A 288358-nucleotide genomic window follows, 5' to 3' on the forward strand; every position below is an offset into this window, starting at 1 on the left:
CCACACAGGAGGAGTACACAGCACAGCGAGTAATCATCCTGCTGACCCACAGGAAGAAAGTGTAATGATGTCACCATCCCTTCTAATTCTGAGGGGTGTGACAAGGGGTTGTGTCAAGGCCATCATCACCTTGCTGCCTCATCTGGATTTGCTTTGGACAGAAGATTCTGGACTGTGTCCAAGCATTGCTCATCTTCTTTTTTTTACCCAATAAATTTTTTTAAGTATGATAACTCTGTGTGTGTGTATGTGTTCAATAAGCATTTTTTTTTCTTGTTCTCATCGCTCCCACCCTTTGGCAACCACCAGCTTGTTCTCTACATCTATGGGCCTGTTTGTGTTTTGTTTTGTTTTGCTTATTCATTTATTTTGGGTTTGTTTTTTTTTAGATTTCACATATAAGTGAGATTATACTTCACATAAGAAGTTTTAACACAAATTATTATTCACAAGATTCATGGCTTTTTTTACTTATTGTTTTATTTTACTTAATATTTATTTATTTTCCTCTACCTAATGGAAGAAAAAAAGGGTTGTAGGGTTTCATGAGTGGCCTTGCAAGGGAATTCAAACAACCCAGGTTCCATGCAGTTCACGTGAAGCTTTATTTAGGTTCCTTGTCTGGCCCACAGGCCAGAGGGAGAGTTTCACAATTGTAACAAGCAAAACATTGGTGGGCTTGTTGGGTTTTTTAAAAGGGTAGAGTCCCCAGCTGCCACTATAGTTACTATCACTTTTCCCTGTGCCTATTAGAGTTTGGAAATCACGTACTATCAGAACATTTAAACTACCAGTTCTAACATAGTCTCTTGGCCTAGGAATTAAACAATTAGAACTCTGCTGCAGGATGCAGTACTGGCAGGAGAATTCTATTAAAATGTGTGTGAATAATGTTGGTTTTCCAAGACCTGAATGAGAGCTATGATCTTTAGCACTGGTATTTTAAAAATCTTCCATTGAAGTATAATATACATACAGAAAACATATACATACATATTTATCCTCGGTTTTCTCATCATTATTTTATTTGTTAATTTAAGTAATAAATCCATATACTTCTAAAATAAGCAAAAGGTATGCATATTTTATTATCCATCATTAAAATTATATATATATATGTGTGTATATATATGTGTGTGTGTGTGTGTGTGTGTATATATATATATATATATATATAGAGAGAGAGAGAGAGAGAGAGACTTTAGTCTTTGAATGGGGGCTCATTCACAATGGGTGAATAAATGTCCAGTTTTTTAAGCTGGGAAACCCATATTAAGTACACAAATGATAACTAGATTTTCTATTGTTTCCCACATTCCTCTTTCATTTCAACTCCTCTGTCAAAGCCACATACTTATTTATCCTCTCTGCATATGTTCTTGTGATGTTTCTATTTAGTAGGAAAGCAATACTGATGAGCATCTCTGTTTTATTTTGTCAAACAACAGAATATCTGATCTTTGGCCAGAATTTGTTAATTTGTTATTACGGGCCTGTCCCAATATATCTTGGAAAGGCTGTTTTCCAACACATTCTTGGGTTCATACTTTTTATCAATGGTAGCAACCCAGTTGTTAACAGAGGGCTAATTATTGATGTCAAATCTCAGCACCACTTTTCTGTACAGTGTTTATATTTCTGAGGAAACTTCTTCTACTCCATATGCTAACTTCTCTGTTAGGTTTAATTATGATAAGAGCTGATAATTTCTACCTCAGTTTCAAAAGCCTATTCCTCAAAAGTTGACAGAAGAAGCAACTGAGGAGTGAAACTTTTTATGAAGAAAAACTAGGGCAAAATATTTCTATCTTTGCATAACCAAGGACCCTTCTGAATCTGATTATTTAATTTTTATATTTTTCCCTTTTTAAAATTTCTGTTAAATTTATTGGGGTGACATTGGTTAATAAGATGATATGTTTCAAGTGTACAATTCTATGATACATCATCTATATATTGCATTGTGTGTTCCCCACCATCATAAGTCAAATCTCTTTTCATCACCATATATTTGACTCCCTTTACCCTCTTCTACTTCCTTCCTCCCCCTCTTGTGACCACCATACTGTTGTCTGTTTTTATGAATTTGTTGTTTTTTTTCCCTTTATTTGTACATTCGTTATTTTCTGTTTTATATCCCACATGAGTTAGATCATATGGGGTTTCTTCCATCTCACTTATTTCACTTAGCATGATATTCTTAAGATCCACCCATGTCGTTATGTTGTTGCAAGTGGCAATATTTCATCTTTTCTTATGGCTGAGTAGCAGTTCATTGTATATGTGCCACATCCTCTTTATTTAATTATCCACTGAAGGACATTTAAGTTGGTTTCACATCTTAGCCACTGTGAATAATGCTACAATGAACATAACAGTACATATGTCTTTATGAATAAATGTTTTCCAATTTTTCAGGTAGGTGCCTAGAAGAGGGATTTCTGGGTCATATGGCAACTCTAATTCTTAAAATATTTAGGAACCTCCATACTGTTTTCCATAGTGGCTTCACCAATTTACATTTCCACCAGCAACATATGAGTGTTTCTTCTCCAAAACCTGTCCAACACTTGTTATTTCTTCTTATTGATAACAGACTTTCTAACAAGTGTGAGGTGCTATCTCATTGTGGTTTTGATTTGTATTGCCCTTATAGCTAGTGAAGTTGAACATCTTTTCATATATCTGTGGGCCATTTATATGTCTTCTTGAGAGAAGTGTCTGTCATGGGCCTGATGATTGTAAAGTGTTGTCTATTAAATCACAATAATTAAGGAGCAGAGATTTCAGCTTGAGCCTGAGCTGTATCTACGGCAAGGATTCAGGTGTACTTGGATATGTTTGGTGATCGGAAGGAAGACAGGTTAAACCAGAATCCAGCTACATGTGTACCTGGCAGTAGTTGGAGGGGGAGATGGTTTTAGTGAAATTTCCCTGGAGAAGGGGATGGGAAAGGGTCTGTCCCCTGCCTTTTCCACCCAAGGATGAGTTCTGACCTCTGATGGGAGTTTTGCTATCAACACAAGCTATAAACAGGGAGAGATTCCCCGAGACTATGACAAAACAGTGCTATTTCAAGGTTCAGGTGACAGAGGATGACACAGAATTGGGGGGAAAGGACATCCTGGTAACCTCTCTGTGGTGCCCTGAGTGCCTCAAGAACAGGAGACACCCATATAACCTGTGCCCACAGGGGGCAGCAGACATTGCCGGTGACTGGTGGATGTAGCTGAGCTGCAAGGTAACACAAGAGGTAAATGGCTGTAGATGGACAATTTGCAGCAAGCTAAGATCTTGTACAAAGGCAGAGGCAAGAGTCATGAAAATCTGATTTATTTCTAGCAAATAAAGTCCTACCAGAATTCACAACCTAAGAAAACCTAGGGCAAGGTGAGTTAAATAATAATTCATTCATTTTCCAAAATTTAGTATTTATAGGTTTTGATAGAGTACCTTGCTTAGGTAGCAGACTGTGTGGCCCAGGTGATAGTTGCAGTTCAGGAAGGTCATAGTGATGCTCATCCTTGTGAACTAACCAGAGACAATTTAGTGGTTCACTACAATGTCAGGTCCTTTCGGTGAATCTGAGTAGTGGCCAATGATTAAAGTTAAATAAAAGCTATTTGTCTCCTACACCATAATACTTGGTTACACAGAAAGCAAGTTTAAGACAAAATTATGCCATTGAAACATTCATTAAAAAGTAGGATTAAAAAATCATAAAGGCCCATTCTGCTAAGCTTAGGGAAGTCCTGCTCCCTCTCCCCAGCTCTGAGTAAGAAATTCATTCTATGGCCCACACTTGGTATTCACAGCAGCCCTGCTATCTCAGAGTCAGCTCAGCAGAATCTTGCTTTAGGGAAAACCAGGGCCCAGACTTTACTGACATCAGTGGTAAGGATCCCCCAAATCCTCCAGGTCAGTCATAAATTTAAATGCTGCTCATTAGAAACAACCAATGAAAAGCTGTGTTTAACATCAATCATGCTGATTGGCCTACCCTCAAGACCAGATTTGAATGAGATTTAAAACATTTGTCTCTGGAGTGTGGGTTCCTGGTGAAAGACTTCTATGTTATAACAAACCGTCCCTATTATATAGATTTCTGATTAGGAACTTTCAAATGCTAAGTAGCCACTCATCAGTGCTTTATGTAAAGCAAATGTACTCATGTACCAGACATCCTGTGGCTGATAGTGAGGTATTTGAATTACTGCATAGGCAATATGATATGCCATATGAGAAAGTAAGCTCCTACAGCAAGGATGGCCCTTCACATCAAATAAAGTCATTAGGCACCTAGATCACTTTTAGAACATACAAAACCCACAAATAATTAAATAAATACAATATGTATGTCATTGCTTATAGGTATAAGACACTCATGCATAAGACTATTTAATCCTCATTTTAAGATGAATACCTTGTTTTAATAATGAAGAACACAAGATTTAGAGAACTTGAGTGCTTTACACAAGCTTCTGATTAGAGAATCCTTGAATTTATGCATCATTCATTTAAATAATATTTAGCAGGTGCTATGAATGTTGCTAGTGAGCAAGTGTATTATTGACTTATCACTGGGTAATAATTGAATTTAAGACTTAGAGCTTATTACAACAAACATAGGTTTCCTCCCAATTCTTGTGGTTCAGGAATCTAGGCAGAGCTTACCTGGGTGCCCCGAGTTCAAAATCTCTCATGAGGTGCACTCAAACTGTCAGTGGAGGCTGCAGTCACTCAAATCACAAATGAAACTAAAGGACCCACTTTTAAGTTCACTCCCATGGGCTTCTCTCCACAGAGTTGCCTTACAACTTGGTGGTTGGCTTCCCCAGAAGGAATGATCTAAGAAAGACTCAGCCTCCCTATTACATAATCTCAGAGATGATCTCTGATTCCTTGTATCATTTTCTGTTAAAGCGAGCCCATAAGTCAGCCCACACTCAAGGGGGAAGGTTTCCACAAGAACATGAGTTTCAGGTAGGGAGAAGATCATTAGAACCATGCCAGAAGCTGCCCAGCAGAGCAAATCATACATCACCCTTCCTTCTGGGGTTTAGAGTATGACCACAGAGATGATTACTATTCAAACCAATTATTACTCAAATTATTCAATTATAGTTACACTTACATTTAGTTAGAATTGATTTACTTGATATAAAAGGAGAGGCACAGGATGTTGTAAGAGTATATGCAACAGGAGCCTAAACAAGCCTGGAGAGTAAATAAGAAAGTTTCTTTGAAGAAGTGATACTTGAATGAAATTTGGGAGTGAGTGAGAGTTAGGGAAGAGGGTGTCAAAAAGGAAGAGGAAAGGGTATAGTTTGTGCAACGGATCCACAGTGGGAAGAAACCCAGCTCTTTAAGAAATTAAGGGAAGATCAGTGTTTTCATAAAACTGTGCACTTGACTCTGGGTAGCATAGAATGTTTTTTCTTTTGGAAAACTACATGAATAAACAGTCCAGGATTTAAGTAATAGTGGTGCCCATGTCCAAGAAGCTGGGCTTCTTCTGTCTTGTTCCTCACTTCTGGGGGTATGGCCCCAATTCTCAGAATCCATGATGGCCAGACCCACATTGGTGTCTTAAGCAGCAAGTGTGGGGAAGGGGGTGAGAGCAGAAAGAAGAACACACCTCTCTTTTTCAGGATATGACCTAGCAGTTACATGCTGTTCATAATTTAGTTACATAGCCACACCCAGCTGCAAGAGAGGCTGGAAGAAGAGAGGGTGTGTGTGTGTGTGTGTGTGTGTGTGTGTGTGTTTTATGGCAATTTTCTCTAAGAAGTCTTTATTACTTAGCAAGTGCAAGCCTCACAACCCTGCATTCCAGAAGAAACTACTTTTAGCAGCATTCTTTCTAACTTGCATTGCTTAGATCACACACACACATACACACACACAGAAAGAAAGAGAATGCAATGTTATTCATCAATAAAAAAAAAGAAGTCCTGCCATTTGTGATAACATGGATGAACCCTGAGGGAATTATGCTAAGTAAGATAAGTCAAAGAAAGACAATACGACATGATCTCACTAATATGGATAGAATCTAAAAAAATGTATTTCGAGAAACTGAGAGTCTATTGGCACTTACCAGGGACTAGGGGTAGGGGAAATAGGAGGTGTTGGTCAAAGGGTACAAACTTTTGTTTAAAAACAAATTATGGAGATCTAATGTATACCATGGTGACTATAATTACTAGCTTTGTATTAAATAACTAAAATTTGCTGAGAGAATAGGTCTTAAATATTTTCACCAATAAAAAAGGTAACCATGTGAAGTGATGAATGTATTAACTACCTGTATTGTGGTAATCATTCTGGGTAATCCTGTGTCTGGGTAAAATACGGAAAATTATTTTCAATTTATTTATTTATTTTATTGTTGTTCAAGTACAGTTTCTGCCTTTTCCCCTCATTCTTCCTCCCCACCACCCCAGCTCTCCCCTCCTCCGTCCCCTGTTCCCAATCACCCCACCTGTTATTGTCCATATGTCCTTTATAATTGTTCCTGTAAACCCTTCACCCTTTTCCCCCATTATTCCCTCCCCTGTCTCCTCTGGTCACTGTCAACCCGTTCTCAATTTCAATGTCTTTGGTTATATTTTGCTTGCTTGTTCATTTTGTTGATTAGGTTAATAGTGACATCATATTGTATTTGTCATTACAAATGACACACCACCTGGCTTATTTCACTTAGCATAATGCTCTCCAGTTCCATCCATGATGTTGCAAACGGTAGGAGCTCCTTCTTTCTTTCTGCTGCATAGAATTCCATTTGGTAAATATTCCATAGTTTTTGATCCATTCATTTACTAATGGGCACTTAAGTTACTTCCAGCACTTGGCTATTATAAATTGTGCTGCTATGAACATTGGGGTGCATAGGTTCTTTTGGATTGGTGTTTCAGTGTTTTTAAGATATAATGCTAGCAGTGGAATTGCCAGGTCAAAAGGCAGTTCCATTTTTAGTTTTCTGAGAAAATTCAATACTGTTTTCCATAGTAGTTGTACCAGTCTGCAATCCCACCAACAGTGCACTAGGATCCCCTTTTCTCCACAACCTCTCCAACACTTGTTTGTTGATTTGGTTATGATGGCCATTCTGACTGGTGTGAGGTAGTACCTCATTATGGCTTTAATTTGCATCTCTCTGATGACTGGCAATACTGAGCATCTTTTCATATGTCTCTGGACACTCTGTATGTCCTCCTTGGAGAATTGCCTGTTCATGTCCTTTGCCCATTTTTTAATTGGGTTGCTTGTCTTCTTAGAGTGGAGTTGTGTGGGTTATTTACATATTTGGGACATCAAACCCTTGTCTGAGGTGTCATTGGCGAATACATTTTCCCATACAGTTGGTTCCCTTTTCATTTTAATGCTGTTTCCTTTAGCTGTGCAGAAGCTTTTCATTTTGATAAGGTCCCATTTGTTTATTGTTTCCTTTATATCCCTTGCTCTAGGGAACATATTAATGAAAATATTGCTGAGTGGAATATCTGAGATTTTCCTGCCTATGTTCTCCTCTAGGACTTTAATGGTATCACAACTTATATTTAAATCTTTTATCCACCTTGAATTTATTTTTGTGTATGGTGTAAGTTGGTGCTTGAGTTTCATTTTTTTGCATGTATTTGTCCAGTTCTCCCAACATCATTTATTGAAAAGATTATCTTTACTCCATTGTATGCTCTTGCCTCCTTTGTCGAATATAAATTGACTGTAGAGACTTGGGTTTATTTCTGGGCTCTCTGTTCTGTTCCATTGGTCTGTGTGTCTATTCTTATGCCAATACCAGGCTGTCTGACTACAGTGACCTTGTAATACAGTTGAGTACCAGGTATTGTAATCCCTCCTACTTTAGTCTTCTTTCTCAAAATTGCTGCAGCTATTCAAGGTCATTTATGGATCCATATAAATTTTTGAAGAGTTTGTTCTGTATCTGTGAAATATGTCATTGGTACTTTAATAGGTATTGCATTGAATCTATAAATTGCTTTGGGTACTATGGCCATTATGATGATGTTAATTCTTCCAATCCATGAACATGGTATACGTTTCCATTTGTTTGTGTCTTCCTTAACTTCTTTCTTCAGTGTTGTGTAGTTTTGTGAGTACAGGTCCTTTACATCCTTGCTTAGGTTTGTTCCTAGGTGTTTTATTTTTCTTGTTGCTTTATCAAATGGAATTTTTTTCCTGATTTCTGTTGCTGATGTTTCATTAGTGGTATATGAAAATGCCTTTGATTTCCAAGTATTAACAATGTATCCCACTGTTTTGCCAAATTCATCTATTAGGTCAAGCAGATTTTTGGTGGAGTCTATAGAATTTTCTATGTACACAATCATGACATCTGCAAACAATGACAATTTTGTTTCCTCTTTTCCAATTTGGATGCCTTTTATTTCCTTTTCTTGTCTGATTGCTGTGACTTGGACTTCCAGTACTTGGACTTATGTTGAAAAGAAGTAGTGAAAGTGGACAACCTTGTCTTGTTCCTGATCTTAGTGGGAAAGTTTATAGTTTTTGCCCATTGAGTATGATTTTGGCTGTAGGTCTTTCATATATGGCCTTCATTATGTTAAGGAATGCTCCCTCCATTCGCACTTTGCTGAGTGTTTTTATCGTAAATGAATGCTTTTTCTGCATCTATTGATATGATCATGTGATTTTTGTCTTTCATTTTCTTTATGTGATGTATTACGTTTATTGATTTCCAAATATTGTACCACCCTTACATCCCTGGGATGAACCCCACTTGACCATGGAGTATGATTTTTTTTTGTATTTTTAAAAATTGTATTTTAATCATTGTTCAAGTACAGTTTTCTATCCTTTACTCCCATTCCAGCCCACCCACCCAGCCCTCCCACCTCCATCCCATTTCCACCTGCCCCTAGTTTTTGTCTATGTGTTCTTTATATTTGTTCCTGTAAACCCTTCCCAGTCTCCCCTGAAATTCCCTCCCATCTCCCTTCTGGTCACTGTCATCCTGTCCTCTATTTCAGTGTCTTTGACAATATTTCACTTGTTTCTTTGTTTTGTTGTTTAGGTTCCTGTTAAAGGTGAGATCATATGGTATTTGTCTTTCGCTGCCTGGCTTATTTCGCTTAGCATAATGCTTTCCAGTTGCATCCATGCTGTTGCAAAGGGTAGGAGCTCCTTCTTTCTTTCTGCTGCATAGCATTCCATTGTGTAAATGTACCATAGTTTTTTGATCCATTCATTTACTGATAAGCACGTAGGTTACTTCCAGCACATGGCTATTGTAAATTGTGCTGCTATGAACATTGGGGTGCATAGGTTATTTTGGATTGGTGTTTCAGGGTTCTTAAGATATAATCCTAGTAGTGGAAGTGCTGGGTCAAAAGGCAGATCCATTTTTACTTTTCTGAGAAAATTCCATACTGCTTTCCATAGTGGTTGTACCAGTCTACCTTCCCACCAAAAGTACACTAGGGTCCCCTTTTCTCCACAACCTCTGCAACACTTGTTGTTTGTTGCTTTGTTTATGATGGCCATTCTGACTGGTGTGAAGTGGTATCACACTGTGGTTTTAATTTGCATCTCTCTGATAGCTGGTGATATTAATCATCTTTTCATGTGTCTTTTGGATCCTCATATACCCTCCTTGGAGAAATGCCTATTCAAGTCCTTTGCCCATTTTTTAATTCAGTTGCTTGTCTTCTTAGAGTGCAGTCATGTAAGTTCTTTACATATTTTGGAGATTAAACCGTTGTCTGAGGTATCATTGGCAAATATGTTTTCCCATACAGTTGGTTCTCTTTTAATTTTGATACTGTTTTCTTTAGCTGTGCAGAAGCTTTTAATTTTGATGAGGTCCCATTTGTTTATTCTTTCTTTTATGTCCCTTGCTCTAGGGGACACGTCAGTAAAAAAATTTCTGTGTGAAATATCTGAGATTTTCCTACCTACGTTCTCCTCTAGGACTTTAATGGTGTCACAGTTTATATTTAAGTCTTTTATCCACCTTGAATTTATTTTTGTATAAGGTGTAAGTTGGTGCTCAAGTTTCATTTTTTTTGCACGTGGCTGTCCAGTTCTCCCAACACCATTTTTTGAAGAGGCTTTCTTACTCCATTTTATGGTGCTGCCTCCTTTGTCAAATATTAATTGACTGTAGAGACTTGGGTTTATTTCTGGGCTCTCTGTTCTGTTCCATTGGTCCATGTGCCTGTTTTTATGCCAGTACCTGGCTGTTTTGATTACAGTGGCCCTGTAGTATAGTTTAGTGTCAGGTACTGTGATCTCTCCTACTTTACTCTTCTTTCTCAAAATCGCAGCAGGTATTCGGGGTTGTTTATGATTCCATATAAATTTTTGAAATGTTTATTCTATGTCTGTGAAATAAGCCATTGATACTTTAATAGGTATTGCATTGAATGTGTAAATTGCTTTGGGTAGTATGGACATTTTGATGATATTAATTCTTCCAATCCATGAACATGGTATATGTTTCCATCTGTGTCTTCCTTGATTTCTTTACTCAGTGTTATGTAGTTTTCTGAATACAGGTCTTTTACCTCTTTCATTAAGTTTGTTCCTAGGTTTTATTTTTCTTTTTGCTATATCAAATGGGATGTTTTTCTTGGTTTCTGCTTCTGCTGTTTCACTGTTGGTGTACAGAAATGCCTTTGATTTCTGGATATTGACTTTTTATCCCAATGTTTTGCCAAATTCATTCATTTGGTCAAGCAGTTTTTTGGCCAAGTCTATAGGGTTTTCTATGTACACTATCATGTCATCTGCAAATAGTGACAGTTTTGTTTCCTCCTTTCCGATTTGGATGCCTTTTATTTCCTTTTCTTGTCTGATCACTGTGGCTAAACTTCCAGTACCTTATTGAATAGAAGTGGTGAAAGTAGACAGCCTTGTCTTGTTCCTGATCTTAGTGGAAAAGATTTTAATTTTTGCCCATTGAGTATGATGTTGGTTGTTGGTCTCTCATATATGGCCTCTATTATGTTGAGGAATGCTCCCTCTATTCCCACTTTGCTAAGTGTTTTTTATCATAAATAGGTGCTGTACCTTATCAAATGCTTTTTCTGAATCTATGGACATGATCATATGATTTTTGTCTTTGCTTTTGTTTATGTGGTGTATCACATTTACTGATTTGAGAATATTGTACCATCCTTGCATCCCTGGAATGAATCCCATTTGGTCATGGTGTATGATCTTTTTAATGTATTGTTCAATGCAGTTTGCTAGTACTTTGTTGATTTTAGCGGCAATGTTCATTAGCGATATTGGCCTTAAGTTTTTTTTCTTTGTTATGTCTTTTTCTGGTTTTGGAATTAGGATGATGTTAGCCTCATAAAAAGAGTTTGGGAGTCTTCCATCTTTTTGGATTTTTTGGAATAGTGTTTGAAGGGTAGGGGTTAGCTCTTCCTTAAATGCTTTGCAGAATTCTCCTGTGAAACCATCTGGTCCAGGGCTTTTGTGTGTCAAAAGCTTTTTGATTACTGCTTCAATTTCTTATGCTGTTCTTGGTTTTTTCAGGCTTTCTCCTTCTTTTTCATTGAGTCTGGAAGATTATATTTTTCTAGAAATTTGTCCATTTCATCTAGGTTTTTCAAATTTCTTGTCATACAGTTCTTCATAGTAATTTCTTACAATCCTTTGTATTTCTGTGGTATCTGTTGTAATCTTTCCTATTTCATTTCTGATTGTGTTTATTTGGGTCTTGTCTCTTTTTTTCTTGATGAATCTGCTTAAAGGCTTGTCGATTTTGTTTATCTTTTCAAAGAACCAGCTCTTGGATTCATCGATCCTTAGAATTGTGCTTTTATTCTCTATGTCATTTAATTCTGCTCTGATCTTGGTTATTTCCTTCCTTCTACATGCTCTGGACTGTCTTTGTTGTTGTTCCTCGAGTTCTTGTAGGCATAGGGTTAGGTTGTTTGTTTGAAACATTTCTAACTTTTTTAGGTGGGCCTGTATCACTGTAAACTTCCCTCTCAGGACTGCCTTCATTGCATCCCATAAGTTTTGGGTTGTTGTAAGTTCGTTTTCATTTGTTTCCACAAACCTTTTGATTTCTTCCCTAATATCTCCATGATTTTGAGTGTTTTTAGTTTTTTCCTTCGGGTTGGTTTCTAGCTTCAGTCCCTTGTGATCCGAGAAAATGCTTGGTATCATTTCAATTTTTTTGAAATTGTTGAGGCTTGTTTTGTGTCCTATCATGTGGTCTATCTTTGAAAATCTTCCATGTACATTTGAAAAGAATATGTATTTAACTTCTTTGGGATGGAGGGCTTTATATAAGTCCATTTCATCTAGGGTATTGTTCAATGCCACAATATCTTTGTTGATATTTTGTTTGGAAGATTTGTCTATTTTTGATAGTGGGGTGTTAAAATCCTCCACAATAATTGTGTTGCTGTCAATATCCTTCTTGAAGTCTCTAAGATTTTCTTTATGTATTTGGGCACTCCTATGTGTGGTCCATATACATTTACAATGTTTATATCTTCTTGGTGGATTCTTCCCTTGAGTATTATGAAGTGACCTTCTGGGTCTCTCTTTATGGCCCTTTTTTGGAAGTCTATTTTGTCAGATATGAGTATTGCTACCTGGGTTTATTCCCGTGTCCATTTGCTTAGAATATTTGTTTCCAGCCCTTCACTTTCAGCCTGTGCAGGTCTTTTATCCTGAGGTGGGTCTCTTGTAGGAAGCATATGTGTGAGTAATGTTTTCTTATCCCATCAGCTATTCTATATATTTTGATTGGAGCGTTTAATCCATTTACGTTTAAGGTTATTATTGATAGGTACTTATTCATTGCCTTTTATGTATGTGTGTTCCGCTCTCTATCTCTCTTTTCCTTTTTTTCCTTAAAGCAGTCCCTTTAGAATCTCTTGGAGAGCTGGTTTGGTGGAGGTGTATTCTTTTAGACTTGTTTTGTCTGGGAAGCTTCTTATTTGGCCTTCTATCTTGATTGAGAGCCTTGCTGGGTAAAGTAGCCTTGGTTGCAGACCTCTGGTTCTCATTACTTGGAATATTTCTTGCCATTCTCTTCTGGCTTGGAGTGTTTCCATTGAGAAGTCAGCTGTTAGCCTTATTGGGGCTCCCTTGTATGTTACTTCCTGTTTCTCCCTTGCTGCCTTTAAGATTCTCTGTTTGTCTTGAAATGTTGCCATTTTAATTATGATGTATCTTGAGGTGGGCCTCTTTGGGTTCCTCTTGTTTGGGACTCTCTGTGTTTCCTGGATTTGTGTGACTTTTTCTCTCATCAAATTAGGGAAGTTTTTTATCATTACTTTTTCAAATTTTCTATCTCTTCCTCTTCTTCTTCTCCTTCTGATTTTCCTACTATACGGATATTATTATGTTTCATATTGTGTTGCATTTCTCTTAATCCCTCTTCATTCTTTTTGAGCCTCTTTTCCTTTTCTTACTCTTTCTGGGTGTTATTTTCTACTTTGTCCTCCAATTCGCTAATCCGGTATTCTGTTTCATCAATCCTGCTTTTCATTCCTTCTACTGTGTTCTTTCGTTCAGAAATCATATTCTTCATTTCCTCTTGGCAGGAGGAAATGAAGTTGATAGTTTCTATTTCCTTTTTCATGTTGATATAGTTTGCAGTGGGTTTGTTGTAGCTTCCCTGTAGTTTCCAGTAGCTCATTGTGAGTTCATTGAGCTTCCTGATAATCATTGTTTTGAACTCAATATCTGATAGTTGAGTTGCCTCTATTTCATTGAGCATTCTTTCTGAGCCTTCTTCCTTTCCCTTCATTTGGGGATTGTTACTTTGTGTTCTCATTATTTTTGAGACTGTTCTTGTTAGCTTCTGTTTCTTAAATTGATGTGTTCTGGTTCCTTGTGATTATGGTGTGAACTTCTGTGGTAGAATACCTGTGAGATTCTGTGGTACAGTCTTCTTTGTGTACCCTGATGTTCACAGCTTCCCCCTACTCTCCTTTGTGATCAGTTGGAGGAATAAGGCAATATGATTTAAGACAGCAAGACAGTATTCTATGATATTTATATTAGCAGCCAGTAGAGAAGAGATGAGATATCCTTTGACTACTTAAAGTGTTAATTGTGATCTTCCACCCTACTAGCCATGTTTTAGAAAGGATGGAAAGAAGATAAGACTCTTATTGGGGACAAAAGGATTGTTAGTTGGATCTATAAAGCTGTGAGGCTGTGGGAGGTCAGATTCTGGGGTAGGGTGGGAATATTAGTAAATAGGAGTAGTGTGTAAAAGAATGGAGACAACCCCCACAATAATATAGTACAGGGAACTGTGAAGTGGGCTGAGATCAGGGAGGGGTGTTGAGTAGTATTTACAATTGTATTAACTAGTTCTTATTTACAGTAATATTAAAGCAACAATCATGTGGCAGAATCTATGAGCTCTAGATAACAAGAATAAGGAGTATAGAACCTTGAGAGGTGTACTAATGGAACACAAATGAAGGACAGTAAATTATCAACACACTGTGACTGAGGTAACAGGGGGAACCTATCAAATGACAGTATAACCAGCCAAGCAGAGAAGATTATACAGAAAGAAGAAGAATACCAAAATACTATTAAAATAAAAAATGTCGCAAAAGTGAGAAGATAATACAAATTTGCAGTAACTTGCAAGCTCCAAAAAAAAGGGAAAAAAATAACAGAAGATGGAATGCAGGAGAGATAAATTTGGAGTGGAAGGAATAATACTAGGATGAAAGGAAGAGAAACATAAGGAATTGAGAGATATAAAAATAAGAAGAATTTAAAAAATTAAAGGTTACTTAAAAAAAAAACAAGATAAAATCAAACAATCAAACAACAACACCAGCCAAAAAACAAACAAAAAAACAAAACAAAACAAAAAAACCTCTTGTTGGTTTTTAACTGGCCAGACCAGTTTTTCTGGTCTTGCTGGCTTTAGCAGGCTGAGGGGCATTTGAAGTGCCTATCACTCTTCCCCGTCAAAACTCTGTCAGTCTCTTGGGCACCGTCCCCAGGGCCAGCAGGGTGCTCTCCCCAGAGCTAATCCATCATCCCCCTGCAGGACCCTGTATGTGGGTACAGGCACTCCAGAGCACACTCTCTGGAGTTCACTGCAGCAGTCTCCCGGGCTCCAGGGCACCGCAGAGCTCCTGCGTCTTTTCCATGTTCACGGTGCAAGCTCTGGGGATCGCAAGGAGACGCACCCTTCTCCCAAATTTCACCGTGATGGGCTCTATGTTCTCGGGAAGCACCCATGTCTTTTCTGGATTCACAATGCAAGCTCCGGGGATCATGAAGTGGTGTGCACTTCCACCAATTTAACCCCCGAAGTCCCTTCCGGGTTCACAGAGCAGAGTCGGAGATGCCGAAGTGGTGTCCACTCCCTCGAGTTCACCACCACAGTCTCCAGAAACCCGTGAACCCCCTCATTCTTTCCTTGTTCAGGGCTGCGAGGTCTGGATTTTCCACAGATCCATACTCCCACCAGACTGGGGGCTCGGGCACGCATCCAGGCCGCCCCTGGTCAATCAGGCTGGGGGCACTCAACCCTCCCAGGGTGATGCGCAGGTGCCTGCAGCCCCTGTGTGATTGTCTCCCAGTCCAACTCCCCTCACTGTGCCTTCAAGCAACGAGGCCTCCCCTGGTGTTGCTCAACCCCTGTTGTCTGGAGAGGAAGCAGTGACTCCACTCTCCCAGGTGCCCTGAAGGCAGACCTGGGAGCACCGGGCCTGGGGGCTGCAACCCCCCTGGTCCCCGAGCTGATTCCTGAGTCCCTGTTGTCCTGAGGTAGTCTCCTTACTGTCTCATTTTCAATGACCCCTATAATTTTTGATGTCCTGTTTTCATAAAGATTTTGCTAACCTAGGCCCTTTGCTCTGTTCCTCTGCTGATCTGCGAGTTTCTTTCCCCGGCACAGAGGAAGGGGATCATGATACCTCCAACAAAGAGGCCAGCTTTTGACTCCTTTTTAAGATTTTATGTATTTATTTGTAGGGAGGGAAGCGGGGGAGAAAGAGAGAGAGAGAAACATCAATGTGTGGTTGCTGGGGGCTGGGGCCTGCAACCCAGGCATGTGCCCTGACTGGGAATTGAACCTGCGAAACTTTGGTTCACAGCCCACGCTCAATCCACTGAGCTACGCCAGCCAGGTCTCTCTTTATATTTAATCTTGGGTAAGTTACTGGTGATGTGCCTTGATGTGTTCCTCTTTGGGTCCAACTACTTTGGGACTCTCTGGGCTTCCTGCACTTCCTGGAAGTCTATTTCCTTTGCCAGATTGGGGAAGTTTTCCTTCATTATTTGTTCAAATAAGTTTTCAATTTCTTGCTGTTGTTCTTCTCCTTCTGGCACCCTTATAATTCAGATGTTGGAATGTTTCAGGCTGTCTCAGAGGTTCATAAGCCTATTCACTTTTTCAAATTCTTGTTTCTTCATTCTGTTCTGGTTGGATATTAATTTTTCTGTTTTGTTCCAAATCATTGCTTTGAGTCCTCATTTCCTTCCTGTCACTGTTCATTCCCTGAGTATTTTGCTTTATATCATTTTGAGTATCTTTCATTTGTTTTTTCATTTTTTGACTAAGCTCAATCATATCTGTGAGCATTTTGATTACCAGGGCTTTAAATTCTCCATCAGATAAACTATCTCCTCATTGCTTAGTTCTCTTTCTGAAGTTTTGCTCTGTTCTTTCATTTGAGCCATATTTCTTTGTATAGGCACAGCTGATATGTAGTAAGGGGGCAGGGCCTAGGTATTCACCAGGGCAGGGCAACCCTCTTTGCTGCACTGGCGCTGCCTGTGGGGGAGGAGCCAGAGGGGAACAATGCACCTGCTTCTCTCTAGCACACTTTCCAAGGCACTCTTGTGTGAGACTGGGAGTTTCTCCCACCACAGTGGTTGCTGTAGTCCACAATCAACTCTGAATCTCAGTTTTCCCTTAAGTCAGCCCCACATGGCTTCAGCCAACTTCCCCCTGCCCGCCCCCCCCCCGCCCCCGCACCCCACGGTTTGCCACCTGGCCTTGGTTTTTCTGAGCTGTGCTACATGGTCCGCCACCTCACTGGTCTGGTTGTTCTGGTTGATTTTTTCTTTAATTCCTTGGTTGTCAGAGTTCCACACAATTTGATTTTCTGGTGCTTGTTTATTGGTTTTAGATTGGTTGTTATCCTCCTTTTGGTTGTGGAAGGAAGTGAAGGGTTTCTACCTATGCTTCCATCTTGGCTGGAACCTCCATTCTATTCATTTTTACCTGTTTCCTATTGTGACTTTCTTTTCTGAACTCCAAATGTATACACAGAACCTCACAATTGATTTAATTACCTGACTTGTGAGTGTATTTACACAGAAGGTTTACAGTAGGAAGGAAATGCAGTTGCTGTTGGTTATACAACAAATCATGAGCTCATCTGAAAGAAGGACTATTCTAGACAATCCAGAATTTGCTCTGTAACTAAAGTAGAGGGGGAAACGGGTGATGGCATGTGGTCTTCCCATAAGGGTGGTCCTAGATGGGGTTCCAAAATAGTGAGTGTGGATGAGAAGGCAGTAGGTAGCCTTGGAAGTCTGCAAATCAGCTGAGTGCCAGTGATGGAACCCCTTCTGCACCATGACAGCTGGGCCCTGCATGTTACCAAAAAGCAAGGAAGAGGGCCTAGGTGACATGGATGCCAACAGCCATTATCTTTCATGTTAAATTGGCACACAACCACAGGACTGCTGTGAGGCTAAACAAAATACAGTCATACTTGGATCCCTATAAAGAAAGGAATAACTGCTACTCGTGAGTGTCACTATTTCTAATTTAACCACTATTAAGACAGGGGAAATAGCTAGAGAAATTGATTGACAAACTGCCTAGCGGGGTCTAGGTATTTGTTGTTATTAATTATGAAGAGAACAGTAATTTTAATAGCCTTGTTACATTAGAGTCTTACGGATGTTTTAGCTTTTAATGTGTTTAAGAACTGACTGAAAACTGTGAGTCACAAATCGCATTCTAAGAATGCTGCTAAGCACACATATTTCATTTCATTCCTGAATGTGGTCAGATATAAATAGCAGCACGGATATTTAAGAGCTATTCTTACGGAAAAAAGTAATTAATTGCAGTTATACACAAAGGACTTCTCTATTTTTATTTGGGGGGGGGGGTTGGTGGGGTAACCAGAACAGCTTTAATTACAAGTAATTGTTCTCATAGTCAAGCTGCTCGTAAGTTCTGCATCCTAGACTGTGATTACGCATCAATACACTAATCTATCACTTTCATTATTTTAGTCATTTGCGTGTGTAAATTTATATTTCATTCAGACAACAAACTAGGCAGTTTCCACTGTTACTTTCTATCAAAGTGTGCCTTTTTAAGACACAGTTTGAGTGATTCAGGTTTTTATTCGTTCCTTTTACTTAGGAAAATAATAGTACATTGTTTTCTTCTTTTGTTAATTACTAGGTAAATACAATGGCATTAGATGTACAAGGAGCTGGGTTTGTTACTAGTTAATTAAGAATTTTACTAGGTGTGCCCCCAGAACTGTATTTGCTATCTTGTTACAGTCAGCTGAAACTTACAGAAATTCCCCTCCAGGTATCTTTTGGTAGATTAATAGGAGCCCATTCCTGATTTCATTCAGAAATTGTACCTTCCTTTCCTTCCAAATTAGGCACTAGAACTGTTGCCTGGATCACTAAAAGCTGTTACACTTTTTTTTCTGGACCTTCGTATATATAAGTAAATTTCAAAAATCAAAATCAAAAGCCTTTCCAGGATATCTGGTGGGAGCACATTAGCTCCCCCTCATCCCTGTGTATGATTACATTTTCTTTTCTGATATCTTATCCAGACATGCAGAAATTCTTTATTTCCTGCCCTGGCTGGCATAGCTCAGTGGATTGAACGTGGGCTGCGAACCAAAGCATTGCAAGTTCGATTCCCAGTCAGGGCACATGCCTGGGTTGCAGGCCACTGCTCCCAGCAACCGCACATTGATGTTTCTCTCTCTCTCTTTCTCCCTCCCTTCCCCCTCCAAAAATAAATAAATAAAATCTTTTAAAAAAGAATTGGAGATGTTAGAAATCTCCAGTTTATTAAAAAAAGGAAAAATTCTTTATTTCCTGAAGAAAGTGAGTTTCCTTGAATGTAAGACAAATCGTGATGCCCTTTGTTTTTCCTAATTTTGTGTGTGTGTTAGTCCAATTCCTAGGGAGTTTAAATAAAAGAATTAAGTTAATTCTGTCTATGCTTGAAAAAAATAAAAAACTTGATTGATGTCTTTGATAAACATTGCTCAAATAACCCTTATATAACATGGCACAAAAAAATGCTTTAATTAAACTTGAGACTACATTATCTGATGACAAATTATACCATTATCCATTTCAAAACCTTTTTAAATTAGAAATATTGAACAAAATTATTTTAATTAGCTTTTATTGATTATGCTATTACAGTTTTCCCAATTTTCACTCTTTATCCCCACTCTACCCTGTACCCTCAAACCCTCCAGCATCCCCCCATTAGTTCATATCCATGGGTTGTACATATAAGTTTTTCAAGTCCTCTGTTTCCTATACCATTTTTATCTCTCCCTGTCTATTCTATGCCTACTAATTATGTTTCTTCTTCCCTGTACCTTCCTCCCCTCCATTCTTCCCTTCCTCCTCCCCACTAAAATCCCTCCATGTGATGTCCATTTTGATTCTGTTCTTGTTCCAGTTGTTTGCTTAGCTTTTTTTTTTTTTCATTTTTTCAGCCTCACTTGTTGATAGCTGTGAGTTTGTTGTCATTTTACTGTTCATAGTTTCTAATCTTCTTCAATTTCTTAGATAAGTCCCTTTAATGTTTCATATAATAATGGCTTGGTGATGAGGAACTCCTTTAACTTGACCTTATCTGGAAAGCACTTTATCTGCCCTTCCATTCTAAATGAAAGCTTTGCTGGATAAAGTATTCTTGGATGTGGATCCTTGCCTTTCATGATTTCAAATACTTCTTTTCAGCCCCTTCTTGCCTATAAGGTTTCTTTCAAGAAATCAGCTCATAGCCTAATGGACACTCCTTTGTAGGCAACTCTCTCCTTTCCTTTTGCTTCTTTTAGGATTCTCTCTTTATATGTAATCTTGGGTAAGTTACTGATGATGTGCCTTGATGTGTTCCTCTTTGGGTCCAACTACTTTGGGACTCTCTGGGCTTCCTGCACTTCCTGGAAGTCTATTTCCTTTGCCAGATTGGGGAAGGTTTCCTTCATTTTTTGTTCAAATAGGTTTTCAATTTCTTGCTGTTGTTCTTCTCCTTCTGGCACCCTTATAATTCAGATGTTGGAATGTTTCAGGCTGTCTCAGAGGTTCATAAGCCTATTCACTTTTTCAAATTCTTGTTTCTTCATTCTGTTCTGGTTGGATATTAATTTTTCTGTTTTGTTCCAAATCATTGCTTTGAGTCCTCATTTCCTTCCTGTCACTGTTCATTCCCTGAGTATTTTGCTTTATATCATTTTGAGTATCTTTCATTTGTTTTTTCATTTTTTGACTAAGCTCAATCATATCTGTGAGCATTTTGATTACCAGGGCTTTAAATTCTCCATCAGATAAACTGACTATCTCCTCATTGCTTAGTTCTCTTTCTGAAGTTTTGCTCTGAAGTCAGCTCATAGCCTAATGGACACTCCTTTGTAGGTAACTCTCTCCTTTCCTCTTGCTTCTTTTAGGATTCTCATAGGATTTTTCATTTGAGCCATATTTCTTTGTATAGGCACAGCTGATATTTAATAAGGGGGCAGGGCCTAGGTATTCACCAGGGCAGGGCAACCCTCTTTGCTGCACTGGTGCTGCCTGTGGGGGAGGAGCCAGAGGGGAACAATGCACCTGCTTCTCTCTAGCGCACTTTCCAAGGCACTCTTGTGTGAGACTGGGAGTTTCTCCCACCGCAGTGGTTGCTGTAGTCCACAATCAACTCTGACTCTTAGTTTTGCCTTCAGCCATCCCCACCTGCTCTGTCTCCTGCCTTGCCTACTGGTCTCATTGTTCTGGTTGACTTTTTCTTTAATTTCTTGGTGATGGGAGTTCCATGCAGTTTGATTTTCTGGCACTTCTGGTTGTTTATTGATTTTAGATTCATTGTTATCCTCTTTTTGGCTGTGCAAGAAAGTGAATGGTTTCTACCTATGCTTCCATCTTGGCCCAGAACTCAAAACATTGAACAAAATTAACATTTAAAACTACTCATTTCTTCATTAATTCTTTTTTTAAAAAAAAATAGGCTTTCTTATTAAATGTGCATACTATGCAGTTGAACTAGTCAGAACTGGAGTGCTTTTGTGGACATGTTCTATTTTTTCTTCCTTCCCCAGGTAAAGTTTTTATTGGTGTTATGAGAATTTCACTTAAATAAAAGAAGAAATTAGCTCTGACTGGAGTGGCTCAGTGGATTAAGTGCTGGCCTGCGAACTGAAAGGTTTCTGGTTCAATTCCCATTCAGGCCACAAACCTGGGTGCCAGACAGGTTCTCTGATTGGTGGCATGCAAGAGGCAACTGATTGGGGTATCTCTCTCACATTCATGTTTCACCCCCTCTCTTTCCCTTTCCTTCTCCCTCTCTCTAAAAGTAAATAAATAAAATCTTTCCAAAAAGGAATTTAAAAATTAACAGTAATTTGACAATATTGAATGAAGGACTTCTGTGATCTACATAGGTATTCAGTGAGACTAGGATCCATGATAAACAAAAAAATAACAAAGGTAATGATGATAAAGGACATATTCTTATCCTCCTACAAGAGTTCACAGTCCACAAATTAAATTGTGTACATGTGTGCCATGAACATACACACACTCACACACAGCTCTGGTTCCAGATAAGTAGATGAATATGGTAAAACTGAAGAACTGGACATTTGAGAACCAAGAAGACCTCTGAAAGTTGAGAAATCAGATTTATATTCAACTTTATTTGGAGAGCTTCTGGAAATACAGGGAAATGAATAATATAGCTTGTCATCAAATAAACTAGTCTTAAATTTGATTAAACAATTTTTGTTTCAGAAGGATTATTTAACTGATGCATACCAGTATTTTACTATAGTTTTTACTTAAATGAAACAAAAAATTTGGTTTTGGAAGAGGTAAAATGTTACAGGTTGGAGAGATTCCAGAGAGACACAAGAAAAAGTTTCTGGGCCAGAATGAGCAAGTGCAGCACAAAAAGAAGCTGGGGTTGTTGAAAACACTGTATCCCGGGGTTACAAGGTAGGTCAGATAATACATTGGACAAGAAACAAATGTGTCTTCCAGCATTTGTCATGAAGAACAAATAAATGTTGAGGAGCTGAAAGTAACTGTCATACCAAAAGTCAATGAAAATTATCCAGCCTGCATATAAAACTCAAATACTTACAGGGAAATGAGAGTTACTTCTTTTGCCAAATAGTGGAAGGTCTTAACCTACTAGAGGAAAGGGATGGCATGGCAGGGAGCTTTTCCTCGAAAGAGGAGTGTGAGTGCACCCTTACCATGGATTTCTGGAGGAAGTTGTGTAGGGAGCTGTGGTGCTGTAAAAGGGACATTGGTTTTTCTGAACAGGCTTTTTGCTTCTATTATTTCATAGGTAGAGGCTGCTTTGAGTGATACCTGCAAAAGTTATATCACAAAACAGGCTGAGTTCTTCTGTAAGCATTTAACTGTCCTATGCCTTTTTGGAGCTTGTTAATGGCATCTATTTTCAGCTTCCTTATTAACCATCTAACAATAGACTGATTTTTACAGAGCAATGAGGACATCATAGCCTCAAGCAGAAATATAAAGACTTTATAGTCTTTACCTTCAGGGAGCTTACCATCTTCTTAGAAGCATGACACACACACATCCACAAACAGATGATAAAGCAGCTTTTTCAGCAAGAAGTACATTTCCACAAGAGCAACAGAGGAGCTCTCAGAAAAAGGAAAGCTTTCTTCAGATGAGAATGTCCAGGGCACTTGCAATAGGGCAGGATGCCTGGCTTCAAAGTGAATGTTGTGGGGGAGGAGGAGTCCAGGATAGCTTCCCCATTCTCCACACACACTTGTGTGTGTGACGCAGGCTGCCAGAGTGGCACTGGCTAGGCAGCCAATCCCACTGCTCAGACTGGTGAAATTTGGGCTACCAGAGCCCCCCTTTACCTTCTTGCCCACTTCTTCTTCTGCTAAAATTATGATCCACCCCAGTCAAGTGATGTTGACAGATGCAGGGAGCCAGGCCAACATCAAATTTTTCTACCTAATCTCAACCTTTCTTTTTCATAAGCTGATTTGAAAATAATGCTAACTTCAAAAGATCGCCTAGGTCAGTCTTGGCTGTATATAGGCATGGGCAATCATTTGTGGTATTATTTCCTAAAATTAATCTTATTTTTCTATCTTACCAATAGCATCTGGACAGTCTTTCAATTTTTGTCTGGTGATAATGAAATCATTTAAAATGTACCAGAATCATTTTTGCTTAACCGTGTGCCATTTGGAACATATGTGAATAAATTGAACACCACTGTCTCATTGGTTTTCTTTCTTTTCTTTCTCCCCTTGTTTTTAAAACTCAAATTTGAATTGAGTCACTAAAGAGCTAGGCATCTGAGTTCAGTATGATGCTGGGAGGCATGCCTCCTCAGCCTGGGCATGGCCTTCATCTAGATAGCGAGCCACAGTCTACCCTGCACATTTCTGTCATTGAGCTTAAATGACCTAGTGTCTGGGGTCTTTGTTTATTGAGGATTTTCTTTAATTTCCAAGTTGATTTTACAGCAATAATATCCACCCCAGCTTGGGCATTTCACAAAGAGCTCACAGTTGACCACAGGAACTCAGCTATGCTATTGGGACTAGTAGCTGAAATATCTTAGAGCGCTTGACATACATCAAAGAACATCTTTCCCTTTCTTGGATATCACGTTGCCAGCCTTTTCCAGCCATGGAGCCCATGTTAAGCAAGAAGAGAGCAACTCTGACTCATCCCAAGAGAGACCCCCTGAATGAGGGGGGAAAGACTTTTCCAGAACAAGCTTGCTCCAAAGCATAAAAGGTTCAGCCTCCAGCCTATCATTCAAAAAAGTTTTTAAAGCCCTTTTAAGGAAACAATTTAAACCCAGCTGCACTTATCGATCTGTGATTTGATTTTGCTTTGTTAGGAAGGATTTGTAATCTGCTTTTAAATGTTTTTTTGTTCCTGGCCTTCATTGATAGCAAGTTCTGCCTGAGGCTACTCCTCAAAACTCTCACAGAAGCTTTCAAGTCTACAAGAATAACTAGAATAATTTTAATCTGTATCCCTCCCCACCAGTTTCCCTCAGTGCGCAGAGGAAATGTTACAAAGTCAGAGTCAAGTAGATTTTATTTTCTCAAGTATATTCAGTTCATTTTAAAAAGTATATAAGTCCCCAAGCTTTGTCTCTGCCTAGTGCCTGCTGCCAATAAAAAAATAAATTCCTAAAAATACCTGAATCAGAGCAGAACATACTATTTTCTATTTACAGCTTTTAAAGTTTGTCATTGTGCCTTTAATGGCACTGTGGACTATTAATTTTATGTTCTCTACCACAAAATAGTGGTTTTCCTATTACTATATAGTATGAACTAAAGAACAGAAAGTGTGGTCCTAATTTAACTAATCACTTCTGATATTCCCCAAGCTTATAAAAGCCCCAAACACTTATAAGATGTCTGGTCTTTGATTTTTTAATGAAATACAAACATGTGTTATTTTTTATAATATAGCATATGTTTACACATGTATTATCCTTATAAGTTTATTTAACAAGAAACCAAATATGTGAGGAAAACAGACTTTTTAAGTGGCACTTTAATTGTCTTTCATGCATGTTCTACAGATCATTACTGAGTGTTTCCAGGTTCTGCACGGAATGACTTTACATCAAAAAAGAGGGAAACATATCATATTGTTTATAAAAATGACAGCTTCTAATGGACCATATTAGCTTTAACACAAACTATTAAATCCCCTTCATTAAATTTCTTTGTGTTCTGTTTCAGCATCTCGTTAGCTCAGGAAAATAGGTGCAAACGGCGAAGGAAACATGAGCACACATTGAGACGATTACAGATCATGGTTATTAGATAAGCCTCGGGAGGATGTTTTTCTTGGGCTGCTCACAGCATTTTGAAAGAGCTGTGTTCCAGGTTTGAGGTCCCGTGTTTCTTCCTCTTAAACGATGAGCAGCTGTCGCACATGACCTACTTCTGTAGGCCCTGTAATGATTTCCTTCCTTCGGAGGCTTCAGGAGTCCTCCTTCTGCCCTGTGAAAAAAGGGACAAATATTTTAATCCAAGCAAAATGCTGAAGCAGGTTTTGTTGGTTTCAGGGAAGAAACTCAATACAACTCCAGCGCTGAGTGTAGGCCTCAAATTGGAACCATCTGTGCTGAGCCAGGGCTCTGAGACCTTTGTGGAAGGCAGGAACAGTCTTGCCTAGGGCTGCAGCCCATACACCTGCAGAGATGGTGGATGGCTTGGCAGGCCAGCTGGGCTCTCCCAAGAATCGGAGCCATTCCTGAGGTGGAGAAGCACTGCTGGGCCCTGGTGGTTTGGAATATCAAGTAACAAAAGGTGACAACTAACTGCTCAGGCGATGACATATTAAATAAATATTCCTCATATTTGACATAAATTATACCAAAATATATATCTCCTAACCTTCTTTCTGGTGGCCAAGGGGAGAAAATACTCAGGAAACTGTTACTTTATATACACAATCTTTTTAGAGTCATCCTTAAAGCTAGAGGGGGTAAAAGGTATTGCAAAAGCAATACATGTATATCTGACATGCTCCGTATTCTTTTTATTTTTCTGTTTACATGCTGTTATTTTTCTTGGCTACTTATACTTTCCAAGTCAGTGAAAGCACTTTTCCAGTGTGCTTTAATATCTAAACATAGAAGACATAAGCCAGCTTCTGAGAACTTATTTTAAATGAAGTATTTTTGTGAAGTTTGTATTACAAGCTTTCCATGGATAAGAGATAAGAGTATTCATCTATTTTCAAAAAAAAAGAACTAGAATCTTTGCTTTGTCAAAAACCAGAAACCATACCACTTAATTTTAAAATCAGCTCATAATATAGTTTCTGGAAAGAAAATGGGACATGAAGAATGAATCAAAATGTACACAAGTTATCCATTTAATAATAAACATGCTTTCCAAATATTGGTGATGATGAATGTTACTTTTAATCTAGGTTTTAAGTTATTTATTATAGTGAGAAGAATAATGATTACAGAGTGGCCATTATTGAATCTTAAATAATATGACCAGCATGACATCCTGAGAATGGGAGACCCACAACAGCCTCCATGCGGAGGTGAGGGGGTGATACAGTGAGAAAACACAAGCCACTGAAAAAGTTGGTGATATAGGGAAAATATGGGAGATGTTGAAGTTTTGAGTTTAGTTAAATTCTTAGAAGTGTACATTTATCAGGCTTCCTCTACCTAATCATTTAAAATAAACCAATGGGTCTCACATTTTTGTTTATTGTAATTAAATTAATTGGCTGAATGAAATCATACAGTTAAGATGTAGGTAATATACATGAAGTAAAAATTGTATATATTTTAAAAAGAATTTTGAGCTCAAAAACATTTTTTGAATCTCTAAAGGGAAAGAATTTGGATATAATATTTGTATAGCAAGGCTCACAGAACATCCCCTGTGTTTTTTAACAAAGTTCTGAGAATAGAAAGGATGTATACGGTAAGTTTCCAAACACATTGCAAAGGGTGAGACGGCTGTATGTGCTCAGTCCTGAAGTGTTCTTATATGCACAGTGCTTCATAAGCCAACTGGGAGGACTGCAAGACAGTTGCATGTGTTGGGCTCACTATTTTTTTCCCTGCTCTGAATTTATACGCATGAATCTAAATTTTTAACCAAATCTTTGTTCTCTTTCCTCTTGAAGAGGCTTCATGCTTCTGCCTACGCACCCAGCTGCACCCAGATAAACCTCCCTCCCTCCCACCCCAAAGGCCTGCACTGCCGTTCAGCCACAGGCTGAGACTTAATGGAGCTGAGCACACTTCCTATCAAGCTTCCTGTGGAAAGCCAGTCAGCTGAGACTGGGAAAGGCCCAGTGGAAATCAAATAGGGAGCCCTGCATGGGGGCAGCTGGCTCTTTCAGGCTATTACTTTGATACCTTTGATATAGGCTTGGGTTTCTCTAGAAAACACTGCCACTGTCTCATTCAAGCAGCTCTGAGAGTATGTCCAGGCCCAGTGGACCCATCAATTCCTGTGAGTTGTGAATGTCTGAAAAGAATCAATGCCTAGACTCAGGAAATTAAGAATTTTTGCAGTGTGTCTTCATTAGTAATTTTTAATACAAGGTTTGATATCTTCAACATAGCCCCTAAATTAAAGGAACAATTTTAACAATCATAAGGCAACAAAGACAATGTTCTTATGATTTTATTTGAAAAGCACCATCCTCCACAAATAGGAACTAATTGATAAAGTATATTACATATACATACATAAATATATTTGAGAGAAAAATCCCAACCTCTTCTCAGGAAAAGAGACACTTGGGAGTGGGCACTTTCACACTGATTTATGAGCTGGGAAAGAACTTCTGATTTTAATTTTTTTTTGGCCCAAATGGTCAGGAGGTGATGAAGACTGACTGCCCAGCCTCTTGCTGCCAAATCTAAACTGTCTGAAAACTTACAGAAATGTTTGATTAAAACTAGAATAAAAATCTCCAGTTGCCTTCAGCAAACCACAGCACAAGGGTGGGAAAAACAGTGCCAGGTCACAGTTTAAGTATAGTTACTTGGCGCCTGCTGAAAGTACTGCTCCCTTCCTGTTTAATAATTAATTCTCCTTTAGAGCCCTAAGGATCCGGACTCAGCACCAGCTTCACAAAGCAGTACAGAAAGAAAATGCTTCCAGAACTGGAGGAGTACACAGGAAGAAAGAATCTAACATTTCAAGAAACAACACCACATGGGGCTGGTGAGCAGGGGCTAGGGTTTGGAGGTAGAAAGAACCAGGGTAGAAAAATTCAAAATAAAATAAATATACACAAAAGCAAGGTTATTCCTGGCCACTGGCACCAGGATGGTGTGACACAGTGAGCCAGAAGTCATCCATTTGGGAAGCAGGCTGGGTGCCCACAAGCTAGTGGGAACCACGAGGGTAATGGGCTCAGTCTCTGAAAAGGAGACACCCAGCCCCTCTCTTCATTAGTCAGAGCATCTTACTGGAAAAGGCATCAAAGGAAGGCAGTCGCCCCTGCTTTCACCCCTCATCTTCCAACCCACCCTGGCTTCAGGCTTCTCCTACCAGGGATGACATCTATGGAGGGAACCGTGGGCAGATACACACACACACACACACACACACACAGCTGAAGGAAGAGAGGAAGGACTTACTGAGTAGAAGCTGCTCTGTGCAGTAAGAAGAACATGAAAAACCAAGCAAGTTACTAGACTTAAATATTCAGTTACAGAAGTTAATACCCAACACAAGAGTAGGCCACCGCAAAAAGGAGCCACACATCCAGTGGGCAACATTGCACTCTGCTTTGTGATTTTATAAATCGTGTGCTGGTGAATCCAGCCACAGAAAGTAATACACTGTGGGATGCTTACAACAGGCAGATGCCCCAAGAGCTCATCAAATCTCTTTCATACAATCCAGGATCATACCACACAGACCATTCTTTTGTACCCCAGGAAATCTAAGTATCCCAAAGCATTTCAGAGAGGTGACACTCACCAGCAATGAACAGATTAATTAAGCAAAATGAAGGCCCAGGTGGTTTAGGAAAAGAGGAAAACTTATTTAAACACCAAATTGTATTTACTTTTTCCTTATTATTATTATAAAGAAGACACGGCATAGAGCACTCACACACTTCCTCTGAGACCAAAAGAGTACCTTGAAAAAGACATTTATGTAATTAAATGGTTGAGTTGAATGAATAATGACCTGAATATTTTTCTAATCTCTAAAATGGGATGTTTTTAATACCCAACAATTATCGAAACCGTATGGACTTTTTAACATTTCACTTTATACATAAATTAGTTCCAAAATGTTTAAATTGCACCTATTTTATCTGCTTCTTCTCACAACAGAATGATGGCATTGCCTTGTAAACACAGCAGCTGACTTAAAAATAAGCCTGTTTCCCTATTGACTGACCCCTCAAAACCATGCCAAACTCAAATATGAAAGTAGATCCCAATTATTAAACAATTCCATAGGTCCATATGTTTTCTCTGTTGTAAGTCAATAAATATCTAGCTGCTATTTTTTTTATTTTTTAATTTCAAGTTCATATTCAAGCTAATGCCCCTGTTTTCTTGTGAAGCTTAGAGTGCCTGCATCAGTGAGGAACCTGACCTCGAGCACATTACATAACCCTGCTGGATCTTGGTTCTCACCTCGCCAGACTGCGATAAGGCACAATGCCCATGGGCACTGAGCACAGTGCTTACTGTAAATGAAGCGCCCTCAAATCTGAGAGAAATGAAGTCCAGCCCTTCCTCACAGACCCCTGATGCTGACCTGAGACAACTCTCTGGAGTGTGACTATTTAACCCACTTGGTATGTTCTGAATCACTTTACAAAATATGTGAGCTGTAAAGAGTTATAAACTGAATTTCTGTAAAGCCAATCATATTTCTAATACACAGGGGAGCCTCCTATTTAAAGGAGCTGTCACAGTGAATCCATTCTTAGAGTAGCAACATCTTTTGTATTTAGAATAATTGTCTATGAGCTTATCTTTTTTTATAAATAAATTCAGATATTTGTATAAGGCTGTGTGTTGTAGTAGGAAAAACATTTGGGCTGTGAAACAAGCCAGCCTGTAGGCTGGTCCAACCACTAACTATGCAAACCCAGGCAAGTTTCAAACTCGGGGGCAAAGCCCCAGTTTCCACCACAGCCTGAGGAGGAGGGCACCACACTTGGCTTCTCAGGGACTCTAGTATTTGCTGTGTAGAGTGAGACCCAAGGGCATAATGGGGAACCCTTTCTGGGGGGAGGCAAGCTCATACCCACACCCACAGCACACGCTAAATTGGTCCAGACTGAAATAAGTGCTATAATAGAGCCATAAATTAAGGGGACCAGAGGATTTATAAGGTCCATCCAGTACTACAATTCTCTGATTTCATGTGAATCATGGATTCACCAGCATCCAGGCGAGTGCTCCAGGCACTGACTCTACTCATCAAATACTGACTCTGCCCTGTTCACTCCTGTTCAGTCTGGCTTTTTCAATGCAATCCACAGGGAATTGGTGATGTTCAGTGATCCAGAAGGTTCCACCTGTGGGTATGAATGTGTCCAAAAAAAGAGAGAAAAAGGTGATTCTCTGATTAAAAGAGTGGACCTCCAGCTTGATTCTGGGTAACCAATGTATTCCTCATGGCAGGTAGATCCTGTTCAAAATTTACCAACACAAGCTTCAAATATTTTGTCTGAAATTCATGGATAAAACAGAGGACTGTGAAGAAAGTGCCACAACCTCTTTTCAACCAAGCCCCCTTTTTTGTGATCCTCTCTCCCCTTGGTTTGCAAGATGCCTCACTCTTTCTCGTGATTGAGTCTGGACCATGGAGTCTGACAGGGTGGGTTTGTCAGCTCAGTTTTCTCATCTGAAAAGAGGGAATAACAACCCTGACAGCTGCATGTGCTAATTGATATATGTAAGTCTCCCACAAACTGCACAGCACTGACCAAGTTCTCAGTTGGTGACAGCCACTATTATTAAGATAGGAACTGCATTTAATCAAAGAACATGTGCTTGGTACTACATAACTAGTTATTATCAAGCTGAGATACTTTAGCCTCTATATTAGTGTGTTAAAGTGTTACAGCAAATTACCACAGACTGGGGGTCTTTTTTTATTATTTAGTTATTTTGTGTTTTTAAAAAATATTTTATTATTTATGCTATTACAGTTGCCCAAGTTTTTCCCCCTTTGCCCCCCGACCCAGCCCACCCTCCCACTTCCGTAGTCAATCCCCCCATGTGTTCTTTGACTAAATCCTTCACCTTCTTTACAATAGGAATTTATTTCTTCACAAATGTAGAGGCTGGAAGTCTGAGAGCAAACTGTCAGCAGGATAGTTTCTTCCTAGGCCACTGTTCTTAGGTTGTAGGAGCAGTCTCCCCCTGTGTGTGTGCCTGTGCTCTAATCTTTTTATAAGCACACAAGTCACATTCGATGAGCGCCCACCCATTTGACCTCATTTTAATTTAATTAAAAGACTTTATCTCTAAATACAGTCACATTCTGAGGTACTTGGGGTTAGAAATTCAACACATAAATTTTGCAGAGAGTGGGGGAACATAATTTGGGACATAGCCTCCATACCAATAAAAGCATTGCTTACATTAAGTTTTTAAAAATAACAGAAGTTCAAATTTGTACACACAGATAGACAAAGGAAAGAACAAGAAAACAGTCTCCGTGAAAAGTCTTGATACACCATTCCTAAAACAAAGCTCTGTGGGCTATTTCCTCATAAAGAGTAAACTCTCCCAAACTGTGGCCATACTACCATCTAGCAAAGGTGAAGACTATGATAACACCAGTGGAACTGAAAAGGGTAGTAATCTACTTCTTCACTCAATTCACAAAGCTTTGATAACAGAAGCCTACAGGAATCCTCTGGAACCAGGTGCATCTAGGCCAGAAAAGAACAGATAGGCTGCATTGGTTTTTGGCTGGCTTGACTCAGTCACTATGTGTTTCATGGAGAATTTCGTGACCTATGAATTCATGAAGAGACAAGAAATGTATTGCAAACAGAGTCTCACACTCTGCCTCTGTAATAGTCAGTGACCGATGGGTACTGGGCTTCCCACCATGTTGTCTTCTGTGATCTGTCCCCCCACCACCTTACCTCTGACTACCTTTTTGCACCATTTCTGTGTTACCCCTGCCTTAGTGCAAGAGAGGATTGGGCTCATTATTTAATTGATCCCTGTTTTTTAAAATTCTTTGCTTAATAGAGTTAAATGTCTATTCATGTTCCTTTCAAATGTTTCTCTCCTGGGCTCTTTTAGACTCTTATTTTTGGAGATTTACTGAATATCTAGTCCTAAGAAGGTATTTGAGCAGCATATAATTCTGTTATATATTGGTCACCCCATTGCTTGAGCATGAAGCTTTCAAAGAAAATTAAAGTAAAAAATACTAGATCTGGTATTGGTTATTACCTTCACCTCAGGGTGACTTCCCTTCAGGGGCAATTAAATAGCAGCTCTGGGCTGTTAAGTTTAGTGGCTATACTGGTATGTGGCACTTCTTCAAGGACAACCTCTGTTCATATCTGTTGTGATTTTATGTGATGAAGCGGAGGCTGCCTCTGCAAAATCAGATTCCATTTGAAATTGTAGGTGTGGCTCTACATAAGTGCTTTGACCTTTCTTCTTTAAGAAACAAGTTTTGCATTACCAGGTAAATGCCCTTTGCATGGAATTTTCATGGAACACTAGTGACATCCTGTGGTCAGTTTGGTTTAGGCAGCTGGTCTTTTTCAACAACTATCTCAGGAAATAAATAAATGTCCCACATAAATTCTAGTGTGTTTTGCAAAACCAAAGGAAAAAAAAAAGAAAAATATTCTTAATCCTAATCATTCTTACAGTGTGAACATCTCCTTTCCCGAGTCACACAGTTTCTCAGTGAATATAGACAAAGGGAGTATTTTGGGTAAGAATAAGTATTTCATGAAGACAAAAGATGACTTTATCAAAACTGAGGATGAGTGTCATGATATCAGGCATTGCTCTGTGATCATACCTGCTTCTCACCATCTGCTACTGTTAAGTTCCCTGTACCTTGGCTCAGTGTCTAGTCATCACAGTAGACAGCCCTTTGCAAAAGAGTACACAGCATGACTTAACGGGAAAACAGTGGGTGTTTTGCATTTTTACACCAGTGACAATAAATTGAAGCCATTTAGTTGTAAATGTGATACTACACTTGATGGTTTTCCCTGGCAAAGCACCGAGTGGCCCATATTGAATAGAGGCAAAGAAATGGAACTGAGGGAAGCAAAGTCAGCCACCAGAGTAGCCAAGGAAAGGGGCTCGTAAAAGCATTTGTTAGCAGTTTAGAATCATAACTCAGCTCAACACTCGGTACCAGGAGCAACTGGCTGGGTTGAAACTGAGGAGAGCAGACAATGGAGTTTATGTTGTTCTTCTGTTTATTAAAAACGGATGGGAGCACTTGACAGAAAAATCAAACTTCTGGTCATGGCTCATTAATCCCTGTTGTATCTGTCAGGGGTACATGTGTGTGGAGTTCAACAAGCCTCTAGAAGTAACATTGCTGCTGAGCTCTGGTATTTTCTGTCATTTTGAATGAAAAAAAAAGGTGGCAATCACCTAGAAGTGGAGAGAGTAGGAAGTTATTTTTAGCCTACCTACTTGGAGGATATTAAATATAAGTGAGTTCGTTAAATATAAAAGTGATTTTGGTGAAGAATTTTATTGCCAATATTTGTCAAAAAGCTTTCTTCATAAGAAGGAGAAAGATAAAGATGAAAGTGAAACAAAGTCCACAATTATGACTATTTTATGAAAAGAATAGCTCTGGGAGTAAAACCTCAGGGGAACTCCTTATATCTGCACACTGAAGTACAGACCAATAGTGAATAATCTCAGGCATCAGTCTCCTCCCTGGAGATAGAATGAGACTCTGGTCAATCCAGATGGTTTAAGTGAACCCAGAGGAAAGAACCAGCGATACTCTAGTCCCTCTGTTGGGAACAACCATCATCTGTAACCAAATGCATGTCTCAAAGCTTCCACTCTATGCCTGACTCATCCTTACAACTGAGAAAGACCACAGGACCAGGAGAAATGCTGTTTTTCCTTCTGATTTCTGAATCTCCAAAAGCCTGAGATTTCTTGTGTGTAAAAGGTCAATAAGGACAATAATTTAGCATCTACCCCTGAGGATTTCATAAGGATTAAATGAGATAATGTGCATAATAGCACCTGGCCATAGGAAGCACTCAATGAAAGTCATTCTAGAAATTATTATTGGTGACATTGCCATCATAATTATTATGGATAGCACTGTTTGCTCTAAGCTGTGCTCTCCCCACATTGCATTCTCAAGCAGCATTCCAAGAGCATGTGAGCTGAAGTATGGGTGAGGTCAGAGAAAGTTCCTGTGAAGTCAACTTACTCTACTGGTCAGTGCGATTGTTCAGCTAATAATCTTAATTCTCTTCCAGGCTATGAATGTCATAGGTGCTGTGAATGTTACAGAGAAGTTTTAAATGTAGTTTCCAGATTCAGTAAACTCAAATCTAATCCATGTTTGTGAATGCAGAAAGTTTTCTGTGTAGGAATCCTAAGTCAGTAGCTTTAGAGCAAAGTAGGCTAAGCTCCTGAAAGGAGACCAGGGCTGAATAGAGGATTGAAGAGGGAGTGGGATCCAACCTGATGCCTGCTACACATTCAGGTTCACCCCCTAGGAGATAAGGATCAGCTGGAATCACACCCTCGAGGATTTCCAGTAGGGCCCAGCATTTTCTGTGTATTTCTGGTTCTTTATAATTTGGTTTTTGTTTAATACATACACAGTGGGTTCCTTTCTTTGCCTACTGTTCTTTACCCACGGATAATTGAAACCAAATTGTCTGAGCATGGAGCAAGTCTGAGATACAGTAGTTTCCCCTTATCCATGGAACATATGTTCCAAGACTTTCAGTAAATGAAGATAGTACCAAACCTTATACCTACAAACACATACACACCTTTTTACTTAAAAGAATCTCTTACAGCTTCTGTGTGACTTATCCAAATTGCCAGCATCACAACTCTTGCACATTGGGGCCATTGGTAAGTAAAATAAGAGTGACTTGAACATCAAGTACTGTAATACAGCAACAACTGATCTGATAACCTAGTTGTCTATAAATGACTAACAGGCAGGCAGCTTGATTCACACCCAAGCAGGACAGAGGGACAACTTAAGATTTCATCACACTACTGATAATGGCATGCAATGTAAAACTTATGAACTATTCATTTCTGAAATTTTCCACTTACTATTTCAGGACTACACTTAACCTGAGATAACTGAAACCTCTCAGCAAGTGAAACTGGGGATAAGGGGGGACTACCACAGAAGTTAGAAATTCTGATAACCTTTACCATTTTGGTCATTTTTTCATCTACTGCCTAAACTCCAAGTAAATTCTTCCAAAAATAGTCACTGAATACCCAAGATGGTGAATATAAACCATGATGCCATTCCAGATCTATAAGGAGAGACCCAGGTGGCATGGCTTCTCCATCAGGAAGCCTATGTTCCAGGCAGAAAGAAGCTTCATGTACACAAAAGAGTATGACATCAAACTGTAAATGTTAGTGACACCCATGAAGAGCCAGGAAAACATGACAGAATTCAGGGCAGAGAGTAAGCCTATCTTGGAAGTCATCAGGAAGCTTTCTGAGTTCAAAGATTTTGTTTTAACTGGGCCTTGCAAGGTAACAATGAGATGTGAGCAAGTGTGATAGAGGTGCCTACAAGATGGCCCTGCCAAGTACAAGGACTAACAGGGCAGAGGCATGGAGATAAGGAGTCATGGTGTTTACAGAGGAAGAAGATTAAGAAGCCTATAAAGTATCTGATGAAAATCTTTCCTTGGTAAGAACAAACAAAAATATTTCAAGGAATGTGTTGTGTAGGAAACTCTGTCCTGTTAATCTTGTTGGAACCAGTTCATTCCACCAAAAGAGGTGAATCAAAATTTGGGATTCTAATTAACCCTGTGGTTTTTATTTATGTTTATGACCCAAACTTGTTTACCCCTCCCTTCCTCACTCAGCAAGGGCATGTGAACCGTGAACCTAAGGACCATGAGCAGCAACTGGCTGTATTTTTGTTTTTATTAGCATTTCTTATTTGCCCACAGCCTGATTTCTTTTAGGCTTGACATAATTTGCATGATTGAGTTAATCCAAGTGTGAAATGCAGTAGGGACCCAATTCAATGGGTGGCTGGAAAGGGAGCATTATTAGGACATAAAAGAGACAGAGCAGAGCTCTGCCTCCCAACTCCAGGTACAAACAGACTACAATAGGCATCTCAAACTGATCTGCCAGAAAATCAACTGTGTGCACTCATCATCTGATATGCATGGTTCAAGGCCCATCTCTACAAAATATTTTCTCAGTCTAGGCACCATATTTGAGCTGGGCAGACACTCTCCATGTGGCATCAAAATCTCTCAGACCAACTCCTCTAGCACTCCTTGTAAAAACAATATTTTCAGCACTTAACTTACTTTGTAACCTCTTATTTTAAAAGAATTTTAGATTTATAGAAGGGTACTACAGAGACCCCTGTATTCCTTTCACCTACCTTCCCCTAATGTTCACATCTTATGTTACTTCAGCACACTTGTCAAAACTAGAAATTTTAAGGAGCACATGAAACTATAAATTTCATTCAGATCTCACTAGTCTTTCCACTGATGTCACTTTAATCATTTTGAAAAAAAATATTGATTCATTTGGGGAGTTACTGTTAATCAACATAGAAAGTCATTCTATTTTGCATCCTGATGGTCCTTCCTGACCTATGGGCTGATCAGGGTGCAAAGCATACTCAACAAAAAGCCAAGCAGAGAGCATCAGAGCCCCAGGTGCATCCTACATCCTTCTCTGAACCTCTGAGGACAGGCTTCCTGTTCAGCATTAAGAATCCAGAGAGCTAGCTCCAAGAAGCAGCTGTTAATCCATTGGCAAGCAAAGATCTTCAGACCTGAAGGAAAGACCTGGAAGGGTAAAACAAGGACATTCAAACAGGGGGCGTTTGGTGGAGATCACACCAAGCAATGGTTCTTCCCTTTTTCTGTTTTATTTCAAACTCCTTTATGGTAATATAATAGTAATTTCATAGTAATCCCTTATATCCTCTTGGTAGTTTTTCCACAAAATTTCACCATTTTGTGATTTTTAAGTTAAAAGTGTTATATCAATGTTATTAAAATCACATCTTAAGCTTATCTTATAATCTTTAAATATTTTTGTTATTAAGTATATTTTATAAATTATGCTATTATAGTTTTCCCAATCTCCCCCCTTAATCCCTCCTCTGCCCTGTACCCTCAACCCTCCACAATTCTTCCCTTTAGTTCATGTTCATGGATTGTACATATAAGTTATTTGACTTCTCTGTTTCTTATACCATTCTTAACCTGTCCCCATCTATTTTACACCTACCAATTATGCTTCTTATTCCCTGTACCTTCCACCCCCCATTCTTCCCCTCCTTCTTCCCACTGAAAACTCTCCGTGTGGTGTCCATTTCTGTGATTCTGTTCCTGTTCTAGTTGTTTGCTTAGCTTTTTTTCCCATTTTTTCAGCTTCAGTTGTTGATAGTTGTGTTTGTTGTCATTTTACTGTTCATAGTTTCTAATCTTCTTCAATTTCTTAGATAAGTCCCTTTAATGTTTCATATAATAATGGCTTGGTGATGAGGAACTCCTTTAACTTGACCTTATCTGGGAAGCACTTTATCTGCCCTTCCATTCTAAATGAAAGCTTTGCTGGATAAAGTAATCTTGGATGTAGGTTCTTGCCTTTCATGATTTCAAATACTTCTTTTCAGCCCCTTCTTGCCTGTAAGGTTTCTTTCAAGAAATCAGCTCATAGCCTAATGGACACTCCTTTGTAGGTAACTCTTTCCTTTCCTCTTGCTACTTTTAAAATTCTCTCTTTGTCTTTAATCTTGGGTAAGTTAGTGATGATGTGCCTTGATGTGTTCCTCTTGGGGTCCAACTTCTTTGGGACTCTCTGGGCTTCCTGGACTTTTTGGAAGTCTATTTCTTTTGCCAGATTGGGGAAGTTTTCCTTCATTATTTGTTGAAATTAGTTTTCAATTTCTTGCTGTTGTTCTCCTTCTGGCACCCCTATAATTCACATACTGGAACACTTAAAGTTGTCCCAGAGTTTCCTAAGCCTCTCTTCATTTTTTTTAATTTTGTTTCTTCATTCTGCTCCAGTTGAATGTTTATTTCTTCCTTTTGTTCCAAATCATTGATTTGAGTCCTGGTTTCCTTCTTGTCACTGTTTTCCTGTATATTTTGCTTTATTTCACTTTGGGTAGCCTTCATTTGTTCTTTCATTTTGTGACTGAGCTCAGTCAGTTCTGTCAGCATCTTGCTTACCAGTGCTTTGAATTTCACATCAGATAGGTTGGCTACCTCCTCATTGTTTAGCTCTTTCTCTGGAGTTTTGCTGTGCTCTTTCATTTGGGCCATGTTTCTTTGCACCTGTTAAGTTGTAAGGTGGGGAGGGCCTTAGGTATTCTCCAGTGCAGGGCAATCCTCTTTGCTGCATTGTGGTACCATCTGTGGGGGAGGGGTCAGAAAGGGATCAATGCAGCTGACTTGCTGGGCTCTATCCCCACTTTCCAACAAACTCTTATGTGAGACTATGAATTTCTCCCACTGAGGCAACCCCTGCCATAGTCCACAGTCAGCTCTGAGTCTCAGTTTCCCATTCAGCCAGCCCCACTTGCACAGTCAGGCTGATATTTTTAAAGCATAATTATTTTATACCTTGGCTTAAAAACATTTAATTATTTCCCATTACATTTAAAAAAAAACTCACATTCTTCAACTTGTTGTATGAGGGCTGCAGTATCTGGCCCTGCCCACCTTCATCAGTTCCTAGAACCTTTGGGGCTCTTCCTAGCTTGAGGGCCTCTGGACGGTGTCTTCTTCTCTCAGAGCTTTATGTGGCTGACATCTTCTTATACTTCATGTATTCACTAAAATGTTTTCTACTCACAAGGGTTTTCCTTGACCACCTTACCTAAAATACTGCCCCATCCACCTACTCTTTTCAATAGCCCCATTTTGATCTCCTTTATTGAACTCACCACAACAAGCAGTGTATAGATTTTTAACTTAACGCTTACCACGTATCTTGTTCACTGGAATCCAGGTCCCCAGCAATAGAAACCCTGGCTGTCTTGTGCTCCATCCAATTCCTAGGGCCTGGTTCAGTGCTTCACACAGAATAGGCTGTATGTAAATACTAGCTCATGAGGAAATGGATGAATGAGTAATGGCTTTCTTTCTCTTGACTCTCCATAGGCCTTTCATCACTGAACCCTTACCCCCCTCCAAGAGCATTCTCCTGGAAATTCAATCCTGCACCAGGTCCAGAATTCAATGATTGAGGCAGAAACAGGTTCCCTTCCAGACTGCATATGTAGGGTTAACATCACAACATGTAAAGTTCAAAACTTTTTGCCTTTGCTGCCAACTTAGAAAAACCCCAGTGCCGATAGGAATGCCTCCTGGGGTTTGTTTTGTTTTTCACATTTTAAATCTAAGTCAAAGTCCCCCCACCCTTTATGCTCTGCATATTCCTCTCCCTTTCATCATGGGTCTGAGCCAAGACTGACTACTGCCTTGGTTTTATTTCCTACATGTTAGGTAGAAGTGCTTTCGATGAGAGATAAAGAAGACTGAAGACTGGTGCATTACCTGCCTACCAAGTAAGGTTGCATCAGAGGTTGGAACTTTCTGATTCCAGCTCAGCCAAAAAGGATGGCAAAAATAAAATGAATATGATCAGGTAAGACAGGATATTGAATAATAATATAATAATGTGCTCCCCTAACAAGACTTAAGAGCAAGTCTCTGCTGGTTTCATTTCTACTTCTAAAGTTTTTCAAATTTATTTATTTTCAAAATAATCCTAATGATTGAAACGACTGAGCTATCTGTTTGGAAAATATGTAATTAAATACAATATTTAACCTAACCATTAGCTGATATTCTCATTTCTCCATTTATGTTGATTATAATCCATTTACTATATGTGTGTACAGTGTGATTTATGGTGGTTCAACATTTACTGGATATACATTATATTCTGGGTAATAAGAATATCAGCCATGAGGGATCCAAAGATGAATTAGACCTACCCTACCTGTCTTGAAGGAAGCTCAAAGGTCAGGCAAACATGTAAACAATTAATTAAAACAGTGTGATTCTTGCAATGGTAGGAGTGTGTGCAAGAGAGGGAGCAGGAACTGTGTATTGCACACGGGAGAAATGTAAATAATCTGTGGCCAGAAATCAGACTGCGGCAGTGTTAACCTAAAAATGATAGACTTTTCAAAGTGAGAGGCTATAAGCATTTATTTGAGATAAAAAAGAATAAACTATTTGGGAAGCATTGATTGAGGCACAAGCCCAAAGAGTGTTCTGATTAGGAGACAGAGGCAATGGGCATTTGCAAGAAAGAGAAGGGAAACAATCCCATCGGTATAAGGAAGACACTTCTATTGGTAACATAACGTAGTGATGCCAATTCTAAACAATGTCTTCAATTTTCAGTCCAGTAGTCATAATAACTGCATTCTTATTATTTTTTCAGTTCTTCGAGATACAACATTGCTTTCAGCCCAGTCCTCCACAAGTTACTTTCCCCTATTTTAACATTTCAAAGGCATCAGATGTGCAAAGCAGTTTCTCTGGGATGGCACCTTTGGCCCCATTTGAAAGTGGTTTCATTTACATTATATTTTACAACAGTCTGTAAACATGGCCCCTAGATCCTTTGAGAATTTTCCTATTGAGAAAGAATTCTCCTGCCATTGAACCTGGGCTCTGTGACTGCTTGACTGATATGGAAAACCATGGAAGTGACACTCTGCCAGTTCTCAAGCCTTAAAGAACTGGCAGCTTCTACTTCTTGTCCCTTAGGTTGCTTGCTTTTGGAAGCTGACTATATACAAAAAGGAAGGCTGAAGTAGCCCACCTGGAGAGAATAAATGTGGCCCCAAATTTATGATGAGAGAGAGAGAGAGAGAGAGAGAGAGAGAGAGAGAGAGAGAGAGAGAGAGAGAGAGAGAGAGAGAGAGAGAGGGAGAGAGAGAGAGAGAGAGATTCTGGCCAGTCCTCTGCTGCTTTGGTCAAGACTTTTGCATCTTCTTCTACAGCCTAACTGAGCTCCGCCAGGAAGTTCTGCTGCTCTCACTGGGGTCTCATGATGGAGTTGAGTCAGTAAGTAGCTAGGGTAGAAGTCATCTAAATGCTTCTCTGGGACAATGGGGTGGCTGGCTTCTCTCCTTCTCCACATAGTCTCAGAGCCTTTCCATAGGGCTGCCATCATTGCCAGGGTGAGAGAAAGATGGTTCTGTAGGTGTTCAGATAACTACAAACTAGATTCAACTGCTAATACCTGAGTAAACTGCTGCTGTGTGAGTGAAAAGATGAAGCTGGGATGACACTACAGGAACTGGAAGCAAACAGGGAGGAACCAGCAGCCACTCCCACCTCCAAAGCACAATACCTTCCTCGCACCCACTATTGGTAGAGTCTATCAGTAAAGATGTTGGCAAAGCAAAAGTCTGGTTTGCAGAGTCATAGCCCTAAAAGCATAAAACAATGTGCAAGTGGGCTTGGGAGGAGTGGATTGGGAGATAATAGCTTAATAATGGCACATTTAACAAGACTTTGAAAAGTTGACATCAGAATCCCTCCCCTCCAAATCATACCATTAAAAGACACTCATTTGGGAAAATGTTTTGAATTTAACCACTTGCTTTTTATATTAAGCTATTGCCTTGGTACTGAAAAGGAAAAAAGTGCTACATTATTATTGGAAAGCCTACATTCAAGTACTGCAAATCTGTCTTCAAGTTCATTTAACAAAGTGACATTTAAATTACTAAGAAGAGTGGAATAAACTCTATGTTATTTGTACTCTCCTAATACACTGGGACGAAATTGTTCTGGGATCAGCAACTGATTAAGCTGATTATATACCTCAAACATGTAGGATGTGGTTTTCAACTGGTCACAATCAAAATACAATTTACTTCTGTTAGTATAATAATATAGATGCCATAAAAGGCATCTCTTGGTGTTTTCCATTTACATTTCTTCTACTACCAGCCCAGTGTTTTCACGGTCTTACTCTGTCTTCTCTCTGCCTCCAACTCCACATTATTACCTGGGATTTTGGGGACTTTCCTGGACTGACATGGTAAGGAAACCCTGATACATGACGGGAAGGGAGGGGCCCAGCTTCTCAGATGCTGGGAAACCCTGCAACACATTCTAGCCTGGAAAGTGATAGTCAAAGGTGGATGGTTCCTGAAGAGGTACTGAGGGAAAAAGTGTCAACCAGCAGAGCAGCTCAAACAGTGCCACATGGAAATGAAAATACCAACCAAAGAAAAGGCAATCTCTGTGTGCACCTATTCGAAAAACAACATGGTCACCAGGGTAGGAGTCCCTGTGGGAAGTGGTTCATTAAAAAAGGAAGAAAACTGTACTTACTCCCATTCAGATGACTGGTCTAATGCCTGTTGTCCTCTAATCACCACAGTGGTTATCATACCTCCTCAGATCTTCAGCGGAGATGCTGCGGAAAGTTAGAAGCTGTGGGACAACTCTTCTGATTTGCTTCTAGTCAGCAATGCAGACCATATGCACACTTCTAATGCTTCTCTCTGTCTCCATTGCCACCACTCAGTCTATTGTTTCCTTGTCCTTACATATTGCATCCTCCTTTCAATTATTCTCCATGAAGCAGCCACAGTGAGCTTTCAGAAACTCAGACTGGATCATGTCCCTCCCTTCATACAGTATCAGATGTACTTTGCTCTGCTGACCACAATCTGATTGTAGCATCTCCAGTGGAATGCAGTCCCATTCCACAGTGTTGTGATCATGCCCCTCCATGAGAAATCTGCTGCTGTAATTGCTGTGGCCTGGATCCTAAATGCAACAAGGACAATGACAGAAGTCACCAGACTTAAGCAAAGAAACAATATGCCATTCTTTCTAAAGCACTATAAAATGGAGCCCTTGTTGGTGTGGCTCAGGGGACTGAGTGTCAGACTGTGAACCAAAGCATTGCTAGTTCAATTCCCAGTCAGGGCACATGCCTGGGATGCAGGTCAGGTCCTCAGTAGGGGGCACACAAAAGGCAACCACACATTGATGTTCCTCTCCCACTCTTTCTCCTTCCCTTCCCCTCTCTCTAAAAATAAACAAAATCTTTTTAAAGAAAATAAATAAAGTATTGTAAAATGGAAATGTTTGGTACAGCATCAAAAAAGCCTGGGAGTTTTCACTGTGACCACTATAAGTAATTTGGTGGGGATTTTTTAAGTTCAAAGAAGAAAAAGATACTTGGAATTTTCATAAGCACCTTTCTTTCAAAGCTTTTCACTCTCTGTATGTTGTGTAAAGCTCTGTGTAGGAAGTGTGAGCATAGAGAAAGCCAGTGATTCTTCCCAGGTCACCTAGTTATCAGCTGAGTTGGAGGCAGGACCATGGCTTCCCACCTTTAAGCAAACACCTTGGCTACTCTTCACTGCACCTGCCTTCCCCAATTCCATAGCTTTCAGGGAGCCCAGGAAAATCCCAACTGGTATATAGAGGCTGGTTAATTCCATGTTCTGCAACTTAAGATAATTTTTAAAAGATTTTTTTTTTATGAGCGGTCTTCTTGATTTAAAGAGGTACTGCAGAAGAAATCAACTGTTTTTCTTTCAAATTGAAATAATAGGTACTTCTCAGCCAATATAAACTTAAGTAATACTCACATCTTGGCCTACGCATGGGAGAGTGAAGCATTTAGAACACACTAAACATTTAGAATATTCTAAGAATTTTAGAATGGGAAAAGGGCCTTTGAGCTACAAACTCAAGACTCAGTGATCATGACAGAACATGTCTGATCAAAGAAAAGAAATAAGCAGCAAATTTTATCAATATCAGTTTATTTCTGATTAGTCTGTAAATGAGAAAAAAGGGAGAATAAGTAAAAGAAAAACTGGGAGAGAGAAGAGAGAGAATAAGAAAGAATACGAGATATTAAAAAGCCTACTGATGGCAAATATAAAACATGTCTATATTATTCAGAAACCACCAGTTTAATTTAGCCAGTTTACTCAATTTAAAAAGGTCTCTTGAGAATACTTTTGTCAGTAAGCTCCCTCTATTGACAATTTAATTTTCTACCTTCTAAAATATGTCCAGCCCTGGCTGGTGTAACTCAGTGGATTGAGTGCTGGCCTGCAAAGCAAAGGGTCACCAGTTCAATTTCAAGTCAGGGCACATACTTGGGTTGCGGTCCAGGTCCCCAGTAGGGGGCAGGTGAGAAGCAACCATACATTGACCTTTCTCTCCCTCTATCCCTTCCCCTCTCTCTAAAAATAAAATTTATTTTTAATTTATTTAATTTTTAAATTGTATTTATTTAATTTATTTTATTATTGTTCAAGTACAGTTGCCTGCATTTTCCCCCCACCACTCCCCACCACCCTGCCATCTCCACCTCCCTCCCCTGATTCCAGCACCCCCTTGGTTTTGTCCATGTGTCTTTTATAATTGTTCCTGAAAATCCTCCCCCTTTTCCCCCCAATATTCCCTCCCACCTCCCCTCTGGTTTCTGTCAGATTGTTCTTAATTTCAATGTCTCTGGTTATATTTTGCTCACTTGTTTGTTTTGTTGATAAGGTTCCACTTAAGGGTGAGATCACATGGTATTTGTCTTTCACTGCTTGGCTTATTTCACTTAGCATAATGCTCTCCACCTCTGTCCATGTTGTCACAAAGGGTAGGAGCTCTTTCTTTCTTTCTACTGCATAATATTCTATCATATAAATGTACAATAGGTTTTTGATCCATTCATTTACAGAAGGGCACTTAAGTTACTTCCAGTGCTTGGCTATTATAAATTGTGCTGCTGTGAACATTGGAGTGCACAGGTTCTTATGGATTGGTGTTTCAGGGTTCCTAAGATTAATCGCAGCGGTGGAATTGCTGGGTCAAAAAGTAGTTCCATTTTTACTTTCTTGAGGAAATTCCATACCGTTTTCCACAGTGGCGGCACCAGTCTGCATTCCCACCAATAGTACACTAGGGTTCCCTTTTCTCCACATCCTCTCCAACACTTGTTTGTTGATTTGGTTATGATGGCCATTCTCACTGAGGTGAAGTGATAACTCATTGTGGTTTTAATTTGCATCTCTCTTATGGCTAGTGATGCTGGACATCTTTTCATATGTCTGTGGGTCCCCCATATGTCCTCTTTGGAGAAGTGTCTGTTTGTGTATAGTGTAAGTTGGTGATCAAGTTTCATTTTTTGCATGTAGCTGTCCAGGTCTCACAACACCATTTGATGAAGAGGCTGTTTTTACTCCATTTTATCCTATGGCCCCTTTTTCAAACATTAATTGACCGTAGAGACTTGCATTTATTTCTGGGCTCTCTATTCTGTTCCATTGGTCTATATATCTGTTCTTATGCCAGTACCAGGCTGTTTTGATTACAGTGCCATTGTAATAGTTTGGTATATGGTATTGTGATCCTGCTACCTTTGTTCTTCATTCTCAAAATTGCTACAGCTATTTGAAGTCATTTATGGTTCCATATAAATTTTTGAAATGTTTGTTCTATATCTGTGAAATATGTCATTGGTACTTTAATTGCATTGAATCTATAAATTGCTTTGGGTAGTATGGCCATTGTGATGATGTTAATTCTTCCAATGAACATGGTATATGTTTCCATTTCTTTGTGTCTTCCTTGATTTCTCTCTTCAATGTTGTGTAATTTTCTGAATACAGGTCTTTTACCTCCTTGGTTAGGTTTATTCCTAGGTATTTTATTTTTCTTGTTGCTATATCAAATGGGATTTTTTCCCTCATTTCTGTTTCTGATATTTCATTGTTAGTGTAAAAAAATGCCTTTGACTTCTGAATATTGACTTTGTACCCTGCTGTTTTGCCAAATTCACTCATTAGTTCAAGGACTTTTTTCTTGGAGTCTATAGGATTTTCTATGTACACTATCATGTCACCAGCAAACAATGACAGTTTTATTTCCTCCTTTCCAATTTAGATGACTCTCTTTTTCTTGTCTGATTGCTGTGGCTATAACTTCCAATACTATGTTGAATAGCAGTGGTGATAGCTGATATCCTTGTCTTGTTCTTCATCTTAGTGGGAAAGCTTTTAGTTTTCACCCATTGAGTATGATGTTGGCTGTAGGTCTCTCATATATGGGCTTTATTATGTTGAGGTATGCTACCTCTATTCCCATTTGCTAAGTGTTTTTATCATAAATGGGTGGTGTGCCTTTTCAAATGCTTTTTCTGCATCTATGGATATAATCAAGTGAATTTTGCCTTTCCTTTTGTTTATGTGGTGTATTACATTTACTGATTTGAGAATATTGTACCATCCTTTCATCCCCAGGATGAATCTCACTTGATCATGGTGTATCATCTTTTTTAATGTATTACTAGATGTGCTTTGCCAATATTTTGTTGAGGATTTTAGCATCTATGTTCATCAGTGATATTTTCCTGTAGTTTTCGTACTTTGTTGAGTCTTTATTTGGTATTGGGATTAGGCTAATGCTGGCTTCATAAAAAGAGTTTGGGAGTCTTCTGTCTTCCTGGATTTTTTTTAACAGTCTGTGAAGGATAGAAGTTAGTTCTTCCTTAAATGCTTTGTAGAATTCCCCTGTGAATCCATTTGGTCCAGTATTTTTATATGCTGGGAGTTTTTTTTATTACAGCTTCAATTTTGTCAGCTGTTATTGGTCTATTCTGGCTTTCTGATTTTTCTTCATTAAGTTTTGGGAGATTATATTTTTCTAGAAATTTGTCCATTTCACCTAGGTTTTCAAATTTCTTGGCATATAGTTCTTCAAATAGTAATTTTTTACAATCCTTTGTATTTCTGTGGTATCAGTTGTGATGTCTTCTCTTTCATGTCTGATTGTGTTTATTTGGGTCCTTTCTCTTTTTTTCTTGGTGTGTCTGCTTAAAGGCTTGTTGATTTTGTTTATCTTTTGAAAGAACTGGCTCCTAGATTTATTGATCTTTAAAATTGTGCTTTTAGTCTATATGTTGTTTCATTCTGCTCTGATCTTGGTTATTTCCTTCCTTCTACTTGTTATGGGCTGTCTTTGTTGTTGTTCCTTGAGTTCTTGCAGGTGTAGGGTTAGGTTGTTTATTTCAAATGTTTCTATGTTTTTTTAGGTAGGTCTGTATCACTATGAACTTCCCTCTCAGGACTGCCTTCACGGTGTCCTATAAGTTTTAGGTTGTTGTGAGTTCATTTTAATTTGTTTCCAGAAATTTTTTTATTTCTTCCTTGATCTAATTCTTGACCCAATCATTGTTTAATATCATGCTATTCAATCTCCATGAGTTTGCATGTTTTTGAGTTTTTTCCTTGAGATTGGTTTCTAGTTTCAGTCCCTTGTGGTTGGAGAAAATGTTTGATATGATTTCAAATTTTCTTGAATTTGTTGAGGTTTGTTTTGTGTCCTATCATGTGGTCTATCTTTGAAAATGTTCCATGTGCATTTGAAGAGAATGTGTATTTTGCTTCTTTGGTGTGTGTATGTGTGTGTGTGTGTGCGTGTGTGTGTATAAATCAGTTAAGTCCCTTTGATCTAGGGCATTGTTCAATGCTGCAATATCCTTGTTGATATTTTGTTTGGAAGACCTATTCATTTTTGACAGTGTGATGTTGAAATTTCCTATTATAATTGTGTTGCTGTCAATATCTTTCTTGAAGTCCTTTAAGATTTTCTTTATGTATTTGGGTGCTTCTATGTTGGGTGTATATATATTTACAATGTTTATGTCTTCTTGATGGATTCTTCCCTTGAGTATTATGAAGTGACCTTCTAGGTCTCTTTTTATGGCCCTTTTTTTGAAGTCTATTTTGTCTGATATGATTATTGCTACCTTGGCTTTTTTCACTGTCCATTTACTTGGAATTTTTTTTTCCATTCCTTGACTTTCAGTCTGTATAGGCCTTTTGTTCTGAGGTGGATGTCTTGTAGGCAGCATATGTGTGGGTCATGATTTCTTATCCATTTGGCTACTTTATGTCTTTTGATTGGGGCATTTATTCCATTTATGTATAAGATTATTATTGATAGGTACTTATTCATTGTCATTTACCCCCTTTGTACCTGTGTTTCTTTCTCTCTCACTCTTTCTTTCCTTTTTTTAAAGTAGCCCCTTTAGCATCTCTTGCAGTGCTGGTTTGGAGGAGTGTATTCTTGGAGGCTTCTTTTGTGTGGAAGCTCCTTACTTCACCATCCATTTTAATTGAGAGCCTTGCTGGATAGAATAGCCCTGGTTGCAGGCCTTTGTTTTTCATTACTTAGAATATTCCTTGCCAATCCCTTCTGGCTTGGAGCATTCCAATTGAGAAGTCAGCTGCTAGTTTTATCTCAGCTCCCTTGTATGTTACTTCCTGTTTTTCCCTTGCTACATTTAAGATTCTTTCTTTGTGTTGGAATTTTACCATTTTAATTATGGTATGTCTTGAAGTGGGCCTCTTTGGGTTCCTCTTGTTTGGGACTCTGTTTTTCCTGGATTAGTGTGACTTTTTCTCTCATGAAATTAAGGAAGTTTTCCATCATTACTTTTTCAAACACTTTTTCTACCCCTTGCTCTCCTTCTCCTTCTGGTATCCCTATTATATGGATATTATTACATTGCGTGTTGTCCTGCATTTCCCTTAACACCTCTTCATTCTTTCTGAGTCTTTTTTTTTCCTTTTGGAAAGACCAAACTTCTTGCTCTTTCTGGGTGTTTTTTTTTTACCTTGTCCTCCAGCTTGCTGATACAATACTCTGCTTCATCTAGCCTGCTTTTAATTCCTTCTACTGTGTTCTTGAGTTCAGAAATTGTATTCTTCATTTCTTCTTGACCCTTGTTGATAGTTTCTATTTCCTGTTTCATGTTGATGTAATTGGTAGTGAGTTCATCATTGTTTCCCTGCAGTTTTTGGCAATTCATTGTGAGTTCATTGAGCTTTCTTATATCCATTGCTTTCAACTCAATATCTGATAGTTGACTTGCCTCTATTTCATTTAGCATTCTTTCTGAAGCTTCCTCTTTTCCTTTCATTTGGGGATTGCTTCTTTGTTTTCCCATTATTTGTGAGACTCTTCTTGTTAGCTTCTGCTTCTTAAATTGATCTGTTCTGACCTTCTGGGTTTGTGGTGTGAACTTCTATCAGGTAGGATTTCTTCTAACAGGTAGGAGACCTGTTAGATTCAGTGGTGCAGTCTCCTTGTTCTCCAGAACTTGCTACTCTTAGGCTGTCATTTATGTTGGCTCTCTGTATGTCTTTGGATTTTTATTGTTGTTGGGTCTTTCTTTGGTGGGTCCTTCCCTCCAGTTGGTTAATTGAGGCTCATTCTGCCCACCACATCTTGTATTCTCTTGTGCAGGTGCAGACAGGTTGTGATAAAGCTGGTTTTTCTGTATGTCTGAGGTTATGAGGCTTCTCTCTTGCTATTGTTCAATTGTTTGTTCTGGATAATTTCTCCACTGTTTAGTTGTAATTCTGATTGGCCCTGGGTGAAAGTTAATGTGCCTTTCACTCACTCCTCTGCCAACTTCCTTTGTTATCTGTTGGTTGTTCCTTGGTTGGTGGGTTCTCTCTTCCAGCAGGTATATTGATGTTCCCACCTACTCTTGTATGTGATCAGTTGGAGTGGGAAGACAAAATCGATTAAGAGAGCAGGACTATATTCTATGGGATTTAAAGTACCAACACATAGAGAAGAAATAGGAGATCCTCTGGATAAGTGTAGTGCTAACTGTGACATTTCACCCAACTAGCCACTTTTTAGAAAGTGTGGAAAAGAGACATAGTTCTTGTTAGAGAGGGGAAGGATTGTGAATTGAATCCAGAAAACAGAGAGCTTGTGGAAGGTCAGATTATGAGATATAGTGAGAGTAAAGGACATAAAACAGGCATAGAGTGTGAAAGAATAGAGTTAACCACAACAGTAATAAAGTTCCAGAAGCTAGTGAAATGGGCCAATATCTGGGAGGGGTGCTGTGTGGTATTTTCAGTTGTATGGACCGACAATTATTTACAATAATATTGAAACAACAATCATATGATAGAAACTATATGACCTGAATAACAAGAATAGGAAGTACACGACCAAGAGTAGTGTGCTATGGGAATACAAGTGAAGTGAAAGAATGAAAATTAAAATACACTATGAAAGAAAGAACAAGGAAAACCAGTAAAACAATGCAATTAAACAAACAAATAAAATGAATAAAACTAAACAGAAAGAACAAAAATTTTAAAAAATACCAATAAAATTTAAAAAGTAAAAATAAAATAATAAAAAATAATAATAATAGAAATAAACAATAACATGGAAGTTCTCTGGAATAGCAGAGTGAAATTTGTCTTAGTTTGTCAGTTGTCGGGATTAGCCTTGTGATCCCTCTTTGGGTCTGACTCTGGTCCTTCCACAGCTCTAGGTCTTAATGTCTCACTTGAGGAAAAAAAACAGAAAAACCTCCTGCTGACTTTAAACCAGCCAAGTGAGTTCTTCTGGTTTTCCTGGCTGCCACAGGCTGACAGGGGTTGTACTTTCGCTTTTCTCCCTACCTATGGTTTTGTGAGGATGGAGGCCACGTGTGGGCTGCAATCTTTACAGTTGCCCAGCCTCCAGCCCAGTTCCTTGGTTCACTGCCAGGCCCCCACTGCCCATCTGCACCAGGCCAACACCTTCAATCCATGAGTTGTGCTGTCCTTGAGGTGTTTTAATTAGGGACAACGAGCACACCACCTTCTTGCTTTTTGCTCTCCTAGGTGCTAGGCACTCTCAAAGTCTCTTCAAGGTAGTTCAGTTCCCTGCTGAGTCAAGTCTTTCTGGGGACTGCTAACTTGCTAAGCCCTGCTGCTCTCCTCTGCAGGGGGGGCGGGGGGGGGCACCTCCTCCTCCTTCCTCTTAGCAAACCAGCCTGGTCATGCAGGAGTGGGAGCACTACTGTGGCTTTGGTGGTGGTGAGGGGTATGTGCTGAGGCTAGGGCAGTGACCAACATTTTGGTTGAGGCTGTGGGGGTGTGGCTGGAACAGTGGGGGTGGCTGCTGTAGGAGAGTTCCTCAAAAAACCACCAAGAGACTTTTGAACAAAATCTTCCTGTTCAAGCCTGCCACTCCAAACAAGCTCCTGGCTTTTTACACAACCTGACTTTTCAACCAGACCAGAGACTATCCGGGTCAAGGTCCATCACAGCACAACTCTTCTCCCTTTTCCAGGCATCACCCAGCTCCCCAATTTCTCTGGAAATGATCCAACTGGCATCCACAGTCTCAGCGGGTAATCACTTGTGCATCTCCCACTTCATCTTTATTCCCCCTGGGGACTTCAAGCATCCAGGTCCATCCTGGTGCCACTCTGGTGCCTGGTTTGGTAGAGGAGGGAGCTGTTGATTTGGCTTTCTTCCAAGAACCCTGTGGCAGGTGCCAGGCTGGGGGCTGCAGCAGCCTTGGTCCCCAAGCTGGTCCCAGGGACCTTGCTGTCCCAAAGCAATCTTCTTACCATCTGTTTTTCAATGTCCTCTACAGTTTTGGCCTCCAACCTTCGTATATGCTGGGATACCATTAGCCATTCACTCTGTTCCTCAGAGAATTGGCTAGGTGTTCCACCTGCGCGCAGGGGGAAGTAGGCTCCACTCCCACCTAACTCACTGCCATCTTCCTGCTTGGATCCCAAAATAAATAAATTTTTTAAAAAGAGTTTTATATTGAAAAGAATAACTAATTAAATTTAATAACATAATACCTTGTATTAGTATAACAAAGTTCTTAGTGGGTACAATAACAGGCTTCCTTGTAGACAAGGATAGTGTATTGTGGTGCTGTTCCCTGCAGAAGTCTTTAATCGCTGTGCTCACACTATTATTCCTAAAGACTACCTCTCCACTTACGTGTAGGATACATACTAGCACTTTACATGCACTTGTAAATTTCTCCCTCTGATTTTAAAGTATTTTTACCTTTCCCAACATTACTTTATAAAACATGACAACATTCTTATAAAAGAGTAGTAATTTTTCTTCATATTTTGCAGCCTGAAAACAGAAAAGTGATGGGAATTCCTTGAAATCTCAGAGCAAATTATTGGCAAAGGCAGAAGGGGGAGAAAAATCAAACCAAGCAAACAAAAATTCCTTTCCACCAGAACACATGTCCTCCAACCCTAATAGCATCATTGAAATTCCATTTTCAACTCAAATTAACATAAAATTAAGAATTCTATACTTCTGGAGAGCTTTGAAAAATTAAGACACATTTCTTCTCTAAAAAAATATTTTATTTATTTATTTTTAGAGAGGGAAGGGAGTGAGAAAGAGAGAGAGAGAAACATCAATGTGCGGTTGCTGGGGGTCATGGCCTGCAGGCCAGGCATTTACCCTGACTGGGAATCGAATCTGCGACACTTTGGTTCGCAGCCCACACTCAATCCACTGACACATTTCTTACTAAATTAAAATAGTTCTTAAATTCAAGAAATGGTTTTAGGAAATGTTTCAGCTCATTTTTTTATCCAGTGAGTAATAAAATTAGGTTAACAAATTGGTAAAATCAAGCCATAGACTGAAAAATAAGACTTACCTTGCCTTTCAGTTTCTATAGACACATTGCACGTGCCCTTTTAATTACCCTTTAGCACTGAGGTGAGCAAGAACTTAATGCAAATAACTACCTTTCTTTCTGATGAAAATAATGTTTACTTTTCATTTCATAGTGTAGCATAATATGTTGGTTATATTTATAACAATAATCATTCTGGAAATTTTGACTTAAATTTTTTTAGCATTAAAAACTTTTTCAAGAACACAATTACATATTTATCTCTTATTTGCATAATGAAAGGGATCACTTCAGTAAAAGGAAATGTATGCTTTCATTCACCAATCCATTCATTCATATATGAATTGAGGGCCTACTGTGTGTTCCAGGCATTCAGGATATCACAGTGAGGGGAAAAATGTACATTTACAAGTCTCATACCACACATTCTAGCTGAGGCAAGAATAAGCATATAATAAAAAAGTGATAAGTGCTTTGGAAAAAATGAAGTGGAAGGGGATAAGAGCTGGGGCCTGCACTTTAAATAATGTAGTCAAGAAAAGTCTCACTAAGAAAAGGACATTAGAAAACACTCTTGAGGAAGGAATGAGGTTACATGGATACCTGGGACAAGGCATGAAAATCTACAGCAAGAGAGAGGAGCAAGGAGAAAAGCCCTATGTGGGAGCATATTTGGCATATTTGACAAATAGCAAAAAAGAGAGTGTGGCTGGAGCAGAATGAGCAAGGAGGACCCAGTAGAAGATGAGGTTAGAGAAGCAAATGCATGGTGGTAGAGACAGGGCAGATCCTATAGAGCCTTTGTAGATCACTGTAAAGGCTTTCCCTTTACTCTGGGTAAGACATAAGCCATCGGGAGGTTTTGATTAAAGGAATGATGTGATCTTACTGACATGTCAAGACAATAGGAGTAGAAGTAAGGAAGTCACTTAAAGGTTATTGCAAAAACTAGATGAAATGAGAGAGTGACTTGGACAAAGTTAGAAACAGTGTAGGAGGTGAGAAATGAGTCAATTCTAGATATATTTTAAAGGCAGATTCAACAAGATTTCCTGGTGGGTTGGATGTGGGGCATAAATCAAGGAGAAATCAAGGATGACTCCAGGTTTTTGGACTGAATGCTGGAAATGCAGAAAAGAGTGGAGTTGGAACAGGGCTAAAGGAGGGGCACAGATCATTAGCTCACTTGGAGATATAGTGAGTTAGAGGTGTCTACTGGACATCTAAGTGGAGAGGCTAAGTGTGGAGTTGGATTTCCCTGTCTATATTTCAGAGGGGTGTTCAAAACTGGAGATTGAAATTTAAAGCCATACAATTGCATGAGATTATCAAGGGAGGAGAGGGCAGATTGAAAATCATGTTGGTGTTTTCTTTAGCCATGCGTAACAAAAATAAAACAAACAAACAAACAAAATACAAAATTTCAAAAAAAGAAAGAAAGAAGGAAAATTGTGTTAGTCCCAGGACTGTGCTCAGAGTGCTCCACTATAAAGAAGCAGGGAAATGAGGAAAAATTGGTAAACGGAGGAGGACATCTGGCACTTCCAGTGAGCTGGAAACCAAGTAAAGAGAGAATGTTGAGAATGGATAAATCAGCTGTGATAGATGCTACTACTTGCAACAAAGAAGATAACCACAAAAAATCAATAATGCATTTAGCCAAGTGGAAATCACTCTTGGCCTTGCCAGTAGAATGGGTTTATGACAGGACAGGAGAACAGCATTAGACAAATTATACCATGAAAGAGAACAGAAAAATGGCACAGTAGCTCAAAGGGAAGTGGTACCATGGAAGGGGATTGTACATATAATATTGCCTCCATTAAGTCTCCTTGAGTACTTAGAGTTCGCTATGATACTCTGGCACAGGTTATTATGAACAGGAATTGATATACTAATAACATTTTTAAATTTATATTTTATTTTTTAGAATAGTTTTAGGTTCACAACAAAATTGAGAAGAAAGTACAGGATTTCCCACATGCCCCTTACCCCCACACATGCACAGCCTCTCCACTATTAACATGTTGCACCATGTGACACACTCCTTTGTTACAACCTATGACCCTTCAATGACACCAAAGTCCATAGTTTACATTAGGGTTCACTCTTGGTATTGTACATTCCATGGGTTTTTGACAAATGTACTAACAGTTAAAATAATTTAAAATAAATTGATGTGTTAATACCTTTTTTATTGTGTAAGGACACTTAACATGAGATCTACCCTCAACGAATTTTTAAATGCACAATATAATATTGTTAACTATATGCACAATGTTGTACAGTAGAGCTCTGTAACTTAATCATTTTGTGTAACTGAAACTTTATATCCGTTGCACAACTTCCCATTCCCTCTTGGTCCCTCCTTGAAACCACCATTTCACTCTGTTTCTATAAGTGTAGCTACTATAAAAAAAAGATAAGAAGTGTTGGTGAGGATGTGGAGAAACTGGAACCCTCGTACACTGTTGGTGAGAATGTAAATTGGTGCAGCCATCACAGAAAACACTATGGAGGTTTCTAAAATAATTAAACTGAACTACTGTATGATCTAACAATCTGACCTCTGGGTATGTATCCCAAAAATATTTTAAATCATATCTCAAAGAGATTAGCATTCTTATATTCATTGCAACACTATTCACAAAAAGCAAGCTGTAGAAACAACCTAAGTGGCATCAACAGATGAATGGATAAAGAAAATGTCATCTATACATAGAGTGAAATACTATTAAGCCTTAAAAAAAAGGAAATCCTACCAAATGCAACAATATGGATGAAACTTGAGGACATTATAGTAAGTGAAAAAAGCCAGTTACAAAGACAAATACTGCATAATTCCACTTTTGTGAGGTATCTAAAACAGTAACATTAAAATATAATTTTAAAAAAATTTAAAACATTTTAAAATAATTTAAGAGCATTTAAAGTAATATTTTTAAGTGTTGTATTCTATCATATACTGTTCTGTGGGCTAGTCAGGGTAAATATTATCAACTAGAGTTATAATATCAGAAACAAAAGTCCAAGTGTCCTGCCTCTGAAAGCAGCACTTTTTCCATGACCCCCAATAAAGAGCAGACAACACAGCCAACCATGCTACAGAGCTCAGTCCCCACTGAACACACTTCAGTGTCAAATGTAGGTGCTGCTGATTAAGCCGTTATCACTGTGAAAGCTAGTTCAACACAAAAGCTAAATATTTTCTATTGTAAAAGAGAAATTCAAAGTACATAACTAAAAGATGACCTACAAGCATAAACACAGCCATGTTCTAGCCACACAAAGTACAATGATAATAATATCTACTATTTATAACATACACACTCTCTGCTAAGAAATGTACATATCTTGTTGTTAATTATCAGCAACAATCTGCATAGCTGGTACTACAGTCCTATTATGCAGAAGCAGAGATAGAGGCTCAAGGTTTTTAACTAAACAGCTAGAAAGTGGCCATGGTGAATTCTGAGCCAAATTCTTAGTGTCTGACAGCAAAGCCTGTGCTTTTTCCTTTGCACTTTGGTAACTCTCTGTTCATTACTCACAAAGATCTTCCTGGGAAAAATGAAAATTGAATGAACATCTAAAGGATATAATGCTACTTAAAGGAAAATGAAAAAAGGTAGTTTACCAGTCTGTAGTGTTGAATGCATTCTGTTCTTACTTGAGATTATAAGAGAGCTCAAAAGAAGTCCTAGAAACAGTGGTGGACAAGAGAACATGTTCAAATACTCTATGAATTCAGCTGGGAAGACTGTACATATTTGAACAATTCCATTCTAAGATAACTATGAAGTGTTACTATGTTGTAGCCAAAGGAATAAATTGTGCCATTTCTATCTTTTTTAAAAAAAATTTGCACAATCATCTTATCTACCCAGAAAGACACCATAGATAATATTCAATAGAGTAGTAAACTCTACACAGAATAAGTAAAGCTTCCATCATCATATTACACCACATTATATTGCCATTTCAACAATGTCAGTGATTATATATTGGCTATGTGCCTAAATGCACCTACAATTTAAATACATATCATGTTAAATAGTGTCATTGTGCAAAAGCCAAGAGGTATGCAGTAGTTGATGTTTTCTCTCTTCTCAAGACACAAAGAACCTTATTCTGTTCTCCAGTACACAGATATAATGTTGGAAAATGCCTTGAAAATTCTGCCCATGCATTTGTTTGGGAAATTAACTGACTTTTTTAATTTATAAAAATATACTGGCTTTTCCATCTCAGTGTGTGGATGGAAATCAGTAGAAATATACCATTTCCAGGAGATATGTTTCTATTATTGAAACCTGAAAATATTTCAAAATGGATAGCCCTAAATAGTTAGGCTAATAGGCTGAAATGTTTGTCATTTTTGTTTTGAACCATCACTTGTACACATAAAAATTAAATTAAGATCATTTTAGTACATTTGGAACTTGTCTTTTCAAAAAAATCATTTGCTATAGATACAAGGTCAGGAAAAACTTAAATATCTTTTTTTTAAACTCAAGCACAGTGAATTTATGGCAATAAAAGAATAACTGAAAACATGGCTAGTAATCATCCTATACCTTCTCTACCCATACAGAGTGTCAGACAAATACGAAGCATTACATAGCATCTGCATATAGTATCAGTAATTGAAGTTGAATTTCATTACAGAATAGCCTTGGTAATAGGTTGGACTGTGTACATAAAGCCTATTTCAATTTTCCTGAGCCCCAATTAAGCAGCCTTAGAATATGGTACTTAAAAGGTAACAAAAGGTCCATTTATTTGATAATATGGACCAAAAAGGAAAGAGATATAAGTGGCCTTAGTATAAGTGGCATCATCGTTCTATCCACACTCCCTTGGCCCAAAGCAATATTATCTCATTAACTGGGCATTCTTAGGAGCATTGTAAATGGTCAAAGAAGTGATGTCAGTGACCTTTCTTATACACTGGCTTGGTTACTACTGGTCTCCTATTTACTGTTACTTGTCTTATTCTCTTTGAGGAGTTGAGAAGAAGGCATATAGGCCTGAAGACATTGTGGTAGGTTACTAAATGTAGCCACAAATTATTTGTAACTCCACTTGTCAAAAGCGGAGTCTATTCTCCACCTCTTAAGTTTGGGATGTTTGTGACCGCTTTGAACAATAGAATGCAGTGGAAATGTATGCATTTCAAGCCCAGGTGTCAAGAGGCCCTGCTGCTTCTCTTCCTGCTTCTGGGATCCATTTTACCACCATGTAGACAAGGCTACACTGGCCTGCTGAAGCATCACCTGAAGAGAAGTCCTAGCATCACAGCTGTCCCAGGATTCCCAACTGAGGCCCCAGACATATGAGTAAGCCTAGTCAAGAAAACTCAAGGTGGGAATAGACAGGAAATGCACCCCAATGAGTTCAGTCCAAATTGCCTAAGTTTGGAATAGTTTATTACACAGCAACAGGTAACTGTTACAAGTGCTGTCTATGCTTCATTCCAGCCCTCTTATGATTCCATCTCATCTCTTCTTTCCTTTGAAGGGAAATTTTCATTTTAGGAAAATAAATTTACTGGTATAACTAGTTAATAACATATAAGTTTCAGGTATACAATTCTTTAATACATTATCTGCATACTGCATTGTATGCTCACCCCTCAAAAGTCTGGTCTTCTTCCCCTGTGATAACCAGCATACTGACTATGAGTGTATTTGTTTTATTTGTTAGTTTGTTGCTTTGAGTGAAATTATAAGCTTCTTGTTCTCTTTTGTCTTGATTCACCTAGCATGATACTCTCAGCATCCACCCATGTTGTTTCAAATGGCAATAATTTATCATTTTTTATGGCTGACTAGTATTCTATTATATATGTACCACTTCATATCTATGCAATCATTCACCAAAAAACACCTAGGTTGTTTCTGTGTCTTAGCTATTGTGATTAATATACACTGCAATGAACATAAGGATATATGTATGTGTGTGTGTATTTATATAGAGAGAATATAAATATATAAAGATTATATATATAATTCTATAGATTATAATTCTATATATATGTGTGTCTGTTTATATATATGATCTTTACATATGAGTGTCTTCAAATCTGGGGGGTAGATACCCAGAAGTGGGATTTCTGGATCATATGGTAGCTCCATTCTTAATTTTTTTAGTAATGTCCATACTGTTTTCCATAGAGGCCGAAACAATTTACATTCTTACCAACAGTGACAAGGCATTCCTTTTCTCAACAATCTCTCCAATGTTTGTTATTTCTTGTATTATTTTTAATAGCCATTCTAACAGGTGTGAGGGTATCTCATTGTGGTTTTGATTTGTATTTCCCCTATAGCTAGTGAAGTTGAGCATCTTTTCATATAACTGTTGGCTACCTATATGTCTTCTTGGGAAAAGTGTTCAGGCCCTCTATCCATTTCTAATGGGATTTTCTGTTGTTGTTTTTGTTGAGTTCTATGAGCTCTTTATATATTTTGGACATTAACTTTTAGTGAGATTATAAGATTCTCCTCCCTGTAGAAGGAAAACTGTTTTTAATAGATCCCTATCTGCCACAGGTCATTATATCAGCAACTGTTTTATCTGCTGTAAGGAGATAAGTTTACTGGTGAAATTCAAAAGGTTTCTTTAGATATGTTGCGCTGGCCAACAACAAAAAATTAACTCTGGTCTACTGTGCACATCAAATCAAGTATTTTGTTGATAAGACTACAAATTAATGGTCTCCAGGTAAAAGACTCTCTAAAGAATCAACAGAAATGTCTTCCAAAATAGCTGTAGCTGGTGTGACTCAGTGGATGGAGTGCCAACCCGGGAACTGAAAGCCTGACAATTTGATTCCTGGTCAGAGCATATGTCTGGGTTGCGGGCCAGGTCCCTAGTAGGGGGATGCATGAAAGGCATCCAATGTTTCTTCCCCCCTCTTTCTCCCTTCCTTCCCCTCTTTCTAAAAATAAATAAATAAAATCTTTTTTAAAAAAAGAAAACCCCCACTAAATAAAGACTAAGTTTTACAACTTTCCCTGAATCAGAGAGTACAACATGGTCCAAGGAAAGTACCAGTAAGACTGCTCTCCCCACTTAGCACTCTGCTGCTTTTCCTCCACTCTGCATTGACAAGAAAATGGGAAACTGAGCTGAGAGGAGAGAGAAAGGATCCTGCTCCATTTCCTTAGCCTCCCTATAGAAAGCACCAGCTGGGTGTGGGAGTAGTTTTCAAATAATTCAAGTTTTACTTAATTAAAGATAATTATTGTAGATAAGGCAACACCTCAGATGACCTAATCCTTAGCTTGAAGCCACACCTTTCCTTTCCAGTAGAGGACCAGAATTAGTGTAGATGATAACTAGATACTGTTTTGGTATTGCATTCAAAAGAGGGGGGGAGAAAAACTACTGTTTTTCTTGGACTTACTTTTCCTTTTGGTGTCCTAAATGTGCAATTTAAAAAGAACCAAAGAATCACCTGGCTCAGACATGGCAAATTATTTCTGAGCTCAGTAATTTCTAAAATATTTATCCCATCGGTCCCACATGTCAGAGAACTAGGCAGTAAGAGAAAGAAGATAATATTAAGGAAGACAACCAAAATGTTCTATCTTTGGTAATAGTCATGTGCTGGTACTGATAATATAACTTATGAGATACAATAGGCTTCCCTTAGCACCAAATTTATTTACCTTTGAAAACAGATACAAATGGATCACAGAGTTAAATATAAAATGTAAAACTGTGAGAAAAAAATAACATAGAACAAGATCTTCAAGTTTTTATACTTGGCATGAAAAGTGTGATCTACAAAACAAACATGTGATATCAATACATTAGAGCTCAGGAAAACTAAAAACATTTGCTGTATAAAAGAAAATGAAAAGACAAGCTACACAATAGGAGAAATTATTGGAAAACCACATACCCCAAAAAAGATTTATATCTGGAATACTTAAAGGAATCTCAAAGCTCATCAGTAAAAAGTTCCTATTAAAAAATGGGTGAAATACGTGAGCAAACATTTTACTGAATTGGCTATACAGATGGCAAATAAGCACATGAAAAACCATTCAATTTCATTAGTCATCAAAATATGCAAATTAAAATTACAACAAAATACCATTACACATCTTATTGGAATGGATAAAAAAATTGAGAAACATATTGTGTTAACACCAAATCCCAGTGAGAAAGCTGGGAAACTATGTCACTCACACATTGATGGTGGGAATGAAAAATGGCACAACTGCTCTGTCTGTGAAAGTTTGGCACTTTCTTTTTTTATTAATACATTGTATTGCTTATGCTATTTCAGTTGTCCCATTTTTCCCTCCTCACTCCCCTTTACCTTGCACACCCCCTCCCACCCTTATCCCCCCACCTTTACTTTGTGTCCATGTGTCATACTTATAAGTTCTTTGGATTCTACATTTCCCATACTATTGTTACCTTCCCCCTGTCTATTTTCTTCCTACCATCTATGCTACTTATTCTCTATAACTTTTCCCCTGTCTCCTCCTCCCACTTCCCTGCCCCTAATCCTCCATGTGATCTCCATTTCTGTGGTTTTGTTCCTATTCTAGTTGTTTGCTTAGTTTGTTTTGGTTTTTGTTTTAGGTGTGGTTGTTAATAGTTGTGAATTTGCAATCATTTTACTGTTCATATTTTTTATCTTCTTTTTCTTAGGTAAGTCCCTTTAACATTTCATATAATAAGGGCTTCGTGATCATGAGCTCCTTTAACTTGACCTTATCTGAGAAGCACTTTATCTGCCCTTCATTCTAAATGATAGCTTTGCTGGATAGAGCAATCTTGGAGGTAGATCCTTGCCTTTCATGACGTGAAATACTTCTTTCCAGCCCCTTCTTCCCTGGAAGCTCTCTTTTGAGAAATCAGCTGACAGCCTGATGGGAACTCCTTTGTAGGTAACTGTCTCCTTTTCTCTTGCTGCTTCTAGGATTCTCTCCACTTTAATCTTGAGTAATGTACTTATGATGTGCCTTGGTGTGTTCCTCCTTGGGTCCAACTTCTTTGGGACTCTCTTGAGCTTCATGGACTTCCTGAAAGTCTCTTTCCTTTGCCAGATTGGGGAAGTTCTCCTTTATTATTTGTTCAAATAACTTTTCCACTTTTTGCCCTTTTTCTTCCCCTTCTGGTACCCCTATAATTCAGATGTTGGAATGTTTAAAGATGTTCTGGAGGTCCCTAAGCCTCTCCTCATTTTTTTGAATTCTTCTTTCTTCATTCTTTTCCTGAGTGGATGTTCCTCTCTTCCTTCTGGTCCACACCATTGATTTGAGTCCCAGTTTCCTTCCAATCATTATTGGTTCCCTGTACATTTGCCTTTATTTCACTTAGTGTAGCCTTCATTTTTTCATCTAATTTGCAACCAAATTCAACCAATTTTGTGAGCATCCTGATCTCCTGTGCTTTGGACTGTGCATCTGATAGGTTGGTGATCTCTTCGTCACTGAGTTATATTTTTTCTGGAGTTTTGATCTGTTCTCTCATTTGGGCGATTGTTTTTTCTCTTGCTGTGCCTGTTACATAGTGAGGGGAGGAGCCTTAGGTGTTCATGGGAGCAGGGTAACCCACGTCCCTGGGTTGTGATGCTGTATGTGGTGGAAGAGACTGAGTGGGAATAATGGCGCTTGCTCCTCTCTCTGCTGGCTTTCAGTCATTTCCCCTGCTTCCCCCAAGAAAACTGGGCCTTTCTGGTGTTGATTCCTGTGTGGATTGGCTTGTGTACATTCTAGGACCCTGTGGGTCTCTCTGATGAACTATCCTGTGAGACTGGAAGTCTCTCCTGGCACCTCAACCCCCACAGGTGTTTTCAATTGGTGTGTTGAGGCTTTATTTCCCCACTCTGGGTTGTGTGGTCTGTTCTACTACTCAGTTTCACCTGGTTTATCTGCATGGAGATGTGGGACTGTCCTGTCCACCAGCCACCTTGTGCTCCGAGCCCTATTCCACAATCCACCACCTCACTGGGGTCCACCCACTGCGGTCTTGCATGCCCTGGTCTGCCAGCCACCACCTTTCCAGGAGTCCTCTCCACCCCAGCTGCCTGACTCTGCCCCTCCTACCTGTCTGGATGAGTATGTCTTCTTTAACTCCTTGATTGTTAGACTTCCATACAGTTGCATTTTCTGTCAGTTCTGGTTGTTTTCTACTTTTAAATTATTGTTGTCCTTCTTTTGGTTGTGTGAGGAGGCACTGTGTGTCTACCTACACCTCCATCTTGCCCAGAAGTTGGAAGTCCCAATTTGGCACTTTCTTATGAAACTAAACTTGCAACAACAACACCACCAGTAATCACACACCTGAGCATTATCCCCCAAAAATAAAAATTTGTGTACACAACTCCAGCTAAGATGGAGGTATAGGGAGACTTGCTTCACCTCCTTGCACAATCATAAAAAAGGATAACAGCCAATATAAAATCAAGAAACAAGAAGAACTGCCAGAAAATCAAACTGTATGGAAGTCAGACAACCAAGGAGTTAAGAAGAAACATTTATCCAGATGGGCAGGAGGGGTGAAGAGCGAGCTTCTTCACTGTGGCACAGCGAGCTGGTGACAGGCAGCAACAGTAAGGCATGGGCAGTTTCACATTAACATGTGGCAGATAAAAACCAGGAGGGACAACTGGGGAGTGAGTAATCCTAGTCCCAGGCTAGACCGCAGGGCTCCAATGACGGGAGAATAAAGCCTCATAACCTCTGCCTGTAAACCAGTGGGGGTTGGTGCAGCAGAAGAAAATTCCAGTGACTCTGGATAGTCTGTGAAAAGGGTCCACGGGGTCCTAGAATATCCACAAACCTATCCACTCTGATAGTCAGACTGGCCAAGATGGAGACATAGCTAGATACACTGTGCCTAGCCACACAACCAAAGGAAGGACAACAACAAATTTAAAAGCAAAAAACAACCAGAACTTCCAGAAAAATTGGTCCAAATTAAAGGACAAATCAATCTCCAGAAAAAAATACAACTAAGCAATGAAGAGATAGCCAACTTCTCAGATGCAGAGTTCAAAACACTGGGAATCCGCATGCTTACAGAATTGGTTGAATATGGTCACAAAAATGAGGAAGAAGTGAAGGCTATGAAAAGTGAAATAAAGGAAAATGTACAAAGAACCAACTTGAAGGGAAGGAAACTGGGATTCAAATCAATGATTTGGAGCATAAGGAAGAAGTAAACATTCAACCAGAACAGAATGAAGAAGCCAGAATTAAAAACAAAAACAAAAAAAAAAGAAGAGAGGCTTAGGAACCTCTAGGAAAACTTGATATGTCCCAACATCTGAATCATAGGGGTGCCAGAAACAGAAGAGGAAGAGCAAGAAATTGAAAATTTATTTGAAAAAATAATGAAGGAGAACTTCCCCAATCCAGCAAAGGAAATAGGTTTCCAGAAAGTCCAGGAAGCTCAGAGAATCCCAAAGAAGTTGGACCCAAGGAAGCACAAACCAAGGCACATCAAACTTACATTGCCCAAGATTAAATATAAGAAATGAATCTTAAAAGCAGCAAGAGAAAAGGAGACAGCTACCTACAAAGGAGTTCCCATAGGACTGTCAGCTGGTTTCTCAAAAGAAACTTTTCAGTCAGGAAGGGGCTGGAAAGAAGTATTTGAAGTCATGAAAAGCAAGAACTCACATCCAAGATTACTCTATCCAGCAAAGCTATCATTTAGAATGGAAGGGCAGATAAAATGCTTCCCAGATAAGGTCAAGTTAAAGGAGTTCATCATCACCCAGCCATTATTATATGAAATGTTAAAGGGACTTATCTAAGAAATTGAAGATCACAAACTATGAACAGTAAAATGACAACAAACTCACAACTATCAACAAATGAACCTAAAAAAAAAATGAACTAAATGAACAACTAGAACAGGAACAGAATCACAGAAATGGAGATCACTTGGAGGGTTATCAGCAGGGGTGGGAAATGGGGGAAAGGGTACAGTGAGTAAGTAGCATAGGTGGTCGGTAGAAAATAGACAAGAGGAGGTTAAGAATAGTATAGGAAATGTAGAGGCCAAAGGACTTCTATGTGCAATCCATGGACATGACCTAAGGAGGAGGGAATACAGGTGGAAAAGGGCATGCAGGGAAGAGGGGAATGAAGTGGGAGAAATGGGACAACTGTAATAGCATAATCAATAAAGTATATTTTTTTAAAAAAAGTAAAAAAATAAAAGAATCAGCAAGTGGGAAGAAACTAGAATGGTGCCAGATATTATGGGAAGTGAGACAAGTGACTGGAAACAGCGCAACAGCTGAGCAAGCAGCATTGTTCCCTCTCTGATCTCTCTGCTACCTATAGCACCACAAAGCAGTGGGCTGCCCGACCTGGGAAATACCTAGGGCTCCATCCCTTACAATGTAAGAGTTGAGCCAACCATGGGAATCAGAGCAGCCCTACCCCTAACACGCAGAAACACAGAGAGGCTGCCAAAATGTAGAGAAAGGGAGATAGGGCCCAAATGAAGGAACAAATCAAAATTCCAGAAAAAGAACTAAGCAACATGGAGATAGTCAACTTATCATGTGCAAAGTTCAAGGCACTGATTATCAGGATGCTCAGAGAAATGATTGAGTGTAGCCACAAAATGAAGGAAGACATGAAGACTATACAAAATGGAGAAAAAAAAAGAGAAAGAAACATATTTAGGGAACCAACAGTGAAGGGAAGGAAGCCAGGATTCAAATCAATGATTTGGAAGATAAGGAAGACATAAATAGTCAACCAGAACAGAATGAAGAAGCAAGAATTCCAAAAAAATGAGAAGAGGCTCAGGAAGCTCTGGGACAATTTTAAATGTACCAATATCTGAATCATATGGATGACAGAAGGAGAAGACAAAGAACAAGAAATTGAAAACTTAGTTGAAATCATAATGAAAGAAAACTTCCCCAATTTAGTGAAGAAAATAGATACACAGGTCTAGGAAACTAGGAGTGTCCCTAACAAGTTGGACCCAAAGAGGGCCACACCAAGACACACCATAATTAAAATGCCAAAGTTTAAAGATGGAGAATCTTAAAAGCAGCAAGAGAAAAGAAGAGAGCTACCTACAAAGGAGTTCCCCTCCTTTGAAATTAGACTATCAACTTTCTCAAAAGAAACTTTGCAGGTAAGAAAGGACTGCCAAGAAGTATTCAAAGAGATGAAAAGAGAGGACCTACATCCAAGATTACTCTATCCAGCAGAGTTATCATTTAGAATCAAAGGGCAGATAAAGCGCTTCCCAGATAAGGTCAAGTTAAAGGAGTTCATCATCACCAAGCCCTTGTTGTATGAAATGTTGAAGGAACTTATCTAAGAAAAAGATCAAAACTATGAACAGTAAAATGACAACAAACTCACAACTATCAACAATGGCATTTAAAAAAGCAAACGAACTGGGCAAACAACTAGAACAAGAGCAGAGTCATAGAGATGAAGATCACATGGACGGTTGTCAGCAGAGAGGGGGAGGGAGGAGATTGGGGAAAAGGAACAGGGAATAAGAATCATAGTTGGTGGGTACTTAAGAGACAGGGGGAGGTTAAGAATAATATGTGAAATAGAGAAGTCAAAGAACTTATATGTATGACCCATGGACATGAACTAAGGGAGGGGATTACTGGAAGGAATAGGGGCACCAGGAGTAGGAGGGCTAAGGGGAGAAATGGCACAACTGTAATAACATAATCAATAAATTTTTATTTAATTTTTTAATTAAAAGATAAAAAAACTGTGTCCACGAAACCTTATACAGAAATGTTCTAACAATTTTATTCAGAATATCTGAAAATGGGTAACAAAAGCATGGATGGGCCTGGAAAAATTATGTTAAGTGAAACAAGCTAGTCTGAGAAAGACAACACTATATGATTTCACTCATATGTGGAATCTAATGAATAAACTGAACTAATAAGCAAGATAAAAACAGATTTGGAAAGCAGGACAGCAACAATGGGAAGTTTGAGGGTAGAAGGATTAAGCAACAAAGAAAAAAAAGAACTCAAGGACATGGACAACAGTATGGTGATTGCAGGGGGTGGGAAGAGGGCTAGATGGAGGTGGAGGAGGGTATAGGAAGGATACATGGTAATGGAAAAAATACAATAAAGTTTGATTTGCTAAAAAATAAAAAAGCCCAGATGACCTTAAATGAGTAGATGGTGAACAACCTTTAGTATATACATATCATGGTGTACTACTCAGCAATTACAAGGAACAAATACCTCGTCTACAGGGCAACCTAGATAAACCTCCAGAGAATTATGCTGAGTAAATTTTAAAATAAAAAAAATTCACAATGATACCTATTGCATCTTTCCATTTACACAATATTCTTTTTAAATTCTTTTAAAATGTATTTTATTGATTATGCTATTATAGGTGTCTCATGTTTTCTCCTCTTTATTCCCCTCCACCCTGTAATCCCCTTCCCACCCACATTCCCTCACCTTAGTTCATGTCCACGGGTCGAACATATAAGTTCTTGGGCTTCTCCATTCTGTGTATGTACTATTCTTAACTTCCGCCTGTCTATTTTCTACCTACCACTTATACTTCTCATTCCCTGTACTTTTTCCCCCATTCTTCTCCTCCTTCTCTCCACTGATAACCCTCCATGTAATCTCTATTTCTGTGAATCTGTTCCTATTCTAATTGTTTACTTCGTTTGTTTTTATTATTTTTTAGGTTCAGTTGTTGATAGTTGTGAGTTTGTTGTCATTTTACCATTTGTAATACAATATTCTTAAAACAACCAAATTATAATGACAAAATAATTTAGTGATTGCCAGAGGTTTGAGGGCAGGAGGAGAGGTTATAAAGAAATGGCATGAAACAGTGTTTGTGATTCTAGAACTGTTCTGTATCTTTACTGTGGCAGTGGTTACGTGTATCTACAAAGGAGATAACTTTGGATATTAACAACCACACATGTGTGTGCACACACACACAAGTGCATGTCAACCTGATAAAAATCTCATTTAGCTCTGTAGACTGTCGATTTCCTGATGTGACATTGTACTACAGTTACCCAAGATGTTACCATTGACAGAAACTGTGTAAAGTTTATATGGGACCTCCAAGTAAATATTTCTACAACTTTCTATGAATCTATAATTATTTCAAACTAAACACAAACAAAAAAAGGTACAAAATGGGTAATAGCACACACAGGAACAGCAAAGAAGAGGTCTCACAATTCCCAGGCATATGTTCCTATTTACTTGTCACTCATTCAGGATGGACCACAAGAGGTGATGCTGAGTGGGTATGAACTCATGGAAGCCTTTCATTTGTTCAACATGTGGCTCTTATTCTCCAGTGCAGCTTCATTTCATCAGAACTGGTGACTCACTACTCAGTAATCTCAACAATGAGGATAGGTGCTAGTCCTTGCACATAGACCTGGGCTCAATTTTCATGTATCTTAAATCTCTTACAGATCTCCTCTTAATAGATCCTTATGTTAGTATTGGAAAGGGTGTTCAATTGAGAGTCAAAATCTCTGGATCCCTAGAGGACGCTAGAGGAAAGGCCACACAACTAGAAGTTCACCCTATCCTTCCACCATCTTCATACCATATAGTGACATTAACTAGTAGCAGCCAAACATTTGGAACTTGAGTTGTGCAATAAGTTTTTATCTAAACTCTAAAATATATATATGAGAATGAGAGTCTAGTGAAATAAAAAGGATTAATGCGTGGGGCCTAGGGGAATTCTGGCTTGTTAATTTCCAGAAACCTACTCTTAGACATATTCTTTCTCATTTTAGGAGGGGGTGTATATATGTTCATACATACTTTTTTATTGCTCTTCAGGGGATATAGAGCATCATTATGAAAACTTAGAATCCATTTCTGAAAATGACTAAGTGCAGAAATCAGAAGAAAGTTTAAGTAACAGTTGGACATCTTTATTAGGGTGAAAACAACCATGTTCTCAATGATACCAAGGGGAAAAGCTATAATAAAATGCTATACCAAGATGAAAAGAAAGCTGGGAGAGGACATGTGGCCAAGATGGAGGCATAGGTAGACACGCTGTGCCTCCTTGCACAACCAAAATAAGGACAACAAAAATTTAGAAACAAAAACACAACAAGTACTTGTTGGGAACCGCCCTGACTGGTATCAGAAGCTGAAACCCCCACCTAGGCTAAGGCTAAGGGAACGCCCTTGGAACAGTAAGCCAGCAAGGAGACAAAAGCTTATCTCCCTGGCAGGAATGCTGCTTCTGCTGCTTTATTCATAACTGAACCCCCAAAAGCTTGGTCGGTTAGCCAAAGACGGGTAAGATTCCCCAAAGGAGGAACGATCTAAGACAGGTGCAATCACTATGGGAGGCCCCCAAAAGAAGGACTTGGGGGGCTGCAGCAAAAGGGGGTGATGGACCCTCGCTCCTCGGCTTTGACATAGCCTGAGTTCTCAGCGTCTGGGAGAAAACCTCCTTGTCTCTCGGTTGCCTTAGTTCCCTTGCTCCACCTAAGCCTGAAACAATGACAGGGTGGTGCAGCTCTGTGCTGAAAAGGGCGGATTCCCTGGGTGATCAGGCCTAAGAAAGAATATGTAAATTACTGTGAAACCTTCTTTGTTTAGAATGCTCTCAGTTGAATGAGAGGGGTCCAAAGAGGAAGTTAGTTTGTTCCTCAAAGTCTTACAGCTCTTTTACCCCGACTCAAAATAGACCCTCAGACTTCCTTGTTTTCTATGGTTCCTTACTTCCCCCTAATAAGTAATGTACTTTACCCGAATTATTATGCAAAATAAGCCCAATAAAAGCAGGTATGGACAGTGAATCGGCATGCTCCCCACTAGAGGGGGTGGCCATTTCATCCCTACTTCTCCACAGAAACTAGTTTGTCTCTGTGCATGTTTTTTCTCGCGTTTTTTTCTTCGAGCCATCCGCAGTGTTCCGTGATCACTGCTGGGCAGTGGCCCACGCATCAAGTACTGACAGAAAATTGAACTGTATGGAAGTCCGACAACCAAGGAGTTAAAGTAGACACATTCATCCAGACTGGTAGGAAAGGCAGAGTTAGGCAGCCAAGCAGAGAGAGGTCGTGGCAAAAAAAGCAGTTGCTGGTGGACCCCGGACAAGCAAGACTGCAGCAGGCAGACCCAGCAAGGTGGTAGATTGTGGAGAGGGGTGGTGCACAAGGCTGCTGGCAAACCAGGTGGTACCATATTTGTGCACAGATAAACCAGGCGAAACTGGAGACCAAGACAGACCACACAACCCAGGGTTCCAGAGCAGGGAAATGAAGCCTTAAAACACCAATTGAAAACACCTGTGGGGGTTGAAGTGCCAGGAGAGACTTCCAGTCTCACAGGATAGTTCATCAGAGAGACCCACAGGGTCCTAGAATGTACACAAGCCAATCCACACAGGAATCAACACCAGAAAGGCCCAGTTTTCTTGGGGGAAGCAGGGGAAATGACTGAAAGCCAGCAGAGAGAGGAGCAAGCGCCATTATTCCCACTCAGTCTCTTCCACCACATACAGCATCACAACCCAGGGACGTGGGTTACCCTGCTCCCATGAACACCTAAGGCTCCTCCCCTCACTATGTAACAGGCACAGCAAGAGAAAAAACAATCGCCCAAATGAGAGAACAGATCAAAACTCCAGAAAAAATATAACTCAGTGACGAAGAGATCACCAACCTATCAGATGCACAGTCCAAAGCACAGGAGATCAGGATGCTCACAAAATTGGTTGAATTTGGTTGCAAATTAGATGAAAAAATGAAGGCTACACTAAGTGAAATAAAGGCAAATGTACAGGGAACCAATAATGATTGGAAGGAAACTGGGACTCAAATCAATGGTGTGGACCAGAAGGAAGAGAGGAACAACCAAACAGAAAAGAATGAAGAAAGAAGAATTCAAAAAAATGAGGAGAGGCTTAGGGACCTCCAGAACATCTTTAAACATTCCAACATCTGAATTATAGGGGTACCAGAAGGGGAAGAAAAAGGGCAAAAAGTGGAAAAGTTATTTGAACAAATAATAAAGGAGAACTTCCCCAATCTGGCAAAGGAAAGAGACTTTCAGGAAGTCCATGAAGCTCAAGAGAGTCCCAAAGAAGTTGGACCCAAGGAGGAACACACCAAGGCACATCATAAGTACATTACTCAAGATTAAAATGGAGAGAATCCTAGAAGCAGCAAGAGAAAAGGAGACAGTTACCTACAAAGGAGTTCCCATCAGACTGTCAGCTGATTTCTCAAAAGAGAGCTTCCAGGGAAGAAGGGGCTGGAAAGAAGTATTCCAAGTCATGAAAGGCAAGGATCTACCTCCAAGATTGCTCTATCCAGCAAAGCTATCATTTAGAATGGAAGGGCAGATAAAGTGCTTCTCAGATAAGGTCAAGTTAAAGGAGCTCATGATCACCAAGCCCTTATTATATGAAATGTTAAAGGGACTTACCTAAGAAAAAGAAGATAAAAAATATGAACAGTAAAATGATTGCAAATTCACAACTATTAACAACCACACCTAAAACAAAACAGAAACAAACAAACAAAAAAAAAACTAAGCAAACAACCAGAACAGGAACAGAACCACAGAAATGGAAATCTCATGGAGGGTTAGCAACAGGGAAGTGGGGGAAGGAGAGAGGGGTAAAAGGTACAGAGAATAAGTAGCATAGATGGTAGGTAGAAAATAGACAGGGGGAGGTTAAGAATAGTATGGGAAATGTAGAAACTAAAGAACTTATATGTATGACACATGGACATGAACTAAAGGGGGAAATGAGGGTTGGAGAAGGTGTGCAGGGTGGAGAGGAGTGGAGGGGGGAATGGGACAACTGTAATAGCATAATCAATAAAATATATTTTTAAAAAAGAAAGCTGGGAGAGACAAGAAAGTATTAAAAGATATTACAGAGCCAATAGCACATCAATAACTTTGAGTTTCTAAATGATGGTGTACAGGAAGATGATTACCCTTACCCTCCTCAAATAGCATCCTGGAATACTAAGAGAATAAGTACAGATAAGAGTATTAAAACTATAAGAAACCGGTTACATATTGATTTTCAATGAAACTAGAAGACATCTGTAACCTTCAACCACAATGTACTAGGAAAGGCTGGGGGAAAAAAGAGGTCAAACAGAAGTGCAGAAATGCTGAGGAAGGAGGCCCCCAATGCAGAACACAGAGGGGCACAAGCAGGTCATGAAGCCCCTCTCAGCCTCAAGCGCAAATGCTCTTCTTATGCTTTACGATGCTGGGACTCTGCAAATCACATTTCTCCTGATAGATTCTGCCAGTAGGGGGTGCTAGAAGAAACCAGAATGAAAAAGAAAATGTCAAGGGCCGCAGTTCATCCCAGTGGTGGGATGAAACTGGCTCTGAAACAATTGATTCCAGTTTCCAGGATTTTTTTTTTAATATTTCCAGAACATCAGCCTCATCTCCTCTGGAATATCAGTAATCACTGGCTGACACTTCTCCTCAGAGGTCTGTCTCCCACCCCACCAAGCTTCTAACTTGGAATAACCAATCCCAAGCTGTTCCTGACTAGGTGTTGTGGCTGCCTCCTGCAGCTACTATCTCTAGGTTAAGTGTGTTGTCCCTTTTTCCATCTTCTATCTTCCAGAATCTGTTTAATCAAGTTCTTACATTAAATTCACTCTGTTAAAATAACTGGTGAAATTCTGTTTGCCCACTGGACTCTGAGTAATAGACTGTGAAGGACAAAACTAATAACTCCTGAGGACAGGTTGATGGAATGTCCCTGACCTCAGTTTGAAGATTCCAGAAGCAGGGAGGGTGATGCTGGATACACCATCACATAGCTCACAATTGGTGCAGTGGTAGGGGATAAAGGAGGTTTGGCCTTATGAACTGACTGCTGTGCTGTTGTCCGTGGTCCAGGGAGCTGTCACAACTAACAGAACACCCACATAAGTTCTGTTAAAGGAACACTTGCCAGCCTGAGGCATGATTCTACCTGCTTTCTAAAATATACTTGCTATAAATAACTTGTCTAGGGAGAGCTCATCTCATTCAATGGTGAGCAACAATGCTAAATGAAATTCAAATAAGATACATGCAGACACATACTATGTCCTTTATGAGAAAATAATATCATAAGAATAATCAAAATTCTTAGAAAAACATTAGCAAATGGAGTCAAGCAGTATATTTTGAAATAAAATAAAAATAACTAAGATTCTTTTTTGAATTGTTATATGCTTTGGTATTATAACACTAAAACTGTTACATTAATAAACCAAAAATAAAAGCTAAATAACCAGTGGTGATTTTATTTTTTTCAATAGATACAAAATATTTAGTAAAATTCTGTATCCATTTATTCAAATGTTTAATAAAATAAGAAAGATGTCCTAATTACTTTAAACAGTATTTATCAGAAATCAATAGTAAGCGATTCTGAAAATGTAAAGGCATTCTAATGCCAGGAACAAGACAAGTGTTCTCATTATCTGTGCCATTCAATTTTACTTTGGACAGTCTATTTGATGGGATAATCTAGAAAAAAATAAGAGGCAAAAATGAAGAAGAGGCAATACTTAGATGAGATATGATTCTTTCATATAAAAATCCAAGAGATATAACCTTTAAAAAACTAACATAATGGTATACATCGATTATACCTCAATTTTTAAAAAATACGTATTTACAAGTTAGTATCTTTGCTCCCAATTAGCCATAACTACTTGGAAATGAAGTGAAAAATAAAATCTTTCACAAAAATGGCAACTAAACAAAAATTCAACAAGAAAAGCACATAAACATATAAAAGAAAGAATACAAATTTACTGAGAAACATAAAATGAGGCCACAATTGAATGGGAAAACATACTATATTCCTGAATAGGAGAACTCGGATAGTGTAAGATGTCACTCTTCCAAAAAAAAATACACAGTATAAACATAATGCTCTTTCGATCAGAATATCAAAGTAATTTTGAAGAACTTAGTAAATTGATTCTAAATTTTATCTGGAACAATATTAATGTAAGAATTGTCAGACTACCAACCAAAATGGAGGCATAAATAGATACATTGTGCAACCTCATACAACCAAAAGAAAGACAACAACAAATTTTAAAACAAAAAATAACCAGAACTTCCAGAAAATCAAACTGTATGGAAGTACGACAACCAAGGAGTTAAAGAAGAAATATTTATCTAGACTGGTAGGAGGGGCAGAGACAGGAAGCGGGGTTGAAGAGAACACAAGGCAAGGCAGTGGCTGGTTGAGTGGGCAGTCCCATATTTGTATATGGATAAAACCAGAAGGAACAACTAGGAAGTGAAACAGATTGCACAACCCAGGGTTCCAGTGTGGGGAAATAAGGCATCAAAACCTCTGCCTGAAAAACCTGTGAGGGTTGTGGTGGAAGGAGAAACTCCCAGTCTCAGAAAAGAGTTTATTGGAGAGACCCACAGGGTCCTAGAATATACACAAACCCACCCACCTGGGGAATCAGCACCAGAAGGGCCCAGCAGAGGAAGTGACTGAAATCCAGCTGAGAGCTGAGCAAGTAGCATTGTTCCCTCTTGGACCCCTCCCCCACATATGGTGCCACAACACAGCAAAGTGTGTTGCCCCACCCTGGCAAATACCTAAGGCTCCACCTCTTACTGTGTTAACAGGTGTGCCAAAACAAACAAAAATGGCCCAAATGAAGGAACAGATCAAAGCTCCAGGACAAATATATCTAAGCAATGAAGAGATAGCCAACTTCTCAGATGCAGAGTTCAAAACACTAGGAATCGGCATGCTCACAGAATTGGTTGAATATGGTCACAAAATTGAGGAAGAAGTGAAGGCTATGAAAAGTGAAATAAAGGAAAATGTACAGAGAATCAACTTGAAGGGAAAGAAACTGGGACTCAAATCAACGATTTGGAGCAGAAGGAAGAAATAAACACTCAGCCAGAACAGAATTAAAGATTAAAGAAAAAAATTAAGAGAGGCTTAGGAACCTCTGGGACAACTTTAAATGTTCCAATTTCTGAATCTCAGGGGTGCCAGAAAGAGAAGAGGAAGAGCAAGAAATTGAAAATTTATTGGAAAAAATAATGAAGGAGAACTTCCCCAATCTGGTAAAGGAAATAGACTTCCAGGAAGTCCAGGAAGCTCAGAGAGTCCCAAAGAAGTTGGACCCAAGGAAGCACAAACCAAGGCATATCATAATTACATTACCCAAGATTAAAGATAAGAAGGGATTCTTGAAAGCAGCAAGAGAAAAGGAGACAGTTACCTACAAAGGAGTTCCCATAAGACTGTCAGTTGGTTTCTCAAAAGAAACTTTTCAGTCAAGAAGGGGCTGAAAAGAAGTATTCAAAGTTATGAAAAGCAAGAACTCACATCCAAGATTACTCTATCCAGCAAAGCTATCATTATAATGGAAGGGCAGATAAAATGCTTCCCAGATAAGGTCAAGTTAAAGGAGTGCATCATCACCAACCCCTTGTTGAATAAAATGTTGAAGGGACTTATCTAAGAAAAAAGATCAAAACTATGGACAGTAACATGACAACAAACTCACAACTATCAACAACTGATCTTAAAAAAATGAAAACTAAAACAAACTAAGCAAACAACTAGAATAGGAACAGATTCACAGAAATAGAGATCACATGGTGGATCATCAGTGGGGAGAGGGAGGGAGGAGAATGGGGAAAAGTTACAGGGAATTAGAAGCATAAGTGGTAGGTAGAAAATAGGAGGAGGTTAAGAATAATATATGAAATGGAGAAGCCCAAGGACTTATATCTATAACCCATGGAGATGAACTAAGGTGGGGAAATTCTGGTGGGAAGGGTGGGTACTGGGTGTATGGGAATAAAGGGGAGAAAAAATGGAAAACTGTAATAGCATAATTAATAAAATATATTTTAAAAAGTAATTGTCAAGAAGGGGTTGAAAACAGAATAATGAGGTAGATGTATGTTATGATTAAAATGTCCTTAAAACAATTATAATTAAAGTTGTATGTTATATCAAGAATAGATGAATAGTTCATTACACCAGAATATAGTCCAAATATATATATTAACATATATATGCTAATATATTTTTTACTGTATATATATGTTATATATGCTAAATTCCTAAAGTCCACTCCAAACCTACTGAAACTGTAGGGGTCTGGTCCAACAATCTATGTTTTAACAAATTCTCAGGTAATTCTGATGCATACCCAAGTTTAGAAACCATTGCTTTAAATATTAAATTAAAAACCCAATATGTAGTATAACTATATTTGATGTTCTTAAGAGAGAATAAAACCAAGCATAATTTCAAACATGAGAAATACAACAACTATATTTTAAAATCCAATTGATTTATTTAGCAGCAGACCAGATGAACATAGCTGAAGAAAGAATGAGTTGCCTGGAAAATAGAACCAAACAAATGGTATAAAATGAAGTACAGAGAGAAAAAAAGAGAAAGTATAAAAGTAAGTTTCTAAGATGTGAATGCTTGAATGATATATGTTAGGAACTGCCCTGCCTGGTTTCAGAAGCTTTAACACCCCCAAGGCTAAGGCTGAAGAAGTGACCTTTGGACTGTAAGCCACTGAGGAGACAAAGCTTATCTCCCTGGCAGGAGTGCCGCTTCTGCTCCTTTTACTTCATCCATAACTGGCCCCCAATGCTTGGTCGGTTAGCTAATGACGGGTAAGATTCCCCAAGGGGGTAATGACCTAAGACAAGCAGGATCACATGGGAGGCCTTCAAAGGACTTTGGAGGGTACAGCGAAAGGGGGTGATGGACCCTTGCCCTTCGGCTTTGACAAGACGGAGTCCTCATTCTGTCTGCGAGATGTCTCCTAATCTCTTGGCTGCCTCACTTCCCCTGCCTGACTTAAGCCTGAAACAATGACAGAGGGTGGTGCATCCCCATGCTGGAAAGGGTGGGTTCCTGGGGCATCAGGCCTAAGAAAGAGTATGTAAAATCCTGTGAAACCTGCTTTGTTTAGAATGCTCTCAATTAAATGATAAGGGTCCAAGCAAGAAGTAAGTTTGTTCCTCAAACTTTTACAGATCTTTAGCTATCTGACCCTGACTCAAAATAGCCCCTCAGAGTTCTTTGTTATCTATTGTTTGATCCTTACTGTCTGACAATGATTAATGAGCTTTATCTGTATTCCTGTGCAAATGAACCCAATAGAAGCCCATTGAGGAACAGGCTTCTGGTCCTTCTCCTTTGAAAGATCAGCCACCTTTCCTCCCCAAGCAAATCATGTCTTGGTAGACTAATTCTCATCTGTGGTGGCTGGGGGGCCCTGTGGGTGGAGCCTCCCCCGACAGGTATAATTAATGCAACTGTATTATTTTATACAGATTGAACACTGAACCGTACAAACAGAAGTTCAAAGTCAAATAGGCTCTTTTCTAAGCACAAAGTTGCAGATGCCCTGGGAGAACTCTCATCATTAAGCCATTGTTATCCAACAAAGGATGGGAGTCACATTATAGGGTAATGTTTGAGAGGTAGATAGATGAGTCTGTGGCAGCATTTCTAGAGAGAAATAGGGATAAACACACAGAAAGACTAGAGAATTTTGCCCACACTAAACAAGCAGATGGTCTAAATGAACGTTTATATATTATATTAGACTAAGGATAGTAGAGTTGAAGTAATCTTACTTCAGAGTTGGCTAAAAAGCTCATTTAGGCCCTGGCTGGCATAGCTCAGTGGATTGAGAACAGGCTGTGAACCAAAGCATCGCAGGTTCAATTCCCAGTTAGGGCACATGCCTGGGTTGCAGGCCATGGCCCCCATCAACCACACATTGATGTTTCTCTCTCTCTCTCTCTTTCTCCCTCCCTTCTCTCTCTAAAAATAAATAAATAAAATCTTTAAATAAAAGTTAATTTAGTATTTCCTGTAAAATGGCTCTAGTAGTGCTTAGTTGACTTTAATTTTATTTGAAACAATTTTGTTATGTATTGTGACAGCTATCATGCCAGCATGCATTTTTTAAGAATTTTTTAAAAAGATTTTATTTATTTATTTTTAGAGTGGGAAGGGAGGGAGAGAGAGAGAGAGAGAGAAATATCAATGTGCAGTTGCTGCGGGTTATAGCCTGCAACCCAGGAATGTACCCTGGCTGGGAATTGAACCTGCGACACTTTGGTTCGCAGCCTGTGCTCAATCCACTGAGCTATGCCAGCCAGGGCTCCAGAATGCATTTTTAAAAAATCATTAAAATTTAATTTTTGTGCAGCCATTTTAATATTGTAGATGGAAGAAGATATACAACATTTTTGGTGTATTATGTTTTATTATTTCAAGAAAGGTAAAAACCCAACTGAAATGCAGAAAAAGTTTTGTGCAATATATGGAGAAGGTGCTGTGACTGATCAATTGTGTCAAAAGTGGTTTGCAAAGTTTTTTTGTACTATTGACATTTTGGCCAAGGAATTTTTTGCTGTAGGGCTGTCTTATGAATTGGAAGATGTTCAGTAGCACTCCTGGCCTCTAACCACTAGAAGCCAATAGTGGGAGATAGCTGACATACTCAACATATCCAAATCAATAAAGTTATTAGTGAAAATAAAAAATGTGTCTTTTATTTTATGGAAAAAACTAAATGGACTTTTTGGACACCCCAATATTTGCGTTGCTTTTAAGAAATAATTAGGAGAACCATCAAATTTCAATTGGGCTTAAAGGTAAAAAGTCAGACTAAGAGTTTTTGCTCTTTCCTACAAGAGATTTCAAGATATTTATTTATTCACTAGTAAATTGAAGAGTGTGAATTAGAAGTTGCTCATGGCAAGCAATCAGTACCAGCAGTACTTACAAATAGTCTGTTATGTGCAGGTTTCATGTGTTTTATAAAGTATATGATTGAAAATTAATACACAACTCTAATTAAAAAAATAAAAACTCTTAGAAAACCAAAGATAGAATGCTATCTCTTGGACATGATAAAGAATATGTAAGCAATAGCCAACATCATGCTTTCACAAATCACTCACAAGGTCATCATTAAAAAAATAAGTCAAAGATGACTGCTATCTACAGACTATATACTCTCATTTGAGAGTAAAAGACAAAAATACATAAAATTCTACCAAATTAATTTACAGAAAACAAAAATTTAAATATGTATAGTTGAATTGGTATGTAAATTTTCTCTTTGTCTTTGAGATTCTTTAATTTTACTGTCCTGTACTTACATGTAGGATTTTATTACTTACCTTTGAACATTTTCACTTCTTTCATTCTATGATGTCCTTCATATTTCTTTCATTTTAGAAAATGGAATAATAAATGTCATTTAATAACAAGTAATTACTTTAAAACAAAAACCAAGTGAAAATAATTATTGAAATCTGTAACTGCTGACATTAAAAAACAGAGTGATGGCATAAATCTCACAGTGTATTCAACTGAAACAAGCTTTCGTGAGAAGAAGATTGGGTGAAGGAATCACCAAGAGGTAATAAAAGGTCAACATGCTGATATTAGGAGTGCAAGAAGGAGAAGGGAAAACAAACAGAATAGAAGATGCATGTGAAAAAGTAGATAATGATTAAGAATTCTTAAAACTCACATAGAGCGGAGATCCAGAATAATGGTAGAGTAGATAGAAGCTACACTAAACTTTTCTGAGGACCAAACTGGAATTCAATTAAATCATAGAAAAAAAAACATCTGAATAACCAACTGAAGATGAGCTGAAGAGAAGCCTTACAACAAAGGACTTACAGAAGAAACCACACTGCCGCATTTAGACTGGTAGGAAGTGTGGAAACACAAATGGTCTTCCTGTGCTCCCATGGGTGGCAGCTGAATTTCTGAAGGGGTATATTAGCGGAAGGGGGGTTCCTCCTGAAAAGTGTGGGGTCTGAACCCTAAACCAGGTTCCCCAGCCTAGAACACCAGAAATGAGAAAAGAATCCACATAACACAGGCTGTGAAAAGCAGCAGGGTTTCTGTCTGCCAGAGAGACACAACTAGAGATACAGACATCCTCTGAAAGAGCCAATGCACAAAATTTCATTTGCAGTCACTTACACTGGGCTCTGGAAGAGAGAGGGTAGAGTGGACTACAGTTGCATGAGGAGAGTGTGAGGCTGGTGGCACTGGGGAGAGACTTGAAGAGTCAGTCACCAGGATCCCTCATTTCCTGTACTGTAGAAGCCATCTTTTCCAGACAGAGCAGTCCCCTCCATGAGGCATCAGCCTAGAGGGAAGCAATAGCCCCACCCAAATGAATCCCTCTCTCCCTACCATGTACAGCTTAAACCCTACTGACTACTGCTGGAGGCATTTTCAGTAACTAAGCCTAAAAGACAGCTTACAGGCAGACACAGATCTCTGGGTGCTTTGAGACTTTAGCTGGTCCTCCCCAAGGCCCTTGCTAGTAAAATCCTGCCTTGGTGTGTAGCTTTGTCTTTTCAGCATACACATAGGCCCAGTCAATGGAGCCACAGCTGTGGATCACTGATAGCTCCAAACAGGTGGCTCAGGGCCAGTCATAGGCAGTGCCTGACATAGGTCTGAACTAGAGTCTGTAGATCCACCTAGTACATAGAAACAAAACAAAGAGGCTGTCAAAATGAGCAAACAAACAGGCCCAAATGAAAGAACTAGAGAATTCTCCAGAAAAAAGATAAATGAAATGGAGGCAAGCATTTATCAAATATAGAGTTCTATGAAAAAATACATAGAAACAATAAAGATGGGCCAGTTAGAAATAAAGAATGCAATATTTGAAATAAAAAATACACAGGAAGGAATAAATAGTAGGTAAGATGAAGCAGAGGATTGAATCATTGATTGGGAAGACAAGGTAGAAAAAACATTCAATCAGAGCAGTGAAAAGAAAAAGAATTTTTTAAAAAGTAAGGATAGACTCAGGGATTTTGGGGAGAACATGAAGTGTAACAATATCTGCATCACAAGGATACCAGAAGGAGAAGAGAGAGGATCGAGAACCTATTTGAAGAAATAATGACTGAAAACTTCCTTAACCTGGTGAAGAAAAAAGACACATGAGTCCAGGAAGTGCAGAGAGTCCCAAATGAGATGAACCTAAAGATACCTACATCAAGATATATCTTAATTAACATGGCAAAGCTTAACTACAATGAGAGAATATTAAAAGCCACCAAAAAAAAAAAAAAGCCGCTGGTTAATTACAAGAAAGCTCCCATAAGACTGTTATCTGATTTCTCAACAGAAACATTTCAGGCCAGAAGGGATTGGCATGAAATTTTAAAGTGATGAAAAGCAAGGACCTACAACCAAGGCTATTTTGCTCAGCAAGGCTATCATGTAAATTTGAAGGAGAAATAAAGAGCTTCCCAGACAATAAAAAAGAATTTGTTACCATGAAACCACTGTTGCAACAAATGTTAAAGGGCTTGCTTAAAAAAAAAAATAAAACCAAAGGAAAATGTTAAAAAGTAAAATAAATGTCAATAAATACATATCTGTCAACAATCACTTTAAATGTTCCATTTAATGTTCCATTCATTTAAATGGCTTAAATGTTCCATTCAAAAGACAGAGAGTAGTTGAATGGATAAGAAAACAAGAGCTACGTATATGCTCCCTACTAGAGACCCACCTCAGAATGAAAGATACATACAGATTAAAAGTAAAGGGATGAAAACAGATATGTGATGCAGATGGAAAGAAAAGAAAGCTGGGGTAGCAATATTTACATCCAAAAAAAACACCAGACCTTAAGAAAAACTATAGTAATAGATAAAGAAGGGCCCTACATAATGATATGGGGAAGAATCTAACAAGAGAATATTACCCTAGTAAACATCTATGCATGCAACATAGGAGCACCTAAATATGTAAAGCAAAACTTGGTGGACATAAAGGGACAGACTGACAAAAATAAAGTCATCATAGGGGATTATAACACCCCACTTACTTCAATGTATAGATCCACTAGACAGAAAAGCAACAAGGAGACGGTGTTCTTAAATCACAAGCTAGATCAAATGAATTTAATTGATACCTTTAGAACATTTCACCCCAAAGCAGCACAATATACATTTTTTTCAAGTGCACATGATACATTTTCTACACAAAACAAATCTCAAAAAATTTAAGAAGTTTGAAATCAAATCAAGTTGTTCTCTGACCATAATGGTATGAAACTAGAAATCAATCACAAGAATAAAACTGAAAAATACACAAAGACATGGAAGCAAAATAACATGTAATTAAACATTGAATGGGTTAACAATGAGATCAAGGAACAAATCAAAAGATACCTTGAAACAGCTTCTTTTACCAGGAAACACGAAATGGCAGATGACTCTGGTGCTGTGGGAGGGCCCTGAGGACCCAGAGAGCCCTGAAATGGGAGGCCGTGGTGGCTTTGGTGGAGGATTTGACAGCAGCCTAAGGGCTGAGGTCACAGGCACAGTTGGGGTCAAGGCTACAGAGCTTACTGAGGCAAGGCCGAGAACAAGGAGTGGATCTCCATCACCAGCCTGGGACACCTGGTCAAGGACATGAAAATTACCTCTCTGGAAAAGATCTCTCTTTTCTCTGTCCATCAAGGAATATGAGATCATTGACTTTTTCTTGGGAGCATCCCTCAAGGATGAGGTTTTAAAGATTATGCCCGTGAAAAAGCAGACATGTGCAGGACAGTAGACCTGGTTCAATGCATTTGTCACCATTGGGGACTACAATGGATATGTTGGTCTGGGTGCTAAGTGCTTAAAAAATGGCTGTGGGGTCAATCATCCTGGCCAAGCCTCTATTGTTCCTGTGCAGGGAGGCTAGTAGAGGAACAAGATCAGCAACCCCCACATCATTACTTGCCAGGTAAAAGGGTACAGTGGTTCCGTGCTGGTGTACCTCATCCCTACTCCAGGGCCAATGGCATTGTCTCAGCCCCTGTGGCCAAGAAGCTGCTGATGGACAACTGCTACACTTCAGCCAGGGGCTGCGCTGCCACCCCGGGGCACTTCACCAAGGCCACCTTAGATGCCACCTCTAAGACCTACAACTATCTCACCTCTGTCCTCTGGAGACCATGTTCACCAGTCATCCTTATCAGGAACTCACTGAGCATCTTATAAAGACTTGCCCCAGAGTTTCTGTGCAGAGAACCGGAGCTCCAGCTGTGGCATCTACATAATTTCATAAAAGAAAAATAAAGTGAATTAAGCCTGTTAATAAAAAAAGATACCTTGAAACAAATGAAAATTGAGAACAGAACAACCCAAAATCTGTAGGACACAAGGAAAGCAACCCTAAGAGGATAATTCATACCATTATAGACCTATTTCAAAAAACAATGAAAAGCTCAAATAAACAGTCCAACTTTAAACTTAAAGGACCTTGAAAAAGAAGAAAAACAAAGCCCAAAGTGAGAGAAGAAAGGACATAATAAAAATCAGACCTGAAATAAATGAAATAGAGTCTAAAAAATACAAAACCTCAATGAATCCAATAGCTTGTTCTTTGAAAAGATAAAATTAACAAATCTTTAACCAGATTCATCAAGAAATAAGAGGACCCATATAAATAAAATCAGAAATGAAAGAGAAGAGGTAACAACTGATTCCAAAGAAATACCAAGGATTGTAAGAAACTATTATGAACAGTTATATGCCAACAAATAGGACAATCAAAGAAAATAGATAAATTCCTAAAAACATACAATCTTCCAAAATTAAGTTGGAAAGAACCAGAGTATCTGAATAGACACATTACAACTAGTAAAATTATAGCAGCAATCAAAAAGCTCCCAACAAACAAAAGCCCTGGACCAGATGGCTTCACAGGGGAAATTTTATCAAACATTCAACTAATCAAAAAATTCAAGAGGAGGGAAAACTCCAAACTTATTTTACAAAGCCAGCATCATCCTAATTCCAAAACTAGATAAAGACATTACAAAACATATATAGACCACTACACATGATGAACATAGATGCTAAAATCCTCTACAAAATATTAACAGACTGAATACAACAATACATCAAAAAATCATACACCATGATCAAGTGAGATTTATTCTGAGGATGCAAGGCAGGTACAATATTCACAAATCAATAAATGTGATACATCACAAACAAAATGAAGGATAAAAACCACATGATCATATCAATAGATGCAGAAAAAGCATTGATAAAATCCAGCACCCATTTATGATAGAAACTCTCAGCAAAGTGTGAATGGAGGAAACATACCTCAAAATAATAAAGGCCACATATAACAAATCCTCTGGCAACATTATACTAAATGGGTAAGAACTACAAGCTTTCTCCTTAAGACTGGAAACAAGACAGGGATGTCTGCTTTCACTACTCTTATTCAACAGAGTACTGGAAGTCCAAGCCACAGGAATCAGACAAGGAAAATAAATAAAATGCATCCAAATTGGAATAAAAGAAGTAAAACTATCATTATTTGCAGATGACATGATTCTTTACATAGAGAAACTTTTTACTTCCAGAAAAGTACTGGAAGTGATAAATTAATTGAGTAAAATAGCATAATATGAAATATATATCCAGATGCCGCGGTCTGGCTGCAGCTGGGTCCAGGGGTTCCTGAAAGGTGGGTAAGGCGTCGGCAATGGGAGACAGACAGCAACATGCCTCAGAGGACAGTGATGCTCTGTTCCGTTTATTGCAAGTACAAGCAGGTTTTTATACTTTCATTTTTAGCAGTGATTAACATTTGTGGTTAGGTGAAGCAGAAAAAAATTAATACAAAGGTAACCAGGAAAAGTACAAAAATTCCCATAGATTCAATTATATTAAACAAAGATTATTTTGACCAGGAGAGCCATAAATTAGACAATTAGAAATAGCTGGACGTACAGAATTTGAATGTCTTATTGTTTATTAAAATTCTCAGAATTTGTCATTTGACTCCCTGGTAACTGTTTCTACATGCTTAATTTGTAATAACTAACCAGCTTTTCTTATTTCTTTGCCTGTCTAATTCTACTTGATATATATTCCTATTCAAGGTAAAGGTGGGGCTGTTACTCCAACAACTTTTAGACATTCAGGGACTATTTCATTAGAGGGGATTTTATTCTATGATCAAGAAATTATTTTATACAACTTCACTGGAATTATGTGAATCAATAAACCTGAAATACAGGTATCTAACAATCCCACCACCTTTTAATCACCAAAACAGACGTGTAAGAAGAGATAAACAGGAAATTCAGCTACAGTAAACCCTTTTTATTCCTTAGTTAATAAACACCAGGGAGGTCTGCTTCGAGCTAGCCTTTCCATGAAATTTAGACTATTATAAGGCACTTGGACTCCATCCTTATTGAGCATTCTAATGCCACCCTCATTATATGCTCCTGTATAAGGCAATGGGGGATCTGGAACCTTCTGGAGAGTATTAGCTCCTTTTGGGGGATACCATAATTTGCCAATAATCTAATATGCTACCCAGGGGTATCTCTGGGCTGTGGGTAGGGGTCTACATAGTTTTTTTCTTGTTTTCTTGAAAGACTTTTTGTATCTATGGGTAAGGAACAGGTGTGGGAAAGTCCGCCAATAATTTAGCCTGTTGTAACTGATTGATGAATTCTTTTATGGGAACGATCGGGGATAATTTCTTACTCAGGTTTATAAACACCTTGTTTAAAACAATTTGGGCATGATTCAATAGTCTAGGGAGAACTAGTTGTCCCTTCAGAATTTCCTTCAAAATCAATCATTGACTCTCTTCAAGCCTCTTTCTTCTCATGGCCTGTTCTTATGGGAATCAGGGTACAAAGTAAGACCATGATCAATATTAGCAAGGAAATTATTAAGAGCAATCCCCAGGAAAATCACCACCCCCCTTTGTATGCCACGCTCTCTTCCAGGAAGATGAATTCTTTGAATTCCCTCTTTCCACATTCAGACCTTGTCAAAAAACATGGTTGGAAGAGGGCATGGCATCCAGAAATCATTTGAATTTTATATGCCAATAATGAACTATCAAAAAGGGAAAGAAAACAAATCCATCCACAATTGCTTCAACAAGAATAAAATATCTAGGAATAAAATTAACCAAAAATGTAAAGGATCTCTACTCACAAAATTATAGGACACTAAAATAATAAATTGAAGAAGGTACAAATAAGTAGAAGTATATACCTTGTTGATAAATAGAAAGAATTAACATCATTAGGGGACAGGGAGCATGGCAGCGAAGTAGGAGGGAGCTGATCTCACTTGTTTGAGCACCCAGCTGGGACATTTAGCTGTCCTTCTGAAGAACAAAGTGAACAGGCAACAGAATCTGAGCTGATATGAAGTTTGAAAGCCAAAGTGTGCAGAGGATGCTTCAAAACAGGTGGTAAGGAGGTTTTATAGGCAGACAGGGAAAGTCCCTGGTGTGGCACCTTAGGCCACAGCTTCTACTCAGACAATATTGGACTTTAGAGGAGAGCTAGTCAGTGATAGCAGTTGAGTGACTCCCTCCCCTTCCAGAGCAAGCAAGGCACAGACCCCCACCCAGAGAGGTTTGAATGCACAGGGGCACTATTTTTTCTTTTTCTTTCTTTTTTTTCCTTTTCTTTTCTTCTTCTTTTTTTATTCAAGAGTAACACAATAAGTCCTGGGACACAGAGAAAACCAGAGACAGATCCAGAAGGAAGTCAGAAGGCAAAACCCAACACCTGAGACAAAGTTCACCTTGCCCTTCATAGGAACTTGCATTTTTTAAAAACTTACTTTCTCTTTCTTCTTTTTGTTTATATAGGTTATTATTATTTATTTGTTCATTTTTTCTGATTATTTTGCTGTAGTTCATTTTTCTCCCTGTCATATTGTTTCTTTTCTTCTTTCATTTCACTTGTATTCCAAATAACTCATGGCTCTTGATCTTTTACTTTTTATTCCTTTTATTCAGATTATATATTTTATCATATTATTGTTATTCCAAAGACCCCAGTGTTAATCCATTTTGCCATGTTCCTGAGCTTTGTTATTGTTGTAGTAAACTTATTTGTTCTCACACTTCGCTGACTTCCTATCCCCTTCTCTCACCATGGCTTCTCCATCTAACCTTGCCTAAGTGCTCCTCTTTCTTAATTCAGCACACATTCTTCTCCCCCTCTAATAAGCATCTTGTTTCTTTTCTTCCTTATATAAACAGTGTCTAATTAGGCAAAATACCATGGTCATTGCTGTATTGCTCCAATGGAATTCATAGTTGTTCACTATTTGTTGGTTCTTTAAACCTCATAGAAAAACCCTCCCCCTGTCTTATTCCATTTCGCCTTTCCCTGTCTTACTCAATTTCACCTTCCCCTTGCTGCTTATCAGTAGAGTGAGGAATCTTGTTTCATTTTTTTACTTATTTTTATTTGTTTCATTTCCCTCTCTCTCAATCTGGGTTTACTCCTTACTCTTATTAGTTTGCTTCCCCCACCCTCTCAAAATCATTTACTTTATGGTAGACACTTCATATTCAATTTTTGCTTTTGTACAATATTCTTATTCCAGTTCCACTTTCATCAAACTTCTTTTAGCTGTCAGTGCTATTGACCCTATTGTGGCTTTTTTTTTTCAATTTTGCCCCTCTTGGTCCAATAACTTTTCATTGTACCTCAGACTCATAGTATAATTTTCCCTTTTCTTACCCCATTGTTACTGTCACCCTCATGTGTTTTACTAACATTTAAAATTTTGTTCTCTCCCTGTCTTCACCTCAGTTCTATGCTCACTCTTATTAATTCTCTTCTCTCTTGCTGCTCAATAACATTTTCCCCTCTTTTGATCATCTCATATTCTCTTTGTCATATCTTTTAATATCCATAATCTCTCTTTGCCTTTATCAATATTTTCTCAAGTGTAGCTGAGATTCCTGATGCTGTAGGGCAGTCCCATTTGCTAGCATAAGTTCAATTACCTTGTAACACTGTTTTGTTAACTAACACCTGTACAATAGCATACAAGACAAGGTGGGAGGTATGACTACCAGTAAACCTGCTAGAGTGAAGAACCCACCAACATAGAAGCCACCAGCAAGTAAAGTCCAAGTACTATAGGGAATTGGTCCGCATGGCAGTGGCAAATGTAGCTCAGCCCTGGTTCAGAAAACTGACAGACACAAGGTGGTGCACAGGAGCCAGGCCTACAGTTTGGCTTTCCCATGGGGAACCAGGACTGCATTGTACCTAGGCTTCTTTGAGGTTTGCTTTTGCTAAAATTCCCTCACCCTAAATTAAGGCAGCAAATGTTTAATACATATCTTTGAAGTAACTTCCTAAAGTCTGTGCTAAAACGTCCCAAGGACACAGTGTAACCAGTTCCACCACTTTCCCTTGCATTTGCAACATCATTTTCTTTGTTAACCATAAGAAGTCATCAGCAACATCTTTTCCTTTGTTATCTGTAAAAGGTAATCACCTAAAGCAAAACTGTGCATAGTAAATGAGGGCCTTCCTTGATGTGATGCTCCTGGAAAAGCAATAAAAGCCTGTCCAGGCAAGGGTCAGGGTGCTCTCTCACTCAGAGAATGGCCATGCCATCCCTTTCTCCACAGGACTTATGCAGTCCATGTCAATTTGTCCATCGTGTCCACAACACCATGGACACCACTGGTCGAAGCCCACATCAAAGTACAAGAAAGTCCACCCAAAAGGAAGAAACAGCAATCCTAGACTACCCAGACAAGGAGATCACAGAAACCACACCACATCACACAGAATCCCTTCCACGGAAGACCACCCCAAAGGAGAACATCCTGGATAGCAGAAATAACCAAAGAGCCACCTAAAATGGGGAGGTAAAGAAAGAGCTCCCAATTGAAAGGAATGAAAAAAAAAAGCCCCATAAAATGAGCTCAATGAATTTGAGGCAAGCAATCAATCAAACACAGAATTAAAAAAAAAAAGTTTATAAGGATGCTCAAGGAACTCACAGACAACTACAATGAACTGAGTGGGAACTACAACAACATGAGAAAGGAAATAGAAACTATAAATCAGAACCAGGAAGAAATGAAGAATACAATATCTAAAAGAAAAAAATACACAAGAAGGAATTATAAGCAGGCTGGGGAAGCAGAGGGCCAAATTAATGAGCTGGAAGACAAGGTAGAAATAAACCCCAGGTAGAGCAGAAGAATGAAAAAAAGACTTAGAAAGCACAAAGAGAGCTTAAGGGAACTGCAGGACAACATGAAAAGTTACAACATTTGAATCATAAGAATACCAGGAGAAGAAAAGGAGCAAGGGATAGAAAATCTGTTTGAAAAAATAATGATAAAAACTTCCCTAACTTGGAGAGGGGAAAAGCCATGTAAGTGCAGGAGGTACAGTGGGTACCAAGGAAGAAGATGAACCCAAAGAGGCCTGCTTCAAGACACATCATAATTAAAATGTCAAGTTTTAAAGACAAAGAGAGAATTCAAAAGCAGCAAGATAGAAACAACTAATATGCAAGTGAGCTCCAATAAGGCTAGCAGCTGACTTCTCAACAGAAACACAAAAGCCAGAAGGGAATGGCAAGAAACATCCCATGTGATGAAAAGCAAAGGCCTGTAACCAAGATGGCTCTACCCAGCAAGGATATCATTTAAAATAGAAGGTGAAATAAGGAGATCCCAAGATAAAAGTAGGCCAAAAGAATACATGTCTACCAAAACAGGACTGCAAGACATTCTAAAAGGAATGCTTTAAAAAGAGGAAGGAAAAGAGTGAGAAAGGAATATAGGTACAAAGGGGGAAAATGGCAATGAATAAGTACCTATTAATAATAACCTTAAATGTAAATGTATTAAATGCTCCAATTAAAAGACATAAGGAAGCAGAATGGATTAAAAAAATGACCTGCACATATGCTGCCTACAAGAGACTCACCTCAAAACAAAAGACCCACACAGACTGAAAGTGAAGGGTTGGAAGAAAATATTCCAAGTAAGTGGACAGGAAAAAAATCTAGGGTAGCAATACTTATATCAGACAAAGTAGACTTCAAAACAAAGGCCATAAAAAGAAATACAGAGGACACTTTATAATACTCAAGGGAAAAATCCACCAACAAGATAAAAACATGGTAAATATATATGCACCCAACATAAGGGGACCCAATATATAAAGAAAATCTTGGAGGACTTCAAGAAAGATATAGACAGCAGCACGCTTTTAGTAGAGGAATTTAATAGCCCACTGTCAACAATGGATAGATCTTCCAAACAAAATATCAACAAGGATATAATGGCTCTGAACCACAAACTAGAACAAATGGACCTAACAGATATATATCTGTTATATATATATAGCATGTTTCATCCCAAAGAAGCAAAATACAAATTCTTTTCAAATGCACATGGAACATTTTCAAAGATAGACCACATGATAGGACACAAAACATACCTCAACAAATTTGAGAAAACTGAAACCATAACACAAATTTTCTTGGACTGTAAGGGCTTGAAACCAGAAATCAACCTCAAGGATAAAACTCAAAAATATTCAAATTCATGGAAATTGAACAGCATGCTATTAAACAATGAATGGGTCAATAACAAGGTCAAGGAAGAATTCAAAAAATTTCTGGAAACAAATAAAAATGAACACACAGCAGTCCAAAACCTATGGGGTACAGCAAAGGCAGTCATGACAGAGAGAAGTTCATAGCAATACAGGCCTAACTAAAAAAAGATAAAAACAGCTCAAATGAACAACCTAGCCCTACACTTACAAGAACTGGAGGAACAACAAAGACAGCCCAGAGCAAGTACAAGGAAGAAAATAATCAAGATCAGAGCAGAATTAAATGACATAGAGTCTGAAAGAACAATTCAAAGGATCAATAAATCCAGAGACTGGTTCCCTGAGAAGATAAACAAAATCAACAAACTTTTATCCTGACTCCTCAAGAAAAAAGGACAGAGGACCCAAATAAACCAAATCAGAAATGAAAGAGGAGAAATTACAATCGATACAACAGATATACAAAAGGATTTTAAGAAATTACTATGAACAACTATATGCCAAGAAATTTGCAAACCTGGATGAAATGAACAAATTCCTGGAAACATATAATCTCCTGAAACTGAACCAAGGTGTAGAAAGCCTGAACAGAATGATAATAGCTAGTGAAATTGAAGTAGTAATCAAAGAACTCCCAGCGCACAAAAGCCCTGGGCTGGACAGTTTCTCAGGAGAATTTTACAAAGCATTTAAGGAAGAGCTAACCACAATCCTTCTCAATCTATTCTAAAAAATCCAAGAAGAGGGAAGACTCCCAAACTCTTTTTATGAGGACAGCATCATCCTAATCCTTAAACCAGATATAACACAACAAAGAAAAAAAAAACCACATGCTGATATTGTCAATGAACATAGATGCTAAAATCCTCAACAAAATATTGGCAAACCATGTCCAGCAATACATTAGAAAGATCATATACTATGACCAAGTGAAATTCATTCCAGGAATGCAAGGATGGTACAATATTCACAAATCAATAAATATAATACATCACATGACAAAATAAAGACAAAAATCACATGATTATATCAATAGATGCCAAAAAAATTTGATAAGGTAGAGTACCCATTTATGATAAAAAAACACTCAGTAAAGGGGGAGTGCAAGGAGCACACCACAATATAATAAAGACCCTACATGAGAAACCTACAGCCAACATCATACTCAATGGGCAAAAACTAAAAGTTTTCCCACTAAGATGAGGAACAGGACAAGGGTGTCTGCTTTCACCACTGCTATTCAACATAGTATTGGAAGTTCTAGCCACAGCAATAGGACAAGAAAAAGAAAAGAAAAAGGTATCCAAATTAAAAGTGGGAAGAAAACTGTCATTGTTTGCTGATGACATGATAGTGTACATAGAAAACCCTATAGTCTCCACAAAAAATTTATTTGACTTAATAAATGAATTTGGCAAAACAGTGGCATACAGAGTCAATATCTAGAAATTGAAGGCATTTTTTTACACTAACAAGGATATATCAAAAACAAAAATTAAGGAAAAATTACCATTTGCAATGGCAACAAGAAAAATAAAATACCTCAGAATAAACCTATCAAGGAGGTAAAAGACCTATACTCAGAAAACTACACAACACTGAAGAAAGAAATTAAGGAAGACATGAATAAATGAAAGCATGTGCCATGTTCATGGATTGGAAGAATTAACATCATTAAAATGTTCACAGCAATTTATAGATTCAATGCAATCCCTATTAAAATACTAATGATATGTTTCACAGATATAGAGCAAACATTTCAAAAATTTATGTGGAACCATAAACAACCCCGAATAATCTGAGCAATTTTAAGAAAGAACAACAAAGTAGGAGGGATCACAATTCCTGATATCAAACTATATTACAAGGCCAATGTAATCAAAACAGTCTGATACTGGCATAAGAACAGACACATTAATCAATGGAATGGAATCAATAGTTCAGAAGTAAACCCTTGTCTCTATGGTCAATTAATATTCAACAACAGGTGTGGGAACATAGAATGGAATAAAAATAGTTTCTTCTGTAAATGGTGTTGGGAGACCTGGACAGCTACATGCAAAAAAACAAAAACAAAACAAAAAAAAAACAAAACCTCAACCACCAACTTACACCATACACAAAAATAAATTCAAGATGGATAAAAGACTTGAATATAAGCCACAACATCATAAGAGTCCTAGAGTAGAAGATAGGCAGGAAAATTTCTGATCTGCCAAGCAGCAATATTTTCACCAACATGTCCCCTACAGTGGGGGACATAAAGGAAAGAATAAACAAATGGCACTATATCGAATCAAAAAGCTTCTTTACAGCTAAAGAAAACATCAGCAAAATCAAAAGGGAAATATCCTTATTGGAAAATATATTTGCTAATGATACCTCAGACAAGGGTTTGATCTCCAAAATATATAAAGAACTCACACGACTCCACTCCAGGAAGACAAACAAGCCAATTAAAAAATGGGCAAAGGACCTGAACAGACTTCACTAAGGAAGATATGCAGAGGGCTCAGAGACATATGATGCTCAGCATCACTAGCCATTAGAGAGGTGCAAATAAAACCACAATGAGATGCCACTGGTTAGAATGGCTGTCATAACCAAATCAACAAACGAGTGCTGGAGAGAATGTAAAGAAAAGGGAACCCTAGTACACTGTTGATGGGAATGCAGACTGGTGTAATATCCTGTGGTAAACTGTGGAATTTCCTCAAAAAAAAAAAATAACTAACTAAAATTGAGCTGCCTTTTGACCCAGAAATTCCACTGCTGGGATTATACCCTAAGAATATTGAAACACCAATTCAAAGAACCTATGTACCCCAATGTTCATAGCAGCATTATTTACAATAACCAAGTGCTGGAAGCTGCCTAAATGTCCATCAGTAAATGAATGAATTGAAAAACTATGGTACATTTACACAATAGAATGCTACAAAGCAACACTAGAAAGAAAGAAGGAGCTCCTACACTTCACAACAGGATGGATGGAACTAGAGAGTATTATGCTAAGTGAAATACGCCAGACAGTGAAAGACAAATAAAATATGATCTCACTTATAAGTGGAACCTAATCAACAAACATGCGGACAAAATAGAACCAGAGACATGGAAATAAAGAACAAACTGAAAGAGACCAGAGGGGTCTGGGGAGGGGGATGATGGGGAAAAGAAGAGGAAGAGTCATCAAGAAACATGTAGAAAAGACACATGGACAAAGACAATGGGGGCAGGAGAGAATTGAATGTGGAAGATGGGAGAGGGTAGGGCCAGGGAGAGCAATGGGGGGAGGGGAATGAGGACAACTGTAACTAAACAAAAAATTAATTTTAAAAAAGAATTAACATTATTAAAATGTCTATACTACCCAAAACAATCTACAGAGTCAATGCAATTCCTACCAAGATACCAATGACATATTTCACAGAACTAGAGCAAATATTCCAAAAATTTATATGAAACCACAAAGGACCATGAATAGCAAAGGCAATCTTGAGAAAGAACAAAGTCAGAGGAACCATGTTAACTATTATCAAACTATACTTCAAGGTCATAGTAATGAGGACAGCATGGTACTTTCATAAAAACAGACACATAGAATCATGGAACAAAATAGAAAGCCAAGAAATAAACCCATGCCTTTATAGTCAATTAATATTTGACAGAGGAGGTAAAAACATACAATGGGCTAAAGATTTATTCAAGAAATGGCATTGGAAAAGTTAGACAGATATGTGAAGAAAAATGAAACCAGACCACCCTCTGATGCCACACACAAGAATAAATTCAAAGTGGGTTAAAGATTTAAATGTTAGACTTGAAGCATAAAAATCCTAAAAGAAAACATAGGCAGGAAAATCTTGCACATTGCTTGTAGTAATATTTTTCCTGATATATCTCCTTAGGAAAAGGAAACAAAAGAAAAAATAAACAATGAGGCTATAGCAAACTAAAATGTTTTTGCACAGCAAAGGAAACTCAGCAAAATGAAAACACAACCCACTGAATAGAACATATTTGCCAATTCATCTGATAAGGGGTTAGCATTCAAAATTTATAAAGAACTTATAAACCTCAACACCAAAATAACAAACAATCCAATTAAAATAAATGAGCAGTATACTTGAATAGACACTTCTCCAAATAGAACATACAGATGGCCAATAGACATATTAAAAGATGCTTAATGTCACTAATCATCAAAAAATGCAAATTAAAACCAGAATTAGGTATTATTACATACCTGTCAGAATGGTTATCATCAATAAACCAACAACAACAACAACAACAACAACAACAACAAGTGTTGGCAAAGATGCTGAGAAAAGGGAACTCTCATGCACTTCTGGTCAGAATGCAGACGGGTGCAGTCACTGTGGAAAACAGTATGGAGTAGTCTCACAATATTACAAATTGAACTCCCTCTTGATGCAGTGATTCCACTTCCAGGAATTTATCCAAAGAATCCCAAAACACTTATTCGAAAGAATATATGCACCTCTATGTTCATTGCAGTTATTTACCATTGTTAAGATATGGAAGTGACCCCACTGTCCATCAGTGGATGATTGTATAAAACAACTATGGTACCTTTACACAATGGAATATTCCTTAGCCTTAGAAGGAAGAAAATTTTACCATATGATTGGACTCGCAAAACATGGCAAGTGAAATAAGGCAGCCAGAGAAAGACAAATACCATACGATTTTAATCATAGGTGGAATATAATGAACAAAGTGAACTAACAAGCAAAATAAGGACAGACAGAGAGCATGCAGACAGCTCTGGGGCAGGGGTGTTGGTGGGTGGAGAGAGATCAGGAAAAATTAAGAAGAACTGATAGACACAAACAAACAAGAGTGTGGTGATGGATCCCTCCTTGCAGGAGGGAAGGGGAAGGTTACAGGTGGAAGAGGGTAAAAGGGGGATAAATAGTAATGGGAAAATACACAAAAACTATTAAAAAACTTGCACAGAAAAAGCAAATCACATACAAAGAAGCAAAATATGTCAGACAATACTATTGGCATCAGGAAGACAGTGGTGAGACTTTGAAGAGGTCCAAAGGGAATAATTAAATGGGTCTGCACAAATCATAGGAAGAATTTCATTTTGCTTCAGAAGGGCAGGAAGAGAAGAGAGGAAAGTTGTAGAGAGAGAAGATAATGGTGGAAAGTGAGATGGTCTGAGACTGGAGAGGATGAAGTGAGATGCAGCCAGAAGAAATTTTCCAGTTGGTGAAGTAGCCAAAGAATATTTAAGGATAACAATTTTTAAGATTTAACTTAAGGTAATTTACATTGTTATCCCCCTCACTTCAGAAGCCTATAGTAAAACAAGTTGCTCTCCTAAATGCTTTCTATAAGTGAGTGTGTGTGTGTTTGTGTGTGTGTGTAGAACTAACTCTTGGAAGAGGTTGAATGTAGTTTCTGGATTAATTTATAATGGATGAGACAGCCTAACTTAAATGAGGAGCTTGGAGTCAGAAGTGATCAAAAGGATATAAATTCCCAGGAATGTTTAAAAATCTTAAAGGGGAAGAGGGTAATGATGCATGCACTGGCCCACAGTGTCCACAGCGTTATGGATGAGATATGAGATAAATTCACACAGACTACCGAGTCCTGTGGAGGAAAAGGGATGGCATGGCTACTCTATCAAGGGGAGAGTGCCTCGGAGTGGCCTGGCCACTCTCTCAAAGGAGAGCACCCCGATCCTTTCCTTGACAGGTTTTTATTGGGTTTAATTTGCACAGGAATACAGGTAAAGCTCGTTAATCATTGTCAGGCACTAAGGATCAAATAATAGATAACAAAGAACTCTAAAGGCCTATTTTGAGTCGGGGTCTCTTAGCTAAAGGGCCTCAAAACTTTGGAAAACAAACTTATTTCCTGGTCAGGCCTTTATCATTTAATTAAGAGCATTCTTAGCAAAGCAGGTTTCACGGGAGTTTATGTATTCTTTCTCAGGCCTGATCACTTGGGAAACCTGCCCTTTCCAGCACAGGGCTGCACCACCCTCTGTCATTGCTTTAGGATTAAGTCAGGCAGAAGAGGCAAGATAGCCAAGAAATTAGGAGCCTTCTCACAGGCAGAATGAGGACTCAGGCTATGTCAAAGCCAAGGGGTGAGGGTCCATCACCCCCTTTCTCCATAGCCCCCCAAGTCCTTCCCTGGGGCCTCCATGTGATCATGCCTGTCTTAGGTTGTTCCCCCCTTGGGGAATCTTACTCATCATTGGCTAAATGATCAAGCATTGGGGGCCAGTTATGGGAAAAGGAACAGAAGTGGCACTCCTGCCAAGGAGATAAGCTTTGTCTCCTTAGTGGCTTATTGTCTGAAGGTCACTCACTCAGCCTTAGCCATGGGGGTTGGGGTTACAGCTCCTGAAACCAGGCAGGGCGGCTCCCAACAGGGTAAGACTTCCGTATACTTTTGAGCCAAGCCTGTCTAGACAACTAGGGTTTGGGAGACTTCATTTTTACTGAAATCTGGTTTATGTAGTATTCCTACTTCCAGAACGAAACTCTCCACAGAGGCTCCTGTGCCTTGGCTTCTTTCTGTAGGAATCACTTGAAAAATATTTTCTCAAGTCTGGGTTCTCAGACCTTCCTCAGTTAACTGCCTGTAGTCAGCCTCTGATTGTTATTAGCTGCCTTTATTCCCTGCCTTTTGTCAAAATTCAGCATTTTCCAAAAGTTCCCCAAGCACAACTCTTCTAATTTTCCCAGCTCACTGATTTGTGAGGTCACCTCAGAACCACTGCTTATTTAATATCATTTTAAGTATACTATACATGAATTACCCTGAACTCAAGGTTCTGAACATTTGCAAATCCATCATGTGTTTGGAAACTAGGGGTACTTCCTTATATTATTCACTTCATTATTCACTTCATTTCAAACTTTTCAAACTTTATCTGTAAAGTTTAGTAACTATATTAGGTCATATAGACCATGTGGCCTTTGTCACAACTATTCTGCCATTTTGTGTGAGATAGCAATGTTTAAACAATTAGTTGTGACTGTGATTCAGTAACATTTTGTTTACAAAAATAGGCAGTGAGAAAGGTTTGGCCCATGAGCCAGAGTTTTCTCTAAAAAAGCACTTGCTAAAATGAATACCAGTCTCCTAGGATATGAAGTATACTGAAAGCCTACAGAAGGCTGCAATCTGGGTAACACTGGCCTGGATGTGTTACCCAGAGGTCTTTTTGTGAATATCCAATCCCTCCCCAGTTTTTACAGTTTTCAAGATTCCTCAAAGTAAAATTTAGCTTTAGACTTCTGCTTTCACATGGGTTATTTCTCTTTTGTACCTGGTCTGCCCAGATTTATGCATCTAAATTATTCAATAATTTATGCACTTACCAAACTATCCATACCATATTTTGGGGAATGTATCACTTCACTCAGGCTATCATAACAGAACACCACAGACTGGGTGACTTAACAGAAATTTATTTTCTCAAAATTCTGGAGTCTGCAAGTCTAACAATAGTCAAGGTGTCAGCAGTGTTGGTTTCTCCCAAGACCTCTCTTCTTGGTTTGCAGATGGCTACCTTATTCCTGTATTTCTACATTGTTTTCCCTCCAAGCCTGTGTTATTTTTAAAACAATTTTATTTTAATTGTTGTTCAAATATAGTTTTCTGTCCTTTACTCCCATCCCAACCTACCCATCTATCCCTCCCCGCCTCCCTCCCATTTCCACCCCCCTAGTTTTTGTCCATGTGTCCTTTATACTTGTTCCTGGAAACCCTTCCCAGTCTCCCCTGAAATTCCCTCCTGTCTCCCCTCTGGACACTGTCAGCCTGTTCTCTATTTCAGTGTCTTTGTTTATTTTGTTGTTTCTTTGTTTTGTTGATTAGCTTCCTGTTAAAGGTGAGATCATATGGTATTTGTCTTTCACCACCTGGCTTATTTCACCCAGCGTAATGCTTTCCAGTTCCATCCATGCTGTTGCAAAGGGTAGGAGCTCCTTCTTTCTTTCTGCTGCACAAAATTCCGTTGTGTAAATGTACCATACTTTTTTGATCCTTTCATTTACTGATGGGCACCTAGGTTGCTTCCAGCATTTGACTATTGTAAATTGTGCTGCTATGAACATTGGGGTGCACAGTCTCTTTTGGATTTGTGTTTCAGGGTTCTTAGGATATAATCCCAGCAGTAGAATTGCTGGATCAAAAGGTAGATCCATTTTTAGTTTTCTGAGAAAACTCCGTAGTGTTTTCCATAGTGGTTGTACCAGTCTGCAATCCCACCAACAGTGCATTAGGGACCCCTTTTTCTCCACAACATCTCCAACACTTGTTGTTTGTTGCTTTGTTTATGAAGGCCATTCTGACCAGTGTAAAGTGTTATCTCGCTGTGGTATTTATTTGCATCTCTCTAATAGCTAGCAATATTGAATATCTTTTCATGTGTCTCTGGATCCTCCGTATGTCCTCCTTGGAGAAGTATCTGTTCAAGTCCTTTGCCCATTTTTTAATTGGGTTGCTTGTCTTCTTAGAGTGTAGTTGTGTAAGTTCTTTATATATTTTGGAGATTAAACCCTTGTCTGAGGTATCACTGGCAAATATGTTTTCCCATACAGTTGGTTCTCTTTTTATTTTAATACTATTTTCTATAGCCATACAGAAGGTTTTTATGTTGATGAGATCCCATTTGTTTATTCTTTCCTTTATGTCCCTTGCTCTAGAGGACATATGAGTAAAAAATGTTGCTGCCTGAAATATCTGCAATTTTCCTGCCTATGTTCTCCTCTAGGACTTTAATGGTGTCACGGCTTATATTTAAATCTTTTATCCACCTTGAATTTATTCTTGTGTATGCTGTAAGTTGGTGCTCGAGTTTCTTTTTTTTTGCACTTAGCTATCCAGTTCTCCCAACACCATTTGTTGAAGAGGCCATTTTTATTCCATTCCATGTTTCTGCCCCCTTTGTCGAATATTAATTGACTATAAATACTTGGGTTTATTTCTGGGCTCTCTCTTCTGTTTCATTGGTTCATGTGCCTGTTTTTATGCCAGTACCTGGCTGTTTTGATTACAGTGGCCTTGTCATACAGTTTAGTATCCAGTATTGTGATCCCTCCTACTTTACTCTTCTTTCTCAAAATTGCAGCAGCTATTCAGGATCATTTATGCTTCCATATAAATTTTTGAAGTGTTTGTTCTATGTCTGTGAAATAAGCCATTAAATATTCTTTAATAGGTATTGCATTGAATCTGTAAATTGCTTTGGGTAGTATGGACATTTTGATGATGTTAATTATTCAGATCCATCAACACAGTATATGTTTCCATTTGTTTGTGTCTTCCTCGATTTCTCTCTTCAGTGTTGTGTAGTTTTCTGAATACAGGTCTTTTACCTCTTTGGTTAGGTTTATTCCTAGGTATTTTATTTTTCTTTTTGCTATATTGAATGGGATTTTTTTCTTGATTTCTGCTTCTGCTGTTTCATTGTTGGTGTACAAAAATGCCTTTGATTTCTGGGTATTGACTTTGTATCCTGCTGTTTTGCCAACTCCATTTACTAGGTCGAGCAGTTTTTTGGCTGAGTCTATAGGATTTTCTATGTACACTATCATGTCATCTGCAAACAGTGACAGTTTTGTCTCTTCCTTTCCAACTTGGATACCTTTTATTTACTATTCTTGTCTGATCACTGTGGCTAAAACTTCCAGTACTATGTTGAACAGAAGTGGTGAAAGTGGACAATCTTGTCTTGTTCCTGATCTTAGTGGAAAAGATTTTAATTTTTGCCCATTGAGTATGATGTTGGCTGTAGATCTCTCAAATATGGCCTTCATTATGTTGAGGAATGCTCCCTCTATTGTCATTTTGCTGAGTGTTTTTATCATAAGTGGGTGCTGTACCTTATCAAATGCTTTTACTGCATCTATTGATATGATCATGTGATTTTTGTCTTTGCTTTTGTTTATGTGATGTATTACATTTACTGATTTGTGAATATTGTACCATCCTTGCATTCCTGGGATGAATCCCACTTGGTCATGGTGTATGATCTTTTTAACATATTGCTGGATGCAGTTTGCCAATATTTTGTTGAGGATTTTTGCACCTATGTTCATAAGTGATATTGGCCTGAAGTTTTCCTTCTTTGTTGTGTCTTTATTTGGTTTTGGAATTAGGATGATGCTGGCTTCATAAAAAGAGTTTGGGAGTGTTCCATCATTTTGGAATTTTTGGTATAGTCTGTGAAGGTTAGGGGTTAGCTCTTCCTTAAATGCTTTGTAGAATTCTGTGAAACCGTCTGGTCCAGGGCTTTTGTGTGTCAGAAGCTTTTTGATTACTGCTTCAATTTCTTTTGTTGTTATTGGTCTGTTCAGGCTTTCTGCTTCTTTTTCATTAAGTTTTGGAAGATTATGTTTTTCTAGAAATGTGTCCATTTCACCTAGGTCTTCAAGTTTCTTGGCATACAGTTTTTCATATAATCTCTTACAATCCTTTGTATTTCTGTGGTATCAGTTGTAATCTCTCCTCTTTCATTTCTGATTGTGTTTATTTGGGTTTTCTCTCTTTTTTTTCTTGATGAGTCTGCTTAAAGTCTTGTTGATTTTGTTTATCTTTTCAAAGAAGCAGCTCCTGGATTAATTGATCCTTAGAATTGTGTTTTTAGTCTCTGTGTCATTTAATTCTGCTCTAATCTTGGTTATTTTCTTCCTTCCTTCCTTCCGGGCTATTTTTGTTGTCGTTCTTTGAGCTCTTGTTGGCGTATGGTTAGGTTGTTTGTTTGAAATGTTTCTATATATTTTTGGTAGGCCTGTATCGCTATGAACTTCCCTCTTAGGAGTGCCTTCACTGTGCCCCAAAGGTTTGGGTTATTGTGAGCTCATTTTCATTTGTTTCCATAAACTTTTTGGTTTCTTTCCTAATTTCTTTCTTGACCCATTCACTATTTAGTAGCATGCTATTCAATCTCCATGATTTTGAGTGTGTGGGTTTTTTCTTGGGGTGGGTTTCTAGTTTTAGTCCCCTGTGTTCCAAGAAGTTGCTTGGTATGATTTCAATTTTCTTGAAATTCTTGAGGCTTGTTTTGTGTCCTATCATATGGTCAATCTTTGAAAATGTTCCACGTACATTTGAAAAGAGTGTCTATTTAGCTTCTTTGGGATGGAGGGCTATGTATACATCAGTTAAGTCCATTTCCCCTAGGGCATTGTTCAATGCCACAATATCATTGTTGATATTTTGTTTGGAAGATCTGTCAATTTTTGACAGTGGGGTGTTAAAATCCCCTACTACAATTGTGTTGCTGTCAATATCTTCCTCAAAGTCCCTTAAGGTTTTCTTAATGTATTTGGGTGCTCCTATGTTGGGTTCATATATATTTACAATGTTTATGTCTTCTTGGCGGATTCTTCCCTTGAGTATTATGAAATGACCTTCTGGGTCTCTCTTTATGGACCTTTTTTGGAAGTTTATTTTGTCTGATACGAGTATTGCTACCCCAGCTTTCTTTTCCTGTCCCTTTGCTTGGAAAAAAATTGTTTCCAGCCCTTCACTTTCAGCCTGTGCAGGTCTTTTATCCTGAGGTGGGTCTCTTGTAGGCAGCATATGTGTGGGCCATGCTTTCTTATCCATTCAGCTATTCTATGTCTTTTGATTGGAGCATTTAATCCACTTATGTTTACAGTTACTATTGATAGTCACTTATTCATTGCCATTTTTGTACCCGTGTTCCTCTCATTCTCTTTCTCTTTCTCTCTCTCTTTTCTCTCTCTCTCTCTCTCTCTCTCTGTCTCTTTTTTCCTTCCTTCCCTTAAAGCAGGCCCTTTAGCATCTCTTGCAGAGCTGGTTTGGTGAAGGTGTATTCTTTTAGACTTCTTTTGTCTGAGACGCTCCTTATTTGGCCTTCTATCTTGGTTGAGAGCCTTGCTGGGTAAAGTAGTCTTGGTTGCAGACCTTTAGTTCTCATTACTTGGAATATTTCTTGCCATTCTCTTCTGCCTGGGAGCGTTTCCATTGAGAAGTCAGCTGCTAACCCTATTGGTGCTCCCTTGTATGTTACTTCTTGTTTCTCCCTTGCTGCCTTTAAGATTCTTTCTTTGTCTTGAAATTTTGCCATTTTAATTATGATGTGTCTTGATGTGGGCCTCTTTGGATTCCTCTTGACTGGGACTCTGTGTTTCCTGGATTTGTGTGACTTTTTCTCTCATCAAATTAGGGGAGTTTATCATCATTACTTTTTCAAATACATTTTCTATCCATTGCCCTTCTTCTTCTCCTTTTGGTATCCCTATTATATGGATATTATTATGCTTCATATTGTCTTGCATTTCTCTTAATCCCTCTTCATTCTTTCTGAGCCTCTTTTCCTTTTCTTGCTCTTTCTGGGTATTTTTTTTCTACTTTTTCCTACAATTCGCTGATCCGATCTTCTGCTTCATCAATCCTGCTTTTTATTTCTTCTACTCTGTTCTTCATTTCAGATATTGTATTCCTAATTTCCTCTTGGCCCTTTTTGATAGTTTCTATTTCCTTTTTCATGTTGATATAGTTTGCAGTGAGTTCATTGTATTTTCCCTGTAGTTTCTGGTAGCTCATTGTGAGCTTATTGAGCTTCCTGATAATCATTGCTTTGAACTCATTATCTGATAGTTGAGTTGCCTCTATTTCATTGAGCATTCTTTCTGAGCCTTCCTCCTTTACCTTCATTTAAGGATTGTTTCTTTGCCTTCCCATTGTTTGTGAGACTATTCTTGTTAGCCTCTGCTTCTTAAATTGATCTGTTCTGGCTCCCTGGGTTTATGATGTGAACTTCTGTGGTAGAATACCTGTGAGATTCAGTGGTGCAGTCTCCTTCAGGCATCCTGGTGTTCACAACTTCCACCTACTCTTTTTTGTGATCAGTTGGAGGGGTAAGGCAAAATTATTTAAGACAGCAAGAGAGTATTCTATGACACTTACAGTAGCATCTGCTAGAGAAGAAATAGGAGATCCTTTGGCTATATATAATGTTAACTGTGATATTCCATCCAACTAGCCACTTTTTAAAAAGAATGGAAAGAAGATAAGATGCTGGTTAGGGAGGGAAGGATTATGAGTTGGATCTAGAAAGCAGTGAGGTTGTGGGAGGTCAGATTCTGGGGTAAGGTGAGAGTAAAGGATAGTAAATAAGTGTAGTGTGTGGGAGAATAGAGTTAACCACCACAGTAATAGGTTTCAGTAAACTGTGAAGTGGGCTAAGATCCCGGGGAGGCAGTTATAGTATTTACAATTGTATGGAATAGCTATTATTTACAGTAATATTAGAGCAACAATCATATGACAGAATCTATGAGATCTAGATAACAAGAATAGGGAGTATAGAACCCTGAGTAGTGTACTAATGGAACAGAAAAAAGTGAAGGACAGTAAATTAGCAATATGCTGTGAATGAGATAACAGGGGAAACCTGTCAAACAATACAATATAAGCAGCCAAGCAAAGAAGACTATACAGAAAGAAGAGAACTACAAAATTACTATTACAATAAAAGATGTAAGAATAATGAAAAATAATAATACAAATATGCAATAACTTGCAGGTTCTCTGTAATAGCAAAATGAAATTTGTCTCTCTTTCTCAGCTGTTGGGATGCCCCCTCTTTGGGTCCAACTCTGGTCTTTTCACAGTTTCGGGTTTTTTGTCTCACTTGTGGATATTTAAAAAGAAAAAAGAAAATAAAAAAGGCAGAAGAAGGAAGGTAGAAGAGATAATATTGGAAAGAAAGGAGGAAGGAATAAAAGAAGAAAGAAGGAAAGAGAAGAAAAAGGAACTGAGAGATATAAAAATAATAAGAATTTAAAAATTTAAAAAATACTTTTAAAAAATCAAACAAACAAACAACAAAAAAACACCTCTTGTTGGTTTCAAACTGGCCAAACTGGTTTTTCTGGTCTTGCTGGCTGCAGCAGGCTGAGGGGAGAGTGGTTTCCCTTTTCTCCCTTCCTGTTCAGCACTCAGTCTCGCACGCGTACTCCCCAGTGCCAGTCTGGTGCCTCTCTACAGGGCCCTGGGTGTGGGCTCCAGGTCTTACTCAAAGCACACTCTCCCCAGGTTGTGGACACAGGCTGAAGGCCAGGCCACCCTTGGTTGCATAGGCTCGGGTGCACACTCTTCCCAGGGCTGTGCATAGGTTCTCATAGCGTCTGTGTGTTTGCCACTCAGTCCTCACTCCCCTCTCTGCACCTTTAAGCAACTAGGCCTCCCCCAGTGCTGCTCAATCCTTGTTTGGCCAGAGAGGGAGTGGTTGACCCAGCTCTCTCCCAAGAGCCCTGTGGGAGACCCAGCAAGCAGGGGGCCTGGGGCTGCAGCCTCCCCAGTCCCCATGCTGATCCCTGGTCCCTTATTGTCCTGAAGCACTCTCCTTACCATCTGGTTTTTCAATGTCCGCTACAATTTTTGGTCTCCTATTTTCATATATGCTGTGGTACTGTTGGCTGTTTGCTCTGTTCTTCTGTAGATTGGCTAGGTTTTTCTCCCATGTGTAGGAGAAAGTGGAATCTGCTCCCTCCTACCATGCCGCCATCTTCCCTCTCCCCACAAACCTTTGTTCTAATCACTTTTCTTGTATGGACACCAGACATATTGGACTAGCCTACACCCTAATGACTTCATTTTAACTTAGCAGCATGTAGGGGAAATAGAGTCAGTCAGGCTTCCTCACGGAGATGTCTGGGCAACTAAGATAAGTGGTATTCCTATAGCCTTAAGAATGGGCCCACATGCATAAAATCATGCTTTGTTATATAATATCTTGGCATCCTACTGGCTTTGTGTGCATTTAGTATATGAGGGAGTTGGGACTCCTTGCCAGTGTGACATGCAGCTTGCAGTGTGAGTGGACTGCCCCACCCTTCAGTAAAGGCATGTCAGGTATCCCCACAGCTCTGCACATTTTCTCCTGTCTGCCCGAATCCCAAGTGAACCTGCTGGACCTTGAATGGCTGCAAGAGATAGCATTAGAAAACTAAAAACATTATGTTAATAAACCAAAAATAAAAGCAAAATAACTTGTGGTAATTTTATTTTTTCAATGGATGTAAAATAGTAAAAAAAAAGTGTATCCATTTATTAAAAGTGCTTAATAAAATAAATTTTCCTTAAATATTGTAAACAATATTTATAAGAAATCAATAGTGAACAATTCTGAAAATATAAAGTCATTCTGACTGACATCAGGAACCAGAAAAATGTGTTCACTCTATTACTCAATACGAATTGGATGGTCTATTTAATTAAATAAATCTAGAAAACAACATGAGGAAAAATTGAAGATCCTTTTGTTGGCACTGCAATGTTTATGTTGTACACACAGTAGTATCTATTCATCTATTCATAACAACCTAGTTCCTGGGAATTTCTCTTTAAATTGAAGATTTCAAGATATGTAAGACTAGTGATCCCAGTTGACTTTGGAGGTACACTTATAGCACCCTTTAAGTAGTCAAAACATTTTTAATGTAAAGTTATATTTTTCAATTATATAAGAATTACATGTTCAAATAAAATTTACAATATATAGGAAGAAGAAAAAAGTTCCCACAGTCACATGACACTAAGCATCTACTGTCAACATTCTGGTGTTTACTTCAAGGATTTTAATGCACTTCTTAACACAATGGTGACTACATGTACATTTTGTTTCCTGCAAAGAATATTTTTAAGTCCATAAAGATAATTAATTAGGTTACTGGATTTATTTCCACTTTATAGTTGAGAATTACATCTCATCAAGTACAAGGGAATTATTAGTGCATTGTATCATTAAACAATAGTCCACCATTCCCATGTAGATGCTTGTCTGATTATTAAAGGACAAAAATTAAAGTAAATTAGCTACAGGAAGCATATATGAATAACTTATTAAATGGTAACTATATTAATATGCTCCATTTTAAATTAGCTTATGGAGAATTAAACAGTATCAATGCCTGTTTTGAAACTTAACAAGAATTATCAGCTTCCTGATAGTCAACTTTTGGGTTGAAGAGGTTTTTCAAAGGAAATGTGTGCATATGATGAATGCTAATTACATGGTTCCAAATTTTCTTTAGCCAATCCATTTTCAGCTGTTAGCAAAGTTATTTTATAAATATCTGACACAGCTGTCAACATTCTGAGGCATAAGCTCTTCAATCAATGAATTGACAGAAATGCAATACTTATATTTTTCTGAGCAGAAGACAAGAAAACATAATATACATCTATGTAGTGGTGTAGCCAGCAATGAAATGCAATGTTTGATATTGCCATTGTGTTTTAAAGTGTTGAAAATTTTCATGCTCATGGGCATGGAAAAGACATTATAAGAGCACAGTACTGACAGAAAAGGCCACAAAGTCAAATGGAACATTCGAGTGTCCTGAGGATACAAGCAGTACAATCTTATTTCCCACCAATAAGAATGCTTCTTGTGGTGTATAGCAACACTGTAAATCATATTTTAATTAAAATTTTAGCACTTGATGTTATTTGTTTATTGTCTCAATAAAACATGTTTAACAGATGACATCTGGACATTTTGCTTAATTTCTCTATTTTTTTCTCTGTAAAATTCTTTAGTAAATCTAATTGTTGAGAAAGGCATCAAACTGACAGTTCTGGAAAATGAAGCCTCCTATCCAGTCCATAATCTGTATGCTCAGAAAAGAACTGCCTTCACGCTACTATTAGCCTCAATTTTGCACTAGAGAGACAACTTCTTAAGAAAAGGTCACTTTTAACCTTAATCTAGCATTTGCTTCTTTGCTGAGGTTGTACTCTTAAGTGTAAAATGTGCAGCTCTTTTTTTAATAATATATTTTATTGATTATGCTATTACAGTTGTCCCTCTGCCCTGCACAGCCCCTCCCACCCACATCCCCCTGCCCCCATTTTAGTCCATATCCATGGGTCATACGTATAAGTTCTTTGGCTTCTATATTTCCTATATTATTCTTTTTTTAAAGATTTTATTTATTTATTTTTAGAGAGGGAAGGGAGGGAGAAAGAGAAAGAGAGAAACATCAATGTGCGGTTGCTGGGGGTCATGGCCTGCAACCTAGGCATGTACCCTGACTGGGAATCAAACCTGCGACCCTTTGGTTCACAGCCCGCGCTCAATCCACTGAGCTACGCCAGCCAGGGCCCCCTATACCATTCTTAACCTCCCCCTGTCTATTTTCTACCTACCACCTGTGCTACTTATTCTGTGTACCTTTTCCCCCTCTCCCCCTCCCGCTCCTTTGTTGCTAACTCTCCATGTGATCTCCATTTCTGTGGTTCTGTTCCTGTTCTAGTTGATTGCTTAGTTTGTTTTGGTTTTTGTTTTAGGTGTGGTTGTTCATAATTGTGAGTTTGCTATTATTTTACTGTCCATGTTTTTTATCTTCTTTTTCTTAGATAAGTCCCTTTAACATTTCATAAAATAAGGGCTTGGTGATGATGAACTCCTTTAACTTGACCTTATCTGGGGAGCACTTTATCTGCCCTTCCATTCTAAATGAAAGCTTTGCTGGATAGAGCAATCTTGGATCTAGGTTCTTACTTTTCATGACTTGGAATACTTCTTTCCAGCTTCTTCTTGCCTGCAAGGTCTCTTTTGAGAAATCAGCTGACAGTCTGATGGGAACTCCTTTGTAGGTAACTGTCTCTTGCTGCTTTTAATATTCTCTCCTTATCTTTCATCTTGGCTAATGTAATTATTATGTGCCTTGGTGTGTGCTTCCTTGAGTCCAACTTGTTTGGGACTCTCTGAGCTTCCTGGACTTCCTGGAAGTCTCTTTCCTTTGCCAGATTGGGGAAATTCTCCTTCATTATTTGTTCAAATTAGTTTTTGATTTCCTGCTCTTCCTCTTCTCCTTCTGGTACCTCTATAATTCAGATGTTGGAACATTTAAAGATGTCCTGGAGGTTCCTAAGCCTCTCCTCATTTTTTTTGAATTCTTGTTTCTTCATTCTTTTCTGGTTGGATATTCCTTTCTTCCTTCTGGTCCACACCATTGATCTGAGTTCCAGTTCCCTTCCCATCACTGTTGGATCTCTGTGCATTTTCATTCATTTTGCTTAGCGTAGCCTTCATTTTTTCATCTAATTTGCAACCAAATTCAACCAATTCTGTGAGCATCCTGATCACCAGTGCTTTGAACTGTGCATCTGGTAGGTTGGCTATCTCTTTATTGTTTAGTTGTATTTGTTCTGGAGCTTTGATCTGTTCTTCCATTTGGGCCATATTTTTTTTTGTCTTGGCACATCTGAGCCACGAAAGATTAAGTGCCTAAGGCAGGTTCTGCAGAAAGGACTGATGCATCCAACTGACTTGGAACATGCAGGTAATAATGCTGTAATAACTCATCCCAGTGTACAACATCTACCTGCATCCACACAACTGCAGTTTCTTAGAAGAAAGTACATTCTTGGTGGAAGGGATGGATCACAGCTCTTTTCTTTCCAAGTTTTTCACCTAAGGAAATGTGCAACTCTTATAGTAGTGCTTTCTGGATCCTTGTGTATCAGAATTTAGATTGAAACCACTATACCTTTCTGTCTGCAAGTGGCCCAAGAATGACTCTTGAACTACCATGACTTACTTAAAAGTAACCCAACATTTCCATTGTGAGAATGGAGGAAAACCCCTGTCTCCTCTGACTTTACATGTCATTATGTCCCTGAATGGGCCTATCATAATTTGTTTCATGTCAACAACAAGTGATAGTTATTGGTGCCATCAATACCAACAGAAATCCCCAATTTGGGGTGCAGTGAAGAAGGAAACTTTATTCAGTGCAAAACAGCTCAATTGTAATGCAGCACAGTTATGGAACCCAATCATTATTGCAGCTGTGAGGCAGCCCTGGGGCCAGGTCCCTCTTCAACCAGGCAGCTCTCTCTGCTCTGCTCTGCTTCATTCTGTGCCAGTTTGCCTTTCCGCTCCAGCACCAACCTGCTTCCGTGATGACTTCAGTGTTTCAGCCTTGGGAAATGCAATCTTCAAGGGAAAATGCCCTCTTGAAGAAAGAGTAAAGCTGGCTTATATAGATGCAAATCCCCACCCTACCCTGACTGGTCCATCCCCATTCAAATAAAAACTCCAAATCCTTGCAATTTGATAGGTCCAAAAGGTACTGTCCTGATTGGTCAAAAATTGACCAATCAGGCTGCTGTGACTGGTCAGTGAAGATGTCAATGTGGATATAGCTGCACAACTCTGAATGGAGAAAGCTTCAGTCATTGAGAAATGTTTTTATAAGGCATGACTCAGATGGCAGAAACCTAGTGCAGGCAGGCAGTTCAGTGCACAGGCAGGTAGTTCAGTGTAGACTTCTTCCTGAAGTGCAAATTGCACGAACATAGAAATGGCTGCTAGGCTCTTTTTTTTTTTTTTAATTTGAGCCCAGTTAGCCATGAGGGGCCTTTCTTAGTAACTACCTTCTTTATCAAAGTCCACCCCAGTAACTGAAGAACTTAATTAGTGAGTGTAGTTTGAAAAAGTCTGCCTGGTTAAGTCATGCTGGCAGAATATATGTACTTATCTCTGCATATTTGACACTGATAATCAAATAAATTAAAACATTCTGATGGAGTTGTTCCCTAATAGACAGAAACATCAGGAGCCATGGCATGACGTCTCTGTGCAGTATTTTAAAAAATACTACAAAAATAATTTTTTCACTTTCAAATGAAGATTAAAAATACAAAGTCCTTTTTGTTGACTTCTGAATGTTTGTTTCCAGTTAAAGTTTCATTTATTTTCTCTGTCCTCCCTTAACTAACTGAGTTCTAGGGGTACTTACTCAGTGGGTCTAATATGGAGCCATGGACCAGTTTGGGTTCCCCAGAAGTAGCTCCTGAGACAAAGACAGGTGTGCAAATGATTTTTTCAGAAGTGCTTGCAGGAGAAATCAAATTGGGACAGGGGGAGCAAAACAAGGAAAGGGAAAAGGGAAGCAAGGGTGTAATCTCAGGCAAAGTTCATTGGAGAGAAGAACTAACCTGACCTGGCATGAGAACTAGATTATTTCATTTTTCTTCAGCTTATCCCAACTGGAGGCAACGAAGCAGGGCTTTCATTGGCTGTACTAGTCAGCCATTGGCTAAGGGCCTCTGTGAGGAGACCTGAACTCCTAGGCATTTACTGCTTTCTGAACTGTGCCCACAGTGGCCTCAGACACTTGAGTAGACCTCCAAAGAAAGACACAGGTGTGGTACAGAAGCAAAAGCATACAGAAACCAGGGGAGGGATGCATAAAAATAAAAGTGATCCAGTTGAATCTGGCCAAGCCCCAACAATGTCCAATATGTGCAAGACTGTTAGACAATATGTCTGGAATTGTAAAACCAGGATAAATGCTCACTCAAAAATCATGAGCTCTGTCCTAGAAGATAATGAAATGTCTGAGCAATCATATTTTGATGGCATATTCATTGCCATGAGAGAAAGAAGGCTTAGAGCAGAGATTCCCATGCTCATTAGAATCACCTGGGGAATGTTTAGAACTACCAAAACCCAGTTCATTCAATACCCCTGACCATTCAGTCATAATTTCTGTGCCTGGAATCAGTGCTTTTTCAACACTTATTCAATGTTAAAAACCTTTGGCATAGAGTATAAACTCAATATTGATGACACTCCTAAAAGGCTGGGGCTGCCTTTCTTAAAACAGGTTTTGTTTGTAAACAAAACATTCTGCTCCTTGATATACTAACATGTTAATGGGAAAATATATTGCTTTTGACAGAAAACATCAGTCTTTTTTTCATTAATATATTATTTAGCGTTTATTTAAAATGTTTAACAGGTGCAAGGAAAAGCTATTAATAAATTTGCCAAAATCTACAGGGAAATTTTTTATTGTTCTTAAATACAAAATAAAGAGAATTATTTCAAGAAATAATAAGCTCTCTTTTATCTTATAAAAAAGGGATTCTTGAAAGGTGACAGAATAGGAAGCAGTATCTATGTCCCCACCTAGAAAGAATTGCACTGGTAGAATCTGTCTGATATAACAATTTTGTAACTCTGGAGTCAATTGAAGGCTAGCAACTTCCAGGGGAAAACCGAAATTGCACATAATCTCCATCAGTTTCATGGTAGTAACTATCCATCTTCCATCCCTGGCTCCATGACAGGCAGCTGTGCACATGTTTCAAAAGCAGCTTGTCCACACCTTGAGGGACCCAAGATGGATAATAAGGACCCTGTTTCCAAATATTGGGATCTGTGCTCAGGTCTCTGATTGCTACTTCTGATCACACAGGTATAGACACAAGGTGTGACACAAAGTCATTCTTGCATTCCCTCCACCATTACAAGCCTTTCCTCTACAGGCTGAAAAGTCTTTCATAGGTTTTAAAAGACCAATGTCACCCTGGCTCACATAGCTCAGTGGATTGAGCATGGGCTGTGAATCGAAGGGTTGCTGGTTCTATTTTCAGTCAGGGCACATGCCTGGGTTGCAGCCCAGGTCCCCAGTGAGGGCCACGTGAGATGCAGCCCCACATTGATGTTTCTCTCCCTCTCTTTCTCCCTCCCTTCCCCTCTCTCTAAAAATAAGTAAATAATTTTTTTAAAAAGGGCCAATGTCTTTTAAAAATTTTTGTTTTTATTTCCCTCTCAGTCTCCTTTTCTTTCTCTTTTGGAATTGAGACATTTCAGGTGTAGGATATTCAAAAACAAACACATATATGGAGGAATTTAGAAAGTCATCATGCATGCCCAGGGAAAAACACAGGCTCAGAAAATACCTGGGATGGCCTTAAGTTTACACCATAGACTGATTGTGTCCCCAACCCAAGGACAGTCTACAACAATCAAAAAATAAAAAACAAGAAGCACAATAATTGGGGGGAGGAAGAAGAGTCTGATTTCCAGAGTTACCATTATTAGTTTCAAATGTCCAGTTTTCAACAAAAAACTTTGCAAGACATACAATGAAATAGAAAATTATGGCTCACTGAAAGCATGTGTGTGTGGGGGGGAACAAAGCTGTCCCTGAGAAAGACCACTTGGAGAAATCCTAAACAAACAGTTTTAAACGCTTGTTTTAAAGATGTTGAAAGAATTGAAGGAGGGTATGGAGAGAATCAAGAAAATTATGCATAAGCAAAATGAAAATAATAAAAAAGAGATAGAAAGCCCAAAGAAAAAGGAAAATAAACCCTGGAACTGTAAACTACAATGACTAAAATAAAAAATTCACTACAGTGTTTTAAAGGCAGTTTTGAAAAAACAGAAGAAAGAACCAGTAAACTTAAAGATGGGGCAACTGAAAATATTGGGTGTAAGGAAAGAAAAAGGAAAAAGTTTGTTGCAACTATTCAAGGCCAGACATGTCCATGAAATGTGGGCATATGGCAGAATATCCATGGAGTCATTGGGATGTCTGACATGCCTTTATTAAAGAGTGGGCAATCCATGCTCACTGCAAACTGCATGTCCCCCTGCATGTCCCTGCATGTCTCCTGTCCTTCAGTGTGGCACTAAGCATAGCACCCTATCCCCTTAAACACTAGAACACAGACAAAGCCAGAAGAATATCAACAGATATTATACAACAGAGCTTCATACTACTCATGCAAGCCCACTAAAGTCTATAGGAACAGTTTATTGGAGCCAGTCTCAAGGCTATGAGAACTCTGTTTATCAAGCCATTCTCAAGGCTATGGGAAACTGCTTCCCTTAGTTGCCCAGACACCTGGGTGAGAAAGCCAGATTGACTCCATTTACCCTACAAAAAAAATTGAAGAAATGTGAACAGTCTAAGGGACTAGAGGGATACCGTAAAGTGAATCAACATATGCATGTGGGAATTACAGAAGGAGAAGAAAGGAAAAGGAAACAGAGAGATAATTTGAGGAAATAATGCCAGTGACTTCCCAAATTTGATAAAAGACAGGATTATAAACATCCAAGAGGTTCAATAAACTCCAAGCTAAATGAACTCAAAGATATTCACATTTAGACACATTATAATTAAGACAAAGAGAAAATTTTGAAAGTAGCAAGAGAGAAGTGACTCTTCACAATGATTCTTAATAAAATAATCAGTAGATTTCTCATCAGAAACTTTGAAGTAAAGGGAGTGGACTAATATATTCAAAATGCTTACAGAAAAAAAAATGTCCACCAAGTCGCATACTTGGCAAGACTCTCCTTCAAAAGTAAGGGAAAATTATGACATTTCTAAATAAACAAAAGCTGAGGAGGTTTGCCATGTTAGAACTGTCCTGCAAAAGGGACTTCTGGACAAGATGGAGGAGTAGGTAGATACAGTTTGCTGCCTCCCACAAACAAAAAAAAAGGACAGCAACAAATATAAAAACAAAAAATAACCAGAACTGCTAGAAAATTGAACTGTATAAAAGTTCATCAACCAAGGACTTTAAGAAGAAACATTCATCCAGACTGATAGGAGGGGAGGAGACAGGCAGTTGGGGCAGAGAGGACGCACAGTGAGGCAGTAGCTAGAAGACTGAGCAGGTAAGGCAGCAGCTAGCAGACTGGGAAGTCCAACATTTGCATGCGGATAAACCAGAAGGAACAACTGGGGAGCAAGACAGACCACCAAACCCAGGCTTCCAGCATGAGAAAATAAAGCCTCAAAAGCCCTGCTTGTAAAAATCTGTATAGGTTGCAGCAGTGGGAGAAACTCCCACCCTTGCAGAAGAGTTCATTGGAGAGACCCAAGGGTTCTAAAACACACACAAACTCACCCAGCACCAAAGGCCCCAGTTTTCTTGTGGGTAGTGGGGGGAGTGACTGAAATCCAGCTGATAGCCAAGCAAGAGGCATTGTTCCTTCTCTGACCCCTCTCCCACATACAGTGATGTTGGTTGCCCCACTCTGGTGAATACCAAAGGCTCTGCCCTTTACAATATAACAGGTGCACTGAGACAAATAAATATGGCCCAAATGAAAAAACAGACCAGAGCTCTAGAAAAAAAATACAACTAAGTGACAAAGAGATAGCTAACCCATCAGACACAGATTTTTAAACAATGGTAATCAGGATGCTGACAGAAATGGCTGAGCATGGTCACAAAATAGAGGAAAAGGTGAAGGCTATGCAAAGTGAAATAAAGAAAAATATACAAGGAACCAACAGTGAAGGGAAGGAAACTGGGATTTAAATCAATGATTTGAAGCAGAAGAAAGAAAAAAACATTCAAGCAGACACAATGAAGAAACAAGAATTCACAAAAAAAAAAAAAAAAAATGGAGAGGCATAGGAACCTCTGGGACAACTTTAAATGTTCCAACATCAAAATCATAGGGGTGCCAGAAGAAGAGGAAGAGCAAGAAATTGAAAATTTATTTAAAAAAATAATGAAGGAGAACTTCCCCAATCTGGCAAATGGAATAGACTTTCAGGAAGTACAGGGAGCTCAGAGAGTCCTAAAGAGGTTGGACCCAAAGAAGTACACACCAAGGCACACCATAATTACATTACCCAAGATTAAAGATAAGAAGGGATTCTTGAAAGCAGCAAGAGAAAAGGAGACCATTACCTACAAAGGAGTTCCCATCAGACTATCAGCTGATTTCTCAAAAGAAACCTTGCAGGCAAGAAGGGCCTGGATAGAAGTATTCCAAGTCATGAAAGGCAAGGACCTATATCCAAAATTACTCTAACCAGAAAAGCTATCATTTAGAATGGAAGGGTAGATAAAGTGATTCCCAGATAAGGTCAAGTTAAAGGAGTTCATCATCACCAAGCCCTTATTATATGAAATGTTAAAGGTACTTATCTAAGAAAAACAAGATGACCAAAAATATAAACAGTAAAATGACAAGAAATTCACAAGTATGAACAACTGAACCTAAAAAAAAAAAAACTAAGATAACAACTAGAACAGGAACAGAATCCCAGAAATGGAGATCACATGGAAGGTTATCAGTGGGAAGGTGGAGGGGGACAAATGGAGGAACAGCTACAGGAAACAAGAAGCACAAATGGTAGGTACAAAATAGATAGGGGAAGTTAAAAGTAGTATAGGAAATGGAGAAGCCAAAGAACTTATATGTACAACCCATGGGCATGCACTAAGGTGGGGAAATGCTGGTGGGAGGTCAGGTATAGGGTGGAGGGGAAAAAAGGGGAGAAAAAAATGGGATGGGTGCAATAGCATAATCAATAAAATATATTTTAAAAAATTAAAAAAGAAATGTCCTGTAAAAAGTGCTAAAAGGGGTCCTATAGGTTGAAATGAAGAATACCAGAAAATAACTTGAAGCCATAGGAAAAAATAAAGAATTCAATGAAGAATTCAATACATGAGCAATTATAAAAGTTAGCACTATTGTTACTGCAGTTTGTAATCCTACTTTTTGTTTTCTACATGATTTAAGAGATTAATACCTCAAAAATTTTTAGTTCAAAAGCTATCATTTTCTTTTTTTATTTTTATTTTTTTATTTTAATCATTGTTCAAGTACAGTTTTCTTCCTTTTACTCCCAATCCAGCCCCCTCCCAACCCTCCCCACTTCCCTCCCATTACCCCACTCCCCCTAGTTTTTGTCTATGTGTCCTTTAAGTTTGTTCCCATGAACCCTTCCCAATGTCCCCTGAAATTCCCTCTTCTCTGCCCTGGGTCACTGTCAGCCTGTCCTCTATTTCAGTGTCTTTGGTTATATTTTGCTTGTTTCTTTGTTTTGTTGTTTAGGTTCCTGTTAAAAGTGAAATCATATGGTATTTGTCTTTCACTACCTGGCTTGTTTCGCTTAGCATAATGTTTTCCAGCTCCATCCAAGCTGTTGCAAAGGGTAGGAGCTCCTTCTTTCTTTCTGCTGCATAGAATTCCATTGTGTAAATGTACCATAGTTTTTTGATCCATTCATTTACTGATGGGCATCTTGGTTGCTTCCAGCATCTAGCTATTGTAAATTGTGCTGCTATGAACATTGGGATGCATAGGTTCTTTTGAATTGGTGTTTTAGTATTCTTAGGATAGAGTCCCAGCAGTGGAATTGCAGGGTCAAAAGGCAGATCCATTTTTAGTTTTCTGAGGAAGTTCCATACTGCTTTCCATAGTGGTTGTACCAGTCTGCAGTCCCACCAACAGTGCACTAGGGACCCCTTTTCTCCACAACCTCTCCAACATTTGTTGTTTGTTGCTTTGTTTATGATGGCCATTCTGACTGGTGTGAAGTATTATCTCACTGTGGTATTTATTTGCATCTCTCTAATAGCTAGCAATATTGAATATCTTTTCATGTGTCTCTGAATCCTCCATATGTCCTCGTTGGAGAAGTGCCTGTTCAAGTCCTTTGCCCATTTTTTAATTGGATTCCTTGTCTTCTTAGAGTGCAGTCATGTAAGTTCTTTATATATTTTGGAGATTACACCCTTGTCTGAGGTATCATTGGCAAATATGTTTTCCCATACAGTTGGTTCTCTTTTAATTTTGATACTGTTTTCTTTAGCTGTGCAGAAGCTTTTAATTTTGATGAGGTCTGATTTGTTTATTCTTTCCTTTATGTCCCTTGCTCTAGGGGACACATCAGTAAAAAAGTTTCTTCGTGAAATATCTGAGATTTTCCTACCTACGTTCTCCTCTAGGACTTTAATGGTGTCACATTTTATATTTAAGTCTTTTATCCACCTTGAATTTATTTTTGTATATGGTGTAACTTGGTGCTCAAGTTTCATTTTTTTGCACGTAGCTGTCCAGTTCTCCCAACACCATTTGTTGAAGAGGCTATTTTTACTCCATTTCATGTTGCTGCCTCCTTTGTCAAATATTAATTGACTGTAGAGACTTGAGTTTATTTCTGGGCTCTCTGTTCTGTTCCATTGGTCTATGTGCCTGTTTATATGCCAGCACCAAGCTGTTTTGATTACAATAGCCTTGTAGTATACTTTAGTGTCAGGTATTGTGATCTCTCCTACTTTACTCTTCTTTCTCAAAATTGCAGCAGCTATTGGGGTCATTTATGATTCCATTTAATTTTTGAAGTGTTTTTTCTATGTCTGTGAAATATGCCATTGGTACTTTAATAGGAATTGCATTGAATGTGTAAATTGCTTTGGGTAGTATGGACATTTTGATGATATTAATTCTTCCAATCCATGAACACGGTATATGTTTCCATTTGTTTGTGTCTTCCTTGATTTCTTTCTTCAGTGTTGTGTAGTTTTCTGAATACAGGTCTTTTACCTCTTTGGTTAGGTTTATTCCTAGATATTTTATTTTTCTTTTTGCTATTTAAAATGGGATGTTTTCCTTGATCTCTCTTTCTGCTGTTTCATTGTTGGTGTACAGAAATGCCTTTGATTTCTGGATATTGACTTTTTATCCCAATGATTTGCCAAATTCACTCATTTGGTCAAGCAGTTTTTTGGCCAAGTCTATAGGATTTTCTATGTACACTATCATGTCATCTGCAAACAGTGACAGTTTTGTTTCCTCCTTTCCAATTTGGATGCCTTCTATTTCTTTTTCTTGTCTGATTGCTGTGGCTAAAACTTCCAGTACTATATTGAATAGAAGTGGTGAAAGTGGACAATCTTGTCTTGTTCCTGATCTTAGTGGAAAAGATATTAATTTTTGCCCATTGAATATGATGTTGGCTGTAGGTCTCTCATATATGGCCTTCATTATGTTGAGGAATGCTCCATCTATTCCCTCTTTGCTGAGGGTTTTTATCACAAATGAGTGCTGGACCTTATCAAATGTTTTACTGCATCTATTGATATGATCATGTGATTTTTGTCTTTGCTTTTGTTTATGTGATGTATTACATTTACTGATTTGTGAATATTGAACCATCCTTGCATCCTGGAATGAATCCCACTTGGTCATGGTGTATGATCTTTTTGACATATTGCTGGATGCGGTTTGCCAGTATTTTGTTAAGGATTTTAGCGTCAATGTTCATCCAGTGATATTGGCCTGAAGTTTTCTTTCTTTGTTCTGTCTTTATTTGGTTTTGGAATTAGGATGATGCTGGCTTCATAAAAAGAGTTTGGAGTCTCACATCTTTTTGGATTTTTTGCAATAGTCTGTGAAGGATGGGGGTTACCTCTTCCTTAAATGCTTTGTAGAATTCTCCTGTGAAACCATCTGGCCCAGGGCTTTTGTGTGTTGGGAGTTTTTTGATTACTGCTTCAATTTCTTTTGTTGTTATTGGCCTGTTCAGGCTTTCTGCCTCTTTTTCATTGAGTTTTGGAAGATTATGTTTTTCTAGAAAGTTGTCCATTTCATCTAGGTCTTCAAATTTCTTGGCATACAGTTCTTCATAGTAATTTCTTACAATCCTTTGTATTTCTGTGGTATCTGTTGTAATCTTTCCTATTTCATTTCTGATTGTGTTTATTTGGGTCTTCTCTCTTTTTTTCTTGATGTGTCTGCTTAAAGGCTTGTCGATTTTGTTTATCTTTTCAAAGAACCAGCTCTTGGATTCATTGATCCTTAGAATTGTGCTTTTAGTCTCTATGTCATTTAATTCTGCCCTGATCTTGGTTATTTCCTTCCTTCTGCTTGCTCTGGGCTATCTTTGTTGTTGTTCCTCGAATTCTTGTAGATGTAGCGTTAGGTTGTTTGTTTGGAATGTTTATAACTTTGTTAGGTGGGCCTGTATGGCTATGAACTTCCCTCTCAGGACTGCCTTGGCTGTGTCTCATAAGTTTGGGGTTGTTGTGAGTTCATTTTCATTTGTTTCCAGAAACCTTTTGATTTCTTCCCTAATATCATTCTTGACCCATTCATTGTTTAATAACATGTTATTTAATCTTCATGATTTTGAGTGTTTTTGGTTTTTTTCCTTGGGTTTGATTTCTAGCTTCAGCCCCTTGTGGTCTGAGAAAATGCTTGGTATGATTTCAATTTTCTTGAAATTCTGGAGGCTTGTTTTGTGTCCTATCATGTGGTCAATCTTTGAAAATGTTCTGTGTACATTTGAAAAGAATGTTTATTTAGCTTCTTTTGGTTGGAGGGCTCTGTATATATCAGTAAAGTCCATTTCATCAAGGGTATTGTTCAATGCCACAATATCTTTGTTGATATTTTGTTTAGAAGATCTGTCCATTTTTGATAGTGGGGTGTTAAAATCTCCCACTATAATTGTGTTGCTGTCCATATCTTTCTTGAAGTCCTGTAAGATTTTCTTTATGCATTTCGGTGCTCCTATGTTGGGTGCATATATATTTACAATATTTATGTCTTCTTGATGGATTCTTCCCTTGAGTATTATGAAGTGACCTTCTGGGTCTCTCTTTATGGCCCTTTTTTGGAAGTCTAGTTTGTCTGATATGAGTATTGCTACCCCAGCTTTTTTTTCCTGTCCATTTGCTTGGAAGATTTGTTTATAGCCCTTCACTTTCAGCCTGTGCAGGCCTTTTATCCTGAGGTGGGTGTCTTGTAGGCAGCAGATATGTGGGTCATTTTTTCTTATCCATTCAGCTATTCTATGTCTTTTGATTGGAGCATTTAATCCATTGACATTTAAGGTTAATATTGATAGTCACTTATTCATTGTCTTTTATGTACATGCGTTCCTCTCCTTCTCTCTCTCTTTTCTTTCCCTTCCTTAAAGCAGTCCCTTTAGAATGTCTTGCAGAGCTGGTTTGGTGGAGGTGTATTCTTTTAGACTTGTTTTGTCTGGGAAGCTTCTTATTTGGCCTTCTATCTTGATTGGGAGCCTTGCTGGATATAGTAGCCCTGGTTGCAGACCTCTGGTTCTCATTACCTGGAGTATTTCTTGCCATTCTCTTCTGGCTTGAAGTGTTTCCATTGAGAAGTCAGCTGTCATCCTTTTTGGGGCTCCCTTGTATGTTACTTCCTGTTTCTCCCTTGCTGCCTTTAAGATTCTCTCTTTGTCTTGAAATTTTGCCATTTTAATTATGATGTGTTTTGAGGTAGGCCTCTTAGGGTTCCTCTTGATTGGGACTCTCTGTGTTTCCTGGCTTTGTGTGACTTTTTCTCTCATCAAATTAGGGAAGTTTTCTTTCATTACTTTTTCAAATAAGTTTTTGATCCCTTGCTCTTCTTCTTCTCCATCTGGTATCCCTATTAAACAGATATTATTACATTTCATATTGTCTTGCATTTCTCTTAATCCCTCTTCATTCTTTCTGAGCCTCTTTTTCTTTTCTTGCTCTTTCTTGGTGTTGTTTTCTACTTTGTCCTCTAGCTTGCTAATCCGATCTTCTGCTTCATCAATCCTGCTTTTCATTCCTTCTACTGTGTTTTTCAGTTCAGAAATTGTGTTCTTCATTTCCTCTTGGCCCTTGTTGAGAGTTTCTATTTCCTTTTTCATGTTTATATAGTTTGCAGTGAGATTGTTGTAGTTTCCCTCTAATTTCTGATAGCTCATTGTGAGTTCCTTGAACTTCCTGATAATCAATGTTTTTAACTCCATATCTAATAGTTGAGTTGCCTCTATTTCATTTAGCATTTTTCCTGAGGCTTCCTCGTTTCCCTTCAATTGCGGATTGTTTCTTTGTTTTCTCATTTTTCGTGGGTTTCTTCTAGTTAGCCTCTGTTTCTTAAATGGATCTGTTCTGGTTCTCTGTAATTATGGTGTGAACTTCTGTGGTAGAATACTTGTGAGATTCAGTGGTGCAGTCTTCGTGTATCCTGGTGTTCACAACTTCCCCTTACTCTTTTTTGTGATCAGTTGGAGTAGTCAGGCGAAATAGTTTAAGACAGCAATACAATCTACTATGATATTTACTTTAGCAGCCAGTAGAGAAGAGATGGGTTATCCTTTGGCTCCTTATAGTGTTAGCCGTGATCCTCCACCCCACTATCCATGTTTTAGAAAGGATGGAAAGAAGATAAGACTCTTATTGGTGACGAGAGTCACCAATAAGAGTCTAGAAAGCTCTAGAGGCTGTGGGAGGTCAGATTCTAAGGTAGGGTTGGAATAAAGATTAGTAAATAGGAGTAGTGTGTAAAAGAATAGAGACAACCCCCACAATAGTATAGTTCAGGAAATTGTAAAGTGGGCTGAGGTCAGGTAGGGGTATTAAATAGTTTTTACAATTGTATGAACTAGGTCTTATTAATAGTAATAGTAAAGCGACAGTCTTGTGGCAAAATCAATGAGATCTAGGTAACAAGAATAAAGAGTATAGGACCTTGAGAGGTGTATTAATGGAACACAGATGAAGGATAGTAAATTATCAACACACTGTGACTGAGGTACCAGGGGGAACCTATCAAATGACACTATAATCAGCCAAGCAAAGAAGACTATACAGAAAAAAAAAGAATACCAAAATACTATTAAAATAAAAAATGTCGCAAAAGTGAGAAAAAGATAAGACAAATTTACAGTAACTTGCAAGATATAAAAAAAGCAGAAGATGGAGTGCAGGATAGATAAATTTGGAGTGGAAGGAATAATAATAGGATGAATGGAAGAGAAATATAAGGCATTGAGAGATATGAAAATAATAAGAATTGAAAAATAAAATGTCACTTAAAAGACAAGATAAAATCAATCAACCAAGAACAGCCACAAAAACAAAACAAAACAAAACAAAACAAAACAAAAACTCTTGTTGGTTTCTAACTGGCCAGACCAGTTTTTCTGATCTTGCTGGCTTCAGCTGGCTGAGTACCTTTGAAATGCTTTTCACTCTTCCCAGCCAAATCTTAGTAAGTCTGTCAGGTACCCTGGGTGCTCCAAGCACACTCGCTCTCCGGAGCTCACTGCTGCGTTCTTCGGGGCTCCGGGGTCCCTGCAGGGTTCCAGGTCTATGATCTCATGAGGCACTGGCGACATTTTGGGATTCACTGTGCCCTCTCTGGGAATCGTAAAAGGGTGCACCCATCCACCAAGTTTTTGAGTTTTGGGCTCTAGGAACGCACTAAGCTCTGCGTCCCTTCTGGGATCACAGCACGAGAGTCAGGATTCCAGATGGGGCACACCCTTCCACAGTTCAGCACCACAGGCTCCAGAAACCTGAGAACGCCCGCGCCCTTTCCTGGATCGTGGCTGCGATATCTGCATTTTCCACTGATCCACACTCCCACCAGGCTAGGAGTGTGGGCACTCTTCCAAGCAGCCCCTGGTCGTGCCAACTGGAGGCCCTCACTTCTCCCATGGCTCTGGGTGGGTGTTCACAGACCCTGGGTGATTTTTCCCCCCCAGTCCAACTGGCCTTTCTGTGCCTTCAAGCAACAAGTTCTCCCCTGATGTTGCTCAACCCCTGTATTCCGGGGAGGGAGCAGCGACTCCCCTCTCCCTGGAACCCTGAGGCAGACCTGGGAGCACTGGGCCCGGGGACTGCAACCCCCCTGGTCCCCCTGCTGATCCCTGGGCCCCTTTTGTCCTGAAGCAGACTCCTTACCATCTGGTTTTTCAATGATCGCCGTAATTTTTGATGTCCTGCTTTCAAAAATGATTTGGTAACCTAGGCCACTTGCTCTGTTTCTCCACCAATCCGTGAGTTTCCCTCCTCTTCACAGAAGCCAAGAAACATGCTGCCTAGAGTAAAGCTGCCATCTTTTCTCCACTCAGCTATCATTTTCTTAATTTTGGTTTGTAATTCTACATTTTTGTTTTCTATATAATTTAAAAGACTAATGCATTAAAATTATTAGTTTATGTTTTTGGACATAATGTATAAAAATATAATTTTGTGAAATAATAAAAGGGAGTGGGGGGTGGAATTGTATAGGAGCAGAGCTTTTGTATGTTACCGAATTTAAGTTAGTATAATTTAAAATTAGAGTGTTATAATTTTAGGATGTTAAATGTAATCTCCAGGGTAACCACAAAGAAAATATCTATAGAATATACACCATAGGAAATTTAAAGGGAATTAAAACACTTTACTGGAAAAATATAAACAAAACACAGGAAAGATAATAATATGGGAAATAAGGGACAAAAAAGCAATAAGGCATAGAGAAAAAATAGCAAAATGAGAGAAGTAAATCCAAATTATCACTAATTAAGTATAAATGGATTGTACTCTTCACTCAAATGACAGAGATTGGCAGAATGGATTTTTAAAAACATGACCCAAGTATATGCTGTTTACAAAGGACTCACTTTTGATCAAGGACACAAATATCTTGAAAATGAAAAGATGGAAAAAGATAGTCCATGCAAATAGTAACTACATAGCAGTATTATTTACAATAGTTAAAATGTGGAAGCAGCCCAAGTATCCACCAAGAGATGAATGGATAAGCAATATATGGTATATTCCTACAATAGAATATTATTCAGCCTTTAAAAGAAAGGAAATTCTGACATATGCTACAACATGGATGAACCTTGAGGATACTGTACTATGTAAGATAAGCCAGTCACAGAAAGACATATAATATAGCAATATATTTCTTCTTATATTTGGTTCCTGGAATGGTCAGATTCATAAAGAAAATAGAATGGCGGGTTTCTGGGGTTGGAGGAAAGAAGCATAGAGAGCTATTGTTTGGTGAGTTTAGAGTTTAAGTTTCAGAATTTGAGAAGAGATCTGGGTATAGATGGTGGTGATGGTTGGACAACTATTTGAATGTATTTAATACCACTGAACTGTAAACTTAAAATATTTAAGGTGACCAGTTTTATGTAATGTTCATTTTCCCAAAATAAGGAAAAATACAGACATCCCCATGAAGTTTAAAAAGAAAAGGTTTATGTGGAGAGTATAAAGTCAATGGAGGAAAATGGCTAGAATTTGATATAAGGGATATCTTAGCCAATTTTTTGTAAATCTTTATTTTTAGTCACTCTTACTTGGAATTTATTTCCTTAATCTATTGTATTGATTTTGCTTTTACAGTTGTCCCAGTTTTTCTCCCTTTGGCGCCCTCCACCCAGTACCCCCATTGCCTCCATCAATTCCATCAATGCCTCCTTCATGTCCATGGCTCATGCACATAAATTCTTTGACTACTCCATTTCCTATACAGTTCTTAACTTCCCCCTGTCTATTTTGTACCTACCATTTATGCTTTTCATTCCCTGTACCTTTGCCCCCATTCTCCCTATTCACTCTTCCAACTGATAATCCTCCAAATGGTCTCCACATCTATGATTCTATACCTGTCCTGCTTATTTGTTTAGTTTGTTATTAGATTCAACTATTTAGAGTTATGAATTTATTGCCATTTTAATGTTCATAGTTTTATCTTCTTTTTCTTATATAATTCCCTTTATCAGTTCATATTATAATGGCTTGGTGATGATGCACTCCTTTAGCTTTACCTTGTCTGGGAAGCACTTTATCTGCCCTTCCATTCTAAATGATAGTTTTGCTGGATAGAGTAATCTAGGTTGTAGGTCCTTGCTTTTCATGACTTGGAATACTTCTTTCCAGCCTCTTCTTCCCTGGAAGCTCTCTTTTGAGAAATCAGCTGACAGTCTGATGGGAACTCCTTTGTAGGTTACTGTCTCCTATTCTCTTGTTGCTTTTAAGATTCTCTCTTTTTCTGTAACTTTGGGCATTTTAATTATGATGTTTCTTAGTGCGATTCTATTTGGGTCCACCTTGTTTGGAACTCTCTGTGGTTCCTGGACTTGTATGTATATTTCCTTCACCAAATTAGGGAAGTTTTCTTTCATTGTTTTCTTAAATAAGTTTTCAATTTCTTGCTCTTCCTCTTCTCCTTTTGATACCCCTATGATTCAGATGTTGGTAGGTTTAAGATTTCCCAGAGGACTCTTATTCTATCCTTGTTTTTTTATATAATTCTTTTGTTCTTCTTGCTCTCCTCATTGAATGCTTTTTTCTTCCTTGTGTTCCAAATTGTTAATTTGATTCTCAGCTTCATCCTTTCCACTCTTGATTCCCTGTAGATTTTTCTTTTTCTTTCTCTCTTTTTGAAAAAACTTCATTTATTTATTTTTAAAGCAAGGGGAAGGGAGAGAATAAGAGAGGGAGAGAAACATCAATGTTTGGTTGCCCCCTATCGGGGACCTGGCTTGAAACCCAGGCATGTGCCCTGACTGGGAATCGAACTTGTGTCCCTTTGGTTCACAGGTTGGCACTCAGTCCACTGAGCCACACCAGCCAGGACAGTTTTCTTTATTTCACTAACTGTAACCTTCATTTTTGCCTGAGTCTTTTTCATGCTGTTGAAGTACCCAATGAGTCCCTCAAGCATCCTGATAACCAGTATTATGAACTTTTCCTCTGATAGGTTGCTTATCTCCATTTTGTTTAGTTATTTTTCTGGAGTTTTTTCTATTCTTTCATTTGGACCATGTTTCCTTGTCTCTTCATTTTGGAAGCCTTCCTGAGTTTGTTTCAGTGTATTAAGAAGAGCTGCTTTGACTTTCTGTCTTAGTATCATGGTTTATTGTAGAAAAGTGCACCTGTAAGTTGTATGGGGTGGAGACTTAGGTAATCACGCAGATGTGGCAACCCATGTCACTGCTCTGTGGATTTCTGTAGGGGAGGTCTCAGAGAGGGGACAATGCTACTCTCTAGCCTCTGGGGCTTTGCCTGGGAGGTAGTTGTCTCTCAGCACTCACCCTGTTGCCAGTCATTTCACTTTCTTCCCACATGCCACTGGTGCCCTTCCAGCTGTTTCTCTGGTTCTGAATCCTAAAGGAGTGGGTCTTTGTGAGTCCTAAGTCCATTGAGATCCCTTTAAGAGCAGTCTCACCCCACAGTTTTTTCCACCACCCCAAACCCCACTGGTTTTCACAGCCAGAATTTATGGGGATTTATCTTCCTAGTGTTGGAACCCTGGGCTATGTGGTCTGGTGTGGGGCTTGGATCCCTCACTCCCTAAGGATCCCTCCAAATTTTTATCCACCACATGTGGATTTAGGACTGTCCATTCTGTGTCTTTGTACCTTTCCACACCTCTCTGCACATCTCCATGTCTCAGCCCCTCATATCCATCTGGATGAATGTGGCTTCTTCAAGTCACTGGTTTTTAGACTTCCACATAGCTCAATTTTCTGATAATTCTGGGTGATATTTGTTTTGTAGTCTGGCTGTAATTTTTGCTATCGTTGTGTGAAGGTGTGAGGTGTGTTTACCTTTGCTTCCATCTTGACCAGAAGTCTCTGTTACTTGGAATTTAGAGAATAAGCTTGAGCCCTGGTGAAAGGAGAATTTCATGAAATCTTATGTAAATATTTAGTGTAAATAAGTGTTTGTGGTGCTGAGATTATCTCAAAAATCATTAAGGGATCGTTGTTTCATATTATTCAGGGTAATTTTATTTATGGTGTGTATGTTTGTGCATGTGTGTGTGTGTGTGTGTGTGTGTGTGTGTGTGAAGGAATTAAGAACATCTACGAAATTTAAAAGGTTATTCTGTTTTCAAAACCATGCTTTTATTGTTTTATTTTTAACTTGAAGTGCTTTATTTTTATGGTGTTAATAGATTTCTTCCTTCTAAAGATAAAATAGCATTGTTTCATTGTTAATATGTGCTTTTAGTATTTAGAAGATGCAAGCCAGTGTATCCAAACTTGACATAGTTTCTAGTATGGTTAAAATATAATTAGATTGTTATGAGAATCAAATAAGGTAAAACATTTAAAAACAGTTTAAGAAACAGAAATTATTGAATAAATATACAATATACATTTAGTTCTACATATGGTTATAAGCTTCATTTTGGAAAAGAACAAGTCTACATAGTGCATATTTGTAAAACGAAATATGGAGTTGTATATTATGTGCAATAAATTAACTTTAATTTCTAAAGATGCTGAACTTTGGGTACTTCATTGAATAATCATTACAATGATTCATTTATAGAAACATGCAGATGTTGGGTCTGCACATAAAATAAGGAGAATTTCATGAAATCTTATGTAAATATTTAGGGTAAATAAGTGGTTTCCTCAATTCAAAAAATTGAGGTTTCTACATATTCTGTGCAGAAAATGAAATATCAGTATTTTATTTTAGGAAAGGAAAAATCAGAGTTTAAAAAATAAGGAATAAAAAATAAGTAGAAAAACCTATTATAAATATGGAAACAAGAGAAGGAGGCATTTGCTGAACATTATCAGTTCTCCTCATTATCCTTCACCTCAAATCATGGAAATAAGGAATTCTACGCATTAGAAAGAAAGAAGGAGCTCCTACCCTTTGCAACAGCTTGGATGGAGCTGGAAAGCATTATGCTAAGTGGAATAAGCCAGGCAGTGAACAACAAATACCATATGATCTCACCTTTAACAGGAACCTAAACAACAAAACAAAGAAACAAGCAAAATATAACCAAAGACACTGGAATAGAGGACATGCTGACAGTGACCAGAGGGGAAAGAAGAGAGAATTCTAGGGGAGAATGGGAAGGGTTTACAGGAACAAATTTAAAGGACACATGGACAAAAACTAGGGGAAGGGTGGTAATGGGAGGAAGTAGGGAGAGTTGGGTGGGTGGGCTGGATTGGGAGTAAAAGGGAGAAAACTGTACTTGAACAATGATTAAAAATAAAGAACCTGCTGTTTGGAAAACTGATATGACATTCATTATTATCTGATTAATAATTTTGCATTTCCCTTGCTTTAAAAGCTAACATGCTGTTTTCTATGGTTAGAAGGAAATCATCTTCTGCAAGGACAAAACTCATCAATAATACTTTCTGCGCAATAAAAGTAGAAATGAACCTATTAGACAACTACGCTGTTGGTATAATGACCAGCTTTACACTGATTTAACTAAGCATCAAAATAAATTTAGCTGTAAGTATAGAAAGAATGTGCAAAAAACCCACAAATCCTCATTTGTACACATTCTTAATTTAGGAAAGGGAAATCAAATGACACAATTATCAAATATAATAGCTATATAATATAAAAAAAATTGTAGAACAATCAGTATATGTACCTTGACCACTGAAGAAAGGTAGAGATAGGAGAAAAAGACAACTTACATTTTATGTAATCATTCATGCAACCAACAAGTTTTCATTGATAGCCTGGTATTGTGCCAGGCACAGTTGAACTGGGGATACAATATTAATAATATAGACATGGATCTTGCCCTCATGGGATTTGAAGAGGACTTTAAATTTATCTCATCTAAGCTTCTGCTAGACACTTAAGCCCCCTTTAAAGCAACACCCCTATTAAGTGCTTGTTGCAAAAACCGTGGATTAGCTTGTTCAACATCCCTTCTAATTTCTTTCTTTCAAAAAACATTTATGGCCCGGCTTCTAGGTAATGGATACTGCTCAGAAAACTGATAGGGATAGAGCAGAAAAAAAATTACTTCCCTCCTGAATGCTAGTGATGAAAAATTAAATATTTCCTTGCAGCTAAAGTTCCATATATGATTTACTTTCTGCCAATCAGAGGCACTCACCTGAGACTTACATTTATAACTGGATTAAGTGGGTTAGATGGGTAGAGCACGAGGCATACATTTGTTCTCCCAAGTTCAGGACAGCTTGATCCACCTTCCCTTTCAATCATTTTGTAAGTTAGTTAACGCCTGGTTAAAAAAAAATTCCCATTTGCAATTGAGGACAAATGAATACAATGTTACTAACAAATGTTTGTGCCCTGCTGATAGGAAAGTGTGAACCTATAAGTCTGATTACTTGCATAACAAAAACAAAAGATGAAGACTAAATTCTAATTTTTTTCTTAGGTTCTCTCTTTCCAACATAGGCCAAATGTCTATTACAAATTTGGAAGTTATGCTAACTCGTACTATCAATTTTATCTTCCCACTCATGAACTTCATGAATAGTTGAATTCTTCAACTGAACTCTTGATTCTGACATAAAGAAACACGTTGCTCTGATTAGATAAAACGTTATAAAGAATATGAATATTTGACAAGTGTATGCCCTGAGGTAAGCAACCTATATTTAAAGAGAGCTGGAGCCCTGGAAGCCCTGTTGCTCAGTTGGTTGGAGCAGCATCCCATACACCAAAAGGTGGGTTCCACCCTCTGTCAGGGCACATACCTAGGTTGTGGGTTCAGTCCCCAGTTGGGGTGTGTATGGGAGGCAACCAGTCGATGTTTTTCTGTCTCCCTCTTCCTTCTTCTCTCTCTGTCTCTCTCTAAAAATCAATAAGTATATTTTCAAGTGCAGATTTTTTTTTAAAAAAGAGTGCTGGATATATAAATAAAACGTCAAGAAATCATGGATTTACCATATAAACATAAATGTTTCTAAATTTCAAAGGTCATTAAGAATGTAGCTTCATTTGAAAACCAATATTCTTATTTCAGAAATCTGTATTTCCCAGGGTAAAATGTTCCTTTGAATCTAAAGTTAAAATAACCCCATGCAGGTGTTTACAATCTAATGACAGCAAACTTTATTCATAAAGAAATAAGATAGTTTAATCACACACTAAGCTGTAACATGCTTGATGAAATTGGACACAATTTCAGATTTCAGATAAGACACTTGATTTTAGAAAACACTTGGAAAATGGGCCAGGAAAGTTTCTTCAGTGAAAATAGGAAAGGTGGTATACAAATGCTTAAGAGTCATTTAAGAATGTTGAAGAATAATTCTTAATCTCCTGATTTGATAAATTGACATAAAAATATTCTACTTTGTAGGTATTATAAAACATGGTAGGTTAATTGCTTTCAGACTAAGTTCAGAAGTGGTTCTGCATAATGTAAAGAAATGAGTTAAATGGTTTCCTTATTTTGATTTGCATTTCTATAAAACATTAGAAAATCTCGATCCATTTGGCAGAAAGTAATTTTTTTCCTTTTCAAATTCCCAAATCACTTTATAATTCTTTTATGACTATATCACAGTCTTTCTATAATAATCATATTTGTGTAAATATCTTTTTCTCCCATAAGATTATAAGCTGTTGAAAGACAGGTACCATCTTTATACCTAAGTGTCCTATCACAGAGCCTTGCAAAGTATGTATCAATAAATATTAGGTGACAAAGGTAAAATAGTCTTTGTGTACATTAAGTTCTTTATTTCCTAAGGTATCAAAATTCCACTTACCAAGCCCTGGCTGGTGTAGCTCAGCATAACCCCCAGCAACCACACATTGCTGGTTCTCTCTCTCTCTCTATTTCCCTCCCTTCCCTCTCTAAAAATAAATAAATAAATCTTTATTTATTTATTTTTAGAGAGGGAAGGGAGAGAGAAGAGAGAGAGAGAGAGAGAGAGAGACAGAGAGAGAGAGAGAGAGAGAGAGAGAGAGAGATCAATGTGTGGTTGCTGGGGACCATGGCCTGCAACCTAGGCATGTGCCCTGACTGGAAATCAAACCTGCAATGCCTGGTTCGCAGCCCGCGCTCAGTCCACTGAGCTACGCCAGCCAGGGCAAAATAAATCTTTTAAAAAAATTCCACTTACCAGTTGGGCAGCAAAGTCAACAGAGTTGTTAGGTAGGTTTATCCATGTCACCAAATCATGAAATTTCCAGTTTCCAGATTGGCCTTTCTGGAAGAATCTCTCAGGTTCTAGAGCCCCAGCATCCCTAACCATCTTTGAGTAGGCAAAATCTGGATAGTTTGGGGATGCATGTTTGTATCAGAAAGCATTCGTCTAATGCATATATGTAGCACTCAGAGTGGGCACCATAGAAACCTGAGATTAACACAAATGTGGGAACAGCCAGAAGTAGGACACCAAGAGTGGGGGGCATGTGATAAAGGGAAGGTGTAAACAACCTAAAGCATTTAAAACCATAACATCGGTGTTCATGCTGCCTTTTACTACCAAATACTATAAATACAGATAATGATTGAATTTTTATGGGCAGTTTATTCAGATGCCAGCGTTCTGAGAAGATGGCAGGTTACGTACTCTAAAAATTGTCTTAACATCTCATCTCAGCTCGACTTTTTGATGATAAGAAGAAAAGGCTAGGCTGGGGTTTGGGAAAGGGTTATTTAGATAAGTGCTGCAGTCCAGCAGCAATTTTCCTAACATTTCTTTATCTGCTGATCAACATTTCCTATCCTCATCACAAACTTCCTTTCTTGCAACTCAATGGCTCAGATACCATCTCCCTGACTAGTGGACTCCCTGGAGCATAAAGGTTGAATTTGCTGGTCGACCTCTTGGAGTCATGTGTTCCACTTCATGGAATAACAGCTTTCCATATGCATTAATCATGTAAACCTATCAACCATAATAACTACAGCTAAAGTCTTTAACTCTTGAGATCCCCTATCACATTCATATTTAAATCTAACACATACACACACAGTGCATGCCACAGAAAACATATCTGAAGGACAGTTTTTGCCCTCTGAAAGGTAACCTAGACAGATGTAATCTCAAGTCCTTTGAATGAAAGCAGCAGACAGAGTTAAGTGGGGTTGGGTGCTGAAGCAAGAATACAAGTGACCTGGGTTCCTGAAGTAAATGGTAACAGTGAGCAGATGCATAGACACAGATGAGACTGAAGTCCTACCTAACCAGTAATCCTGTGTAAGACTGGACATAATATAGAGTAGGGGCATTCTGTGCCTGCTCCTGAGTTCTGTTGCCTGGATCCATCCCTTCCTAGTGTGGGACCTTTGTAAGTTATTTAACATCTCTATGCCTGCAGCTTCCAATAATAGTGTCTTCCTCAAAGGGTTCCTATGATTAAATGAGATTAAACTTAGAACAGTGCTCAATCAATGCCATATAATAATATATAATTCTTTTAAAAATTTTTATTGTTTTATATGTGTAGGTTTATATGTATATGCATTTAGAATTTATATAATTCTCTTTTATGTTTCTTAGACTTGTACCACATGGTCCATCTAAATTCATACTATTTCTCTAATAGAGACACTGGAGATCTGTTGGTCTCACCTTACATCCACAAAAAAATAAGAACGAAAATTACACTTCAAAGCACTTCTCATTTTTCAGATCTGTATCACAATCTTTTTTTTTACTTACTTACATTTGCAGGCTGCATCAACTTCTTAAGAGCAAAGCAATTTATAATTTACCTCCCTGCTCTGTAAAGTGGTATTTCCTCTGTCCTAAAATAGTCTCTTTTGTGCCTCCAGAATTTCACTTTGGGTCTAGTTCATGGAATTTGATCATTAAGCCTGTGTTTATTTTAGCTGTGCTCTTTGTGATTCCATTATAAGTTTTTTCATTCTGAAAGATCTGATGTATTGACTATATCATCCATAATTTTGACCATTTAGTTCCCTTTTCTAGATCTTCTTTACTTCCACTCAGCATCTATCATGGGGAGTCCTGTATTGAGCTTAAATCCATGCTTAGGGTGTGGGTAAAAGAAACAGCTATAATGTCACAGAATATTTTCCACACACTATTATTTCAAATAGTGGAGCCACTCATAATCTAACCACCCTATCGAAATAACTACTTTCACTGTCTACATGCAATTTTTTTAAATGACAGCATCTATGGAAAGTAATTATAAATATGGTGAGGAAGACAGTGGCCCTAAGAACACTGCTCCTGAGCTTGTGCACGTTTAAAGTCATTTTCAATGCACAGCAAATGGTGTGATCAATTCATCTTTATGTTCCATGTAAATTTGTTTTATTTTTGATAATGAAGCCTGGAGAAATGATTCTTGAAGCATTATAACTGCACTGGCTGACAGCTCCCTAAGTGCTGTCTCTTACACAGCATACATAACTGACAACTCACAGGTAAAGAGCATATGTAGATGGATTGGGTCCATACTGGGGAAAAAACAAAGAAGATATTTATTCCACTTGTTATTTATTAAAATTCAATTAATATGGTAAGGTATATGCATTTTGGGATAATTGATTTAGTTTGTAGGCTGAGACAGATTCAGTCTTTTTGTTATGGAAGCTTGATGTATTGCAATTATGCACCAAAATTACTTCTCATAAATATTTTCAAACTCCAGTGAAACTTACATTACTCTTTTTCATGCCCCATGTATACAGTTATTTGGCTAGGAATGGTATAGATAATTAAAGACTTTTCAAGTTGCAGATTTAAATCCCATTCAAGTTATCTTCTGTGGGCACCTGCCTGTGTAGATTAAGTTAAAAATCTTGTCACAATAAAAATAAGAATTCTTCAATGCCACTTGTAGGTATAGAGCCAAAAGAATTGAATGCAGAGACTTGAACAGATACTTGTATACCCATGTCCACAGCAGCATTATTCACAATAGCCCAAATGTGGAAACAAATCATGTATCTCTAGCCAGATGGATAGATAAACAAAATGTGGCATATACATACAATGACACAGCAGCAATGAAATAATTATTTAGCTTTAAAAAGGAATGAAATTCTAATGCATGCTACTATTATGTGGATGAACCTTGAAAACATACTAAGTGAAATAAGCCAGGCACAAAAAGGACAAATACTGATGATTCCACTCACATGATATTCCTATAACAGTCAAATTCACAAAGACAGAAAGTAGAATGGTGATTACCAGGGGCTGGGGGGAAGGAAAATGGGAATTCTTGTTTAATGTGTTCAGAGTTTCACTTTGGGGAGATGAGCAAGTTCTGGAGATGGAGGGCAGTAATGGTTGTACAACACTGTCAATGTTCTTAATGCCACTGAACTGTATACTTATAAAAAGTTAAAATAGTAAATTTTATGTTATCTATTTTTAAAACACACCCACACACAAAAGATGTGTAGGAATCTGCTGGATTATCAGGATGGAAAGGGCATTGCCACTGGATTGAATGTAATGCAATCTGACCTACTATGAAATAACAGGTTGTAAACTCAAAAAATTAAACCAAACAAAATGACAATTATGAATTATTTAAAGGACTTTATGCTGGACCTCACCTGTAGATGTAATAGGTCTGGATTGGGACCCAAGAATTTGCATGTCTAACAAATTTCCAGGTGTAGTAGTTGTCTGTTGCAGTATAACAAATTCCTATACGTTTTTGTGGCTCAGGAGTCTCAGATCAGGAATTGTGGCTCAGAATCTCTCATGAGGTGACAGTCAAGATGTTGATGGAAGCTGCAGTCATTTGAAGACTTCCTGTAGGTCCACTTCCAGGGCTGTTAACAAAAGGCCTTAATTTCTCACTGGGCAGACCTCTGCATAGGGCTATCATGTGATAGGACATCTGAATCCCCCTAGAGTGGGCACTTCAAGAGAAAGTAAACAGGGAGCCACGGTACCTTTTGTGACTAGGACTCAAAGGTGTACACCGTGACTTCCACTTTATTCTACTCCTCAGAGGCAGGTCAACAAATCCAGCTCACACTTAAAGGAAGGGACTCCACCTATTGAAAGAAGGAGTATCAAACACGTACATTTTACAACCAATACACTGCGTGTACTATACTAATACTGCTTTAGGAAAAATCCCATAAACCAGAGGGCTTAAACAACAAACTTATTGTCTCACAGTTGTAGGGGCTGGAAGGTTGATCAACTTATCAATAGAGTTGGTTTCTCCTGAGGCTTATAAGGCAGAATTTATTCCAGCTCTCTTTCTTTGCTTTCTTTCCAGCTTTTTGCTTCTGGTGACCTCAGGTGGTCCATGGCTTGTAAATGCCCATCTTCTCTCTGTGTCTTTACATTGTTTCCCTCTGTACATGCCTGTGTCTACATGCAAATGTCCTTTTATTACAAGTACTATTGTCATATTGAATTAGGACCAGCCCTAATGACCCCATTTTAACCCAATTACTTCTGTAAAGACCTTATTCCAAATAAGGTCACATTATGATATTTGGGGTGACACAATTCAACCCACAATTCAGTCAGATAATGCTGATGCCCCTACTGCAGGGATGGCACTTTTGAGAACCTCTGGTCTAACCCCCACTCCTAGAACCCTTACACTGATGGAAAAGTAAGCTTTTCCATCAACTAAAGGAACCATTAAGTGTCAAAGAGTGAGTGTATGGCAGGGCTCAGCTAACAGTGTTTTTTTTTTTAAATCCACATTTATGGCATTTTGCATGAACCACACTGTGTTGGGTCATCTTTGATCAAATTTCTCTGAGGATCTCAGTTACCTGTGAAGTCCATGAAGCCTTTTTGTTATTTCTAGGCTAAGGTTTTTTTTTTTTATATTGATCCACAAAACTCTGAAGATACAGAGATGTTTTCTAGGAAACCTTTAAAGGGGTGTGTGTGTGTGTGTGTGTGTGTGTGTGTGTGTGTGTGTGTGTTTATTTTATGAGGACTACATCATTCAGCATTTAAGCTATTGAACTGGTAGGAAAAGAGAGAGAGAGAGAGAGTAAGTGTGGCAGACACCAGCCAGCAGAGTCCGCCTGTTGTGGCTAAAAGAGAAAATAAATGCACAGGAGACAGCAATCCTGTGGAGAAAAAGGGGACAGCATGACTACTCTCTCAAGGGGAGAGTGCCTGTGAATGCCTGGGCCACTCTTTCAAAAGGAGAGCGCCCTGACCCTTGCCTAGACAGGCTTTTATTGTTTTTCTCAGGTCTTACATCAGAGAAAGATTTATTATCTATTACATAGAATATTATTGTCTATATTTTAGGTACAATCAAGGAAATGAAAATAACATGCAGAGGGGAATGGCGATGAGCTGATTAGCTCTGTCTTTGGGAGAATTCACACAGGCTTTGGAAATTACCTTGAAGATAGACAATACATGTTTGCTGTTTTAGACCAGGGTGATGGAGTTTTAACTAGGGCAAGCCATAACAGTCAGTATGCATTTTCTAGGCCTGATTCCCATGGGAAAACTTGGTTTGAAGGTCTGGCTCCTGCCCACCACTTTGCTTCTGTAGGTTTTCCATACAGAGCTGAGTCACATTTGCCAGACTGAAACAAACCAGTCCTCTCAAGTAGGGGATAAATAAAAGATAATAAAGAACAGAGGAGAAAAGAAGAAATGAGAAACACAGGAAAAAGAAATAACAATTGTACCAATTTACTCTACAGCCATGGCTTGCCATAGCTTGCCACATCTTTCAGTGGGAGTCAGAGTGGGATGGAAGATGCAAACGAACTCTTCCTGTTATATGTATCTATAACATTTGTTTAGGAATTCCACAATAACAATAAAACAAGAACCTCTGTGTTCACTGGTCATCTAAAGATAGCAGCACTGGCAGGGGGATTGATGCTGCTTCTGTGTTCCTTGCTCATAGATATAAATATCCTCCTCCCTGGATATTAAGTATCCTGAAGTTTGGGGTTCTCATTCTTTTTCTTTATTGTTTTACTACATATAAATAAACCCTTAAACAATGTCTTGTTTAGTTTTGCTGGGTTTTAAACATTATGTAAATGGAATCATGCTATGTAAGTATATGTGAGTGTTTTCCCTCCTCTTGGTGAAACTCATCCATGTTCATACAAGTAGTTGTGGTTCATTCATTGCCATTTCTTTATGGTGCTCCTATCCATCCATCCTCTCACCAAATAGATAGATAGTTGCTGTTACAAAAAGTCTTCTATATGTCTCCATGTACACTGTGCAAAAATTTCTACAGGGTATATACCTAGGAATATAATTGACGGATTGTAGGGTGTACCCGTCTTAACTTTAGATCATTGATTAGGTTGATTTCAAGAGGGCTGTGCCAACATATACTCCCACCAGCAGCATCTAATAGTTCCTGCTATCTCACATCTTAGCAACATTTGTTGTTAGCCCAACATTTTGTTCCTTTTTATGTTTACCTTACAATCTGACTTTAGAACCAGACCCTTATATTAGATGTGACTGCACCATATTGGACTTTTGGGACTTGATGAGGAACTGGATGATCATGATACCTAGGGTGCTTGATACTTATGCCATAATAGGTGCTCAGTTTATGAGAGAACAATGAAATGAATCTAAACTGTAGGTGTTTGGTAAAATACAGATCTGTTTAAATGTTTATCAGCACATTCCTGATTCTAATCATTCCCTCTGTCTACAAATTATGTACCCAATGTCAACCTATAATGGTGTATTTGTTCCCAAACTCAAGCTACACAGAAAATTTAATGCAGCAGTCCAGGTGTTACCCCTACAAGTGGGAAATGTATCACATTTGCTTTTCTGTAATACAATAAAAGTCTGCAAGATGAATTTTAGAGGAAAAAAAGAATAAAACCTCCACAATTCCTAACCTAATTTCAGTACTTACATAGTTCTTATATGTTCCAACATACTTATTTTTAAAATGGTATAGCATTCCCCCAGTGGCTGTCAACCTTGCTCCTATGTTTCAAGTGGGCACAAGAGCCCCAGAACCTGCACACCCATAGCCACAAACCTGGGGAGGCCCATTTTCAACTCCCATTCTTCTTCCTTGACCAAAACAAGTAAAGAAGGGGTGCCAGCACCTGTGAAGATGTTTCTACATGCAACAGGTTTGCAGTGAGCATTGGCTACTGGGATGATCCTTACATCCAGCGTCTTGTGAGACTGTCTGTCTAAAAGAGAAAGGCCCCAGAAATTAACAGAGGATATTTTGCTCAAGTCCATGGCATCAGTCAATTGACAGAATGTCATTGTCACACTTTAAAACTTGGGGCTGGGATTGATACCACCTCCTGAATATTTAAGAATAAAGATCTTCTGTCAAGTAAATATTTTGAAATTGACTTTCTATTGATAGTTACAAGAAAGCTATACACCACCAAATTCAAGCCTCTCCTATCAAAACCCATATTAGAATTACATTCAGAGGACACATTTTAAATTGATGGACACACAGATTCAAAGAGATATGCCTTAATTGGAGCAGATCTTCAAGATTTATCTTAACTAGAAGGGAAACTAAAGAAAAGTAACATGAAAACACAATTGTGACACGTGTGATAACTGATTATGTGCTGGTCTACAAGACTCCAGAGTAGTCTGCAAACCTAATCAGGTGGGCAGCCAACAGTTTGAGGACTGCCACTTTCATAACTACAAACAGATGGACATGGATGACTGGTTTGAGCAGATCGTGACTGAAAACCAGCAGAAATGACAATGTGACCTGGTGGGGGTGGAAACCTCAGAAAATATGGTTCCCATTAAATGGGGGGGAAGCAGCATCTGCCATGAATATGATGGATTTGTACAGTAGAATCGGACCCCTTGAATTCCTGGACAAAATGGAGCTTCTGGAGGAGTGCATGCAGCATTATTACCTCTGCTGGGCAACTAACGGAGGAAGGGAGCTAAGTTGGAAGGAGATCACTTGCTAATCTGTTCAAGGGTCCTGTTGAGCTAGAAGGTGCAGTCACTGATCTTCTCAGAGCTAATATGCTCAGTTTCCTGAATGATAGCCAGGTTCCTCTACCTGTCCATCCCACACTTGAGAAATCTGTTACTAGGGTTGTCAAACCACTTCTTGCTCCTGTTGACTTACCATTTAAATAAATGTTAGTTTCCAGTTAAATAAAATTGGTATAAATTCTGCTTTACAGACTTATTTGATTGTTTTTTACTTGGTTAAATTTCCACAATTAAGTTAAAATAATTTTTTTACAATATATAGGAGTTATTTTTAATAACCTATAAAGTTTGGTTCCCTAATGCTAGGTCATGGACTTCTGCCAATTTCTGACAAAAGCTTCACTAGCCTAAAAGGCAATAACAGAAAACAACAGAGTAAGCTTTATGTACAACTAAATGCATCCATTTGAAGTATTGCTCTTTATTCTGAGATTATGTTAGTTCTACCTTTTTAATGTTAAAATGGTCTGTGTTTTAAGAAATGATGGTGATAGTACATGGCATTTATTTGTCTGAAAACTTTGTACAAAGCTCAGATTTTCTGAGTATGCTTGTGTTTTCATTTTATTGACCCTGCAAATCTAAATGTTCAGAAATCCTTTCACAGCTCTTTACCACTTCATTTAACATGTATCCCATGTGAAGCAACCTGGGAGTTACTGTCAGAAGGACACAAGTCTCAGAAGGCAAAGCATACTCATCTCTATTTAACACGTATTTATTTAGTTCTGACTGAGTTTCAAGTAAGGCTTAGTACTACCACTACAGGGAGTGATGTGCAAAGATAAGCTAAGACAGCATTTTGCCCATACGGGGTTTTTGGTTTACCCTGTTAGCATTGTACAGTTATAAAATATCCTAAACCCTAACCAGTGTGGCTCAGTTGGTTGGGCGTCATTCTGTCAAGTAAAAGGTCGCTGGTTGAATTCTCAGTCAGGGCACATGCCTGGGTTGCAAGGCTCAGTTCCCAGTTAGGCACATGAGAAAGGCCACCGATCTATGGATGCTTCTCTCTCACGTGGATGTTTCTCTCTCTTTCATTCTCTCTCCCTTGCCCCCCTAAAATAAATAAAATTAAAAAAAAACAAAGCAATAATGAATGCTTGGAAGCTACTGGTTTAGCAGTTACTGGAGGTCGGTGGAGACCCTGGACCCTGAAAAATGTGGAAAGGAAGAGAGGAGGGAAAACCCGTGATAGGAAAGCAGAGAGGTAGTCTCGTGTGAGGAAGAGAGGATTGCCCCAGAGTGGGGCAAACAGAATGGAGAGGGAGGTGCTAGAGGGCTGCGCAGGTACCCTTGCCCAGGGTGAGCCAGGTAAAGAAGGTACGGCAGTAGTGAAGGGAAGAAAAGGTTGGGTTGAAGAGACACGTGAAGTCAGTAACAAGGGGAACTAGAGAACGACTTAACTCAAGAGGCGCAGAGGAGGAAAGCGGCCAAGAGGCACTACCTCTCCAGCAGGCTGTCACTGAGGGCCAGAGGGTGGAGTCGGACACGCCCCACAGGCTCACACGTCCTATCAGCCACCTCGGACCACTGTACCCTCCCCCTGTTTCAAACTTCTGGCTAGAGCTTCCAGACCTCGGGAGCCCGGCCCACTAGCGCCTGCGCAGTCTCCAGGCCCCGCCTGTCCGCCTTCTTGCGTTGGCTTTCCACAACCAAGATGGCGGCCTCCTGTGTGTTCTACTGTACTGCACTTTCCTGTCGGCTCTTTCTTGGGGGCAGGGTTAACTTGGCTCGTAGGCAAGTCCTCTGGAAAGCCGCAGCTGCAGAGCTGCAAACAGTTCCCGGATCCCAGGTAAGGCCTGGGAGAAGTGGAAGAGCTGGTTCCTGTAGCGCAAGGATATGGAGCAGGCGCCGCCACCTTCCCCTGCTGTCTCGCCTGTCCTCATATAGGGACCCTTAGGGTTTCACGTACTTAGTAGAGTTGTGAGGTTGGGAGAGAAGAGGTGGGTATTGGTTTTTAGCGGCCACTCTGGAGGTTGTTGCGGGGGTTCGCAGGGTGCAGGAGGGACTAGAACGACCCATTTCTTGACTGGCTGCCAGGAGTCCCTGCGTAGGTGTGGTGTTAGGTGCAATCCTACCCGCCTGAGCCGTCCTGGAGCGAGCGGGGCCGCTCCACAGGAGGTGATTGAGACCTGGACTTTTGCAGTGGCCTAGACACTTAGCGTGGAAAGTCACACAGTGGAGAAGATAGATAGTGACTTTTAAAGTGTCTTCTATCTGTGCAGTTTCTGTTTTAATTTTCCCAAAACTTTGTGGAGCGATGGGGACCAGACCCTGAGCATTTCATTTAATCCTGAAGGTAGTGGGAAGACGGTAGGATGATGCCATTCTCTGACATGGGATCTCAAAAAGAGGAACCTATTTGAGAGGGAAGAAAACGAGTTTAGTTTTGGATATAATTGTATTTTAGGCATCTGTGGGATGTCCAAGTGGAGATTTCCAGTAGGCCCATAGATAAGAAAGTCTTGTTTAAGAAGATAACTGATTTACAAGTCCCGAGTTACCTTGTAGGTGGTAATTGAGGCCTTGGAAATGAATTAGATCACTTAGGGGAGGTTGTACTGAGTGAGGAGTAAGCAGAGGGACAGAGCCCTGAAGGACAAACAGTCAAGGAAAAAGAGCCCCCAAAAGACTGAGAATGAGCACAAGGGAACAAACAGAGTGGGTGGGGTCATGGAAAACAGGAAAATGTTCAAGGAGGGAAAATGATCAGCATTACCAAATATTGTGAAGTCAAATACTATCACCCAGTCAGATGGGTGAAAAACAATTTCTTCTTGTTACTGTAATTTTCATCTCCCTTACCATTCTTGAAATAAAGTTTTTTTTATCCATATGGCATATGTTTACTGAACAATTTACTTGAGCCAGACAAGTAAAGCAAACAAATCATAGTGAAGCAAACAAATCATAGTGAAATAAATAATTACCAGGCAGTATCAATCCTTAGCAATCCCAAATTTCACAGCACATGTTTAACCAAATGAGATACAGTTCAGATATAAGTGAAAGTCTTAAGTGACCCAATCAGACCTTTAAGGATTCTTAAATATTAATGCTTTTTCACTTCCATCTCCAACCTTAATACATAGTTATATTTCTCTCAAGGGCCATGTTTCATAAAACAACATTTTTGTGAGTGGCTAAAACACACTTGTATTTGAGGGAGTTGGGGGGGGGCAGCCAAAACCCATTATTTATGAAATTCCTTTAGAGATTACAGACAACTTAATGAAGGGAGCATGGAGAATTAGAATAATAATAAAGTGCATCTCATACAGAGTGAGTATTTTTGCATTTTGTTTGTATGTGTAAGAGTAGTAGGTGATGATATAAACAGTAAATGTTACTGTGGGTCACAGTGAGAAACACTGATGCAACAAGGGAAAAGAAACAAGTTTTGTTAAGCAATAACTTTTGGGCACTCAGCTGGGACCCTCCACAGCAGATTTCCCCTTGCCTACCAGTCTTGTGGCACATGTTTCATATTAATACTGAAATATAACTGCAAATATCTGATTGTCCCAAATTTGAGTGGAAGAAGGTATTTTGCTTGTGAATGGCCAACTTTTCAGATTATAAACCCATGACTATCAGGGATCTGTATACAATGGACTATGAGATTAACAGGGGTAAATACAGAAGAGCACAGAAGTACAATGCATAATTCAGAGGAGTTGTAATGTGTGGAATGCTGGACGGCTGCTCAGAGGAAGTGATGGCAGAGTCTGTAGGAGCAATTAGGAGTTATGTGAAAAAAAGATATTTTCTTCTAGGAAGATATAACAGGTACACAAGGGACAGAAATGTACAGAGTCACTGGGTTCCAGTAACAACAAATAATTGGTTATAGCAGTTCTAATCACTATGATAATTGGTGAGAGATGGGATTGGAAAGTTTGACAGTGTTCAGGTAATGGTCTGTTTTGCCATGCTAAGGAACTTGAATGTTTTTATCTCTCACAAATTAGATTATTATGTATATTATTAACAGTTTATAGTCATGGTGTACTACAAAGGTCACCCATGAATTCTTAAATCATATATCAATACATTTAATTTAGGAATACTAATTTAGCTTTCTGCAGTATTTATGACTTATAAGGAAAAGCAGCAGACCAACTTCTATTTTGAAAGGTATTGCAACAAAATCTTGATAATATGTCCTCTTAACTTTATTTGCTACTAAGCACTTTCTTAGTGCTTAAACTTTCCATTTTTTTATTATTTTTTTAATCATTGTTCAAATACAGTTTTCTCCTTTTACTCCCAATCCAGTCCCCCCTCCCACCCTCCCCACTTCCCTCCCATTACCACCCTCCCCTTAGTCTATGACCATGTGTCCTTTAAGTTTGTTCCTGTGAACCCTTCCCACTGTCCTCTTAAATTCCCTCTTCTCTCCCCTCCGGTCACCCTCAGCCTGTCCTCTATTTCAGTGTCTTTGGTTATATTTTGCTTGTTTCTTTGTTTTGTTATTTAGGTTCCTGTTAAAGGTGAGATCATATGGTATTTGTCTTTCACTGCCTGGCTTGTTTCGCTTAGCATAATGTTTTCCAGCTCCATCCAAGCTGTTGCAAAGGGAAGGAGCTCCTTCTTTCTTTCTGCTGCATAGAATTCCATTGTGTAAATGTACCATAGTTTTTTGATCCATTCATTTACTGATGGGCATCTTGGTTGCTTCCAGCATCTAGCTATTGTAAATTGTGCTGCTATGAACATTGGGATGCATAGGTTCTTTTGAATTGGTGTTTTAGTATTCTTAGGATAGAGTCCCAGCAGTGGAATTTCAGGGTCAAAAGGCAGATCCATTTTTAGTTTTCTGAGGAAGTTCCATACTGCTTTCCATAGTGGTTGTACCAGTCTGCAGTCCCACCAGCAGTGCACTAGGGACCCCCTTTTCTCCACAACCTCTCCAACACTTGTTGTTTGTTGCTTTGTTTATGATGGCCATTCTGTCTGGTGTGAAGTGGTATCTCATTGTGGTTTTAATTTGCATCTCTCTGATAGCTAGTGATATTGAACATCGTTTCATGTGTCTTTGGATTTTCTGTATGTCCTCGTTGGAGAAGTGTCTGTTCAAGTCCTTTGCCCACTTTTTAATTGGATTCCCTGTCTTCTTAGAGTGCAGTCGTGTAAGTTCTCTCTATATTTTGGAGATTAAACCCTTGTCTGAGGTGTCATTGGCAAATATGTTTTCCCATACAGTTGGTTCTCTTTTAATTTTGATACTGTTTTCTTTAGCTGTGCAGAAGCTTTTAATTTTGATGAGGTCCCATTTGTTTATTCTTTCCTTTATGTCCCTTGCTCTAGGGGACACATCAGTAAAAAAGTTTCTTCGTGAAATATCTGAGATTTTCCTACCTACGTTCTCCTCTAGGACTTCAATGGTGTCACATTTTATATTTAAGTCTTTTATCCACCTTGAATTTATTTTTGTATATAGTGTAAGTTGGTGCTCAAGTTTCATTTTTTTGCACGTGGCTGTCCAGTTCTCCCAACACCATTTGTTGAAGAGGCTATTTTTACTCCATTTTATGTTGCTGCCTCCTTTGTCAAATATTAATTGACCATAGAGACTTGGGTTTATTTCTGGGCTCTCTGTTCTGTTCCATTGGTCTATGTGCCTGTTTTTATGCCAGTACCAGGCTGTTTTGATTACAGTAGCCTTGTAATATAGTTTAGTGTCAGGTATTGTGATCCCTCCTACTTTACTCTTCTTTCTCAAAAATTGCAGCAGCTATTCGGGGTCGTTTATAATTCCATATAAATTTTTTGAAGTGTTTGTTCTATGTCTGTGAAATATGCCATTGGTACTTTAATAGGAATTGCATTGAATGTGTAAATTGCTTTGGGTAGTATGGACATTTTGATGATATTAATTCTTCCAATCCATGAACACAGTATATGTTTCCATTTGTTTGTGTCTTCCTTGATTTCTTTCTTCAGTGTTGTGTAGTTTTCTGAATACAGGTCTTTTACCTCTTTGGTTAGGTTTATTCCTAGATATTTTATTTTTCTTTTTGCTGTTTCAAATGGGATTTTTTCCTTGATCTCTGCTTCTGCTGTTTCATTGTTGGTGTACAGAAATGCCTTTGAATTCTGGATATTGACTTTGTATCCCGCTCTTTTGCCAAATTCATTTATTAGGTCAAGCAGTTTTTTGGTAGAGTCTATAGGATTTTCTATGTATACTATCATGTCATCTGCAAACAGTGACAGTTTTGTTTCCTCCTTTCCGATTTGAATGCCTTTTATTTCTTTTTCTTGTCTGATTGCTGTGGCTAATACTTCCAGTACTATATCGAATAGAAGTGGTAAAAGTGGACAGCCTTGTCTTGTTCCTGATCTTAGTGGAAAAGATATTAATTTTTGCCCATTGAGTATGATGTTGGCTGTAGGTCTCTCATATATGGCCTTTATTATGTTGAGGAATGCTCCCTCTATTCCCACTTTGCCGAGTGTTTTTATCATGAATGGGTGCTGTACCTTATCAAATGCCTTTTTCTGCATCTATTGATATGATCATGTGGTTTTTGTCTTTGCTTTTGTTTATGTGATGTATTACATTTACTGACTTGCGAATATTGAACCATCCTTGCATCCCTGGAATGAATCCCATTTGGTCATGGTGTATAATCTTTTTAATGTATTGTTGGATGCGGTTTGCCAGTATTTTGTTGAGGATTTTAGCTTCAATGTTCATCAGTGATATTGGCCTGAAGTTTTCTTTCTTTGTTGTGTCTTTATTTGGTTTTGGAATTAGGATGATGTTGGCCTCATAAAAAGAGTTTCGGAGACTCTCATCTTTTTGGATTTTTTGGAATAGTCTGTGAAGGATGGGGGTTAGCTCTTCCTTAAATGCTTTGTAGAATTCTCCTGTGAAACCATCTGGTCCAGGGCTTTTGTGTGTTGGGAGTTTTTTGATTACTGCTTCAGTTTCTTCTGTTGTTATTGGTCTGTTCAGGCTTTCTGCTTCTTTTTCATTGAGTTTTGGAAGATTATGTTTTTCTAGAAAGTTGTCCATTTCATCTAGGTTTTCAAATTTCTTGGCATACAGCTCTTTGTAGTAATTTCTTACAATCTTTTGTATTTCTGTGGTATCTGTTGTAATCTCTCCTCTTTCATTTCTGATTGTGTTTATTTGGGTCTTCTCCCTTTTTTTCTTGATGAGTCTGCTTAAAGGCTTGTCGATTTTGTTTATCTTTTCAAAGAACCAGCTCTTGGATTCATTGATCCTTAGAATTGTGCTTTTAGTCTCTATGTCATTTAATTCTGCTCTGATCTTGGTTATTTCCTTCCTTCTGCTTGCTCTGGGCTGTCTTTGTTGTTGTTCTTCGAGTTCTTGTAGACATAGGGTTAGGTTGTTTGTTTGGAATGTTTCTAACCTTTTTAGGTGGGCCTGTATGGCTATGAACTTCCCTCTCAGGACTGCCTTGGCTGTGTCCCATAAGTTTTGGGTTGTTGTGAGTTCGTTTTCATTTGTTTCCAGAAACATTTTGATTTCTTCCCTAATATCATTCTTGACCCATTCATTGTTTAATAGCATGCTATTTAATCTCCATGATTTTGAGTGTTTTTGGTTTTTTTCCTGGGTTTTGGTTTCTAGCTTCAGTCCCTTGTGGTCTGAGAAAATGCTTGGTATGATTTCAATTTTCTTGAAATTCTGGAGGCTTGTTTTGTGTCCTATCATGTGGTCAATCTTTGAAAATGTTCTGTGTACATTTGAAAAGAATGTTTATTTAGCTTCTTTTGGTTGGAGGGCTCTGTATATATCAGTAAAGTCCATTTCATCAAGGGTATTGTTCAATGCCACAATATCTTTGTTGATATTTTGTTTAGAAGATCTGTCCATTTTTGATAGTGGGGGTGTTAAAATCTCCCACTATAATTGTGTTGCTGTCCATATCTTTCTTGAAGTCCTGTAAGATTTTCTTTATGCATTTCGGTGCTCCTATGTTGGGTGCATATATATTTACAATATTTATGTCTTCTTGATGGATTCTTCCCTTGAGTATTATGAAGTGACCTTCTGGGTCTCTCTTTATGGCCCTTTTTTGGAAGTCTATTTTGTCTGATATGAGTATTGCTACCCCAGCTTTTTTTTCCTGTCCATTTGCTTGGAAGATTTGTTTACAGCCCTTCACTTTCAGCCTGTGCAGGCCTTTTATCCTGATGTGGGTCTCTTGTAGATAGCAGATATGTGGGTCATTTTTTCTTATCCAATCAGCTATTCTATGTCTTTTGATTGGAGCATTTATCCATTGACATTTAAGGTTATTATTGATAGGTACTTATTCATTGTCTTTTATGTACGTGTGTTCCCCCCCCCCTTCCCTCCTCCTTAAAGCAGTACTTTTAGAATCTCTTGCAGAGCTGGTTTGGTCGAGGTGTATTCTTTTAGACTTCTTTTGTCTGGGAAGCTTCTTATTTGGCCTTCTATCTTGATCGAGAGCCTTGCTGGATATAGTAGCCTTGGTTGCAGACCTCTGGTTCTCATTACCTGAAGTATTTCTTGCCATTCTCTTCTGGCTTGAAGTGTTTCCATTGAGAAGTCAGCTGTTAGCCTTATTGGGGCTCCCTTGTATGTTACTTCCTTCTTCTCCCTTGCTGCCTTTAAGATTCTCTCTTTGTCTTGAAATTTTGTCATTTTAATTATGATGTGCCTTGAGGTGGGTCTCTTTGGGTTCCTCTTGATTGGGACTCTCTGTGTTTCCTGGATTTGTGTGACTTTTTCTCTCATCAAATTAGGGAAGTTCTCCTTCATTACTTGTTCAAGTAGGTTTTCGATCTCTTGCTCTTCTTCTTCTCCTTCTGGTATCCCTATTATACGGATATTATTGCGTTTCATATTGTCTTGCATTTCTCTTAATCCCTCTTCATTCTTTCTGAGCCTCTTTTCCTTTTCTTGCTCTTTCTGGATGCTGTTTTCTACTTTGTCCTCCAGCTCACTAATCCAATCTTCTGCTTCATCAATCCTGCTTTTCATTCCTTCTACTGTGTTCTTCAGTTCAGAAATTGTATTCTTCATTTCCTATTGACCTTTGTTGAGAGTTTCTATTTCCTTTTTTCATGTTTATATAGTTTGCAGTGAGATTGATGTAGTTTCCCTCTAATTTCTGAAAGCTCATTGTGAGTTCATTGAACTTCCTGGTAATCATTGTTTTGAACTCACTATCTGATAGTTGAGTTGCCTCTATTTCATTTAGCATTTTTCCTGAGGCTTCCTCCTTTCCCTTCAGTTGGGGGTTGTTTCTTTGTTTTCTCATTGTTCGTGGGTTTCTTCTTTGTTCTTCTTGTTTGTTAATTTGAACTGTTCTGATTCCCTGTAATTATGGTGTGAACTTCTGTGGTAGAATATTTGTGTGTTTCAGTGGTGCAATCTCCTTCGTGTATCCTGGTATTCACAGCTTCCCCCTACTCTTTTTTGGGATCAGTTGGAGGAGTAAGGCAAAATGGTTTAAAACAGCAAGACAGTATAGTATGATATTTACTTTAGCAGCCAGTAGAGAAGAGATGGGTTATCCTTTGGCTCCTTATAGTGTTAACCGTGATCCTCCACCCCACTATCCACATTTTAGAAAGGATGGAAGGAAGGTAAGACTCTTATTGGGGACGAGAGGATTGTTAGTTGGATCTAGAAAGCTATGAGGCTATGGGAGGTCAGATTCTAAGGTAGGGTTGGAATAAAGATTAGTATACAGAAGTAGTGAGTAAAAGAATAGAGACAACCCCCACAATAGTATAGTTCAGAAAATTGCAAAGTGGGCTGAGATCAGGTAGGGGTATTGAGAAGCATTTACAATTGTATAGACTAGGTCTTACTAGGAGTAATAGTAAAGTGACAGTCTTGTGGCAGAATCGATGAGGTCTGGATAACAAGAATAAAGAGTATAGAACCTTGAGAGGTGTATTAATGGAACACAGATGAAGGATAGTAACTTATCAACACCTTGTGACTGAGATACCAGGGGGAACCTATGAAATGACAGTATAACCAGCCAAGCAAAGAAGATTATACAGAAAGAAAAAGAATACCAAAATATTATTAAAATAAAAAAATGTGAGAAAAGTGAGAAAAAGATAATACAAATTTACAGTAACTTGCAAGATTAAAAAAAAAGGAAAGAAAAGCAGAAGATGTGTTGCAGGAGAGATAAATTTGGACAGGAAAGTATAATATTAGGTTGAATGGAAGAGAAACATAAGGGATTGCGAGATAAAAATAATAAGAATTGAAAAAAAAAGGTCAAATAAAACACAAGATAAAATCAATCAACCAATAACAGCCAGAGAAACCAAACAAAACCAAACAAAACCAAAAATAAATAAATAAATAAATAAACCAAACAAACAAACAAAAAAAAACCTCTTGTTGGTTTCTAACTGGCCAGACCAGTTTTTCTGATCTTGCTAACTTCAGTTGGCTGTGGGGCCTTTGAAATGCTTCTCTCTCTCACAACCAGATCTCAGCAAGTCTGTCAGGTACCCTGGGCGCTCCCAAAAACAGTGGCGCGCGAGAGTCAGTCTTCCCGACTGCGGTGCGCGAGCCCAGCTGTTTCCAGCTCCGTGTTCCCCGCTGAACCACTCTCCAACCGGATGTTGGCGCCTTTCCCGACTCCCCTGGTCAGGCTGGCTGGAAATCTCTGAGCCACCACTGCAGGAACGCACCCAGCAGCACGTCCCTCCTGGGATCGCAGCGCGCGATTCCGGCCTCCCTATGGGGCTCGAGCCGAGCACGGCCGGCTCGTGCTCTCTGCCGATCTGCACTTCCACCGGGCTAGAGATGCCCCTGGTCCTGTCGGCTAGAGGCCCTCACTTCTCCTCGGTCTCTGGGCAGGTGTCCATATTCCCTGGGCGATTTTTTTTGTCAGTCCAACTGGCCAATCTGTTCCTTCTAGCAACCCGTTCTCCCCTGGAGTTGCTCACCCCCATATTCAGGGGAGGGAGGGAGCAGCGGTTTCCCTCTCCCGGGAGCCCTGGGGCAGACCCTGGAGCACCGGGCGGGCCTGGGGTCTGCGGACGCTGATCCCTGGGCCCCTTTTGTCCTGTATCAGACTCCTTACCATCTGGTTTTCCAGTGAATGCAATAATTTCTGATGTCCTGCTTTCAAAAGTGATTCAGCAACCCAGCCCACTTGCTCCACCTCTCCACCGATCCGCGAGTTTCCCCCCTCTTCACAGAAGCCGAGAAAAACGCTGCGTAAAGCCGCCATCTTCCCCTCTCCTAAACTTTCCATTTTTACTGAGTTAATATGCCCTTGTTGAATTGCACTATCTGCCATAGAAAAATGATCAATGATGTTTGGTGGCTTAGCCCTTGTATATTTTGGTTTTATTGTAAAAACATTGCGGTTCTAATCTCTCATTGTATGGGCTCCTGGAAGCTGTAATGTCCTGTATTTATCTACATTTTCTCTAATCTCATATCTTTCTTAACCCTTTATTCCTCAAACTATTTTTTCCTTTTTATTCGCATTAGCAGCAGATTCTTTGTGTTCCATTTTTATCCAGTTGAACAAAAGGAAACTCCTTGATACTTCTGTTAATGCCTGTAAAGTGGTGGGTGTGTAGCATTGGCATTTGGCCAAATTTGGAATATCACCGCTATGTCAGGATATGTCTGCTTCTTTGGCAACCTGCTTGCTTGAAATTATAGTTGTCTGACCCACTAATTATCTTTGAAAAGAAACATATCTGTCAAATTATAGTTATACAATTCCATAAAAACAAAATCTGAAGAAAATTCTCTGTCATAGCTTCTCAGTGGGAAATAGAACCTGCAGGAAAGTTTATTAGGAATTGTACTTAACAGTGGCAAAGCAGATTCTCTTCAATAATTTTTACTGTTCTCAGATAAAGGTCTGGTTGTTTCACATGCAGCCTCTTCTTAGTGGTTTGCACTAATGAATAATGGACTGCTTTGAATGTAAATATTTTAGTGTGAATTCACTTCAGGAATAATTCATAACATTTAATAAGTATATTCAGTACTCTGATACCAATGCTTTGCTGGCTTTGTAACTTTAATAAATTATGAATTTCCATAATGTCATATTCCGCAGTATGTACAAATGTCTTTGAAAAGATTCTAAAGATCCTAAAGAAATTGTCTGGAAAATAGCAAATTAGGAACATGTTTTTTTAAGCCCTTTATGAACAGTAAACATTTTACAGATATAAAGTGTTTTTTATTTATTCATTTTTAAAGAGAGGAAGTGAGAAAAAGAGGGAGAGAAACAGTAATGTGTAGTTGCCTCTTTCATTCTCCCTCCTGAAGAGCTGGCCTGCAACCCGGGTGTGTGCCCTGACCAGGAATCGAACCTGGGACCCTTTGGTTGGCAGGCTGGCACTCAGTCCACTGGGCCACACCAGCCAGGGCTTACAGATATTTTTAAAGTCTCATTTATGTTAAAAGTACCGAAGCTGCCACATCATGTCACCAACTCCAGAGAATAGAGACAGACAAAAAGTAATTTTAAATCAAGTGAAGAAATAAGTTTTCAATAATCAACTCTTTTATTTGAGATGATGCTAAAATGTAGGAACAAAAGAAGAAAATGAGAGAGATGAAGAATATACAGTGAAGATGAAGAAAATACAATTATTCTAGAAAATAAATTTACTCAACAAAATGGAATAATTTTAACTACATCACACTATCAGGAACATTTAAAAAAGGAACTGAGAACATTCTATGAAATGGGATAAGACAAGAAGATATAATTAAAAGAAACTGTTGAGGAAAGAATTTTGAAGATAGATCAATTATATAAAAAGCTAAAAACTCAGAGTGACTGCAGAATTGGCAGTGGAAAAAGGAAAAAAAAACATGGAGTAAAGGTTTAAAAATCATATGGAACAGGAAAAGGGGGTCAAGAAATAAGACTTAAATAAATAAATAAATAAATAAATAAAACAAAATTCAATCACCTTAAAAAAATATAAGACTTAAGAGAGGCTGATACATATATGGAGGACAGAATAATAGATAATTACTGTGATTGAAAAAAGAACAGAATAAGTAGGCAAGAATTCAGTGGGTATGGCTTTATTGCTGAAGCTGGTAGGAGAAATACATGGAAACATTTTATCGATAATGAGGCATATCGATAATCACTAGTAAAATAAAAGCAGGTTGTGTATTGTCTAAATTGCCAGATCAAAAGATAACTTTTTTCATTTTTACCATTTTTATTTTACAGGATATTGTTCTTCTGTTTTCCTAAAAATTATGGGAAAAACTCTTCTGATATAAATATAGATAATGCAGGGTAAAATCTGTAATAGGGAATATGAGCAAAACAGTATGTTTAAGGAAATTCTAGACAAAATATTCCTGAAGCAATTCCCACAAATCTTTAGCTCTTCCAGAATAACTAAGTTAAAAATAATGCTAAAGTTTTTTGTAATGTAAATTTAAAATTTTAAAGTATTTTGGAATGATAACTACTTTTAGTTATCAACAAAATAATCAGGTTTTTACCACCTATGTTGGCTTTTCTGACTAGAAACTTTACGAGAAACAATGTATATTTAGACAAAGACAAAACTTTAAAATATAGTGGCACAAAATTACAATATTTTTAACTACTATAGTGAAGTTAGCTACACAGGCAGGTGACTGTTTTACTTTTAAAACATACTGAGTAAATCTTACTTATACCATCCCTCAGCTGTCTTAAATAATCATGGCACCAGACACAAAGTCTAGGATATTTCATGATCAACATAAGGCCTTGCTCTGGAGACTTAGGAACTGAAAACAGAAGTTATCTGCTCCCCTCTACGCTTTAGACAACCATGTTGATCTGTGATAGGGAACCTCCTTAACCTTCCATTTGGAAAGGAGAGGTTTAAGAGGCTCATGGCATTGTTCTAGGAAATCTGAAATTACACTGGGAACATGCCACGATGTCCCACTATTTTTTAGGTATAAAGAATGTTCCCTTGATTAGGACCCAGTTTCTCCTGAGAGTTTCTTCCCATTGCTTTTGGCTGATTCCTCTGAGAGTCAAAAGATAAAATTTTAAAAGTACAGACCATATAGCAAGCAAAAGAAAGAAAACAAAAGGAAGCATAAAAATATATAAAGATAAATACGATTAAAAATAAGACAGTATATATATTAAAGCCCATTTATGTGGGATATTTTCATCTATTTTTTTAAAAACTCAGATTGGGTCAAGAGAACAAAACTTAAAATGACTCAATTTAAATTAAAAAAATGGGCAGTGATATGCAAATGGGAGTTTAAAAGTGTTGCAATATTATTATCCAACAGAATGAGTTCAGGATAAAAAGTACTGCACATAAATGGAACACTTTATAATGCTGAAGGTACAGTCTGCCTTTAGATAGAACTCTCCTGAACTAAATAGTGCATTCAGTATACCACTGAAACATACAGAGGATATATACAGGGAACAAAAAGATAATTGACAAAGAAAATATTACAAATAGTATGTAGGTATAGATTCCTCTTTCTTTGGTATTATTCTCTTTGCTCACATCCAGATAAACAACTACTTAAAATTTTTAAATTGCTTTTCTTTAATTATTTTGTTTATCCTTTACAACCACTCTTTGGATATGATGTATGCAGTCTATCAAACCTGTCCCTCTTTACCCTGCAGATCATCTCATGTCCTGTTTCACAAAATAGTGGCCAAAAGACCTAAGTAACCTTACTCTTCCACCTACTCTTCCTCACAAACTATTTTGCTTCTCTGCATGGAAGAGATGTTTCTCATTCTAACAGAGTCTACCATTTCCCCTCTTCTTATGGTGTCAATATCATGACCTCTGAGATTAACAGACTATATCTCTAGGTCAGATCTCTCCTGTGCCTCATATACTGCTACGCCCCTCTCCTGAGATGCCCATAAGGCATCTCAAACTCATCATGCCAAAATTGAACACATCACTTTCCTCCCTGATGTAGCTTTCTCTAGAATTCATTACTTCAGTGAATAGAGCCATGATCACTAGAATACTCATTTTCACCTTGTCAGGGTTGTGGCTCATGATTAATGGGAGGTATAGTGGATTTACCTATATTATGAATGGATTGTTTTTGCTACGTACAGAAACATTTGTCATGTTATTTACAAAACCAGTAGTCGAATCATTGTTTTGACAATGGAACATGTAGAATTACCTGTACTCTATGACTGCTGCTTTTTTCTTCCCCAAGTTCATACCTTTGCCATGTTTCTTGGGGCATTTTCACTTTGAATATGGGAAGTAACTTTCTCCATTGTTCAAAGAAGATATGGAATCATAAAGATATACATAAAGAAAAGCCTGGAAAAGGTAAAAACAATATGGTAAAACTATTGGGATGGGGAATTAGTGCTAGTGGCACTTAGCTGTGGGGAGAGGTGGCAGGAGTAAAAACAGGCTCTGTCTATACAAAAGCAGGCTGACTATGTACATAAGCCAGTTCTGGTCAGTTATCTACTAATTGATAATTGTTGAACCACAATATAAAGAGAAACTCCTCTCTGCTTTCCTGAGGAAAAGTGAACTATAAAGTTTCATGGAATTTTAAATTGCCCTTTCTTATTCATCAAAGAGTAGTAAGAAACTGTTTTATCATTATTTTAAAAGAGTTTGACAAGATAATTTTTGCTATTAACTGGATATTTTAATATTTGTCCTGTATTTTTTCTTTCATTTTCTATTGTAACTGTGGTGACAAATTACTATAGAGTTATTTGAATCTTTTGATTGTCAAAGGAGCAGGTAATGGATTGGGGAGGAAAGGTGCTATGGTGGTATGTATGAGAGAAATAGTTATATTTGTGAAAGGGAGATGAATGAGTTACTAAGTCTGAATATTGCTTAAGAGTTTTAAAATTGTTGAGGCAGGGATTAGATTGAGAACCACAAGATTTGAAATTTTGAGAAAAGCCAGGACCAGAAAGATCTGTTCTAGTTCTCTACAGCTACTGAATGAATGGTCATTTGGAAACATTTTTCCAGTTTTTTCCTTTTGTTGCAGGTGAAATATTAGTTCTTTGGGGGGATATTCCTAGTGCCACAGCATAAAAGGGCCCACAGCAGCAAGTGTGATATCATTACTGATAGCTTAAAAGGATGTGAAAGCCTTTATTTCTACATAGCATATTGAGCCAAATTAATACTAAGAAATTGTCTTGATATTCAGTGAAACAGTTTCTTCGTTGTGCCAGCTTAAAATAAGGACCACGTAATAAAGTTTTAAACTAAGCTACACCTTTTATTTTAAGGCATTTAAAGATAGGCTCTATTTGTAGCCTAAACAAGGTAAGTGCCTTGTAGTCTAAAAGTGCTGTTTCCAAGTACATGTCCCTTTACTTTCACTTCTGCTTGCTGGTTTCTGTCTGCAGGTACCTGTCTCCTTTTAAGGGAGTGGCACAGTTACTCTTCATTCCATGTGTGTTAGATATCATAACTAGCTGAGGCTGACCGGTGGGTATCAAATATGGATGTTTGTAGTAGATAAAGAAGTGGCATATCTCTTACAAATATTTTTGTTTTTAATGTGTTAAAATGCTAGTAGTTTAAACTACTTTGTAAGCACAGGCTTTAAAAAGCAAGCTTTTGAGTTGGGGACAATTCTAACAGCTTTCTTAACAGGCTTTTACTTTGTTTTCAGACTTCTTCTATCTGAGTACCCTAAAAAGGACAACTGTTTGAATATCCTGTTTTCTTTAGAGACCATTGTCTACAAGATCATTAATTGCTTAATGTAAATTTTTTCTTTTCTTTCCTTTTATGTTTTCTGCTAGATATTAAGGCTAAGACATACTACAGTTGTAACAACAAAGAAAAATGTGGCTTCCTTAAGACGTGAAACCTACACAGTGGATTTTATTAAAAAGCAGATTGAGGAGTTCAACCTAGGAAAGAGACATTTAGCCAACATGATGGGAGAAGATCCAGAAACTTTTACACAAGAGGATATTGATGTGAGTATAGCTACTCTGTTGAAAAGTGATTGCTACAAAGGTGTCCAGCCTTTTGGCATCTCTGTGGCACACTGGAAAAATTGTCTTGGGCCACACATTAAATACATTGTGACACGTAATCACAACAAAACACTAATAATGTTTTAAGTTAATTTACAGTTTTGTGATGGGTTGCATTCACAGCCATCCTGGGGCACATGCGGCCCATAGGCTGCAGGTTGGGCACCCCTGATAGAGTTATAGATACAGAAAGCACTGTTCTCCAGCCTGAGCCCTTTATCTTTTCGTAAACTTTAATGAAACTGTCAGAATAAGGAAAATGCCACTATTCTTTGCAAGTTGAAACTGTGGTTTCAAAAACAGATTGCTACTCTGTATTTGAAGCATAATAAAGTATAGTGAGTTTTAGATTTTTACTTGAAATGCATACTTTCTTTGACTTAAGGTCATAGGAGCCACTGTGAATGCTTATGCACAATTTGGAAATATTTATACAGTAGTGTAGATTTAAATTTGGCTTTCTTACAAAATGATAAAACAAATGGTAATAGAAATATAGTCAAGTTTATAGGAGATCCCTTAAGTAAACCTAACCCCAGAGTTTTTATCAACTATGTATTTAAATTTTCAAAGTCAGGGCATATTCTAAGTGATTTAAGAACATTATAGACAGGAAACCTGTCCCAGAGTGGGTCTGCATAGGGCCAGCTGGTAGTTTGTGGGTTATTGGCTTTGTGTGGGAAAGATTTTACAGCACTAGCCCAGGGGACTATGAGGATGAATTTCTTAAAGCTGTGGGCAGTAAAACAAAGAAGGACTTAGCATAGAAGAAACAACAGGACTTCCAGCCAAGATGGAGGCATAGGTAGACACACTGTGCCTCCTCACACAGCCAGGATAGGGACAACAACAATTTAGAAACAGATAACAACCAGAACTGACAGAAAATTGAACTCTATGGAAGTCGGACAACCAAAGAGTTAAAATAGACACATTCATCTGGACCAGTAGGAGGGTTGGAGTCGGGCAACTGGGCGGGGAGGGGTCGCACCACAAAAAGCGGTGGGACTGGGTACACGACGCATCCTGGGCGCGCAAGACTGCAGAGGGCGGACCCTGAGTGCACAGGTGGTGGCTGGCAGACCCCGGGTACAGGATGGCAACCAGCAGACCCAGCAAGGCCACAATTGTGAAGCAAGGCACTACCCACAACCTGGAGTCCCAGGGCCAGGAAATAGAGCCTTGGGGCACTGATTGAAAACACCTGTGGGAGCTGAGGTGCTGGGAAAAACTTCCACCCTCACAAGAGTTTGTTGGAGAGACCCACAGGGTCCTAGAACGTACACAAGCCTACCCACATGGGAATTAGCACCAGAAAGGCCAAGTTTGCTTGGGGCAAGTGGCGGAAGGGACTGAAGTCCAACGGAGAGCAGAGCAAGCACCATCGTTTCCTCTCGGACCCCACCCCCACATACAGCATCACAACCCAGCCACATGGGTTGCCCCACCCTTGTGAATACATAAGGCTCCCCCACTTACACATAACAGACATGAGAAGACAAAAAAAAGGCCCAAATGGAAGAACATCTCAAAACTCCGCAGCAAATACAAGTAAGTGACCCAGCGATAGCCAGCCTATCAGATGCACAGCTCAAAACCCTGGTAATCAGGATACTCACAGGATTCATTGAATTTGGTCGGAAATTAGATGAAAAAATGAATGCTACACTAAGTGAAATGAAGGAAAATGCACAGGGAACCAATAGTGATGGGAAGAAAACTAGGACTCAAATCGATGGAGTGGACCAAAAGGAAGAAAGAAACAACCAAACAGAAAAGAATAAAGAAACAAGAATTCAAAAAAATGAGGAGAGGCTTACGAACCTCCAGGACATCTTTAAATGTTCCAACATCCGAATTATAGGGGTACCAGAAGGGGAAGAAAAAGGGCAAAAAGTGGAAAAGTTATGTGAACAAATAATAAAGGAGAACTTCCCCAATCTGGCAAAGGAAAGAGACTTCCAGGAAGTCCAGGAAGCTCAGAGAGTCCCAAAGAAGTTGGACCCAAGGAGGAACACACCAAGGCACATCATAAGTACATTAGCCAAGGTAAAAGTGAAGGAGAGAATCCTAGAAGCAGCAAGAGATAAGGGGATAGTAACCTCCAAAGAAGTTCCCATCAGATTGTCAGCTGATTTCTCAAAAGAGATCTTGCAGGCAAGAAGGGGCTGGAAAGAAGTATTCCAAGTCATGAAAGGCAAGGACCTACATCCCAGATTGCTCTATCCAGCAAAGCTGTCATTCAGAATGGAAGAGCAGATAAAGTGCTTCTCAGATAAAGTCAAGTTAAAGGAGTTCATCCCTACCAAGCCCTGATTATATGAAATGTTAAAGGGACTTACCTAAGAAAAAGAAGGTAAAAAATATGTATAGTAAAATGACAGCAAACTCACAATTATTAACAACCACCTAAAAAAAAAAAAGCAAAAAGAAACTAAGCAAACAATAGGAACAGAATCACATGGAGGGTTATCACCAAGGGAATGGGAGAGGGAGAGAGGGGGAAAAGGTACAGAGAATAAGTAGGATAGATGGTAGGCAGAAAATAGACAGGGGGAGGGTAGGAATACTATGGGAAATGTAGAAGCCAAAGAACTTACATATATGACACATGGACATGAACTCAAGGGGAGCAATGAGGGTGGGAGGGGGTGTGCAGGGTGGAGGGGAGTGAAGGGGGAAAATGGAACCACTGTAATAGCATAAACAATAAAATATATTTGAAAAATTATTAATTAAAAAAAAAACAGGTTAGAGTGCTATTCCTGTACCACTTTTGAATTATAATCCCAGTAAAAGTATGGGTTGGCCAAAAAGTCCATTTAATTTTTTCTGTAAAATAAAATACACATTTTTCATTTTCACCAACAACTTTATTGATCTGGATATTTTGAGTATGTCAGCTATCTCCCACATGGTATAATGAACGTTAATTGTTCTCAATGTTTAGATTTGATCACTATCAACTTTGGCTGGTCTACCCAGCCATGGAGCATCATCCAGCAAGAAATCTCTGGGACAAAACTTTGAAAACCACTTTTGACATTTTCAATAAGTCACAGCACCTTCTCCATACACTGCACAAATCTCTTTTGCATCTCAGTTATGTTTTTACCTTTCTTGAAATAAAAGAGCATAATATGCTGAAAATGTTCATACTTCCATCTTCAATATTAAAATGAGCACACAAAAATTAACCGATTTTGATGTTTGTTTTTTTTTTCAGTGCACATTGATATGACAGCTGTCACAATACAATTTAACAAAATTGTTTCGGATGAAGTTAAAGACAACTAAGTGCTGCTACAGCCATCTTACAGAAATAAACTAAACAAACTTTTTGGCCAATCCAATAGTAATAATCAATATTACATTTTTGCTAGGCATATGAGAATAGCTAGCCAAAGAACTTAACAATTTAACAATTTTGAAGATTTTTCTAATTTTTAAAAAAGTAACAATGACATCCATTGGAGGCTTATAATTAACTGCAGAACATCTTTATAGATTTACCATTTTATATGATTTTTAAATATATCATTACTTTAATCATTTTGTGTTTTTAGGCATTTTACTTAGGCATTTAGTTTTAGGCATATTTTTGTATACCTTTCCTAGTTATTTGTAAATGGTACTTCATTATCTCTTTAAGGCACCAGACCAGCATTTTTTGACTGAGCTAGGATTGCCCTTGTAGGTCTAGGTGATTGGTAGTTAAGGACCTCATAGCTGCTGTCTTGTTTTTTAATTTTATGATAACCTGTACAGTATTAGAGATATTGAGAAACCTGTATTTTTTTTTAAGAGTTTATTTATTTAGTTTTAGAGAGAAGGGAAGGGAAGGAGAGAGGAGAGAGAAACATCAATGTGTGGTTGCCTCTTACATGCCCCCTGCTGGGGACCTGGCCTGCAACCTAACCATATGCCCTGACTAGGAATTGAACTGCAACACTTTGGTTTGCAGGCCCATGCTCAATCCACTGAGCTACACCAGCCAGGAGAAACCGTATTTTTATAACATTAATTTTATCAAAAGTGTAAGTATTGCACCATCTTTAGATGAAGAGACTGAGGACAGAAAAAATAAGCACCGTGTTTAAAGATGCAAGTATGGATAAAGAAAAAAGCTATAAAACTTAAACCTTGAACCTAGTGTTCTTTTTTCATATGAGTTTTATTTCATAGATATAAACATCTGATAATATCCAGAATGTATTACATAATTTTAACTATATACTCAAAATATTATGATTTCCTGGAAGAATTGAAGAAAATAAAATGTAACTAGTATTTGCATACTAAAAAAATTATTATATTTTAAAGAAGAATTGAAGAAAAGGACCAAAAACTAATTAAGATCTTCTCCTTCCCCATTTAATATGTATCCTTCAAACAATATGTGTCTAATAAGCATCTTGGTACAGCAGTTATACTAGAGATGTGCTTTTCAGAGAGAAATACAATCTCTGTATCTGTGTGCCTGTAAATCTTCTCTTTCCTGAGACAACTTCATTTGCTGTTTACTTTTTTAAAAATATTTTTTATTAATTATGTTACTACAGTTGTCCCCTTTTTCCTCTTCATTCCCCTCCACGCAGCACCCCACCACCCACCTGCATCACCCCCCTTTAGTTCATGTCCATGGGTTGTATATATAAGTTCTTTGGCCTCTCCATTTCCTACACTATTCTTAATCTCCTCCTGTCTATTTTCTTACTACCATTTATGCTACTTACTCCCTGTACCTTTTCCCCCATTCTCCCCACTTCCCCTCCCTGCTGATAACCCTCCATGTGATCTTCCATTTCTGTGATTCTGGTCCTGTTCTAGTTGTTTGCTTAGTTTGTTTTAGTTTTTGTTTTTTTATCTTCTTTTTCTTAGATAAGTCCCTTTAACATTTCATAAAATAAGGGGTTGGTGATGATGCACTCCTTTAACTTGACCTTATCTGGGAATCACTTTATCTGCCCTTCCATTCTAAATGATAGCTTTGCTGGATAGAGTAATCTTGGGTGTAGGTCCTTGCTTTTCATGACTTGGAATACTTTCCAGGCCCTTCTTGTCTGCACAGTTTCTTTGAGAAATCAGCTGATAGTCTAATGGGAACTCCTTTGTAGGTAACTGTCTCCTTCTCTCTTGCTGCTTTTAAGATTCTCTCCTTATCTTTAATCTTGTGTAATGAAATTATGATGTACATTGGTTTGTTCCTCTTTGGATCCAACCTGTTTGGGACTTCTGAGCTTCCTGGACTTCCTGGAAGTCTATTTCCTTTGCCAGATTGGGGAAGTTCTCTTTCATTATTTTTTCAAATAAATTTTCAATTTCTTGCTCTTCCTCTTCTTCTGACACCTCTGTGATTTGGATGTCGGAGCATTTAAAGTTGTCCCAGAGGTTCCTAAGCCTCTCTTCATTTTTTGAATTCTTACTGATTCATTCTGTTCTGGCTGAATGTTTACTTCTTCCTTCTGCTCCAAATCATTGATTTGAGTCCCAGTTTCCTTCCCCTCACTGTCGGTTCCCTTTTTTTTCCTTTATTTTGCTTTTCATAGCCTTCACTTTTTTTCTGTAGTTTGTGACCATACTCAACCATTTCTGTGAGTATCCTCATTACCAGTGATTTGAACTCTGCATCTGATAGGTTAGCTATCTCTTTAATCAGTTCTTTAATTTGGGCCATTTTTTGTCTTGGCATGCTTGTTCCATAGTAAAGGGCAGAGCCTTAGGTATTCACCAGGGCAAGGCAACCCTCATAGCTACATTGTGGCACTGTATGTAGGGGAGAGGTTGAAGAGGGAACATTGACCCTTGTACAGCTCTCAGCCAGCTTTCAGTCACTTCCTCCACTATGCACAAGCAAATTGGGCCCTTCTGGTGCTGATTCCCCAGGTGGGTGGGTTTGTGTATGTTCTAGGACCCTGTGGGTCTCTAAAAAACTCTCCTGTGAGGCTGGGAGTTTATCCCTCCACCTCAACCCCCATAAGATTTTTCAGTCAGAAGTTTTGATGCTTTATTTTCCCATGCTGGAACCCTGGGTTGTGTGGTCTGTCTTACTCCCCAGTTATTCCTCCTGGTTTTATCCCATGCAAATGTGGGACCACCCAGTCCCCCAGTTGCTGCTTTGCCTTGAGTCCTCTCCACCCCAGCCGCCCATCTCCTCCCCTCCTACCGGTCTGGATGAATATTTCTTCTTTAACTCCTCGAGTGTAGGACTTCCAATGTAATTTGATTTTCTGGCTGTTCTGGTTATTTTTTTATTTTTAAATTTGTTGTTGTACTTCCCTTGGTTGTGTGAGGAGGCCCAGTATATCTACCTACACCTCCATCTTAGCCAGAAGTACCCTAAAGTTGTTTAGTTTTTTTTTGTTTGTTTGTTTTAGGGGGCTGTTTTATTGAAACATACTTTCACATGCCATCTAAAGAGTATACTTCACTGGTTTTTAGTCTGTGCACAGAGTTTTACAGCCATTACCTCATTCTAATTGTAGACCATTTTCATTACCCCATAACAAAACTTTATACCCTTAGCAGCCACTGTGAAACTTCTCCCGTCCCCCAAGCTCTAGGCAACTACTTTGTATTTTTTTTGTCTCTATAGATTTGCCTACTCTGGACATTTTATATAAGCAGCATCATATAAGATGTGATCTTTTGTGCCTGGATTCATTTGCTTAGTATATTGGTTTTAAGATTTATCCATGTGTTATCCTGTGTCAGTTCATTCCTTTTTATTGGCAAATAATTTACTATTGTGTAGATATACTGCATTTCTTTTTAATCTATTCATTAGTTGATGGGCATTTGGATTGTTTCTATCCGGCTGTCATGAATAATGCTGCTATAAACATGTGTAAAAGTTTTTGTGTGGTCATGTTTTCACTTCTCTTGGATATGTACCTAAGAAACCATTGCTAATCCAAAGTCATGAAGATTTACACTTATGTTTTTCTTTAAAGAGGTTTATAATTTTAGTTCTTTCCTAAGTGATTCATTTTGGGGCAGATTTTATATGTGGTGTGAGATAGGGTTCCAACTTCATTCTTTTACTTGAAGATATCCAGCTGTCCCACTGGCATTTGTTAAACAGAGTAGTTTCCCCATTGAATTGTTTTTTGTCACCTGAAAATCAACTGGCTATAAATATGAGGGTTTATGTCTAGACTCTCAATTATGTTTCATTGACCTGTATGTTTATCCTTATGTCAATATTACACGGTCTTCATTACTATAGTTTTATAATCAATTTTGAAATTGGGAAGTACTCCTACTTTGTTCTTCTGTTTCAAGATCATTTTGGCTATTATGTGCCCTTTGAATTTCCTTATGAATTTTAGGATGAGTTTCTCAGTTTCTGCAAAGAGCCAGCTAGCATTTTCATAGAGATTGTGTTGAATCTGTAGGTCAATTTTGGGAGTATCACTGTCCTAATATTGTCTTCTGATCTGTGAACTTGGGATGTCTTTTATTTATTTATATCTTTAATTTCTTTCAATGATATTTTATAGTTTTCACAGTTTAAGTTTGACATTATTTAAAGTTTATGCCTTAGAAATAATTTTTCTAATGCTTAAATTAAAAGCATTAATTTCTTTTTAAAAAGATTTAGGTAAAATTGTTTCCTTTATTTTTAAATTCTTCTTTTTTAAAGATTTTATTTAGGGAGAAAGAAAAAGAAAGAAACGGTGATGTGAGAGAGAAATATCAGTCACTTGCCTCTTGTACACGCCTTGACCAGGGACTGAACCTGCAACCCAGGCATGCAAAAGATCACTGGTTCCCTTCCCAGTTAGGACATTTTCCTGGTCTTGGGGTTCAGTTCCTGATTGGGGCTCTATGAGAGGCAACTGATTGATGTTTCTCTCTCACATTGATACTTCTCTCCCTCTCTTTCTCCTTCCCTTCCCCTCTCTCTAAAAATAAAATAATAAATAAAGCTTTTAAACATTGTTCATTGAAATATTACTATTAATAGTTAAACTTTTAATAGGACCTTGAGCTAACATAAATGTAGGATGTCAATTAAGATTCACAAGAATCAGATTTTATTCAGTGTCAAACTTAATACTTTAAAACAGTGATTTTCAACTGATTTACCATGGCACAGAATTTTTAAAGCACGTGCTACTATTTAGTCAGGATCACTGACCTCTTTTCCCTTAGATTGTCAAATTAAAAAAATGACAACAGCTAACACAACAATAACTATCAGGTGTAAATTAGTCAAAGTTATACCTTTTTTTGTCTGATTGGCAAAAATAGAATGTTTGATGTGTCACAGAATTTTAGTAATTAGTTTATGTGTTCTGTGAGATGAAAAAGTTTGAAAATCGCTGCTTTAAAGGATACAAATTATTTTTTTATTTTTTTACATTAACTGATTTGGGTGTTAAACTAACTTTGTATTTCTAGAATAAACCCTACTTTGTAAGTGTGGATAATCTTTTTTTTGTGTGTTTCTAGAGTGGCTTGCTAACATTTGGCTAAGGATTTTTGCTTCTAATTGATTCTTATCTGCAATTTTCATGTAATGTCTTTGTCACCTCACGATAATACTGACCTCATACAATAAGTTGGGAAATGTTCTCTCCTCTTTCATTTTTGAAAGAATTTGTGAAGAATTAGTATTAATTATTATTTAAATGTTTTGTTGCATTCATCAGTGAAGCCATCTGGGTCTGGCATGTTGTAAGAGGGATATTTATTTTTATTAGTTTGCTTTTTAAAGATGGACCTTCCCTCTCTCCTGTGACCTGTATGTTCCTGAGTTCTCAGTAAGAAGATCCTACTATCCAACTGATTTTTTCCTTAGCAGCATCTTTGAGCATTTCTTTACAGCCTTCTAGGATGTACCAGTACATGCTGCATATTTAGCTCACTGAGAGAAACAGAATCAGTTGGCAGTTTTGTAATTCTGTCTAAAGGGATAAGTATTTTCACAACATAAGTATTAAAAATGAATTATGTTGTTCGGAATGGTTAGTTCATTGCTTGTATAATTAACCAGAGTATTAGTTTGGGATGTTAAAGTTTATTTTCATGAGAATTTAATTTCTACAGAGTAGACATGACCTATAATTTAATTCAGTTACCTATATAGTTAAAAGTCTAGGCTTACTGTATAATTTTTACTTAAGTAAATAAGGTGCCATTGGGTTTAGATTAAACTATTTATATTTTATGTATTAGAAACTGTTTATATTGCTTATTAACCCATTGCTAAAATAATAATAGCCAAAACCATCTTGGAATGTATTTAAGTAAAGATTTGTAAGATTTAAAATATTTATTTTTATATATTAAAATATCTGTAAAATTTTTAAGGTGTTTACAACAGACACACATTGGTGTCCCCATCTAGAGTATCCTTTTTATATTATTTAGAGAAGTCTTAAAGGATCCTGTCATTCAGTCAGAAATAATATGTTTAGTTCTGGTTTTTAAAACATAAAATTGTTTTCTAGAGAAGATGTGTTTAAATTGACATCACTAAGTAAATGTAAGAAGTGACAGCTTTTCTGTACTTTCTTTTTAAAGATTTTATTTATTTATTTTTAGAGAGAGGGGAAGGGAGGGAGAAAGAGAAATATCGATGTGTGAGAGAAACATCAATAGGTTGCCTCTTGCATACACCACAACCCAGGCATGTGCCCTGACTGGGAATTGAACTGGTGACCTTTCACCTTGCATGCCGACACCCATCCAACTGAGCCGCACCAGTCAGGGTGTTTTCCTGTACTGTTAAAACTTTGTGTGTGTGGTAAAAGTAAGGTGATGTTGTTTTGTGTCATTGTACTAATTGAATACAATAAAAAGTCTGTCTTAGACTTAAAAAAAATGTAATGAACTCATCAATTAATATTTTAAAAAGTCTCCAACTGCTTGATTAAAGTATGTGGAATCTTGTAAAATGAAGCTGAATTTCTTGTGTTGTGAGGAATATAGATGCAGAATATTTAGAATTTGGTTGTTAAATGGATCTTTTTGATAAAAATAAATGTATTATAATTGAAGTGACATAGGAAGATGCAGAACCTGGGATAAGAAATTTTGCAGCGTCACTAACTAACATTGTAATTCCGAGCAAGTCACAGCACTGTCACTTGATTTTCTTGTCTCTTAAGGAATAACAGCTGCTTACCTACCTAAGAATATAACTAAAGAACAGGAGTTTAGTGCACTGTGTTATTCTCATACAATTAATTGTAATAAATAAAATCTACCATAGCTTGAATCACTTACTAGTTTTCTTTTTTTTTTTTTTTAATTTATTTTCATTGGAGGGTGTACTGTACCATCATTTTTTTTAAGTCTATTTACTTGTTAGGGGTTTTTTTTTTTTTAAGATTTTATTTATTTACTTTCAGAGAGGGAAGGGAGGGAGAAAGAGAGAGAGAGAGAAACATTAATGTGCGGTTGCTGGGGGCCATGGCCTGCAACCCAGGCGTGTACCCTGTCTGAGAATTGGACCTGCGATGCTTTGGTTCTCAGCCCGCACTCGGTCCACTGAGCTACGCCAGCCAGGGGCGCTTCCTAGTTTTCCAATTGCATTTGTCACACAAATTTTCACGTCACCTGAGACTAAGTGTTAGGGAGAATAATCTGAAATACTGTTGAAATACACTGACTTATCACTGAGTGATTTAAACTGGAGGTTGCATTGTATAGTCGGTTGGTGTTTTGTCTCACCCTCTAAAAGCCTGTGCAGGAGGGAGTGTTAGCCATTTGCCTGACACCAGTGATGTAATTCTGCTGTACTATTTTCTGCACGTGATTGGTCTGCTTCACTGTCTCACATATCAATAAACTCTTTTGACATTTTTATTAAATTTAGGGCTCCCTTTGGCATCTGAGTATATATAAAAACAAAGAGGACAGTGATAACCATTATCAAGGCATTAAAATAACTCACCCATTATAGTTCCTGTTTTCATTTGTTTTTGAAAATATTATTTTTGTAAGAGTTTCAGCTGTGTGTATAATTTGAAAGAGACATTATAGCTGATGGGTCTTATCTAGCATTTCCATACTGACAAAATGCTTAATTACTTCTAAAGACAAAAAAAAATCATTTGACATCCAAAATCAGGAAAATATTTTAACCTTCCAGATTATCTGTGGAAGAACATTATGATTGCTGTTTTATATTTAGAAGTTATCATTCTTTTTATAATGTGTTTTTTAATATATAAATTAAAATGAGCTACAGTAACTTTATTTAATATGATCAGGAAATTAGATATTCCACAAAAGGGAATTTTCCAGATAAGGAAGCCTATCTTCAATTATTTGTAATGAAAAATACCACCACTTACTAAACACCTCTTTTTTATATATGTGCAGGATGCTCTCGGGGAACCTGGTACACATCACTACATTTAATGTTTATAAAAACCTTATGGGGTAGTTTTTATTGTTTAAGAAACCAGGGCTATACAAGGTCTTTCTGTACCCAAAGTCTGTTTTTCTACACTTTCAAAGATTATTTTGGGGGGTAATGTTTTCTAAAATAAGTTGTAGTTTCCCCAACCTTGTACAATAGAATATAATGAGTATAACTTAACATTATAGTGCCTCAGGATTTTCCTTTTTATCATGGCTGTACAACTGTGATTCCCAGCTGTGGCTCCTAGTGAATGTTTGTCCTTGTATTGAATGGCCTGGCTATGCTTTATTCTGATTCCTGCCATCTCCTTTCCTATCACAATGTCTATGCACATGTGTGTGCCCCTGGCCTTGCTCTCATGACTTCCCACCTTCTGGTGTAACTAAACTTATTAGGCATGTGAATTAAAATAAAGGGCCAATGGACTCAGTATGAGGACCTATGTGCCCTTCCTACGAAGTAAAATCGTAAATTTATCAATATGGCAACTATTTCTCCTCTTCATAGTCCTTTTTTGGTTGATTTCTAGGTTTACAACTTTATTCAGGGTTGAACTTGAATAGAAATCTGGTCTCTGGCCTCACTGAGTATATAGCATATGTAATTTATGTCTGAAAATTATACTTAGCTAATTTTATATGCTAGTGTTTTCTTAATAAAGTTTTAAAAAGTGTTCAGATGTGGGTTGGTAATTTTTTTAAATCAGATGAAATTTTATGAATAAAAATAATTCTTGTAACTGTTGATACTTTAAAGTTAAATTATTTAGAAACTTTTTAATTCTTAAAGCTACAGACTATCTGCTAGAATTTTTTTTTTTGCAAAATTACTTTGCTGTATTTAATGCTCAATCTTGCTATTAAATTTATATGAAAAAAATTTTATTCGGTAAAATAGCAAATTAACTACAAAGAAACCAGTCATTGACAGGTATAGATAGATTTTCTCCATTTCAAAACGTTTTCATTTTTGGCTGATTTTTTAAGCATACCAAAAAGAAAGAAATCACTTACTGCTATTTCCTACTGAACTGCTGTGGTGCTACCACCTTCAGAATATGTAATAGGAGGAAAAACAGGTCCCTCTAACAATCAGTAGTATATAGGTGTCTTACTCAAAGTACTTAAAATGCATGCTAAGTATTTTGAAAATAGGTCTTAATGTTGTGGTTCTCAACTCCTATTCCATAAACTTTTCACTGGTGACTGCCAAATGCTGATCGGTGTTCATATAAGAAGTATTTTTGGCTGTAACAATGTATGTTGCAGTGATGAGGAACCTGTCAGCTGAGTATTGAGCTGAGTGGGTTTTGTAATTCAATGTAAAACAGTTACACATTGGTCAAAAGAAGATCTTATGTGTGGAAACTATAAAGAAATAGGTCCCATAGTCTGTAGCAGAGGCAGGGCAGAAAACAATTGTCCTCAAGTAGTGACCCAAGGCAAATGGCTGGCAGGTGAATAGTACAGTCGGTGCCCATATAACTTAACAGATATGATAACTCACTGTTATGCTGCAGTGGACACTGGGTTACAGTTATTGCTAATGTGTTTAGTATTGTTGAGTCTTTTAATCCTTTCACGTGTACCATGAAAAACTATTTTTCTCAAACTCATGCTGTAAACACAAAAAAGTTGAGGACCACTGATAATTTGCATTTTCCTTTTTGAATTAAGCAGTATCAGTTATAAAATTTTTGGAAACAAAAGATCATATTAAATAATATGAATACAGAATTACACTTGCATTTACTAATGTCTTTATTTGGTAATTAAAAGTTAAGTTCTTCATTACTATAGAATTTCAGGAAAAAAGCCAGCAAATTGATATATAACACTACTGAAGTCTACCGATTACTTTTTAATTGGTATTATAGACCTCATTCTGAAACCAGAATGTTCTATTCTCCTAAGTGTGAATATGCTATGTGAAGTTTCTCTAATTGATTTGCTGTGCCTATTCCATTTGATGTATCATTTTTCACAATATTTCATAATTTGTGCTCACTTCTAATGAACAGAGTCGTTAGGACAGGCATGTCTAAGTACAACTGACAGCTAACATTAGGTGCCAGATGCAGTTTATAAAGCTATGTAGAAATGTAGAGAACAGTTTAAATAAATTAGCACCTGTACATTAGTCTCACTTGCTGGTAATTTATAAGCGAATCAGTAGAGATGACATTTAGGTAAGTCATTGATCAAGTTAACAGCTGCAAACCCACTGCTCAGCTGGGATACCTAATTAATTGAGATTGCATTCCTGACCCAGTGCTTTTCCTGGGCTGAGTCTGCAATCTTTTTATACTTGACATAAACCTAAGAATATAGTCAAAGTACTTTGCCTTCATTTCAGGAACTCTTCAATGCCAGTATTCTAGTTAAAATCTAAAAAAGTAAGAAACATGTTTGTAATTGAACATTACTTTACTCCATGACTCACTTGGATTAATTTTTTTTAATTTGCATTCTTTATTTTTTTGTCAGTATTTTTTTGTTTTGGATTCAAATAAGTTTTGCTGTAGTCTAATAAATACCTAACTATACTTATTCTGAAATGTATAGCAGCTAAGTAGGATTCTATCTATATTTAATAATCCTATTACTGAGTTGACAATATCATAAGTCAAAAATAATATGTTAAAAAAAAAGATATTTACCACACCTAAACTAACAAACATCATAGCTTAGCCTAGCTAACCATAAAGATGCTTAGAACACTTACCTTAGCCTTCAATTGGGCAAAATCATCTCACAAAAGGAACACGCAGTGTAAAATGTATTGGTCCTTTACCCTCGTGTTTATGCAACTGACTGGGAGCTGTGGGCGCTGCCACTGCCCAGCATCTGGAGAGAGTACAGTTCCACATATTGCTAGCCTGGGAAAAGATCAAAATTCAAAGTATGGTTGCTTTGCACCATTGTAAAGTTAAAAATTTAAGTTGAACCATCAAAAATCGGGGACCATCTATACTTCAACCTTTTATTTTCCAAAAGAAACAGGGATTTTTGTTTTTGTGACAGCCAACCTTGAACTGAAGCTATGTATGTAATGCTTTTTTTCAAATTTTCAGATTCATTTGAAACATGTAAGAACTTCGCCAGGTTGAATTTCGCATAAATTCAAGTATTTAATATTGATGGTACTTGAAAAATGTTTTGATGGTTATAAGACACAGTAAAGATTATGTTGTTTACATGTTCACCCAGTTTTCATGTTCACCACTCCCTTGCTTCAGAATTTTGAAATGCAGTGAAAGTGAGCGTTTATAGCATGGAACACTCTGCCCAAAGCATGTCTGTAGGCTGTTCAACGTAATCCCAGCACTCCAGATTTTCTTGTTCTAAGAAATATTTACTATTTATTTCAAAAGAGTAGTCACTAACTGGAGTTTTAACAGCTGTGTATGTTAACTGGGAGTTAACATACAGAAAGCAACAAAATTGTGATTTTTTTACCATAAAACCCAGATAGTCCTTTTTTGCTTCAGAATTTGTTGTTTAGAATGCCCATAGGGGATAAACAGAAACAATAGTGTAGGCCGTGTTAGTGCTGCTCCATGCACACTACAGCATAGGGGATGCATCTTTTCTATTTCGTATGTTTTATTTGGTTGAAAAAGAACTGGTTTATATTGTTTACTATTCTGTCTCTTGTTTCTTTTTCTTAGATTTTTTGTTTTTAATTGTTTTTACCGAGCTTGTGATTTTGTTTTTTATCTGACATGGTATCTTTTGCTCTGTGGATCTTCTCCATAGTACTTGGTACAGAACCTAATATAGTTAAGTACAAATGTAATGTAAGATAGTTGGTACAATATATTGTAGTAGATTATACATACTTCATTTCTCATTACTGATACAGTGTGGTGTAAAATAAAATAGGAGAATTGCTGTATTGTTATTACAACCTAATACAGTGAGGAAATATAAATTAGTAAATATGTGTAAATTTACTTTTAGCTGAGAGTTTTTTTAAAAGGCAAAGCCACATTTCTTGATCCTTTCAGTGGAATTTCAGAGTACTTCTAACAAATTCTTTGATTGTTTTCATTGTGGGGGCGGGCACACATTGCCTGTAATACCATCTTTTGGAATTTATGGTTTATTTTCAGGTTCTACCAGTTAACTTCTTTGTGACTTTTCTAAGTCTTCATTTTCATTAGAAATCTAACTGTGGGATAGAATTCTTCACATTTTTATTTCCTTCTAAGATACTATTGCGTGGTCACTTAAAGGTAATTGTCATTTTCATATTTGAAAGCGATGCCACTGATGGTTTGACACTGATTTAAAATCATTTGGATTTTCCTCCTGGTAATTATGGTGATCTCACTCCAAGTCAAAAAGTTGAACTTACCATATTTTGCCGTGTGTAATGTGCACTTTTTGCCTGAATTTTTTAGGGAAAAGTAAGGGTGCACATTATACATGAATATAATGGTTACCTACGATGGGTATGTAATATAAAGTTGTATGTATATAATAAAGTTTTGTGAGTAATCATTCAAAATGCAGGTATCTTAACACTTAGCTCCTAAGTACATCAGCATTTATTTAAACCCTAAATGCATAAAAACCCTTTATATTATTGTCTCCTACAGTAACACTATCACATATAATACATTTATAATTCTATAATGTCATATATTGTCTATATTTAGATTTTCCCAGTTTTTCCAAAATGTCTTTATAGCTAGCTTGGGCTTTTGTAGAATTCAGACCATGTGTTTTGTGCAATTGTGTGGCATTCTGGCATTCTAATTGTTTCCTCATGATCAGATTTAGAATGTATAAATGATACTCCTTACATGATATTATAGCCTTCTCATTGCCTCACACCAGTAAGTACAGTTAGTTTGTCCCACTATGGACTGTACAATATGCCTGATCCCTTGGTCCCTTGGTGAAGGTGGTGACCACGAGACCTCTTTATTGTGAAAGGAGATTTTTCCTTCTGTAAGTAGTAATCTGTAGGATATTTTGAGTCCATGTGAATATTTTATTCTCCATTAACTTTTCATCACATGACTTTAGCATTCATTGATGATCCTTGCCAGAAATTAATGATTGCCTTGGAAGTTGTAAAACAATGATTTTCTATTTCCATCATTCCTTCTACTTTTATTAACTGGTATTGTTTTATAAAGAGGCTTTCCTTTTCTTCCTCCCCCGCCCCCCACACCCTTCAGAGGGTATCTGTGCACACTGTTGAACATACACATACTCATATATTGAATGTCATAAGGCATTGTCATTTTTCTTTTATGTTCAGATTATCCCAACTTTGATCAGTGCAAGACCCTTGAAGTCAACCTCTGTGATCTTTTGTGCACGTGCTTGTTTTCTGGCTTAGGAAGATAAATGCCTCAAGCTCTTTTTTTACTTTCTCTGCCTTAGTCCTAGAACCAGTCATTTCTCCAAGGGTACTATGTTCCTCATAATAGGAAACCATTAGAAACCAAGATTTAGATGGTTGGGTCACCCATTGCTCCGGGAGTTCCATTGCTTCTGTGCTCATTCAGGGGACAGAACTTAAAAAACAATATTTTTAAAGTATTACAGAAATGATAAAGGATATAATGTTGTTTGAGGATCATGCGTTTATATTGATTTGTCTGACTCAAACTTTACTTCACATTATATTTGTATCTCTTCTACAATAAAATTTTGGTAATTATAAAATTAATGTATTTACTATAATATAAACAGAATGTTTCAGAATTATAGTATTAATACTACTAACAACAGGCCCACCAAGGAAAGCTGAAGATTTATTTGCAATTATTTTTGTTGTTAGAAATTAGATTTATTTGCTTCTCTTTAAGTTTTAGAGTTTCTTTTGAAAATTTTAGTCTTTAATATATAAAACATTGACATGCTTCAAAGTTCAAGCATACAAAAAAGTACACTGAGAAGTCATCTCTATACCGTCATCCATGTGCCCTCACCCTGCTGCCACCCACCCTTAATCAGGAATGACTTTTATCATTTTCTACTTTATTCTTTCTGTATTTGTGTTTTCAAAAAGAAACCTGTGTATATTTTTGTCCTATTCCAATATGTATTTTCTTATTTCTCTCTCACACCAGTGGTCTCATTCTAATCACATTTCTTTTTCATCGTGCTCTTCTCAATTTTTTTATGGGTACAAAATACTTGATCACGTAAGTATACCATTGTTTATTTAATCAAACTCTTGTGAATGGGGATTTGGTTGCTTCTAATATTTTGCTCTTATGCATCTATAAATAACCTGTGCTTGTGTTGTTCTATATTTTGAGGGGGTGTGTCTTCAGAGTAAACTCACAGAAGTAGGATTGCTGAGGGAAACATGTAGTTTTGTTAGATAGTGTCAAACTTCCAACCTTAGGATGGTGCCATTTGACACTCTCACCAGCATGGCACTGCCATTGTCTCTTAACAGCTCCAACAGTGTGCTGTCCAGCTTTTGAATTTTTGCTAGTTCTGTTGGATGAATAGTGTTATCTCAATGGTTTTAATTGTACTTTTCTTATTATAAATGCATTTGAGCCATATTTTTTCATTTTAATGTAGTTTAATTGGTTGACTTCTAAAAAAATTGTTTGTTTGTTTATAGAGAAGAGGAAGGGGAGGGAGGAAGAGAGGGCAAGAAACATCAATGTGTGATGGCCTCTCACACGCACCTTACTGGGGACCTGGCCTGCAACCCAGGCATGTGACTGACTGAGAATCGAACCGGCGACCCTTTGGTTCACAGACTTAACACTCAATCCTTGAACCACTCAACTTTTTTTGCTTCTGAATTTTGAGTCATGGTTAAGAAAGACTTTGTATATCTACATTATAAAGGAATTCACCATGTTGTCTTCTAGTACTTATTTTATTTTGTTTCCCTTTTCTATGTTTAGTTCTCTGACTCATGTAGAGTTTATTCTAGTGTGTGGTATAAGGTTTAGGTCCAGTTTTATCTTTTTGCCATGGTAGTTGACTCACATCTCTTATTAAAAAGTCCAGCTTTTCTCCTTCAGAGAAGGAAGGGAGAGGTGTCCCTGGTTTTCAAAATAAAAAGTTCACAAAATTAACACTCTGATATTTAAGTTTTTGAGTTTCAGTTTTATTGGCCAAAGCTTGAATGAGAACAAAGCTTGATCCAGAGACACAATTGTTTATTGTGTCTCCTAATATAATTGAATTTGTACCCCTGCCTCCAAATTATAGGCCCTAGTTTCAGGAGCAGAACTGGGTCTAGCACATGTACTGTGTGAGGGAAGAGAGCAGGCCCATGCTGAGAACAGGCTCTCCAGAAGAGCAGCAGTGTTCACCCGAGACACCAGTTCATTTAGAGTTCAGATAGAGTGCAAGGACTTTTCATCTGACATCGGTTAACAAAAATGAGCATTTAGTTAGTTTGGATGGGTGGGTGTTGTTTTGTTTTTTCACTTTTAATTTTGAGAAGGACTACTGGAAAAGACATGGCTAAAGCAAGCAGGTCTGAGGTTTGCAGCAGTGCTGCTCCTTAAGAGGTGAAGGAAGGACATTTGGGTGTGTGTGTGTGTGTGAGAGAGAGAGAGAGAGACAGAGAGGTTTGTCACAAGCACTGGGGATGCCACTGGCACAGATTTGTATTGTAAAAAAGAGCCAGGGATGTTCAATGACCTACAGTATAGGGAAAAGTTTCCTACAATGGAGCTGTCACACTCAGACTCCCCACTGAGAAACAGACACTTGAGAGAACTATTTGGGAAAATAGTTTAAAAACCTCTCACAGCTTGAGGAAAATTTCAAAGAGTAGCCAAAAAATCAGTGGATATCACTGTGGATAAGACTTAGAGCTGCTCTGTGCACTATTCTGTCTTTAATATTTGCACCACCAGCTGGGAGTTAGAATGATTGATTGCTCTTGAATACATACCACAGAAGCTGTATAGGAGCAGCTCTAGCATTCCTTTAAAAAAAGAAAGAGATTATTTGTGTGTAATATCACTTTCACGTTTGAAATGACACTTGAAAATTGTTGTAACTATAATAGTTTAATACAGTAGTTCCCCCTTATCCACAGTTTGCTTTCCACGTTTTCCATTACCTGCATACAATCTGAGTCCAAAAATATTAAATGGAAAATTCTAGAAATTGCTGTCCTTCTCCATCTCATCCAGGGTTTGTGTCATCCCTTTGCCCATGCTATATTTGCTCCTGCTCATTAGTCACTTAATATCAGATCCATTGTTGAGATATCACAGTACTTATATTCAAGTAACCTTTATTTTACTTGGTAATGGCCCCAAAGCACAAGAGTAGTGATGCTGGCAGTTCAGATATGCCAAACAGAAGCTGTAAACTTCACCATAGGTATGTATGTATAGGGAAGAACATAACATATATAGGTTGGGTACTAACAGTGGCTTCAGACATCTACTGGGGGTTGGAGAACCAGGGACTACTTTCGTTACATTTTTTTTTCTTTTGGGGGATGTGTATGTGGTAAACTGTTCTTTCATTTAGAAAATTTTGAGATGAAATAATGTATATGAAATTGTTAGTGTGATGCCTGGCACTCAATAACTGTTAATCATAACATTAACTGGTTTTTATAACAATTGTTAATTAACCTTTATGTGTATTTTCAGAGAGCTATTGCTTATCTTTTCCCCAGTGGTTTATTTGAGAAGCGAGCCAGGCCAATAATGAAGGTAATTATCTTAAGTAATATATTAAAAACTTTCACTTAGTTTTATATGTTACAGTAATTATCTAATGCACTTTTAATTTATTTTACAGCATCCTGAACAGATTTTTCCGAAACAAAAAGGTAAGTTTGCTCAAGGATGAAGTAAATAAGGTTTTTTGCTATAGTGTTATATACTAGCAGTCACTTACATATTATGCAGATGAACTCTCATACCATGGTGGTCATGTAGTAGGTGAAAAAGTTTTTATAACTAATAATGGAATTTATAACTAATTTCTTTTTAATTAAAAAATATTAAAATTACATAAGTGTAGAGTTTATGCTTACACTAATGTCACACTAACTTATTTACATTTGAATGTGCCTTTGTGAGGAAGAGTTTTGTACAAATCTGCTGGAGAGAATTAAACATTTCTGTTCTGCAAAAGACACTGTCAAGAGAATGAAAAAAACAAGCCACAGAGTGGTAGAAAATATTTGGAAAAGAACCATCTGATAAAGGACCATTATCCAAAATGTATAAGGGACTCTTAAAATTCAACAATAGAAAACAACCTGATTTAAAAATGGGCCAAAGACCTTAACAAACACCTCACTAGAGAAGTTATATACATATGAGAAGATGCTCCACATCAGGGAAATCCAAATTAAAGCAACAGTAAGATACCACTACATACCTGTTAGAGTGACCAAAATTCAGACAACACCAATTCTGGCAAGGTTATGTAACAACAGGAATACATTCTAGTGGAAATGCAAAATGGTGCAGCCACTTGAGAAGACAGTTTGGCAGTTTTATAAAACTAAACATATTCTTACCATATAATCCAGTGCTGTGTTCCTTGGCATTTACCCAGAGGAACTGAAATCTTAATATCTGCACAGAAACTTGCACACAGATGTTTATAGCAGCTTTACTCATAATTATCAAAACTTAGAAGATGTCCTTTGGTTGGTGAGTGGAAAATTAAACTGGTGTATCCAGATAATGGAAGATTATTCACTAATGAGCTATCAAGATACAAAAAGACATGGAGGAAACTTGAATGCATGTTACTAAGTGAAAAAATCCGATCTGAAAAGGTTACATGTATGATTCCAACCATATGACTTTCTGAAAAAGACAAAACTATGCAGACAGTAAAAAGCCATTGGTCACCAGGAGTTAGGTGGGGAGGAAGGGATGAATAGGTGGAACACAGAGAATTTTCAGGTCTGTGAAACTACTCTGTGTGATACTATAATGGTAGATACATGTCATGATACATTTGTCCAAACCCAAGAATGGACAACACCAAGAGTGAACAGTATGTAAACCATGGACTTTGGATAATCATGATATGTCACTGTAGGCTCATCAGTTGTAACAAATGTATTACTTCAGTGGAGGGTGTTGATAATGGGGGAGGCTCTGCAAGTGAGGAAGCAGGAGGTAGATGGTAAATCTGTGTATCTTCCTCTCAATTTTGCTGTGAACTAAAATTGCTGCTAAAAAATAAAATCTATTTAAAAAATAATAAAAGAATGTATTACTAGTGTAATTAATGTTATAGAAAACATGATCGAGGAGGTAGTATCAAGAGAAACAAAAGCTAAAAATACAAATAAAACATTAAATATGTAAGAGATTTATATAGAAAATTATAAAACTTAACAGTCAATCATAAATAAAAATCTAAATAGCTGGAAAGTAATTTCATGTTTGTATAAGGAAAGATTGAAAGCTACTTTTAATATAATTTTGGTAAAAGTCCTGGTAGGACTTTTGGGAGAAATTCATGAAGTTTATTTGAAAGAATAAATGTGCAAAAAGTTTTTTAAAAGAAATAAGAATAATGAAAGAAGCTTAGCCTATTAAATATCAAAATGCAGCAAAAAACTGATTTTAATTAAATAGCAATAGTGGTACAGAATAGATCAAATGAGAGTATTCAGTGTCAACATTTGTTTATGCCATATTTTGTAAGTTCTAAGACATGGTTTTTCAAATTTTAACATCTTTAACAACAGGATTCATTATACAGTTAATGCCAGCTATGAAGCGTGCTGTCAGCTTTTTTTCTTTCTTTATAAAAGATGCATAATGGGGCATCTTAAAGTCTGACATCTAGATTGAATGAAGTCAAAAGTGTGTGTGTGTGTGCGCGCGAGCATATACTTACATACTTCAGAAATCAAGTATACACAAACACACAATCACATGAAATGAGACCAAACTCAGAAATTCCTCTAAGCTTCTCAGTAAACCCATCTGCATCCATGGTGTTTGTCTTTCTTGGTTACTTTCTAACTGACTGCTTTAATAATACAGTGAAAATTGATTGCATAGTAAAGTTATAAATATCGGAAAATATGCAGGCTTTCATGAAGTCTATGAAAATGATGTTGGAGAAGTATTTAAATCATCCACAAGCCACTGGCAAATAAGAATCTTGCTTTATTTTTTCAAGCTAAACTCCCTATCAGGGTTTTTTCCCACCATTTACTATGAAATTATGGCCTTTTTTATTTTTAACTATATTCACTTAAAGTGGCCTGTGGTTAATGCCAATTATCCTCCGAAGGAAAAGATTACCTGCATATTGTGTAGGTGGTATTTCAACAGAAAGAGTGTAGTACTTTAAGAACTAATGGGTAATGACTCACTTTGCTGGAGAAAATACTGGGATTTCTGCCTCACAAATATAAATTCCAGCTATATTAAATTTCTGAACATGAAAACAAAAATTTCAGAAGAAAATATAGGAAAATAATTTTTAGGAAGCACCCAGTCTTAAAGCATGCTTTTTCAGTGCAGTGATGTTGCATGCAAGGGGGCATAAATTGATTTAGAAGTGAAAAAACCTCAACTGTTACAGTGTTTCAGCCCTCAACTCATAAGCAGTATGTCTGGTATTAAGATTTCATGGGAAGGAGGCGATTAGGAAAAACAAAATGTCTAAAAAGGCTCCTTAGCAATGTAGATAATGAAAAAAAAAAACAGTTGAGAAATACTGCAATGGAGGAAAAGTGCCAGATTCTACAAAAACATGTATGTTAAATTCTTGATTATGAAAGACACTATAAACAAAATTTAAAAAGCAACTGACAGATTGGGAGAAAAGCACTTACAATTTATGTAATAGACAAAGGAGTGTGCTCTTTTAACATATTAGAGTTCCTACAGATTGTTAACAGAGAAACAATTCAGTAGAAATACCAGCAAAGGGCATGGAGTTAGTGGTTTGGTTTACTTACTAGAGACTCAATTGTGCAGTTTGTTTGGTGTTTATTAGATGTGAATGACCATCTCTATTTCAAAAGGAATTACACATAACACCTTTTGGGAGCCCCTTCTGTTTTAGATATTTTTAAACTCTGAGATATGTCCTCACAGAGTTGAAACAAATAATGTGTTGTGGGAAAATCCATCTAGTGTTTTCCTTCATTATGTTATACCTGTTTCTAATTTTCTGAATGAACTACATTATTGACTTTATCAATTTTTGTTTTTAAGAATATGGGAGTGCATTGTATTTACAGCCAAACCTAATATTTTTTGTCCTAACAAATTGATTTTGTCTGTTTTATGACTGTTTATTTAAAACAAGTTATAGAAATTCTCATGGTGAGATATTTAGGAATATTTTCTCAAATACAAACATTGTTTTATGTCAGTGGGTATAAAATACCCTAAATAGTTACATGCTAAACTAAATATTACAATTCTAAATATTATGCTTTTTTGTTATTTTAAAAGTTAATCAGAATTATAAACATGTCTCATGACTGCAGTTAAATACATCTGTTTGATCTCTCTCTGTGTATATTTTATTTTTGTTTATTTGTTTTCATCTGACTTTTTATTAGCAACCCAGTGGGGAGAAGATGGTCGTCCATTTCATTTTCTCTTTTATACTGGCAAACAGTCATATTATTCATTAATGCATGTAAGTATATTATATTTTATGATAAATAACATGAACTGTAAGCTGAGTAACTGATTTTACCAGAGATTTTTCTAAACTTCACAATTGACCTAGTATGTGTCATAAGGGACAAAAATAGGACTTCTAGAGGTGAGATAATATGTTGAAAGGCTTTGTATTTTATTAATCCATTTTTCTAAAGATAAACATAGAATTTATAACAGAATGGTTTGTCCTTAAAATGCTTTTTCTTACAAATTGAGATCATGTTAGCAGATAGATACTCAGTCATTGTGCATGTATGTGCAATCCAGGTAAAACATGAAGCAGGGTAGGGGCGAGTATATATCCTGTCAGGGTCTGCAAGGCACCTTGGGAGGGAGTCAGATAGTTACTGTACTTGTTATGCAGATATAGTTGCTGCATTTCATAGCCTAATACAGTATATGAGTCTAGAAAGTCTAGAAAAAAGACCTACTTCCAGCTGTATTTGGGACTGCTGGGAAGTTTTTGTTTTCAGAACTCTTAAATGTTTGACAGTGTGCAAATATGGGCATTCCCTATTGTGACCAAAGGAGAGAAACCTGGATGCTAATATCCAGTTTTAAACAACAGAACCAATTTTATTCTTAAAATGTGTCAAATTTTATTCATTGTATGATTTTTAAAATATTCAGTGGGTTTCCCCATCCACAGTCAGATTTCAGGTTGCTTGAATCGCATATGCGCTTTTCCTCTGCTTTTTAGAATGTCTTATGTTTGTTGGAGCTCCACAAACGTGAAAGGACAAAACCCCTACTTGTCAGGTACATCTATTTCTTGGGGGGCGGAAAAAGAAAACCTTCTTTTCGGTTTCTGTTGACCTTGGGCAAATGAGCTTCTTGCCCTGGCAGAAATGAAATGAATGATAAATGTAGAGTGTGTCTTTGCTGAGTAATGGAGCTGCGGCTGAAGCTTTCCACTGAGGTTGTCTCTGCACAGCCCAAGGCTGCCCAAGGACCCCTGCTGTTCATTTAAATAGGTATGTCAAATCTGCCTGCAGACGCCGCCGGTTTGATCTGTGGTAATATTTGTGAAGGTTCCATATGGACCTAAGCCCCCTGCAGTGCTAAGAAATAATGTACAACGCTTCATGGTGCAGACGCAAATTTTCTCTGAAAAGGGATGCAGTGCTGCGTTTTAGCTGTCGGAGGGGATGATGGAGCTGACGCACTAGGCCTGTCAACTTGTTACACGGATGGGTTGCACGCAGCGAAGCCATGGAAAATCTGTGCCTGTTAACTTTTCTACTTAATCACGGTTGTAGCATTGCCTTTAGACTGTATGCTACATTAATTCCCTTCCTGCCTTCTGCCTTTCATCCCAAGTTTCACGGAAAAAAGAAAGCATGCAGGTCTTGTAGAGGAGCCTTATCAAACAGCTGTCATCTGACAAGCCATTTGCATTTGTTTTGGCTGAAACTGCGCAACCCAAGGGCAAGATATTTTGTTGCATTCCATCATAATGAAGAAATTACACATTGCAGGAGAGGCCTAATTTTGTTTTTAGTTTGTTTCTGTCTTTTAAAAGGCATTGCTCAAGAAAATGGTTGGTTTCTCAGTGGATAAAATACTAGCATACTCTGACTGATAAACCAAATTATATCTGATTAATAAATATTCTTTCTTTTTGAGTAATATAGTTTCTGTTACATATAGGATTGTTTTTTGGGGCTTTATGTTTTAGCTGAAATTTAGGTCAGTTTGTTTTGCTGGGTGTTTTAACTCCCCAAACTATACAGGGTTTATTTAGCATTTGTTTTATTGCTTATCAGAACAGTTTACAAATAGGAATTAGTAATTATATGTATGGGGAAAAGGGTAAATGTTTCCTTAAATATATGTCAATGACTTTAGCCTCATATTTGTACTTGTTATCAATTATAACTATAGTCATACCAGTCTCATTTCCTAGGTCATGTAAACCAACATCATCCTAGATTCAGTTTGTTATTTTGAAATAGTATGTGACTCAGTAGTCACTGTTGGGCTTACAAAAGTGGTTTTGTAGTGAAGTCAAACATTGGACATAAAGTAAAATGGTAAAAATTGAAACTGCTTTATGTCTTTGTTCTCTTCTTTGTTCTGCCTTCTCTTGGTGGTGGGGGCTGCTGTTTCATTGTCTGGGTGACAGTGAGTCCACTGCTGTCCTTCCAAAGGAAGCAGCAAGGGAGTTGGCCCCCAAAGGCTGGTGGGCTTTAAATACTTGGAAATGAATGATTGTTGTTATCATTTCTTTTTGTTGATAAAATTTCTTCCCATGTGACAGGGTAAAAGACACTGAGCCAAACCAGTTTTCCCCATGTCACTGACCAACCATAATTGAGATGTGGCAGTCATCAGCCAAGCGTTTTGACAAAAATACACAGATGTTGAGCATGTGGGCATTTCTGCCAGGAGATCTTTCTAATATCAGTTACCCTTTTTGTCTTCTATGCCAAGTCTCCTTTGTAGTATTTGGCCACTTTTCATACTGACCTTAGGTATTACATTATAGCAACTAATAAAAGATAGTCCTGTTGCAGCTTACAGTTTCAGATAATATATAATGCTTTAGTGAACACTTTCCAGTTGGCCCATCTAATTTCTATGGAGAAGCAGGGAGATTTTTGAGACAAGATGAAGATGAGAAGGAAGAAGTAATTTATTGTTTCTGCTCAGAAATGAAATGTGATAGGAAAGATAAAGTGAAGAAAAAATTGCTAATCCATAGGGTTTCAGACTTTGTAAATGTGTTACATTCTGCAGGTTCATTAGAATAACTCTGCATGGGAGTTAGAACATTTTCCTATGGACAATGCTCCTTCAAGTTCCTGGGAAAGTCAGTAACGAACTTACAGTGAATATGATGTACATATGTAATGAAAAAAGTATAAAACAGTACGAACAACTAATTTATTAAGCAGTGAAAAGTAATTTAAGTGAGAATAAGAGACTTGAGGAGTTTCTCAAAGGATAGTTGAGTACTGAAAAGGGAGCTCTGTGCTGGATGGCACTGTCTAATCTGGCATTTTTCACCTGAAATGGATGGTTTTCCATTTCTTTAACAGCTACTTAACCAATAGAAATTGTGTACTTTTCAGACACAATTATTAGTTTCAGTTTAGGATTTCAAGAGCAGAATGAAGAAATAAAGAATAAAATAAATTTCATGAAACACCTGAGCAGAAGCATAAAGGAAAGGGAAGACTTTTTAGAAAAGGAATATCTATGCATAAAGAACATGCCTAGGTCTCCATGAGGGACGAGAAAGGGATAGGCCAGAAGGGCCCTTTGGTCCTCCAGCCTGCCAGGCATACCCCTTGTCCACAGCAGTTGCAGCTGTCCAGGCCAACAAAGCTGGTGGTGAAGGGGAGAGTGGCCTGCATTCATGAGCAAGGCATTGGCAATCTTGATAGTCATGGTTGAGTTTGTGCATCATTTAATTTTTAGAAAAATATTTATTTAGATTGACTCATTAATATATACATTTCTGAAAGTTTTAAAATTCCCTCATGAAAAATTAGTTGAAAACTATTTAAAACTCATTATGGGAGGTGATTTTTTCACTCTGAAATGGGAACCCTTTTGTAAAATATTACTCATTAAGTCAGGGCATGTCTATAATGCACTTTTTCCCATAGTGCTTTCTGAGGAGCACAGGTTATAAAATATTCTTCAAGAAAGCATATCTGAAATTGCTTAGTTTGGGAATGCTGCTTATTGTGGACTAGAAAACTCTAATATGGAGATACTTATTAGTGTGAAAAAGCTCTGCAAAGTCCTTCAGTAAAGAAACCTGTTGCATTAACCCACTGCTGCTCAAACATACTAGATCATAGAGCCCTTTCTACCCAGAACACATTTTTAAAAATCCCATGAAACTAGTGTGTGGGAAAGCCTGTGTAGCATATTGAAAACACTAAGTTGTCAAATAAGTGTTCATTGAATTTTACACAAGCTCCCTCTCCCCAGTCTTTAAGAAAAGTTAGCTCTAAAAACTGCATTGGGAATAATTTAGCATCTTACAGAAATCTCATTTCTATTTTAGGACAAGTTTTACAATGAATAATGGAGTATTTTCAAAGTATTTTTATAAATTGAAAATTACATGGCCACAGATGAAATTTCCCCCCCAAAATATGTACAAAATTAGGGGATGAAAATCATTATTTACTTAAAGTACTCTACTAAATTAAATAAAATATGAAACAAAACCAAATAATTCTAATTCTAATAACTTATACATAAACAGGATTAATTTGCCTTTGAAAGAAGCTCCTGGCTTATTTAGAAATTCTGCAGTTTGTTTTAAATGACTTACAGAGCAGAGAAGCCCCAGGGGAAACATTGAGCTCCTTAGGTGGGGAACCCAGACCTGGTGAAGCACAAGTCTGGGACTTGGAGTCACAGAGGTCTCCCTTCCTTCACATCTTCTCAGTAACCTGTGGTGAACATTTAAAACTCCTGACGTAGTGCTTTTATCTGTCAAAATGGAATTAACATAGTGACCCTTCTCACAGTTAGATATTAAATAACTATAACTATGTAATGTGCTTAGTTTTTAATGTGCTACAGACTAATGCTGACATATCTGTGTGCTGTTTTAAGACTTTTCTTGACAACAGGAATTAATTCAGAAACAGAAACTGCTGTTACAGAAGTATCTTAGATATACGTTTTCCTCACATAGGAATAATTACCATTGTATATCTTGCATGTACTAAAAGTAACAATTAAAAAAATAATTTTAAAAGCTAATTCAACTTATGCCTCTGTTGTTATAATCAGGTTATTTTTATGATGGTATAATTGTTATATGGTGGGATGTTACTCTGAGTAGTAAAAATATATGGTATATGAGTTATAAACGTTTTCATATAATTCTCCTAGATGTGTACTTTCCCAGAGTACTTTTCTGTATGACCAATGTATGAGACTATATCCCTTTTTATGTTGAATAACACTGCATGATGTGTAAACTATATAGCATATTGTTTTTACAAACTGATAGCAAGGGTCTACAATAGAAGTATGTCCCTTGAACTTTGGATAAATAACAGAAGCCGTGATAAATGAATTATATTTATTTCATTTGATTCTGTATATGCCCAAAGCCAAAAAATTAAGAAGATTGTTGTTTAGGAAATTGACTTCCTATGATTCTTTTTAAAAAAAAAAACAAATACATATTTTAAGTGTGTTACTTTTCTGTTTTTGAGCTAGTACCTAAGATAATTATTACTAATTAGTATGATATGTATAATTGTATATCAGAATACAGTTGACTTTCCTGTATCACTCTCCCAAGAAATGTCATTCATTTACCCTTCCTAAAATGGGATTTCTACATGATTAAAATAATCAAAACAGATTTTAGAAGACTAAAATCAGATTTTTAGATGAAAAATCATACTGCTCACATCCTTGGAAGGGTTTAGTTTAAGCACTTCTTTTCTGCAACCTGAGCATCTGGTATTTTCAAATTAGGCACCTTTTAAATTTGACTCATACATTATGGAAATCTGATGACACAAGGGTGGATAGGCTCACTTTGATTTTATGAAATATTAATCATAACTGTGATTAATGATTCAGCATTTCACATCTGGGTTATCCTGTCATATTTGAAAATTACACTATTAAATATAGTATATAAACTTAGTATAGGTGGGTCATACCAATTCTCTAGTGTCCCTTAAAAATTAAGTGGAAATTTAACAATATATCAAAAGCTACCAGTAATAACTTGTGTTGTTGACAGTTCCTGGCATATTTTATACCCTCCAGGATTTTTTTATGTAAATTAGTACACATCTCTTCAGGGAACTGAAGCTGTAGAATCTGCTTTCCAGAGAGCTGTTGTTTCTAACCAAGATAGAATCTGAAGAGTGATTTTATTATGTAGAAAAGAAAGAAAAATAGAAATGTGCACCAATAAAATTGCTTCTCAATTATTAGACTCTTGAATGCCATCCCTCACCCCTGCTGTCATTTCTTGACTGTTAGCATAGGTCAGATACTGTGCTAAGTAGTTTGCGTATATTTTCCTATTTAAAGAAGTATAAGGGGTGGCTTAATGAGCATTATTTAATTTGATGAATTACAACCATCAAAGTGTTAACATTTGTCACAAATGAATAGAATTTATCATATTTGAAATTTGACATGTACTTTTCAGTTGTTTTCTCATATCCTGCACTTTTTCTGATTATCTTATATTATTTATAAATTATTATGGAGCTAAATATAACACTGGATGGTGCTAGCATAGTGAAAAAAAAATTTAAGAAAAATATGGACTTAAGGTAAAATTGCTCAAATGTCACTGGAAAATGATGATGAATTTAGTGGTCCAAACTTTGACTTGAAACTTCCCTGTGAAGCAGGTTAGTTATTTTTATTTAAGTTGCCTAGTTATTCCAGAAAATTAAATAGAACCTTACAAGTAGGGGAGGGTATCTTATTACTGTTGATGTTCTCTTGGATTTATATTTTCATAGCTAGATTTGAAAGACACAGCATCTCTGAGTTATGCACTCAGATTCTCACCACCACCACCCTTTTACCAGAGTCCCCAGATGCAGCAGTCTGGCTGGGGTCTGGTGCACCGCAGATGCTGTTTGCACTCTGTCTGTTTCATATCAGAGTTCATTTTGTGGGTTTTTCCATTAATTTTGCCTAATCAGAGCAATTGAGAATTTCTTTCTCAAAACAGAGATGCATAGAAATTGTTCTGATATACTATTCAGTTGGGGATGACAAACCACTATCTGCGCCTTTAGAAATGAGTCAAAAGTACCCTAACCACAACCAGTCAAATGAGGCTTACCAATTCTTAGGAGGCAAGTTGTAAAATTTTAAGATGAATAGGAGCTACAAATTTTTCATGGATTATTCACATTAGTTTTTGCTTTCTTTAGGGTAGACAGGTGTTTATTTTAAATTGTTACATACCTTCTGCTATAGCCGATGGATTTGTACCTTGAATATAGTTATAAAGATAGTTATCCTTAATTAGAACAATAGAATCAAATTGACTTAATTTGTCCTTTGCTATCGCATTGAACTCAGCTCTCCATAATCCTAATGTGCAAATCCTAACTTTAGTGCACATCTCTTGGAAGCATCATTGAAATGGATCACTGGCCCCCTCCCACAAAGGGTCCTTTTCAGAAAGTCTGGTGTGGGACCTACAAATTTACACATTTAACCAGATTTAGGCTTGGATGCTTCTGCTGCTGCTCCCCTGGGAACTTACATTATTGATTCCTGAACTATGATTGCTTCAATTTGTTTGAAATACTCATGTCCATGTTACAATCTGTAGCTCAGCCCCAGTTTTACAGCTTCTGACTGCTGCTTTTCTTCTTTTTTCTGCTTTTTTCCTTTGTCTTTACTCACCAATCAATTCCAATACCAATCAGAGGTTATGGAATGAAGATAATAAAATGCAAGCACTAGTAAATAAAAGACAGTGGCAAAGGGACACTTCTCTTAGAATAAACTCTTTGTTAGCAACATAAACGTGATATGGCAATCTAATCAGAACCCATAAGAAACTGCCCCTCAAGTTTGAAATGATTAATTAAGACTATTGGAGATATAGATGAACATCTCTATCTGTAATGAGTTTTGTCTTCTGACATTAGCTCATGACATTGGAAAGTGTCATGATTAGTGAGAAAAAATATCATATGTCTAACTCGTTCTTTGAAAATACCTATGTTCATTAGGTATTATTATGGTAAGTTATGTGGAAATTATAAATGAATACTCACATACTGGATGTGAGTGTTCAAATACTTAAATTTGTTCAAACAAAAAAATGGGAAACAGTTACATTCTATTTGTTGTGAACCCATTTTCTGAAAAGTATATTTCATTGATAATCTTTATTGCCAAGTTCTAACAAAATGGCAAAATTTTCCCCTACTTGCATTACAGTTTAATAAGTGTCATACATTTACAAACTTTGTTAAAAAATATATTAACAAAATAAATCAGATAATGAAAAATAAATAAAAAACTGTAAGATACTACATAGTGAGGATTTAAATATTGTGTAAATAAGATAAGTAGTTCAGCTATAAATACCATAACTTTTACTGATTAAGTCTCTGAGTTTAAAGTGCATATTACTATATAAATTAAGATTGTTTTCTAGGGAAAATTTTTGTTCCTGTTTGTGGAACTCTAAGGGAAATAGTTTGTAGCTTTGTTTTGTTTTTACCAACTTCACTGGAGTTGTTTCTTAGAGTTACTTAAAAATCAGTCAATGTATACATTATACTAAAGTCTCATTGAAATTACTCTCCTATTTTTAGTTTGAGTGCAAAATAGTATTATTAAAAAGTATCTTCAGTATTACTTGCTATGCAGCTACATAATTTTTGAGGAGGTCACTTTCAAAGTAAGGGGTGTTCAAGGAAAATATAAAGTAGAAGTAATAATGTACCATCTCTCTTATTTTAGTATGTGTATTTTGTGTGCCATAGGATGCTTACGGAAAACTACTCAATTTAGAAAAACATAAAAATGAGTTGCAAGCCAAAGGTCTGTTTTCAGAGGAAGCTAAAACCAAGTAAGTTCTTGCATTAAGATATATGAAAAATTTGGACTAAAATCAAGTGAGTTATTATTAATGTTTTTCAAGCATAGCTTAAGCCTAGAAATTGGTTCTGTATTTCAGCATTAATCATTAAAATTAGAGGTCAAAATAATAGGTGGGTTTTTTTTGTTTGAGAGGAAGTAAATATTATGGTTATTATTTTTATGTTCACTCCATATTTATGTGCTAAATGGTATTTAATAACTATATTTGAGTATGATATCCTCAGAATTGTTGTGTATATGAGGTCTGTCCAGAAAAAGTCTAGCCACTATTAGTATAACTAGAACAGTTTGAGCAACATCATTGTAATCTGGCAGCCAAGGAGAGTGGACTGGAATTCACATGTGTGAACAATGACAGCTTCACTGTATTAGTCATTGAGGGTGGTAGACGCCTTTGAATGAACATGTACTGTGTACTGTGTGGCTATCGAATTCAAAATGAGTGAGTAGAGCAATGAATCTTCATCAGATTTGCATTAAACTTTAACATTCATCCATGAAAACTATTCGGATGATTCAGAAGGCCACAGCTGTGGGCAACTGGCGATTTGTAGCTTCATCACAATAACACACCCCCTCATGCATCACATTTCGTACAGTTTTTTGATAAAATATCAAACCACCCAGGTGACTCAGCCCCCTCCAAACCCAGATTTGGTGCGCTGCAACTTTTGGGTTTTCCTAAAACTAAAGTCACCTTTGAAAGGGAAAAGATTTCAGACATTAATGAAATTCAAGGAAATATGATGGGGCAGCTGATAGCGATTGGGAGAACTCTGTGAGGTCCCAAGGTGCTACTTTGAAGCGGACTGAGGCATCATTGTCCTGTGTATAATGGTTCTTGTATCTTCTTCAATAAATGTCTCTTTTCATATCACATGTCTGGATACTTCCTGGACAGGCCTTGTATAGCTATATAGCTAGCTACCCATTTACTTACTTTACTTCTCTACATGGTTGTCGTGTTTTGTTTTGTTTAGTATTTCAAGGATTGTGCTTTCATTCAGCCAACAATGATAGATTAGATCCACCATCTTGAGCAGCCATTTTTAAATTTTGGCCTGGTGCTTCATGTTTTCTTTCGCAAAAACACATCTTTGAACATATCTTGCTTAACTTGTAAATACTACCCCTAGCCCTTTATTTGGACTTTACTACTACTTTAGTCCATTGACAGATTAACTTTGCATCCATAACATCTCCTTTGAAGTAAATTATGAAAAACAAGTGAAATTTTAATTTTTAAGAAAACTGGTGGCTTTTAATACCAAATGGTTTCCACAATGGTATGTTAACTCTTCACACAAAACATTTGCTAGATTAGATACTTTTTCTAGAGTAGATTGAGGACATGAAATATTATTTTATCAGAAAAATAGTTTACTTGAATAGTTTACTGAAATTTCACAGCAATATAGTTATATAGTAGAAAAATTTCTTTTCAAGTCAAGAACTGCTACTACCTCTGAGATCTTTTGTGATATAACTCTAATTGCATGGTTAATTTAAAAGAGAATCTATGTGATATTTTAACAGAGACCTGATTGGCAGCAGATGGCTGATTAAGGAGGAACTAGAAGAAATGTTAGTGGAAAAACTGTCAGATCAAGATGTAAGTAATTAATCTTTTCAGATTTAAGGGGACCTGTGCCATAACAATGCAGACAATTGCTATTTTAGGACCCTAATTGTAATGTTCCTCAGAGGCAATTGTTCCAAAGATAATTTCCCTTTTTATAACATATTTATAGTTGATTTCTGCAATGGAAGGAAGAAGGTGACATGCCTGGTCTCCAGACCCTCCAAGTGCCCCGGTGTCCTCTGCTAGTTGTTCTAGGGAAGCATGATAGAGGTCTTTTTTCATCTACTTCAGTAAAGCAGATGGCTAACTTTACAAGCTAATGATAAGTGTAAGGAGTTTATTATAGGTTTAAGTAGAAAAGGAGTAAAGCACATGGTTACCTTCATACAATTTACTGCTTTTTGGCTTACCCATGTGAAGTATCTCTGAGGCTACTGTTTTTCATTTTGGAATCTGTAGAACCACCTGTGTCAGAATCACTTAGAATGCTGGTTACAAAATGTAATTTTAAGAATCAAGCATTGCTCAGAGTTTCTAGGGATGTCATATAGGAATCAGTATTTTTAACAAACTCTCCAGATGAATGTGATTTCCCACTTAGGTTTCAGATTCTTATGTTGCTAAATGTTATAATATATGCCAGAATCATCAGAGGAAAATTGATGTTTTAAATATCTTGATGTTCTAAATTTAGATTATTTTTGGAAGATTTCAGTGTAGATTAATTTCAAAATTGTCCAAAGAGTTTTGTTTTCCTTGGCAGTGGCTGCCGTTTTCAGTACCTTGCCACTCTGTAGATTTTAAGTCTTGTACTGAAATTGCCCCTTTTCCATATGATCTCACCTTTAACAGGAACCTAAACAACAAAACAAAGAAACAAGCAAAATATACTCAAAGACACTGAAATAAATGGAGGACAGGCTGACAGTGACCAAAGGGGAGGGAATTTCAAGGGAGAATGGGAAGGGTTGACAGGAACAAATACAAAGGACAAAACTGGGGGTGTGGAAATTGGAGGGAGGTGGGGAGGGATGGGTGGGTGGGCTGGAATTGGAGTAAAGGACAGAAAACTGTATTTGAACAATGATTAAAATAAAATCGTAAAAAAAAAGAAATTGCCTCTTTTCTCATTTAACATATTGGATAAATTAATGATATGGTAAAGTTGCAGTTTGCTTGAACAAGGTGTCAGGCATTTGGTGAGTGAGTGGTAAGTCTAGGGCACAGGTAGCAAACACAAGGCCCACGGGCTGAGTATGGCCCTGTACCTTGTTTCTACCCTGCAGCAGCGCTGAGCTCCTTGCCCCTGGTTAAGGAGTAGTTACATTTATGCAGTCCTAAAATTACATTCGGCCCTTTGAAGGCAACCATGAGGCTGATGTGGCCCCTGGTGAAAATGAGTTTGACACCACTGGCCTACAGTTAGTTTCTAACTGTGAGATCAGTATTGCTGCACTTGGATCTAACTGAAAAAATCTCCCTTTGCTTTGTCATTGAACACGTACATCATTCTATTGTTTACTCTGTTTTCTGGCTGCTTTGATTTTTATAATGCAGGTGTGTTTATTTGTTTTCATTCTGAAAACATCCCAAAGACATTATCACAGGTGTGCATATGTATGTATGTCTTCTGTACATTTGAGGTACTGACCATCAGAAGAAATCCTGAAGCTAAATTCTGGTATCAAGATGTGGGAGGCAGAGCAGACAGTGACTTCTTAAACTTCTTAGTTCATGAGCAAGGCTGTGTTATACCTGTAGTTTCCCCTTGGTAGGTTCACCAGTATTCACACTGTGTGATGGAATTGAGAGAATAGCTGAGAACAAAGGATGTAGGCCTGAAAGGGAGGGGAAGATTGGAGTTTTGTCTGGCTGGTACCATAGGTGGCTAAGTGTTTCCCCTTTGCTTAGAATATTGTCTTCTACCTCTCTCCATCTCTCTCACTTTTTAAGATTTTATTTATTTATTTTTAGAGAGAGGAAGAGAAACATTGACCAGTTGCCTCTCACATGCCCCCAGCTGGGGACTTGGCCTGCAACCCAGGCATATGCCCGGACCTGGAATCATACCAGTGACCTTTCAGTTTGTGGGACAACACCCAACCCACTGAGCCACACTAGTCAGAGCAATTTCCTTCTCTTTTATTGTAACATCACAGGAAACAGTAATTGAAGTAGCCTTTTTAATCTTATTGGTGAGATTTTTATATATTTAATGGGAGATTTTCACACTAAAGGCAATGGTAACAAGGTGAATGTGACTTTTAGGGTTGGCATAAACATAAATAAGATTATCAAAATTAGGTTTCATTCTTCATATTAACTAAGGATTTCAAGTATTAGTTGTTTCCTTCTGCATAAACACTTTAGAATCATTATTCAAGCTTCTAATTTTAAGGGGTTAATACCAAGTTGTTTACTTTCTAATCACATGTTCAAGAACTATTTAAAAAATGCACAGAGTAGCAAGGATAATTTATTTCAAGAGGTTGCCCTTTAAGTCAAGTATCTCTTGAATTTTTAAATAGCTTGATTGTTCGGTTTTAAAGGAAATCATAAACATTAAAGTAACACAGCTTGAACAGCTAAAGATATATTTGCCAAATGTATTATGAGATATAATTTAAGAGGTGCCTTTTCTCAAAATCAAACTCTCCCCCATTTTACTCTACATAACTTACTGGAAATTATTTATGAAGCTTCTCTAGATAAAAAAGTAGAAATTACACTTGAAGATCACCTAAATTTTTTTTGGAAATGAATTTAACTCTCAATTTCATGTCATCAAAATATGGAGAAATTGACTTTTCTTTAAATGATAGATCTCTTTATTTCTCAAAAGAAAAGACTGAGAGCACTAAAGATCCACAGGGCAAGTGCTGCATCTACACGATTCTCTAAAAGCAGCATGAAGGTGCCAAAGTGTCATCCTGTCAAAATTCATCAAGAAAAGCAACATTGGAAAGATCAGGTCTATAGAAATAGAAGAAATTTAGCAAATGCAATTACACTTGCATCTTCTAATGAATTTTTATTGTCTGCAGTATACACAGTTCATTCGGCTGCTGGAAAGGTTATTGACACTGCATTGTGGTGCTGCTGAAAAAGAATTTTTGCAGAGCTTTCGTAGGAGTGTAACTATTCAATCAAAGAAACAGCTGATTGAGCCTGTGCGGTATGATGAGCAGGGAATGGCCTTCAGCACAAGTGAAGGTAATGACATTCCATGGAGGAAAAATAAATTCCATGCTGATTGAGAAACTAGTTATCCTCTCCATTCGATTGGTGTGTTTATTTTTGCTACTGTGACATTGGATTTCCTCATTTTAAATATTCTATTGGAAGTTTTTAAAAATAGAACCCTATAATGTCCCAAGAAAAAAATTTGGACACTTGCCTACACAATCATCTGAACCTTTTTATTTTCACATATTTATGTTAAATCTTATTTTCACATTTCAACTAGTGGAAAAATATTTATAATAAAGTTTTCTTATAAAATGAAAATGCTCAGTGAGTCTGCATGTCAGATGCTGATACTATGAAACATGTGAAAACTTTAGATCCTCACATTTCTCTGGTAGGTATGCGGAGACATTTCACATGGTGTAATTTAAAAATTAATGCATTAAATGATAGATTCTGCAGCTCTTAAAAACTTAACATCATTGCTTTGTCATTTTTAACTGTTTCCAGAGAAATGTGACCTTTTCTGAGGATTACTTTCATTTTTATCAATTATATTTTATCACATTTCTCAAATACTTAAAAAATTATGGTTACACATTATATCTTATTGAATATTATATTTTTATTGAATATAAAAGGACACTTAATCAGTTGGTTTTTTAAAGTTATATAAATGTGAATTACTTTGTTGCTTGTGAAAGACTAACTTAAAATTGTAGTTTTATTCAGATGGAATTACAGAACAAAATTAGCTCATAATAAGCCTTATTACGTTGATTATGGTGTAGTTTACCTACTTTATTTTTATTTGACTTGTAGAAGTCCTAGAACTTTCTGTATATGCTGCTATATACTGTTATTCAGAAGAAAATATTTTTCATGTACTTTTAATGTCTCAAAGCCCTGATTTATCAGATTTTTACTAATAGAAGTTTTATATTTTCAAAGGTAAGAGAAAGAGTGCAAAAGCAGAGGCAGTTGTTTATGAACATGGAAGTGGAAGAATAAAAGTTAATGGAATCGATTACCTACTTTACTTCCCTGTGACACAGGACAGGTCAGCGTCTGGTTTTGCTTTTGCTTTTAGTTTTTAAAGAAAATATACTTCATTATACATTATGATCAGTTCATGAAGGCTTGTGATTTTCTGGTTGTATTTGTCTTTACCAATGATTATTTCTCTTTTCCAATATAATTTATCGAACTAGCTGGAGTGAAACTATCACTGTTTTTTATGTGGTTTTCCATATTTTTAAAAAAACAATTCTTAAAAATTCCTCCTTAACTGAATCTTCCTCTTCTTTTCATCAGCTGCCACTGGAATTTGGGTGTTTCTGAATTCTGAAATTCAGACTGTGCCAAAATGTAAGAAAAGTAGATTTCTAGGGGTGGTCATGCACCAAACAAAACAACAACAGAAACCAGCCTTGGCCATCACAAATATTAGAAAAAACTGGTCTATCACTTTGGATGTTTTCCTATTCAGAGGAAGTAGATTGTGTGTGTGTGCATGTGTGTGCGTGTGTGTAATCTATCAACCAAAGAAACCTGCCATTTATGCCTTAAAATAAGAACTCATCAGGCTTTGCTTAGTTCCCAGTGCTAAATATGGACAGTTTTATTTTTTTTGAACTGCATATCCCATGGGGAAAGAGACAGCAATCACATGAATCATAAATGGGTGTTATAATTCAAATCCTCTACATATACTCATGTTATGTCTCTTTGTGAGTCCTATGCAAAGGTTGAGACAGTTATTATTTTTCCAGTATTTACTGTCATTATTCTCATGTTCCCAGTGCTTATGTAAGGGAAAGGGGACCCTGCGAATGTAATGTAGTGTAAGCTCCTGGACAGAAAGATGACTTCAAAAAAGGACTGTTTATTTGTGTGTGTATTTGTGTCAAGTAGTCCACTCTAACTCCATTCAATATGAAATAAAGTAATTGTGCCATCATCTTCATAGGGAACAGACAGAGGAAGTTCTCATTTCGCTTAAGAAAAGCCAAAGAGACCCATAGCTTCAGCATTGGGGACTGCTAGAAGGAATGGCATTTGACTGATACTTGCCTGTTACCGTATTTTTCAGACAATAAGACACACCTAGGTTTTAGAGGAGGGAAATAGGAAAAAATATTTTTGAAGCCAAAAATATGATAAAATATTTAATAACATAAATAACAATATTTCACCAATGTAAATGTAAACAGAACTCAACAGCAGCATTAACAACCATTATTCCCAAATGGCGGCGGGCGGGGAGGGGGCCACGGGAGGCGCCTTATATTCCAAAAAATGCAGTGATTTGTTTTTTGGGTACAACTCTGATGATTTAATACACAGTCTCAATTTTGGCTTGATTTCACAATTAAAATATATTCTTAGGACTTATTCTTCATGTTTAATTCAATAGACATTTAATAAGTGATTGTCTATGATCCAGTATTTTTCTGGGTATTGTGAAGATACCACAGCTATTACGATCTGATTTCTATCAAGAAACTTTCTACCTGATTGGGAACTCTAAGACTAGCCTTCATTGGAATGGGTGGCTAAACCATCTCATCCTCTTTAAGAAGCTGTAGGGATTTAGGGCAGCTATACTAGCTGTGGACTGCCTTTCCTCTTGCAGGAGCAGCTTAGGAGCTTACAGATTCACTAGTAAGGTGATGCTGACCAGTATGAAGACTGCTGAACCAAAAGTCAGGTGATCTTGGTTCTAGCTGTTTCTTAGCTGTGTGACCACAGCCAAGATGCTTAAAGGTCACTTCTAATTGGTAGGAGGGAGTTGAACTTGATCTCTAAGACGCTTGTCTGAAAGTCAATTGAACTGCTTACTTAACTTTCCAGGGACCTTTCTTTAAGCTGCTTTTACACAAACAGCAACAGATGTTGGGAATGTTGACTGTGTTGCTTTCCCAACATCTTCAGAAATTTTTTATTAATTTACTCACTTAACTCACTTTTACTCATTTATTACTATGTGCCTGATACTATGGAATACAAAGGTTATAATCTTTCTGATTTAGAAAGACCTTTGCTCTATCAGTCAACCAATAAAGTAACTCTAATTAATCATCTGTATTAAAGAAATACATTACTCACACAGCAGTAACCATGTAGCAGAAGAGATATGGTTAGCATTTTAAGCAACTATAGAAAATTAAAAGAGACTATGCAGTTATATGTATTTTAAATTACATGCTAATATTAATAGAATCAGTGCCCTGGGAGTAGCATTCAGAGAAGATAAAAATGAGAAAATTGATTGTTTATTTTTTTCAAAGTAACTTTTATTATATAATAAGGAACAAAATAAATTTGATTCTTTTAACTCAGGATTTCATCTGGGATCCCTGCAAGGAGAGAAGTTGAATTGTGAAATATTTTCAAGCCACGTAACATTTCGCATATGCCACTTTGTAGTCAGATTAATTAAAATCAATAGCAATATAATTATTTTTTATTATTACCCTTTGGGTATTTTTTCACCTACTTATAAATGTAGTATTGTACCTCAGTATACACCAACTTCTCAACTATCTAGACTCTTTCTAATGGTTCTTTCTCTTCTTCTTCAAAATGGTTCTTTCTTACCCTGACTACTGTAGTGATATATCATGAGTGAATTATAAAGAATTTTTTTCCGAATTTTAGTCTAAGTTTCTTTAATAAGCATGTATTGGGCAATCTTAAAATTTTAGGACTTAAGACAGATAAATGTTTAAACTCCCAAACAAGCAGGTGACCGGAGCTTCTGTTTGTGATGTCACCATGCCAGTAACTCACTTAGCTGTGTAGGCAGTGCAGAGACCTCCTGTCACATGTGCACATGACAGTCCCACAGATTTTCTCTTGGCCTCTGTTTCCTTGTTGGAATAAATGAAATGGTGGAATTAGATAGATTATCAGTCTCTAAATCCTCATTAGTTATTATGATAATATGACTATTACTTATAACTGTACTATTTTTATAACATTCTTATTTTTTATTTGGTTGCTTTGAAACATTCAAAAAAACAATACAGATTTATGTTGTTTCCCTTTTAAAACAACATCTTTATTGAAAAAATATTATTACAAATTCCCACGAATTATACTCTTGAAGGTTCTATTTGATACATCTTGCTGCATGTGATTACTTTCCTAATGTAGTCCAAGAAGTGACACTTGAATGTTCTGACTGTATCCATCTTTCAGCTTCACTGTGTTGTTATAAGCTCTGTTTGGGGGTTAGAAAGCTCCAGTGTCAAAAAAAGCAAGCAAAATGCAATATCAATTGACTTTTCTAAATAAAAACTCAGCAGAGATATTAAAGCAAAGTAGCAAAATCAAAATGCTTAACAAAGGTGGTGGTGAACATTGCACCTGGCACTTAAACAATATTCAGTAAATACTTGTTCGCTTAAACAAGAGAAGGTCCAGGGCCATGTTCTGTGTTCCATTCTCTGATCCTGTGGGGCCTGCCTGAGGCCACATGGACACTCACTGCTGAGGGAAGCAGGCTGGACTAAGGCTGTACAGTGTGCCACCTGGCATCAGGCAGGTAGCAGGGCCCTGCCACTTAGAGAACTATTAATAGCAATATGTGTTTCAGTTGGGAGAAAAAAGTTGAATGTGATTTTAGGAACTTTAAAAACCAACCATGGTTTGGTTTGAGCATTATAGTCAGGATGAGCATTATATATACATTATACCACAGGTGGCAAACACAAGGCCCATGGGCTGAATCCAGCCCTCTACCTTGTGTTATCCAGCCCGGCACCTTGTTTCTACCCGAAGGCAGTGCCAGCTCCTTGCCCCTAGTTAAGGAGTAGTCACATTTATGCAGCCCTAAAATTACATTCAGCCCTTTGAAGGCAACCGTGAAGCTGACGTGGCCCCCGGTGAAAGTGAGTTTGACACCCCTGCATTATACAAATGCATTACAGTATACTCTATTTAGTGACTCATGATGACAGTTGATAACTGCATGGGAAAGCCTATTGATGTTATACCTAATCATTGACTCCAGAGAGTTATATTCGGTTGAGTAATAGAGATTCCCAAATTTAAGATTTCTTTACTAGGTTATTTCCAAGCCTCAAAAGTTCTTATGAAGATAAAAGGAATCAACAGTAGTTGACATAGTATATTGCCATATCCTAGAGAAATAAACTTGCTCTCAGCAAACCATTCTAAATGATCAAAATGTGAACCATTTATAAAACCAAGTATTTTATAATAAACTTAACCACATTTCTGGTGACGTGCTTTAGAGAACAGTTGATGTTCCCTTTCCATTTCCTGGACCGACTTGGAAAACACGATGTGACCTGCACAGTCTCAGGAGGTGGGAGGTCAGCGCAAGCTGGAGCAATACGCTTGGCAATGGCCAGAGCTTTGTGCAGTTTTGTCACTGAGGAAGAGGTTGAGTGGATGAGACAAGGTATGGATTGTGGTGGGAGGGGCCCATTGTCCCATACTGTCTATAAGTATTTCTTTTATTCTTGTGCTATTCACCTGAAATTAGTGAGAAACCACTCAGTTAAATATTAAGTGTTGCAGTTTGCTGGCCTCTCTTTTCATGCTCTAGAACCATAACATTATTTTTCAGTTTTGATTTCTACAAAATGAACTTGAATTAAAAAAAGAAAAGGGAGACTCAGCCAGCCAGCATCAGGGGAAATTTATTTGGATCTTAAGGCAGAACTATTTTAACAAGAACCAGTTTAAGAGCAGTTTAAACATTGCTCAGTTATGTTTAACAGATAGATTGTTTTTGTTTTATCATGAAAAGTTACAGTAATTATTGGATTTAATGGTGAAGACTTTAAGGTATTTCTTTTCAGAATTATTGGAGATTTCCATTTTTCCATTGTGATGTTAATTCAAATTTTATTTTGTCTTACTTTGTGTGACCCCATGACTTGGTCGTGGATACAAGTGTGAGAATGAATATGCAGTCAACTTGCTCGTTAGGGCAGCGCTTCAGCATTTATAATAAATCAGGGCAGTTCTAGCTGAAGATTTTCTTTGCACTAATATTTATGAAGGAAAGACAGTGCTGAGGGTGCTGTGTAGCCTGGACCTGTCCCTTACATGTTGGCCACAGCTCCTCCCTGCTCCTCTGCCCATCCCCCCAGCCACTGGGTCTGATACTGAGTCACAGATAGGTGCAGCCTATGGCTTGGGATGGTTAATTTTTAAGCCTCTTAATCCATTTGTTTATAAACAGTTCACCATTTTGTGGGGTTCATATCTCATCATTGAAATAATCTGATAGGATCTTAACAATTATGCTAGTTTGAGTTACTGTGCCTATTGAAAAGTAATAAAGCATAATTACTTATAATTTAAAGAATTTAGACAGGTCTTATTTGGTATTTTTTCAAAATATTATTTTTTTCCCATGCCATTTAAGTACAAGTAAATTGCAAAAGGTATGGGTATATAATAAGCACTTAAAGTTTTCCTTTGCTTCTATGACCCCCCTGATGAAATACTGTAGCTTTGTACACAATGAAAGGACATGCTAGTGTTGGAAGAGTAAAATTTAAAAAAAGGCAGTAAAAAACTGTGGTCTACTTATATATTTATAAAGCATTTTAAGAGCTTTCTCCTCACTGGTATTTTTGAAATCTGTGGTGTTTACTAAAAATGCACTGTGACTCCATCCACAACTGTGATGCTTCATGTGAGCCATGTACTGAAAGTAATGCCTTAATTGCCTAGAAATCATAATTGCTCCTGGTGATTGATTAGGAGAATGGGAGCTTCTATTTTAAACCAACTTTATTCTTCTAGAATAAACAGCTTATGCTGAGAATACAGCCCCAAAACTTACTTTTTAGATTCTGAAAGAAAATACCAGGGATATTATTATCACACAAATTAGAATAATAGATTTTGTTCTCAAATATGTTCAGTAAAGCATACTTTAAGTGTATGTATATTCATATATACTATTAATATATGGTGCCTGTTACCTCCTTATACTTTACCATACAGGTGTTTCTTCTCTACCTCTTGTCTTCATTAAAACTTTCACATATGTAATGATGAGTATGCAGGATAAGTTCCATTGCAGTGAATAGTGACTGCCCACACAAAAGCAGCTTTATTTGAAGTTAAACAACTTTAAAAACCAAAAACGAATTGGTCTTCATGGGACAAGGAAAGCAGACCATAATGTAGCAGGCATTTGTCCCAGAAATGGAAAAATATCCTAGAAGAGTGAAAGCAAACTGTTGTCATGAGATTTATACCAGGGTGGTGAATCCTTGTAGGTCTGCTTGCTTTCCTCTAATTTCTTTTCTCTGCTAAAGTACCAATACATTCATGGGGTTTACTCCTTTTCCACCTGGCACCATGTATTTTCCACGGTTTGTAACGGCTTCTCTCTTCATGCTGCAGCCGGACTACTTACTGCTGATCCACGCATCAGAGAACGGAAGAAGCCAGGCCAAGAGGGAGCCCGCAGGAAGTTCACCTGGAAGAAGCGCTAAGTGTTTGCTCAGGAGAGGAGAGGACATACTGCATGTGTGCCTGCATGTGGCCGACACACAATGTGAGGGCAACACTGTCAGACACTTGAGTTGTGAGATTATTTATTTTTAATGCTACTTTGAAAAGGTTACTTTATAAAAATAATTTTTAAATGTTTAGCTTCAATCTGCTGCTTTATTTTTTTAGCTTTTTCAGAAGATAGTTTTAGAAGAATAATTCATAGAATTTTGGCATACTAGATCTTAAGGGGACATTGAGCCAAACCCAGTCAAGTAACCTCATTTTGTAGACAAGCTCCAAAGTTTAAGTTTAAGCCACATTGCTAATTTAATGATTGAGCTAGACTTGAACTCACTTGTCTTGATTCTGTTGTTTGCCCACATGGCAATTGTTACAACACAGTTTTCACCACTGGGAGATGAGAGTGCTTGCTAAAAAGGATAAAATAAGTTCAGTGCCTTTGTCAAGAGCTCAGCAGAGCTGGAGAGGGCTGAGCTGCCACAGCTGATTGCCATAACAAGCCAGCTTCTCCGCCTCCACTCCAGCAGCTACCTATTCTCCTCTCCATTTCTGACTTTTTCCTACATGTAATTGATGCCATGTGGTATTTGTCTTCCTCTGTCTTCACTTACTTTACTTAACATCATGCCCTCCAAGCTGGGTACATAGTTTCAGTTATAAGGTAAATTAGTTCTGAGGATCTAATATATAGAGTAGTGACTGGTTGATAATACTATATTGTATCATTGAAATTTGTCAAGAGGATAAGTCTTTAAGCATTCTCAAATAAATAAATAAATAAATAAATATGAAATGGTGGGTGTGTTAATTAACTTGATGGTGAGACTCCTTTCACAATTTATGTGTGTGTCAAATTATCACATTCTACATTTTAAATATATTACAATTTCATTTGTCAATTATACTTAAGTGAGGCTGGAAAAAAAAAAGACAGCAGGTCACACCATCAAGATGGGATCATTATGAGGACAAGCTGTAGACCGTATACTGGAGCAGAAGCTTCTGGGTGAGGTAGGAACAGCTGTGAGAGTCCAGTGATGGAAGTCAGAGTAAGGTGATGACACCACCATTTTGCCCACATGGCCACAGCTTCCACCTATTACCTCAGTGTAGCTACTGGAGAGTTCCCCCTTTTCCTCTCCTAGTATTCTGGTTGGAGTGTAAGTTACATGGTCACTGTAGATTTAGGAGATCTGTGAAACATTGAAATACTTTCCAAAATCTTTTTTAAAAGATTTTATTTATTTATTTTAGAGAAGGGAAGGGAGGGAAAAAGAAAAAGAGAAACATCAATGTGTGGCTGCCTCTCACACGCCCCCACACTGGAGACCTGGCCCACAACCCAGGCATGTGCCCTGACTGGGAATCGAACTGGCAACCTTTTCATTTGCAGCCCGCGCTCAATCCACTGAGCTACACCAACCAGGGCCCAAAGTCTTACATATGTGTTATTTTCTTTCTGGGCTTTATTGATTCAGTGCTCTCACAGATGCCCAGAAGGGTCCATCCTAATATTAAGAACCCTGGCACAAGGAGGGTGTTTTTGCTTTTATGTAAGAGAAATAAGCCTGGCCTTTGTGTGCAACACTGAATCCAGCAGGTGAAGCAGAGCAGGTGTTGGTAGGATGCTCTGGTGAGAGGGTCTGCACCAGGTGGGAGCAGGTGGTTAGGGGCTGTCTTAAGTTCACAGGTGGGTCATGAGTGTCTATTATACCTTCCAAATGTGGTACATAAGATTTTTACTCTATTGCATGATAAAAGTAAATAAAAGGCCATCCTGAAGATCATGTGTAGGTTTCAGAACACAGTCTCTGGAGTCTGTGTGTGACCTTGAGCAAGCTGACCACCTTACACCTTGACTGGGCATGTGAAGTGAGGAGAATGGCAATGCCTTTCCAAGGATGATGAGACTCAGTAAAGTCCATGTGAGCAATGTAGCCCATAGGAAGTGCTCTGTAAGTGCTGGTTTTGATTCCCATCAAAAATCTCTCCTTGACTTCTGTCATTTGGGTAAACAAAAGTACCCAGTGATCCAAGAGTGAGAAAGGGAAGGAATAGAAGTGATGGTGTAAAAGGTGGTCTTGAAAATGAATGACAGTTGTCTCATGTTTTTCCTCCTCTTTTAGCACTAAGTTCATTGACTTGACTACAGAAAAACAAAACATGACATAAAATGTTCGTGTAATTTAATGTTGTAGACCAAGTATTTCCATACCTAGTAAAATATGTAGGCTAGACTCCACGGACATTGAATTCAGTCAGCCTCTCACAAACCTATCAGAACCATAGTAGGTAGCAGCCAGTGCAGAACTTAAAAATATAGGGAAGGATCAGTGTGTTGTATTTTACAAAAATTGAAGTCAAGTGCTATTAACAGAAAGGCTATAACACATTCCATGAAATTAACAGACAAGGAACTATAAAAATAAAAATTATCATTAAATCATCTCACAACAATTATTGTCACCTTCTTTGGTGAAGAACTTGTGGGCTACAGAACTTTTTCTTAGTCTAAGCCTTTGTTTAAAACACAATAAACTCATCCCTAAAATTGAAAGAAATCTTTGACCACCAAGCTATAAAAACTACTCAACTTCAACATTGTGAGCAAAATCTTACCAAAGAATTTTTTCTAGCATTTCACAGAAAATATAAATTACTACTGAGGTGCAAAATGTGATAAAATTGTTAAGAGAATTCACGTCATATCGCCATTACTTTTTCTTCAACACAGACCATTAGCTTTTAAAACTAAATAATAAAATTAATGTTATGTCAAAAACAAAGGAACCATAGGTAGCATTAAGTATTTTGTTAGAATTAGAAGGCAAAGGTCATGATTTATGGAGTGCAGGCCTGTATTAACCATGTGTTTCTGATGCTTTGACATCAGGGGCCTTGCTGACTTGTGAGGGAGTGCCCCTCCCAGAGTTAGTCACTTCCTAGAGATGGCACCCCAGACTACTTCCTTTTATCAGGCTTTCATACTCTGGGCCACCATCCATCTGCTCTAATCACCTCAAGGCTGGTTCCAGACAACTCAGGACTGCCCCAGAGCCCACTGAAATGATGCGCACAAGCCTTCTAAGCCTGCTTGCTCTGCCTAATGTGTCCCGTGTCTCTTCAGAACCCACAGTAAATGCTCGCACCTGAGTTTTCCATGTGCTCCCTCTTCCTCCTGACCAGCCCTGGTGCTTCCTCATGTGGCCCCACACGTAAGGTGTGTGCCTCCACTGTACAGAACATCTCTTCAGTGGCAATTGCGTCCTGATCTGTCGGCCACACCACAGCTGAATAATACTGTAGTAAAATCAGCATTTTAAACAAGGCCTCACCTTTCAGACAGGCAGTGTTACTACAATACAATACAAAGATCATAATGTAACATTGCTATGTTAGTGCCTTTTGTTACTTGATTTTTAGTCATGAAGCATTTATCAAGGTGATAGACCAGACAAGTTCCTTCTAGGAAATTTTTTAAGGAAGGGAGGAGACTCTTCTGTTAAAGTGGTAAGTTTATATATTACTTTTCATTAATTCACTGCTACTTAAACTTTAACAAAAGTTAGGGCCACTTTTGGTTTTTCTATGATTACTGTTCATGAGAACTCCAAATTCATTCCTTTTTCACTTTTCTAAGACTTAATTGTACTTCTAAGCAAGATCAGAATCTCCCCAGGGGCCCAGCTTCACAATGTGAGGTCTCCTTGTCCAGAAGGCAAGGTTCCTTCCAAACTTCCTAAATAAGAGCACCACATACCCTCTCCACCGAGGACACCATCATTACTCTTGTGGAGCAAACTGTTTCCTTGCAGTGTCCCCACTATTAAGTTGAATTTCTTCCTCATAATTTCAGAATATTGCTTCTTGGAAGTGAGGGGAGAAAATGGTGGAGGGAAAATATTTTTTTCATAGTGGTATTTAATACATAAAGTAAAGGAAGCTGAGTATTTCATGTCAGTCAGTGGTTATATTAAATCATAAGAGAACTCTCTTGCTTGCAGGTTGCAAAATCCCAAAACTTGCATTATTTTTAAAATGAAAAAGGGATTTTCTTGGGTGAGCACCTAACCTGCAACTGGGAGTTGAACAGCCATCCTTGAGGAAGGCAGCAGCACCTTGGGTTTCAAGGATGAGGTGCTCCCAACTCTCAGTGCCCTCTGCTTTCTTTCCTTTCATGCAGGCTTACTGCCTCCACCCTCTGCCCTGCAGAAAACACTCCACATCAACCCCACCTCACAACTTACTCCATTTCTCAGGGATCTTCCAAAGCATGGCAGGACCTCACTCCTTAGTCTGTCTTGAACTGGCTCTTGACAGCTGGGATCACATTGGATTCCAGAAGCTTCCATTGAAACCAGATGGCTGACCTTAAACACGCCAGCCACTATTACAACTTGGCACCTCCTCTCCAGCTGGGCTGCCACCCACCTTCACTGTCCTTCTGTCCATGAACCTCAGACCCACCATGAGGCCTGGTCCCTCTGCACACCACCTCCTGCCTCCACCTCTGTGCATCCACAGCATGAGCTCTGTGCATCTGCTGTGATGCTCATTGTGAAGCAGCGCTATCGGCGTATTTTTTCTCCTATCAGGCTATAAGCTCAACAGAGGCAGGAAGAATGTCCTGCTCATCTTTCTGCCCCAGGGACTGGCACACAGCACAGGAATAAGCATTTGTTTAGGTAATTTAGAAGGTGGTGGTACGCCTGCCCATCTGCCTGATGCAGTCAGGGCTCTTTTATCAGTCTGCACATACTGATAACTCCATGGGTCTAGTATAGGGGTTACAAAATGCAGTTTTTGACCATAAAACTTAGAGTCTAAATAGAGAACTATAACAAACACAGAAAACCATTAGAAGGCAACTAAGTCCAGCTGGAAAGTGACTGAGTGTGATAATGACTCAGAGCTGAGGGCACGGCCTGGGCAAATGCAGCAACTTCACCTGTGAGTTTGGGCTTAGAGCCAAAACTTGGCCAGGAGAGCCTCCTGGCTCACATCTCACAGGGCTCTGAGGTTGGGAGACCTGGCACATAATAGGTGATCAGGCAGGCATGACTGCCTTCACTGAGCCTCTGCTTTCTGGTCTGGAAAATGAAGACAATATCCCTACTTTGCAGAGTTCTGTGGATCACTTAGAAAATGTATGTGATACACCTAGCAGAATTTCTAAAAGGGATAAGTCCTTGGTAAATAGGTCTTACTAGTGTTGACCCACAAAGTCAAAACTGCTTGGGGGAAAAAGTGAACCCTGACCCACAGGTAGTGTTTAGAGAGGCACATTCATTTCATAGAGGCACATAATTTCACCTGACCTCCTGTTTTATCAGGCCCTTTCATTCTGAGAAAAGCATCAGCGGGAAAACAATGCTAACTTGATATTTGTAATGCAGGAGCTCCAAACCGAGGGGCTACACTTGTGTTCATGATATTCAAAAACAATAAACAAAACAAAAAAAAACCACCTGGAGGACCAGCAGATGTGGATATGCTGTTTATTACTCAGGTTACAGGGGAGTGCCCCAGTGGCGGTGGATAGGGCAGGAGACTGCACCTAGCCTCTGGCCTTGATGCTACTTACAGAACTGGAGAGGGGATAGCCACAGTAAAGGGAACAGCAGTGGCATGTGAAAATTCTACACCTCTGTGATAAAAACAGGAGCCTTGGGACACAGGGGCCTTGAGAGAGCTGGGACATCCAGATACAGACTGTTCCCCTCATTCCTTATGGCTGCTGGCCAGTCAGCCATCTGTTCCCTGTGGTCACAGAGGGACCATGTCCTGAGTTACCTGACATTCCACACTGACATTGCTCCTCCACCTTACAATCTTCACATTAGGCCTCCTGGTCAGGGAGTCCCTGGGTGATGAGAGCATTGGCACATTGCATCCATACGCCACAAATACAGTATAGGCTACTCCTCCAGAGGAGCAGAATAAGGTGAAGGCCAAGGAGGATATGACTTATCTCACCTGACCAGACAACTCCTAAGAATTTGAGAGAGAAACTAGGACCCTGCCTGTGTGGGATATGGAAGTCTCTTCCTGCCTGATCTAAGGGAGATGAAGGAGTGGGATTTGAGGCTGGAACAGAGAGGTTGCTGGCTGATTCTTCCAGAGCAGGGTTAGGTGGAATACCTGAAGGATCACCATCTTGATATGGAATTGTTATACACAATTCAACCATCTAGTCCTGGCAACAAGTCCATTCAGCCAAACCTTTGAGTCTCATTTCAGGAGGTAAAAATGCAGATGAGCTTCTAAAATGAGGCCTATGCTATGTAAACAAGCAAACAAATGTGAAAACAGAAAGGACGTAAAGGTTAATGAACACAGCAGATCATAAACTAGCTTCTGAGTCTGCAAGAACGTCAGATGAGAAGACTTTCAAATGCAGGTCTTTTGCTGAAATGATATTAAGCAGTGACAATCTGATAGATCCTCTTTGCACTTTAAATGTCTCTGGTGATGTCATCAGGTGCTCAAGCAAATTCTGTATGGCAGATACTGCACCAGTACTTCTCATAATTCCAAATCAAAGGATGAAAGAAAAATAAAATTGTTGTTTGAAAGAAAACTAGAAAAATTCAGGATCCAGTCAAGTTAATAGTTAAATAAAATGTTACAGACATTCACTGTGTTAAATGAATGTCTATTCACTTAAAGTGAATGTCTAATTTCCATAATTGTGTATAATAGCTTTTATTAAAAATGTATTTTCTCCTAAAATCACCCTCATTTTTATTAGAGCCAAATAAGACCAACTTATTTACTGTATTAAGTCCAGTTTCAGTTTGGCCTGATTATTTGCATAAACATAACAGGACTAGCAACAGATCATATAGGGTCTCTTAAATCTACTTCACTTGAACATTACAAAGAATTCCTAGGTAGAGCTTTAGCCGCTCAAGTTCTTGAGGTCCTGAATATGTCTTGAGGTTCCTTCCTTGACATCTTTCAGGAAAGCAACCTTTGCTCCTTACCTGGAAAGAGTGCCATGAACCACACGACCAAGCAAGGTACCCAGCCATTTCCCCCAGGGCTCTTATTGGTTTCAAAAGTCAATTTCGATTCCTTTAGGTTTTCTGGTGACTTTCAGAGTCCAGGCATGACTCTTTCAATCATGACATTCCAGACAAAGACTTGGTTAATAAAAACACAATTGGAAATTGGCTTTATGTGACATGTTATAAAGAAATCAAATTCTTACTGGATTCATGCAAACAAACATATTGCCATGGAAAGAATAACACTTCATTAAGACTTTCTAAATTCCAAAGGGATCCAGTAGGGAGAAAAATGCAAATGCTTCAAATTGTTTATGAAAGTATAGTTTTAAGAGAAAAAAAGTTTTCTGTTTTTTAATTTAAATTATTTTATTGTTGTTCAATTACAATTGTCCATATTTTCTCCCCACCCCTCCCCCTAGCCCCCTCCAAACCCACCTCCATCCCTTGCTTCCACCCTCCCCCTTGGTTTTGTCCATGTGTCAAAAAAGGTTTTCTTACGTCTAGAAAACGAAAGATTAAAAATTAGCAGTATTTTTCAACAAAGAGTTACAAAAACCACAATTATCTTCAATTTATTATGTCCCATAATCAATTTCTGTTACCCTGATTATCTGCAAGCACCTCAATAAATCCACTTATTTTATAGAGCTCCAGCAATCTTAGTTCAAAGTAAAGATTTCACTTCACTTAGTATGATCTGAAATCTTTCACTTCACTTAGTATGATCTGAAAAATCCATTCGCAGACATATGCAATCCAAAACAAGTCAGAGTCCTCTTCACGAACCCCTCCAAAGACATTGTGGTGGACTCCAGCCAGCAGAGTCTGCCTGTTGTGACTGAAAGAGAAAATAAATGCACAGGAGACAGCAATCCTGTGGAGAAAAAGGGGATGGCATGACTACTCTCTCAAGGGGAGAGTGCCTGTGAATGCCTGGGCCACTCTTTCAAAAGGAGAGAGCCTTGACCCTTGCATAGACAGGCTTTTATTGGTTTTCTCGGGTCTTACATCAGAGAAAGATTTATTATCTATTACGTAGAATCTTGTTGTCTACATTTTAGGTACAATCAAGGAAATGAAAATAACATGCAGAGGGGAATGGCAATGAGCTGATTAGCTCTGTCCTTGGGAGAATTCACGCAGGCTTTGGAAGTTACCTTGAAGATAGACAATACACATTTGCTGTTTTAGACCAGGGTGATGGAGTTTTAGCAAGAGCAAGCCATAACAGACAGTATGCATTTTCTAGGTCTGATTCCCTTGGGAAAACTTGGTTTGAAGGTCTGGCTCCTGCCCACCACTTTGCTTCTGTAGGTTTTCCATGCAGAGCTGAATCACATTTGCCAGAATGAAACAAACTGGTCCCCTACAGACATAATATATTGTTGCAAATGTATTAGAGTAAACAATGGCTGTTTATTAATGACAAGGCCTAAAATGAGATGGTTATAGACTTGATCATAATGCAATTGACATTGCAAAGGAATTTGCTTCTTTTGTATCCACAGTTTAAGATAACAACTAAAATTACAAGGGAAATTATATCAGAACTTTGCAGAATCTTGGAGATTTTTATATAATCTCTAGAACATCTACCTTAATAAAAATATGTGTATACAAATAAAATATACTTATTATTTTTTATTTGACAAAGCTTCCCATGTACTTCAAGCATATTAAATAGATCTAATTAGTTCAAAATTTCTTCTTAATAAGGAGAAAGAACAAATCCTTGAGGTATTCCAGGGACCCACTGAAATACCTTAAAGCCATTTCTAGGTTAAGAAAAAGTTTCTGGACTTCTGGCCAAGATGGAGGCATAGGTGGATGCACTGTGCCTCCTCACAACAACCAAGATAGGGACAACAACAATTTAGAAACAGAATAACAACCAGAACTGACAGAAAATTGATCTGAATGGAAGTCAGACAATCAAGTTTAAATTGACCCATTCATCCAGACCAGTAGGAGGGGCAGAGTCTGGCAGCCATGCGAGGGTCCCTGCACGGAGATCAGAGTGTTGGGACTGGGCACGTAAAGCATCCGGGGGCTTGTAAGGCATCCAGGGCATGCAAGACCACAGCAGGTGGATACTGAGTGTGGAAGCAGCAGCTGGCACACCCCAGCCGAGGGGTGGCAACTGGAAGACCCAGCGAGGTGGTGACTGTGAAGCAAGGCACTGCTTGCAACTCAGGATCACAGTGCTGGGAAATAGAGCCTCGGGACACTGATTGAAAATACCTGTGGGGGTTGAAGCGCCAGGAGAGACTCCCTGCCTCACAGGAGAGGTCCTTGGAAAGTCCCATGGGGTGCACAAGCCCACCCACACAGGAATTGGCACCAGAGGGGCCCAGTTTGCTCGGGGGAAGCTGCAGAAGGGACTGAGATCCGACCGAGAGCAGAGCAAGCACCATTGTTCCCTCTCGGACCCCGCCCCCACATACAACGTCACAACCCAGCAACTGGGTTGCCCAGCCTTGGTGAACACCTAAGGCTCTGCCCCTCATACAGAACAGGTGAGACCAGACCAAAAGAGGGGGAAAAAAAAGATGGCTCAAACAGAATTGAAAGCCCTAGATCCAGTACTTTTAAGCAACCGAGAGATAGCCAACCTATCAGATGCACAGTTCAAAGCACTGGTGATTAGGAAGCTCACAGAATTGGTTGATTTTGGTTGTAAATTAGATGAAAAAAATGAAGGCTACAATAAGTGAAATGAAGAAAAATGCACAGGGAACCAATAGTGATGGAATGAAAGCTGGGTCTCACATCAATGGAGTGGACCAGAAGGAAGAAAAACATATACAATCAGAAAAGAATGAAAAAAACAAGAATTCAAAAAAATGAGAAGAGGCTTAGGAACATCTAGGACATCTTTAAATGATCCAACATCCGAATTATATGGGTACCAGAAGGAGAAGAGGAAGAGCAACAAGTGGAAAAGTTATGTGAACAAATAATAAAGGAGAACTTCCCCATTCTGGCAAAGGAAATAGACTTCCAGGAAGTCCAGGAAGCTCAGAGAGTCCCAAAGAAGTTGGACCCAAGAAAGAACACACCAAGGCACATCATAATTACATTAGCCAAGGTAAAAGTGAAGGAGAGAATCCTAGAAGCAGCAAGAGATAAGGGGACAGTAACCTCCAAAGGAGTTCCCATCAGACTGTCAGCTGATTTCTCAAAAGAGATCTTGCACGCAAGAAGGGGCTGGAAAGAAGTATTCCAAGTCATGAAAGGCAAGGACCTACATCCCAGATTGCTCTATCCAGCAAAGCTTTCATTCAGAATGGAAGAGCAGATAAAGTGCTTCTCAGATAAGGTCAAGTTAAAGGAGTTCATCATCACCAAGCCCTTATTTTATGAAATGTTAAAGGGACTTATCTAAGAAAAAGAAGATAAAAAAAATGTATAGTAAAATGACAGCAAACTCACAATTATGAACAACCACACCTAAAACGAAAACAAATTAAGTAAACAACTAGAACAGGAACAGAAACACAGAAATGGAGATCACATGGAGGGTTAGCCAGAGGGGAGTGGGAGGAGGAGAGAGGGGGGAAAGGTACAGAGAATAAGTAGCATAGATGGTAGGTAGAAAACAGACAGGGGGAGGGGCAAGAATAGTATGGGAAATGTAGAAGCTAAAGAAGTTATGACACATGGACATGAACTAAAGGGGGGAATGTGGGTGGGAAAGGGTGTGCAGGGTGGAGGGGAATGGGGGGGTAATGGGACAACTGTAATGGCTTAATCAATAAAATATATATTTTCAAAAATGCACTTAAGATGTGTCTATGTTTGACTTTTAAAATTTATGTGTACATAAATCTCTCTAGACAATGAAATAATTGATAATTTTTTACTTTCTTCTTTTATTTGTGGCTTTGAATTGCCTAAAACTCATTCATAACTTTTTATAACAGAGGAGAGAATACAATGCTTTTGCTGTGAAAATAAGAGCATCCAGATTTCTCATTATTAGTTTTCTGTTTAACCACAAGATGGAGCAGTTTACAACCGAATAAGCAACTAAATACTAAGAAAGGCAGAAGGGGGTGGGATTCCTGCCCCTTTCCTGAATTCAATCTAGGTGATTCATGTACATTATAATGCATCTTGAAAATATCTGGTGTGTTGACTATACCTTTAAATCCATCTATTGGAACAAATCTCTGAATTCCAATCTATTTTTTAATGTACATTTTGACTTATCATCAATTATCTTCCACGTTAAATTGGTTCTTTTTAATCAAAGGTAAATTGTTTGAGAAGACTAGAAACCAAAGTCGTAATAACCCCCTGACTTAGCAACAGCTTTTTGTAATGAAGGGAAATTCTTGCAAACAAAAGTACAGTATCCACTGCTTACTGGGGGCCCTGCCCCCAGTGTAGAATGGATAACATGTGACTTCTTGTTGCCATTTCAGAATGGACACTTATATCAATGTTGTGAACCCTAACAAGGAAAAAATTCCAAAATGCTCTAAATAAAATTATGGCAGGCCAGAGGGTGAAAGGAAGAGACAAGAGGGGTTAATCAGTTAACAACTGAAAGGCAAAACCAGCAAGACCGCTCACATTTCTGAGTGTATGCTAGAATTTTGAATCAGCTTTATGGAGGTTATTTGTGCAATTAACTAAAGAGAATACCCAGGTGCCACCAACCACCAGGTGCCTCCACTTCTTGGTTACAAATGACCTTTCTGGACTGTTGGTCACAACCACTCCAAAGGAGCAGATGCTTCTTCCTCACAGACCCTGCACCTATCCCAAAACTAGCACCCCTTCTCCTTCTCCCACCCCTGTGTCTAAGCCCATGTAATTTCTTTCAAAATGGCTTACTTCTTTTGTCCCCAAACTGTTTTCTTAAAAGAATCCATCAGCTCCAGAACAGAAGACATGTCTTCTCCATCAGTTCTGCTGCCGGGGTTTTAGGCTGCACACCCCAGAACCTGCTCCTTCTCTGGCTAGCATATGGCTCAGAAAAAAAAAAAAAAAACCCTTTTTTTTTTATTTTTCAGAAAAGCTTTCAGCCATGAGAGTATTTTGTTTGACAACCATTAATAATCTCTCTAAATGTTATTATCTGAAAAAAGAGAATTCAACTCAAAATAGAACAAGACAAATATTAAGAGACAGACTCACAAACAGTACATTCAGGACCATGTTCCAAGCTGAGACTTGGATGAGAAGGCTGTGGAGACAAATAAGGGTGTGCTGCTGGGCTCCGCTGGGGCTGTGCCCAGGCAAGGAAAGCTGCAGGGGCCGTGTGGAAGACATTGGCCAGGAGGAGGCGCCTGTTATTGTCAACACTCAATCTCCACATCAGATGGGAGGGGCTTCCAATGGAATCACTGTATTACATACAATCCATCTTAATGGATTTCAGTACCAAGGGAAAAATTCATCATGTTCTTTTTATAGTAGGGCAATAATTAGTAACATATAAGCCTATGCGTTTGTTGTTCTAATCAGAATGGCAGTGTTAGGAATTGAAAGGAGTTTTAATGGAGAAAGAAAAAAGTTACTCATAATCTTACCATTCTTCCCAACCAATAGCTAGTATCATTTTTAGGAATTCTATTGTAGTATATTTTTATAGAAAAGCATGTTTCACAACATTATAATTAGAGTGTGTGTACAATTTTAAAATTGATTCTCTATGTACTATCATAATCAGTTTTCTGTGTAGCTATAAGGTTCATAATTATAATTTTAATGACCTTATAATATCCCATCCACTGAACATATGTTCCATAATTTACTTAACTAGTTTCCATACCATTAGCCACATGAGCATTTAAAAATAGTATTGTAAATAATGTACCACAAGCACATGGTATGTATGTGTGCTTTTTCATTCATTTATCCTGAAGGTAAATCCCCAGAACCAGCTTCACTAAATCAATATGCATGAACTGTGACTTTATATCTATTGTCAAGTGACTTCCAAAAGCAATTTGCCATTTCCAAGGTATGAGTGTACCAGCTTCACTGTGTCTAGATTAGCACAGAGCATTTTCACCTCAAAAAGCTCCAACTTCCCCACCGTCTCTGCCCAGTGGATGCAAGGCCATGCTTCTCAGCTCTTCTGTCTCAGGGTTTCCCTCCACTGAAGGCTCATGCTTCTTCCCTGCATCTCATTGCCACATTCCCTGACCTCCCAGGCCTGGTCCTGATGGCTGACCTGGTTGCCCTTGGCACCAGTTCCTTGTCCTTGGTGGTGAATGTATTCTGCATTCCCCAGTCACCCACCAAAGGCCCTGGGCCCCACAGGATGCTGCCTGTTCCCTCTCCTCCCAGTGTGCTTCTCTATACCCTGTCCCACGTACACTCTGCACCTCACTGTCATGCCTCAGTGCGAGGCAATCTGACTCCTGCTTCTATGGAATGGCTCTTTACAACATGCAAAAGTCAGTGGACATCTTTCAGGTGCCCCATGTCCCCTGGCTTTTTTAATCTATGAGGCATTTGACACCATCCTTCCAGAAACTTTCTCCTGCCTTGCTTCTCCTTCCATGTCCTCCTAACATTCTGGTACTCCTCTCCAAATGTCTGCTGACTCTTCTTTGTTAACCCACCCCCAATCGTTGTTGCTGCAAATAGGAACACAGTGTTAAATGGCACATGGGGCAACACAATGAGGCTCATCCCTTCTCTCCATGCTGTCATGTCAAAGGCTTTGTGGCTCCCCAGTCCCTTGGTTTCAGTTTCCACCTTCCTTTCATTTCATATACCTGATCCATGGACAACCTAATGACTTCCCAATCTGTGCCTCAAACTGAACGGAACTGGACTGCCTATTGGACACCTCTATATGAATGTCCTACGGGCAACTCAGATTCAGCAGGTACCAAATAAAAGCATTATTTTCCCTTTAACCTTCTGGTTTACCTATGTTGTCCTAGTGAATGGCACCACTCTTCAATATCAAGTTCAAAAGCTGTCCATCACTTCACAGTCCTTCTCAGTCTTCACCTCTATGGTCACTCACTCTATGGAGCTTATTTGCCCAACCCCTCCAATTTCTCCCCTCGTGTTCATCCTTCACTGCTTCCTGAGTTCACCTCACAGCTCTTGTCAGCCCCTGCCTGGATTCTCCAGCTGCCCTGAGAATGGTCTCCATTGCATAGCTTGTCTCGCCCACTCTATAGTCAGAGGTAAAGGAGTGCAGTATGATTGGGTAGGTACTGCAGGCATACTTTCTGGGTTCAATTACACTCTATCTTCAGCTGTGTGTTCAACTTTGGGCAGGTTCTTTAACTGCTCTCCATTTGTTCATACATAAAATAGAGGCCATAAGAGCATCTACCTCAGAAGAGTAAGTGTGAATGTGGGATGAGGATTACAAGAATCAATATAGGTCAAGTTCTTGGGACAGTACTGGCACTTATTAAGTACCCATTAAGTGTTACTTGTCATCATCATCACCATCATCATCATCATCATTTTCTGCACTACTACAGGATCTTTCTAAAGGAAAAAGCTGGTCTAACCAGGAGTCTACTCAAAACCATTCCATTCAGACAGATACTCTGTACACCCATGTCCATAGCAGTGTTATTCTTGATAGCTAAAATGTAAAAACAACCCAAGTGTCCATTGACAAAAGAGTGTACAAACAAAATGTGGTATATACATACAGTGGAGTATTATTCAGGAAGGAAGGAAATTCTGACATTGCTACAACATGGATGAGCCTTGAGGACATTATACTAAGTAAAGTAAGCCAGTCACAAAAGACAAATACTGTATGATGCCACTTATACGAGGCACCTGGGGTAGTCAAATTCATAGAGTTAGAAAGTAGAATGGAGGTTGCCAGGGGCCAGGGGGAAGAGAATGGGGAGTTAGTGCTTAATAGAGACACAGTTTCAGTTTGGGAAGATGAGTAAGTTCCAGAGATGGATGGTGGTGTGGGTTGCATAACAATGTGAATGTGCTCAATGCCACTGAACATTACAAGTGAAAATAGTCAAAAGGGTAAATTTTATGTAATTTTTACCATAATAATAAAAACTTTCAGTGTGTCTCCATTGCCTATACAGTTCCAACACCAAGGAATGTGGTTGATGCCCTCCAGGCTCTGAGGATCTATATCAGTTCATCTGTTCTGGCCTCTTCTCCTACCTCTCCCTGTGCTACAGCAACACAATACCATTGTGTTCTCTTGGCATATGAACTTAGACAACACTCAGCCTCTGCAAAGGGTTCAAACTCCTTGCCCTCCTTATCTATGAGAATTGATTCACACCCACTTCCTGTACTTCTGGGCTTCCACTGGACAAATCAAAACATATAATCCTGGAATATTAGAAATTATTCTACAGGTTTTTCAACATGGCAGCAAGTAGGTGGAAGCTATATTTACCCCCTCCTAGGACTAAACTGGATTTACAGCTAAATTAAGCAACAATCATCCTGAATAACGAACTGAAGTCTAACTGAAGTGGAGTCTTATAATCAAGGATTTACAAAAGAAGTCACATTGAGACTAGTAGAAAGGACAAAGTCGTGAAAAGAGCTGGCCCCATTCCCACAGTGGCAGCTGATGCAGCTGGGGGAGGGATATTTCAGCAGTGGGGGTTTCCCCTGAGAACTGTGGGGCCCAGAGCACCAGAGCCAGGAGGAAGTGCCCACATAATATCTGGTTGTGAAAGTCAGGAGAGATTCTGTCCCTCAAGGAGAGATTGAGTTCCCTACAGATACAGACACCCTCTTAAAGGGCCAGTGTACAAAATTTTGTTTGTAGTCACTCACTCTGGGCTCTGGTGGAGAAGACTAGATTTGTAAGAGGAGAGTCTGGGATTTGTGGTTCTAGGAAGGGAGCTGAGGACACAGCTGCTAGGATCCCTGTGCTGAGGCCCTCTTCCATACTGTAGGTGCCATCTTTCTTGGGTGGCAAATGCCCCTCCAAGCAGCAGCAGCCTGGGGGAAAGCAATTTTCCCACCCTCTGGACCCCTCTCACCCCACCTTGCAAAACTTAAGCCCTGATGAGGAGTCAGCTGCCTTGGCTTGGGTGTAGAGATCTGGGCAGACTCAGGGCTGTCAGTAACTGAGTTGTCTGGCTTTACGGTGGAGTCATTTCCCCCACTTTCCTGTGATCCTGACTGTTGCTTCCCCATCATAGGAGATCGGATAGACTCATCTTCCTGGGTTCTGTCAGAACCAACATCTGGGCCTTAGATGCCCTACCTGCCTGACCCCTACTGGCTCCACCCTGCCAAAGTCAGGAAAAAAATCAGGACAGAGTCCTCTGGCTCTGGGATGGGAAGCACACCCACCACGTTCCCTGAAGCTTGACCAGCACCTCCTCCTCATGGGAGATCCACTAGCCCTATCTACCCTACTACAGAGGTTCTTTTAGTGACTGAACCTAACAGGCAGCCAGCAGGTGGAGGTAGATCTTAGGGTGACTTGGGACTTTCTTTGACATGCTCCAGTGTCTGGAGCTGGAAAAAGCCAGCCTTGGTGCATAACATGGTCTTCCCACAAGCACCCAAACCCAGCAGAGGCAGCCACAAACTGTGGACCACTTGTAGCTCCAAAAAGATTGCCAAGGGCTAGGCACAGACAGTGTGACAGTGTCTGACATTGGTCTGCTCCAGGGTCCCTTCCAAGAGGCCCAGAACTAACACACCATGAGGCCAGCTTCAGAAAACATCAGAGAAGGATCCAATAAGCTTCACAAGGAGCATGTCCAAAAGGAGATCTCGGGAAGCACAAAACCCTGTTGAGATGAATTCTACTTTATGTGGTCAGTAACCTACACAGCAGCTTGCACGTTATACTTGGGGTTGAGCCTCACATTCAGCCAGCTTGAAGGTTGGTCCCATGCACAAATAGGTAAATGGCAATCAAGACTCAGTCACAACAAAAGGACCCACATCACCCACATAAGGGACATTCTAGCTAAAATGATCAAAGAGAATGTGCCACTACATCCCACAGGACATCTACTATATAAGGCCACCCGACAAAGACTGGGAGTCATAACAGACCTACCTAATACATAGGAACAAACACAAAAAGGAAGGCAAAGTAGGAAGACAAATAAACAGGTCCTAGATAAAAGAACAGGAGGACTCTCCAGAAAAACAGCTAAATAAAGTGAAGGGAAGCAATTTATCAAATATAGAGTTCAAAGTAATGGTTATAAGGATGCTCAAAAACTTAGTAAGAACTACAATAGCATGAAAAAGAGCATAGAACCCATGAAAAAGAATCAGTCATAAATGAAGAATACAGTAACTGACATCAATAATACACTGGAATGAATAAACAGTAGGTTGGATGAGGCAGAAGATCAAATCAGTGATTTGGAAAACAAGGTAGAAAAATTAGAGCAGCAAAAAGAAGAAATTAAAAAGAATGAAGATAGTTCAAGGACCTTGGGGACAACATGAAGTATATCAACATCACACCATTGGAATAACAGAATAAGAGAGAGTAAGGTATCAAAAACCTATTTGATGAAATAATGACCAAAACCTTTCCTAACCTGGTGTCGGTAAAAGACTCACAAGTTCAAGAACACAAAAAGTCCCAAACAAGATAAACCCAAAGAAGCCCACACCAAGACACATTATAATTAAAATGCAAGAGTTAAAGGCAATAAGAGAATCTTATAAGCCGCAAGAGAAAGACAGTTATCTACAAGGGAGCTCCTGTCAGACTGTCTGCTGATTTCTCAACAGAAACCTTTCAGGCCAGAACAGATTGTCATGAAATATTCAGAGTGATAAAAAGCAAGAACCTACAACCAGAACTGCTTTACCCAGCAAGGCTATGACTTAAAACTGAGGGAGAAACAAAGAGCTTCCTGGACAAGAAAAAGCTAAAGGAGATTCTTATCACAAAATCAGTATTATAAAAAATGTTAAAGGGCCTGCATTAAGAATGAGAAAAAGAAGGAAAAAAAGCACAGGAACATAGTTAAAAGAATAAATGACAGTAAGTATGTACCTATCAATAATCACTTTAAATGTAAATGGCTTAAATGTTCCAATCAAAAGACACAGGGTAGTAAATAGACAAGGAAGCAGGACCCACATATATGCTGTCTACAAGAGATCCGTCTCAGAACAAAAAGATACACACAGACTAAAAAGTAAAGGATGGCCCTGACTGATGTGACTCAGTTGGTTGGGCATTGCTCCACAAAGCAAAAGGTTACTGGTTTGATTCCCAGTCAGGACACATGCCTGGGTTGTGGGTTCAGTACCCAGTTGAGGCATGTACGAGAGACAACTGATCAATGTTTCTCTCACGTGGATGTTTTTCTCTCTCTCCTTCTCCCTCCCTTTGATGCAGACACTGGCCCACAGTGTCCACGTCATTATGGATGAAATGAGACATTCACATAGACTACCAAGTCTGGTGGAGGAAAAGGGACAGCATGGCTATTCTCTCAAGGGGAGCAAAAGCCATGGCCTCAGCCATGACAGGCCTTTATTGGGTTTCTCTGCCCATTACATGATGGTCCTCATTTACTATGCACAGGTTCACTTTAGGTGGTTACCTTTTACAGAAAACAAAGGAGCCAATGCTGCAAATCACATCACAGAAGAGGGATATTTGCCAATGAAAAGGCAAAAGTGGTTGAGCCAGTTACACTCAGCCTTGGAAGGGTTAACATGGATTTTAGGAAGTTATTTTGCAGTAAATGTTTGCCACTGGGGGCTGAGCCCATGCCACGCAGGATGGTCTACTACATCCCTTCCCCTCTCTCTGAAAAATAAATAAATAAAAATTTAAAAATTAAATAAAATTAAAAGAATGAAAAAAAATATTTTGTGCAAAAGGAAAGAAAAAAGCTGGGGTAACAATACTTATATCTCTCAAAACAGACTTTAAAACAAAGGTTATATAGTAAGTGACTAAGAAGGACACTACATAATGAAAAAGGGAACAATACAAGAGAACATAATCCTTGTAAACATTTATGTACCCAATATAGTAGTATCAAAATATACAAAGAAAATCTTGATGGATATAAAAAGAAATTAACAGAAATTAAGAAGTTATACAGTCATAGTAGGGGATTTTAACACCCTACTGACATCATAGATAGATTTTTCAGACAGAAAATAAACAAAGAAATGGTGGCCTTAAATAACACACTAGATTAGAAGATTTAATTGATATCTTTAGGCATTTCATCCCAAAGCAGCACAATACAAATTTTTTTCAAGCGCACATGAAACATTTTCTTGGGTAGACCACATGTTAAAACACAAAACAAGTTTCAATAAATTTAAACAGATTTAATTACATCAACCATATTCTCTGATTTTAATGGTATGAAGCTAGAAATGCATCACAAGAAAAGTAATTGAAAACACCCAAAGGCATGGAGGCTAAGTAACAGGTTACTAAACAATAAATGGATTAACAATGAAGTCAAGGAAGAAATCAAAAGATACCTTGAAACAAGTGAAAATGAGAACCCAAAAACCCAAAATCTATCGGACACAGTGAAAGCAGTCCTAAGAGGAAAATTCATAGCATTACAAGACTATATCAAGAAACAACAAAAAAATCTCAAATAAGAAATTTAACTTTATACATAAAGGAACTAGAAAAGGAACAACAAACAAGCCCAAAGTGAGTAGAAGAAAGGAAATAATAAAGATAGAGCTGAAAAAAATAAAAATAATACAAAGTGAATCCAAAGGCTGGCTGGTTCTTTGAAAAGATAAACAAGATTGACAAATCTGTAATCAGACTCATCAAGGAAAAAAGAAAAAGGCTATGACTCACATGGTTCAGTAAGCTGAAAGCCAGCCTGTGAACCAAAAGGTTGCTGGTTCAACTCAAAGTCAGGGCACATGTCTAGGTTGTGGTCCAGGTCCCCAGTTAGGGGTATGTGAGAGGCAACCAATAGATGTTTGTCTCACACATCAATGTTTCCCTTCAATTATTTTTCCTTCTTTTCCCTTCTATCTAAGAAATAAAATAAATCTTTAAGAAAAGAAAAGAGAGAGAGGACCCAAATACATAAAATCAGAAATGAAAGAGTAGAAATAACAACTGACAAAAAGAAATACAAAGGATTGTAAGAAAATATAATGGACAACTATATGCCAACAAATTGGACAATCTGAATGAAATGGATAAATTTCTAGAAGCATACAATCTTCCAAAACTAAATCAGGAAGAATCAGAGATCTGAGTAGACAGATTACAAATAGTGAAATTGAAGCAATAATTTATAAACTCTCAACAAATAAAAATCCTGGACTGAATGGCTTCACAGGTGAATTTTAACAAACATTTAGAGAAGAACTAACACCTCTCCTTCTCAAACTATTCCAAATAATTCAAGAGGAGGAGCAACTTCCAAGCTCATTTTATGAGGCCAGTATTATCCTAATTCCAAAACCAGATAAAGACACTGAAAAAAAATAAAGAAAATTATAGGTCAATATCTCTTATGAATATAGATGCTAAAATACTCAACAAAAATATTAGCAAACTTGATCTAGCAATATATTAAAAAGGTCATACACCATGACCAAGGGGGATTTATTCCAGGATGCAAGGTTGGTACAATATCCAGAAACCAATAAATGTGATTCAACACATAGACAAAATAAAGGATAAAAACCACATGATTATATCAATAAATGCAGAAAAAAATGTTTGATAAAACCCAGCAACATTTATGTGCACAACTCTGAGCAAAGTGGAAATAGAGGGAACATACCTCTACATAATAAAGACCACATATGACAAACCCACAGCCAACATCATACTCAATAGACAAAAATTAAAAATATTTTCTTTAAGATAGGGAACAAGACACGGATGTCCATTTTCACCACTCTTATTCAACAGAGTATTTGAAGTCCTAGGCACAGCAATCAGACAAGAAGAAGAAATAAAAGGCATCCACATTGGTAAAGGAGGAAGTAAAACTGTCATTTTCAGATGACATGATCCACCAAAAAAAACTACTAGAACTAATCACTGAATTCAGGAAAGTAGAAGGATACAAATTAAATATACAGAAATCAGTTGCATTTTTATACACCAGTATAGACTATGAGAAAGGAAAACAAAGAAAACAATCCCATGTGTAATTATTTTAAAAATACGTAGGAATACATTTAACCAAGGATGTAAAAGACCAGTACTAGGAAAATTATAAGACACTGAAGAAAGAAGTTGAAGAAAATACACATAAGTTGATGCACATACCATGTTCATGGATGGGAAGAATTTACATCATTAAAATGTCCATACTACCCAAAACAATCCATAGATTCAATGCAATTCCTATCCAGATACCAATGGCATATTTCACAAAACTAGAGCAAATATTTCCAAAATTTATATGGAACCACAAAGGCCCCCGCATAGCCACAGCAATCTTGAGGAAGAAGAACAAAGTTGGAGCCTGATACCAAATTGTACTACAACACCATAATAATCAAGACAGTATGGTACTTGTATAAAACAGACATATAGAGCAATAAAACAGAATAGAGATCCCAGAAATAAACCTACACCTTTATGATCAGTTAATATTTGACAAAGGAGAAAAGCATATACAATTGGGTAAAGATAATCTATTCAATAAGTAGGGTTGGAAAAATTGGACAGATATGGCAGAAGAATGAAACTAGACCACCTACTTCCTCCACACACAAGAATAAATTTAAAATGGATTAAAGACCTAAATGGTATACTCAAAACCATAAAAATCCTAGCAGAAAATATGGGCTTAAAATCTCGGACATTTCTCTTACCAATATTTTTTCTGATATATCTCTTCAGGCATGGGGAAAAAAGAAAAAAATTAAAAATGGGACTACATCAAATTAAAAAGTCTTTGCACAGCAACAGAAACCATCAATGAAATGAAATAAAAAGACAACCCACTGAATAGCAGAACACATTTACCAGTACATCTGACAGGGGCTTAATATCCAAAATTAATAAAGAACTAATAAAACTCAACACCAAAAATGCCTAAACAATCCATTAATAAGTGGGCAAAGGATATGAATAGACAATTCTCCAAAGAGGACATAGAGATGGCAAACAGACATATGAAAAGGTGCTTAACATCACTAACCATCAGAGAAATGCAAATTAAAACCACAATGATATATCACCTCACACTTGTCAGAACGGCTATCATCAATAAATCCACAAATGAAAAGTGTTTGTGAGGATGTGGAGAAAAGGGAACCTTCATTCACTGTTGGTGGGAATGCAGACTAGTGCAACCACTGTGAAGAACAGTATGGACATATCACCCAAAATTTAAATCGCATGGGCCTGCCAACCAAAGGGTCGCTGGTTGAATTCCCAGTCAGTGCACATGCCTGCATTTCAGGCCAGGTTTTCAGTAGGGGGCATGTGAGAGGCAACCACACATTGATGTTTCTCTCCTCTTTCTCCTTCCCTTCCCCTCTCTTTAAAAATAAATGAATAAAATCATTTTTTAATTAAAAATGGAACTGCTTTAGGACCCAGTGATTCCACTCCTGGTAATATATCTAAAAAAATCTGAAACCCAATGCAAAAGACTATATGCACCCCTATGTTCATTGCAACGTTATTTACAATAGCCATGATTTGCACATCTATGTTCATTGCAGTGTTATTTACAATAGCCATGATTTGGAAGCAGCCCAAGTGCTTAACAGCACATGAGTAGATAAAGAAGCTGTGGCACATTTATGTGATGGAAAACTACTCAGCCATATAAAAGAAGGAAATCTTACCTTTGTGACAGCATGGTTGTGTCCGAAGAGTATTATGCTAAGTGAAATAAGCCAGCCTAGAGAAAGACAAGTATCATATGATTTTACTTATGTGTGGAATCTAATAGGTAAAATAAACTAACAGAGTGGAGACAGACTCATAGATACAGAGAACAGACTAACAGCTGTCAAGGGGAGGTAGTTAGGTGCTAAGTGAGAAGTGTGATGGGATTAAACAAAGAACAAAAAGAAAGACTCATGGACACACAATGGTATGGTGACTGTCAGAGGGAAGGGGGAGGAAAGAGGTAGAAAAGATTAAAGGAGGGACAAAAAAGAAGAGATAAAAAAGAAAACAAAACTCATAAGCACAGACAACAGACTGATAATTACCAGAGGGAAATATGAGGTGGGGGAAGGTAGAAGAGGGTAAAGGGGGAATAAATGGAGATGGAAAGAGACTTGACTATTGGTGGTGAACAAACAATAGACCATACAGATAATATACTGTAGAAATGCACACCTGAAACCTAATTTTATTAACAATGTCTTAATAATGTCTTAAAATAATTTATTAACAATGTTTTATTAACAATAAATTCAATAAAAATTAAATAAATAAATAATTTTTAAAAGAAATTATTCTAGTTGAGCTTTCATTTACAGATGGGGAAATAGATCATCAACTTACCTGAGAACATGCAACAAGATGGTGATGCAACCAAAATAAGAACTCAGGTTTCCTGCCTCCCAACACTGAAGTCCTTCAACAAACCTGGCATTCACAAAAAAGCAAGTTTTGGGTTGGTAACAAGGCCAGATAGTGACATACAGAGACCAGACAGGCCCTGGGAACCATAGCTCCCATGCCAACAGAGATCTTATTTGTAACATATGGCCACATTAGACAAACTTGTTCATTTAATCCTTTGTGTATCTATCCATCCTTCCGTCCACCCATCTACTGATCCACTCTTTCATTAAGGGGGAGGTGGTATAGCTGAGTCTAGATCTGAACTGCTTGGTCTGAATCCTGCCTCTGCCACCTATATGTATGATCATGAGCAGGTTATTTGCCACCCTGTGCCTCACTTTCCTTACCTGTAAAATAGGGTAACAATATTACTTAATAGGATGATTATAATAAATAAATTAACACATATAAAATGCTTAGAACAGTGCCTGGCATATAGTAGGTTGTTCAAGTCTTTGATTCAGCAATAAATTAAGAGAGAAATCCCTCCAAATAATGTGCATGCTGGTCAGTTTGAGCTCATCTCCCACCATTGTTGGCATCATGAACAGTAACCATAATGAACATGTCTGTATGTCAGGCAGAGAAGCCCAGGTTTCAGCTGGGAGGGCTTTGGAGGCACAGAGGGTTTCGATTCATCTTAGTACCCATGTGTCTCTGAGCTTGAAATTAACTAAGATAAATGCATGTAATACTTCAAACAATATTTGGACATTATGCAAATATGATAGTTTAACAACATGAACATAAGTAAAATTTGAAGTTTATGAATTTTTCTAACAAGAAAGGCAAGAAATAAAGCCACATGGTAATTTCTGATGATCCATCTAATGATAAAAGGATGTCGTTGGGGAAGAAGTGTGCTCCTTTTGGCCAAGGTCGACAGAGCCTCTGCATTTTAACCAGAGGAATTTCTCTATACTTCTATTTCTCAAACATCATTTTAAGTGTTAGGAAATCTTCTCTAAATATTAATAAGTTAAATTGTTACAGGGTGCAGCCAAGAGGGGGGCCCCAAATAGGGATTTGGAATGGGGCCCAGAACTCAGGGTGTCCAGGAAATATTAGGATGTCCTCACCCCCCTCCAAAGGTGTGAGTTGGGGGGAGGGACAAATGGAGCAGGGCCATTGAGAGCTGTTTTGCATAGCAACAGCTTTGCAGCTAACCTCTGGTGTGGTCATTTAACATATCTATAACCTTTAACAGGATGCATAGATATGTTAAATAGCTGTGGCCAGGCTCTGAGCCAGGGGAATGGAAGTAATCGCCCCCCAAGACACAACTTGGGGGGGCAGGTTCCCCAAGTTACAGTGCCTATGTGAGAGCTTGGAGATGATTGGCTCCATGACATGGGGCCACGCCTGCCCAGACTTACTATGGCAGCCCAATAAAGTTGGAATAATATGAGAGTGCTGGCAAATGTAGCCAATTGTGGGAGGAGTTGGAAATGTGGCTGCAGAGAGGAAGATTGGCTCGGGGATTTAAACTGAGACACGATAGCCATTGAAGAGAGAACCACTCGGTCTTTAGCAGAGTGGGGACTCCCTCAGCCCTGTGAGAGAGAATCACCATGCGGCTTTAGCAGAGAATCGCCACTCAGCTTCGGCAGAGTGGCAACACCCCTCCTCGCAGCCATTGCGGAGAGAGAACCATGCAGCTGTGGCAATAGAAAGGAGAGAGCCACACGCTTCTGGCAGAGGGAGGACCTCAGCAGCCATTGAGGAGGGAGAACCATGTGGCTTTGCCAGAGTGGGTACCACCCTCCAGCTTTAGAAGGGGGAACTACCCCCCGGCTTTAGCAGAGATCTTGGTGACACAGCTGATGGTGCCGGGAACCAAGGGATGCCTACCAGCCAAGACGGATTACTGAGAAGAACCAGGGGCTGCCTGAGCCATGGACTTCTATTTCTTTTCCTGAGATAGGGTACCCTGGACTGGGCAAAGGGGGGAAGGAAGGACTGTGTGTTTGTGGGTGTTTTAAGGGACTTTGGGATTTTGATGAAAACATTAGGTCACTACTTTAAGTCTGTACAGCATTAAATAAACATTTCCTTTCCTTTTCACAAATCTCTGGCATTGAGAGATTGTTACAGGGTGCAGCGAAGAGGGGGGACCCCAAATGGGCATTTGAAATGGGGTCCAGAACTTAAGGTGTCCAGGAGATTTTAGGATGTCTCCATCCCCCCGCCCCAGGGTGTGGGTTGGGGGAAGGGACCAATGGAGCAGGGCCATTGAGAGCTGTTTTGCATAGCAACAGCCTTGCAGCTAAGCTCTGGCGTGGTCATTTAACATATCTATAGCCTTTGGCTGGTCGCTTAGATATGTTAAATAGCTGTGGCCATGCCCTGAGCCAGGGGAATGGGAGTAACTTCCCTACCAAGATGTAACTGGGGGGGCAGGTCCCCCGAGTTACAGTGCCTGCGTGGGAGCTTGGAGATGATTGACTCCAGGACATGGGGCCACGCCTGCCCAGACTCATGATGGAAGCCCAGTAAAGCTGGAAGGACACGAGTTCTGGCATGTGAAGCCGAGTGTGGGACAAGTCGGAAATGAGGCTGCAGGGGAAGATTGGCCGCAGGGATTTAAAACCCAGACTTGGCGGCCATTGAAAGGAGAGAACCATGTGGCTGTGGAGGTGCAGAGAGGATCACGGCCATTGAAGAGAGAGCCACACAGCTTTAGCAGAGTGAAGACTCCCGCAACCCTGAGAGGGAGAACCACGCAGCCTGGACAGAGTGGGGACTCTCCCTTCCCACAGCCCTGAGAGAAGGAGAACCATGCTGCTTTAGGAAGGAGAACCATATGCAGCCCTGAAAAGGTGAACCATGCGCAGCCCTGAAAGGGAGAACCATGCCGCAGCCATGAGAGAGGGAGAACCACGCAGCCTGGACAGAGTGAGGACTCCCGTGGCCCTGGGAGAGAGGACCACGTGCCTTTGCCAGAGTGGGGACCCCCCCCGCAGCTTTAGAAGGGGGAACCACCACCTGATTTTAGCAGAGATCCCAGCGACTCAGCTGAGGGTGCCAGGAACCCAGGGAGGTCTCCCAGTCGAGATGGAGTACTAACTGGGAAGAACCAGAGGACTGCCTGAGCCATGGACTTCTTTTTCCTTTCCTGAGATACAGTACTCTGGACTGGGCAAAGGGGGAAGGAAGGAAGGACTGTGTCTGTTTGTGGGTGTTTTAAGGGACTTTAGGATTTTTGATAAAGACATTAGGTCACTACTTGAAGTTTGTATAGCATTAAATAAACATTTCCTTTCCTTTTCACGAATCTCTGGCACTGAGAGACGTCTTTCCTCAGGCAGCGGACATAACGGACCCGGGGCCTTCTTTCAATAATAGTATATCGTCCCAGGCCCCCCTTGTTGTGTTCTGTAACAAGATGTCTTTCCTATAAGGTGGCGGACATAATGAGCCTGGGGTTTCCTTTCAGTAATAGTATATTGCCCTCAGGCCCTCTTGGCCCATTGTGTTCTGTAACAAAATAAAAATCTTCCTTTCTTATGATACAAAACCTTTTTCTGATCATTCTCTAATTTAGGTCATCTACAAAGCAGGAATTTCATAAAAGGCATTTTTAGCTACTAATTTTAATTTGTTATGTGTGTAGGGGGGGTATTTTTGCAAGCACTGATGAATATGGCTAATTAAAAATATTTTACTTTAGTTTAAAATGTCTTTTATTCCAATTTGAGGTCAGGTAAAGCTGCTGTGAGAACCATGTGCATGTTTCTGTGTGAACATGTCTTCATTTGTTGGGGACATGCCCAGAGATCAGTTGTTGGGTTGTGTGGTAGTTATGGTGGAAATAAAGGCTGGACCCTCACCATTGCAATCTAACAAAGAACTTAATACAGGAGCCTAAACACAAGGGAAATAGCCCATTAACACCTCTGGGTATTCACACCCTCCCCCAACAGTGCCCAAAGGAAGAAGCCCATAAAGGATATTCACCACCCCCCAAATCTGGCACCACCTTTACCCATCAATCAATATGTAACTTCTTCACCCCCATCTGCCAACTATGTAAGTCCTCAGAACAAGGACCGGTGACCGCTTGCCTTCCCAGCCTTTGACCACCTTACTTTCACCACCCTTACCCGGCTTTGTCCTGAACCTATGCCTCCCCATCCCCCACCTCAACAAGGCCTGTTCTGTTCCATGAGAATGTATCACTGATAAACCCTGCTTGCACACTAATAGATTTGCTGATGTGTAATTCCTTATAGCATCAGCAAGAACCAGGTCTCAGTCGGTAACAGTTGTATGTTTGATTTTGTAGGAAATTGTCAAACTGTTTTCCAGAGAGGATGATAGAGATAGTTTATTGTGGCTTTAGTTTGTGTTTCCCTAATGGCAAATGGTGTTGAACATCTTTTCCTGTGCTTATTTGCCATCTCTATACCCTCTTCAGTGAAGTCACATCATGTCTCTATTCTTGTCTTTTGACCATTTTTTAAACTAGATTGAATGCTTTTTAAGGTCGAGTGTTGAAAGTTCTATTCAACACTAACTGGAATAAAGATATATTCCTGTTACAAGTCCTTTATCAGATATGTGGTTTGCTAATATTTTCTCCCACTCTGTAGCTTGTCTTTTTATCCTCCTAAAAAGATCTTTCACAGATAAAAAAGCTTTTCATTTCAATTAGGTCAAGTTTTCCTTATATGAATCTTGTTTTCAGTGTATAGTCTAAGAACTCTTCTCCTAGCCCTAGGTCCCAAAGATATTTTTCCCCCTAAAAGTTTTATAACTTTACACTTACATTTTTAAGGTCTGTGATCCATTTTGAATTAATTTTGAAGGTGTGATGTTAAGTGAATATTCATTTTTTTGGCTTGTGGTTGTCAAATTTCTCCAGCATCATTGGTTGAAAAAACGATCTTCCTCCCTTGAATCACTGTGTACATTCACAAAAGATTGAAACCGGAAAACCGGGTGTTCATGCTGCCTGTCACCTACCAGACCCAATAAGCAGGGACAGGGATTGAATCTTTATGGGTACTTTATTCAGAAGGCTGGCAATCTGAGAGGACGGTAGGTATTGTACCCTTGCAGACCATCTTACATTTCCTTTCAAGCTAGCCTTTTAATAACACAGATCAAAGTGGGTGAGAGGTTTTGAAATTCAGGGAAAATTAGATCTAAAAACTGCAGCATTCTCACCCCAGGTAGGTGGTTGTCAGTTTCTCCCTGGGACATAATGGCTCAGAAGTCTGCAGCTGTGTCCCAGGCAGTGGTCTTTAGCTGTGTCCCAGGAGGTCAGCTATCTCTCCTGGGAGTCAGGGTAGGCCCTGCCCACAGTTCCTGAAACAATAGCTTTAATAGATGAATTACCTACTAGGCTTATTAACTATTTACTTTAAACTAAAACTTTCCAACTCTGGAGTCCCCTGTCAATGTGATGGGATGGGTCTGTATAGATGGTATTATAGTTTTAACTAAGCTGATGCTAACATTTCCAATCATGCTGAGCCCTTCCAGGCAGTCACTTAGGATAATTCCTCAAACCCTGAATCCTACTTGTGGACTTTTTCAGAGCCAGGACAACTGAGGAAAATCAGTTTCACTATTTATAGTGCAGTCTTGCTTTTGTTTTTAATCATAAATGGTATTTCCTATCCTGATTATCCCCTACCTTTCACCTAATTCACAAGCTGACTTTTGCATGTCGCTAGGGTCATGTGCAATAATTAGGATGGGGTTTTGGGGTTTCACAGTGAAGGACTTGCCCAGCTGTGCTTCTTACTGGCCAAGTGATTTGGGGTGAGCTATTTACCTTGCTGAGTCTCATTGTCTTAGCTGTAAAATGGACTCAGACAATGAGGACTAAGGAAACTATGAATTCAGGGGGCATAGTACAGTGTCTGACACATAAATATTTAATAAATGGTAACCAGTATTGTTAGTGCCTTAGACTGTTTTGAAAAAGTAAATTTTGTGAGAACATTTAAAGAACATGTCTAAGGATCCTAAGGTAATTCTATAAAAGGCAACCAAAATGTTTTAAGCAGTATAAGTTGATTACTTTTTTAAAAAGATTTTATTTGTTCATTTTTAGAGAGAGGGTAAGGGAGTGGGAGAGGGAGAGGAACATCAATGCGTGGTTGCCTCTCGCACACCCCCCAATGGTAACTCGGCCCACAACTGAGGCATGTACCCTGACTGGTAATTGAACCAGCAACCCCTTGGTTTACAGGCCAGCACTCAGTCCACTAGTGACACCAACCAGGGCTAAGATGATTAGTTTGAAGTGGTGAATCCTCATTGCTTATGTAATGTCTGGCATTGACAGAGTATTTCAATAATAAATATAAAACCCAAGATAGTGGTTATTCTGGGGAAGGGCTGGAAGGATGTGGAGAGCCAGGAGCAGATGCAAAGCTTGATGATATTGGGAATGTGCTGGTGAAGTTGGGTGCTGAGTTCACAGGTGTTTTTAAATAAACATTATATAAATTCTTTTCAATAAATCAAATGATACACAATAATTCATTTCCATGACAATTAGTCTCATTGACTCATAGTCTTACCTGATGCATATATGCATAATATTCACATGGATATATAAAATATAAAAGTTAATTTAATTCTACAAATTTCTATCAAACTTCTACTATTGCATGAGAATAATTATGTCAGTGCTGTACAGACATCCTGAGAGGGCTTAATGGGCAGTGGAGGACAAGGTAAGTTTCAAATGTAGTTCACATGAGCCAAGAAGTTCTCTTGGAAGAGGTAAATTTTTGAATTGAGGAAAATTTAATTTAATAATAGAATGAGCCAAGTGAAAAGTTGGAGTTTCAAGAGTTAAAGATATCTCAACCTACAAGAATATCCAGTATCTATTAAGGACTTACTATATGTTAATAGTGTGCTGGAAGCCTTCATACTCACCCTCCCTGGAGATGAGGACATGAAAGCTCAAAGTCACACCATATCTTAAATACAAGATTTTGAATCTGAACCTCAAATCCTTCCTCTGTACCACAGCACTATTGCCATCAACAAAGGGAAAATGCCCAATTAACTGATGCTGTTGAAAGTCATGGGTGCCAAGTTGGTTTTCTACCTCATTGTCTAACAGTAAAAAGCTCTGAGACAGGAGACAAGGGACATTTGACAAAATTTGTGTTTGCCGACTACAAATAAGGTGAATTATGAAAGGATTATCAGTAAGCATAGACTAGATTATGCTACAGTAGCAGACATATGATGTGGACACTGGCTGCAATGTCCACAGTATTATGTATAAGATAAGACAAATTCACAAGGACTAAAGAAGTCCTGTGGAGAAAAAGGGACAGCATGGCCACTCTCTGAGTGAGAGAGGGCCAGCCCTATCCCTTGCCTAGACAAGCTTTTATTGCTTTTCTGGGCACATTACATTGAGGGTGGTCCTCATTTACTATGCACAGGTTCATTTTAGGTGGTTACCTTTTATAGAAGACAAAGGAGAGATGTTGCTAATCACATCACAGAAGGATATTTGCAAATGCAAAGGGAAAAGTGGTTGCACTGGTTACGCTCATCTTTGGGGGTTTAGCATAGATTTTAGGAAGTTACTTTAAAGATATGGAGTAAACATTTTCTGCCTCAATTCAAGGTGAGGGAGCTTTAGCAAAAGCAAGTCTCATAGCAGCCTAGGTACAATGCAGGCCTGATTCCCCACAGGAGAACCTATTTGTGGTCGTAGCTGCTGTGTGCTGGACCTCACTTCCCACTGGCCTTTCCAAGTGGGGGCTGGGCTACAATCCCACCACGTGGAATAGTCTCCTATAGACATACATCTCAGTGGTCTATAGAAACTCACATTATGTATCATTAATGGGTCATCCATGGCTCTTCTCCAAGACTTCTTTACTTCAGATTCCAGCTGACAGAGCAGCTCCTGTCTGGCACTTTGCTGGTTTTATGGAAGAGGGAAAAGAAAGTGGCAGAACCACACCATGGCTTTGCTTCTGCTTAGAAGTATGACACATGACTCTGTTCAGGTTTCATGGGCTGAAACAGGTCCCTAGCCAAGTCTGATCTCAGTAGGGTGGGAAAGTATAACTCTCCCACAGGAAGGGTGGTGAACATTTTGAAAAACAATACAATATAATTTAGAAAGTAAAGCAGCAAAGCCAGAAACAGTCTGTCAGAGAAATTTGGGTAACAACTTCAGTTTTGTACTGATATCTCGCATCTTGAACCAAAGTATGAAAAAGAGTAAGAGAATTCCAAATAATGCAAATTCTGTTTTTACATGATTTCCCTAGTAGCATTCATTCATAAGACAGGACTAAAAACAGATGGTAGTAATGAGCCCATTGGAGATAGGGCTGATGAAAATTTGAATGGGTGAATATCTAAAATTTAGTGCACAAAGCTGGTAGCCATGTAGAGAAGTGTGTAGTTTTTAAAATAAAAGTTCAAATCCCTACAGCTGTTATGACTTGGGAAAGTACTTTAATCTCTGACCTTCAGTTTCTCCAACTTTATTTAGCATTTACTAGTGCCAAGCTCAGGAACTGCAGTCAGATACTGTGAAGCACAAGGGAGTGTGATCTGTTGTCCGCAAGAGAGCTTATAGGCTAATGGTATGCAGACTTACTGGAGTGGTAAGTGCTATGGAACATATCACCTGGAAGAAGTGGAGAAAACTAAAATCAGAGGGGTGAGTAGGTATTGACTTGGGTGTAATTAGTGGAGTGGGGGCAGGGAACATACTTACTGTAATAGAGGGCACATAATTTCCCTCCTCTGTCATTCAAAGATTTAGGTAACTGTAGCTTAAATCTAGTGTCCAGGGCCTGGCTGCTCAAAGCCCTTCACTGTTTCCACACTTAACTTCCTCAATCTTGTCTAGAGCCTTCTGTATCATACTGGAGGGAACTTTTGGCTTTTCCTCTTTTTCCTAAGAAATTCAATCACTCTTCATTCTGTGCTTCCTCCTCCTTTTGTCCTTTCTTCCCTCCCTCCCTTCCTTGGCAGGCAGTGTTCTTGGTTCTAAGACTATGTCAATAAACCAGGAAGGGTCTCTCTCCCACAGAGCTTATATTTTAATAATGGAGATGAATAATCAACACTTATTAAAAGAGCTTATGAATAAATACAGTAATTGCAAATAACTGCTGTAATTAGTAGTTTTTATGAAGATTTAGCAAATTCTCAAGTGTATCCAACACCACCAAACAATTCTGTTCTCAATGGACAGAGTGGGTGTCCCACAGATTTAACTCAATCTTGCCAGTGTCCACCTGGAGATCACATCAAATCCCAAAGGTAAAGGACTCAGCTCCACAGAGTGCCTCTATTTCAGACACCAACCAAAAGTCCAAGTTGTCACCTGTATTCCCAAATGACTGATTAAAATCAGAATTCCTACAACCTTTTTCTTGGGTTTGATAATTTGCTAGGATGGCTAACAAAGCCTAGGAAAACATTTACTTACATTTACCAGTTTATTATTAAGAATACAGATGAACAGCCAGATGGAGGGGTATACAGAGTAAGGTTTGGAAGGGTTCTAAACACAGGAGTTTCTGTCCTCATGGAATTGGGGTCCGCCACCTTCCAGGTATGTTGATACACTAATCCAGGAGCTCATCAAATCTCACTGTTCAAGAGTTTTTATAAAGCTTAATCTGCCGTCCCTCTACCTCCTGCCCCTTCCCAGAGACTGGTGGGTGGGCTGGAAGTTCCAGTCCTCAAATTACTTGGTCTTTCAGGAAACCAGCCCCAACCTAAGTCACCTTGTAACTGAATGTAGGTCTGGCTGCCTGCCACTACAAAAGCCAATACTTGAGAGGCAGATGCTGACATAAAGGAACATGGTTTATTTGCAGATGCCGGTCATCTAGAAGATGGGGGACTCATGTCTCAAAGCCCATCTCCACCTCTCAGTGCAGGCAGAGGTTTTTATAAGGAGGGAGAGAGGAACAGAACAAAGATATCTAGGGCAGGGGTTGGAAAGTTCTCTGCATGCAGACTAGCACAGTCCACTCTGATAAAGCAAGTGATGGTCCAGTGTGCATCATCTTGGTTTAGTCATCCTGGCTCCATGGATGAAGGTCAGCAAATCTCCCAGAGCCTAAAGGTTGGCATCTGTATCATTTGAAGCTAGTTCCTAGGATTCTTATATAAAGATGTTGTTCATCTGCAAGCTACATATTACTCAGGGTCAGCACTTACAGAAACAATGTCAAAAGAATAGTTAGGTGGGTTATGATTTCCCACTGTTAACAGCCTCACTAGCGCAGCTCAGGTGTGCTCAAAAAGGGACTCCTTATGAATAACAAAAGACACCTTCATGGCTCTCATCACTTAGAAAATACCACAGTTTTAGGACCTCTGTGCCAGAAACAGGAATGAAGAGCAAATATACCTTTTTTACTATAAATCACTGTATCACATATATCCTGGAGGAAATGGCATAGCCTAGAGTACCAACTATGGAAAGAAGTAGATGGGTTGGGGAGATGGTTTGGGAGAGAGAATCCAATGACTATGGTAATTTTATTGGAGATTGGAATGAAAGAGGAGTTAAAGATGGGTGTCAGTATTTCTGCAGAGGTCACTCACTGAGCTGTCCACATGCAGGCAGAGGAAGGGTCTGTAGGCCAGGAGAAAGATTAGAGCCAGATACATGTATCTGGGGGCATACAGGTGGTCTTTGAAGCCATGAGAGTGAATGATATCTACTAGGAGATAAGAGTATGCTGAGTGAAAAAGAAAAGGTGTAGAACCAAGGTCCACTGACATTTAAAGGAGAGAGAGAGAAATAGAGGGGGCATTGTCTTTATTCAGGAATCCATGTGTAGTAAGGAAATATGTGTGTGTGTCAGAGGAGATAACCTTTCCTCTACTCTGAAAGCTCTGTAGGCTGGTTTAATAATGAAATCTATATGAGACAGACTAACAAGAGAAAATAAGCACATTTAATTTCATAACTACATATGGGAACCCCACGTACATGAAAGGTTTAGAGACAGAAAGGGAAAATGAGGTCTATATGACATTCTGAGCTCAGGATTAGGTAAGGCACTGGGGAGGGGGAGCTCCAGAGGGAAGGAATGCCATCGCTGGACGATAAGAAGAGCAGATGTCAGTAATTAGATGTTTGCCCTGACCTATAGATAGATCATAAAAAGTTAATTCTGGTGATGACTTATTATGGGCAAGGCCCATGATTTAAATTATTTAAGAGAGAGGAAAAAGAAGCTTTTCCTGAGCCTGCAGGGTCTCGATAGCCTTCAGCTCAAAATAATCCACATGCCAAATTGGCAGATCTTGGAGAGGTCTGTTCTGACCCTTTCACCAGAAAATCACTGCTGGTGAGGTCATGGGTCATGGTCTGGAGCAAGCCCAGAGTGCCCTTTTAAGGGACAATAAAGTTCTGTTTCTTGATTCAGGCAGTGGTTATATCTACTATTCACTTTCAAATTGCCTGTTAAACAGCATATGTCTGTATGGATATTATATTTTACAGTTAAAAAGTATATCTTCTCTGTTCTGAGAAGCAGCAAAAAAACAAGTAGCCTATTTAAAAATACTATTTCAGTCCATGGATTCCATTTCTCTAAATAAAGTGACTATTAAATTTGAAAGAGACATATATGTAATTTAAAATAGAACTAATTCTTACATAAATGTTACTGAACAAACCATTTTTAAACTACAGATAGGGCTTCTCAGATAATCTAAGATGAAAAATAATCAAGTTGTCAGAAGAGAAATAGCTTTATAGTTTCTCTCTCCTCTCTTTAGAAGACATCAAAAATTCCTCAAGCTATAAAATTTCTTGTCTTCTTTGGAACTTGGAAGAAGAAATGGAATAAAGAATCATCTTTGTCTGATTTAATATCCAGCTAACTTAGGGTATGAAATGGGTTGCTTTCTCAAGCTCCCTCTGGAAAAAAAGTTAACTAAGTTATCACAATAAGTTTGATTTTCACAAAAAAGGAATTTGACTAGGATCTTGAGGAGAAATGATTAGTGTCTAACTCATTCTGAGGTTCAAGTAGTGCTGCAGCAGCATCTGCTTGGGACTAATTGATGAACGCCATTGTTCACTTCTGCTTTCTTCCCCACCCCCCTCCCGTCATATTTTGTACACCGCTATCATTACCTGGATAACAAAAGGCCAGGTGATAACAATTGAAAATAACAAGCAGATTCCATCTCTCCCAGTGCAATCTTGGGTAAAAACCTATTTGTCTTCAGAGAATATTTTTCTTCCATTTTAACATTTATTCCACTTCGCCCAGAAAATTATTTTGGTCTCAGACAAGTCTTATTTATTCATTCTGGTGGAAGAAAAAAGCCTGGATAATGCAAAATTATATAAATTCAGAAACCCTTTGTATTTGCCTTTCAAATGTGGGCTTGTACTTACATTTGATTATGCTTATATTTAATAATGTAGGAATTCAATTTAGGCAAAACAAACAAGTCACAGCGTAAGAATCTAATGGAAAAAGTGTGAGCTGCTCCCCTCAGTCCAAAGACCCCTCCATAGCCAACATCTAACCCCAGGGGACAGGCAGTATGACTCCAGACAGAAAGATAGATGCAGAACCCCTCTAGCCCATGGACTGCTTGTTGTCTTCCCTGCATTGAGGGCAGCAGCAGAGCTCTGTGCACCCCCAATACTGCTCGTCATCTGAGAGGAAGTATCACACTTGCTGATAATCTCTGGGAAGAGGCCTTCACCACTGAGAAGATTGCTTTACCCTGGTCCAAATAACTACTGGTAATTCCTTTTCAAGTCTTTCCTTCCTAGCCAACCCTGAGTTTCAGTTGTTGACATGGGTCCCACCTACGCTTAAGGGGAGCAGATTACACACTAGGAGTTGGGGATCATGGAATAACACCCTAGAGTCTGTTCACCATAATTATTATATTTATAACCAGCCTCCCCATGGTGGGCAAATCCAATAAAACAAACATAGGAGTAGTCAAGACTGTTTAAGGCAGCCTGCTGTGAATCAGCACCTCTGGGTCTTCCCTCTGGGAGTCTGGCACCATAGACAGTAGGGGGACAACCAGCTCCCCCGGATGTGCCAGCACCAGCCCCAGCACCACTGGCACCATGTCTAGTATTGGGAGGGCCATGGCATTTCCTGACATTGGGTCCTGTAGTACCCCCTCCACTGACCCTGATAGTGTAGACAGGGAGCAAGGGGGTGGCCTCCCCCATTGGCCAAGATGGTGCAGGGGGAGGTTTTTAACCTCAAAAGATAAATGAACAGGACACCAGCCCGCCAAAGGCTACAAAGATGAATGGACAGGGCCTGAGCATGCCAAAACCTAGCAAGGTGATTGGTTAGGAAAACAAAAAGCCCTTGAGCAGAAGGATACATGGTCTTTGAGACAGGGAGTCCACCATCCTCCCAGGTGGTAGTACCTGAATAAACCTCTTTCTTTTGCATAAGCACCTGTCTCACAAGTTTGGCTTTTTTGTGGCAGGCAGCTGAACCCGCACATTTCTATTTCATAATCATGTTATGTCCCTGGTCCTGCCTGATAAACCAGTATCTCTGTGGCAGACCCTCACCACAGTCTTTCCCAGCTTCCTTCTGCCTTGCACTTTCCATTCTAGAAACTTCAGAGCCAGTACTTACTTTCCTAGCTTTCTTTGTAGAAAAGATATGTGTTTGGGTTTCACAGCTAGTAGAGCACCAGAGGATGTTGGCAGGAAAGGCACATGATCAGTCATGCATCAGAGGGAGTCAAATTTAACACACAAAATTACAATTTGAAGGTCAAAAAGGAAAGAACGGATGAAAAAGGAAGGGGCAGGATGGAGGTAGGAGGAAGAGGGAGGGTGGGCAGAGGGAGAAGGGCAGGAGGGAGAGATCAGAGGGAGGAAGTGACTGGAAAGGACCTTTTCTATAACTGACCATTCATTGTCTTCTGGCTTCCCCTGATGGGCTTACTGTGGGGCAGGGGTGGAAGTTAGAAACACTTGCCCAAGTTGAAAGTGCCCTTCTAGCAGCTTCTCCTCTTAGGGCAGCTCCCTTACTCCTTCTTCTCCTCACATGGGGTTTGGGTGCAGGGAGAAGCTCAACTCTTTCCCCCACAGATTAGAAGAGAATCCTTAGGTTTGGATGTTTCCCTGTGAGCCCTGAGAGTCTCTCAAGTCTCTTACTCCAGTGGCACAGGATGCTGGACACCAGCACCTGGTCTGCACTCTTGATACCAAGCCAGCAGCAGCCTCCCAGCTGCACAGCCTGACTCAACCACTTCCACGAGGCCCGCTCACTCAAAGACCTTCTCACCTTGACCCTGGGGTTCTTCCAGTCCTCCATTCCCTCAACCCTCTTCTCTCTACACGTGCCATGAATGGAAACCAGGAGCCAGTCCTTTCCAGAAAGAGTTCTGCTATTCACAGAACTGGGCCCAAAAGATGGAGAAGATGCCCTCCCTGTCCACTGGTCTTCTCCAAAGCAGCCTAGACATTTCCAGTGATGGTGGGGTTGGGGCAGGTGGGACTAACTCCAGGCTTAAGGAGAATCCCCATATCTGAACTGCTCTGCTCGCTCCCAATTCCAGAAAGGCTCCCCTGGGTCCCCCATCAGGGAGTCTCCCATGTCAGCGCCTGCATTGCTGCTACTCTGTGTTCTCAACAACTGTGCTCAGAACCCTCAGCTTGGCTCATGATATACCGTGGAATGATTATGAAACAGAAGGAAATAATAAACGATGCTTTTCCTTCTCCCTCCAGCCAGGTTTATAATAATACATTTCTGCCATGGATTTAAGATATCTCTCATTTGTCATGCAGACCTAAGTAGATATCCCTTTTCCTAGGTATTTTTCAGCCTCCTTCTCAAGCTCTAAATGCCACAAATTCAATGGAAGAAAAAACACATCAGTTTAATATCATATAAATATTATGCCTGCCGAATTTTTCAGAAAGATCCCTTGGACTGCAGCACAGGAAATGAATTCAACAAAGACAAGACAGGAGACAGTGAGGCTATTTAGGATGCTGTGGCAAAACACCAGGCAAAGGGTGCTATGGAATTAATTAAGGCATTGGTGCTAGAATAGAAAAGAGAAAAATTAAAGAAGTATTAAAATATTAATATTAAGATTGAGTCAGTAAGGCTTCACCCGTGGTTGTTTGTTTTAGGAGGAGGTAGTTTTTGTACTGAAAGAGTGAGGAGCAGGGGCAGAAACAATAGATTGAAAGGAAGAAATATTAGCTCCATTAGGCAAAGCCTATTAACATTGAGAATCAGGGCTTAATGTGTTGGCTCAGTGTACCAGACTGAATTTTCCAGAAACAGATGCTGAGATGGGGCACAAGATGCTCATCAGAGATTTTTATGGCCTGAAATGTGTCCCCCTCCCAAACAATGCATAGGTTGAAGCTCTGATCCCTAGTACCTCTGAATGTGACTACACTTGGAGATAGGGGCTTTAAAGAGATGACTAAGTTAAAATGAGGTTATTAGGCTGGACCTGAATCCAAAATGACTGGTGTTCTTACAAGAAAAGGAGATTAGGACAGAGACACATACACAGGGAAGATGATATGAAGATACAGGAAGAAGATGGCCATATATGAACCAAAACAAGAAGTCTCAGAAAAAAAAATGATGCTGCCAACACCTTGACTGAGGCTTCCAGCCTCCAAGACTATGAGGAAATACCTTTCAGATGTTTAAGGCTCGCAGTCTCTGGCACATTGTTATGGCAGCCCCAGCTGACGAATGCAGAGATTAATAGGTGTGAAAGAGAGGATTGGGCAGATTGGGTAGAGACAGAAATTGAACTGCAAAGCCAGCTCACCTGGCAGGGAACTCCGGAGCAGAAACGATTCACCAGAATCACAAAATAACTGCTTTCATACTCTCCTGCACTCAGTCAACAGGTAAGGGGTGCCCTCATTGAAGTGTGACCTCAGGCAAGGTGGCTCTCTGCCGCTGAGGTGGACCTGGAGGAGCTGATGAGCAGGATCTTTCCCCTTCCTGTGTTTCCACACTAGGCATGGGGGCTGCCATGAAGCAAGTGGTACATCTCCACATCTGTTGCAGTCCACCCCTTGCTCTGCTCAGATACAAACTCTCCATGCATGTTCAGGTAGCAGCTTTTACAAGAGTTCAATGGACCTTTATCACTGAAAAGAAGCTTAGAAGAGGGAAGTTAGTAAGAAAAACTATACTATTGCATTTGGTCTCAAAGTCACAACTAATACTTATCATTTGCTTAGTGTCTTAGTCAGTTTGGGTTGCTATACCAAAAACACCATAGACTGTGTGGCACAATAATATTTATTTCTCACATGGAAGATGAAAACAGAGACAGAGACTGAGAGAGACAGAGAAAGAAAGGAAGCTCTTTCAATGTATCTTCAAAAGGCACTAATCCCATGATGAGGGCTCCACCCTAAGTGCCCCATCTTCAAATACCATCACATTGGGGATTAGGACTTCAACATGTGAATTTGAAGGACACAAACATTCAGTTCATAGCACTCAAGCTTCTCTCACCTTCAGCTACCACCTCTGCTGACCTCAGTGGCCCCTGGTTGCCATGACTTTCTCAGGACAGGGTGGCTGCACTTGTCCATTTACAGTCAAAGTTAGGCAACAGAGTACCAAAGGTGGGTTACCTGGATTCCTTGGACATTATTTCCTGTCTTCATTGTATAAGAGCTGTCCCACAGTCTCCTATGATCACGATGAATCACTCTTGTCAAAATGGTAAGTTATCTTCTATTTCTGTGGTCCCTGGAAACAGAGAACCTAAAGCAGCAGACATAGCTTATAACTCAATGGGGCCTTTGCTCTCCATGTGGAGAGCAGGACCTGTAACCCTGCTGAGCACAGAGCTGTAAGAACAGGAAACACAAAATCCCTCTGTAAGTTATTTAAAGGATGGTCAAGGGGACTACTTTGATTTCTCCCCCTTAATTCTTGGACCTATATATTTGTTACTGAACTAAAGGGGTTTGTTTGCCTGTACATATCAAACCCAATCAAATGTGAACAAGAGTTTACAGCAAAAAAATAAAGGTTTATTTATGGAAATTTTGCCAAGCCCAGAGACACACATGAACTATTGCCTAAGACCTGGCTCCCCAATGCTTTGCACAAGAACAGATCATATATGGGAAAAATATTTTTTAAAAAATATTTTATTTTTGACAGAGGGGAAGGGAGGCAGAAAGAGAGGAAGAGAAACATCAATGTGTGGTTGCCTCTCACACACCCCCTACTGGGGACATGGCCTGTAACCCAGGCATGTACCCTGACTGGGAATCAAACCAGTGACCCTTTAGTTTGCAGACTGGTGCTCAATCCACTGAGCCACAACAGTTATGGCACAGGAAAAATTCTTAATCTTGGTATCTAAGGGAGTTGGGGATGTGGGTGCTATTGATTTGTTGGGAACTGGGTAGGAAGTAGTTGATCATTGCATCTGGTCCTGATGTAGTCAGTAGGGTCATTCTCCTTTCATGGGCCTGGGGCTGAAACACAACTGAGGTCAAGATGTTACCTTTAGTTTGACAGAAACTCTGTTCTCATGGTCAACAGACCAGAGGCTTTATTCTTAAGACAGTTTGATGCTGACCAGAACCTGATATCCTAAGGGTTTAATGACTAAAGGAGTAGACATGCAGTATCTGCAAAAGTGGAGAGATCTGCTTGAAAGGAGGCAGGTGACTCATGGCCCTATTAGACTGGACAAGGCTAGTTTGAATCAAGAAAAAAGTCATACTACAGAAATGAAGTTCCTGTGTGCTTGCATGTTTTTCCCATTGGGGACACAGCACCATATGAGGTTTTCAGTACATACACTGCATGCTGGAGGATAGCACTTTACCTACACAGATAATTGTCTTTGAGTTGGTGCTTTGGTTATTTCTTCAACTACCTAGCAACTTCTGGGTGATGTGTTTTGTGATACAGCTGGTGGAGTTCATGGTAATGGACTCACTTCAAACCTTTGCTGTAACATCCTCTAGTCTGATGCTATATGGGATCTGGTTTAAAATGTAGACTTCATTATCATTCAAGTATATTGAGGCCAATAAATTAGGAAATGGCTGCCATTGGAAAGATAATTTTTCACTCATATTTCCCACGGGGAGTGGGGCATACCACACAATGCAGGGAGGTACCAGAGATGGTCAGGAGGCAGAAGAACAGGGAGAGGTTTGAGAGATGTGGGTAAAGGTCTTTACTATGAAAAGAAATGGGTGAGGCTGGGTAAACAGGCTTAAGATAGATTAATTTGAATAATTTCAATGGGCTCTGTGGTGTAAGAGCTGTCCTACATTGTCTGGTACCTGTCCCTGGGGTGACTACAGCAAGGAATACTGGCTCAGTGTAAGAACTGATAGTGGAGGTGATTGAGGGTTGGGTCCTGGGTCCTGGCACGTGAAAAGCACACTCAGAGTTTTTTTTTTCTCTAAGAATTAGCTAACTCTGGACATAGAGTCTTCCCAGAGTCAGCAAGGATCCAGATGTCAAAACATCAGAATTAAAATCATGCTTAATACGGGCTCATACACCAGTGAATCAGACACTGTAAGATGTTGGATGGTGGTGCTTTGGCTCTATAAACAGAAAAGACAAACACATATTCAGAATGGATGGGAAATGGGGACAATTGTAATTGCACAACAATAAAAAAAATAAAATTATTTCAACTTAAAAAAATGTATATCTTTCTTGAAAATGAATCACTGGACCTTCCAGAAAGGTCTAATGTAGTCATCTAACAACCAGGAGACTAGTTGGGATCTTTGAGGAATGGTAGAATATTGGGGGCTTAGTTTTGGTTTCCATTGCTGGCAGGTCAGATATTTGGCAGGAAGAATAGTAGTAAGATGATTAACCTTGGTAAATGGGAGTTCATGTTGTTGTATCCATGTGTAGCATTTATCTCTGCTGCCATGGTACTATCACCATGCCGGTACTGAGGTGGTTAGTGATAGAGGCTAATGACAAAGCTAGGAGACATTTTTGTTGCCCAGCACAATGGCAAAAGCAGTACAAAATATACTGTGAAATATGCTGTCTTCAAAGACTAGAGGTGTGCATACATTGTGCTTTCTTCTTTGTTGTAAGAGGTGCAAGATGGAATAATTTGTCTTTCATTTTGAAGGAGATGTACAAGTATGTCCCCATTCACTGAACCCCTAAAAATGCTACTGATGAGGCTAGCTCTTGAAATTTGTAGGTTTTTTTCTCCCACTCTCTAGAGCACATATGCTCTACCATGGCTTCCAGTGAGCCAGCCACACCTTGCTTACCCATCCCATCAACATAATGTCATCTATATCATAGATCAATATGCACTGTATAAGTGATCCTTATATCTTCAAACAATATTATGACAAAAGGTAAATGAGTTAACATAACCTTGGGTAAAACTGTATATTCATATTGCTATTTGTTTTCATATTTCAAACTATTTCTGCTACTCTCCAATTATGATAGGAAAGAACACATTCGTCAGATCAATGGTTGCCTAGTGTGTGCCTCAGATTGTATTATTCACTGTTAGTAAAGCCAACACATCTGGCACAGTAGCTGCAACTATGGCAACTACTTGATTGATCCTTTGGTAGTCTGTAGGGTTCCTCCAGAATCTACCTAGTTTAACCAGTGATTGAAAGGAGGTATGACAGAGAGTATGATTCCTGTATCCTTTACATGTATAGAAGTGGCACTGCTTTCATCATCACCACCACCCCATGAAGTATTATTTTTGATAGATTATCTTGACTAGGATAGAGGTGAGCAGTTTCAGAGGTTTCCACTTGGCCATTCACACTATGATACCTCATACACCACAGGCCAAGGAACCTATGTGAAGGTGGCATCAACTGCCAAATATGTCAATCCAATTATACATTTGAGGAATGCAGAGTGGGTATGCAGGCCCAGTGGACCCTCTGAAAGATGAACATTGGCCAGGACTTTGTTTATTAGCTGGCCTCCATATGACTCCATCCCAACCCAGGATTGTGATAATGCGTTGATCTTCCAGCTACTGATATTAATTTAGAACCTGTTTCCAAGAGTCTTCAAAATGTCTGAGTATTCCTTTTTTCCTAGTGTACAGTGACCTGAGTGAATAGTTGTAGGTCCCTTTGGGGAGGGACATTACTGTGTATATTTATTGTGGTATTGTAGCATTTCTTTTAGGAATGTAGCTATCACTTCAATAATTGAGCTCTAAGTCTGAAAACTGGCTAAGCACAGACTGGGAGGAAATTTTTACAAAAGATATATCTGATAAAGGACTGTTATCCAAAATATACAAAGAACTCTTAAAACTTAACAAAAAGAAATTAAACAACACAATTTTTAAAATAAGCCAAATACCTTAGCAACCACCACACAAAAGAAGATATAAGTCAGCAAAACACAAATACCATATGATCTCACCTATAACAGGAACATAATGAACAAAACAAACAAATGAGCAGAATAGAACCAGAGGCATGGAAACAAAGAGCAGACTGATAGGGACCAGAGGGGAGGTGGAGGATAAGGGAGGAAAGAATAGGCAGGGGCTAGTTAAAGAACAAGTATAAATGACCCATGGACATGGACAACAAGGTGGGAATTGACTCAGGGGGTGAAGGGGGGTTAAGGCAGAGCAGAGAAAATTGGGAAAATTGTAATAGAATAACAATAAAAAAAGAAAATATGCAGAAGACTTCTGGTCAAGATGGAGACATAGGTAAGCATGGCTCATCTCCTTACACAACCACATCAAAATTACAACTAAACTAAAGAACAACCATCACTGAGAACCATCAGAAATCAAATTGAATGGATGTACAACAACTATGGAATTAAAGAAACCACATCCATCCAGACTGATAGGTGGGTGAAGATGTAGAGGTGAGAAGTAGAAATGCAGAACAGGCTTCTCCTACACCCATGTGTGGTGAATAAAAATTCTGTAGGGATATCTCAGCCCCAGCCCCACACCACGCCCCCCCCAGCAAGGGTTCCAGTGCTAGGAAGATAAGTCCCCATAACTTCTGGCTGTAAAAACCAGTGGGGATTGAGTCAGTGGAAGAAACTTCTGGATTCCCAAGCAATTTCTCTTAAAGGACCACACACAGACTTACTCAGATTCACTCCTTCTGGGCTCCAGCACTAGGGTAGCAGTTTGAAAAGCACCAGTGGCGTACAGGCAGAAACTGAAGTGCCTGGCATCAAGGGGAGAGCTGGGGGACAGCTTTCTCCCAGACCTAACTGCAGGGCAGAGGTCCATGTTCCTTTTCTGAACCTGAAACCCAAAAAGCCAGCATTTGTGCTACCCCTCACTAACATAGCCAATAAGCAGAGACAGGGACTGAATCATAATGAGTGCTTTATTCAGACAGCCCACAATCTCAAAATATGATGGGTTTATACCCTAACAGACCATCTCACATTCCATTTCAAACTCACCTTTTTTATAAGGAGAAGAAAAGTGTAGGCCAGGGGCTTGGAATTCAAGGGAAAGGTTAATCAGATAAAAAGTTATAGCATTCTTTCAGCTGTTGACTGGTGATTCTTTATCTGTGTCCTGGGCAGTGGAAGTCCCACCCAGGAGTACAATAGCTCAGATATCATCTGTTTTCCTGAAGTCCTCCTCAGGCATGAAGGTGTAACTGCTTGTGGTCTCCTGGAGTAAGGGTGGGTCATACCTTCAGTTCCTGAAACAATAGCTTTTTGCATGCATTAACTACTGAACTTATTGGCTATTACCTGAAACTAACATTTTCCAACTCATGACTCCTGCATCAAACCTTCCCCCAACAGGACCATGGAGCTGGCAAATGGATGTCATATGTGAGACTCCATCAATCTGGCTAACACTGTTTCCCCAACCTGGCGATGCCCTGAGGCTCCACCGATCCAACAAAGAGGCCCGCCAAAGCTGTTAACAGTGCTCTCTCTTTTTTTCTTTATTTTTAAATTTTTTATTGTTCAATTACAGTTGTCTGTATTTTCTTCCCATTACTCTCCCCAGCCCTACTTACCCCACCTCCCACACTCAATCCTCTCCTCTCCATTTTCTTTGTCCATGAGTCCTTTATACATGTTCCTTGATAACCCTTCCCCTTCTTTCTCCCTGATATCCCCCTCCCCACTGGTTACTGTCATTTTGTTCTTAATTTCAATGTCTCTGGTTATATTTTGCTTGCTTGTTTGTTTTGTTGATTAGGTTCCACTTATAGGTGAGATCATATGGTATTTGTCTATCATCGCCTGGCTTATTTCACTTAGCATCATGCTCCCTAGTTCCATCCAGGCAGTCACAAAGGGTAGGAGTTCCCTCTTTCCTTCTGCTGCGTAGTATTCCATTGTGTAAATATACCACCATTTTTTGATCCATTAATTTACTGAAGGGCACCTAGGCTGCTGTCAGCACTTGGCTATTATTAATTGTGCTGCTGTGAACATTGGAGTGTATAGGTTCTTTTGAATTGATGTTTCAGGATTCTTAGGGTATAATCCTAGCAGTGGAATTGCTGAGTCAAAAGGCAATTCTATGTTTAGTTTTTTGAGGAAATTCCATACTGTTTTCTACAGTGGCTGCACCAGTTTGCATTCCCACCAACAATGTACTAGGGTTCCTTTTTCTCCACAACCTTGCCAGCACTTGTTGTTTGTTGATCTGTTTATGATAGCAATGATGACTAGTGTGAAGCAGTATCTCATCGTGGTTTCAATTTGCATCTCTCTGATTGCTAGTGGGGCTGAGCATCCTTTCACATGTCTCTCTGGACTCTGTATGACCTCCTTGGAGAAGTGTCTGTTCAGGTTCTTTGCCCATTTTTTAATTGGATTGTTTGTCTTCCTGATGTGGAGTCATGTGAGTTCTTCATATATTTTGGAGATTAAACCCTTGTCTGAGGTATCATTTGCAAATATATTTTCCCATATGGTTAGTCCCCTTTTTATTTTGCTAGTGTTTTCTTTTGCCATGCAGAAGCTTTTTATTTTGATGAAGTCCCATTTTTTATGCTTTCCTTTATGTTCCTTGGTCTTGGGGACAAATCAGTGAAAATATTGCTGTGCAAAATACCCAAAATTTTCCTGCCTATGTTCTACTCTAGGACTTCTATGGCATCATGATTTATATTTAAGTCTTTTATTCATCTGAGTTAATTTTCATGTATGGTGTAAGTTGGTGGTTGAGTTTCATTTTTTTTTTACATGTAGCTGTCCAGATCCCCCAAAACCATGTGCTGAAGAAGCTATTTTTACTCCATTTTATGCCCCTGCTCCATTTGTCAAATATTAATTGACTATAGAGACCTGGGTTTATTTCTGGGCTCTCTATTCTGTTACTTTAATCTATGCATCTGTTCTTATGCCAGTACCAGACTGTTTTGATTACCATGGCCTTGTAATATAGTTTGCTATCAGATATTGTAATGCCCCCTGCTTTGCTCTTCTTTCTCAAAATTGCTGAGACTATTTGGGGTTGTCAATGGCTCCATATAAATTTTGAAATGTTTGTCATATATCTGTGAAATATGTCATTGGTATTTTAATTGGTATTGCATTGAATCTATAAATGGCTTTGAGTAGTATGGCCATTTTGATGATGTTAATTTTTCCAGTCCATGAACACGGTATATGCTTTCATTTATTCATGTCTTCCTTAATTTCTGTTTTCAGTGTTATGTAGTTTTCTGAGTACAGATCTTTTGCCTCCTTGGTTAAGTTTATTCCCAGGTACTTTATTTTCCTAGTTGCTGTAACAAATGGGATTATTTCCCTGGTTTCTGTTTCTGATATTTCATTGTTAGTGTACAAAAAAGTCTTTGATTTCTAAAGGCACTTCGTATCCTGCTATTTTGCAAATTCATTTATGAGGTCGAATAGTTTTTTTGGTGCTGTCTATAGTGTTTTCTGTATGTCTATACATGTCATCTGCAAACAATGACAGTTTTACTTCCTCCTTTCCAATTTGGATCCCTTTTATTTTTTTTATTATCTGACTACTGTGGCTAGAACTTCCAATGCTACATTGAATAGAAGTGGTAAATGTGGACACCTGTGTCTTGTTCCTGATTTTGGTGGGAAAGCTTTTAGTTTTTTCCCATTGAATATGATGTTGGCTGTAGGTGTCTCAAATATGGCCTTTATTATGTTAAGGTATGCTCCCTTTATTCCCACTTTGCTGATTGTTTTTTATCATAAATGGGTGTTGTACCTTATCAAATGCTTTTTCCACATCTATTGATATGATCGTGTGATTTTTGTCTTTCCTTTTATTTATATGATGTATTACATTTATTGATTTGCAAATATTGTACCATCCTTGCATCCCTGGGATGAATCCCACTTGATCACAGTGTTTGATTTTTTTTAATGTATTTCTAGATGCAGTTTGCCAATATTTTGTTGAGGATCTTAGCACCTCTGTTTATCAGTGATATTGGCTCAAAGTTTTCTTTGTTGTGTCTTTATCTGGTTTTGGAATTAGGATGATGTTGGCTTCATAAAAAGAGTTTGGGAGCCTTCCCCATGCTTGGATTTTTTGAAATAGTCTGAGAATAATAGAGGTTAGCTCTTCCTTAAACATTTCCTAAAATTTTCCTGTGAAACTGTTCAGTCCAGGGCTTTTGTGCGCTGGGAGTTTTTTTTATTACTGCTTCAATTTCAGTAGCTGTTATCAATGTGTTCAGGCTCTCTGCTTCTTCTTGATTCAGTGTTGGAAGATTACATGTTTCTAGAAATTTGTCCATTTCACTCTGGTTTTCAAATTTCTTGGCATATAGTTATTCATAGTAATTTCATACAATCCTTTGTATTTCTGTGGTATCAGTTGTAATCTCTCCTCTTTCATTTCTTATTTTATTTATTTGGGTCCTCTCTCTTTTTTCTTGATGAGTCTGGCTAAAGACTTATCCATTTTGTTTATCTTTTCAAAGAACCAGCTCCTGGATTTATTAATCATTTGAATTGTTCTTTTAGTCTCTATGTCATTTAATTCTGTATTGATCTTGATTATTTCCTTCCTTCCTTCTACTTGCTGTGGGTTTCATTTGTTGTTGTTCCTCCAGTTTGTGTAGATGTTGGTTAGGTTGTTTATTTGAAATATTTCTATCTTTTTTAGGTATGCCTGTATTGCTATGAACTTCCCTCTCAGGAATGCCTTCACTGTGTCCCATAGGTTTTGTACTGTTGTGTGTTCATTTTCATTTGCTTCCAGAAACGTTTTGATTTCTTTCTTCAGCTCATTCTTGACCCATTCATTGTTTAATAGCATGCTATTCAATCTCCATGAAGTTGAATGTTTGGGGGTTTTATCCTTGAGGTTGGTTTCTAGTTTCAGACCCTTGTGGTCTGAGAAAATGCTTGATATTATTTTGATTTTATTGACTTGTTGAAGCTTGTTTTGTGTCTTATCATGTGGTCTATCTTTGAAAATATTCCATGTACATTTGAAAAGAATATGTATTTTGCTTCTTTGGGATGAAATGTTTTATATATATAAGATTATATATATATATCAGTTAAGTCCATTTGATCCAGTGCATCATTCAGTGCCACAACATTCTTGTTAATATTTTGTTTGGAAGATCTATCCATTGTTGATAGTGGGGTGTTAAAATCCCCTACTATAAGTGTGCTGCTGTCTATATCTTTTCTGAAGACCTCCAAGATTTTACTCATATATTTAGGTGCACCTATGTTGGGTGCATAGATGTTTACAATGTTTATGTCTTGGTGGATTCTGTTTCTTTTTATGGCCTTTGTTTTAAAGTCTATTTTGTCTGATATAAGTATCGCTACCCCGGGTTTTTCTTCCTGCCCATTTGCCTGGAATATTTTTTTTCAACCCTTCACTTTCAGTCTGTGTAGGTATTTTTTTCTGAGGTGGGCCTTTTGTAGCATAAGACATGTAGCATTTATGTGGATCATGTATTCTTATCCATTCAGCTACCCTATGTCTTTTGATTGAAGCATTTAATCCATTTACATTTAAGGTTATTATTGATAGGTACTTACTCATGTTTCCCTTTTGTACCTGTGATCCTCTCTCATTCTTTTTCTTCCTCTTCTTGAAGCAGTCTCTTTAGCATATCTTGCAGTCTTGGTTTTAGTGGAGGTGTATTCTTTTAGCCTTCTTCTGTCTGGAAACTCTTTATTTCACCTTCCATTTTAGTTGAGAGCCTTGCAGGGTAGAGTAGTCTTGGTTGCAGGCCTTTGCTTTTCATTACTTGGAATATTTCTTGCCAATCCTTTCTGGCTTTTGTGTTTCTGTTGAGAAATCAGCTGTTAGCCTTATTGGGGCTCCCTTGTATGTTACTTCCTGTTCATCCCTTGCTGCCTTTAAGATTCTCTCTTTCTCTTTAAAATTTCACATTTTAATTATGATGTGTCTTGGAGTAGGCCTCTTAGGGTTCATCTTGATTGTGACCCTCTCTTTTTCCTCACCTTGCATGGTTTTTTCCCTTTCCAAGTTAGGAAAGTGTGGGGGACTGCTTCTCATGGTGTGGAAATGTAGCTCAGCCTCCACATGGAAAACCAGTGGGGAGTGAGTGGCACATAGGACCATGCCCACAGAGAGGTTTTCCCATGGGGAATCAGGCCTGCATTGTACCTAGACTGCTATGAGACCTGTTTTTGTTAAAACTCCCTCACCCTGAATTGAGGCAGCAAGTGCTTACTGCAGCTTCCTAAAATCTGAGCTAAACCTCCCAAGTATGGAGTGTGACTGGTTCAACCACTTTTCCCCTTGGTCTGCAACATCTTTCTCTTTGAAGTAATTAGTAGCATTCTTTCCTTTGTTATCTGTAAAAGGTAGTCCCTTGCAGTGAACCTGTGCAGAGTAAATGAGGACTACCCTCCATGTAATGTACCCACAATAATAATAAAAGCCTGCCCAGGCAGGGGCCAGGGCCTCTCACCCTTTCTCTCTCAGAGAATGACCATGCTGTCCCTTTTTCTCCACAGGACTTCTGTAGTCCATGTGAATTTGCTCACTAGCAGCCACAATACACACGGATCCTGCAGACCAGGATCCACCTCAGAAAAGCTTTCTGTCATTACTTTTTTTTTAAGTTTTATTTTAATCATTGTTCAAGTACAGTTTTCTCCTTTTTACTCCCATTCCAGCTGTCATTACTTTTTAAAATAGGTTTTCTATCCCTTGCTCCTTTTCTTCTCCTGGTATTCCTATGATTTGAATGTTGTTGCTTTTCATGTTGTCCTGCAGTTTCCTTAAGCTATCTTCATTTTTTTTTTAGTCATTTTTCATGCAGCTGCTCTACCTGGGTATTTCTTTCTACCTGTCTTCCAGTTCGCTAATTTGGTCCTCTGCTTCATGCAGCCTGCTTATATAATTCTTTCTAGTATATATATATATATATTTCAGACATGGTGTTATTCATTTCTTCCTGGTTCTTATTTATAGTTTTTATTTCCTTTTTCATGCTGTTGTAGTTCCCACTCAGTTCCTTGTAGCTATCACTGAGATCCTTGAGCATCCTTATAACCATTCTTTTGAGTTCTCTGTCTGATAGTTTGCTTGCTTCCATTTCATTTAGCTCTCTTACTGGGGAATCTCCCATTCCTTTCTATTGCAAGTTCTTTCTTTGTCTGTCCATTTTAGGTGACTCTTTTTGTTTGTTTCTGTGATTCTGGATGCTCTGGTTTGCCAGGTGACTTCATGGGGTGATCTTGTGTGGTAGGGGTTCTGTGGGACTCAGTGGTGTGGTCTCTTTGATCTCTTTGTCTGGATGCGCTAGGACTGCACTTTATTCTATTTGTGTGGGCTCTCTTGATGTACTTGGACTTTACCTGTTGGTGCCTTCTTTGATTGTGGGTTCTCCCCTCCAGCAGGCTTATAGGTATTCAGAGATCCTATCTTGTCTTGTGTGCTGTTGTACAGGTATTGATTAACAAAGCAGTATTACCAAACAAACAAATCTAGGCCAGCAAAAAGAAACCCCCTACCACATCAGCAATGTCAACTGCAATTGAACTAAAATTAACAAGGGGAAGAGAGGTTGTGGGTATTATAAGATATGGCAAAGGGAATATGAGATGACTAAAAGAGGGGAAAATGTTATTGAGTGGTAAGAAGGAGGAGAATTGATAAGAGTTGGGGTAGATCCAAGGCGAAGAAAGGGAAAGAACAAAATTTAATATATAAGTAAAACACAAAAAGGTTATGGGAACAATGGGGTAAGAAGAAGGAAGAGTATATTATGAGGTTTGAAGTAAAATTGAAAAGGTACTGGACCAATGGGAGCAAAATTGCAGAAAAACCACAGCAGGGTCAATAGCAACAGCATATGAATGAAATTTAATAAAGGTGGAAGAGGAATAAGAATATTGTAGAAAAGCAAAAAGCAAATATGCCTACAGTACAGAAGAATGACTTTGAGAGGATGAGGGAAGCAAACTAATAAGAGTACAGAGTAAAGCCCTGGTTGAGAGAGGGGGGAAAATGGAGAGAGAGAAACAATGAAATACAATTTCTCACTGAACTGATCAGTGATGGGGGGAGGCAAAATGGAGTAAGACAGTAGGAGAGTATTCTATGGGATTTAAAGTACAAACAAATAATGAACAAATAGGAGTTCCTTTGGAGAAGTACAGCAATACCCATGGTATTTTGCCCAGCTAGCCACTATTTATAAAAAGTGTAAAAGAAATAAGACTCTTATTAGAGGGGGGAAAGAATGTGAGCTGACTTAAGAAAGAAGAGTGCTTATTCGAGGTTAGATGGAGGAAAAATAGTGAGACTAAGGCATAGAAATTTGGCATAGTGTATGAGAAAATAAAGTTTACCACAACAGTAATAAAGTTCAGGAAGATGGCAAAATGGATTAAGACCAGGGAAGGGTGCTGTGTAAGATTTGGAATAACAATAGTATGATAAGAAATATATAATCTGAATAAAAACAATCCAAAGTAAAAGACCAAGAGTAGTGACTTATTTGGAATATGAGCGAAGTGAAAGAAGAAAAATTAAAATGCTATATGAAAGGGAAAATTGAAAAAACAAACACTAAAAACAAATTAAAAATAAAGAAACAGAAAGAAGAAAGAGAAATAAGGGGACGGAAGATGGCGGCTTTACTCTAGGCAGCGTTTTTCTTGGCTTCTGTGAAGAGGGGGGAGACTCACGGATTGGTGGAGAAACAGGGCAAGTGGGCTAGGTTACTGAATCACTTTTGAAAGCAGGACATCAAAAATTATTGCACTCACTGGAAAACCAGATGGTAAGGAGACTGCTTCAGGACAAAAGGGGCCCAGGGATCAGCGCGGGGTCTAGGGGTGTGCAATCCCCAGGCCCAGTGCTTCCGGGTCTGCCTCAGGGCTCCCTGGAGAGGGGAGTCGCTGCTCCCTCCCCCGAATACGGGGGGTGAGCAACTCCAGGAGAGAACATGTCACTAGAAGGAACAGATTGGCCAGTTGGACTGGGAAAAAAATCACCCAGGGACTATGAACACCCACCCAGAGACCAGGGAGAAGTGAGAGCCTCTAGCTGACAGGACCAGGGGCAGCCTGGAAGAGCACCTGCACCCCTAGCCCAGTGGAAGTGCAGATCGGTGAAGAGTATGAGCCGGGCAGCACTGGGCTCGTGCCCCATAGGGAGGCCTGAATCTTGCGTGGCACTTGGTGCATTCCTACAGTAGTGGATCAGAAATTTCCAGCCAGCCCGAACAGGGGAGCCAGGAAAGGCGCCAACACCCAGTCGGAGTGCGGTTCCGTGGGGAACACGGACCTGGAAACGGCTTGGCTTGCACACAGTCTGGAAGACTAACTCTCACGCGTTTTGAACCTGGAAGGGTCGCGGCGAGGTGCTTAGGGCAATCCTAGACCCCGATTTTCAAAAGTTTGGGGGAGGGGCGCATCCTTTTACGATCCCCAGGGAGGGCGCAGTGAATCCCAAAATGTCTCGGGTGCCTCCTGAGATCATAGAGCTGGAACCCTGAAGGATCCCGGAGTCCGGAAGAACGCAGAAGTGAGATCCAGAGAGCCAGTGTGTTCAGGAGCGTCCAGGGTACCTGACAGACTTGCTGAGATCTGGCTGGGAAAGACAGAAGCATTTCAAAGGTCCCTCAGCCAGCTGAAGCCAGCAAGATTAGAAAAACTGGTCTGGCCAGTTAGAAACCAACAAGAGGTTTTTGTTTCTTTCTTTCTTTCTTTCTTTCTTTCCTTTTGGTTTTGTTTGGTTTTGTTTGGTTTCTCTAGCTGTTGTTGGTTGATTGATTTTATCTTGTGTTTTATGTGACATTTTATTTTTCAGTTCTTACTATTTTTATCTCGCAATCCCTTATGTTTCTCTTCCATTCATCCTAATATCATTCTTTCCACTCCAAATTTATCTCTCCTGCACTACATCTTCTGCTTTTCTTTCCTTTTTTTTAATCTTGCAAGTTACTATAAATTTGTATTATCTTTTTCTCACTTTTTCGACCTTTTTATTTTAATAATATTTTGGTATTCTTCTTCTTTCTGTATAATCTTCTTTGCTTGGCTGGTTATACTGTCATTTCATAGGTTCCCCCTGGTATCTCAGTCACAAGGTGTTGTTAAGTTACTATCCTTCATCTGTGTTCCATTAATACACCTCTCAAGGTTTTATACTCTTTATTCTTGTTATCTAGACCTCATCGATTCTGCCACAAGACTGTCACTTTACTATTACTCCTAGTAAGACCTAGTCTATACAATTGTAAATGCTTCTCAATACCCCTACCTGATCTCAGCCCACTTTGCAATTTTCTGAACTATACTATTGTGGGGGTTGTCTCTATTCTTTTACTCACTACTCCTATATACTAATCTTTATTCCAACCCTACCTTAGAATCTGACCTCCCATAGCCTCATAGTTTTCTAGATCCAACTAACAATCCTCTCGTCCCCAATAAGAGTCTTACCTTCTTTCCATCCTTTCTAAAATGTGGATAGTGGGGTGGAGGATCACGGTTAACACTATAAGGAGCCAAAGGATAACCCATCTCTTCTCTACTGGCTGCTAAAGTAAATATCATAGTATACTGTCTTGCTGTTTTAAACCATTTTGCCTTACTCCTCCAACTGATCCCAAAAAAGAGTAGGGGGAAGCTGTGAATACCAGGATACATGAAGGAGACTGCACCACTGAAACACACAAATATTCTACCACAGAAGTTCACACCATAATTACAGGGAATCAGAACAGTTCAAATTAACAAAGAAGAAGAACAAAGAAGAAACCCACGAACAATGAGAAAACAAAGAAACAACCCCCAACTGAAGGGAAAGGAGGAAGCCTCAGGAAAAATGCTAAATGAAATAGAGGCAACTCAACTATCAGATAGTGAGTTCAAAACAATGATTACCAGGAAGTTCAATGAACTCACAATGAGCTTTCAGAAATTAGAGGGAAACTACATCAATCTCACTGCAAACTATATAAACATGAAAAAGGAAATAGAAACTCTCAACAAAGGTCAATAGGAAAATGAAGAATACAATTTCTGAACTGAAGAACACAGTAGAAGGAATGAAAAGCAGGATTGATGAAGCAGAAGATTGGATTAGCGAGCTGGAGGACAAAGTAGAAAACAGCATCCAGAAAGAGCAAGAAAAGGAAAAGAGGCTCAGAAAGAATGAAGAGGGATTAAAAGAAATGCAAGACAATATGAAACGTAATAATATCCGTATAATAGGGATACCAGAAGGAGAAGAAGAAGAGCAAGAGATCGAAAACCTACTTGAACAAGTAATGAAGGAGAACTTCCCTAATTTGATGAGAGAAAAAAGTCACACAAATCCAGGAAACACAGAGAGTCCCAATCAAGAGGAACCCAAAGAGACCCACCTCAAGGCACATCATAATTAAAATGACAAAATTTCAAGACAAAGAGAGAATCTTAAAGGCAGCAAGGGAGAAGAAGGAAGTAACATACAAGGGAGCCCCAATAAGGCTGACAGCTGACTTCTCAATGGAAACACTTCAAGCCAGAAGAGAATGGCAAGAAATACTCCAGGTAATGAGAACCAGAGGTCTGCAACCAAGGCTACTATATCCAGCAAGGCTCTCGATCAAGATAGAAGGCCAAATAAGAAGCTTCCCAGACAAAAGAAGTCTAAAAGAATACACCTCGACCAAACCAGCTCTGCAAGAGATTGCTTTAAGGAAGGGAGGGAAAAGAGAGAGAGAGGAACACACGTACATAAAAGACAATGAATAAGTACCTATCAATAATAACCTTAAATGTCAATGGATTAAATGCTCCAATCAAAAGACATAGAATAGCTGATTGGATAAGAAAAAATGACCCACATATCTGCTGTCTACAAAAGACCCACCTCGGGACAAAAGACCTACACAGGCTGAAAGTGAAGGGCTGGAAACAAATCTTCCAAGCAAATGGAAAGGGAAAAAAAGCCGGGGTAGCAATACTCATATCAGACAAAATAGACTTCCAAAAAAGGTCCATAAAGAGAGACCCAGAAGGTCACTTCATAATACTCAAGGGAAGAATCCATCAAGAAGACATAAATATTGTAAATATATATGCACCCAACATAGGAGCACCAAAATGCATAAAGAAAATCTTACAGGACTTCAACAAAGATATGGACAGCAACACAATCATAGTGGGAGATTTTAACACCCCACTATCAAAAATGGACAGATCTTCTAAATAAAATATCAACAAAGATACTGTGGCATTGAACAATACCCTTAATGAAATGGGCTTTACTGATATATACAGAGCCCTCTATCCCAAAGAAGCTAAATACACATTCTTTTCAAATGTACACAGAACATTCTCAAAGATAGACCACATGATAGGACACAAAACAAGCCTCAACAATTTCAAGAAAATTGAAATCATACCAAGCAGACCAAGCAGAAATCATATCATTCAGACCACAAGGGACTGAAGCTAGAAACCAACCCGAAGGAAAAAAACCAAAAACACTCAAAATCATGGAGATTAAATAGCATGCTATTAAACAATGAATGGGTCAAGAATGAAATTAGGGAAGAAATCAAAAGGTTTCTGGAAACAAATGAAAATGAACTCACAACAACCCAAAACTTATGGGACACAGCCAAGGCAGTCCTGAGAGGGAAGTTCATAGTGATACAGGCCCACCTAAAAAGATTAGAAACATTCCAAACAAACAACCTAACCCTACGTCTACAAGAACTCGAGGAACAACAACAAAGGCAGCCCAGAGCAAGCAGAGGGAAGGAAATAACCAAGATCAGAGCAGAATTAAATGACATAGAGAATAAAAGCACAATTCTAAGGATCAATGAATCCAAGAGCTGGTTCTTTGAAAAGATAAACAAAATCGACAAGCCTTTAAGCAGACACATCAAGAAAAAAAGAGAGAACCAAATAAACACAATCAGAAATGAAAGAGGAGAGATTACAACAGATACCACAGAAATACAAAGGATTGTAAGAAATTACTACAAAGAGCTGCATGCCAAGAAATTTGAAAACCTAGGTGAAATGGACAACTTTCTAGAAAAATATAATCTTCCAAAACTCAATGAAAAAGGAGCAGAAAGCCTGAACGGACCAATAACAACCAAAGAAATTGAAGCAGTAATCAAAAAAACTCCCAACACACAAAAGCCCTGGACCAGATGGTTTCACAGGAGAATTCTACAAAGCATTTAAGGAAGAGCTAACCCCTATCCTTCACAGACTATTCCAAAAAATCCAAAAAGATGGGAGTCTCCCAAACTCTTTTTATGAGGCCAACATCATCCTAATTCCAAAACCAAATAAAGACACAACAAAGAAAGAAAACTCCAGGCCAATATCACTGATGAACATTGACGCTAAAATCCTCAACAAAATACTGGCAAACCGCATCCAACAATACATTAAAAAGATCATACACCATGACCAAGTGGGATTCATTACAGGGATGCAAGGATGGTTCAATATTCGCAAGTCAGTAAATGTAATACATCACATAAACAAAAGCAAAGACAAAAACCACATGATCATATCAATTCATGCAGAAAAAGCATTTGATAAGGTACAGTACCCATTCATTATAAAAACACTTGGCAAAGTGGGAATAGAGGGAGCATTCCTCAACATAATGAAGGCCATATATGAGAGACCTACAGCCAACATCATACTCAATGGCCAAAAATTAAAATCTTTTTCACTAAGATCAGGAACAAGACAAGACTGTCCACTTTCACCACTTCTATTCGATATAGTACTGGAAGTTTTAGCCACAGCAATCAGACAAGAAAAAGAAATAAAAGGCATTCAAATCGCAAAGGAGGAAACAAAACTGTCACTGTTTGCAGATGATATGATAGTATACATAGAAAATCCTATTGACTCTACCAAAAAACTGCTTGACCTAATAAATGAATTTGGCAAAAGAGCGGGATACAAAGTCAATATCCAGAAATCAAAGGCATTTCTGTATACCAACAATCAAACAGAAGAAACAGAGATCAAGGAAAAAATCCCATTTGAAATAGCAAAAAGAAAATTAAAATATCTAGGAATAAACCTAACCAAAGAGGTAAAAGACCTGTATTGAGAAAACTACACAACGCTGAAGAAAGAAATCAAGGAAGATACAAACAAATGGAAACATATACCGTGTTCATGGATTGGAAGAATTAATATCATCAAAATGTCCATACTACCCAAAGCAATTTACACATTCAATGCAATTCCTATTAAAGTACCAATGGCATATTTCACAGACATAGAACAAACACTTCAAAAAATTTATATGGAATATAAACGACCCCGAATAGCTGCTGCAATTTTGAGAAAGAAGAGTAAAGTAGGAGGGATCACAATACCCGACACTAAACTATACTACAAGGCCACTGTAATCAAAACAGCCTGGTACTGACATAAAAACAGGCACATAGACCAATGGAACAGAACAGAGAGCCCAGAAATAAGCCCAAGTCTCTATGGTCAATTAATATTTGACAAAGGAGGCAGCAACATAAAATGGAGTAAAAATTGCCTCTTCAACAAATGGTGTTGGGAGAACTGGACAGCCACGTGCAAAAAAATGAAACTTGAGCACCAACTTACACCATATAAAAAAATAAATTCAAGGTGGATAAGAGACATAAATATAAAACATGACACCATTAAAGTCCTAGAGGAGAACGTAAGTAGGAAAATCTCAGATATTTCACGAAGAAACTTTTTTACTGACGTGTCCCCTAGAGCAATGGACATAAAGGAAAGAATAAACAAATGGGACCTCATCAAAATTAAAAGCTTCTGCACAGCTAAAGAAAACAATATCAAAATTAAAAGAGAACCAACTGTATGGGAAAATATATTTGCCAATGATACCTCAGACAAGGGTTTCATCTCCAAATATATAAAGAACGTATAAGACTGCACTCTAAGAAGACTGGGAATCCAATTAAAAAGTGGGCAAAGGACTTGAACAGACACTTCTCCAACGAGGACATACAGAAAATCCAAAGACACATGAAACGATGTTCAATATCGCTAGCTATCAGAGAGATGCAAATTAAAACCACAATGAGATACCACTTCACACCAGATAGAATGGCCATCATAAACAAAGCAACAAACAACAAGTGTTGGAGAGGTTGTGGAGAAAAAGGGTCCCTAGTGCACTGCTGGTGGGACTGCAGACTGGTACAACCACTATGGAAAGCAGTATGGAACTTCCTCAGAAAACTAAAAATGGATCTGCCTTTTGACCCTGCAATTCCACTGCTGGGACTCTATCCTAAGAATACTAAAACACCAATTCAAAAGAACCTATGCATCCCAATGTTCATAGCAGCACAATTTACAATAGCTAGATGCTGGAAGAAACCAAGATGCCTATCAGTAAATGAATGGATCAAAACACTATGGTACATTTACACAATGAAATTCTATGCAGCAGAAAGAAAGAAGGAGCTCCTTCCCTTTGCAACAGCGTGGTTGGAGCTGGAAAACATCATGCTTAGCGAAACAAGCCAGGCAGTGAAAGACAAATACCATATGATCTCACCTTTAACAGGAACCTAAACAACAAAACAAAGAAACAAGCAAAATATAACCAAGGACACTGAAATAGAGGACAGGCTGACGGTGACTGGAGGGGAAAGAAGAGGGAATTTAAGGGGATAATGGGAAGGGTTCACAGGAACAAACTTAAAGGACACATGGTCATAAACTAAGGGGAGGGTGGTAATGGGAGGGAAGTGAGGAGAGTGGGAGGGTGGACCGGATTGGGAGTAAAAAGGAGAAAACTGTATTTGAACAATGATTAAAATAAAAAAAAGAAAGAGAAATAAAAATTTTTAAAAACATGCAAGTTCTGATGAAGAGCAATGTGAAATTTGCCTCAATTGTTGGTGTTTTCTTTTGATTTCTTTCTGGATCTGTCCCTGGTTTTCTCTCAGCACCAGGTCTTACTGTCTTACTCTTAAAGTTCCTGCAGGCAGAGGATGGCTGGGCTTCATTTTTTTCATTTCCTGTGGTTCCACAAAGATCAGGGCTCAGACTGGGATACAGTAATCACAGGTACTCAGTTTCCAGCCCAGACCCTCAGAGCACTGTGCGGCCTGCACTCTTCACTCTACACATTTGCACCAGGCCAGTGCCAGTAAGCCACTTCATTTTGCATCCCTTTGATTGGCATGCGTGGTGCACTGAGTGAATAAATTGTGCCCACACTCTCTCCTCTTTGTTAGTGTGGCTGGTGTGCAGGTGAGGTCCCTGCATGGTGCACCTCAGTTCCCCTTTTGTAAAGTGTTTTCGGGTGTCACTACTGCTCCGAGCCACCACCTGGCTTTCCACACAGTCCAGTTCTCTGGAAAGTCCAGAATCTATATGGGTCATGACCAATTGCAGCCCACCTCTTCTCCCAGCTTCAGGTGTCATCAGGATCCCCCAAATTCTCTGGCAGCAAATTCAACTGCTACCCCAGACTGGGTTTGCCTCTGGCTGTGTGTCCCTTGCTGAGTGGCTTTTCTATATGAATGGCTTATCTTAGCTCATACTTCAGAAATTTGTAAATCTTCTCAAATAAGCAACAGCCAGACTCAGTGAGTCCCCAGCCCCTGTACCTCTTGCTAAGAGGTCCCAGGCCCAGCATTAGTAGCAGCTGGTCTCAGTTCACAGCCTGGCCTTTCTTGGACACTTCCAAGTCCAGCACAAGTAGCAGCCATCTTCAGATCACTTTATAGTGTATGCCAAGTGGCCCTAGACAGAAAATAGGCTGGGGCTGTCCTTGGCCCATACCACCTCAGAAACTCCAGAGCCGGAGCACCTAGTGGCCAGCTACAACCACATCTGAGCATCACCATCCAACCACCTCCACAAATGAAATACTCAAGGGGTAAACTCAGTAGAGTCCAGAGCCCTGCTGAATTAAATCTCATTCTGTAGAGTAGCCCCTGCACATCTGATCCTCTGTGGAAGGCAGAGGTTGGTAGTCAGTGGTCAAAGCCAGTTCTTGCAGCTGACTGGCTTGGGAAAATCCCTCCCATTGACCTACCAACAGCAATCAAGCCTCAACTACGAGAAGGATATACCCAGTCCACACAGAGGGCACACCAGCTTGGGTGATAGGGGCAGCTGTGCTGCTGGACCCTACAAAACACCTACTGCATTAGGCCATGCTACCAAGACAGGGAGTCACAGCAGTTCTACCTAATACATAGAAACAAATACAGGGAGGCTGCCAAAATGAGGAGATAAATAAAGATGGCCCAAATGAAATAACAGAACAAGCTATAGAAAAAGAACTAAACAAAAAATGGAGATAAGCATTTCATATGCAGAGTTCAAAACACTGGTTATAAGGATGCTCAAGGAACTTAGTGAAGACCTCAACAGCATAAAAAAAGATCCAGTCAGAAGTACAGGATACACTAATTGAAATATAGAACAATTTACTGGGAATCAACAGTGGAATAGATGAAGCTGAGAATCAAATCAATGATTTGGAACATAACAAGGCAAAAAATAACCAATCAGAACAAGAAGTAAAAATAATTTTAAAAAAAGGGAAAGTGTAACCAGCCTCTGGGACAACTTGAAGAGGCCCAACATTCACATCATAGGGGTACCAGAAGGAGAAGAGAAAGAGCAAGAAATTGGAAATCTATTTAAAAAAATAATAAAAGAAAACTTCCCTAATTTAGTGAAGGACATAGATATGCTAGTTGAGGAAGCACAGAGAGTCCCAAACAAGATGGATGCAAAGAGGCCCACACCAAGACACATCATAATTAAAATACTGAAGGTTAAAGATAAAAAGAGAATCTTAAAGGCAGCAAGAAAAGAGCAGTTAGGTACCTACAGGGGAGCTCCCATAAGACTGTCAACTGATTTCCCAAAATCAACTTTGCAATCTAGGAAGGATTGGCAAGAAACATTCAAAGTGATGAAAAGGAGACCTACAGCCAAGATTGCTCTATCCAGCAAAGCCATCATTTAGAATCAAAGGACAGGTAAATAGTCTCCCAGTCAAGAAAAAAGTAAAGGAGTTCATCATCAGCAAACTATTATTATACGAAATGTAAAGGGGCTTATTTAAGAAAAAGAAGATCAAAACTATGAACAATAAGGTGGTAATATATACATATTTATCAACAATCAAATATAAAAATCAAACTAAGCAAACAATAAAAACAAAGACAGAATTATAGATATGGAGAGCATTTTCATGGTTGCCAGATGGGAGGGTAGTTTGAGGGAATGGGCAAAGAACTGAGGAGATTAAGAAGTACAAATTGGCAGTTACAGAAGTGTCATGGGGATATAAAGTTTTGTATAGGAAATGAAGAAGCCAAAGAACTTATATGCATGACCCATGGACATGAACAAACATGTGGGGATTAATTTAGGGAGTGGGGTGTGCTTGCTGAAGGGAGGGAAAGGGAAAACCCTGGGACAACTGTAATAGCATAATCAAGAAAATTAATTTAAAATATATACAGATAAAAATAAGCATATGTACAGATGTTCCACATCATATGTCATCAGGGAAATACAAATTAAAGCAACAATGAGATACTCTACTCACCTATCAGGGCCAAATTCCAGAATACTGATACTGCAAAATTCTGGGGAACAACAAGAACTCTCATTCATTGCTGGAGAGAATGAAAACTGGTATAGCCATTTGGAAGATATTTTTGCAGTTTCATACAAAATTAAACATGAAGTTGCATTCTTTGGAATTTACTCAGAGGAGGTGAACAGTTATGTTCATACAAAATTTTTCATTTATATTTACAGAAGCTTCATTCATAATTTCCAAAACTTGGAAGTAACCAAAATATCCTATAGGTAAATGCATAAGCTGTGCATTTGCCTATAGAAATGAGCTATCAAGCCATAAAAATACATGAAGGAATCTTAAATGCAAATTACTAAGTGGAAAAAAATCTGAAAAGGCTACATTCTATAGGATTCCAACTATATGATATTTTGGAAAAAGCAAAACAATGAATATAGTTTAAAAAGTATTTGTCAGCCCTGGCTAGTGTAGCTCAGTGCATTGAGTGCCAGCCTGCAAACCAAAGAGTCACAGGTTTGATTCCTGGTCAGGGAACATGCCTGGGTTGTGGACCAGGTCCCCAGTGAGGGGCACGCTAGAGGCAACTACACATGGATGTTTCCCTCCCTCTCTTTCTCCTTCCCTTCCCCTTTCTCTAAAAATAAATAAATAAAATCTTAAAAAAATATTTGTCAGAGATTGGGAATGTGTGAGTTGGGGATAGGATAAATAGGTAGAGCACAGAGGATTTTTAGGGCAGTAAAATACTCTGTATGACACTATAATAATGGATGCATGTCATAAATTTGTCTAAACCCATAGAATGTACAGCACCAAGAATGAACTCTAACATAAACTATGGACTTTGGGTGATTATGATGAGTCAATGTAAGTTCATCAATTGTAACAAATTGATGTAAGTTCATCAATTGTAACAAATTGTGGAGGATGTCAATGATAGGAAAGCAATGCATTTGTGGAAGCAAGAGATTTATGAGAAATTTTCTGTACATTCCTTTTCATTTTGCTGCAAACCAAAACTACTCTTAAAAATTTTTAAATAAAAAATTGGCTCATGTCCAGGTAAGGCGTGTGATGTTTTTAGTGGGGCTATTGTCCTCAACCTCCTATTATCCATCCTTGAGTTGTTCTGCTGATACAAGCTGAGTAGTATGCTTATTCATGGTCCATCTATTATATTTGCTTCTAGACACACCAAATTCTATTAATCATTTCTGTAATGTTCTGTGGGTCATATCTGGTTGCCATTCCAACCTTACCAACCATTTGATAAATGACAGCCTCGAGATTCTGGCAGTTAAGCCCTACCACCTGGCCTCTATTGATTTAGGCTTATCAATGAGCCAAATTCTGTAACATTCTCTTCTACTATCAACCCTGACTTATAGAGGAGATTCACTGCAATGCAAGAGTTATTTTACACTAACTGTGCAGAGTTCTATGAAATTTCATAGGCTAAGGGAACAGTCTTTCACAAGATTTTCCTAATTTCTGACACCAGCTACAATTTCAGGGGTTCCCAGGCCACTTACACTTTCAAAAAACAACCTGCAAATCTGGGTGTTCTCATAGACCCTCAGTCCCAGTAATTTGCCAGGACAACTCAGAACTCAAGGGAGTGCTGTACTTACAAACCAGTAAAAGACAGAGAAGCAGAAGTCAAGGTCTGGGAAACTACCAAGAATAAGCTTCTGTGTCCTCAGGACGTGTGCTGCTCTGGCATTTTGATGTATGATTACCAACCAGGAAGCTATCCTGAGCCTAAGTGGCCAGAGTTTTTATGACATAGGCATGCTTGATTGAATCATGAGATTGGAACTCAATTTCCAGCCCTTGATATCACTTAGCTCCTAACCCCAAGTCTCCAATCATATATGGTTTGTCTTTCTGGTATGACTATCCCCTATCCTGAGTCACCTCATTATCATAAATTTAGCTGTGGTCCAAGAGTCCTATCATGAAAAACAAAGACACTTCTATCATTCAGGAAATTCTAAGAATTTAGAGGTGGCCTCCCAGGAACCACGGACACAGTCAAGACAAACTCTTTATAAAGCAGCAGTCACAAATCAACTTTTTTGTGAAGCTGTATATTAACAGACCAATGTATTCTTTATGGCCTTAGTGATGTATTCTCTAAGTTTTTCTATGAAACATAATCATCTGCTGGGTCTTCCAGCCATATATAATATACATTCAACATACCTATTTTACTTAACCTTTTCATTCCTTTCTCTGTTTTTTCTCCAAACAAAATTCTGGCATTTTGAGTTCACTCAGTATGAGCTGCTACATTTTCCATACTCCTTGGAGCCATCCAATTAGTAAGTTCACACTGCCTTTGGGGCTTTGCTTGGGTGTTAATATTTGTATTTTTCAAGTTAATATATTCTTTCCTATCTAATTTTATTTTCTGGTCCTTGAGATGACATACTAAGATTACAGTCACAAATATTCTCTCCCAGCTTCTACCAGTATATGTTGGCCAGGTCTTGAAGCAAATTTGGAAATACACACTACCACCCTTTGTCAGGCAGTCCCTGGCAGGTTAAAATAGATACATTAAATAATTTAAAGTTAAGGGTTGCTCTGCTCCCTCTGGAACCCAGGATCTCATCTGGCAACACAGGCTTTCCTCTTGAAGACTGCTGCCTGTGCCAAGGAGGGACTAAGGCAAAGGCAAATAAAATCACCACAAATGTTTCCTACTGATTTGAAGTTGCTCTGTCTTCATTCAGTGTTCATTTAGTTTCTGCAAACCTTCAACTGATACTGATAGACTGGCTGGACCGCTGGGAGCAGGTGGAGGGCAGGGAACAGGAAAGGCCACTGGTGGAGACTGTGAACTGCCTGGGGTGCAGGGCCTGGATAACCAAGCTCCTGCCTTGCAAATGCCCCACCCTCAGTGCAGAATGCCCTGCTCCTAGTGGCAGATACCCTGCCACTGGGCAAGATGGCAGTAGGAAGAAGAATTGCATGGAGTGTACACAAGGCTAGCAAGATAATTAGATAGGGGGAAAAACCTTCCTAACCCCTTCCTATAACTGAATGGGTATAGGACAAGGGGAGGGTGGGCACAAGTGCCATAGAGCTCAGAATGGTGGCAGGGGGAGGTGCTGGACCAAAGAAGCCTGTCAGTCTAGCATGGAGAAAAGAAGGGATTGTTTGGGAGATACACCCTCCCGGAGTGTGTGGAAGTTTGGGAAGTTAACTGGTGATTCGGAAAAAGCACCTGGTCCATCCCACACCTGAAACTAAAGAAAGCTCTCTTTTGTTTATGGCTGCTGCTTGGGGACTGCACTCAGATAGTGCAACAGTCTGCCCTCTCCATGAACTGTGCAGCTACATGGTCTCCAGGAGGGAGTATTTCTGTCTTGCCAACCTAGTGGAGCATTCACCAGTGCCTTCACTGGCTCTACTACCCAGGAGCACAGGACCTTGCTATAAGAAGATGCATGGTCGATCACAGTGCCAGCACCACACGCAGCCTCCAGAAGGGAGACTGGATCCAGCAGCAGCTGGGAACAAGCGAAGCTTCCTAGATGACCACTTAGTTGCCTCAGGCTCCAAAGGACAGTACTTTAAAATGGATCAGGAACCCTGGCTGGTATGGCTCAGTGGACTGAGCACCAGCCTGCAAACACAAGGGTTACTAGTTTAATTCCCAGTCTAGGGCACATGCCTAGATTGTGGACCAGTTCCGCAGTAGGGGTTGTGTGAGAGGCAACCACACATTGATATTTCTCTCCCTCTCTTTCTTCCTCCCTTCCGCTCTCTAAAAATAAATAAATAAAATCTTTAAAAAAATAAAATGGAGCAGAAATCCTAGGTACTGTCTTTGGTTTTTGTCTTGTTGGGAATGGCTGGGTTTTGTCTAGGTTTTATAGTATAGGTGAGTCTGATGAATCTGGAGACAAAGAGTCCCCCATCCACCCAGACCACTGAGACTTTGAATAAAAACCCCTTTCCTTTCTCACCAGCCTCTGCCTCTAGAATTTGCTTTTTGATAACAGCAGGCAGCCAAACCTCACTTTGGTTCAGTAACATAACCATTTTCCAGAGTTATGTCAATGTTGGTCATAACAGATCCTATTTGTTTTGTGATATTTTTGTTGGGGAATGAGAACATAAAGCTGCCTATTCTGCCATTTTGCTGATGTCACTCCTGTTTCCTCCTCTTGTTTCACAAGGAGCTATCAAATATAGCAGAGGGAAGGCCAAGGAAGCTGAGGAAACAAGTTGAGGATGTAATAGCCAAAGAGAATGAGCATAAAATATGGTTAAATGTTCAACTAAAGCACTTCTGTTATTTCAAGGTCAGTGCCCTAGTCATAGAGTTACAGACAGATCTGATCAGATCATTAGGGAGGAGTAGGGAGAGGTTGTAGGAGGAGGTTGCCCGAGGCACTGGTAAACAGTCTAGGATGGGATTGGCTGAGAAGCTGACAGTCTCCAGAGTGCATGGAATTATGGGCTAGAAGATTTGAAATAAAAAGAGAGCAGAGACTGGCTTTCAGGCTGTCTTCCTAGAGGATGCCTGGAGGATACTTGGATGATTGTGCTGCAGCTGCCTATGGACAGTATTTTGGATGGGAGAAGAAAATCTCAGCACAGCCTAGTATTGGGCTGGTTTGGCAGAAGGTGGCAGGGTTATTCTTCTTTGAGTGTTCTAGTGGGGATGGGCTCTGAGGCAGGAGCCTGCCATTCTTCCAAAATGTGTAACTTTTGTATCTTATTTTGTTTTAGTTTGTAAACTAATCCTATAGAAATAAGATAATTAAAAAACAATATTGGGAATGGTAGGGGTACTTAAAGATTTTAGCCTTAATTAATAGGCTTAAGTGATTAAAGCTGTATCTAAAAAGTAGTTTAGCCTTAATTGATAGGCTTAAGTAATTAATGCGTGTGGCCAAAATCGTGTAGCTTTTGAATAAAGATTCCTTACCTTTATCACCAAACCTTTGCCTCTGGAATTTTGCCCAGAGGATGGTGGCAGGTAGCAGAATACCACTTGCTATTTGGTAACAATAGGTTAGGGATGTTGAAGTGAATGACCACACAATGTGACTCATCAGACACATTTAAACTTCTGAGCCTGCAGACATGGTCCAGTTCTCCATGTAAAAAACCAACAACACTCCTTCCAACTGTGACATGGAAGAAAATACAGAGACTTTTCTTCAACAAAATAACATAGGTTCCTTAGGACCCACCCCATTTCCTCTTGGCCATAATGACTGTAATTAGAGCTTGGCTGAATTTTACCTAACTCAGAGCTTGGACCAGATAGATGACAGACATTTTTCAGAGCACTGCAAGCCAAATAAATAACTTGCACAAGCCTGGGGCAAAATTTTATGGTCAAAACATATAACAATGACTTAAAGCCTGGGAACAAAAGCTGGAGAGTTTCTTTGGGAAACTTGAGTATTTACAAGTGAGACAGGCTAGTAAGCCAGGACAAGAAGAATAGGGAAACTGAGCAGTTAAACAGCCAAGCAGTATATAGCCATCTAGTAAATTCCAAAATCTCATCTTCCCTAACCAAGAACACTTAAGAGTAAATGGTTTATACTTACATTTCTGAACCAGAAGGTAAATAGCTTAAATCACCCTACTCAGCAGAAATCCAGTTAGTGCCATTATGACAGCCACACCCAAAGATGGTTGAAGTGAGGAGAATAAATCTCATTTGGTGCATCAGTATAAAGCTGATAAATATTTTATTGAGATCCTCCCCTAAGACCTCCCAGAAAATTCCCACCTTCAGAAAACAGGTAAGAATTCTCAAGACAAAGACCCATGGAGGGCTCTCTCTGGAGCATGCTCACCCCGTTCTTCCCTCTAAGGTATATACCTTTGCTCTTTTCTCTGAAACATTCAGGATCCCCATAAGACTTGCAACCATGAAGCAACGGGCTGTGGCAGCTTGTCCCCAGCTTACCCCGTGAACCTGTCTACAAGGCCCCTGTTCTCTGACTTTTCAATGAGCTACCAGCAGCCCTGCTGTGGATTATTTTCTATGTTTTCAGAAAGCCAAAGCAGAGCACAGCCTAGGCTCTCTCCTCTTCCTCCTTCTCTCCTAGAACTTTAAGTGAGCTAAAAACAGCCCTGACTTAGCTCACTTCTTTTCTGTGACTTCTACTTTTCAGTTAGTACACACAGCCCAGCATGGCCCGCTTTTTTCCTGTAACATTTCTAGAGAGCCAAAGCAGAGGACTGCCAAAGCTTTCTCTTGTTACTCCTGCTACCCTAAGCCCTTCCTTTGTTTCACTGTCCCTAGCTTTAATAAACACACTCTAAAAATCACCTGGACTAATGTGAAATTTTCCCTGCAGGAAGCCAAAAACCCGCAGAATGCTGGCCACCCTGCTGGCCAGCCTGAGGCAGATCTGCTCCAGGCCAGTCCCTTTCCAGTGACAAAAGAATCATGTATATGGAAATATTTAGGAAGCCACAAATATCCCCTGGGCAAGATCAATGCTCAGAAAAAACTTGAGATTTCTGGGCAAGATGGAGGTGTAGGTAGATACACTTTGCTGTCTCACACAACCAAAAAAAGGACAACAAGAAATTTAAAAACAAAAAGTAACCAGAACTGCCAGAAAATCAAGCTGTATGGAAGGAAGTCTGACAACCAAGGAGTTAAAGAAGAAACATTTGTTCACATTGGTAGGAAGGGCAGAAAGAATGCCTAGCAAGGGTGCAACTTGAGGACTGGGTGGGTGAGGCGGTGGTTGGCAGACTGCGCAGTCCCAAATTTGGGTGTGGATAAACCAGGAGGAACAACTTGGAAGCTAGATTGACCACACAACCCAGCGTTCCAGTGTTGGGAAAAGAAAGCCTCAAAACCTCTGGCAATAAAATCTGTGGATGTTGTGGCAGCAGGAGAAACTCCCAACCTCACAGGAGAGTTTGTTTGAGAACCCACAGGGTCCTAGAATGTGCACAAACCCAAACACCCAGGAATCAGCACCAGAAGGGACCAATTTTCTTGTAGGTAGCTAAGGAAGTGACTGAAAGCCAGCCAAGAGCCAAGTGAGTGGCTTTGTTCTCTGACCCCACCCCCACACACAGCGCCACAGTGCAACAACATAGGTTCCCCACCCTGGTGAATACTAACACTCTGCCCCTTCCAATGTAATAGGCATGCTCAAACAAACAAACAAAAATAGAAATATGGCTCAAGTGAAAGAACATATCAAAGATCCAAAAATAGAAATAAGTGATGAAGAGAGAGCCAACTTATCAGATACAGAATTCAAAACATTGATAATCAGGATGCCCCCAGAATTGGCTGAGTATGGTCACAGAATAGAGGAAAAAGTGAAGGTTGTAAAAAGTGAAATAAAGAAAAATGTACAGGGAACCAGCAGTGAGGGGAAGGAAACTGGGATTCAAATCAATGATTTGAAGCAGAAGGAAGAAATAAACATTCACCCAGAACAGAATGAAGAAACAAGAATTCAAAAAAGTGAGGAGAGGCTTAGAAACCTCCAGGACAACTTTAAGTGTTCCAACATCTGAATCATTGGGGTACCAGAAGGAGAAGACAAAGAGCACGAAATTGAAAACTTGTTTGAAAAAGTAATGAAGGAGAACTTCCCCAATCAAGCAAAGGAAATAGACTTCCAGGAAGTCCAGGAAGCTCAGAGAGTCCCAAACAAGTTGGACTCATGGAAGCACATGCCAAGGCACATAGTCATTACATTAGCCAAGATGACAGATAAGGAAAGAATCCTAAAAAAAGCAAGAGAAAAGGAGACAGTTACCTACAAGGGAGTTCCCATCAGACTATCAGCTTATTTCTCAAAAGAAACCTTGCAGGCATGAAGGAGCTGGAAAGAAGTATTCCAAGTCATGAAAGGCAAGAACTGACATCCAAGATTACTCTATCCAGTAAAGCTATCATTTAGAATGGAAGGGCAGATGAAGTGCTTCCCAGATAAGGTCAAGTTAAAAGAGCTTATCATCACCAAGCCCTTATTATATGAGATGTTAAATGAACTTATCTAAGAAAAGGAAGATGATCAAAAATATGAACAGTAAAATGACAACAAACACAACTATCAACAACCAAATCCAAAAAGCAAACAAACAAAAGCCTACATAAGCAAACAACTAGAACAGGAACAGAATCACAGAAATTGAGATCACCTGGGGAGTTATCAGTGGGGAGGGGGAAGGGGGAGAATGGGGGAAAAGGTACAGGGAATAAGAAGCATAAATGGTAGGTACAAAATAAACAGGGGGAGGCTAAGAACAGTATAGGAAATGGAGAAGTTAAAGAACTCGTGTATAGGACCCATGGACATGAACAAAAAGGGAGGAATGCTGGTGGGAGGGGGAGTGCAGGATGGAGGAGAATAAAAGGGAAAAAATGGGACAACTGTAATAGCATAATCAATAAAATATATTTTTTTAAAAAGAAAAAAACTTGAGAAAACCCCTAAGCTTTTACCTTTGCCTGATCCATAGCCTTAATGCAAATACAGCTAAGTGTTAAAGGAGTACCTCAGCCCAGAACAAATCTACAAAGACTGGGAGAACTATTGCAGTTTTGTCTTATTTTGTTTTTTGCTCCTGGAATTCCATAATGGTTTTGTCAAACATAGCTGAACACAGGCCAAGGAACAGACACTTCAAAGAACATGCACAATAAAAAATATAACCTTTGGAAACTAGTTGAGGAAAAACAAAACAATTGGGCTACTACAGTTTTCAATTTAAAAAAATCTCTGAGAAATTGGAAGAATCTGGTTTGCAGAGTTACCACATTATAATATTTAAATGTCTAATTTTCTTTTTTTTTAAGATTTTATTTATTTATTTTTAGAGAGGGAAGGGAGGGAGAAAGGGAGAGAGAGAGAGAAATCAATGTGCGGTTGCTGGGGGTCATGGCCTGCAGCCCAGGCATGTGCCCTGACTGGGAATCGAACCTGCGACACTTTGGTTCTCAGCCCAAGCTCAATCCACTGAGCTACACCAGCCAGGATTAAATGTCTAATTTTCAACTCAAAGTCTTGACACATGCAAAGAAACAGAACAATATTGTCCACTCAAATAAACAAAATAAATTGACAAAACTATCCTAGAAAAATCTAGACATTGAACTTACTAGAAAATGACTAAAAGGTAATGAAAAAAAAATAAAATACAAAAAAATGCAGTAAAAAATTTTAAAAATCCAACTGTCTTAAATATGCTTATAGAGCTAAAGGAAATCATGGACAAAGAACTAACGGAAAAATAGGAAAATGATGTATGAACAAATGAGAATATTAATTAAGGTATATTATATAAGGAAACAAACAGAAATCTGTACTTCCTGTACTTCTAGAGCTAAAAGTACAACAACCAAAATGAAGATTTCACTAGAGGAATTCAATATCAGAGTCAAATAGACAGAGAAAAGAATCACTTAACTTTAGAACAGGATGATTGAAATTATCAAATGTAAAGGATGGGGAGGAAAAAGAGTTTTAAAAAATAAATAGAGTTTAAGGAATTTGTTGAACACCATCCATCAGACAGACATACACATTATGGGAACTCCAAAAGAAAAGAGAGTGCATAGAAAAAATATTTGAAGAAATAATGCTCAAAACCGCCCCAAATTTGATGAAATACATGAATCTACAAATCCAAGAATCTTAACAAATTTCAAATAGGATAAGTTCAAAAGACACACACCAAAACACACCAAACTGTTGAAACCCAAAGACAGAGAGAATCATGAATGTATCAAGACAGAAACTATTCATCATATACAGATGAAATATTCTTAGTAAGTTTAATAGATAATTTTCATTAGATACCATGAAATCCAGAGGACAGTGAATGACATGTATAAAGTACTAAAAGAAAAATGCCTGTCAACCAAGAATTACATGATCTAATAAACTGTTCCCCAAAAATGAAAGAAAAATTAAGGTATTCTCTGATACACAAAAGCAGAAATGTTTGTTACTACTAGATCTCCCTTACAAGAAATGGTAAAAGGAATCATTAACATTGAAATAAAAGGATGCTAAACAGAAACTAAAAGCCATATGAAGAAATAAAAATCTCTGGTAAAGATATACATAGAAAATACGAAAGTCAGTATTATTGTATTTTTGTTTGTAACTTGTTGTTCCAATAAGATTTGAAAGAAAAATGCATACCAATAATTATGTCTCCATTATTGGACACACACTGCATAAAATGCAATTTGTGACAATAATATAAAGATGAGAAAGACAATATACAAGTAGAAATTTTATGTGCTATTAAAATTAAGTTGAAAGTAAATCAAATTAGAGTACTATAAATTTAGGATTTTAAATGTAATCTTCATAGTAACCAGAAAGAAAACGCCTTTTAAAATATACACAAAAGAAAATGAGAAGGGAATCAAAATTATTTACTACAAAAAAAATCAGCGGAACATAAAAGAAGGCAGTAATAGCATAAAGTAGAAAAATGGTATAAGACATACAGAAAACAAATAGCAAAATAACAGAAGAAAGTCCTTCATTATCAGTAATCACTTTAAATGTAAATAGATTAAACTCCACAATCAAAAGGCAGAAGTTGGCAATGAATAAAAGCATAATTCAACTACATGCAATATAAAGGAGACTCACTTTAGATCCAAAGGCACAAATAGATTAAAAGTAAAAAGATGAGAAAAGATATCCATGCAAATAGTAGCAAAAAAAAGAACTAAGAGTGTTTATACTAATATTAGACAAAATAGACTTTAAGTCAAAACTGTTATAAGAAACAAAGAAGTTTGTTATCTATTTATTAATAGATATTATTAATATTGTTTCTCAAATCTATTTATTATAATTATTATATCAAGAAGATATAATAGTTATAAACATACATGCACCAAACAACTGAGAACCAAACTATACAAAGCAAATATTAGTGGAATTGAAGGGAGAAATAGTTCTACAATAATAGCAGGATACTTCAATATTCACTTTTAACAATACAAGGGAAGAACCAGACAGAAGATCCATAAGGAAATAGAGGTCTTGAAAACACTAAAAACCAATTATATCTAATAGAGATGTACAGAACACCCCAACCAAAAAAAGTATTATACATATTTTCTCAAGTGCATAAAGAAGACGTATGTTAGGCCACAAAATAAGTCAATACTTTTTTAATTTAATTATACAAAATACCTTCTGGTCACAATAGAATGAAATTAAGAACCAACAGACAAAGAAAACTGGAAAAGTCACAAATATGTGAAAATTAAACAACACATATTTTTTCCTCAATTAAATTATGTGTATAGCATTGGTAATCCAATATAAAAAGGCCTGCTTTTGTTTTAATTGTGATGTAGTTCTCAATTGTCTCATAGAGATACACTTGAAATTTGGGAATATTCAGGCACTTCTTAAAACTGCATTTGCCTTACCAAGGACTACAGAAAATCACTTGAAAATCACTGTTGGCCCTTTTGAGGGGAACCCCATCCCCCAGAGTTCTCCCAGTCGTGAATGAAATGAGTCATCCCAGGCACAATTTGTTGTTCCAGAGGGAAAAGGGGTGGCGATTCCCTGTAGTGAAGAATGCTCCGAGCCCTTCTCCCAAAGGGCTTTTAATGGGATTGGTATGTGCAAGGGTATACAGTATACATGCATAGCTCATCAATTAATGTCCAAGGCTGTAGTTACAGAAAACTAATATTATCTATAGATGACAATTGAAAAAACACAAAGATCTGCCTCAGGTCAGGGCCATTAGACATGCTGATGCCAGATGGTTGTTAAGGCATGTTTCATGAGATAAAGAGTTCACTCCTTATATCTTGAGCTTAAACATCTGGTTAATATCAACAGGGTTATAGAAAAGCAAAGCAAGCTTCAAAGGATACAATGTATTCTTCAGGACTGATTTTCTCATGGGAGCCCTTGGTATTAGTATCAGGTCATGCCTGCCACCTGCATTCCCGGCATTCTGGTTGAGACTTCAGGCCTCTTTCAAGGGCTTGCTTGTGTGGGGCTACAGTCTCCAATACCACACAAAATGGTCCCCAACCAGTAAAGGGTTTTTCCCTTTACTGTACACTGTTCACCATGTAGACAGTCCCAGGGGCTAGTGTCCTGAGTTAGTCCAGAACCCTATCCCAGCCCTGTTTCCTGGAGCCTGAGGCCAGACCTCATACCTGGCCCACTGTCTGACTCAGGAATTCTATGATGAGCAAAGGGGACAAATACAATTCAAGCTTACAGCATTTGTATAGAAAGGGCCCTCACTGGAAATGTGGAGTCAGCCACTTAGCTTTTTCTCATAAGAGTTCATGTGAGGATAGAAAAGTGGCAAGGAGACATGTAAAAGGAAGCATGGCTCTTTGTTTAGGCTTCAGCCCCACAAACTCTCCCAGACATACCTGATGTAGTTTCCAGGGCACAGTAGTTGGCTCAGCAGGAAAATATCAGGCACCACAGGAGTCCCCAAAGGCTGAGCTTTATCCTGAAATCTACAGGAAGGAAGAGACATGGTGCAGTTTTAGAGACTCATGGTCCTAGAATTTTCCCCCTGAAGTTGTTTCAGGTGGAAGACTTGAATATATAAATTGCCAAGATGACTTTGTAAGATTAGATTATATGCTTTTATTAATAAAAAGGAAAAAATTAAATGACACACTTTAAATATCCTATGCATGAAAGAAGTAATCACACACAAAATTAGAAAATACCCTGATTCAATCTGGTGAGGAGTTCTGGAAAAAGTATGTCCTATCAGAGTGGTACCATGGCAGCCCAGAATGACTGGGCCTCCATATCCTTACCTAGCTTCATCACAGGATGGGGCTGCTTGAGAATTTGTGATCCAGAAGAGGTAGTTCTGGAGGTTGCCTACTGACTGCATTTTCTGGGCTCAACAGCAAGTTCTTCCCTGAAGTGGGAACTAAGAACCTCATTTTTGTGTCTACCACACACTCAAGCTCCTATTAACAGTATGTGTTAATAGCAAGCCACTTAGCAACTTGAGATCTGGACTCAGTGATGGCCTACAGATAAGGAGGTCAAACTCTTAGAATGCTCTAGGTATTCCATACAGGAAGAAGGTCATAGCATTAAGGAAATGGGTATGTTAGAAAGGATAGTTTATGTGCAACCTGCATACCTTTCCAGCACATTCCCCGGGAAGGTGTTGCGCGTGGGTCACCGGCCAGCAGTGACCACGGAACGCTGTGGATGGCTCGACAATAAACACGCGAGAAATAACAACATGCACAGAGACAGACTAGTTTCTGTGGGGAAGTAGGGACGGAATGGCCACCCCCCCCCCTAGTGGGGAGCGCGCCGATTTACAGTCCATACCTGCTTTTATTGGGCTCATGCTACATAATAACTCAGGTAACGTACAATACTCATTAGGGGAAGTAAGGAATATAGAAAACAAAGAGCTCTGCCGGTCTATTGAGTTGGGGGTCAAAGAGCTGTAAGGCTGAGGAACAAACTAGCTTCCTCCTAAGACCCTCCTCATTCAACTGAGAGCATTCTTGAACAAAGAAGGTTTCACAGTAATTTACATGTTCTTTCTTAGGCCTGATCACCCCCGGGAAATCCGCACTTCCCAGTACCGAGCTGTACTACCCCGTCATTGTTTCAGGCTTAGGTGGAGCGCGGGAACTAAGGCCACCGAGAGATAAGGAGATTTTCTTCCAGACGCTGAGAACTCAGACTTTGTCAAAGCCGAGGAGTGAGGGTCCATCACCCCCCTTTTGCTGCAGCCCCCCCCAAGTCCTTCTTTTGGGGGGCCTCCCAAAGTGATCGTGCCTGGCTTGGGTTGTTCCCCCGTGGGGAATCTTACCCGTCTTTGGCTAACCGACCAAGCTTTTGGGGGGTTCAGTCATGAATAAAGCAGCAGAAGCAGCATTCCTGCCAGGGAGATAAGCTTTTATCTCCTTGCCGGCTTACAGTTCCAAGGGCGTTCCCTTAGCCTTAGCTAGGCGGGGGTCTCAGTTTCTGATACCAGTCAGGGCGGTTCCCAACAGGAAGGCCTGAAGGATACTCCCCTCACAAAGGCATTAAGTAATGGGCTGTTAGCACTACTGAAGCACTCTGGTGGTATCCTCTTTAGGCTAAAGGTAAGGGTGGGAGGTAATGCAAAGGCATAGATCCTCCAATCTTATTTGGAATAATTGATACCTGAACAATCTAAGAGGCAAATGACACTGCAGTCATACTCAGGAATGGTCCTGAAAATCATTGGTGAGGGCAATTCTTTCTAGTGGACAAAAATTCAAATGGTACCTCAGTTTGTCCACTGTGTGGAAGAAGAGATCCAAATAACTGATTCATGAGCAGTGACTCAGAATCAGCTGCTATTAAGGGATTTGGAAAGATAAAAACTGGAGAACTGGTGGCAAGGAGCTCTTAGAGAGAAGAATATGGTCAACCTCTTTGAATGGTCACAGAATGTGAAGTAATTCAAAAACCATGTAAATCCTTACAAAAGAGATCCACCAAAAGCAAGGCACTCAGTAATCAGTTATACAAGATGACATGTCCTGTAGCTGTCAGCCAGCCCTTTCCCCACCACCCTGGACAATTACCAAGTGGTTCTGATGGCAGAAATGTAAATTATGCATCACTAAGAAAGAGGGCCTTCTCACTAACATGTATTTGACTAATTCCAACAGCAGAAGCCAACACTAAGACCCTGATACAATACCATTCTCAAGGGGATGGACAGCTGCCTTTTAAGAGTTTCATTTTACATTGGCTTCTCTTATCATGGAAAAGGTAGCAGCCTGTCTTCAAAATGATAAACTCATACACTGGGTATAATTTGCCTGCCCTATCCTCAGTGCTCTGCCAGACCCACCAACTGTGAGCTTGAAGACTTCCTTATTCATAGCCATAATATCTCTTACAACATTGACTCCAAACAGGAGACACATTTTATGATGATGAAAGTTCATGAAATGGGCTAGTCTGATTCCATGCCCCACCACCACCCAGAAGCAGCTTTATCAGGATGGTAAAATAGCTGGTTGAAGGTTCAGTTATGGTAGCAGATGAGAGACAATTCCCTGAAAGTTGTGGTAAGCTGTCCTACAGGATTCAGCATATGCCTGCAACCAGTGTTCAATATTTGGTTCCTTCTCCCAGTAGCCAGATAAATGGGTCTAGAAACCAAAATGTAGAGGCAGCAGTGTCCATGAGTCTATTATACCCCTAAACTCATTAGAAGACATTTTGCATCTCATCCTGTGAATTTGGTTGGAATTGGTGAGTGTGGAAAGCTTAGAAGCCAAGAGAAGAACATGTTACCAGGGAACATCAACTTCTACTAAATTAGAAGTTGAGGTTAGCCCCAGGCCATATAGGCCTCTTATGCTGCTAAACCAAATAACCTAGAAAGGGTCACTGGACTGAGCAGGGTAATTGGTCTTAATTACCAGGAGAAAACTGGGTTATTGCTACACATTTGGGTGAAGGGAACATTATGTGGGCTGCCCAGGGGATTCTTGGGGAAATAGTCTCTTAGTACAATATTTCCTTTCCAACAGTTCTCATGCATAGAAAATTGTGGTAAAATCAAGGCCACCAAGGACTCCAATCCTTTAGGAATGAAGATTTGTGTCACCATCATACAATAAAGAGCCTTCTTATCCAGCTGACATAGTGTGGGAGGAGGAAGAAATCAGTTTAATGATGTCTGTCAATTTATGCCTCACCACCAGCTACAGAAGACAATGAGTAGCAGAAATGTTTATATAAATTGTTTTTATCTCCATCTGTCCCACCACCTACATTACAGTACATGAAGAGCATTGTTAGGGCTAACATTTTGAGTGTTCATATGACTGATTTGGCATTGCCAATGATGATATCTGATGAGATTTTGCATGTCTCCTCTGGAGAAACCATGATATTTTTTTTTTACCTGAACAAAAGACAACAGCATCTAGACCAGGGGTGTTAAACTCATTTTCACTGGGGGCCACATCAGCCTCACAGTTGCCTTCAAAGGGCCAAAATAATTTTAGGACTTATCAGTGTAACTACTCCTTAACTGTTAAGGAATTGAAATTACATTCAACCATTTGAAGGCAACCGTGAGGCTGACATGGCCCCCGGTGAAAATGAGTTTGACACTCCTGGTCTAGACTCTACAGGGTACTTTCATTTTGCCCTTCACGCTCATTCTCCAACCTTCCCCACCCTACTCTATCACTGAGAGACATCAATCAGACCCATTGTTCTCTGGTTTCTGGATGGGATCAACCAATGGGTAACAGCAGCAAGATGTTGGAGAGTGGGCTGTGTATTCCGCCACCTCCCCTACCTTCCCCACTGCTGGTTCCTCCACTAGTAGTTCCTGTTGCAACCTCCACATATCTGCTCCTCCAGGGTCTGATGATCACCCTCTCCCACTGCTCCTCTAGCCCTGGCAGTGGTAATGACTTCTGTCTATTGCTAGTCTCAGGACACTGGACTACCCTCTGTTTCTTTCTCCAACCATTGGCAATACCTCTGTAAATATCTACTCCTTTAAACTTTCCTCAATTACTTAGTTTGAGAGTGTCCTCTACTTCCTGCTACATTCCAAATTTTTCCAAATAAGAACTGTCATTGAAATTATTTTTTTTAATTTGTGAAATTTAACTTCCATGAAGAAAAGTAACTAACCTTTGAACGTGTAGTTATAAATTGAACATCCATGTTACCATCACCCAATTCAAGAACAAGAACATGCCACACTGGTTAGGTGGCTCATTTGGTTGAAGTATCATTCCATGCACCAAAAGGTTGAGGGTTCAATTCCCAGTCAGGGTATATACCTAGGTTGAGGGTTTGATCCCCAGTTGGGATGCATACAGGAAGCAACTGATATTTTCTCTGTCTCTCTCTCTCTCTCTCTCTCTCTCTCTCTCTCTCTCTCTCTCTCTCTCTTCCTGCCCCCCTTCCTCTCTCTCTAAAATCAATAAACAACATATTCTCAGGTGAGGATTAAAAACAGCTACAACAAGAACGTGCCAGCATTCCAAAAGCCCACCTGACCTTGTATATTTTTCTTGGTGACAATCCCTTCTCTATTCAGAGATTAGTTTTCTATTGCTTCTGTAACAAATTACCATAATTTAGTTGATTAAAACAACACAAATTTATTAGCTTACAGTTTTGGCAATCAAAAGTCTAAAAATGGATTCTACAGGCTAAAGTCAAGGTGTTGTCAGGGCTGCGTCTTTTGGGGGAACTCTTGGGGAAAATCACTTTTTTGCCTTTTCCAGCTGCTGGAGGCTATCTCTCTCATCTCTGTCCTCAGATATTCTCCCCTATCTCTGACCCTCCTGCATCCCTCCCTCTTACAAAAACCCTAGTGATTACATAGGCCCACCCAGATAATCCAGCAGTCTCACCATCTCAAGATCCTTGATATCATCATATCTGCAGAGCCCCTTTTGCCAATGTAACATAACATATTAACAAATTCCACAGATTAGGACATCTTTGGTTGATATTATTCTGTCACACCCACTACAAAGCTATTTTTAAAAATTAAATTTATTGGCTTGTTCATCACTATCTAGTGGCTTCCTAGTTGGCTGCAGCATGATCACCAGCCAACCTGTACTGAACGGCTTTGGTATTGGCCCTCAGTTCTTGGCCCTTTCGTTCTGGTCAAGAAGTGAGACTGATATGGTACAAGACATGCATCCCCCACATAAACAAGAAATGACTTATCACCACTTGTGTTACATGAACTTTTCCCTAGTAAGATGACCTGGGAGATATATTATTATCCCCCATGCTATAGATACAGGAATTGAGGCTCAAAAAACTAAGGCAACTGGCTTCCAGTTGCTCAGCTAATGAATAGTAGAGCTGCAATTCAACACTTTGGTCTGTGTGACACCAGCGCCCATCTCTTTCTACTCCATCACAGATCTCCAGAGGAGAAGATAATTTCCTTTATCTGTAGATAAAATGGAACTAAGACGGGACACCCCTGTGCAGATACAATCACATCTCATTGGTACAGTAGTGCAAAGAGTGGGCAAAATTGTTTTGTACTGTGAGCCAAATGTAGATGCCTCTGAAGGATCAGTAGTTCTAATTTGCATTTCCCTGAAAGTCCTGCTTGCTTGTTTCATTGGTTATCATCAGGTTTTGCAAAATTTGGGGAAAAAAATAAAAACAAGACAGAAAAAACTATCCAGTGAGTCACCTTAGCAGATGCATGGTTTGTTTCATGTGCAGAGAACATTGTGTTGGGTTAATGACTCTAGTAACAAAATGCACGCTAGGGTCATTATTTATAATGAGTAGCTACAAAAGCAGTATTGAAGCTGTCATGCAGCAACAGGTGTAAAATTTTCATTGTGAGGTACTTTCTGGAGTATGCTTTTAATTGTCCTATGGTTATAAAGTAAAAACACCTTTTGAAAAAATAGGCTATGACTGAGGTGATGATTTAGAAGTGTCTGCATGTTTACTTAGGATACCCAAAATACAGATGCTAGCCAAATCCCTTCTCCCTGACACTTACATGGTATCATTATCAATAACAACATCAAATTATAAATCATCTGAGAACTGACTAAATGCTTAGCACACATAAAGCAGGAACAAAAAATAGAGTTAATACCCCTGTTCTAAAATCAATGAAAAAATCCTTGTCTGAGATCTGCCATGTGCCAGTACAGTGCTGGGGCCTGTAGGGACAGTAGGACTGCATGCACTGAGAGCAGGCAGCAACTTACACTAAGTAAGGTCCAACATCACCGTACCAGACAGAGACTCTGCCAGAGCTAATAACTGCCCAACAGGACAGGATGCAGCAGACTGGGCCTTCTGGAAAAGCTGCCACTTCCAGAAAGTGGAGAATGAGTTAAATGAACAAAGGAAAAAGCAGGAAAAAGTTTATGACAAGAAAACCATATAAAAACTACTATTTAAGCCTTAGATTTGACCCATTTGGTGGGTTATGAAATCAAATCAGTGGATTTTGAAATATTAAATACAACAGAATAGAAAATATCAGAGTGCATCACACATTATAAGGACAAATGCTGTTTCATTAAACTTTTAATGTGGTTTTTAGAGAGACAGATGGTGTGTGTACTAGGTCACAAGACAAATGTGTCTCCTAATGTGGGTCACATTCCAAAAAAGGTTATAAAACTCTGATTTAAAGCAAGCTGTTGGGACCTGACTGATGTGGCTCAGTGGGGTTGGGCATCATCCTACAAAGCAGAAGATCTCTTGTTTCATTCCATGTCAGGGCACATGTCTGTGTTGCAGGCCATGTCCCTGGTTGGGGGTGTGCGAGAAGCAACCGATCAGTGTTTCTCTAGCACATCGATGTTTCTCTCCCTCTCTTTTTCCCTCCCTTTCTCTCTCTTTAAAAGTAAATAAATAAAATCTTTTTAAAAAATAATAAAATAAAGGGAGCTGTTGTGAACTCATTGTAAAACCATAGATCCTCTTATTCAAATCCATTACAGGCATCCACATTTCTTGAAACAGACATCAGCTGGTAATGTAACCAGGTTCAGGAGCCATTTTCCTGTGTGGTGTCCCCCATGCATGATAACATCATGCATTTATCAGCTGCTCACCATGCTCTAAGTCAGCAGTCCCCAATCTTTTTGGTACCAGGGATCAGTTTCATGGAAGACAGTTTTTCCATGGATGGACCAGGGGGCGCGGAATGGTTTCAAGATGATTCAAGTACATTACATTTATTGTGTACTTTATTTTATTACATTGTAATACATCATAAAATAATTATATGATTCACCATAAGACAGGATCAGTGGGAACCCTGAGCTTCTTTTCCTGAAACTAGACAGTCCCATCTGGCAGGGGTGATGGGAGACAGTAACAGCCGAAGTGTGTTGCTTATGTCCGGTCTACTCCATAATCTTGTTCTGGTTGCTGTCACTGCAGAAACCCTGCTTCACGAAGATAGGATGTTGGAAATGAAAGAAGGCTTTTCAGTGCTTTTGTGGAGATTGCAGGATATTCTGCTTTAACTTTGATCCAGAATGTATGGAGATTTGAAGTCATCTCAAACATACTGTAAGGCCAACATCATTTGCAATCTCAAACAGTTGATCCACTCCTAGCACAAAGTCAATTCACCTGGCTTATTCACAAATGGGTCTTGAATCCATTCCTTCCCAATGCGGGGGTGTTTTATGTTTGGGAAGTAATGCTCAAACTCTTTTGAAAGCTGAGATAGGTGGTCACGCACCAGCTGGGAGGAAGAAGGCCCTGACTCAGTCTCTTTCAAAATCTCTGATAATGTTTGAAATATGTCAAAAATCCCACTGTTCACTCATTGCCCCCATAATTCCAGCTTGGCTGTGAATGCAGCCACTTTATCTGCTGACTTGAACATAGTTGTCATTTTTCCCCTGAAGTGACAGCCTGAGTTCATTCATCAGGTTGAATATGTTGTACAAGTAAGCAAGTTTTGCAATGAGTTCTGTGTCACTGAAATGTGCTGTCATTGGTGACAGTTTTCTAAAAGAAGTCTCTGGAGTGGCTCTCATAACTCAAAAACTCTGGTCAGTGATCTACCTTTAGAAAGCCACCTCACTTCTGTGTATAATAGTTGTGTGTGCTCTTCATCTTCTCACAGACCTGCATGAACAGACTTCAGTTAAAGGCATGTGGTTGATCATTTTAATGACATCCTGGAAAATGTTATTCAAGTGACATCTTTTGGCTAGCCAGCATTTCTCTATGGATGACACAGTGCAGAGACTCACATTCAGAAGCAACTTCTTTGACCCAAGTAGTGAAACCAGAAAGCTGTCTAGTCATGGCAGCCACTGCATCCCTGCATATACTGACACAAAAGGACCAATTCTGTTTTCCTGATATGCAATCATTCAAAGACTTTAATAGTTCTGCAGCTGTGGTGTTGGTTGGCAACAAAAGTACACATGACATATCTTCATGTATATCCTCCTGAAAAATACATCATACAAAAACAAGCATTCGTGTCTTGTTGTCAACATCGGTAGACTCGTCAACCTGGATTACATACCACAGTGACTCATTAAGCCTCTCTAACAATTGTGCCTCAATATCCTCTGCTATTCCATCAGTTCTTCTAGTTATGGTGCTAGTGGGAAGAGGAACATGTGCCACCTTTTGAACTGCAGCCTCCTAAATGTTCACAACAAATGTCTTTAGCAGTAAGCAGGATCAACTCTTCACCAATACTAAAGGGCTTCTTAGCTTTAGCAATGTGGTTAGCCACTAAGAATGATGCTCTCAGGGCCCCCCAAAAATGAAGGATTTGTAACAGGTCCAGAACTCAGGGTGTCCAGGAAATATAAAAATATAGGTTATCTTCACCCCCACAAGTCTTGACTGGGGGATGGGACAAATGGAGCAGGACCATTGAGTTATTTTGTATATCAATAGCTGGCCAGTTTCACAATTGATACGCAAAAATGGTTATTTTGCATATCTATCACAGCTGGCTAGCTTCATGGATATGTTAAGTAGCTGTGGACTTGCTCTGAACCAGGGAGATGGGAGTGACTTCAACCCATGACATAACTGGGAGGCAGCTTCCCCTGGTTACAGTGCCTAGATGAGAGTTTGAAGATGGTTGGCTCCACATCATGGGGCATGCCTCCCCAGACTAACTATGGCAGCCAAGAAAGCCTAGAAAAATAACATGAGTGCTGGCAGGTGTAGCCTATTGTGGGAGGAGTTGGAAATGGGGATGAAGAGGAAGATTCATGCCAGGATTTAAACCCAGGTGCGGCAGCCATGCATGTTAGAACCATGCAGTTTGAGGGCTCCCTTTACCATGCAGCTTAGGAAGTAGGAGAGAGAACTCAGGACCAGGGATGGGGAAAATGTGAGACCTTGTGGGGAAGGAAAGGTGTGAAAGGACTCTCACTGGTGGGCCATGAGAAAGTGCCATGTGGTTTGGATTAAGAACTGGAGCTCACAGCTACACAGCTGATGGTGCTGGGAACAGCAGAAAACCTGCCCAACCAAGCATGGAGGACTGAGAGGAACCAGGAGAAGTAAGCTGTATGCGGACTTCTGTTTTTCCCTTCTGGAGGACGTACTTCTGATGGGCATGTTCTGAGGCTGGCCTGACAGGTCAAAGGGGGAAGGAAAGACTGTGTGTGTTTGTGAGTGTTTTAAAGGACTTTGGGTTTTTAATGAAGACATTAAGTCATTATTCTAAGTCTGTATAACTTCTGAATAAATAGATCCTTTCCTTTTCACCAAACTCTGGCATGGAGAGCCATAATTCCAGTTCCCTGGTGGCAGGCAAAGAATCCACAGTGACAGAGGGTTCCTGTAACCACCAGGTCTGTTCTGTAACAAGTGCAGACACATTTGATGGAATGGTGGCCTTCAATAATTGGTCTGTTCTTTGTGCTTACATTTTTTTTCTATTGAAAAACTCCAAAGACTTGTCTTTTAATGCAAGGTGCTCAGTCTCCATGTGGCAAAGCAGTTTTGAAGGTTTCATGGCTTTGTTGGATAGCTTGTCAGTATATATTATACAAAGTGCACTTGGAGAATGTGAATCACCCACTGCAGTAAATCCATAATTTCAGCAGGACTCTTAGTATTTTCTTTTAAATGCCATTTTCTTTCTGTTGGCAGTCTTAGTCCTCTGCTATCTCACCACTGGGTATTTCTCCCTTATCAAAGAAGCTCTCCAGTGACATTTGTTCTTTACTCATTTTGGCTAGGGTTAGCAATGTGGACTTACCAAAACTGTGACTAAGATAAGCACAGTGCAAGAAAGAGGTGCAGACAGAAGCAGTGAATAAAATAATGGGTGGGCCACAAATAAGTATTGGGTTCTAACTGAAAGCCTGCTACCAGATGCAGCTGTATAATTGAAGTACATCAACTCACTTGCTACTATAAAGCTTGCCACCAGATGCAGCTTAATTGTCACTTACCACTCACTGATAGGGTTTTGATGTCTTCAAGCAAATGATTTATTATGGTCTTTGTGCAGTCAAACCTCTCTGCTGATGATAATCTATATTTGTAGCTGCTCCCCAGCACTAGCATCACCACCTCAGCTCTGCCTCAGACCATCGGCGTTAATTAGATCCTCATAAGGAGCACACAATCTAGATCTCTCATATGCACAGTTCACAGCAGGATTCACAATCCTGTTGAGAATCTAATGCCACTGCTGATCTGACAGGAAGTGGAGCTCAGGTGGTAATGTGAGCAATAGGGAGAGGCTGTAAATACAGATGAAGTTTCACTCACCTGCCACTCACCTGCTGCTGTGTGGCTTGGTTCCCTACTTTAAGTGCTTCACGTATGTTCACTCTTCACAACCTACCTGTAAAGCAGATACTATTATTATCCTTATTTTATAGGTGAAGACACTAGCATAGAGACAATAGCTTTCTCAGGGCCATGCAGCTAGGAGTGCAGCTTGGAATTCAGCAAGCCTAACCTTCTTATTCACTGATATCCCACTGATCCCTCCTGAGACTGAAAGCTTTTTGAAGGTTAACTCTATCTCACTGCACCTGGCCTATTTTTATTATTTAATATTCCCAGTATCTCTTGCTATACAACAACTCAGATTTAGCAGCATTAAATAACCATTTCATTATGCTTACAGATTTTGGGGGTCAGGAATTTGGACAGGGCACCAAGGGTATGATTTTTTCTATGATGTCTGAATTCTCAGCTGGAAAGACTTAAACAGCTGGAGGTAACTTAAAGGCTGGACACTGGAATCATCTGGAGGTGTCTTTATTCACACATTTGGTGCCTCAAAGGCTGGGACTATTGACCTGTGCCCCACTTCATGACCTTTGCACATGGCCTGGGCCTCTCCCAGTTCAGTGGCTGAGTTCTGAGTGGGCTTATTTCAAGAGGGAGTGCTAGAGGGTAAGTGCTCCCAATGAGCCAGATGGAAGCTGCAGACCTTTTGTGATCTAGCCCCAGAAGACATATATCGACTCTTCTGCCATTCTCTGTTGCCTGAAGCCATCTCAAGCCCATCCAAATTCAAGGAGAAGGGACATAGGTTCCCCCTCTTGATATTTTAAAGCCATCCCAAATGACATTCTCAATTCTCTTGGTTTCCAACTAGTTTGTAAAAACATTCTTGTCAGGACAACTGGGTTTCTTCTGATGTGGAAGAGTGCATAGCTCAAATGTCTTGTGATGCATAGGGCACTTTGTGGTTAATAATCATCTGTTCATTATAATGATCCGTAGTCTCTGTAATTGTAAATGGGCTGGAATCACAGACATATTTACTCCTTAATTTAGTTGCAAGCATATAGCTTATTTTAAAGTATTTTTTCTCCATTTGGACTGAATGTCTTTTATCTTAGCTTATCTTCAATGTCAATAAGCTTAGCATTCTTCACCAGCTGGAAGCCCAGATATTATACATCTCCCCTTCTATTAATCTTCTGTAAGTTGATCTTTATAGCTGTTGAATCCATTTATCACAGCAAGCTGTCCTTTCACATTTGTATGGTCTTCCATTTAGCTAACCCAAACTCCATTTCTTTAGCATGACTTAAGTTCTGTGTCAATGTCAATAGTTTATAGAATTCTTTCTTAAAGCTGGCACAGAGTATTAGATGGCCCACAAAGAACAAATGGATGCTAATGATGTTCTTTGTTTTGTTTTCTCTTAACCCTAGGGCCCTTTGGTAAATTTATTTCCACAAAACCCATAAGGTCAGAGTATCCCTAGAATACTCTACATTCTGTAAGAAAATCTACAGTTTGGCAGTTCTCCTGAGTAGAACTAGGCACTATATTCCATCTGTTCATGTCATTCTACAAAGCTTTAGTGCTGATTTTATTTACGTACACCATCCCTAATTGATATAGGCAGAGCACATCAGTTTTAAAAATGAATAAAATTCATATTGTCAGAAAGGAAAGGAAAAGAGTTGTGAGTGAGAGAAGGGAAGTGGGAAAGAGAAAGGTGAAGGTATAGAGGGAAGAGAAAGGTTAATTCTCTTTAGAAGTCTCTGAAATGCAGAGTCATACAAGGGAAGGAACAAGGTTTTCCATTCCAGGGGGAGAATGTGGAGAAACCAGGAGGTGGAAAGTCAGAATCACAGCATCATAATCAGGGTGACTAGGACACCCTAGCCCAGGGGTGTGTTCCTTCCCCTTCAGGCTCTGCCCTGCCCCTGGGAAGGGCCCAGAAGTATGCAGGTTTGAGTTACCTACAATAGTTGCTGGGCTGGCTATAAGACATTGAAAACCTGGCCTGGCCCCAGCCCCCTTGGGAGGATACTCTATGAGCTGTGTGAAGATTATAGGAAGTACTCTTTGCATCAGTGCTAGGTTGGGCAATGCACAGTATGTTATGAGGATGCTGATTCAGCTGATTAGGATCCAAGCTCTCAATACATTTACAGTGTAGCTGGGCTGCCACAGGACACACAGCAACCCAAAACTCTGACCACTAATGCAGGGCAGGCCTGAGAGCTAAAACTGTGTGACTTTCCTGTGCCTGAGGTCTTTAGGGGAATCTTCACCAATAAGGTAAGGCTTGGGGAGGCAGTAGAGGGGCCATGATATTCCATTAACTGAGATCAATCTGGCTGGGCTGGATGGACAGAGAATGAACACTCTCCCTTCAGCATGTCAGAAATCACTTCATAGCTATGTCAGTTAGGAAATCCACAGGACCTAGGAACTCCTGAGGTTTCCAGAAGGCACCCACATCACTGTCCTAGCCCTCTGGCACAGAGAGAAGTGCCACTTTGTCATGTGTATGCTCAGCTTCTGCTGCACCAGACAGCAGGCCAGGCCCTTTCTGTCTGCTTTAAGTAAGGTTGTGACTCCTCTGAAGCAGCAGTCCTTCTAGGTATCAGCCACTGTGCTTCTCCCACTTATAAGGTATGAATGCAGAAAGTCAAGCCTGGTGATCTCAACTGCTCATTTGGATAAGGTGAGAAAACCACAAGGAGGACTGGATGGAGCAGACATGGCCTTTATTACTCACATTACAGGGAGCACCAATGGTGGCAGATCAGCCAAGCAGGACAGCACCTCCCTGAGTTTGAGACTTGTTTTGAGGGATCCCAGACAAAGGTGGCAC

At 38.7% G+C, this 288358-nt stretch overlaps 1 protein-coding gene and 1 pseudogene across 1 annotated transcript; both read left to right on the top strand.

The window, feature by feature from the left end:
- The first annotated feature begins 22099 nt into the window (after positions 1 to 22099).
- On the top strand, positions 22100 to 137881 carry LOC123811257 (annotated as a pseudogene).
- Positions 137882 to 139550: 1669 nt separating this feature from the next.
- Positions 139551 to 200594, top strand: MRPS9 (mitochondrial ribosomal protein S9). Its single transcript, XM_045828445.1, has 11 exons — positions 139551 to 139707; positions 154688 to 154867; positions 174919 to 174981; positions 175070 to 175100; positions 178830 to 178909; positions 187404 to 187489; positions 189058 to 189133; positions 192148 to 192316; positions 193241 to 193349; positions 197551 to 197720; positions 199688 to 200594. The coding sequence occupies exons 1-11, from the start codon at positions 139573 to 139575 to the stop codon at positions 199777 to 199779; spliced, it is 1191 nt and encodes a 396-aa protein (XP_045684401.1). The 5' UTR covers positions 139551 to 139572; the 3' UTR covers positions 199780 to 200594.
- The last annotated feature ends 87764 nt before the right edge of the window (positions 200595 to 288358 follow it).

This window comes from Phyllostomus hastatus, unplaced genomic scaffold, assembly GCF_019186645.2.
Source record: "Phyllostomus hastatus isolate PE091 unplaced genomic scaffold, TTU_PhHast_1.1 phas_scaffold_78, whole genome shotgun sequence".
Taxonomy (NCBI): domain Eukaryota; kingdom Metazoa; phylum Chordata; class Mammalia; order Chiroptera; family Phyllostomidae; genus Phyllostomus; species Phyllostomus hastatus.

What these genes read in the sequence shown, in the direction of transcription:
- MRPS9 (XM_045828445.1), top strand. Translation starts at nt 139,573, where the DNA reads ATGGCGGCCTCCTGTGTGTTCTACTGTACTGCACTTTCCTGTCGGCTC. An exon ending in CATATTATTCATTAATGCAT is followed by an intron (nt 178,910 to 187,403) that starts GTAAGTATATTA and finishes TGTGTGCCATAG; the next exon opens with GATGCTTACGGAAAACTACT. An exon ending in TTCCCTGTGACACAGGACAG is followed by an intron (nt 193,350 to 197,550) that starts GTCAGCGTCTGG and finishes GACGTGCTTTAG; the next exon opens with AGAACAGTTGATGTTCCCTT.